The sequence below is a fragment of the Syngnathus acus genome, chromosome 3, assembly GCF_901709675.1.
Source record: "Syngnathus acus chromosome 3, fSynAcu1.2, whole genome shotgun sequence".
Taxonomy (NCBI): Eukaryota; Metazoa; Chordata; class Actinopteri; order Syngnathiformes; family Syngnathidae; genus Syngnathus; species Syngnathus acus.
Window position 1 is genome coordinate 6,849,887 of NC_051089.1, and position 280,585 is coordinate 7,130,471.

The following is a 280,585-nucleotide window of genomic DNA, read 5'->3' on the forward strand; positions in this document are numbered from 1 at the left end:
AAGTATGAGTCATGTAAACAATAGGTCTTATTTGCTATCATGATGGACAAATACACAAAACATAATAGTATTGATAGATCAATCAGTTTAACGTTATGATCATCATTGCGGTTGTTTGCATTGCATTACACTGAGACGTGTTCCTAATATTTTGACCCACGTACTGTATGTACCTCGCTGCAAATTACACTCACAATTACGCAACATAAATATAATCGTATCAATTGACCAGTGAGTACAGACTGAAAGCGTTAAGTACATAAAACAATTTTATGTGATGACATTAGCACAATTTGAATTCTCATCCTGCTTCCCCACTAAGCAGGAATGAGCCTCAATTCAATTTGGACATAATTCAGATAAAAATACAACATAATTTAATGCAATGGTTAAAGTATCCTTGTAAGAAATGACATAGGACTCTAATGCAGGCAATCACATCTGGGTAATATTCTTGCAGACGTCTGAGATGAGTAAACTGGAGATACATTAGGGAAGTGCAGCTATTGATAAGCAGCCACTAAGACATATAATATTTATTTTGTTTGTTTATGCATTTAATATGTTCAAAAGGTTTCTTTCACGATTTCCCTTTCCTTAGAAAATAGAAAAAAAAGTCCACGCCCTGACAAATTTGCAAGCAACACAGTCCATCATTGTTGAGGTTTGTGGTGGACCAACTTAGAGACAATGCAGCAAACACTCGATACGATGGGATTTTATTTAGAGCAGCCATCAGAGAGCTGCATACTGTAATGTGATATGAGAAGCTTAGTTAACGCTTTTTTCTCTGGCACCAAGGCCTGTAATTGATGTTGCATCAGTGCAATTCAATAAGAGATCCAAGTGCTGTATATCAGCGCTGAGCACTTCGCACACACTAACGGCTAAATGGACAGGAAAGATACACTTGAGACCATCAATAACTTCATTGTATTTGTGCATGTGTGTTACACAAATACAAAAGAAAGACAACTATTAAACTTTGATGTCAGTCTCCATGGCAAATTAAACATGTTTGAAGAATAGATTAGAACTGGTGGATGATGAAGATGACACTGTGCTAATGAACTACTGGAGTGAACAAAGGCTTCATTTGAAATAATCCTTAATTTCTCTGTATGCATTATATGATTCCAATTTGTCCATTTCAAACAAGCTAGACATCAAAGGTGTGGGTGGATCTGTCTAGAACACCATGAAAATACTTTTTTAATCACACCCAACATTAAATAAATATTTGGTGTGCATATTTAGCTCAGCCAATCATAGTGGTGGATCGAAAATCTAGCTAAAAAAAAAAAGAAACAAATATTTCAACAATGTGTGTTTGTTGGACACCAGTACTCCGGATTCTTACATTTACATGGCAACAAATAGAATCTTAAATGTGATTGGTCAAAAAAACAAATAGTGTAGTTTCTTTTGGCTTGGTAACAATTAGAAAACACTCAGACATTATTAAATCTATGGAACATTTGCAAGACAGACCAACATGAGACAAAATGTTGTGGCTGGTCGTCATCAACTTCTCCTCTCACCAAACACACAAACACACACACAAATCCAGAAAGGGCCATTTTTCACTGGGTAATTGGCGGAAAGGCACACGCTCTCGGGATTCGATAATTCATAACCTCCTCCCTTCCGATATCGGATCGTGTGTAGAAATGGTCTGAGACAAGGGGTGAGGAGCTGGTGGGTGGAGGACGAGATGGAGGGGCTGCATCATTAGAGAGGAGAAGTAATGGCTCTTATTGATCTCCTCACTCTCTTGCTCTCCTCACCATTTCATGTTTAAAACAACACTGATCCTCATTACCTCGACAGCTGCTGACACCCTGATCAGCGCGCTGGGAAAGATGCAACGTGAGGAAGAGGGGAGGAATAGGTGAGGAAGAACTGATTGGGAATGAAAAACATCACACAAGGACAGAGGGAAAAACATCAGTCTGTGACGATTTGTTAATGACTTACTCTGTCGTTAAAAAAGTCATTCCATTCACGATGCATGGTTAATGTAACAATTTAAAAACAATAATAATTGATTTAAACACATTTTGAAACTATTAACCTGTCATTTTTAATCAATCATTGAAGTAGGGGGAAAAAAGGGTTAGCCTCTATTAATTTTTGTGCTCTCCTTCACATTTGAGTGCTTATTAAAAGTGATTGTTTGCTTGTTTAGGTTGTTCCAAACAAAAAATATTGGATATTTGTTTATTGAAAATACATTCTTCTTTTTGTCTAAGCTTCGTTTTGCTTCCCGGGACTTGGGATCTTTTGCCTCAGGCTCCACCACGCAAACCTGACGATGTCTGACACAGTTCTTGCCATAACGTGATGAAAAATATACGGCTGAAGCATAACAAATATTTTTATTCAACAAAAGGATAAATAAGAAGACAACCGACTTTTTGCATTTCCATTTAAAAGAATATGTTGACAAATTCCTCAGTGTTTCTTTAGACTCCAAATCGCAGAAGAAAAAGAGCTGAAAACAGAAGACGTTAACTTTTATGCACCACCATGGGGCTGTGTGACATATCTGCTCGCAACTTTGACACCACAGGAGCTTTTACTTCAAAAAGTCTCTTCATTTTTTCACTTTGGCCGCTAATGCCCTCGGCCTCTGTTTTTTTTTTTGTTGTTGTTCCATAACAGCGCACAAGCATTCAACACTCCATTTCTGTAACAAGCCTATTCTGGAACTATAGGAGGGAGGGAAGGGGTGAGGAGGAGAAAGAAAGCAGTCAAATGGAGAGATTGGCTCCTGAGGGGATGATCCTTGTTGTGGTGGCATTTCCAGGGTCAGCTCATTGCATCCCGAGCACTTAACAAGAAAACCACTCGAAAGCCGGACGAGTGATTACTCTAATTAGCTTTGCATTCTCCCGTGCAACGGTACGAGTGAGCGCCACAAAAAACAAGCTACGGCCCACCTCGGCAGATCTAGCGGTAAAGCCATCTGAAAGCTGCGATGCCCACAGGAAATCATCAGTGGAGGAGAAATGTCAGCCCTCATCTTCTGACCCCGCAGATAAAAACCATGCACTTTATCAACTCACTCACAGCCCCCGAGAAGTTAGCATACAACCAGCACACACGCACACACACACTTTAAGATGCTTGACTGCTACGACATCAAAAGCTGTGTGACAATCTTGCTCATTAATAATGAATGATTTGCCACAAAGAGTGTCTCGAGGTCTCTGCAGAAGTGCACTCAGTGTGTGTGTGTGTGACACACTGATGGTAGTTATGTCAAAGGCATTCTTGAAAATCTCTTACGCAATCAATTACTTCACTGGTCAAATGTGGACGAAAACCGCATCTTGCATAATAACATGTGCTCCTAATACAGTGTTGCCTTGGGATACGAGTTTAACTTGTTCTAAGATCACGTGTAAAGCATGTGTAAAGCCATTCACACACATTAAACAAAAGAATGAACCCAATAAAAAGACACAATAGGTCCCTTTGGAGTATTTTCTTTCGTATTGCGTGCCCCTTGTTTGCTTCGTCAATTAATGTGGGCATTCACGTAGATGGTTTTTCTTTCTCTATACAGGGGAGAGAGAAAAAATCAATCCATTCCAATAACACCCAAAGAAAAAGAGTGCACTGAATGTTATGTGCAAAGAAATTCAATTGGTAGCAACCAGATAAGGAGGTTACCTGGTTAGATAGGAGAGGCAGGAGTGTGAATGCTCGCAAGCTGGGGAATTGAAGCTAGCATGTGTTAATTGAGCGCTACGTAAACAAGTCCTGATGAGAGTGACTCTGAGAGGTTGATGACAATTGACTCGGTATCTCTTCATTTTTAATAGCAATCACAGCGTCACATTGCAGCGGGTAATTATGATTTTCCGGCGAACAGGAGATGAATCCAGCGGGAAGCCGAGTAGCTTTGAATTAGTTGTTGTCTTTAATAGACACTTTCTTTCTTTATTACCTATAAATGATGTGTTGGGCTGTACAGCCCCAAAACAAATGAAACTCAGTGTTTAATATTTTCAGAGTTTTCCACCACATGGAGCGTTCTATTGGGACATTGCTTTCTTGTGATGGATTTGTTCTATTACCAATTTGGCTTCACGGAGCGACATTCGAGAAATGTATTTTCTTGATGAATCTGATTTATGTTCAATTTGTTTCCCCAAACAAGAAATCTCATGCAAAGAAATATCCAATGTCACATAACGACACGAGGAAAATGTGTCTAAAAATGGTCAATTGGTAAAATTGAAATGAATTGAATCCATTTCAGCTTCTGGATTTTCCTCGTACGTGATTGGGTGTCAGGAAGAGAATATCTCACCACTCACTGATGACCCAAAGGAATTTTAGAAAACTCAAAGATGGATGTAAAATGTGAGAATATGTACTTCCCAAGTTCCCTAAAAGTTTATGACATCAAATGAATATTATCAAATCACACCTCTAGAAAAAAAGTTGTATTTTATATTTCTAGTTTTACTCCGGAATAAGTAACAAGGTTTCCCTCCCACACATATACATGAATTTGATCAGTGCCTGGGTGAAAGCCAACCTCCGCGGAGTTATCCAATATCATGGCTCACCCCGGATAAAAGACATTTGTTCTTCCCACATCCATCCACCAACAGGATGGGCGTGTGCAATTTGTTCGCCACGGCAACAAGAATTAGACGCAATGCTGAATTTATGTTTCTGCCTCTTTCAGATGTGATGTGCTAGGTGTCATAGGGGAAATTGTATCATTGCCTGTGTCATGGAATCCGAGAATGAAGTGGGCGGGGCTACTGTGATTGTGTGAGGATACCTTTTTTTTTTTCAATCCTTTCCAATCAATCTAATGAGCTTTATTGCAATGGAAGCTCCTTCACAATAATGGACGCTTAAATCAGATAAGATATCTGAGGACATTGTGCGCTTTCAATACAACAAATTATTTCAAGTAGAGTACATGATTACACATTCTGATTAGTAATTCGTGCAGTATCAAATGATATGTCAGTTTTATATATTAGATAAACGTGTCTCAAAGTTAATTACATTATATGCAGAATGTATTTGAAGGCTAAATCGTGTGTTTTGGACAAAGTACACATGTACGGTGACAAAAAAATGCATCACGAAAGCACTGAGTGGAACATACTCACCGCTCAATCCATCAGCAGAGCTTCATCAGAGTCTTTTTTTCTCTGTTCACCGCTTTATCTGGCACTATTCAAGGAAGTCATCCAGAAGAAGCGAGATATGCCATCTTCTTCTTTCTTAAAGGTCAGACGGAGAAAAACGTGTTCAGTTGACAGTAATGGCTTGCCACTCTGGGATTGGATCTTCCATAGTGCGGGCTGATTTTCTTTTGAACCTGAGCAAATGTCACAAGCGGACATGATGAGCTAGAGTTCACTTATGTATCTTCGGGAATGGGGATGCATGCTCATAACACACTAAGAGGCATTTTGCATTGAATTTCATACCAGATCAATCAGTTAGAAACCTTTTGGAAGATGTGGTGTATACATGCATACATTTCCCTAATGAAAGTGTGTGAAATCTAACCTCAGGCTAAGTGGCTTATAGTGTCGGATGACATTACATCTACAAGTAGCGGGCAGTCAAACGCCCACTATGCGCTCAATAACCTCACTACATCATTTACTGGAGAATCTCCATGGGTGTCAAACTCAAGGCCCGGGGGCCAGATACGGCCCGCCACATCATTTTATGTGGCCTGCAAAGACAAGTTTTTCATCGACTTTGTGTCATTACTAAAATTACAAATTGTCTACACTTTTTGAAAAATAAGAGTTATTGCTAGCAATTTTTTGTATTTTTAGCATCTTTTTAAACTATTTGAACAGTTTTTACTAGTCTCTGATTTCAAAACTAGTTATTCATCAGTTTGTTGGGGAGCCGATACAGTATGTATATAGACAACGTTCACAGTCGAGGGAAATATGACTACAATGCGGCCCGCGACACAAATGAGTTTGACAGCCCTGCGCTACATGAACCAAGGCACACCAACCTGTCCCTTATCTTATTTTGTGGGAACCCTAACATAATATTACATAATTTACCCTAAATTTGGCTCTATTGGTTGTCATTCTTACAGCCAATTTAGAATATAAGGCACAGAATTTTTGTCCTTCACAGTTTGACATTTACAGGAAGTGATGAGTGAATCAAAAAAGATGCACGAGATCCTATTTGTGCAGAAAACTTGACATCATCATCTGTATCACGGTACTTTTTCAAAACTTCAAGTCAAAAAACAAAATGTTTCAGATGGAAGGTGGCGGCATTAAATCAAGTTAAGACTGTCAGAAGAACGTGTCAATCAAAACTAAACCTAATCATTATTTAACAGCTCTTATATTGGCCTGACATCAGAGCACATATTCCTTTTTATAACTTTAGATTTAATTTGGCCTGACGTTGTCTAACCTACTTCATGAGAAGATGCCAACTTCCAGGAGTTCCAAAGCAGAACTCTAGTTGCACTAGCATTGGAAGCCCTCCAACGCCAACCTTGGAAGTTGCATTTTGATCAAGTCGACATTTCCTGTTTCTGTTTTTCCTACTCACTACACGAATTAATGCAGCTTGGCCCGCCAAGACTCATTGCTGCTGTCAGAAGACTCTTTAGTTTAAATTCTCCATTAGAAAACACGGGCGCGGCCACATATAAACATATTAGTTAAGTAGATGAGAGCGCCTTTATAGCCGCTCCCTTTGTGAGTTGCGAACACATGCTGACATCACCATAATGAATTGGCTGGGATGCAGCAGATGGCACGAAGCCATAAAACACATGCGGAGAAAACGTGTCTAAAAATTCAAAATGCTGTTCTATGCAGATTGCAAAATAAAGAAACCGAGGAACGCCTGGTCCAAGATCTGATTACCAACCACTGTGCCGAGGGTCATGGGGCACCCCTGACCACCACATATCTCCGCCCCTGCCTGTGTTCCACGCAGAAAATGAATCTTAAGTAGTACACATTAGTAAGCAGTTCAAGAGTCACTTTTTTTTATCTTGTTTTATTCTCATTAAAAGGGAAAATAAGCAGGAGGAAAGGAAAATGTAAAGTCATGTAAAGAAAAAAATATATATAACAATTTTGTAATATTTTTTAATCCCCCAAATACCATAACAGAAAAACTCTACACTTGGGTGTAAGTCAAACTGAAAAGCAAAAAAACAGGTTAAATAAAAGTTTTCTTCATGGTACACAATATTCAATACAATTTTTCTTAAGTCAACATTACAATTTCATTTTTTTTAACAGGAGGATTTACTATTTGCTGCGCCTCATCTAGGAAGAGGGAGGAGAGGCAGCAGAGAGCAAAAAGAGAACAAATAGAGTATCTTCAACAAGATTAGTTAGAAATCAAAACACTGGCCAATACTGAGGACCGATTAAGTACCTGAAGGTGGAAGAATGAAAAACCCAATAACCCTGCTCATGAAGTGAAGACCTTTAAAAATATGTATAACCAAAATAATAAGCTGAACCACCACCAAAACCCTCAAAGAGAGGAACCGCCGAGTCAAAACAGCTCAGCATTAGTCAACGTAGCGCAAACGGCAAAGTGTGTATTTACAAAAGTGTCAAAACGCTGGAAGAGGAAGTACAATGCAGGCTGTCATGAAACACAGACAACTTAATACAATGTGTGGGATATAATAGGAAGGTTTTTACCAAAACGGACAAAAAGACAATCATATCAGTGTTCAATGAAAACCATGTATTTTCAAATAATTTTACCTTTTTATTTCCTTTTTTTTTTTTTTGCTTGAAAGAAATAATGATTTTCGTTGAACAACAACACATGTCTTACTCAGTCCCAAAATAATAAAAGACAGCCTGATGGCATTTGAGTCAAACTCAAGACTTGCAGATTGGATGTCCTGCTTGGACAAAAATCCTAAATGGAAATACAGAAAGAGGAGCTTGGAAAAAAGAAGTTTCCATATCCTGAGGTGGGTAATGACCAGGTTGGTTAGGATTATTAGAGGCGGCAGAGTCCCACAGTTGTACGTCTTGCTTCGGTCAAACAAGCAGTTGTGGATGATTTCTTGTTGAGGTAACGAGATTCAAAACTCTCACTTGCCCTCTTCATCATCATATTCTCTTTTCTTTGAGGTATCATCATCAACCAACATCCTGGACAAACGTCTGTATCATTTGTCCTCATAATGCTTCTGCTCATTTGTTAGTCCACTCACACGTCTGAATTCTGGAGGGGAGGCGGGGGGGGGCAAAGAATTGAATAGTCCTTTTGCTCTCTCTGGCTTTCATTTGTGAACTGGGATTGTGTTTAGCAGCAGGGATACAATCAAGCTGACAGAAGCACAAAAAGTCTGGGATGAGTGTGGATAAATGGGATTTAAAGAGAGCGAGCATCCTTTTAAATGAATAGACTGTACAAAAAAAAGAGAAGGGAGGAGGAAAAAAAAAAAAAAAAAGAAATCCCTGCTAGGGCTTTTGTGTAAAGATTCTCTCTTGGGCGACGCTCAAGAGCACTCCTCTCCGATGCGCTGGCAGGAGCGGCCTACTTTTCGGTCCAGTTTGACCATTTTGAGAACGGCCTCCTGGCGCCCGCTGCCAAGGTGATCAAAAAGACAGTCGTGTTGCTCCGGGAGCCGATGGAGCATACAGAAGACATAACCTGGACGTGGTGGGAGGAACAAGGTTCAGATCATTTGAACAAGACCCATTAGTTGTGTCGCGTGATTCAAATTTTGCACTGTAGCAAAACTAGCCACCTATGGTCAGCTGCACTTTAGAAGTTCGACCGTATCCTAAAATTTTGGTTGGACCAACGCAATGAATATTTTTTTTTTCTCAGTCTATAAACATAAAGGCGGCAGCACTCAAAGCCACTGATGAGTGTTGCCACGCATAACAAATCTTATTAGTTGACATCTTCTTAAATCCATTCATTAATACACATAATAACACTGTTGGCATTCAATGAGCAGTGATTAAAAAGCCCAGTTTGACAGCAGCTTGATATGCAATTAAAAACACTGTGATTGGGCAGCGCGCCAATGGAGTGGAAGGGAGAACATTATGTAACATTAAAAGCCTCTCAACGGGAATGGATGAGGAATATTGCCTTGACGAGAAAAAATAGTCTATGCACTATCATACTTCAAAACATTTACCTGAACTGTTTTTAACGTCCCCAATCTTACTGTATAAACTGTCACGATATTAAGTATCCAGCAGAACCACAAACCAAGTAATTACTACAACAATTGAAATGACTCTAATTGCATCTTTTCAAAGTAAACAATAGACTATTTGGCACGGATGTCCCATGCACAAAAAAAAAAGGGAGTCAATTTCCAATTAAAAACGACTCTGGGGGACTTTAAACAGATGTTCTTTAAAAGCAGTGAAGTCTGGCTGTGACTTTTTAAGTACGTTCATTTATATGCAAACAAGTTGATTAGCAAGCACAGTTATTGGTTTAGACTGCATTAGTATTCCTTGCAATTGTCTTGTTTCATGTTCAAAGTGAATCATTAAGGTGATCTCTAGCGGCCCCACACTGACCCCCCCACCGCCCCACTGACTATTTTTTGTCCAGTTGGACGAGTAAATATTGGACTATTAGGAGCCTTATTTTAACTGAGAGGATAGAGTGAGGATTCTAAAAGTGTGTTGTCATACCACAGCGACAGGAGCCCAGCTCTTGTTGCACCAGCTCCAGTTTGGTTTGGCAGCGATGGCAACGCTTGCGGCTCCGCTGTTTGGAGCCGTCGCGAGACGACGCAGAGGATGATGATGATGACGCGGAACAAGATGATGACAACGACGACGATGACGACTCCTCAGCCGCCGGCACTTCACCCACTCTCGCTCGCTTCTCAGGAGAGCTGTCACTTTCTGACTCGGAGGCTGCCGACACACAAAATACATAAACAATGACGCAAAACAGGAATCGCGCCATCCATCTTTTGGATGCCCCAATTAATTGCTTGTCGTATCATCCATTAATACAAACCACAAAAAAAAAAACAATGGAGCGTAACCACAATATGTATTTCTGCTGAGAAGACAGTTTAAGAGAAAGTGTATGCAGCTGCAGCACAGTGTATTCCAGAGGAAAAGCTGCTTAACATCTCACCATTGATCCAAAAAGAATTACATTCTGAGAGTATCTTAAGGGATGGAAAGAGAATATGAGCGACGAGTTGAACAGCTTTAGGAGAGGATTTATTCCAGGCAGGACAAACAAGTTTGTATCAATATGATTTGAAAATAAATACATAAAATTAATCCAGGGTGACATACCCTTACACATTTTGGAAAAATAATGTCAGTTAAACAAAAAAAATGTTTTTGTTTTTTTTCTTTTGCCGTGTTTGGTTTTTGCTCTTCTAAAATTTAATTAAATCCCATTAAATATAAAGCAAATGTGTTATGCCTGATCACTCCTTCAAAGCGTGGTACACATTTTGCCAGGTTACAACTGTACGCTAAAATACATGTACAGTGTACTTGAACGAATGCCAAACAATGAGCCTCTCTTGCACATTAGTGTTTGAGTCTTGCTCAAGTCAAAAGAGCATGAGAGGACACAGGAACAGTATGTACCTGCAGCCAGTTGAACCGGTCAGCACGACTTTTCTCATCAATCCTGCAGACTTTTTCCTCTGGCCGAGCCGAATGCAGATCGGCGCTCAATAAATCTCTGGGAACTAGGCCAAGCTCAGCTGCCAGATTCTACCGCTCCGTACCATCAATATGAGTGTGAGAACACATCCGACTGCACCAGTAATTGTGTGAGTGTGTGTATATGTTGTTAGCACATGACCGCTCTCATCCCTGGCTTTCATCTATCCTGGCAAAACTGTGTCAAATTGAAAACTGCTCAAACTTACCTGAGGTACAAGAAAAGGTAAAACATTTGGAGAATTAATTGTGGCATTTTGATTCCGATGTTAAATATGTAGAGAGAAGGTTTGAAGTTAAGTCTGGAATGGAATGACATTTGAGTACAGTAACCATAAAAAAAAAAAAAAAAAAAGACTGAAGAGTAATATATAATAGGACTGACTCTGTGATTGAATTAGTCACTCGACGAGATGAGCCATGGTTGCCATGGCGATAGCAGAAATGCCATTTAACCTTTGAAAGCTAGTATACAGTTTAAGGCCAAAGTTTAATGCCATGCTGTTCTTCATCAACAATACTGACTGTAAGTCTGCTCAACTAAAATAGACACTGACGACAAGTCCCTTGCTTTAAATGCAGCAGGGCGGGATGTTTTGCAGTCTCGGAGAGACGTACCTGATTCAAAGGAGCGTTTTGTCGGAGTGGAGAGTGAGCTGAAGGCTGTGTCTGTGCTGCATACTTCTGCAACACAAATGAAGTTCAATAAGACAGGCAAGAGATGCGCGACAATTACTAAATGCTGTTTACTGCCATACAAGGTTCATTCTCTGCGAGAGACTTTGACAGTGTATTGAATTTTTATTTTTTGGAAAAGGCATCTGAATCATAAATAATTCAACAACAAATACTAGGAATATGGGGGGGGGGGGGGGCATAATATTGACATGAGGGAGGATAGAACTGAAAGTCTACTGGATCATGTGCTGGGTTAGCTTTACCTTTTATTACATTTCATCTTAACATATAAAGTAGATTTACTGTGGCAGGCCAATTTCAAAGTCAGTGCAAAAATATGTGAATGACTACACTGTAAGAAGTATAAGTAGGGCAGCGTTTTGCTGCAAATGTCGGGACAAGCCTTAGCAAATGACCTTGCCACCAGACAGGGGTGACAGATGTCCTGGCAATTGCAGGTGTCCTCTTTAAGTGTACTCTCACACTGAAAAGATAACCCTGAACTTTCATCTACACTATCTCTGCCATGCGGGATAAATATAGTCTGGACAGCTGTGGCTTTATCTAGCTGTGTTCTACAAAAAAGTTGCCTTGGAAAAATGTATATGTGGTCATTTAGGTCATTACCATTTTCTTATTTGTACAACGTCTCTAATTTTAGGAGGAGAGACCTTCACGCTGTTTGGAGTACTTTTCCACTCATCCAATATCCAGCAGTTTTTTCCTAACTTACCGTCCTGAGCAGGTAGAGAGGTTACCGCTGCATCTCCTGGCAAAGGATCATCGGAGGAGTCTGACATGGCTATGAAGGACTGACCGATGCCTTTGTTTGTTTCACTGCAGAACACGTCTGCTTGACTGCTACTGCTGGGGCTTGAAGAGGCTTTTGAGGCACCATCTGGCTGTTTCTTCTGAATGTCTTTGGCAAAGTAAAGACTTGATATTAGAGTCAATATTGATATAAAGTGCTCCTGGTTATTATGAAACAAAGTTCTTTTTTCCAGGAAGAAACTAAACTGATTATTTTAGACTTCTTGCCATGTTGTCAGAAAGAGTTGTCAGCAAAAATGGTATGTGTTGTCAAGCTAAATAATGCCACGCTGAGGTGAGCGACAGCTTAGGTACGACCCCACACACACACACACACACACACACCAAACAAACAAAAAAAGTACCTTCAGCTACTTTCTTTTAAACAGTAGCCTGACTAACTGAACAGTAAACACACTTTGGGTTAACTGTAAAACTTAAAGCAGTGAAGACTAAACCAAAACGTCAGTAAAAGAACAACAAACCTGCAAAACATTTGGAGCACAGATTCATCGTTTTGCTGGACCTGGGGAGAAAAAAAGCAAGATAAAACATTTTTACGAAAACGTCACTCAAGATTATGGATTTTTATGATAAATGCTGGTCGACAACCAAAGTGAAAGACTATATGCATGTTTTCAAGCATGATTCAGAATTCCAGGCTTACTCATTTAGGATCCCTGCTTGATTCTAGTCGGAGATGTTTTTTCCCTGTCTGTACTTCAGCAGGAAATGTCTTACTCTGAACACCGCCACCCTCCCGATTAAAAGTCTGGACGGGTTACTGCGACTTTTATGATTTCAGTGACAGCTCAAACACAAGAGTTGATTCTGGCTGGCCACTGAGAGATAACTAATTTCCTTTCCAAGCCTGCTCGCCCTCCCGATCTTTGATCAAAAGTCTGGACGGGTCACTGCGACTTTTCTGATTTCAGTGACAGCTCAAAAACAAGAGTTGATTCTGGCTGGCCACTGAGAGATAACTAATTTCCTTTCCAAGCCTGCTTGCCATCTGTGCACCATGCATGACGCTCACACACATTCTGTTTATTCGGAGCACACCTTTGTATCCATTTCTGAAAAGGGGGTCAGCTGGTTCAAACCCCGGGTCTGTCTGTCACTTTGTGATTGGTACAGAAAGGATGTGTAGCTGGGATATGAAAGATGCAAAAACTGCTTTTTTTTTTTACATGACAAATGTTTTTCTATTCTGTTTTAACCAAATGACCAAATAATCAGGATCATTAAATCAAAACTGTCAACCATACATGTGGCTCAACAACCTATAGAAGCCAGAAATATGATAGCTAATCTCTATTTTCCTAATAGACAAGGCTATGGCCTGCTTAAATGGAGCTGCAACATAGTTGCAAGGCCCGAAGATACAAGTTGGCACCAAATCACAGTCTGGCTACTCCCTTTCAAGTGAAGACCTTGAAAAGTTCAGATTCACTTCTTGGGTGATACCACAGCTACGTACCAAATTCCATTCAAATTTGTACCCAAGTCTCATCTTGTCTAGCTAAAAACAAAAATAACTTTATTGGCGGAGGTAATCAACTTTAGATTCATCACAGTGGCAGGAGAGGAAACAAACGGGAAGAGAATGTCAACATGCTTGTTAGGGCTCAGGAAGTCGGACCACAGCACGACCAATCAGTCCCATAGGTGGTCCAACGTTGCTACTAATGAAAATGATTGGAAGAGATAAGACGACAAGCTCTGCCACCTGACTGATTCTGTCTGAATGACACACCTAAAGAGCTAAAAAGCTTTACGAGTCAGTCTTAATCTTTATAATGATGTCTGGTAAGAGGACTCTCCCACAGTTTACTTGATAGTAGTCAATTGTCACAATGAAGAAAAAAAAATGCTACAAAGGTTTAACTTTATTAACAAGTGTCAACATATGACTTTGATCATGAGGCTGCAGGTACCTTCAGCACAGCCCTTATTTGTTTTATAAACAAGGCTGTGTGAAAGCCTTTATATTTGTTTCTCTGATATTTGCATATTTTTCCAAATACCACCACCACGGGTGTATGTTAATATGATATGCGCAAACATGATAACATTAATATTAATACTACCACAGTCGTTCTTTTTTAAATTTTTTGTAAAGGTATTTGTAGACTAACTTGTCTCTTAGTCAATAATCTAATTACCTACTTAAAGCAGAGTTATGTTGAGTATGAGTATATATTGCCTTCTCAAACAAAGAAACAATTCAGTACTGTACACTGTATGTGTCATAATGCAGTATTTCCTTCAAATACTTCCAAATGTCAGGATTTTGCACTTCCGCGCTACAGGAAAATCTTGTAAGATGAAAGAGGGGGGGCATGAAACAACGAAGTGTCCGGGGAACCAAACGTTCTCTAAAGTTTCATTTGCACTTTTACCACGCCGTGTTATTTTCACTCTTACACCTGAGACATTAGCTGGATTATCCGTCCTGGTCTCTCGGGAGGAAGTGAACGAGGCCAGCTGGAGTTAGCTACAAGCTAATGCTACAAAACAATGGGGAAGGGAGGGAAGGAGGAGGGGGCTCATAACAAGCTCATCCCCGCTTGAGCTGCTAGCGCTAATGGCTAAGCAGCTAAGCTAACCGTCGAGAGTAAAGCTAAAGAGCCACAAACAAAACGTTTAGAGAGGCCCCTAGTCTTACCCCCAGAAACCACAGGGACAGCGCGGCGGCACAACGTTGACATTACTCGGGGGCTTGCTGCCCTCGCTCCCGGTGTCCCCCATGTCGGTCTTCCGTGTTGGGGCTCTCTGTGTAGCAGGTGAATCCGGGGATGGAGCGAGGGCCTTTCAATTCGCCGACAGATCCCCCGTCTGATTTCGCATAAAACGCGGTGGCCCAACGAGATAATCCTCTTCTTGTTTGCTTTCTTTTGTTTTAGAATCACGATGAGCGTGGAGCAGTTTGCCGACACGAGCGGCCACAAAGTCCGGTGGATTAAAACAGCCTTACGCGAGAGTGGAACATGGGAGCCGTCAAAGCTGATGACGGACGGAACCACCGGGGATTCCTGGGCCGATCAGCTGGAGAGAGGAACAACCCACTTGCAAAAAGGTAGGGGGAGTGGGACAAACGGGGCTACCAAATCTTCTACCTTTGGCATTCTTCCTCACAATATAACAAAAAATTCCCCATTAATTAGATCATTTAAATATTATTAAAATTTAAAAGCCGGATAGATGTCTTAGAGGGAGCTCTTGCTTTTGGGTCATTATGGTAGGTTCCATAAAAAAACTCAAAACTAGGAAGCCCACGTTTTAAAAGTATTTTTACATTCAAGCGTCACTTCTCAGCACCATTATGCTTTGTTTCATTGCTCTGTTAGTTTACTGCACACCCGAAAATGTATTATTGTTATTCGGAGTAGTAGTAGCAGTAGTTGTGGTAGTAGTATTAGTGGGTTAGGGTTAGTAGCAGTAGTAGTAGTAGCAGTAGTAGTGGTAGTAGTCGTATGCAAATGTTTTCCGTTCTACTACGTTTATATTTCTACACTAATTAAAACGATTCCAATTTAAAAAACAATACTTCATTTGGGACATTCAAGTTTGATCATTTTCACATTCTCCAAATTGCCGCTTTTACAGGGATGTAAAGGCAACATACTAAAAAGTGTGTAATTGAGATTTTGAGTATGACTTTGACACGAGTCCTCAACGCAATTTGCTCAATCTGTTCTAACATTACGATGCACAAATCAAGAGGTTAGGGTTAGGTTGAATAAGTTCAATGTGGAAGAACCTTACCCAACCGCATCGAACTTCCTTTGGAACTTGAATTTATATTTTGACCCATCACCACCACATGAGCATTATTATATCTCACAAAAATCCCCATAGACGCATTGCAGAATCTTCCCCTGAAAAACGGATGATGCATACTTCTATTTCTTCTTTCTTCTATTTTTACTGAATGGGGGTGTCCGTGCCATGCATCCCAGTACCTTTGTCCAACTACTCAACTATCACACAGGGTGAAACAGATAGTTGGTGCTTTTGTCATCACTTTGAGCAGCAACATTGCTACGTGTTTGTTTTTTTACCCTTACACGGCAAGTCCTGTTCTTTCCCATGAGAGCAGCAACACTAGCCTCAATGTTTATTTCCCTAGGCTCCCCTCAAAGTCCGATCAACCGAGCTATCTCCAAATGTTCTTCATATTACTGTACATGATGAAAAAGAGATGAGGTTTCTATGTTGAAGACATGTCAGGTGTTTGCTCGGAAAATAAGCACTGCGTAATGTTTATTTTGTACAGTAGCGTGCCTCGACCCATGGAATAGATAATTACTGATTAACCAGCGACATAGGCTGGTTCATGTGTCAATTGATAGTGTCGATTCCTGGCCGCTAATGTGAGGGGGACCCACTCGGAAACATGCTCCAAATGGCTTGGAGGAGAAATCTATGTCAGCAGATATGTCCATAAATGAGTCTTTGCTATCTTTTAATGCCATCTGCAGATAGACAGCCCTGCTTGTTATTGACTGGAGGACAAGCCACATGTCACCGCTCAAGGATTCACATTGAGGGTGTTTATCAGAAAAATGGGATTACCTTGATGTCAGATAACTGTGAAAATGCCGGTGTGGGTTTAAGCAAGCACACTCTATGGATGGCAAGATGTTTATTATGGATGTAAACGTTCAGCAATTTGCAGGCCTTGACCAAGCATGTGGGGGGCTTGTTCAAATGGAACATGCATCTTTCATAAGGTAACACACGCGGATGAAATTGTTGGTGCCCTGCTGTTAATGAAAGAAAAAAACACGCAGTGGCCATTTATTAAAGCTAATAAAAATAAGACATTGCTCCTGAATTGTGGTTCAATTGAATTATTATCACAGGTTGCCTTCATAATTGTTTCAGTCATTTGGCCCTTCCAAGGAGGACAAGTAGTCACCGCATAATTTCAATGTTTGTTTATTTACAGTCAGATTCAAGTTATTTATGTGATCAGAAATATTTTTTGTCATTATCCGAGGAGTCACTGGCAGAGCTAAAGGGGGGACGGCGGGGCCACTTCCACCCCCCGGAATATAGTTCGAAACCCCAGGTGGCAGGCCAGATAATTGAGTTCTTCCATCTATCAACAAAGATTTTGCTGTTTTTTGGAGGGAGGGTAGATTATGTCCATTTTCATTCATTTCAACGGGGTATCCATTTTTCTTAGCTGCGAAAGGCAGATTCCATTTGCGCGCGCACTCATTGATTGTGGCGAAATGATGTGATAAAGACTCCAATCTGGAGGTTTACCACCATACAAGTCTCGCTTGACAGATGAAGAGGAATGTCTGACAATGAGCTGCAAGATCATAACCAGTCTGTGAAGCGCTGGGGGCTCCAGGCGGTGTTTAGAAGTGTGCACAGATGGGATAAACATCAGAGAGGATGCTGCCAGATACTCACTAAAAGCTGTTTGCACTCCTTCATTCCAGACAAAATGCCCCCCGAACAGCATCATATCCTTTTTGTTTTTTTCTAATTTTCCTTATTTTTGAAAGCATACTTATAATGATGATGTATTTTCCACTTATTTTCTCTTTTCAACACTCTTCTCTCTTTCACACACACGCACACACACACACACAGCACAATTAACTGGCAAAATTTAGTCATGCTTCTGAATCACCCCAGATTGCAACACTCACATACAGTGCAGACAATACACAAAAATGTCACACGCTCAATTCAGGGAAGTCTTAAGGGCACGGCTGATTCATCCGATATTAGTTCCTTTAAAATTGTTGTTGTAGTTGTTGTTTTACATGTTGACCAACACATTATAGTTAAAGACAAAGAAAATATTCATTCAAATACCCATCTAAAAAAATAAGGACAAAATAATCACAATGTTTTGGCAGATTTTTCTCTGTTGGCATCAAATTTAAATAATCCATATTGGTCAGGCCCCCTTCTTGTTACCTCGAATAAAAGATGTAAAATTTGGAAAAAAAGTGACAAAATTGTATTGTGATAACTTAGTGAATTATGAATAATGTGTCAGATATGGTTATTTTCTTTGTACAACTTCAACAGCGACACCACCTGCCAGCTTTTGCTTATCCGGCTTATCCAAACCTGCAACAAACCATGCTGCGTTTTTAAGATAAGTCCGTGTGTGTGCAGTTTGTGAACGTGTGCATGCGTGTGAGAGAGAGCGAAAAAGAGAGTGCAGGAAAAAAAAACTATTGCCAGACAGTTTCAAAAGCAGCCTTCTCTTGAGTGTCTCCACTGTGTTCTGAGTGGAATTTAAAAAACGTGTTCAAAAAAGATGTAAGCAGTTTTTCACATTTTCACTGGCATCTGTGGCTCTGTTTGTAGAGTGGTCCACTGTCGAAGTGTCCTTGGGCACGACTCTGAACCCTAAATTGCTCCCGGTGGTGCATGAATGAGTGAACGTGAGCCTTTGTAAAGCACTTTGGGTACTTTGATGGTGGAGATATGGCGCTATAAATGTGCACTCCATTTACCCTTTTACAACCAGGTCCAGTGTTTAAAACAAAAGAGGTATAAAGGATATGCCGAAAATATGAACAAGGCAGACTTGGCAGAACTAATAAATCACCCAGAAACTGGGATTATAAACACATTATGCAATTACCTTTGAGTCTACCAAAACACTAACTGTTGTTAACAATGCCATCTTTACATCGCCTTAAATATGGTGTAGGAAATTCATCATGATATGCCATACAACGTTTATGTTCTTCAGTGCTGCTGTTTTGGTTAGCAAAGGAATCCAAATGTGAGCAGTAGTTATCTATTTAAATTCCAGTCGAATAAATAACAGCGTCACAAGTACTACCTAATATTTTTTTGCACTCGGTAAAATTGGAGGACACTGATTGAGCAAATATGGTATTTTAATTAAGTCACATTCATTAAATGAATGGGACTTCTGCCATGGTTGAACAATTCAAAAAATTCCTGTTGATCTTGTTTGGTTTAAGAAAACAACTTGACATTTTATGTAAGTTTTTCCTCATACATTACTGAAGGACCCAGAAAACAAGATGCAGCCTGACTGCAAAAACAAACAGGGAGTCATAGTCAGTAATGAAACTGAGAGGACAGCCTGTTCCAAGAAATTAATCATTCCAATTTTAAATAAGTTTTTTAACCTTTCATTTTATCTACATCATTTGCTTTATCTATTTTATTTTTTTCAAATGAAAGGCTGCTGAATTGATTGCAATATTCTTACGCAAATCATAATTCAGCATCTGATTGTGAAAAAAAATCCAGTAATGTGATGGTAAGGATATGCGGCTAAGTTCTAATCAGAGTATCCCTTTAATGAGTCCATCTTTGAGTGTCTTTTGTGTTGTCTGTGCTGAAGTGCGCCATGGTTTCATCAGCATATTTCCTTCTCAATCAGTCAAGACTGATTAGGATGCTCTCACTCAGTAACTGAAGAAGAGAAACTCCACTTGATTACATCACAGCGAACGCAGCAGGTCGTCGCAATCCTGCAGACAATTTTCAACATACTGTATGTTGGGTTAGGCACCGTTATGTTGCAATGCATACAATGTTTGAATTTTATTTGTTTTTTAAATGTAATACTCTTTTTTTGGGGGGTACCAGTTGGTGTTACCAACCAAGTAGCTATCTGAAATTAGTTCCGGTGAGTAATTCATCATTTTGGTTATTTCCTACCTTATAGCCAACAAAACAAACACTCAAAAAATTTGTATTATATCATATGTTTAATTTGTTCTGTGAATACGCTCGCAATTCAAAACATTTGTTTCTCAAATCATCTTTCCCCATTGAAATGAATGAAAATGCTATTAATTCGTAACAACCGCCAACTAAAAGAGTAACAGTATTGCCTGTAACATGTTTTTAGGAAGAAAAATAACACTCCACGATATTGTATTTCATAGAAACATACACTTATCTTAATAGGATGTCAAGAATTAGACATTCTGCTCAAATTATTGTTCCGCTTCTTCTGGAATGAGATTGACTGCCAACGACTCCAGAGTGGACCCTGCCTCTCACCCAAAAGTCAAGTAGGATAGGTTCCAGTTCAAAGCTAATGAGATTTCTTCTTGAACCTGCTACATATAAATAAATATATATATTTTTTAAAAACATCCTCCTACTAGTTTTCCTTATCTGTTTGTGATGTTCTGCACAGGAGCACTGTGATATGTCAAACTGGGCGCCATGATCTCGAAATCCGCAGGGGAGTATTTCTATCTGATAGAGGCTTTCATCTCCCCTTTTGGCCTACCTTCATTTGTGGACCACCGTGATGATGCTCAAGCCTTTGGGCTTTTCCATCATCAGGCTGAGCTTTGCTGAATATGCCACAGCTCCTTTCTGTACTGAATGAAAGAAATCCTTCTGTCATTGGCATTCAATTTAATGTTAGCGGCAAAGCTAACATCTTCATTCTGATTTGTGGGGAGATTTTGTTACCAAATAAAATGACCCGACATGGTTTATTTCAAAACAATATGATAAAACACAGACAACTTTTTTTTATTTTGTTTAAAGAAGTGCTGTATTTAAAAAATTATCATCAGCAACAAATACACAATAAGCTTCATTAAATTGTTTTGCCATACTTCATAAATGGCGGTTAAGGCTCAAAAGAAAATTATCACATTATCCATGTGTCAGAATAACAAACAATATTTTGCAGTATGTTGTATGTTCTGTGTTAAACTATTATTACTCGCAAAACATCTCCAATGCAGCCAAACGTATCGATTGAAACATAAAATATACATTATAGAAGACACCATACAAGTATGAAGGAGGCCTAATATCTGCATTAAACAATGTTTTACTGACATCTAGTGGTAATGTTTTTGTCTATTAGTTTTTTTAATTCTCCCGCAATCATAACATTAAATAAAACATTTTGGTTGCTCACATTAATGCTTTATTTCAAAACAAAATATTTTGTCATTTGAATGACAGCTTTCATTAACAATAAAATGCAATGAAATACAAAATACGATTGTAAATGGTTTCGTTTCGTTTATTTCAAACATGTGGAAAAAAAATAAGATTACTGTACACAATGAAAAGACATGACAAAATACATGCATATACATATATACACATACAATGGTAATTATCCTATTATTACAAAAAGGCATATGAATATATGTATTATTTTTATTATATTATTTATTATTATATTAATATATAATATATTATTTATTATAGCGCCAAGAGCCTCCATCAGATAGGAATTTGGATTATAGTGCCCAGCTCGGTGTAGCACAGTGCTCCTGTGAAGCACAAAAAAACAGATAAGACCAATTAGTGGAAGGCTTTTTTTCCCCTGATTGCAGATTCAAGGAAACAACTCAATAGAGTTGCACGTGAACATCAGAGGGAGATCATTCAATCAGATTTTTGGGCAAGGGGCATCTGTATTGCGGCCTTGATGCTAGCTATCCAGAACTGGACCAAGTTCAATAGCAGCTCCCCCAGTCAGTGAGGTCACAGTGGCCCGCATTGTTGGAGGACGATATCAGAGTGAATTCCTCGGCTTCATCTGAACTCCTCTGTAGGCCATTAATAGAGTGACCCACCATGCCCACTTGGCTGTTTGAACATCTTAGACACAAGCTGACTTATTAACAGCGGTACCTTGACTTAAGAGTTTAATTTTATCCTGCCTTACCTCTTAGCTCAATTGTATCTCAAATATTGTCTTGAAACACAAGGCAAAAAATCAGCCAAGTGACTGAAAGTGGGGAAACATTTATTGGATGTATGATTTGGTAAGGTTAAACGTGTTTTATTTTTGGCTAACGGGAAGTTTTTATATCTATTACAAGGATGACAGCGAAAGCATTTTAGAAAGAAAGGTAAGCACTGGCACCAATGTAGAGTTGTCATGGCAACATGTTCATTATAATAAAGAGGTTATCTGAGACACTTGTACCATTTTGAAGGGGCCACTGTAAAAATACACGTCCAGAGTAAAGCAGGACAGTTTTGGGAGAGATGAAGAGGCCTGAGCCGATCATGGTGCCCACAATCAGACAGACAAAATTATTTGTACGCCAGGGGTATGAATAATTTTGGGGGTAACTCTATCTAGCCTATTTGCAAGACAGAAAAGTCAACATTCAAATTATTCATAGCCCAGGCAGGAGTATGAATAATTTCGGGCTTGTACTGTATAACACTGACTCTCGAGCACTGTGCTGAAATGATCCAAACTGTGTCAACCAGTGGCTTCTTAGCAAAAATGCCAAGCCCTGATTCTGAGATGATTTTTTTTTGCTAAAGAAACAGAAAATACCATGCTTGTTCAATTTTTTACAAACTTTTCCACCCCTGCTTTGTGAATGATTTGGGATTTTTGTAGACAGGTGCAGTTAGAAATGGCCGTTTCCGCCGCTGTGGGAGTGAACAGTTAGCTTGATTCCTGGCTAATCAAACGGCTTCGCTCATTCCCTCTAAATTCCGTGTAGGTAAGGATTCAGAGGGTTCCGTGCATGCTGATGTCATTTTTAAGGATAAAATATGATGACATCCACCACAACAACAAAAGCTTTCTTGCATATAGTGTTTTATTGAAAAACATTGAAGTACACAAAACTGTTTATCACATACAAATTCGATACCAAACAATTGATCACCAATTCATCTGTTGTGCAGTTATTGTTTATGTCTCCTATTTGTTTGTTTTTGTTTTTTTGTGACAATAAATGTGATTCCACTCCAGGCTTTTCCACATAAATAGCTCCATTTTACACAATAAAATACAATGAAAGAAAAAAATTAATAGTGAGGTGTTTGATTTTGATAAACAAGACAGGGGTTGGGGTATAAAATAAAATTTGAAAAAATTTAAGAAAAATATTTACTATAGCTCTGTCAGCAACAGTTAAAACATCGTCATTATTTTGTACAGGCTGAAAAGTTTAGACAGTTCATCAAGAGTGTGCAGTTTGTATCTAATAATATGGCAGTGATGTAAACAGGAATCCTCATTTGGACCCGCGTTTGTTTTGGTTTGGATCAAGGGATGACAAAAAATTCTCCAAAGGTCTGACACACTCGCTGGAACAGGAACCAAATGGATGTTGACCTGGTTATCACCTTCTCACTCACTTTTCTCAGGGGGAACGACTTCCATCAGGAGTTGCAGATGCACAGTGATAGGTCCTATGAGGGGGTAAAAGTCAAAGCAGCAGGAAGTCAATTATGTGTACGGCTCAACAATAATCCCTGCAAAGATTGTTGGTTCTTTCAATAAATATGTTTATTCTGTTAGCTGTCAATGAGTCATACCACAAAGACATAAGTCTCAAACTCATTTTTATCATGTACAATAATGTAACCCAAAAGCATTCTCTCAATTTTACAATAACCGCTATCTTTTTTTTCACTCTTTTTTTAAGATGTAAATATACTTACTCATGATTCTGCGTGCCCACTCGACCTTTAGGTGGACAAAGGGGTAGTACAGAAGGAGCCCGCTGAGGATGAAGATAGCACAGTAGAGGTACTCGATGTCAGGACTGTCAATGATGGGGGCCAGGACCAGGTAGCAAGAGATGAGCACCATTATGATAGGGATTATGATGGGAACCTTTGTAGAAATGCAAACACTTAAGCTATTGTTGCAGATCAAAAAGAAAAAGATATGCACGCACCTTGACTGGTCTTTTCAAGTCCTTCTTTGTGAAACGCATGAGGATAAGAGAAAACATAGTCAGGCCGTAGAAGGTCCACTGAGCAAAGCTGAAGTAGTTGATGAGGATGTTGATGTCTGCTGGCATTATGTATAAAATAGCCAGAAAACCCTACAAAAGCAAAAAAATACTTTAGTAGCCTTACTTAAGCATTAAAGAGTTGATGAAGTATTTCAACAACGAGGCTCTCACGTTGAACATGAGCGCTGGCGATGGGGTGAAGCGCCTCAGACTAATAAAAGATAAAATTTCCACCATGTGACCCTCTCGGCCAGACACATAGGCCAGCCTGAGAATCAAATCATACATTTACATTATTTTTAACCCCTTTGCTGCCGTTGACGACTTTAGACGTCAACGATTCATTTTAGCTGGGCTGGCAATCACGACTTTGCCCTTCCTCAAATGTCACCAGGGCCAAATCTTGAGTTTCTGTGTGTTATTTACCTGCCTGCCGTAAAGCAGCTTCCATTGGCTGAGCCAAATGTGGAAAAGACGACAAAAACTGGAACAATCCAAGCCATGGGATAAAGAACTTTGTCTCCAAATGTCTAAAAAGAGCGAAAGGAAAAAACAGAACAGAAAGGGGCATGGTCCATTTCATCGGTAATGAGGATAAGTGACAATCGAGAATGCATACATAAATATTATGATGTAGACAATGTAGCAAATTTTTCATGCAGGAATTCTGACAAAACAATTCAAAATCTGTTAAGCCATCATTCGTGACTTTAAGATGAAGTGACTTGTTGCCAATTTATTCTAATGTGTTTTTTTTCTGTTCAACAAGTTTGAACTTTGCTGTTGACCTTGAATATTTCAATTTGCCTTTTCCTCTTACCACAGCTACAGCCGGGGATGACAGCAGCTCATTGGTGGTCATGACAGTCAAATATGCAATGTTGACCATTACGTAACACACAATCACCAAGGGGATCCCAATGAGGATGGCTAATGGCAGGTTCCTGTGGGAGGGGGGAATGAACGTGAAGAAAAAAGATTTTTTTAGTGTACATGTGTTCAAATTTAAGCTAACCTATCTGACTATATTAAATTGTGACATAAATATTAAAGGATCGAATTTGTATGTGTTTCCTACCTGGAAGGATCCCTCAGCTCCTCTGTGATGAAATTCAATTGACTCCTGAGAAATAAATGAAATGCAGAACAAGTCATATCAGCACACTGTTTAAGACACATGAGGTGGCTAATTGCATTACTTTGAAGATAATGAATGTTTACCATCCATCATAGGCCCAGAGTCCATTATAAAAGGCAAGTCCAATTCCTCCCACAGAAACTGCCTTGCCATCAAATGCGTTTGAAAAATTCTCTGTATTTCCTGAATGCAGATACAAATATGAAAATGAAATCAACTGAACATATTCTAATCTATTATAGAGCCAACATTGATGAAGTCCCACCTTGCGCCAAGAGAACGATCCCAGCTACCACGATGATGATGATGATTAAAAGTTTGGCTCCAGTGAAGATGTTTTGCACGTAACTCGCCAATTTGACACTGAAGCAGTTTATGGTCACAATAATAACTGGGAGAGGGGGGAAAAAAAAACATTACGGATCGGTTGTCTATAATAGAATGCTATATATTGGCATTAAATTCCTCATAAATATATCAGCGTGGACACTAATGTTCATTATTATTAAAAAACACTAAATAAGTAGCTTTGACAATAAATATGTATTTTGTGTAACTATGGTGGCATAAAAATATCATTTTTTGTGTAGTTTACAGGACAGTAATAGTAGCTGATGAATACCTATGGCGACAGCGGCCAGACCCTTTGTGACAATGACAGGAGGGCTGCATTCGGGATAGAAAGGAGCCGAAGCGTACTCGGCAAAGCTCAGCGTGATGATGGCAAAGGCCGAGGGCTTGGCCACCATCACGGTGGTCCACGAGAAAAGGTAGGCTACCGGAGAGCCGAGAGCCTCCATCAAATAGAAATACTCCGCTCCGGATTTGGGGATCATGGTGCCCAGCTCGGCATAGCACAGAGCTCCTGTGAAGCACAGCACAACACATTATAAAAAAAAATTATGATAATAGGCTCAAGAAAACAATTTATTTGAATTGGCTTGGATGAGAGGCAAGAGACAGCAAGGATAATGAGATAAGCAGGGTACTATTATTATTATTATTATTATTATTATTATTATGAAATGCATATTTTTATTAATAGTACCCCCTTGCCATATTATATTAGTTTCAAACATAGAAGCACTGACTGAAGCAATATAATTTCTTATTTCCTTGTACTGTAAATGATTCAGTTGTTTGTCTAGTATGTGTACATGTGACAATGTTCACTTTTGGTGCCATTATGCATACAAGGTGAAGTGTTTTTAGTAAAAGTGTTCTAAATGTGCCCTAGTTGTTTTTTTTTACTAAGTCAGCAGGGGAAACCATTAACATGCGAAGCAAGCAAACGCTTGGCTGATAATGCCATGGAATGGCAGCATGTAAAAGTTTGCAGTATGTAGGAACTTGGGCTTGAGGATGCAGGAAAACATCTGAGGTAGAACACAGGAAATCATAGAAAGTGGATTCATGTATCATTTATATTAAATTGTATAGTTTTTTTTTTTCAAAGAATTTTAATACCACTATTTGTTATACAAGTGCGAAAACAAATTTTGTTGAGAAAAAAAAACATAATTTAACCTTATTTTTTATGACATTTAGTGTCAAACCAAGTAAGTCGGTTCTATCATTCATTTGACCTGCTTCATTCTTTAAACCAGCCCGTTGAGTAGTTACATGACCAAAAGTCCTTTTATTTCTTTTTTATTCATTTATCTCATTAACTAATTGGTTAATTGAGCTATTATTATTATTAGTAGTAGTAGTAGTAGTAGTAGTAGTAGTAGTATCATTAGTAGTAGTATCATCAATATAATAATTCCATCATACATATGGAGTCAATAAGAGCTTTCTCACCCATCATGGCTAACACCCCACAGGCAGTCCAGATGAGGAGGCAGGGCCCCACAGCTCCAGTGTTGAGCAAGACCGCTTTGGGAGAGATGAAGATGCCTGAGCCGATCATGGTGCCCACAATCAGACAGACGGCGCTTAGCAGACCCACCTGAACTCAAACACACACACACATGACTCTCCCGAAATAATACGATATCACCAAATTGGATGAGGAAAAAAACACGTACTAAAAAAGATGTTCATCCATTTATGAATGCTCTTCCACTAAATGGCAGAGGGAATAATTAACCTTGTAGACACCCGTCGCCATTATACAAGAATAATAGCTTTGTCATTTTGATTACATTAAGACCAGATCCTCAAGTAAGTGACACACTCACCTCCTTGTGAAGGATAGTGGCTTTCTTTTCATGTTTGTCCATGATTGTAGAGTCCCTGGAATGGGCAGTGGTGCCTTTCTGGTGCTCCATCTACTCACTTGTGCTTCTCTCTTCCGTTTTGGTCTCTTGGTACATGAAAGACAAAGAATGCATAACACAGCACCACAAAAAAGTTCATGGTTAACCTTGATAAGCAAAGATCATTTCATTCAAATTATATTGCCGATTGTAAAGTCTGCATAGTAAAATTTACAATTATATCCCGCAAACAACCTTCAGTCAGGAAAAAAAAAATAGCTAATCCATGAGTACGCTCAAAGCCAGCTTCAGTAAGTGCAAATGCAAGCAAGAATGCAAAAATTAAAACTAGTGGCTTGTCCACTGGAAGATTTTCTTCTGGTCTGGAATCACCTGATGACCCTGAAGGGGTGGAACTTGGCTAATGACACATGGAGGTTGGTAATAAAAGCCACTCATAGAAACTCAAAAGGAAATTGTCAGCTAAATTTGGTTAAGGACCTCATTCTAAAGAAAATAAAAATTTATGGTCAAATGGTGCATATGAATGTAGATAATGCAACAGAAACCCGTCCCTGGTTTCTGGGACTCATTTTACAGCCCAGAAATTTAATGGCTAAGACTGGCTCACTTGCGGACTGTTTCTGATATAAAACAACCCTGAGAGAACATTACAGGGGTCAAATGAATTTGTTTTGGTGGAATGGATTTACTAGTTAAAGAACGTGTTATCATCCCGCCTGTAGATGGCAGCAGTTGCTTTAGATTAATCCAGCCTGTAGATGGCAGCAATGAGGCCTCTTGCCTTGAGGTCAACATTGAGATGGGCAGAAATAGTTTCGAGTACTTCCGGGTCTCCCGAACCAAAACAACTTTACCCCGCAGTGACTTTCCAACGAATTTGTCAATAATTTAAGATTTGTCGTTTTACAATGAATGCTGGACTGAAACACTGGAAGGAGGCGGCTACTCTCATTTTAGTCGCGGGTCAGAGGCTCGGCGTGAACAGTTTATCCACGCCGGGTATTGCGCGTTCTCCGTCGCCGGTTAAACCCGAAGGACAACCTCGGGTTCCTCACCCGTTTGACTACGATGTTTTACTCCTTAAACGAAGCAGTAAAAGCGGATTCATGCCTAACGCCTATGTGTTCCCCGGAGGTATGGTGGACTCTTCTGACTTTTCCAGTGAGTGGTTAGACGTTTTCAGAGCTTTCACAAACTCTCCCAACTTTGGCTTAAGGAGCGTCCAGCAACCACCGGAGACCAGACCGCCAATATTTGCTACAGACAGGCTCAAATTGGGTTCGCCTATCCCGGGAGAGGTCGCATTTCGGATCTGCGCTTTGAGGGAGACATTCGAGGAGTGTGGCGTGCTGCTTTTTGTGTCCAAAAAGGAAGAACTGAGTTTGTTAAATAGCATTCAAGACAGGCGTGCCACTGATGAAGTCAAACATTACAAAGTCAACGAGCTTTGCAGTGATGAATTGAACAAGTGGAGAACTTTGGTGAACCAGAACCCGTCAAATTTTATCAAGATGTGCAAGGAGTTGGAGGTGCTGCCCAACATCTGGGCCCTCCACGAGTGGGCCAACTGGATGACCCCTGAGGGACAATATGGCGTGAAAAGGTTTGACACGGCTTTCTTCATGTGCTGCCTCGAGGAGAGACCAAATGCACTCCAAGACCAAAAGGAAATTCAACACTTACAGGTGATACATGCAGATGTGTGTGATGAACTTGTTTGTCCGTATGTGTGTGAGGAGGGAAACAATTGTGGCAATATAGAAGGTCTCTCACCCCTGAACTCGATTTGGGGTTTGAATGAGATTGCTCGATTCTGAACACAGCCACATGCCCAGTCAGTCATGAGAGGGTGTTCACACTTCTGCAACCACATTATCCTAGTTGTCCATTTTTATTTCCTCTCTTAAAAATATTTCAATATGGCACATATCGAAGTTATCGGTCACATTCTTAGTGAAAAAAGTAGGGATGGGTGAATTCTATACCGGCCAGGAAATAAAAGTTCAGAAATGATATAATATAAAATAATATGATGTAATATCACTATCACCAGCTATTTCAATCTGGGTGTGTAGACCCTTTATATCTCACCTTGAGTGTCAATGCATCTCAGTGGTCAACGCCCTTGGAAGTCCTGCGGAGCTTCCGGGCTCGCGATTTGTGGATTCCTCCCCCGCAGTTCTACGAGCTGAGTCGCATGTGGCGCTTCCCCTCGCTGAGCAACCTCAACACGTTTGCCAGGCGACGCGGCGCCGACGGCTGCGAGCGGTGGCTACCTGTTATCTTCCTCCAGGACGACAGCTACATATCAGTGCTGCCAGGTGTGTGATATTGCACCCGTGACTGATGGTTCCAGTTTTGAAATGTTGTCGCTCTTCTCTTGCAGGAGACCAGCTGTATCCATCTAGCAGTTCAGAAACAACTAAGGTGGAAACAAATGGGGAGAATCAAGAAGGTTCTAAATCTGCACTACATCGCTTCTTGATCTCAGACCCGTACAGTCCAGAACTGCAGGTCAACATCATGCCCAAGTACAACCACACGCTGCCTCTTATTGGACCAGTGGACTCCACAACGCTTGCGTGAACACAGTAGGAACAAATCACAAACACGGACACTCAGAGGGAAAACACACCAAGTTTTGTGGGCGTACTCACAGGAAGCTGTTTGAGTTGTGCCAGACTTTGAAAACGATTCCCCCTCTCATCACTGCCCTCGGCTTCGTCCCATTTAGGCGTGCCTTGTATTGGTTATGCAACACTGGATTTCAAGTTTCTGAATTTTGCCGATTATTTCTTATCGTTGATACCACAGTGCAATGAGTCAGTTATCATTCAGAATTTTCAAGGAACCAGCAAACACTCGCTATTTGCGATACAATAGGGTGGGCCATAAATTACCATGTGCAGGAAAAAATCATCGTTGGACAACTGTTTTTATCTGAAACATTTAAAATGGTACATTTTCATGTGTATGACCTACCCTATACTATCCTAAATTTTACTGTACGGTGCTTTCCTCTGCCAAGAAGATTCAGTTTTCATCTGCGCTTGTTTGTGAGTTGCCTGTATTTCGACACTGCGAGTGTTTCCATTTGACCTTTTCCCCTCATTGAAATCTCAATTTAATAATAACATTTCATTCATATGCAGGAAATGGGGACATTTGTTGGTGTTGAGGCAAGTATGAAATTCTTAAGTATAATATTGTGGAAGCTTCAAAAACTGCAACTCCATTGTAGGGATTCACCACATAGAGTGAAATATTTTCTTTTTTTCATTATAACGTTCATTATTATTCATTTTACTACTAACGAAAAACACAAATTGCTACCCCTGAGCCTATGTCAAGCAATTGATACTTACTAAACAATCAATGTTTAATAAAGAGTATAATTTTTTAATCTACTGAAAATAATTAAAAATAAAAGATTATCAGACTTTCATGCAGCCAATATTTATTTCAGAAAAACTGTCTATGTATTTATGTGCAAAATGTATTTGACTCTCAGCATCCAATCCAGCCTGAGAATACATCCTGTTCTGTGGGTATTTATTTGTATTAAGTTGGGATCTTGTATTTTTTGTGCCATTGTGATTATGGTATTAATACAAGAAGCACAATTTATATTGTATTTTATGAAGGAAAATCAAAACTAATTGCATTTACTGTGTGTATGTAAATGGAAATATACAGTAACAACACGTCGTGATGCATCACGATATTGTCATCGTCGCGTGTGTGTGTGTGTGTGTGTGTGTGTGTGTGTGTGTGTGTGTGTGTGTGTGTGTGTGTGTGTGTGTGTGTGTGTGTGTGTGTGTGTGTGTGTGTGTGTGTGCGTGTGCGTGTGCGTGTGCGCGTGTGCGCGTGTGCGCGTGTGCGCGTGTGCGCGTGTGCGCGTGTGCGCGCGTGCGCGCGTGCGCGCGTGCGCGCGTGCGTGCGTGCGTGCGTGCGTGTGTGTGTGCATGTTCGTGTGCGTGCGTGCGTGCATGATTGTATGACAGACAAGCTAAGTTGAAATAACAACACTCAACCTTTGTGCTGTTTGCCTTGGAGAGTCAGTTGAGGGTTACCATGGCAACTCCACAGCCTTGGAAACCCACTATCTTTGTCGGCGGTGCTGCATGTGGCTCGCGTCTGTGTCGAGCACTCTGTTTGGGTGAAGAGTCACTCGCCTGTAAACCACCCTGCATCGTTAATGTTTAATTCCGCTTTTTGGGAGGAAATTCTTCAATTTGAAAGCTCGCAAAAATACCTGGCCGAAATAGTCTCCAGTGTCGACGTCCTTCACGCTTCAAAAACCTCCAGGCCAACATTTTAATCTGTTCCCTTTTTGCCATGTTTAATTAATCACTTTCATATTTTTGGATCTTTTGGAATTTTCTTGAAATGAGAAACAAGATGCAAAATTGTGTTCATGCAGCAATCTTAAGTACTTTCTGGCTTTTTTATTTAAAGCAATGACAGCACGCCACAAATCTTTTTTGTCAGAACTATGATAAGCTTGAAACATTTTATCTTTGGTGTCTCTAATGGAAAATAATTTTCAAATGATGAATTTGTACTGCAGCCTTTATACACCCCAACGTTAACCAAAAGTGTCACAGCACAATTGTAAATGAATTATTTTTGTCTCTTTTTTCCATCTATCCACTTTCAGCTTCCCACTAACCTTGAGCGGTTGTATTTTAATTCATCGGCACCCCAGTGCCCTCCTCCTTTGAGTCTTAACATCTCCTGGGCTATTCCAGGAATACACAAATACTCTTAGAAGTAAAACCATTAGCCGGGCAGATCAAGCGTCTCCATTGGAAAATTGAACAGCATTTAACCCTAAGGTGGTTATGTCCGAGCTAATAATCGTCTGCTTAAAATCCCTTTGGCTTTACAGCGTTTACCGTGTCACGGCTTGACATTTGGCACTTTTAAGACCGAGATGATTATCTCAAATGGTAATGTGTGGAAGAAAAAAAAATGCGTGTATTTTTGGAATCATTTTATTATAATAAATATACCCGATTTATGTACATTATCTGACACAGATGGCTCTTTGTACAAAACCTCTATTCATTTATATATATATATATATATATACACGTACACATGTCGCAATACATACTGTACATTCAACCCTGAAAAGTAGCACGAGCTTAACAGTGAACTGGTGCATTATTTAAAGACTGTGGTGGTCTTGTAAAGGTCCACAAAAAAAACCTCTCTGATAACATAGCATTGTGATTTAATGTGCAATCGGATGCGGACAACCTTTGACAACGACATTATGGAACAGAACCCATTAAATCACACCCAGCCTGTGAAAAGCTAACTTTTGCCTTTCATGCTTTTGCCCCTGGTCAGTTGGCTACATTTGCTCTAAACAAGTCTATGTAAAGCATACTTAGTAGTCAGGCTACGTGAGCTCTCCCGCTAATCCACTTGGATTATGTGTCGCTGATGGCCAGATACTGCCTTAGCAATTGAACACATTTATGAAGACAGACTGGCGAGAAAGGCAAAGAACACACAATGCGCTATACGCAACCTCATATTTAAAACTGCTACCATTCCACCACTGAGAAAGAACCCATCCAATTTTTCTTCTGTACCACAAATCGTAAAAGCCTTAAATTGGTTGAAAAAAAGATCTCCAATGGTGCATAGCGTAGTGTCGTGTGTGAGGTATGTCGTACAAATCATGCCTGTCAGTGTCTAATGTTTGGACTATCAGTTTGTTGTGTGTCTGATGTCCCGCCATGATGTTCCTTGTGATTGTGTAGCAAAGCCCAACTGACCCACAAGGACAATAAATTTTAACTTCTATACACTATTCTTTTTTTTTTTTTTCTCCATTCTATCGTCTTTCCCAAATGTCAAACAACCTCTTGGACCCTAAAAACAGGCCCACTTTACCACCAATTGTGCCTGATGGGCAGTCTTTTTTTATTTTTTTTTTAATCTAGTGCAAATACATTGACAATTCAAATAACTTACTGTCTGTTGCAAGTCCAGTTTTTCTTGCAAGACCCCAAAAAAGTGCTGCTTTTTGGATGCACTCTCTTCCCTCCAGTGATGATCAGGGGCAAAAGGAGCAATGCCCTACAAGGTCCAGCAGATGGCCTGTCGTGTATATTTAACACGCAATAATGATCCAATAGCAAAATTGTCCATTAAAAATTCCTTATTCGACTGTATGGGAAATGATTTCCACAGTGTGTCTGTTTGTCACAAGGATATCTAGGACACGAATTTATTTGTATTGACCTAAGGGGCATAAATGATTGTGCCCCATAATTTCTACTTAGCAACAAGTAGCTGTGATGAGGCAAATAAATCTGCACAATTCTGTTGGCAATGCTTTAAAGGCGAATAGGGGCCACATTGGGAAAAAAATAAACCACAAATAGAGTTGTAATCAAGAGATTACAATACAATTACTATGAGAATATCGTAAAACGTTTTATTTTCATTGTGGCCCTATATCATCTCCAACATTCCTGATTGTGCAAGATGAATCACAAATTATGGTTTTGTGCAATTTGGGAGATAATTTGAACATCATGACAGTAAGAGATGCTGCTGTACTGTAGTTAAGTGCCCCACTGTGCACCACTGCACCAAAGGGCTGAAGCCCCCCACCCCCCTCCAGGGACGGGCTGTTCTTCAGGACATGTTGATGACCAGATAGCCAAGCACCACCGCCACGGTCACGATGACAAAGAAAACGAACACAGCGCAGATGGACGCGAAGCCCGTGTCGCCGCCACCTCCCCCCTCCTCATCCTTGGGTTCCTCCTCGCAGATGGAGATGACACCCACAGAGGAATTTCCCACACTCATGTTGGACTTCAGCTCGGCGCCCGCCTCCTGCTTGGCTTCCACGGCCCACGGTGCCACCTGCACCTTCATCTCCATCTCCTCCATCATCTGGCTCACCTGGCCGATCTCAGCCTGCAAGTCCCGCAAGTCGGCCGTGTCGATGTTGCTGTCCGCTTCGTACTTCATGTTCTGCACGCTCATGGCGCGTGCCGCCACTGTGCTGGTGCTGCCCGTCATGCCCGTCTGGATCAGGTGCCTGGTGGGCACCTTGAGCGGGAAGTCCTGGCCTATCTCCAGGGAGCGCTTCATGTCCACCTCCAGTAGATCCATGCTGCTGGAGAAGAGCACCCATAGCCGCTCGTACTCGGCGCGGTCCTCCTTGCTGATGCTCTTGTCTTTAAGCAGAGAAGTCAGCTTAGTCCGGTTGGCCACGGCCAGCTCCTGCGCCTTTTTGCGGGTCCGCTTCAGCTCCTCGCGCAAGTTTTGCGAGTCCGACGTGCTGCCCAGAGCCACGACCAGGTGTCTGTAGCACGCCGTCACTTTATTCAGGGCATCCAGCATAGTTTTACACTCCTCTTTGCCCATGGCTGCTCACCGACGCGCTCTCTCCTCCTGTTCCTCCACAGAAATATGACAAACAAGAGAGAAATGGCGATCTGCGTGGATCACCTCTCTCCTATGCGAGTGCACATTCCTTTCTATCCTGCATGCCGCTTCTTCTCCAGGAGGCTTACGCGCCCTTAAATGGGATTTAGCTTTCCCCCCTCGCTCCTTTACGCACGGATGCGCAATAATCCCGCAATGTGTTTCTTAAAAATATCCACACTTAGCTACAGGTGGCAAAAATAAGGGGCGCCCAAAAAATCAAGTCGGTATATTCTAAGGTAACGTCGGAGAGAGTCATTCGGCGTTAAAGAGGGAAGACAGCGTCCACTCGACATGGAGACGTTCGCCGTTTGATTCCGTGTCTATTTTGGTGTCGGAAAGCGCAATGGATGATGTTTAAATGCCACTAAGCGCCTTCTGTGGTCACGTGTGCGCGCGGAAAGCGATGTCCACCGTGACGGGGTGCAAAGGAGGAGGGGGAAGAGTGCGAGCGAGCTCGTTGATTGGCTCGCCAGGGTGCTCATCACGTGAGGGACGCACGCAGGCGTCATTGGGTTAGGCCAGTACAGTACCGGAGATTCCATCAGCGTGACTTGTCGGCTTCAGCGGCTTGGATGGCCGCTTTGTGCGGTTTTTTTTAGTCACTGCAACAATCGGAGTTGGCCAAAGTACGCACACACTGTAGCGTAAAAACGGACTCTGGTGATCGGAAGTAAATCAGTGGTGAGGTTAGCTCATTTCAATTGTGACTTTATTTGAAACATGTTTCATTTAAGGTCAAAATTGAATTTTAAATTATTTTTTTTAGAGATTATGCTTTAGTTAATTCGACAATGTGATAGAAAGGGAAAAACAAATATGTCTATCGGTTTTTTATTTAGTTTTTCCTTGCCCTCTTGGGAGCTTAAGATCAGGGGATGCTTTGAGAATAATTGTCAATTTGTTTTGTATATGTGAAGCCCTTTGAGACTGCTTGTGATTTAGGGCTATATAAATAAACTTGACTTGACTATTATAAGGACAAGTTCGTTGTTGTAGTTTTTTTTCTAAATACATATTTTTTTCTAATAAATTACTGGATATAATCGCCAGCCATAAAAAAAAAAAATAATAATAATTCCATGTCTTATCCCAGCTGTTCTTGGGTGAGGTACATCCTGAACTGATTGCCACTCACAGAGCACATATAGACACATTTTAATTCATCTAATATTCATGCCTTTGAAATTTGGAAGGTTGTCCCAGTCAGTATTTGGAGAAAACCCATGCAGTCTGACATGCATGACTCCATGCCCGAGGTTTCAACTGTGCCCTTTTTGCGCACACTTTACTCCTCCAGCTAGCGCGAGCCGCATGCCCACACAGTTGCCAGCGGAGGAGTTGGGTTGTTGCACTGCTTAGATGATGTGTTGTTTACCTGCACGGGCCCCGCTGTGTTGAGAGGTGGCAAAGGCACAACTTGGCGTCTTTGCCCTGTTTGCTCTTTTTGAATTATTGAAGCGGATGGTGCCTAATGATCTAGTGACAGCGGTGTAACGCTAATGGACTTGAGCACACACACAGAGAGAGGGGAAGTGAAGGAAGCTCAGGTTGTTGTCCGTGTCGTATATCGCCGGCTTGTGAATAATGCAGTGGTTTTATTTGGATTGATGTTTCTGACATATTTTTTAAACGATAAATACTCTACACAATCCGTTAAAATCTGATACAAGAGATTTTTCAGAGTCTGCATTACAAAGATTAGAATCCCCAGTATTGATTGATAAATAAGTCAAGGTACTGTGGTATACTATAATTTTTTTTTAATTCAACTACAAAAATAAATCAAAATTTTCTCCATATTCAAATTTATTGCAGTGTAATAATAGAGCTGGGGAGTCAATTCTTGGATCCCACTGCCAAAGTTTATATTAGTTATACTAGGATTTTTTATTCTGGTCAGTTTTTACTTACAGTTTGTATGAATTAGTTTTTATCATGTGTGTGTTTTTGGGTGGGGGGGTATTTATTTTTTATTATGAGTCTTAGAATTTGTTTTAATTTTTTGCTATATGGAGTCTTTGTCAAGTGTAAGATAAAAAAGGTCGCTGTTGTGTAAAAGTAAACTACACCCTTCTTTTATTCCGACATACAAGCGATACCAAAATAAATGCCTTTCAAATTACCCTGCAAGCTCCTCGACTGGATGATATTAATTAAAAAAGACTAAAACGAATGACATTTTCATTATAATTGGAGTTAGTTTTATAAACACAACATTGTTTCAATTAGTCTTCATTTTTTAAGCAGTGTAGCTTTTAATTTTTTTCATTTTCACTGCCTATAATAATCTTGCTTCTAACACCAAAGTCAATCTTTGTCTCTATTATTACAAAAAACACCGTGATTATTTTGTGTAAAAGTAATCATGTCTCCTACTGTCAATCTAATTGGAGTATTATTATCTGTTGCCGCAGTTCTTGTACAGCTCACCGTCTAATGAGTGTAATTCTGACTGCGTCTGAGATGTTTTTGCTTCTGACTCAACAAATACCTGCGTCCAATTTTTTGGGGTTGTTCTTTCAGTTTGGATTGTGGCAGCTGCAATCCTTTCAATGTGTCTCCATAGCAACCTGTAACCTCTTGCTGGGGTGCCTTCGGTTATTTTTCCCAAGGTAATCAACGCATCAGCACGATAGATGTTCTATTGAAAGGAACGTTTTTCAAGCGAGCGGGGCGCCTTCATACGATATTATTCCAATGTTTTGTGCATTCCGATCCTAATGCCCAACCCGAAACCAATTGTCGGCACTGATAAAATGACAAGGCGTTTTAGACTGAAGAGTGTGGGGGATGAGTCAGATGCAGCCGGGTCGATGGCTCTCAGACTGATCGCATCAGTGTGATTTCCTGCACGGAGGAGGCTCCTTAAAGTACCCTCAGGAAAGGCTCGACGGCAAGGCTTTCGATTGTAATGCAAGAGGTCAAATGCCTGCGGTGTAATAGCGTGAACATCCTGATAGTTTTCCGAAATATTCAGACCCGAATTAAAGCGGTAATGTCTTCCCCAGGCTACACTCTATTGTCGTGGTGTCTTAAAATAGACACATTAAAAATGTCTGGCTTGTCGTAACCTTCAAGTCTAACAGCGTCATCGTAAGCAAACAGAGAGCACAAAAATGTGACTCATTGCAGTTTATGAACTGCTCACGACACATTGAAAGTAATATTTGAAATTCTTGAGTGACTCAACTTTTGAGGCAGACAGCAATCTACATAAAATGTCGCCCCATGCTGTGTCACAAGAGACATGTTTCCCGTCAGGAGCAGCGTGATTGTAAGGTCATCTGCATTTGTCACAGGGCGGATACAACCTGTCCTCTGGGGACACGAGAGTGATCACTCACATAAGAACCCCCACATTGTCTTCTTCGCAGCAGCTCCTTGTGAGACACACACACACACACACACACACACACACACACACACACACATGGCATTACAGACCACACACACCAACAAGATATCCAAATGTCCTCCATGTCCAAATTTTGTAAACACGCATTGCGTGATTTTTTTTTTTTTTTAAAGCATATTTGAGCAGCACTTTTAATGGCAATGATATCAACATTTGTGTTTGCTGTGTATCATGTCTTCCCATCTTGTCTGTGACCTTTCAAAATGGCACCAGATTTGTTTAAGCATGTAAAAAAACATCAACTCCAAAGCTCGCCGCATTTTAAAACTAATTGGGATGTCAGTGTTTGTTTACTCAATTTGGCTGAGACGTTTTTCATTTATTTTTTCATGATAATTTATAAAGCTTGTTTGACCTGAAATAAATATGAAAATGGAGGAAATAATAACCAAAGCCACAACCACTCAAGAGTGTAAAATGAACTTTTACATCCTGACACTGATGCCGTAAATGATGACTGTAATCCAGATTAGCGGGTAAAGATTTTGAGATTATCAATATAATGCGCACTAATGCATCTTCTGATGTCAACCCTCGCGGTCTTCCTTATCGGGCATTTAAGCATGGCAACTTTCCATGAAATGTGCTGGTCAAAAAAGGATAGCACCGATCAGGACGTGACACAAATCAAGTTTCCATGAAGGATCTAATCCACCCATAAAGAAACAAAGCCTGTAGCGCCCATCTTGGCAAGACTTTATGACTGCGGGCATGCGGCCTTGTGATTCTCGGAACTGAGTTTAGAATGTCCCATAGTAACTAAAGCTGTTTTTAACCGTACCAATCTCTGGAATTCAAAGCATTTGACATTTTGTATTCAAACAAAAAAAATGGCGTGGCACCAAACACTTACACATTCCCCAAAAAATTGTGTTTAATTAACTACACACAAATAAAAAAAACGTTTTTTTTTTTTTTTACATTGTGGCTTCTGGGTGTAAAAACAAGTGTCCCAGTTTTTAAAGTTGGATTATTCCTGTGCAACCAAATTAGTCGAAACAAAGTAGGATTTAACAGATTAGGATCTAGATTGTTTATGTGGTTTTGGAGCTCTTTGGTTAAATAGAGACAGATATCTGAGGACCTCAGATGGAGACTATTTGTGGTCGACCATACGAGGAAGATTCAGGCTGGCTGGTGCAGCGGTTATGGAGAAAGAGCAAGTCTGTCTTTGTTGAATTATTGATGGAAGGAGCTCTTCGTCTGTGTGGTCGCTTCCACGGTGCAGTAGCAAAGAGCGGCTTGAATTGTGAGCCACATCTCAACCTTGAGAAGGATTTCTCCTTGTTTGATGACACACACGCTCTCACACACACAGACATGCTCTCGCAAATGGATTCACATCTCTCTCTCAGCTCTGAAGCGCAAGCAACGCTGACCTTAAAAGCCCTCGTATGATGTTAGAACTTTGTTTTTGATTGAGGCATGAGGTGTAAATACGGCCAAGTATACTTTGTGGACAAAAGTATTAGAACAGGATCTGGAAAACATAACATCTAGTTTAGATCAACAATTTCCATCCATCCAAAATTGCGTTACCTGCGCCAATAATTAGACACTGTTTAGTCTCTCACATTTTTGTCAATCATTGCATCGAAAAATATTTCTTAACTTACTATGGCCACAGGAGGACTAGCATGGCCTAGAAATAGATTGCCCATCCCTAGATATATAAACCAAACCTGATCGATTAATTAGCCGATTAAAATGTGCACCCATCGTGTTTAAATCCATCCAAAATTTGTTCTAATCTATTTCGAAGAATGAAAAAACTCTTCAGAGTGAAACATGGTAACCCAGCACCCTTTCCATGCTACATCAAATTGAGCCAGAAAGATCCGTGGCATCTGCTAGGTCAAGGCTTACCATTAATCTTATCACTACAAGGTAAACTTTAGAAAAGTCAAGGAAGGTTTATCATCATTGTCAGACTTGGAGAGGAAACTAAAGTTTATTATATTATTGTGATGGGTTGATAATTGGGCCTTTTTACAATGAGGATTTTCTTATATATTTTTTTTTTTCAAGAATTACATGGCAGACCGGAATAATACCTGATGTAGTAGAGACTTACCTTTTCATTTCTGCATTAAGTCCTTTGGCAGGCTGTCAAAGCACATTGACTTCAACAACATGACTGCACTATACTTAATAAAAGCACAGCACTACTGGGCTGTATTCTTCTGAGTTTATTGTGCTTTCACCAACAGTTTTTTTACATCCAAACATGTGGTGAGGGAGGGATGATGGCATTGAGGGCTAAAAGGTCTTTGGGCCTTTGCACTGTTTGCCCCCTGCACTTTTAGCAAAGCAAGGAGATTGAGTAAGTCAGGAAATCCCCTCTAAAAGGCTTCTAGCTTGGATTTGTACTGGCTAGCCGAAGGTGGATGCGGCATGGATAAGCCTGTGATAAGTCAGAGGTTGCGACATTGTGGTATGGGGCTATGTTGTCCTTCTTGCCGCTTCCCGTGCCCCAGGGAGGAAATACTAATAAATGGATGATGTGTAAATATTCACAGTCGTGCTTGTCTGACTGGAGGGAGGCTCTTTGGAATTTCATTTTGGATGGATGGACGGACAGATAGATAGGCACCAAAGAGCCTTCATTTCACCTCTTCTCACAACATTTGTTTCTTTTTTTACCGCAGCAGATGTGATGCCTGGTCCAAAATCTGTTTTGGGCACAGTGACAGTTTAAAAATTCACGAAGACAAGCCTCCTTTCCCTCGTTTATTTTTCAACAGATATTCCCTCAAGTTGCATGCCTATTTTAATTGCAACAAGGATAGTATTAATAACAATGCATTGCACATTGTGCCCAAACATAATCAATATACAGGGGTTCTATTCTACGCCACTGTATAATATTACACACTTTAAAACACACATTAATAGGTCAGTATAATACAAAAAAATAAAAATGACTTCTTGCATGAGATAAAGAATACCTGCTCTTGAGTATCGATATATATTAGCTGACTACATGTGTTTCTATGGTGTTTTGCATTGTTTGTTATCATCAAGCTAAAATGACTTATCTAAAGCAAAACAATGTGATTGCTTTGAAGACACATTGGCTGATTGTTTTACGCTTAGTTTGATCATCAATGCTTACACTCTCATTCCCCAAATGTGTTCGCTGTTCACGCTCTCTGATGATGTAACTCTTGTCCCTGTTTTTTTTTTTCATTATTGCAGCAACATGCACGCCGACAAGGGGAGCATGTCACACTACTCCGTTCCCCACTTCCACTTTGTGTTCACGTCATTACACTCCAAAAGCCAGAATGTCAACAAAAGTGTGCGCCAAAATAGCAAAGCACAAAGCCCCACGAGAGTGATTTCATTTGTTACACAAGCACTTAGCATTTATTATTTAATCACACGCAAGGCCTCTGATTGCATGGAGATGTGGAATCAAAATGTGTTGCTTTCTGCTGACTCTAATAGTTTTGCTACACCAGCCACAGTTATTATAACCATTTGCACAATCCCATGACATTCAATATAAGATTTTTTTTTTTTACAAATTTAACAATGTGTATATCATAAGTAGTGTAGGCATACACATCTGCAAACTCCACCCACAATAATCCATATAGTTAAATTACTGACTGTGTCAGGCATGACTGAATTTAATTGCCCCAAAATGTTTTCATCTTTATTTTATTTTTAGTGTAGGTTAAACATGTGGATGAAGAATGTAAATCGATGAAGAACGGTTTTGATTTGTGTGTTGCGTCTGGGTGTGAAAGGGTGATTCAGGGACTAAATCAGTCCAGACATGAGGTGATGGATGCTGGAAAGTTCATTTATAGTAGCCTGTCAGTTCTCCTTTGATTTGCCAGTCTGATGCTCATTTAGCAGAGAGAGGCGGAGAGAGAGAGAGAGAGGGGGGGGGGGGATGTGTTAGTTCTGGAAATGGAAAGGGCTTCAGTCCACTGATTCAGCCTTTAATCTGCTTTAGAGGATTGCTGTGGTATTTCTCTGTGCCTCTCTCTAAAACTAGAGAGCTGATACAGAGTGAAGTTGCGGGTCGCCCCTGCGCAGCAGCAGACAGGCCTGGGGGGGCGGGGGGGTGCAAGCTGCTTGTCTTGTTTGGCCTTATAGTAATCCACTCCTGGGAAACACGTGATGACGGAGGGTGCTGCCAGGAAGGTCCTGCTGCTCCCTGCCGGGGAAGTGCAGCTGCAGGGCATCTCTTTCCATGACCCATCATGCTTCAGGTCAATATTGTTGCCTCACCGACTGGACCGGTTGTCAGAACGGGGTGGAGGATGGCACATTAACTGTCGTTAATGCACTCCACCCTTCATTTAGATGACTTTTATGGGTCTAATTTTGTTATGAGCTACAAGTACTGACATGTAATAGCAATGCCAGGAAAGATCGGTTATCATTGTTCAAATGATTCATTATGTACTTGGCCTGAACTAATTGTGGTCATTTTGCAAATCCTCAGTGTGATCTAAAATTATTATATCAGATCTCACTAGAATGAAAGGGGAATACGTACATATAATTCTACTCAATCAAGGTTTTAAAGTCTAAGAGTTATGAGAATAAAGATAAATATTAATATATGGCAGAGAAGAAAACTTGCAATCTTACAAGGATAAAGTTGTATTGTTGTGAGTAAAGGTTATAATAGTAATTACTGTATTACATTTTAATTCATAATCATAATTCATAATCTTACTCATTGTAACATCAGTTAATATTCCCCCCTGACAACTTGTTTTATGATTGGGCGTGTCAAACTCTTTGACAGATCAATATCGCTCTCTATCGGAGATATATCAGTTGCAACTTTATCGCACCCCACAGGGTGGCGCTGTCGAGCCAAACATCGTATTCGTCCTTTCAGCCATTGGCGGAGAGGAACCGAATCCCGGAAGCTCCGACAATGGTTGATGGGATGTGTTACTACCCCTTCCGCGGCTCTGGTAGTCGTTCCCCAGCTGTAGTCCGCTCATTGTGAAGCCCTCAAAATGAATTTAGAAGACGTCCACGAACGACTATGTCAGAAATCTTGAGGTACGTCGCCGAAAAAATGTCTGATATTCGTACTCTTCGCGCGCATGCCGCGGTAGCGAAGCTAACAAGGCAGCTGGCTAGTTAGCTAGCGAAATGTAGCCACCTGCCTGATAGCAGGAATGTCAAGCTACTATTATATTCACGGCAGATGTTTGTTTACGTTCTGGACCTTGTCATTTAGACAAGTAGGAAAACTCAGCTGTGAAGCACCGTGGGTTGTTGAATATTTGTCTTAGTATCATTAAGATGTTCAGACAAGAAGGGAAATGAGAAGATGATTTACTCGCTGGTCGATGAGGGGAGGGGCAGCAATCTCAGTCTTGCTTTGCTGTAGTGCTGTCGAAGCTATCATGTTGTGTGGGCGTCCAAATTGTAAAGTCGGAAGTTGGTCAGTGTCAAAACAGTTAGTCATCGTCGGTGTGGAAAAAAATGTGATTGACGTGAAGTGAGTGTTGAACAATATTGGTATGCTCTACATCCAAGGTTAACTAAAGTTTCCGTGTTTATATCTTCCAGGTGTCTCCTTTTCCATCTTCATGCCTACACACACCTTCCAAACCACATGCTGATCCTGAAGTCATGCATCAAAGCATGTCAAGTTAAGGATTGAACATACTAGGTATTCATTTTTGGCATTTCTAGTCACTATGTTGTCATCCGCCAAAGCTTGACGAGTGGCATTCCTTGCGTTTGGCAGCTAAGCAGGAGGAGCCTGAATGACACAATGTTTCCCCTGCATGTCATTCATTCATTCATTCGTTCATTCATTCATTTTGATGTACTTACTGTATCCTATTCTGGGTCAAAGAGTCGTGATAAATGTTGTTGTTGACTTTAGTGAATAAGAGGCCTTGCCTATTTCAGGACTGACACAGAGAGACAAATGACTCACATTCACTGCCATCAGCCATTTGGCGTCTTTTATTAACCAGATACACGGTGGAACTTTACAGGTTAAACGCAAACCATTCTGGATGCTGCTTCAATCAATTTAATAATGGAACTGTTGGGACGACAAAAGTTGTGCTTTTGCGTTAAGGCTGATGTTGCTGTAGGGTTGCAATGATGAATCGAATAACTGGAATGGCTAGAAGTCAAAATTTGGGGGATTTTATTTGCGTGACAGTGAAGCGAAGTGGAGTTATGCGCTCTAGTTTTACTTGTACAGTTTTGGGCTGTGTGGAATTGATTCATCGACTTAAAGGTATTTGTGTTGAAATTGCACTAAGTGGAGTTGTTTCTTTAGAATGTGTTTTTGAAGCTTTAGTTGATTCATGACGGGATATCGAAAGGTAATTTGTTTGCACCATTATTTTGCGCTACACGGATACTCAGTGAGATGAAGTCTCCCAACGTCTTCTTTGTCGTTTTGCTAGAGACTTTCGTTGTGTTTAGTGGACAGCTGGAGGACCAACTGCTATTACTTTAATGGAAACCCCCCCCCCCCTCGTCTTATTGACCACTGGAAGAATCAATACTCCATGAAGTAGCGGAGAGTATCCTGCCCCTTCTTAACACTACTACTTTCTCTTGTGCAATGATAAAACATTAACATTGTGCTCCAACACCTTCACATGAACGCTGTTTGGTCACGTGTATTACAGCTTTGACAACCTAACTCTTGATTTCTTCAGACTTCAAAACAAAATGTCCCATTGAGGGCAATTCTATTTAGAATAATTAGCTGAATGATTCCACTGTCTCCATCGTAAACCTTGCCTCGACCTGTCATTTATAAACTTAAAATTCAAATTTTAATGCTTGGTAAAGTTCAGTGGTGTCTCGAACCAAAAAGATGAAAATTGTGTGGGCGTCCCAATATTTATGGAGCTAATTGTACAGTCTGCACCCGTCACTCTCATCGAAAGACTTTGTAGCTTCTACTGTGCTGTATCGAATCTCTTTTTTCCCAGCATCACGGTCAGTGATTGGAAGCATATCAGATTCAAGTGGGCATTTTAGGGAAAGAAGCTGTGTTGATATTGATATAAGGTGAAAGCAAAGGAGGGCTTAAAAGCGCCCTGTAGCTGTAACCTAATCAACGCTTTGAGAAATTGGGAAAGGACAGATGAAGGTATTTTGCCGCTCTGCAGGTTGACTACTAAATTGGTCAGAAAAGGCTTCGGGTTGTTTGCTCTGCCATTGTTGTTTGCTTCGTCGGCTTTGTCTCGGCGAGTGAGTCTCGGCGAAGCTGTTAGACGGCAGACAGTAACAAGGGTCATTAGAGCCTCGTGCACTTTTGCTGCAGTAACACTTACAAAGAGGAACAAGGGTTTATATTGAAGCTGCCAACGCTGTTTGTGGAGTTAGACCTCAGTGTTCCTTTGCAACTCGACATTTCTTTTTTTATTCATACAAGAGAAAACCTTTGGTTTCTCTCTGTCCCCTGCACAAACAGCCACAATCCCCTCGGGTGGCTTTGGAGAATTGGCTGTGACAGATGAGTCGACGGGCAATGGTAACAATCGGTCCACATTTTGTCTGAGCGAGGCCAGCCTTGAGTGATGAATCCCCAAACGCGTGTTGAAGCGTCGTCATCATCAATCATTGGACCTGAGAATGACTGCCTAGCCAAAGAAGACTTTTTATTTTTCAAATTCATTGGTACATTGACAGAGGTCTCTCCGCTCCCACCCACGCACCTTCCCTCACACATTGTTACAGGGTAGCCAAACAAACAGGACCTGAGCATCATCGTTGTGTGCTTTCCATATGACTAAAAGGGAGCCTAGTGGGAGGAAAGCACGGTCAGGCGTACCAAACATTTCCACAGATACCATTGGTGCCCATTTGGGCAGAGGATTGGGGGTCATTTGAAGTTAAACAGCGACTAAACGGTTGCTTATTTGATCATTAAAATAGTTGACGGTTAAATTGATCATCGATTGTTTATTATGTTTGAGGTCAAAAATGTTTGCATTTTTATGTTCTATGAATTGATTGCAGTTTGTTGTCCTCCACAGGCAGGATGCACTCTTCCAACCACCGACTTCGAGATATGGAGCAGCACCACCCGTTGCTGTCAGCGGGTAGCGACGTGGAGTCAGGCGGCCTGGCGGCCGGAGTGATGGTCGGCGGCGCCCATGCCGACCACACGGCCGGGAACCGCACGCTGTGGTTCATCCAGGACAGCTGCGGTATGGTGTGCGCCAGCATGACTTGGTTCCTGGTGCTGTATGCCGAATTTGTCGTCAACTTTGTCATGCTGCTACCCGCCAAGAACTTCTGGTACTCTTTGCTGAACGGCGCCACTTTCAACGCTCTCGCCGTGCTCGCTCTGGCTTCCCACCTGCGTACCATGTTGTCCGATCCGGTAAGTGGAAGTGCACTCGTTCAGACGCATTTTGTAAATAACGTGTGCTATTCAGGTTTGTGTTCTGGCCGCTGATTCTTTAGGGCGCAGTTCCGAAAGGCAACGCAACCAAGGAGTATATGGAGAGCTTGCAGCTGAAGCCCGGTGAGGTCATCTACAAGTGCCCAAAGTGCTGCAGTATCAAGCCCGAGAGAGCGCACCACTGCAGGTCCGTCTCGTCAAACGATTAAATGGTACATCAGCGTCTCGGCATGGCTCATAAATATTTTCTATCTTTTCCCGCTTGCAGTATTTGTAAAAGATGCATCCGAAAGATGGATCATCACTGTCCCTGGGTCAATAACTGTGTGGGAGAAAAGAATCAGAGATTCTTTGTCCTTTTCACTGTAAGTGCACCCGTCCTCTCAGAGGAGTCCACTCAACCACAATGAATGACAAATGTACAAGTTCAAATTGATAAAATAATAAACTGGTTTCTTTCTCCACAGATGTACATAGCATTGATTTCCGCTCATGCGCTTGGCCTCAGTGGTATGCACTTTTTCACGTGCATTAAAGTGCAGTGGAGCGGTAAGTACTTCATCACACTGGGGGGGGGGTGACATTCTTACACAATGTCAGCAGAAACGGACCCAATACAAAACAATATTACATGAATATTGTATTACATTACATTACATCTGTTGACATTGTGCAAATGGCGCCACTATCTTTGGAGGAAAACTATGAACAAGCGCTGAGTAAGTGACTTTTGTCGGGAACATAACGCTCTTTTTGTGTCATCTGTCGCAGAGTGCAGCGAATTCTCTCCCGGGGTCTCCGTGCTACTACTGATATTCCTTTGTCTTGAAGCCATCCTCTTCCTCACTTTCACTGCTGTCATGTTCGGTACGCAGCTCCACTCCATCTGCAACGACGAGACGGTCAGTACCCATCGTGTGATAAGTTAAGCCTCGTTTCCAACCGCGATGGATATTTCGTTTTGGAGCGCCAAGCATTATTTTGCCCCTCTCTGCAGTAGGGAGGCTTTGCTTGTGTCGCTTGGTCATGTTAGAATGGAATGAAAAGAAACGAAAAGCATTCAACTCACAGATAATGCTGTTTGAAATCCAACAGCACCTTCCTTGCCATTTTAAATTGAATTCCAATTCACAGCGTTGGCATGGAAACCAGATAAGGCTACTGAACTGCACTGGTTGATGGAAACCTGGCTGTAGATTGACATTTACTTTAAATGATGATGGAGAAAAATTTGATCAGCTTCTTTTGTCGCGCGGGTGTATCTTGGAATATGATTTTGTAGAAAAGTTCATTTCAGCAGTCCAATTCAAAGAGTCAAACTCGTTGATCAATGTTCTGATTTCTTGTAAGATAAATAAAATGAGAAATTCACTTTCACTCAGTCAAGATGAGCACTCCATTTCTTTAACAATCAATTCCATGCAGTCAACCAAATGCCTAACAATTGTAATGCCCAACTCTAGTTATCATTGAGTGACTTTCCAAGTAGCATTTGCTTCATAAAGCTTGCGTGGGCGTCTTGCAGGAGATTGAACGTCTTAAAAACGAGAAGCCCACCTGGGAGCGTCGCACCAGATGGGACGGAATGAAAGCCGTGTTCGGCGGTCCGCCCTCCCTGCTGTGGTGCAACCCGTTCACGGGACTGCGTCTGCGTCGCCTGAAGCACTTGACCCAAGCTCGCCGACCCGGGTCCGAGTTTTCCGTCTGAGGACACGGAGCGCCTGTAATGAGACTCTAAAGAAGGTGACGGGATGGACGCGAGTTCACCTGGGGCTGGCCTTCCTGCGTGGTGCTCTGGTGGGACTGCAGGACGTCCGCCACCTCCACTGCCTGTCCATACTCACTCCCAACATCAACTGGAAGATTTTTTGCTTTGTGTGGTGACGCATGCACTGTATAACTCTTGGTGAGACTTTTATTCCTTTTGGGACCATCAACTCCTGCTCTCGTGGCGCACACGGCTTTGTGTTTCTGTTCCTTTTTTGTTTTTGCCATCCTGATGAGATTCCAAATAAATATTTGACATTGGGGGCGAGCGGCATTGTTGCAGAGCTTAATGGAAGAGCCACACAAAAGACACGCGCTACTCGCACGACACTTGAGCGGGTCTCGCGCGCCAGACGAGTGGAAGTGTGCTGCTTTGATTTGCATGTGTGCAATCAGCCTCAGCCGCTCCAGACTGATGAGGCTTTTTTATTGTCTGCAAAAGGAGGACCAGATTGTCCATAACAAGCCTTCCCCAGGGATGAATGGCTTTTTGCCATGTTTTGTTCTGCCTCATTATTATTTATCTGGATTGTTGCTTGAGCCAGTAGATAATGTGTTTTTTTTATGAATATGACTCACCCAAAACAGTTTTTGGGAAGTCAAGTTTCATCTTACCTAAACTGGTTTGACAAAAGGCCCAGAGAATCAGCATCCCAAACTGCTGTCAAAGTGGCTCCATCTTGTGGAAACCAGAATGCTCGTGTGTGTGCAGAAGAGCTGACAGCATTTCAGAAAGCCTTGCAAGCCTTCTGCAACAGCAAATTTTTGGAGCCCGGTGGCTTCGCATTGTATCATGCGGTGTGATGACGAGGACCCACAAGCACAGAGTGTCGTTGGCAAGGGCCGATCTGTCAAATTGCAAAACTGCTTCTGCTTAGCACGTTCAACGACTCGCCTCTACCATTAGTATCAGGCCTGAAAACAAGCAAATATTTTCCGGTGTTTTTAGAACACTTAATGCACAATGTCATCCTGTGAGGTGAATTTATATACATGAATGATGGTTTCCCCTCATGTTATTTGTCTTTCCATTAACTAATACTTTTTCGCACTGGATAAATATGGCTTGAGTTCAGATTTTAAAGTGTTCCCTTTTGTGGTTGGCAGGGGAAGGTGTCTTTCTTCCTTGCTGTTTACACTACAAATGGTTTGCTACATGGAAGCTATGTGACGAATGTAAAAACACTGGCACACAGAACAAACTTATCAGGGGAGTTTTATTCACACAGACCTCATTTCTCTTGCTCTCCAAGCAACCATTTTGTTCTGATTTGATGCTGTCATATCTTTTAACTCTAAATGTTTTGCAGTTATCTCTTAAAAGTATCAGCCCCAAGGTGGTGTAGCGTAAATGGGAATGAAGGCCAGCTGAGCATGAGTCAAGTCTAAGCCCATATGATCTGTCCCACCATTCAAATCTGACAACAAATATAATCTCGGAGGAATTGTTATAAAGAAAAAACCCTGAAAACATTCAGTTCATTAATGCGCATAATGCAGGACTGGAATAAGATTTTCCCTCAAAATCAAACAATTGTTACAGAGGTGGTTGTGGGAAAAGCAGTATGTTGTCTATTTTATATGAGCTTGTCAAGTAGTTGATGATTGAGTAGTTTTGGCTGAGAATAATCATGTATACAGTAGGACAGTGCCGTGTATGTTGATGATGTAAATTATATTGTCATCTTAAAACAATGGAATAAGTCATTTTGAACCCTACCCCCTCCCAAACAAAAGACTTCTCTTTTTTTTGCCTTAAACATCTCTGCTAAAACCAGCTACATCCTTTGTGTGTGTAAACAGAATAGTCAATTCTACCCTGAAATGAAATTATAAAAAGTGTTTTAAGTTTTTTTATGTTGCTGGAAAAAAAATACATGCCATTATTTTGGGAAGGTGATGAAACAATGGAAGCCTTTACAGGTTTGGCGTAATCCACATGGTGTTATTATCACCATTATTATTATTGCTGGTAGTATTTTTAATTTCTACATTACACTACAGTGGCATCACTGGATTGTTTCACTCGGACACGATGCCGAATGAAATTTATTTCCCCATTCTTTTGAGAATGTGCCCTTAAGATCAAGTCCTTCGGCATTTATGAGCGTAAAGGTTTCTATGATCATGGTATAAATTGAATGTTCTGAGGTTGCTTTTTTTGTTTTCTTTTTAATTCAATATATCTGCCAATCTTATGTCATGTTCAATGTCCTTTTAAATAAACATTTAAATAAGGATGCCCATTTATGTCTAAGTTTTTCCATGTTTCATGATAGAGGTTAAGAGTAAATCAGGGATTTTATGATATTCCTGGCAAAAAAATCCCAAACACAAACGCCATACCTCGACTAGCCAAAAGTAAACACGTCAACGCCAGAACTCGACACACGAATGACGTAACCAGTCGTTCGCTGGCTGACGAGCTTCTCCGAGCCAATGGGGGGCGCTCCAATAAATCGTATGTCCTTAAAAAACGGAAGTGCCGCTTATAAGACCTTCCGAGGAAGCAGCGCGCAAACATAGCAGCTTCCTTGTTGTTATTGCTCAAAGTCCCTGTGGTTCGAACATGGCGGAGGGGGCCAACCATCATTTAGAAGTAGAGCCTATCGCCAACCGCTGGCTTCTAGATCATTATATATCGCTTGCGTTTCAATATTTTCATAAAGGTCAATATAAAGACTTTTCTGAAGTGAGACAAGTGGTTCAAAGTAAGTACCCCCTCACCCTACTCATAGCTGCGTCATTGCTTCTATGTGAAACAGTACCATATGACTGTGCATGTCTGTTTAGATAATATTGGCATATTTTGTTTGTGTTCTGACCAAGCGAGTGTTTTAGAAAAGGTGCCTTATGAATAAAAGAATTATTACTCTGTGTTCGGCAGGTATCATGTCCCGTCCTGTGGCAACAAGTGAAGTGTTACCCAAAAAGATTTTTGTAATGCAGTTAATCTCCCGCATAAACGAGGGCGAATCACTTGGTGAGACTTCAATCTATTCATTCTGGGGGCACTGCCTTGGTGTCATGTCTCAACTCATCCACCATAATAAATTGACAAAAAGAAATTAGTCACCACAATGTCATTGTAGTTACGTTATAAATTAAGAATAGGACTATCTTTTAATTCTTGCGTGTGACGTGATGTGCTCTGTTTTGTCAACTTGAGTACTCCATGTTAAAGTGAAGAGCAGTAAGAACATGGCAAAACAATGTCTTCTGACTTGTTTGAAAAAATGATGTGTCTACATGTTGGGACCAAACTTTGCTTTTATTATATTTGTCATTACAGATGTGACTTTTGAACAAGAGGGGTCACTCTGCCCGTTGGAATCCGCCCTTGTGCAGTTGGAAGATCTGTGTGGGACAAGTGATGTTTCACAAAATGACTTGGAAAAAGTTTGCATTTTACTAAAGGAGATGGTATGTGCACACAATGAACTATGAAGATATGTGCTTAACAAATACCTTATACAAGTATATTGGTACTGTTAAAGTTTAACACAATGGTTGTTGGTCCAATTTATCTGTTATTAACAGAATTTCTCATCGACAATAACGTAAATAGAAAAGAAATCTTCTCCAAGGTCAAAATGATTGCCATCAAAACATTTAGCAGATTGCATTCAGTGAGGTTATTTTGTCTCTTCAGATTGTGAAGCTTTTCATCAAGAACGAAAAATTTGACAAAGCAAAAGAATTTCTCCGCCGTTTCCCGAAATCACAGCTTGCCAAGGTGAGTTCTCTTGCAAAACAGCAATTTATATTCTTTTATACCATCATAGACGAGAAGACTAATTGGGGCATGGTGTTAGAATAGAAATGTCAAATAAAGTTTGGCAATAACGCCCACTTTGACCCATAGAAAAAGATTTTCATGGAGCTCATCAATCTGAGATGCAACAAGCATAAACTTATTGAGGAAATGGACTTCAAACACTTAAAGGACCAGATCGTGGCCTTCTGCCGGGAATTCTGCCCATTCTCTGTTAGCTTTCTTTACAAGGTATGACATGAAATGAGTGTGTTTATGGGGGGGAAAATAGGTTACTGCCGTACCTTTGGGTGTGAACAGATATACAGTTACAATTATATAAATATATACATATATATATTTTATGTATAAATATATACAATTTGAGTGCATTTGTTTTTACCAGGCTGCAAAGCAGCTCATTGATCAACTTGAACAGCAAAAGAAAAAGGACATAACTGATGAGCCAGATAAATGCGGCCCCTCCACTAGTGTGCAAGTCAACGCTGAGCTGCTGACATGGTCGGTTCATAAATCACTTGAGATTGCTGTGGATTATTTAAAAAAAAAAAAAAAAAAAAAGGTTGATTTAAAAGCATGTTTGAAGCGGTTTTATGGTAATTTTTTCCATGCTGTTATTTCCAATGTGTTCACGAGCCTCCACATTGTTGTCTTTCAACTTTCTAGTGACGCTTCAAATATCCCAAAAGACCGACTGGAGATTGCTTACCAGGCTTTGGCTGCACCTGGTGACATAACATTTTCTCATCTGGAGGAAGAAGTTGAAAATCAAGACACAACTGTAAATACTGACGAGGACGACATGTGTGGAAACCAAGAGAGCGAAGAGCTTTTCCAGAGGAACTCAGGCAGCCCCCTTGAAGCTGCCCCGGCCGCCCCTCTTACTCAAACAGATGCCCCCCCTCAATCCAAAACCGCTTCAACGCGAAGCGGAAAAGCGAAGAAGAAACAGAAACGTTACAACATGTCAAGGATGGTGTTGGAGTCGGACAGTCAGGGCAGCGTGTCGTCTGCTGTCTCTCAGGAGCAAGAGGCAAGAACAGATGAGCCGGCGCTGTCCCAATCATTGCTGTTTCAAACCCTTGAAAGTGACATGGAGGTCGTCCCGCTGAGGAGACTTCGATCAGTTACGTTGGCAAAGAACAGGTACATTTGTTCGTGGGTGTGGAATGTGTCCAGTGTTTCTCCTATGATTACATAAAATCAAAAGTGAAAGTATGCATTACTGCACAATGTTACAATTTCTGAAAGATATCAACTCTTAAGTAGGAGAGTACAATCTCGTAATTTGCAACCAAAATATTTGCTCACAACTGTAGAATGCAACGTGAATAATTTTGCCTTCTTGATCTTCCGCTAGTGATGTTGAGTCATCTCTACAACTTGAGGAACAATTGTCTAACTTGGTATCTGGCAAGCAAGTCTCTCAAGGAACAAGTCGTAATCGGGCTTTGTCATCTGGGTAGAATGCGATTCCTAATTTGCAGTCAAAATATTTGATCATAACTGGAGGATGTAACATGAATATTTTTGCCTTCTTGATCTTCCGCTAGTGATGTTGCGTCATCTTTACAACGTAAGGAGATATCATCTAGCTCAACTTCTGGCAAGCAAGTCTCACAAGGAACACCTCGTAAGCAGGCTTCGCCATCTGCGTAAGTTTAAGGCAGTCGTAGTTCGGGGGTGGGGGGGGGGTGTATTAATTATTTATTAATGATTCCTCAGTACAGTTCCTTAACTAGCCTTCTCTTTTGTTGATGTAGAAAGAGCACCGAATCAGAAGATTCATCATCCGACAGTAGTGACATGGTGCAGGATACTCCAGTGAGCAGTCAAGCAAAAACATGTGCCAGCTATCCTCCGAGCAAGCAAGTGCAAATTATTCTGCGAGATTCTTTCCGATTGTCAGGCGATACAATAATCCTCAATTATTCTTGCAGATTTACGGGAAATAGAGGTGACATCATCATCCCAGACTCATCATTGGATAACTCGCCGCCTTTGAATCCTCAGTTGCGTACCCCTCCAAAAAGTTCTACGCCCAAGAACCGCTCCCATGCAAAATGGTCAGTGCTTTTCACCATTCCCTTTTATGTGAAAAATCAATTATGTGTAGTTTAGGCAGAGTGGAAAATTGTGGATCTTGCAGATAAATATTTTGAGTTGAAGCATGTTTTGTTTCCTCTTGATCGCTAATTCTAATGAGCAGTGATTCCCGACCAGTGTGCTGTGAGGAAGAACATTTGATATTTCAGATGAGTTTAAAATTCCATTAATACATTTTAGTTTGGTGGTGTCACACATTGTGTAAATCTCATCACATTTGAATGCAATTAGGTGGTTGGCTATTTAGTGGATCACACAACCTGCTGCTTTTTTAGCATAGCCTTTTTTTTTTTTTTTTGACAGGAAGGAGCTGTGCAACCAAGCCAAGGAGACCAAAGCCACTTGGGGTGAAGAAGTGGAACTTTTCGATGGTAGTACAAGAGGGAAAAAACATTGTGTTTTGTAATTGGGTCTAATTTTTGTTGTCGTCTTTTTTCTTTTAGAAACAATTAACATGAGTCCACCATCAGGGATCAAGAAGAGGGTAAGCATTTAGTTTTGCGATAAAATGTTGACCTCAATGTTTACAAATTGTCTTCTTTTTTTCCTATTGGAATTGTATTATTTTTGTCTTACAAATGTTTACAGATCAAAGGAGTGCAGTTCATCAGCTAATTGCTGCTTCACCATGTTTGATTTGACATCTTGACCCGAGTTTGCCTGGGTTTATATTAAGGCTAAATGACCAATTAACAATAAACTGCCTTTCATATTAAATAATGCTTCATTTTTCATCATAGATTATTTTCTATAATTGTTCAGCCCTAATTTACATTCCATTTGCTTTCCTTTAATGTATTCAGGACCTAAAAGATTGAGTGATTCAGTGAAGACCAAATATTTAATTGGCATCAATAGCTCAGTCTAGTTTGCATGTAAGCTTTGTGACAACATAGTCCTGGAATAATTAAATGTAAAGAATTAAACGCATTTTGACTTCAAATTAGTGAACATTTGCCTGTTGTGTTGCAGATGTGGACAGAAGAGGAAAGCCAGAAGCTCAAGGAGGGAGTCAAAAAATTCGGAGAGGGCAACTGGACTAAAATTAAGTCGTATTACCGCTTCAGAGACAGGACAAATGTCCACTTAAAAGATAGATGGAGAACAATGAAGAAACTGAACATGGTTTGAGTTTATTTTAACTATGCAACTTCAAGTTGGAGAACAATGAAGAAACTGAACATGGTTTGAGTTTATTTTAACTATGCAACTTCAAGTTTTCTTTACTTTTTGTATTCCACAAACGTGTTAGTCTGTTGAATAGATGTTGAGTTCCTCAAATGTAGCTATTGTTTGTTGAATAAATGTTAAATAATGTTGTCTTTGTAACTGTCACATTCTAAAATGTTCCTTTTCTATGAAAAATATTTTGTGTGTGTTTGAGTTGATAAATCAACAATCTGCAGTCCAACTGATAGAATCTTGATTTATGTTAATGCATCTTCATTCCTGATGAACTCGCCCACATCAGTCTGGTGAAACACGACGATGGACATGGGGTCCACTCGCCGACACTCTTGCGTCGTCTTGGCTGCCACACCAAACCCCTGAAAAATAATGCCATGCGATGACCTCAATGTCCTCAACAGGTTGGAACCTGAAGCATGTGCAGAGTACCTACCAGGGGCACGTCAGACATGGAATAAACCACCACGCCCTGGTACTGCATCGTGTTCTCCGTGATCCTGCCCAGACCGGACTTTAGGATGTGATTTCCGTAGAGGAAAGACTGTTCTGCTCCAGGTTTCACCCATACCTTGAACTTTATGAAAACAGCATTCAGTATTTTATGTTACAATTTTAAATTCTTAATACAGTTCTTTTGATTGTATCACTGAATGAAACAAACCTTTGCATAGGGCGCAAGGAAATCCAGAGCTGTGATGTGTAGCCGGAACATCTTAGACTTTGTAAATTTGCCAAAACATGTGCCGACTGACACCAAATTGGTCCGGCAAATGTTTGTGGATAGTTTGAGGAGCTTCTCACTGTGGAAACAACAACAATCAATTGCTGATAACTTCTTGAGGGATTTCGTTGGACCTCTGGGATGTTCTCAAACTATAGTTTCACTTGGGGGGGCTTAACAATATTTTGCAATATGGTATGTCACACCATTTTGTATGCGTGCATACCGACAAAAAGTATGACAAAAAAATACTTAATCCAGTATGCATTTTTGTAACAAGAAATATGGAGTAAGGCAGACACGGAGGTCCTCATTGGCATGCACTTTCTTAATTATTTTGACATGCTTTACATATAATTATATTTGCTAGTAATATGATTACCTCATGTAATAGACGCGGTCATTGTGAAGCCTGAAGCAGTATGTGCCGTCTGGTCTGTCCACGAGGAGCTTTATGTTTTCTCCTATACTGTAATGAAAGGAAAATATAAATTACAAGTTAGCCTCGCATGCTAATCCAAGTAGTCATCAACGCGCGACAAAATGTTCTCGCACTGCACTTACTATTTCGACAGTTTCTCAAACAATGCTTTCGTCTCTTCTTCTGTAAGTGGCCTCATCCTTAATAATAATGAATAAAAATGCTAGTCTTGGAAGAATAACTGGAACCTCCGAGTAACGTGCAAAACGTGGGTCAACACGGAAGTGGTCACACTTTAAAACGGAAGTTGAGTGAATTTCCCCACATTGTACTTCCTGGCGTTTTTTCTTTCTTTTTTTTTGCATTCTCTATCTTTGCAGTCGTCAGTAGCTGTTGACTCCGACAAACCAATCGCTGCGGTAAGATCATTTACCTTGTACTCAATATATTTAAAACGACGAATTCACTGCGTTACATCTTAATAGTGGCGTAAAGTACTTGTTGTTTTAAAATCGTGAATTTGTGTCATACTATCGGAAATAGGGCTAAATTAGCGCGGCTGGCTAGCTGTCAGTGGAGGAAACAGCGATTGAGCTAACCCTGTTAGCCACTCTGACGCTAACGCGGGGTTTGATCATTTAAACGCGAGAGCATAACACGCCCCGAACCACACATTATTTCGATCTATTTATCGTATTTTACGAATTGACATTTGATATACGCGATGTTATATACATCAAGCTTTTATAAGACACGTTGATGCATAGTTGCATAACCTTAATTTGTAAATGCAAGTTAAGGTTTTACGTGTTAATTCGAGCTCAAATCGATAAAATGACCCCTCCAGAGCTGCAATATATTCATTAAAGGACCTGTCTATTGTTACACAAGAAATCGGCCTTTTTCTATTTGAAAGTCGTTTTTTCTTGTTATAGTGTGGACGTCTTGAATTCGTATCGACCTTAATGATGTGGTGTAAAGCCGATACTTAGAAGGAAAAAAACAAACACTGCATCATAAACTATTGTTACAGTTAGCTGCGTGGGAAGGGTAGAAAGTGGCTAGCATTAGGTCCAAATAAGGAAATGTCTAGTATCAGCGACCTCTTAGTATTTGAGGGATCTCTTTTTTTTCTTTACTACAGAAAGTATCATTTTTGGTGCCAAGCATCAGAAGCAATTTGGCTATTGGTTTTCAACTGTAGCTACCCTGACCTGCATCTCTTTGTTATTACATTGCAACTTGTAGAAATCAAGAACAATGTGTTGTTTAAAAATCGCCAATGAGAAAACATACAGTATATTTCTTTCCATACAATCTGGCTCACCCTGCTTCTGCACAATACATTTAATAAATGTAGTAAACTGCAACACGGATATTGTGCCTTCATTTGAGGAAATTAACAATGTAGACAACCGCAACGCAATCAGTGTGACCAGCTCGAAAGATTATGCTATAAACATTTGTCATTGCTTTGGATGCTGATACAAATGAGTTTGGCATTCTGCCTAGCTCATATGCTAGCCATGACTTTGGCTCGTCAAAGGTTTGTTGGACTGCGTTTGTTTACAGAATAAATTAGTCAGGCAGTTGCCCTTCAGGGCGTTACTGAGTTTGTTCCTTGTGGAAACTCAGCACACTTCTGTATTGTCGAATCATACCCCAAAAAAATCTGTGAATGCATGTCATTTTTTTTCCTCGCCTGTCATCCACCCTAAAACGGTGTCAGTCCACCAATTGGCTATTCTTCCGAAACATGACGCATCCATTGGGACATCTTCCAAATTCGATTATTCTCTCCTGACATAGCCTGACCTTCACATTCCTGTCAACAACCCATGTCACATGGTGTCTCCATGTTGGGTCATCTTTCTTAAAAAATATTTTGGAAATAGCCAGAGAGTGTTTGGTGAAATGGAGCTCACGCTATCACTCTCATTATACCCCCTCCAAACGTGAGCATTATCGACTGTGTCGATAGTAGGTCGCGGCACACGCTCGTCTGCTACATTACGTTACTGACCTCGTTTCTTTCTCACTGTCAGCTATTGCAAGCATTGGTGTGTTCTCACATTTTGCAGTCACGCTTTACTTAGTGTAACTACTAGCTCTAAGGCATGGTTTGGTAAATATGTGCTGAAAGTTCTCATAGAGGTTTGTCATTGTTTGACCTATCAGAATCGTCATTGTTTCGAGCTTCTTCTTTTTTTGTTTTAATGACAGGAATACAACTTTTGTCAATTTATATTAGAGCAAACACGTAAAAACATTTGTTAGCTACGTCAGATGCTTATTTTTGCTCAACTTTTGGACAGGAAAGGGTGCCTGGTACTGGGCGGACACTTCTTGTAGCACACGTTTGTCCCGAAGAGAGCTGCGGAGAGACTGCCATCAGTTTCCACGGTGCGTCTGCGGCTCTGCTGACATCAGACAGACAGGAAGGCAACGCGGCGAGTGGCAGCTCAACCGAAACAGGAAACTGCTGCAGCGGTGTTGTCACTGGCCTGGGAATGACTGAATTCTGGGTTTGTTTCAGCTGCTGTATTGCGGAGCAGCCGCAGCCTGTAAGTATAACATTTTTGAAAAGCAGGCAACAGTTTAACTTTTGAATTTTTCCACTGATCATATAACTTGAAATGCAAATCAACATAATGTTAGTGAATGTATTTATTTAAAAGAAAAATCAACATTTGTTTTCCAGAAACGGCGGCGGCGGATCGACCGCTCCATGATCGGCGAGCCAACCAACTTTGTTCACACGACACACGTCGGGTCGGGCGACATGGGCCTGGGATTGCCGTCGGTAGGTTTGGAAAAACTCTCTCTTCTCAGTCCTTAAAGCCACCCAAGTCGTATTGAGTTGCCTTAAATTGTCTTACTCAAAGCTGCTTCCTGACTACTTGCAGGTGGATCTGGTTCAGGCCCAGATGAAGTCCAAAGGCGGCTACGTACACGGCGGCTCTGAAGGCTCACAATTATGAGGTGAGACGTGCGTACGTTTCTGTGATTTGAGGTGGAGTTGCTTACCTCAGTAGCCCAGCATGAAGATGAAAATGTTACATTGGAGCCTCTAAGGTTAAACATAACATCCATTTTGTTTCAAAGCACAGGAAATAAACAGAATAATTGTTTCCAGATTCAAGGCAGCACAATCTCCTCTCAGTTTTGTGGTTCAGGCTTTGATTCCTTAGCTGCTGTTTGTCTGTCTGTGATTAGCTGGCGACCAGCAGCAGCCATAAGATATCCTGCTTTTCCCTTAATTAAGACAAGCAACATAGAAAACGGATGGCCGTTCCAGGGTCAGCCCGTTACTGTCATAAAATCTAACAGCAAATCTAAAAAGTGTTGAACTTTGAATTGCTTATTGAACAAATGATTACAAAATAAAGCTGAATAAGGACATTTATGCACGGGCTCCTATGGCCACCCCAGATACTTGACATAAAGACTGGCTAATGGTTAACCAGTTAACAGCCAGTCGCTAACCTGGCCGCACATTTTATGGACTTTGACCAACAATTATTGCAAAGAGAAAGTTTACAAAACAAAACAGTCAAGTCATCATTCTTTGTAACATCATCAGATCTCGGCAGTACATATATAAAGAATTAAGTGTTTTGTCATTGAATTTCTTTTTTTGTTTTCAATGTGATTCCAGCACAAGATGGGGGAAATGTTATGATAATCAGAAAATCGCAAATGATGTCTCTCTGTCCAGCACAATAATTGTGCAATTGTTTTTTTAACCAAGTAAATGCTAACATAAATTATGATACGCTATCGTATCATTTGAATTAAGCGTTTCAACAGGTTTTTTTCTCCATCATGGGAAAAAAAAAAATCTGCTCTCTGGTGAGCCACAAAAAAAACATGAGTTGGTTTCATTGTCATTTATGAGCATCCTGACACGTGTTTTCTTGCCCCCCACAGTCCGTTCAAGTGCGGCAGAAACTACTACTGTTGTTTATAGGAGGAAGCAGTTCACAGTCCGTCACGGACGCCGGACCAAAAGATAAAAGTACTGCTCTTCCTTTAATGTTGTATATATATTTTTTATTTTCCATTCCTTTTTTTTTTTTTAATGAAAGCACTGCTATCCATTAGCTGCCATGCTGTTGCACTGTAAAGAGGAGGCTTTATTTAGTACGCTCGTCATCATCTCAGTCAGACGTATGCTTGTGCGTGCGTGTGAGCGTGCGGGCGTGTGTGTATGCATGTGGAAAATTCTGTCGCTCTCGTAGCCCACACGGATGCCTGTATTTATTATCGCATTTGCAAACGGACCTCACGGTGGCTGGGCCACGCCCGAGACGTGGAACTTTCTGTTTCCGTCTTTTTTTTTTTTTCCTTTCTTTCTCTCTCTCTCAGAGGTTTGACCAAGGATAGGTGGAGGTAGCAAAGCAAGATGCTAGCTTTTTTTTTTCTTTTCTTTTGGTTTTCAGAGAAATCTTATGATCCTCTGAGTTGTTTTCAGGGTTGAAGATTGCTGTTTTCCACTAAACTTGAATTGAGTCGTGTGCACTGGACCATTTACCATGTACACTCACGCCTGCTTAGGAATTACGCTTTTTTTTTATACTCAAATAGATTAAAATCATGTAGAATTTTAATAAACTATGAACTTCCTTATCTGTCTTCATGTACTTATTATTTTGTAAGATTTTTTTAAGCAGAGGCTTGTAGTAGATTCTTGTTTTTGAAATCTAGAAAATCATGCAAGCTGATATGAACTTGAAAGTATCCCCACCGCACACAAGTGAGTGGGTCGGGTTCCACACAGATGCCAGTGTTCTCCATTTGGACCTGGTCAATGTCCATGTTTTTTCTTTTTTTTTTTTTTTATCCACCAGAGTTTTTTCATCTTAGCTCTTTTGTCAGCAGGGTATGATAAAAAAAAAAAATGCGTCTTGGGTCACAGGCCAAAGGAAGAACATTTGTGTGGCGCTCGCATATTTGTTTTGTGTATGATATTTTATAGAGATATTTTCTCTCTTAATGACAACATTAAAGCACATGAGGGGAGTGGGCGTCAATGAACTTGTACACTTTTAAGTACTGATCCAAATTAGGATTGTTTGGCAATTATTAATATCTGCTCTTAACTGCGTGCCATGATGTCATATTTCCTCAAACATAGGCCGAAGCTCTTTTTTTAAAAAAAAAATTCTATGAACCTTTAAATGCATTATAATTTCATGTTTTAATTCAAGTCTGAGAAATTATCTCAAATACACCAACTTCCACTTTAGCATCATCCATGTGTCTTGTATACAAGGTTCAAATTTGGAGGAAATTGGACCTAAAAAAAAACCTACTAGGCTTTGCCTTGGGAAGAAAAATTCAAGTGGCTCTACGAAGGCCATATTTGGTGGGACACTTTTCCACCATGCTGCAAGTTTCAAATTAGGTAGCATAAAATTGGCCAAACTGAACCTAACTCCAACTTGGTGCAAAAATAATTGACAAGTTGCTTGGTAAAACTGGGAATGTTTCCCCACTTAATAGTTTAAGTAGATGTCGCACCCAGCCAATTTAATCGTTGGAGCGCAGGCCGCTATTTGAGGAAATATGCAAGTTTTGCTCTGTCAGGCTAAAGCTACTAAAAGCTCTGCAGCCTCATCACGGACCTACAATCACATCCGACCTCTTACTTTTGTCGTCATACGACTCCAGCACATTTGCTTCACATTGATTGTCGTAACGCGATCGCTGGTTCAGTTTCATCGTCTCGGCCTTAATGAGAGCAGCTATGGTATGAATGTTAACCGGCGCTAACGTTCTGTGCGCCGTTCATTGCTCACCGGGATCTTTTCAATGCATGCATGCGCTTCTGTGTATGTGTATCTCCTGTGGTTGAACACGTGTCCATCAGAATGTAATTGTACCATAAAGCCAGCAAAACATGTTAGTGTCTGTCTGTAGCAGGCAATAGAAGAAAATATACCAGCCAGAGTCTTTATATCCATTCTAAAAGATATTATTGTCCCCAAGTCAGTCACCCCAGAAAAAAAAATTGTATTTACAGTGACCTGTTTCCCCATTATGACTTTTTTTTTTTTTAAGCTTTAAAGTATGTAACCATTTATAGGAGTTCAATATTTTTCATGTGGAAAGTTCTTCACATTTGTTTTTCCCACCCCATCTGCTGGTTTACAGTGGATAGAAAAAGTCTTCAGTGCACAGCCCTGTTGAAATCAAAAATAAAATTGAGGGAGTCGGCACACACCTGCCAACATTTAGTTGCTGGTGTAGTAGAATGTATGAAGAAAAATGTTAGGAAAAGCCTACTAAAACATCTGAACTTTATTTGGGGTTAGTCAGAGGCACCTTTAAACACCAGGTGTGAATTCTGAACACAGACACATCCTGGCTATAAGAGGGTGTGCACACTTGTGCAACCACATTCTCAATTGTTTCATTTTTACTCAACATTGAGATCTACAGGTTATAGGTTACTTTTTTTATTTTTTTTTTATTTTGTGATGAAAGTGTTGTCTCTTTTTCTGTCCATTGTAAATTTCAACTTGTGAACAGCAGGGTGTACTTGAGGGTTGAGTTGAAAGTATTTTTTTTTTTATTCCCCTTTTGAGTCGTAACATTTGTTTCATGCTGTAAGGCAACAATAAGAAATACATATACTTCTGTTTTAGTTACATTTTCAATGTTGTATAAATTGCGGGGCTGGAGCAGTCTTTTCCCACCTAAGGGCACTGTATGACATGTTCCTTCCATTAAGAAATAAGTCCATCCTGTTTTTCATTTCTGCAAATGGGAAATAAATGTCACGTGTTGATGTTTTACCAACTGTGTCGTCCATTTTTAAATGCATCAGAAATATATATTTTTTAAACACAACAGATAAGTCAATTTAATGCAATTAAAAGCCTGTCTCCAACTTTTGGGTTTGTTTTAATTAAATAAGTTTAATTTTGCATTCAGTATTTAGGAGGCTAGAGAAATTTTCACACCAATTTAAAAATGTGAGATTTTTTTTATGTTTGTGACAATGGTGTGCAAAACTGGTTTTCATTGAACATAATTTTTTTTTCTTCCTAATGGTCCTAATAATGTGAAATGAGATCTTTTCATTTTGTTGCTCCAGGGAGTCACTGACGTGAGTATGAAGCACTTAAGCATAAAGAAGTTACATGAGCTTAATGCGTGGCTTGGAACAAGATCTTTCATCTTTTATTTCAGCGACTTTGCAGAAATAAAAAGTCATCAGGTATGTGACATGCACACACAGACACATTGTTCCTGATGTTGCCACTCTGGGAGGGTCTGCTGATGTAAGAACCGATCTGACGCCCCCAAAACCTCATTGCCGTTGTCTATGTGCAGGGAGAGGAAGGTGTCATCAACTGGACCTAAGTCAACAGCAAATTTGAATCAGAAGTGTTTCCCTAAAATTTCCATACATGTAGGGCTTTTTCTATAACCTATTATTTTAATCACTTTTTAACAATTAGAATAAATTGTAAGTTCCCGAGCACGTACAGTGCCAGTGGTCCCACAGTGAGTAAGCCTTCCATCCTCTCTGAGCACAAGTGTGGTAGCACGCCTCAGCAGTGCTGCTGCTGTGACCAATCAGCTGCAGAAAAACACAAAATAGATCAACGTCCATTGAGGAGACACCCACCATCCAAAATATTAGGTACACTTTCACATCTGTAACACCAGTTCTGACTTCACAAAGATTGAAATGCTCATTTTGCAAGTGTTGATTTAACAATTTGTTGATTGATGTGACCTGGAACTATTTCTAATAGTGTGACCTTCTCATGTCGCTACATAACCTTTTGATAGTCTGGAGGATCCTCTCGGGATACCTTGGATGCATCCTCCTCCTTCATGGTCTCCAATGACGTGTCTGCATAGTGAAAACAGTAAGGCAAGTCCTAAATTTCTCAATCATTTGTAGAAACGAAAGGCTCACTCTGTATATTGGTGACGCTGAGTGATGCCTCATGAGTGCTTGAAGTGCCGCTCGGAGGTTGCCATGGCAGTGGCAAAACCTCAACTGATGCAATGCCTCTGACACTTTGCTGCTTTTTGAGGCGCTGACTCGGCATCCTGAGGCCTAAAGGGAGTGGAGGGACTGTTTGTGACGAATTACTTTCTTCAAGAGTACTATTTTGTTAGATGAATATATCCGTCATAGGTGTAACGCATAGTTTGTTGCATTCACCTCGGTTGCGAGGGGGGCCAGGGAGCATCTTGTAGACTTTGTAGGCGTCGCTGCCTCTCTTGTTGCTGCGCTCGCGTAGCTCAAATACGTCAGGGAGAGAGTTGAGGGCACAGCGGAAGTTGGCTTTCCAAGTCTTTGGGTCTGCTTTGTGTTGGCCCGGACGGTATCGACCTGCAGTTGAGCACGTCCTGTTTGGCTTCAATTTATTTTTTTAAGTTTATCCATCCAGCAGACGTTTTGGGCTTTGTGTAGGTGTTCCTAATGGTTTGTCTGGTAAGGAAAATCACGCTGACAGTGCAATATGATCGCCTTCACTTCACGTTAATGGTGACCAGGCCATTAGTGATGCAGCCAATTGCACATGAGCAAAGCGTGACAGAGGATCCGCTTCCTCCATATGGAGCAAAAAAATGTGTTTCTCAAACTGAAATGAAGAACGATTTTTCAGGCTAAAAAAATTTATAGTATCAGGGCAACACGTATATTCTTGAGCTTTTTTTATTTAGACTTTTACATTGAAGGTGATTTATTATACATAAGAGAAGTTAATGTGCCGTACCAGTGTGCTCGGCCCAACTCCTGAAGAGAGTGGCGTCATGTTCGATACTCCAGCCGTGACGAGCTGCATGTTTCCACGGAATTTGGAAAACTCGCTCTGACTTGAAAGAAGAAAAAAAAAAGCATCCATCCTTCAATACTATAAAATGTACTGTGGCCTTGACATTTGAGAAATTGTATACATTAAAGATTCATATTAAGATTGTGAATGTATGACTTAGTTTCATAATAATATATTTTCTTTTCCATCTAATATTGAATCTTGTCAAACTGCAAAATTAACATTTTATTTGATTGCGCAAGTGTTAGTGATGTTATTGTCCCGAGTGTACGTTGCGTAGACGTAGCTTCTGAATACGATGTACCTTGTCGATCCAGCAGACTCCCGGATACTTCCCAGACTCAATCTGCTCCTCCAGCCACATCCTCAGTCTCAGGCGGCCAGCTGCTTGCATCTTCAGTCCAAACTTCAGGTTTGTTAAGAAGCTTTGTGTGGATGGACGCTATAGGTGTCACCAAGCCCTTGTCAGTTTTGGGAGGCTTGCAAAAATAAAGGCTCCGCGTCAATTCACCTCTAATCGGCCAATCGAAGGCCTTCTCTGCCTCTCGCAGGCAATCTTTGCTCCTTAACTGTCTCCTCAAGTTACAGGTAGGGCAGGGCTTTGTGGCCTTAAAATAAAGTATCCGCTTTCTCTCCGCAAAAATATGATTAAAGAGTTTGGACAAATGACAACATTCCAATACTTTTTTTTTTTTGCAAGCATTAGCTCATCTACTACTCCTTAAGAGAAATATCTTTTTTCAAAACATGTAATAAATAGTGATAAAATTGATACCTTTAATAAAAAATGCTTTTTTAACTTGGTAAAGAATTATTGATACCATGCTAGTATTGGATTTCATCAGATTCAACAAATGTACCTAATGAAGTGTCCAGCAAGTATTGCTGCATTACTCCTCCTCCAGAAGATCTGCAGTAAAATTAGTTTTAGGAGTTCAATTTCAAGCATCAGTGAAAATGATTAATGCACTGACATGCGTTTGCATTATTCATTTATTTTCACAAACATGACTCTTCTGTTGCGGAGAAAAAATGAGGAAGTGATTGCACAATCTTGGTTGTGGATGAGGTGTGGCCTATTGCTCACGCTTCACTTCGACAAACAATCATTTTGTAGCATCAGTCTCCCTCCCTCCCTTGCTCGAATCCCAAGAAGGTGACAACAGTATTTTTCTCCAAATTTGTGCAACTTTATTGGCAGATTTGTACTGTACAATAATATCAACAACATATACAAAAACATATTTTAATGATGTTGATTACATTAAGTCCAACTAAACGACAGAAAAAGCAATGCCTAACTTTTTCCTCTCCCAGGGAGGTTCTAATTTCATTGACATTTAGTGAACAGGCTCAACTCATTCTTAAGGAACAACCCATTTCATTTTAGTATAGAAATACACAAGACCTCATTTGACAAAGTAATGACGGCATTTAGTTCCACACTATATAATTTTGTAGCCACTCTCTGTGATAATGTCATTTCTGAGGTCAGTCGAGATTATTGGCAAAAAAGGCATTTGGGGCTCAGGGAGGTGTCGGTGACCGTGAACATGTTCAGTCGACGCTGCTGGTTCTGGGCTTGAGGGGCCCCCGGGCATTACAGGTAGAGACATCTCAAAAGCCGTCTCCAAATCATTTCTCTTGATCCCTTTATGTTCCGAGAACTTATCACACAGCTTCGGCGAGGACTGAATGACTTTGTAGTGGTCATCCACTAAAAGCCTGTCTTGTAAGCTTTCAGGTGTGCAGTCGTCGCCTTTAGAGACATCTTTGATCGCCCGGTCGTCTTTTATGCTGCTTCTTTGGCCTGCAGGAGTTACATCAGCCTGCTTTGTTAAGCTCCGAATCACTTGGTAGTTGTCTTCTACTGGAAGATTGTCTCGTAAATTTGCAGGAATATGCGAGCAGCATTGAACCCCTTTTAATGGAGTTTCTAAAACGTCCTCTTTTTCACCACCCTTTGGCTCTCCAACTTTATTATCAAAGTTTTGCCTTAATCCATAAAAGGCTTGGTAGTTATCATCTATGGGAACGTTCAGATTTGCGACCACAGGGATGCAGGTAATGCTTTTCGTGACTTCTTCCAATGAGTCTTGTGAAGATTTCTCTGAATCTTTGTTTTCATTGTCCTGCTCCCCGACGTGACTATCTGGGAGCTGGCTTAAACGTCGACACACTTGGTAGTTGTCATCCACTGGGAGAATGCCTTGAAGGTTTACAGTAGAATCTTTGAAAGTATTTTCTACATCCTTCACCAGGTTCTCCTTATCAACACTTTTCCTTTCTCCAACCTGATCATCCCTGAAACCACGAAAGTCTTTGTAGTTATCATCCACAGGAAAGCTGGGGGTTGATTTTGTCGGGGTGTATGTTTTGCTTAGACAAACACCTTCAAAAGAATTTTCTGAAGTCTTCTTCAAGTCTTCTTTGCTGCCACTGCTCGGCTGTCCAAACTGACTATCAGCGAGCTCCCTTACGCCACGAAACACTTGGTAGTTGTCATCGACCGGAAAATTGTGGTTTGAGCTTGGAGGGACGCAGGTATGGCCTTGATTGTCATCTTCTACAGATTTTTCTAAAACTTTGTCTTGGTTTTGTTTCCCACTTTTCTTCTCTTCAAACTGGCTTTGAGGAAGTGCTCTTAAATCCTGAAACATGAGGTGGTTGTCATCAACAAGACAAGGAAAGCTATTAGGTGTGCAGGTATCAATATTAGTGACATTTTCCAAGGACTCGTGTTGTTTTCCAATGGTTTTCAGCGCTCCAAATTGCCCATCAGAGAGAAAAGGTAAACCCTGGAATGCTTCGTCTCTGTCAGTCAGACAGAGCTTTGAGCTTAAGGGTGTGCCGTCTTTATTGGTATCTTCCAAGCAATTTTCTAAAACCTGATCCAAGTCTTGATTTTTATCATTGTTCTGCCCTTCAAACCGACTATCAGAGAGCTCCCTTAAACTTTGAAATGCTTGGTAGTTGTCATCGACCAGAAAACTGTGATTAGACTGCGCTGGGAAGCAGGTATCGCCTTGAATGGAATCTTCTGAGAAATTTTCCCAAGCCTTGTTTAAGTCTTGTTTTTTAACACTTTTCTGGTCTTCCAAATGACTATCAGAGAGCTTGCTTAAGCCCTGAAAGGCTTGGTAGTTACCATCCACTGGAAAAGTGCTTTGTAAGCTTGCAGGTAGGCAGCGGAGATCTTTGGGGACATCCGCCCCTTTGTTGCAAGCCTGACTAAACATTACTTGGCAGTGCTCATGTCCTGCTACCATTCTGGATTCAACATCTCCAGAGAGGCTTGTGTTGCTGCTGCTGAGGGATGGATCTGAGTTCTCACCGATTGAAAACCTTCCAGAGTCTCTGTTAGCTTGGTGAGACGTGGCGGTCAGTGTGTAGGAAGACACTGTGGCCGGGAACATGTTTTCTTCACAAGCTGATCCTTGCTTGTCATCACAGGTCGTCCCGGCGCCGCTGCCTTGGTATCCACAATCGCACGGCATTTCAGACTGAGCATGACTCTTCAAAGGGTCAGGGGTTACCTGAACTGGACAGCTAGGCCTGATAAAGGAGTAGGTTATTGTATTTTCCAATCCAGAAAGTTGCCCACTCGGACTTGGGAGAGCAGCTTTGCTGGACTCTTTCAGAAGATGGTCGGTTGAAGCTGCTACCGGGACGATGTTCATCAAGGCTTTGCTGAGCGCCCCTTGAACACCCGCAATGATGTCTGCAGCCTCCGTTAAAGCGTAAGTGAGAGAAGGCTGGCCGCTACTGAAGCCACTACTTTGAAGGAGACTCTCGGTGCTGCTGTCCATTAGGGAGCCCTTTGACCTGCAACAGAACAACCCATTACCTGAAACACCCTTCAACTTCACAGGAAATTAAAGCTATGAGGAAGTCATATCAAGTGTAGACCTTAAGGATTTCAAGCAAATCCCAAGTAACTTTGGCAAAACTCAAGTAGGTCAAATCGAGCCCCTACAAGGTTTCAATGCCATCTTTTTCAGTCTTTGGAGCTTGTGCCTTCAGACCACCTTTATGAGTTGGCCTCTGCACTGCACAAATCATGTGTTTGACTTGCTGGGGCAACCCCTTATGGGACAACCCACACAGGTCTCTCTTATCATTGCTCAACGGGTCACAAAGTTAAGACTGTTCTTAAGACTTTCTGAACTATTTCTGCCATATCAAACCAAGAAACCTTTGAATCTTTAGAAGACTGTCCTGAAACATTCGTCACTAACCATGGTTTGAGGTCACCCGGGGTGAGGGTCTCCACAGAAATTGATGAGATGATGGGGGGCATCGGCTTTAAAATCTGCAGCAAGGAAAGAAATGACACAAATCTGCATCAACCTTTTGACCCTTCAAAATAAAACCTAATGAAGACAAACATGGAGCCACATCAAATATCTCACCTCTTCCTTAGTCGGATGTATTTTCAGAAGTTTGGAATTTTGATCGCTGACTGAGTCCCAATACTTGGCTTTACACCTACACAGGAGGACACGGATCAAGCTCTGCAATGCATCTTATGGCGGAGAAAAGTAAAAAGCTTTGCGGCTTACTTCACGTAGCAGAGGTACGCCGCACTGGTGATTGTAACGGCGAGCAGACTGAGGCTAATGATCAGAATCAGTCGGAGGCTCTTACGTGACACTGCTGTTATAGTCAAAAAGTACAATATCAAATGAACTGAGCATGACAGAGCCATTTGGGGATTCTGACACTTGCAGACCCCAAAATTCGGAACAGTTGTGAATATTTCTCTATTCTGGCTTTGGCTGAACTGAGTCAGGACTTACGAGTTGTAAATTCATACTCCTCGCTGCGGTCGCTCGGCTTGCTTTCCCAAGGTAGCAAATTCTGAACTGTGACAACATAGGTTGTACTTGGCTCCAGGTGTGCACCAAGTATATCAGTGGTAAAACACAAGGCGCACTCTGGCTTCTCCACCTGTGGTGCTTGGAATACCTTGGGAATCTTGGTAAGTGAAAACAAGGTTACCCACACACACTCACACATATATGAGCAATGGAGCACTTTTCCTTACCTCTTGCGTTTCTCCTTTTTTGCGGTAATACAGGCGTGTGCGTAATATTTCTCTTATATGGCGTTTGCTGATGTTTGTCGTCCAAATGACTTGAAAATTCCCGTTGGTCTCATTTACTGCAATGATGGTTGGAGTTTGGGGTTTGACTGCGGAGGAACAGGAATGAAGAAAAAACATAATCAGATATTTCAAGTTTATATATATATATATATATATATACATACACACATATATATATACACATACACATATACACATACACACACACACACACACACATATATATGGTAATGTGTTGAACTCACAGCTGTATTTCACGCTTATGTTTTTGGACTCCACATATTTGCCATCTTTATGGACAAATGCCACGTGGTTCTCATCGAGGACAAGAATCATATGGATGGAGCAGCAGCATTTTCCGCTTGCACAACCCACGCGAAGACAGTAGTGCTCACTGTGGAAAACAAAATAAAAATGAATTATTATTGTTAATAGCAAATTACTATTATTAATTTTTTTTCTGATTGCCAACAGGACTTACCCATACCCATCTAGGCTCCTCAGAGTCACATTGTAGTCAGTGCAGTTTGGAGCCTCAAAGTGACAAGACATCAAATCGACATAGTCATTGATGCAATCGAGATTGAGACCTGTTGCAGTGGATTGACAACAAAAGCGGATTATTGCATTGTTAATAGACAATACTGTAATATTCGCAATACTGTTTATGCATGACCAAATTACAAAAAAAAAGGTCAGTAAATTTCAAGTGTGTGCTTTAATTGTGTAACAACTGCCTGAGGACATGATTGTTTGAATCTGAACTTGATTAAAAAAAAAAAACTCTCATATCTTTGGACAAAGGTCAAACATGTATGTCGTTTATTTACTTGACAAAAGATATTACAGTTAATCTACATACTGTACATTTTGTATTGTTGCTATGTTGCATGTTAAAATCGGCATAACCGATGTCAACATTGACAGTGCATGTTAGTTATGTCCACGTGACGTAGGCGTTACAATCGAGTGTCATGTCAACGTTACATGTTACAATTTACATTCCCTCTACATACTACATGTTACTTATATGTACCTGCTGCAGTCATGATACGCTGTCGACATTAATCAGTACTTTTGTTAAAGACTGTAAAAATATGTGACAGTTCAGTACGTGTTATACAGTAGTCTAACTATATAGTACATTGTCGACACGAGGCAGTAACAAGTATATACCATACATACTACAATCATGTTACAATTTATTACTAGTTATGTCAACATGTTGTCAGAGGACGTACCAGAGAGAGCTGCTGAAGTGGCGATGTTTCCTACAATAACAAGAAGGACGACAAACATCCTGGGGGGGAAAAAAGACGGAGGTTTATTCTCTTTTAGCCCAAGAAGCCCAGTTTGATTCAGTACGAGCAGAGCACTTCAATTATTGACGATTAGTATCATGTAATCCAAATCGAGAAATGGTGCGGGAATTGCCGCAGTCTGTAGAGCGCAGACTTCCTCATTTGGGAAAGTCTTACTGGAATTGCGTGCGTTGATTCCTGTGAAGTGACACTCCCATTTCCTCCTAACTAAAATTAACTTGGATGCAATCCGTGCGCTCATCAACATGATTTTTGGGACTGGTTTCTTTTAATGAAACATTGTTTATTTTCGTGGTTGCAGAGTGATGGTCAGTGGCGTGTGTATTGATGATTAAACACGAGCACAAGCTATAATAATAATAATAATGCAACTATTATTATTCGTCTTTAACTTGTCTCATAACCACTGCGCGTTCCCGTGACTCACTGTTCAAAGTTCCCCGTTCTTAGATAAACTTTGATAACACCTTTCATTTTTTTTTTTTGCTAAATCTTTCTGGGGTGCAATACTTAACACAATTGTTACGATAGATGGATGGATTGATCAAAAACGACATTGCTTTTTAATGTAACTGTTTTTAAATAATGTTTTACTCTGTTGTTTTGTTTCTGTTCTGTCCTCCCAAAATACAAGAAATGGTACCATTATTCTTTCTAAATTTTATGAAAGTAGAATAAATGTATCGCTCGCAGTACTTTTTGTTTGGTGCGTCGCTCAACACGAAAAGCAACTTGAGACGGAACGATGACGCAACGACGCAGCTAGCGTGCGTACGTAAACGTCCACGCGAGCTTCCAAACATTATGGCGCCCATGTTGCAACGCTTTGTGAGTCCGGGCAAAGGCAACGGCTTGCGTGCGACAACTGCAATCAAATCTGGAAATTTGCTTTTCTCTTCCGAGCCTTTGGCAAGCTGCGTGTCGGCAAAAGTCGCCAAACATGTGTGCCATCGCTGCTTCGCTAGGTAAGACGTTCGTTGTCTTGATTTTAGCAGCCCATGCAGACACTTCCTGCATCTGCAGTTTGTGGCCTCTAGATGGCGTCATAACTTCACTTATCATTTAAAGGCGATCATAGCGAAGTCGTCCTGATGAAAAATACAAGTTTACGCCACAAGAGGGCGCCTTTGAGAAAACAGTTAAATACACTTACACATGTGATTACAAGGCTCAACATTAATTAATTTACTCAATGTTAAATAACAATTTCACCTTCTCGAATCTTAAGATAGAGTAAAAACAATAAAAATCAATAATAGTTTGCACCTTCACTGAATTCCTTTATTATGGATGCATGTGTGTGTGTTGGTCAAGAGATTTTCATATCATTGTGGTAGTGACTAAGTGGCACAAATATCTGCCTGCACGGGGAAGACAGTCGTTCATTGATTTAATATTTGTAATAGTGAGAGATGTGTAAACTTGAGCTACTGACACCAAACAGCTGTAGAAGGAACACCCACAGGTGCACACATAGCTGAAGGCAAGGATTGGCATTATAGAAGAGGAGTGTTTGTTGTTCCGTTTTCACTAAACCATCATTAACCTCACAGCATGACATCATGATGTGTGTGCACAATTATTTGTGATTGTGTCTCAATGACTCACTGACAGAAAGATACGTGTCGTGTCGTGTGTGTGTGTGTTTGCACGTGCACTAATTGTGCAGGTGGAAGTGTGGAGCATCAAAGCTACAGTTAATTACAGGCCTTGAAGGCCCAAATGTAGAGTGATGAGTACTGAGAAATATCACACACACACACACGCACGCACAAATGCACACACACACACACGCACACATGCACACACGCACACACTAGATGGATGGCAAGAGCTCAAGGTCGAGTTTTGATCAGCGTGATGAGGAGGGGTCATCTTGGGAATAAGGACAGGAAGTGGTTTTGAGTTTGATTGCTCCAATTGCAAAGGTGAGTATAAAGTACCATTAATGAGCAAGAGTACCATTAATAGTTTACCATGCAGTGTCATGACTGTTTTAGCACAATAATGTAACATGGCTTTTTATCTTCCTTATCTGCTTCTGTAATATTTGTTGCATACTCCAATAAAAAAAATGACACTAGCATAGCACCTTTTTTTTGTCAGCAGAGACTGGCTCATTTTCAGGATTTTTAATTGCTGGCAACATTAATTCAGATCTTTTGAGCCGCATGTTGAAAAGCGAGGCGCAGGAACGCTAATGCGGCGATGCACCACTAACCGTATGTCAGCTACGATGAATTATATTCATTATATTAATTTTTTTCCATATTACTCAGATAAAAATTATTTAACGCTTAACATTTTCCGCATCCATTTTGTGCACACGATTTAGTGTATTTGATTGACTTCCTTAATCATGCTATGTGCATCCTATCTGCCCCCCTCTAGCATGCTTAACCCCCCCCCCATAAAGGCGTGGATGCAGTGTTACACGAAGCATACAGATTGCGGCGTTAGGTGCACACTTTCGTCGAGCTAACAGTAAAAGATGAGAGGAGGGAAATCACGCAAGTTAGCACTTCCCCTTCCCCACCCCCCAGTGTCCCTCGTCGCCTCGTCTCGTCTCGATTTATTCTCCCATCTGCTTCTTCTTCTGGCTTCCCTCGCTCTTTAGCTGCCTTCGTTCCTCATATTCCTCCCACTTGTCTGTCCATCATTCGCATATAATTTTCCCAGTTTCTTTAACAAAAGCCTATTCTTCATGGAGATTGTTTATCTTCTGCTTTTTCCAACTTTTCTTGTCTCTTGCAGTTTCATACACAGACACACACACACACACATACACGCACTGCATATCAGTACACTGAACTGTGAAGTCACGGTTCGCTCTTCACAATTTCACCAATTGGCACTTTTTCCTGTGGCTTGTGTCTCCAGCTATTTGCTGGAAAACCTATTTGTGGCTCTTGTGCTCTTTCTGTAGCATGCTCAGATGCCACACAATGATGCCAAAGCTCTGGCTTAAAGAAAAATAGTAATTGGTGTCAAGGTAGGGTCCGTGGCAGGGCTCGGGTCCGAAAGCCTATTTTTACATTATATAATCTTTATCAATCCCACAATGGGGAAATGTGGGCCTTATCTGAATTTCCAAGAATGTCATTAATATTGTGTTCTATTCTGAACTAGAGGAAGTCGTTGCAGTTAAGTCTGTTGTGGTAAAGCCACGCACTGACGAACATACACTATTTTTGCATTAAAGGTGTCCCTCAGGGTAAATACAATCCATTCCTCCTGTTTGACAGCTTCTCGTAGAAAATGTAATATGATGTAGTAACAAGAAATATAACGGCAAACGACTGAAGTGCCTGGCCGAGCGGTCTAAGGCGCTCTGTTAAGATCAGTCAAGTTATCGTGTTGGAGGGAAAAAAAAAAAAAGACACAATCTAAATGCGCTTCTTCTTACCTTACTTCTTAATGCATTACAGAGATCTTGGATCACGAGATGCAATGCTTGTAATCAAGTGATTCAATCTTCTGATGTGATCAAGGCATACGTAAGGACTAAAAACATACCTTACAGCTAATAAACATGGAGGGTGGGGGGCCAATCACGTTTTCTGAAGGTTAGGTCTTTAAGTGCATGTGTGTGCGTTTGCATTAAGCGTCATTATGATATAACACAACCCCATATGAATTCCCTCAGGTGTTAGTGAATCATCTTCCAAACAGCTATTAAGAACTCAGCAAGATTGCTCTCAGTGCCACACAGCTGGCGTCTTTTTCTTCACTGAAACGACACACACACACACGGAGTCAATTTTAATGATGTAGTACTTTAGAGTGAGAGGATATCCAAAAGCCTTTATCTCATCATACCTTTATCGCAGGCAAAATGAAATGAAAATTTATTATGGTGCAACTAGAACCGGAATCCATTCACAGAACAGATCCTCCAAAATGTATCATTTTTTTATGACTTGGTTTTACTGAAGTATTCGCCTCGTGTGCATATATTGTCATATTTAAAGTCAAGTGTAAAAAAATGTGATTTTTTTAACAATAGTCGCAAATGGTGTGTGTTGGCCCATAAATACTGGATGGTAGGATTCATGAATTAACTTATGTTTGTCCCTAATGAACATGTATTATATGGCTGTCGTGTGAGTGAAAGTTGCAGCATGGTGCAGAAACTCCACCCAAGCGCAATTGGACACCTCAGAAAAGAACACCACACAAATTAATAATCTAAAACACGCGCATGCAAAGAAGTCTCTCACGGCTTTTACCTTACTGCGCTCGGTACTCTGGGGAAATTAATTACCATGCAGCATGCACATAGCGCTAATTAGGCGTCTGACAGGACGAACTTTAAAAAAATATATACATGTACTCTTGTTAAGTGCCCGCTTTTAAGCACTTGCACATTAATGCCGAAACTGAATGTCCATCCCATTTGTTATTCTCGTGCTTTTTTTTCCAGCCCCCCCCCACCCCCCAGCAACTTGTTTAATTTTTTCTTAGCTCTTTTAATTTTTTATTAAATTTCTAGTTGATTAATTGTTTCACTCTACAGCTTGAAGACTGAAAGGATGATGACGAGGCAGGCTGATGATGGTTGACTTTATAATTCAGTGTTGGTAATGAAAGCCATTTAATGTTATTCATGAGTTTTCATAGCGTGCCAGCGTTTCAACCTTGGACCTGCCATGCACGAGACGTCAACTTCACAGGGCATCTGAAGAGGATAGCACTAGGGGGAGAAAGGAGGGAATTGAAGAGAGGGAAAAAAAAAGATTAAAAGGGAGCGCGTTGAGAGGGAGCGTAATGAAGGAAAAATGGCTGAAGGTGAGAGCGATGCACACCATTAGAAATGATTACAGGCTTTGGATAGAAATATGAAGTGATGCTCATCAGTTTATTTTTTTAGTAGTCTGTTATATTTGTCTTCCTGTTTTTGCTTCAGTTGTGCTTATTTACACAAACAGTCTGTCCCTAAATGATAGCCAACCTCTTATTTGTTAAGCTTTTACTCTCAGTTGGATGATTTTTTTTTAGATCTTAGAAGAGAGCTGTAATGTTTTTTATTTCTAGTAAAAGCAAACAAAAAAATTAAAAGAAAAATACAGTTCAATAAATGTAAAAAAAAATTCTGTCCTCAATGTTTCAGTGTTTAAATATTTAATTAAGAAATGGCAACTTGGAAACGTTATAAACTACTCATCTTTACTGGTTGAGCTGATCCACTTGGACTAATTGGAAACATCAATGAATGGATGTACAGTAATCATCAATTCTGCCTTTGTTGCTAGGTTACACATTTATCTCCCTTTAATCACGTTTAACATGGGCGAATCATTGATTTTCCTCCTCGTTAAACGTGAGTGGCACCTCCTCGGCTTTTGTTCTCGCTGCGGTGTCGATTCGTGCTGACACAGCACATTTCCCTTCCCTCGGTGCAACGTGACTGTCGATGGGGTCAGACCTTTCTCTGAGGAGAGTGCTTGCTTTGGTGGAACATATTTGAGGATTATTCTATATGTGGTTAGTTTCCCTCATTGTTTGGAGTGTTTGTAGAAACCTTTCCCCAAATAAGGTTGTGGTCAACATCAGTCTTCCTGATGGTGGGATTTCCCGCCGCCCGCAGCGGTTTGTGATATGACCGGACGTTAAGTGTGTAACTTAAGCTAGTGGCTCTGCTGAAGTTAAGCAGAGCACCACTGAGTTTGGCTCTGGCCCGCCATCTGTTGTTATTATTGCCCCCGTGTCTCACGCTGCCGCCGTGGCTTTCTTCGACCGTGGGTGGCTTCTGTCTCTGCACGACAAGAATAGCTGTGTTTTCAGTACCCACCTTCACCCTAGCTGAGGCCTATAAAATTGGAGATTAGAAAGGGAGGACAGGAGGAGATGGATGGAGGATGGTGATAAGTGACATTCTGTGGGGGCAGAAAATGTTGCTATTTTAGTTCCTTTTTTAGAGACTCTGGGGGCCAAATGCGGCGCCCGAGTCGAGTCCCACACTGATAGGCCCACGTAGGAAATACTAGTCATGTGACTAATACTGGCATAGAAGAATGAATAATGTTTTCCTATTATATTGTCGTTTAGACCATATGCTGTATGATAAGCCTTCACATCAAAATATGTATTTGGTTCAAGCAAACAAGACTCAGACAAGTTGTCATTCATTGTTTTTCCCCCCCAGATGATTTAATTAATGTGCTACTGTTTGGTTTACAACACCAAGATAACAAAAAACTAATGAAAATTGATAATTCCCCCTTTAATAATTGTTCCAGGGTCAAATAATGCGATGCTAGTAATTAACCTGTATTTTGTTCTTTTATCATCTTATCTGTGAGGTGACCGTATTGGATTTGTAGTTGCAAGAGCAACCAAACAAATAGCGTTTCTCATATTGTTCCACTTTGCCAGCACTGTTATCTTTCTGTGGTGCCTCCATAAATCTGAAAACCCGCAAAAAAGCCCCAAGGGAAGAAACACACATTTTTGCACAGCAGAGTTTTAGTGCAACTTTGTAAGCATTGTTTTTAATGCATTTTTTTTTTTTCTTTTTAAACTCAATGGACTTTTGTTTTTTTTAGATGTTCCATTGTTTGTAAGCATGATATCTGTGTCGGTCTGTACTGTAGCTACATCTTACTGCAGCCTTCACACAACTCTACAAGTCAATCCTATTCCTGACACTTTGTATGACTCAGACTGTGTGCGCCAGTGTGTGTGTGCTTTTGAATGATTCTTTTCCCCAGTGCCTGTACTTGGCCCAAGGGAGTGGACAAAGACCACACTGCTCTGGATTGTTATCAGACTAACAAGCATCCTGGAAAGTCCAGCAATAAAAACACATAAAAATAAGCATCAGAGTGGAGTGAGGTGGAAGCGCTTATCTCATAGATTGCTTTTAAGATTCAAATCTGAAAGATGGCTTGGTAGAAACAGGGTGATGTTATGAACATTTTGTAGGAAATGGCCAAAAGTTAGCCGGCACAATGAGCTCTGCCAAATACAAAGATGAAGTGAATGATGAGTGATGATACGTTTATGAGTCTTGAAAACCCTCTCAGGTAACGCAATGTGGCCCGTGATCAAAATGAATTGAACGTGGATGTGTATACAACCAACGGAAAGTCTATCATCACTGTATATAATAATTATATATATATATATTTTTTCTAATCACTGTAGTGCTCGTCTCGGGATTCAGTTGACTATAATTAGTGTATTATGTCTCTTTCTCGTGTCAAGGCATGAGACCTTGTTGCGGTGCTCCCAGTGCAAGATGGCTCGCTACTGCAACATCACCTGTCAGGTATATAAGACTCGTGTGTGCGTGAACATGTGCTCTCTGGAGTGTTTGTCGAAATTCTTCTACCACACAGAAACAAGCATGGTCTGACCATAAGAGGGAGTGCAAATGTCTGCGGAGCATCCTTCCCAGAATCCCTACCGACTCCGTCCGACTGGCTGCAAGACTCATTTTTGCTTTGGTACGCACGCCTCTGGAATGATTTATTATATTATATTATATTATATTATATTATATTATATTATATTATATTATATTATATTATATTATATTATATTATATTATATTATATTATATTATTGCTGATCTTTATCATTAAATTGAAGAAGCATCACCACAGCTGTGCTGATCCCGGTAATATTTTGTATACTAGTTTTGTTTTAATGGACCTCCCTAACAGATGGACGACTCTGTCAGAGGTGATCATTTTCATTTAGTTTGCAGTTCATTCCGCCGCTGTTGGCTGCTTTGTTGCTGTCATGTTTGCACTTCAACAGACGACTCGAATGGGCCCATCTGTTCGTATAACAAAAACATCGTCCTGGGTAAAATGAAAATGGGAATATTCGGATACTGCGAAAATAAAACTGCTTTCTAACTCTTGTCTTTTAGATGAATCCAGCAAAGACCGCCAGTGAGGAGCTCTACTCTTTCCACGAACATGAATCACGTATGTTTTCCCTAAAACCTGCAAATGTCTCTGTCGGACACACCACCAATCAACTGAATTGTGTGTGTATGCAGACCTGAGCTCCATGTCCGAGCAGAAGAAACAAGGTCTGTCTCAGCTGGCATCCATGCTCGAGATGTACCTACAACAGGAAGTGCCTGAACTGACTCTGGAAATGACATCGGCCCTGCCGCAGCCCCTTGACTTGATCGCAAAGGTGAGCTAAAGGCTCCATGAGTTGTTAGCTTCTGTGCGGCTTGCAAACAAAGCAACTCCCTTGTAGAAGCACCAAACAAGCCCAGTGAGAACCGCAACAGGCAACTGTTTATTGTCTTTAGTGTTCCCTGCTGAGCTTGGCTTGCACACCAACATATGTCCACGATCACGCTTGCATCTGCCATTGGATCCCTCCGCGTGTTTGTGCGTGTCTGCGTATTCCCGGCACAACCTGGGGTCTTTCCTCACTGGAATTCAAACCACATTTCATTACATGTACAAGGACGTGTTTGTCTGGCTCTGCTCAATCATCGGCAAACATGCGCGACTCTAACATTTTTACGACCGCGGGGCCATTGTAATCAACACGAGACTGTTGTACCTTCGAAATGCTTGTATGCACACGAACAATTTAAAAATTGAAAGCAGCCAGGTGAATTCAAGTGTTAGCATGAAAGCGGCGAAACGGGCAACAGGCCGCCGCAAGCTCCATGGTGTGGCTGTTCAACACTTGGAGCAATATACATTACAATTTTAATAGCTGCACGTGTTCAATTGAATACATTTTTGTTAATGTGTGAAGTAAAGCTCACAGAGCTGTCGCCGACAATATATTCGCAGCGTGTAGCCTCAACAACAAGGCATAGATTTCTACATCCTTCCCTAATTGATTGAATATCATGGAGCTTGACGGTGAACGTGCGTTTGCATAATATCTCGGGTGAGATATGGAGTTATTGTGGATTGTGACGGCAGGAAAATACGTTGATTAAATGCGTTTCAAGATTCCGATGGGAACTGTGCCGTATTTGGTTGAGAGGGAGGTGAGGAGTGAACGGCACTGTTTAGAGAGAGAGAGGATGAAGAATGTGCATGGACAAGAAATGGCGGAGCTATTCAAAGAGCAGGAAACCATGTCTCACAACTGGAAATGTAAAAAAAAAAAAATAAGAGGCCTGATATCCTGCTGGTGGTGGCAATTTTTCAACCATTTCTAACAGAAAATGAAAAATATTTCTTCTGCAGTGATGATCATTTCGAGGATGAGGTTTTATTCCCCAACATCACATGTAGGGAAAGAGTTATGGGACTAAGATCTCGAATAGCAGGCATTAACTTGCATGGTCACTCACACTAATGTGGGCCTTTGACAAAAGATCTAAAATAAGGCGGTGGACATGAGACATCAGTTAGTGGTTGAAATGTTCTCACCAAAATATATCAACACAACATTCTCAGTTTTCTTTTCATGGTGAGTGAATTCAAATGTTTACATGAAGCGCTCATAAGAAGAGTCGTTTTTACCCGTACGGCCACTTTATTAGGGAATTGTAGGCGTAGAGGACTGCAGCCTTGCGTGTTGTTTGGAAAAATACCCAGGCAGCTTGCTTCCCGTATTTAAAAGAGGGTTTTGGTGACCGCGGAACATTTGGCAGATCACCACAAGCACAAAATGAATCACTCTTAATCAGTCTAATTGTCTGAGTCACTCCTCTGATGTCTACCCAAGTAAATATGCTTTTTAATTACGTAAGACGCACTGACGACTGAATGTCCAAAAATGGCAACCACAAAAATTGGTTGCAAGGCATCGCAAAGTATCACAAGGGACGATGCAAGCATCGAGGGTTAGTTTTGTAATTCAATTTTAATTCATTTAATTAATTAGTTGTCCAACTACTTTTCTATGCTGGAGCCTATCCTACCGTTCAGGTAAGCGGCAGGGTCCACCTTGACCTTTTTTGTTTTCCTCAACATGTCAGTTGTGTCATGCTCAGAGAGGCCTTACGGAACTTCTTCCAGCATTTGCAAATATTCTTTTTGCCTCTGCTTCCATGTGTATCCCCATGTGGAGAACCACCACACGCTGACGTTTGCTGGTCAGTCGTACAAATCCCACCAAGTCTCTTAGCCCCCATTGATGCATTTATCTCTCCAAGCCTCCGCGTTCTATAATCCTATTACTAAAGCTGTGAACTTTCTGCTGGTGCTGTTAGTTCAGTAACACACTTGTATTAGACTCGCAGTGTGTACAGTGTGTATGTGAAGTCATATGCATTGTTGTGTTAAGTGTTTAAGGCTATTAATAGGCCCTTTAAGGCTATTAATATGTCACCATGCCTCTTATTTCTCAGCATGGAGAGAAGAGCGAGTCTAAATCCTCTTTTCAGGAGTTTAGTTTTCAGTAGTAATTGCAACAATCACCACTAGATGGCAGATGTGTCTTAGTTCATACGCTAGGTCTTCAACTCTCCTATTAGTTAGCCTGGTTAGCCTATTTATTTATTTATTTATTTATTTATTTATTCATTCATTCATTCATTCATTCATTTATAATTCTAGGCATATTGTTTGCTTCCAACCCTTTGTTGGATTAAGATCCTGGATCTTGTATACATGCATTCAAAATGTATAATCCAAAAATATCTCTAAAATATCTTAAACTGTCCGTATTTAAAATCCTCTGTGAAACCCCCCCCCCCACCCCCCAGTAGCACTGATGAAAAATTGTGGGCCATCATTTAAATTGCCCGTCCCCGATCAAAGTTGTACAAACAAACCTATCCACACTTTAGCTACAAACATTGATCAAAGCCTTTGGCTCATTGATTGTAGCTGTAACAAATGTTTAAATCTCGGCTGAGGTCGTAGTGCCCTTGCATATGCGGCTTTCCCGACTCTCTGGCACGACTCATTACTTTTCTGTTGCGCACTCTGACAGGCTGGCGCAGCGACTGTTCTTTACAATTGCTGATCTGCATATGCAGGACCGCTCTGTGCACCGTCCATACACATGTCTCCCATCAAATATAGATGGAGCCTGTATTTTTCCGAAGCGCAGATTGCGGAGCTATCGCTGAAAGCCGCGTCTCGTCCTTTCCAAATAGTTAATTGTAGTGGTTGGCACAGCGCTGTAGAATTAAGTCATTAACCGACACATGCCAACACTGACACACATCTACACAGGTAGTTTGGTGATAAAGTGCCAACAATGGGATATATTGACTTCCTATGTGTGGTTACCATAGCAACTGTCCAAAAAACAATTACCTCAGGGACATTTACACGAGCTGTTTCAAATGCCAGTTTATAGTCTCGCTGTGATCCGTAATGTGCTAAGAGGGACTTGTAAATGGTGTTTGGCCACCGCATCGATCTGTTGAAGAGGAAGTCTGCTGATTATTACTTTTTTATTTTATCCTGCCCTCCCAGTACATCCCTTTAATATCAATTGTCATTCCTTTCTTGTTAGTCCTCACGGCACACCTTTTGGATATGTGGTAACAAACGAGGAGTTTAATATTGTATACTTGAACTATTCACTGAGCTTAACCATGCAGGTCGTTACAGTGAGTAATGTATAACTGTCAGGGTTTTGTACCATAAAAATCATTCTTTATGCTAATGGATGCCGTCTCACCAATGGTCATATATTGCATCTCAAACACACTCTTGACGTGAAGAATGGAGTAATACAACTGCATCGTTACTGCATTTTGTAATCCCAGAAGAGTAATGAGGGAGAGTGATTCTCTTTTGTGTGTTGGATGTTGGCAATGTGTGTGTGTGTGTGTGTGTGTATTTGTTGGACAAACTGCAATAAGCATTGACAGTTGAGATTTGACTGAAGAATCTTTTATTGCTTCCCTTAAGCTACGTCCCCTCATGTGACATCTGTGAGTGTACTTGGAGAGTACAAGTTTCTATGTTTATAATTGAATCGCACATTTTTGTGTATGTATGAGGTGTTTCGAAAAAGTTCCAGGATTGGTGTCGCGAAAGATATACTTCCGTGTGAATTAAGGGGCTCATCATTCAGTACTCTTTTGACAACTTGGGTGACATTAAGATGACTGTGATAACAGCTGTGGAGGCTCCCGGAGCAAAATCCTTCTCGTAATGGATGAAGGTGTGGCTGTTAAGGCTAGGAAAGTACGTTCGGCACTAGCGGTAATACCGCACTGCTCATGCAGCTCGCATGTCGCCACATAAAATCCGCTCACATATAAACGACTCCATGTGCTCCTAAGCAGCTCCTCCGTGTCGTCTTCTCTTTGTCTGCTTGCCGCAGCCTTTCCGCCCGACCGTCATTTATCCACGTCACTGACACGCCATCATTTCCTTTCTCCAGGCGGGGCCGAGAGTTGGGATGGTGCGGTCTCATCTCTGACAAAGACCGATGGGAGAATGAGAAAAAGCGATTAGTACAAAATCTCTTCACGATTGTGCAGTTGATGTCTAGTTTTGATGGTTAAAATCTGTCGTGTGACAAAAGTGATCAGTGATTAGTTCACACTTTGGCTTTCAAGTCCAAATAATAACAACCGGAGGAGTTGCTGCTGACTCATTATCAATCCATTAACATTTAGTTATAGTTTATTAATATTGTTTAAAAGCTGGAACGTCATTTTCTGCTTTGAAGGACCACTTGTATTTATTTTTTTCCAAAATACACTTCCTGCGCCGAGTCGACCCGAAATTAAAAATAGGAGATATCAAATCAGTTTACGTAGGTTCTTTGGGTGCGTCTACCGAAAAATGCCAGGCATTGTTAATAGAAGTTTATTCATGATCTTACCAACAAGGGCTTTCTAACATGTCTTAAAAACATCCAATCCCAGTTTTCGCTGTTGTAAGCAAAGACGGCGAAACTGCATGCACAGCACAGGTAGGTGAAAGTTCACATTCACATACTCACACATTCCCTCGGGTAAGCAGCATCTTCCCAGCTAATTCTGCGTTCTCGTCTTAAAGCTTGTGCACATCTTGGTGTGGGCGTGATTCACTCTGCCGACAGATGTGGAGTTGATCTGCGAGTGTGACTTAATGTTTGTGCGGAGGAGTAATCTATTCCCTTCACAAGTATTTGCTAGCTGTTGAGCTCTTAAATAGAATGCAGACAGACTCGAACCCGACAAATAGGAAAGTTGTCATCATTCTCTAAACAAGAACTGCAACTCATGTTCAGCTCTATTAATTACTTTTCTAAAATGCATTTTTTTATTTTTTTATGAAGAGCGTCACCATGGACAGTACGGTGTCACACTGTTTAGCACGTCCGCCTCACAGTTCAGAGGTGCAGTGTTCGATTCCAGTTCCAACATTCCTAGGTGGAGTTTGCATGTTCTGTCTTCCCTTTCTGTTCCTTTTGTTGCACAGATGTTACAATTCCCTGTAGCTATTGTCTTGCTCGACCCTTTTATGGCGCCACAGCACTTCCTGACCCAAAATTGTACCCAGAAAGTTATTTAGTTACCCTTCACAACTTAACTGGTAAATCACTGGCCCGTATGGAACCAAACTGTTCGGTCCCAGCTAGTGTCTATACTCATGTGTCAGTGTGTGAACTTATTACAGTAATCCCCGTGTGAATATGTTAGCGCTCATCCTTATCTCGTGAACATTTCCTCGGCTTTGCCATTGTCCCTAATTAGCTCAGGCTTTACGTAATCGCTCACACTCATAGCCACACGCACGGTGGATTAGTGCTTGTCCATCATCAATTAAGTCAGACAACACAACTGGAAGGGATTTACAGATGGGCTGCGTGAGGTCTTACAAAGAAGGAGTGAAGGTGAGAAAAAGAGAAGTTTCAGAAAAAAAAGAGTAGGAGTGAATCTGGATGTCATTCCAAAGTTCTGCAAAGTCATTTTCATCAGCAATATGCCAGGCTTGATTCTCCTGCGTTGTTGTGTTGTGTTTGGCAGCGTCGTTTCACTTAATGGGCAGATTTTGACTCCAGCTGCCACATTCACTCTCTCTCTCGTCTCATTTTGTCCTCCCACGGACTTTATCTGCATATGCTTTCTCTTGCTGCAGCATTTGCATTGATTACTGTTTTGCACTTGTTTGGATGGATGGAAACACGGATACAGGCTGATATAATACAAAATGCAAATGTTTGCTATTATGTCTGATTTCCTTAATGTTCTCCAAAGGACAGTGTCAAAAAGAGATTTCTTAGCTACATTGTGTTTACCCATACAACTCAGGTAAACAAACAGTTATGACGCTGCTTTTTATCAAGGATGCAAAACTGTTTTAGAATCATGAAAACAAAGACTAAATACATTTTGTGAAGCTCAAGAGCCTTTAAAGCAAATCACTTAACTTTTTTTTTATAAAAGTAATATTTTGTAAACTTTTCACCGTTGGCACTAAACTGACATGAATATTTTATTGACAGCTACTCTTCTACATCTTCATTATTGTAGTTCACGAGGATTGTTGAATAGCACACCCTTAAAAGCCTACTTTACTTGTTTTGAATCTAATTCCCGGCCTTGACCGAGGTCTCCACTTGACTGAGTGGGATTTTAAATTCTTCACAGCGGGGTCTTTGACCTGAGTTGCTCATCGCAGAGGTTGCCAAGCAACCACTGGTCTTTTCAACACCGTCCATGTAAACATCATCATAGCCTTCTGTATTCAGTTATTAACCTCTCGATAAGCATGTCAGGTTCGTGATTTCGTGCCGATGAAGATGTGAATAAAATATTATCTAATTCGCTGTTCATGGTCAAATTCGTCAGCGGGGGTCAAATCTTTATTTGCGGATCACCGACATTCTGAGAACTGAGCCGCTTTGCGTCGTTCCTCCTACAAATTCCGGTACTTAAAATGATGCTAGAGCATCATCAGTATCACTTGACAACATGTGTTGCATGTTATTTTTGTCCAGATTTTTTTCTGATTCTTTTTATTAGACACACAAATCCAGAAATTACTGTTCTTCATTTTACATTAATATTCAAATGTGTAACACCATTTGTGTGATTCCCATTTACATGTTCCTGCCGTAACAGGCGCCCAATTTGGCAATACACGCCGCCACTCAGCCAAGACTACAACCAACAAGTCTGGCTCCATCCAAATGGGACGTCATCCTCAGACCAACAGCAATACATTTATCTAATTAGTCTTATTTCATCTCATTAGTTTGATTAGCCCAAAAATCATAAACCGCAAATTTTTGTTTTATTTGAAACGTGGATGCCAAACCTGGCAATCTCGGTGTGATGACCAAAAGGTTTTACAGCTAATTTATGACGCTTTCATTTGCCTGCTTTTAGATTTGCTGCTAATTGGGTTTGTTGTTGGGTTGCAGCCAGGCCAGCTGTCGACGTTCTCTACGTGAAAGCCGAGCCTACAGATTGCTGGTTGTGTGGAGCTCGAGATGGAGTATTTATCTTTGAATCTCACTTACTGGAGCCCCGTCATTATGTTACATCACGATATCACTTTGTAGTGTCAAAACAATTTCTCATCCTAACAGCTCACTTCCTCTTCTAAGTGCACATTATGTCGCATTCCCACGAGAAACTACGACTTTACGAACTAAAAGAAATGTCTAGGATTGTGCGTATATTTTGTCCTGAAGTTTCTCTTAATTCTCCTTTAACAGTGTATGTGTGTGAGACATCTTTTCTTGGCCCTTTTGTATCGACCCAGTCTTGCAGAGCACACTGGGTGTCGTCAGCACTTTTTCTGATCCAAAGCCAGCAGGACGAGATAGTGAGATGAATGGAGTATTGTACAGATGGATAGAAAGCCATGTCTAACCTTATTTGTGTGTGTGTGCTGGCCACAACACATTTTCTTCCTGTTTCTCTGATGAATGAAGAATAAATTTGTTTGATGAAAGTGAACTAAACGCGGTTGGGGAAGATGAAAAGCGGAAGGACAAACACTCTAGCACCAATGTCCCTGTGGGGTGGGATATCTAACATGGTGTAATTACAGTAGGGAGCGCTTCTAATTGACTCCTGCCGCGAAGCCCCTGAGTCTGCAGTGTGTTTGTGTGAGAGGGAGCGAGATAATCCCCCCTTGAGAGAAGATGCTTTAATAAACAACTGCTGCTTCAGTGAAAATCACATTTGTGATGCAATGCTAGTGTATCTCCGTTAGGGCGTATTTTTTTTTTTGTTTAATGAATACAAATGTTTCTTCCTGCATAGCTGTTCACGATTGTATGCGCCATTAGTCATCACATTGGGTCAATGGCTAGTTTTTCCACATTGACTAGAGCCAAGCCTGATTTTCAGTTTTCCCCGGTTAAAGGTCAAGCAATCATTGATGCGTCCATTTGGGATTGTAGTCAACAGAAACTAATGACCGTATTCCTGTTAAGCGCAACAAGCAGTGCCTTTAATACACTGGAGGAATCTGAGCAATTCCTTTAGATTAATTGAAATCAAAATTTTAAAATTCATTTTAAGAAACACCTTACTCTGACCATGTGACCAGTTGGATTAATACACATAGACTTTTTAGTTCAACACCAAATTCCTTCTGCATGTACTGTATACGTCTTGATACGTCAAGAGTTATTATTTTGATCATTGCTTCTCCTAAAACTTTGGGTAAGGTCAATGTTCAATGCGTTGGTATGTATCAGATGGTTATGAGTATTCAAGTGCATCATCCGTGGTGTCATTTGACCATGGGCAAACCAATTTTGAAACTCATAGTGATGATCAGACTGAGACGGAACGAGCACAAGTGAGGAGCATGACAGATGGAGAGGCAGGTGCTACCATGTATTAGTTTTTCTTTGCTTGCACATTAACACACATATAAACACTTTGTAGTGTCGTCCTTGCTGGTCAAGGGTATCTCCTCGCTTCACAGCTACTCTTTGGTAACATTTTCTCTCTCATCAACCAAGGTCATCCTTGAGGATGAAAGGAAAAAAAGAAAATGGACCCAATTGAAGCTCATTAAATCATTTTATTTGAAGCAGGGATATAAAATTAAAAGCCCCCTTTCCCGTCTGCGTGGGCGGTTCCTCGCACTCAAGCGCTTATCTGACATCTCACAGATTAGTTTGCGATCGTTTATTCCGCACGGCAATTTTTGCTCAGCACGCCCATCCCCCACGTTCTTTAGCTCCCTTCCTCCTCCTCGTCCTTTCATCATGCCGTGCAGAGTGCTTATTGAAGGCCTTCACCTCTCTGAAGGAATCCGCAATGAGCTGATGAAGGGTAGAGCTTGAGGGGAACAGGAGAGAATGAGAAAGATAAGTGCAGTTAGGCGATTTGCTATTGATGTTTTTTTTTTTTAAACCAGGTCCAAGCATGTCGAGCAGATACGGTAAAAACGACACAAACCGTTGCTAGTTGCTTGTTTGGCTACTGTATTCATCATTACCATATGCACAGAACAAAAAAAGTGGTCTGTTGTGGATTTGTTGACCAGCTATGGGAAATTGAGCTTCAAAAGGACTTTTCCTCATTACTCCTCATTCTTCCTCTTGTTTTTTTCCACTTGCTCCTGATTCTTGTTTCTTTTGGTAAGACTAACAGTTCCTAAGGCAACTTCAAAATAAAACACCCGCATCCATCCGGGCAGATTTGAGCATGCTTGACACGTTCATGCGCACTTACCCCGGCATTCCTAGTGGTGTCGGGGATTAACCTGCCGGGGCAATTGTACAGCTGCTGTGCGTGAGCTCCACTGAGCAGGGAAAAAAGGATCTTCTAGGATGTGGTCCAACCGACAACACACACACACACACACACACACACACAAGTTGCTCCTGTGTGGGCTGTTTTGCTCATGTTTTATTGCTAGGCGCTCTGTATTGGGAGCTCTACCACTTGACAGGCAGTGTCATTACGTTGACAAAGACACGAGATGGTGACTAAGACGTAAAGTCTTTATTTTCCAGAAGAGGATTGGGGCTGTGACTTTGGTGCGGAGACTGGAGGATTATTCTTCTAACCACTGCTAGCGAAAGGTCTAAGCCCTCCCTGCAGGTGTGTGTGTGTGAGCCATATTTCCTGAAGCAAGATCATCTAGTCCTCTCTTTTTTTCTTTTCCCTTGCTTTATTTTGACACCACTATAATATTCTGCAGTGACAGGATGAACTAGAATGTCTTTGCTTTCGTATGAAGTACAAACGATACCTTCCTTTTGGAAACATGACCAAAGCAGATTTTATGTAGAATAGATATTTTCTTCCAGTCTGCGGCATGTGGAGCGCCGTTTTTTCAGGACAGTAAATCAGATTCTGTTAAGACAACACAGCGGGTGGTCGGAAAATGTTGAAAGGAGAAAATTGATTGAATTCTGAGATCTGCCCGTCCATTCATCATCCGTTTTCTGTACAGCTTATTCTTATTAATGTCACGGGTGAGCTGGATGTTGGTTTAGAAGCAAAACCAACTGTAGCCCTAAAAATGTCTGCATTTCAGCCTACAAATAAAACTAAAATGATTTACAATATGGCCATCTCGGTCTGCGTTTTCCCAATTTTACTGCTCAGTGGAATCAAAGCGGTGAGCAGTTTCTCTGAACTATCAGACCTGTTGGAGTTCCAGGAAGCTTTTGCCAGTCCTACTGTTGTAAAACCATAAAACCAAACAAACATAATGAAGGGGTACAGGGCAAGATGTTGCCAATATTGTTTTCATTCAGATTTTAGATTTCCCCTACTCATCCCTTTAAATACAGCTTTCATTTTCTTCTCCTTCATGCCTCCCTCCCTCACTCTCGATCATTTTCTGTTCATCACAGCCTGCATCTGTTTTCACACTCTAGCCAATCTCCTCTCTGCCCATAGGGCTCACCGTTTGTTCCTGTGACAAAAATATCATCTGTGACTTTCCACTAATTAACAGTCGTGTGGGGGTGTGTGGAGTAAGAGTGTGTGTCCCTCCCAGGGTAACAATCAGTGAGAGCTTAGTTCTATTTGTTGCATTTGTTCTGAGGAGTTTAATAAGCCAACTTTGAATAGACAAATGAATTATTGAATAGCATGAATTTTGAATGGGATAGCACCACCATAGAACAAAACTCGCATTGCGGATTTATAAATAATGCACATTTGCTTATTTACTTAGTTGCACAATAGTCGCTGCTTGTAAAGTAAAATTTAAAAACACTCGTGTTTTGTTTTCAAACCTTGAAGACGTTCAACCATTGCATAATATTACAGTTGTCATTGCTTTAATGTCAGTCTAGCATCAACGACTCGCATTGTAAGAAGCTTTTGTCACATAGTTGCACACTTAAAAAGATGGATGAGAGCAATTTTCATTGTTTGGACTCACATAATGTTTACACTGCACGGTCACCCCCAAGCATCCTACTCGGATGATTTTAAACCACTGTGCTTATGCTCCTAACATGTTTAAAGGGTATTAACATGCATTTAAAAATGGCAGCCCTTCATATTTGCATACTCACTTCGACATATAATAGTAACACAATATTCCAACAGTTAAACTGAACTATAAAACATTTTTTGCAAAGCTCATTTTTTGCTAATGTTTGGTTTCCCAACTTCAATGTGGTCTTTATCACAACTAAAGTGTGCTCAGTTTATCGTTTGGAGTTATTCGTATCACTCAAGTCACTCCTCAGCTAATTCTCAAATTGCTTGTCTCCACACTAATGACAGAGGTTGAATTGCGAGTCTCTCTTGTGTGAAGGACACTCAGGTTGGTGAGTGTCATGTTATGAGTTCTCAAAGGGAATCGAGTCCAAACGATGGTTACCTTATCAACATATGTCTTTTGATCTTCTTTACCTTGTCTGGCACATTGTACAATTTGTTCTCGAAAGGTGCTTTCCTTTTGTGCATATGACAAACGCTTTGAATTTTGAATCTTGAATTTAAAAAGTCATCCCATAATCTGTAGTAACCTGACAGCTCAGGTTGCCGGTACTTTGGAATACATAACAGAGTGGTGCAGAAACACTCACTCAAATTCCCTTTTTCTTTGTAGTCAAGATTTCCAAGTTCCTCAGCACACCACTGCCTTGGTGATTTTAACGAATGTCTTTTTCTGTTTTGAGTTCAATGGAGTGTGACCGCAGTTCATAAATTGTGTCGCATACAAAGGTCGAAAAAAGTGAGGCCGTTGTAGATGGCAGGCAAAATCCACTGCTTGCAAAATAACAGTGTAAGAAGGCCAGAATAGTATGCCCTTCTCACTTAATTCATTACTCCATTTGACAGGTATCTAATGAGTTTTTGGTCTCAGTCGCTAGTTTTCATGTCTTTCTCATGCAGAGCCGTGTTCCTTTTTTTTTTTTTCCTCCAAATAAAGCAGATTATAGATAAATGCAGATTTGTCGACCTCTTGATTGACAGACAACTCCCATGGCAAATGGGCTCCATCAAATTAGAGGTTGGCTGAGCACATTCATTGGAAAACTCAAGGATACTGACAGACTCGGCGTCAAGATAACAGTCTTTGCAGTCAGCATAGTTTTTATCTACAGTTAAACAAAGAAGTGAACCCATTAGTCGCTGGGAGGAGGCATTAGTGCTCGTGCTATTAGTTTTGGGAGATACTGTAATTATAGTTATGCAAACCCGGGATGAGAGAGTGTGTCATTATTATAATGATATCTTAATTATGACTATGCATTAATTTGTCTGTCTGCATATTTGAAATGTCCTTGAGCAATGGTAAGAAAATGTCAATCATTCAATTGCGGAGTTGTGTGAGAGCAAAAGGTCTGTGTGGGTGTAGTTTAGCTTCCCAGAGGTGGTGTCATGTTGGTCTTTGTTAGACCACAAATTAATTGAGGCTAATCTCTATTGGTGGAGTGATTGACTCACCTGACCAGACCTGGGGAGCGGTGATAGTGTGTATGTGAGTGGAAATGCTTGTCTTTATTTGTGATCTGCCTCCAAGTGACTGGCGACTAATGCTGGCTGTTGTCTGAATTTTACGTAGTCAGCTGGGATTGGCTCTGACCTCTCTCAATCCTTGATGTAGCCGAATAGTGTATTTTACCTTACTTTAATTGATTTGAGGCATGATTAATCATTTTTTTAAAATCATTATTATGCCCATCACTCTAAAATATATATATATTTTTTGTGCATAGTTTTGAATCCTTGTAATTTATTTAGTTTTCACAAAAACACTAAATAAGAAACAATAAGACGGACTATGGCGCAAAGTTACAAAGTTATTGAAACTTGGTACAATTGATTGAAAAAAATCCCAAATTAAGTATTAATTTAATCATATAAAATACATTGAAATAGCTGCATAATAAGGGTAGATGAAGAAGATTCTTTTTAAAAAGCTGAATATTTTTAACTTCTTCAAACATGCCTTGAGGCAATCTTTGTCTTTTCAGATATATCCTGAAAATCCTTCTTCCAGGTTTCAGCCTCCTTTGTAAATCATCCTTATTGGAAGTGGGAAAAGGGACTAGTGTTTGCACTTCATATATCAGCTGCAATTCAATCGCACCGAGGCTGGATACGTTCTGTATGTTTTGTAGCGATGGGATCGTGTTGGAGCTTACTCCACGCCACGGATGATGCGAGAGACTGAGTGCTGCCTTCGGATTTAATGAAAGAGCTTTTCATTCAGACAACGCGGCAGCAGTCATGCAGAAGAATAAGATTACCTAATAGAATGCTGCTCTCAAAACAATAACAGCTTTACATTATCTTCAGTCATATCTCATACTTCTCAATTGTATCTTTCCCTGGACACGCTAAGGCTGTGCACACGTACTTGTTTTGAAGGTTCATATTTTTCAGAAAATATCAACATGATGGGAAGATGCATTTGTAGAACACCGCAAGCTCGCACACAGCCTTGATAATGATATTCAGAATGTGACCTTTAGGAGGATAGTCTGATTATGTGGGATCATGTTAACACAATTAGTAACACAATTGGGTGAAAGGCTTTGAACTCATCTATATGGTTTGGGCATTAACCTATATTAGACATATGTATATGGGCAGAAACGTGACTACGAATGAATGAGTGATAAACTGCTCGTTGAGATTTATGCGTTTACAGTGTTTGTGTGTGGCCGTTCGTTCATCTGTGTGTGTGTGTGTGTGTATGTGGCTCGTTCAGCTTGCAGGGTTTGTGTGTGGCCGTTCGTTCATCCGTGTGTGTGTGTGTGTGTGTGTGTGTGTGGCTCGTTCAGCTTGCAGTGTTTGTGTGTGGCCGTTCGTTCGTTCATCCGTGTGTGTGTGTGTGTGTGTGTGTGTGTGTGTGTGTGTGTGTGTGTGTGTGTGTGTGTGTGTGTGTGTGTGTGTGTGTGTGTGTGTGTGTGTGTGTGTGTGTGTGTGTGTGTGTGTGTGTGTGTGTGTGTGTGTGTGTGTGTGTGTGTGTGTGTGTGTGTGTGTGTGTGTGTGTGTGTGTGTGTGTGTGTGTGTGTGTGTGTGGCTCGTTCAGCCATTGGTAAGTGCCAAGTTGACGAAACATGGCAGTTTTCTTTTCCTGTTTATTCTTTGAGATGATTCAGTATCAACATGGAAATGAGTCCTTCGAGAGCAAGACGGGGCAATCTTATGTTCTGTCACATATGCCCCAGGCCAAGTGATGTTGAGTAATATCTTTGTGTATTTGCTCATAAATAATAATCAGTGTTTAATGTACCTTATGTTTGTGTCCTCTCACATTACTGCGTTTCGTTAACAAGCTTTATTGTGAAGGACGTTTTCATCACTCACTTGACACATTTGTGAGTGTCGAAACAATTGAGCCACTTATAGATAAAACAAACAAAACACTCCACTTGTATTTTGGTCTTATTGCTTTGACTCTGAGTCCCTTGTTGAAGCTGACCCTTTCTTTTGAATAAACAGAAATAATACACACAAAAAAAAGCCAAAGTGATAATATTGTCCCAAATATGTTACAGTGACATTCATTCCAGAGCTATTTCAAGAAATAAAAGCAAAATTGAAAGTTATTTATAGAGACAGCAAAAATAATGTGCTTATTTTGGAACTGCGGCCCAATTAGAATGACAGGAAGTCAACAGAAATGATAGCGGAGAAAGAGCAAGTCATTAACGATGATTAAAATAAAAAAGCTTTGTTGTGGCTCAGCGACAGCATACAAGAAGGATGGCTTAATGATGATTTGTTTTGTTGTTTATGGGTATGTTAGTATGTCTTTGGGGGGAAGAGAAAGCAATGATTAAGTCATAAATACTTTATCGGAGCATTATTAGAGCGCTCACACATGCCACACACAACCGCTCGTCGTGTCTAATGGCCTTTGTAGTGTTTGTCAAATTGACAGGAAGTAGGTCTGCTTCCCAGTTCCAGTCCCATTAAAGACATAAAACATCCACCCGCGAGTTCTTTGAACAGACATGACAGAAGCGAGCAAAGAGACATGAGACGACTCTCTATCGCTTCTCAGCACCCCCAACCCACATCTAGTTACTACTTAGAAGTGGGACACCCATATGCGGCTCCCGAACGTCAATAACGCGATGTTGATCCGCTCATTTACCGCTGCGTGAATACTTTTTCGTAATGCATCTAATTGGAGAAAACAAGCTAAAACCACCCTTTGGGGAGTAGTGACGAATGCTTTAAAGGTTTACAAAATATCGAACGACAGACTTGTAAGATTAGATTTATGTTCCAGAACAGCCTGAGTATACTTGTAAGCACATTTAAGCTCTCTTTCCATTAATCAGTACAGTACAGTTCAGCTAAATAACAAACATATTTTGCATTTTTTTCAGCTGATCACTGAATTGAGGTTTTTGTGAAAGTTTGATTTCTGAATTGTGGGCCCTGAAGAGCGCTTGACTTCCATGATGTTCCACATAGTACAAATTGAAACTCAACTTCAAAGATGTGTCATTACTGCTTTAAAAAACGTCGACTGACAATTTTCAGAACCTGCTGAATAAGGTCAAAAAAGGTATCAAATGCAAGGAAATGTGACATTTAGTATTTTCTTCCCCCTCAGTGCGTGACATTTTCGAGCCGGAATGCCCCCACTTCTCCCATTTTCCACTCCACGGGCTTCTCACCACACCCTTCACTTCGTTATTCATCTGTCCTTCTTCCGTCTCGCATCCATCATTTTTTCACCTAGTATTAAGAGCACATATATTTCGTGTGCCGGACACAGCAATGCGTTCCAGACACAATGCGGGATAGTGAAGGCACTCTGTAATGATGTCTATTGTGAACAGCAACTCAAATTCTACCAGGCACATCAATGCGCAATGAAAACCTGCTGCTATGAATGTGCGCTTTATTGTTTTCTCGGGGATCCTTTTATTTCATTGTAAACAATGTACATACATATATTGAGTTAAGATGGACTGATAAGAGCCCCCCCAGATGTCTCATAGAGGATCCTCTCCACTGTTGTCAATCCTTACAAAGTCACACTAGAAGCTTGTAAGTGTTTTTATTAATACTGAGGTGGATGGGTAAATGGATCAGCTGCAAGTGTTGGGAAAATAATGTCAACGGCCAAGTTTTAGAAATGTCCTATTTTATCAAGATATTCATCGCCAGCTTTGATTGGCTGCAATTAAATTTACGATATGTTGATGATTGTGGTTGGCAGCACTTAATTTCTTGGCCCTCCTCTTTACAGACTCCTTGCCCGCAATCAGTTCTGCACCTCGGATTTTGCTTTGTATTCAAGATTATGGTTGATTGATCAGCAGATGTAGTGTTTTCTTGAACTGATTTCCTTGAAGTTAAAAAAAAATACCAGCATAAAATTTTCATTTTTTTTTTTTATCTGCATATAACATTTGGCAAGTCAAACCCAATAAAGGGTTTGGAGGTGCCAAAGTCTGTTTGAAAATGATCAAAACAAACCATGAAAAGAAGGTTTCGTTTCCTGAAGCAATTTAGTCGAATCTTGTTCCTTTTCTTTATCTTCTTGTTTCACCCTGTTTTTGTCCTTCAGGTGACGTGTAATTGTTTCACCATAAGTGACGGAGAGCTGCAAGAGATTGGAGTTGGGTTGTATCCCAGGTAACACACACACACACACACACGCATGCACAAAGGGCCTCATGTGTAGAATGCCTAACTAACTAGCTTCGGCTCCAATATATATGTAACTCCTAATTTTCTTAGCGCTGACTTTCGTATCACACACAAAACATTAGCATCAAATTCAAATGCATTCTGAAGTTAGCGGCCAATTGACAGAAACCAAAACGACCCCTCATACCCTTTCCCCACTCGCTTGCGGATGCACCCATAGGCCCATTTTCTTGACAGTCTTTTGAAGTCCACATAACTGAGGATATAGCGTTATTCTCCCTCTGAGGAGAAAAGTTGAAAACTTGACAGCTTGTGTTGAGGGTTAAGGACACATGGAGATCTACTCGAGGTTGGACTCCAACTGCTGTGACTCAACACACAGCAAGGGGCGACACGTTGTAATCCCAGTATCAAGACGAAGGAATTGGCCCTCTCTGGCATGTTGGAGCTTCTACACACACACGCGCACACACACACTGCAGGTATCCCAGCCAGATTATCTGGCCAGTGTTGAGATGTCAGATGGTCACAGTAGTTTTATCACAGCTCAGCCAAACCGTGTGTCGGTGTGTGTGTGTGCGTTGTCCATTAAAGATGGGCCTGTTGTCGGGATGGTCCCCTGCCTATTCATATTTTGTGTTGCCTAGCAACCATGGTTTCACCCAGGAAAGAAGGATTACATGGGTAAGGCTCTGTTCATTATTCCTGTCCTATAGTGTACCCCCAAAGAGTGAGTTTCAAGTGATCACACTATGGACCCGAAAGACAGAGCACACTACTCACAGTACTCTGAATTTAACTTATTACATCATTCTCTGAACCAGATAATAGCACGCTAACTCATTTACTGTCCATCCAATATGTTACTCCAGGAACCTCACAAAAAAAAATCATACAATCCCATCTTTTTTCATAGCCTGCTACTAAATGGGCTGACAAAAATAAAAAAATCTTGCTCCGTAAAGGTCTGTATCTTGTACTCGTTGAATGCTTTTATGTCAAATTGTTACAGACATGTTTAAATATCATAAACAGTGTGTCCAAATTTAACCTTTGATATCTTTAACCTTTAAATATCAGGCAAGAGTTCTGATAAACAAAAAGTGGCATTTAGTGTGCAGCTGTATCGTAATAGTAAACTAGCTCTTGAAAATATTTCTCAGGAAGCCTTTTTTTATGTTTAGCTATGTGGCCACCATGTTAAGCAACAGTTAGTTTCGAGGAGTGCCAGCACACACTGGTAATGCTCGTTGTCGTTTAGTTCATTCATCTAATTAGTATGCTAAGGAGATGCCGCTTAATCAGATAAAAGCATTGTGTGGATGCCTTGATTCCTAGTTGATATTCAACCTGGATCGCCACTATTGTAGGTTGTAGAACAAAGCCAGCAGGTTGCAGATGGCTTTACAAAGCTACACACACAAACACACAAACACACATACATGCAAGGAATACAATAATGAGAGCAATAATCAAGGGGATCATAAACACAAAGGTCTTCAATGTTTTTCTTGTCTTGTGGGTAGAAGATGCCTCTTCACATTTCTGGCTTACCTATCTGTACTTTACATTATTTTGTTACATGTTTCAAATTCACTCTGCGTAATATTTATTCCAGTCATCCGATAATCAGTTTACTGACAGCATAAAAAAAAAGCAGTGGAAAAAAACTCCTTAGGAAGTCAATCAAGTGGTGTTTTTTTTTTGTTGACACTGTTTTGAAATGTGACTATGCATATGGGAAATAAGCTTTTGTTTTGACAGAAATGGAGTAAATGTCTCTTGGCTTGCTTGTGTGCACTAGTAGCAACTTCGAATAGACAGATTGAAAAATAAAGAGTGACATTCGTCATGTTGGAAGCATAGCGCTCATCTTGACCCAAATGTGTATTTGTCTGCATTTCATCAACTCGTTCATTGACTTTATGGATCATTTGAGCCTTCAGTCTTGTGCCATCTATCAGAATCATGGACCAAGAAGTGCATCCATAAATGCCTGAAAACAATTTATAGTTTGTTTTTTTAGTGGAAACAATTAAAGGAGGTCCATCTTTCCTAACATTGTCTAAATGAGCAGTTGCTTCCTCAGCATAGTGAATTTAGTGACATGATGACTGCAAACGGGCTAAAATGGCTAATAAAACTGGGGCAGCTTGTCACAGAAGTGGAAATGGATAGCCTACATTAAAGGTCAGTCCACTTTTATTGAGACTGGCCCTCATACTGGACATTTATACAACCAATAAATGGACTTAACTTTACACTCACCACGCTGCTACAGTCACAACTACTTAGAGTTGCCCAGTGGCACCATCCTCTCGTTCCTGTTGAAAAAAAAAGACATAGGAAAACAAACTTTGTTTATTTTATACTGAAGATGCAAAGACAGATATGTGATTCTCACTAGCACATGGCTTATCTCCTATTCCCCCTCAAACCATCTCTCCTCACTCTTCACATCCCCCCTCCCACGTCATGATGTCATCTCAGTTTATCGCTGCTTAACCACGACTGCAGGCCAAATTGTGTGATGGTGTTTGAAGGAACGAAGCTACACCTGAGAGCTGTTCGGGATATCAAACCGGCAGAGGAGGTACTGAGTGCACAAGAGCACAAAAATACTCCACAGAGTCACTGAGCTCTGGAATGAAGGAAATATCTGCACAATGTTGAATTGAATGTTTTTGTTTTCTGTGTTTAGCTAACAATTAGTTACATAGAGACGCTGTCATTGACGGAAGAACGTAATAAACAGCTGGAGGACCAATATCATTTCACATGCCACTGCCAGAAATGTGACTCTCAAGACACAGTAAGACTTTAAAATATTCAACTGTGGATTGAATTTTGCGCTATCACTAACTGTTAGTTTTAAATTGGCCCAATCATCCCAAAAGCACGATGTTCTTTGTTGTGTTTGGGCCAGAAATCCCCCTTCGAATGAAGTCCAAAATGTTCCACCATCTTGGATATGTAAACTGTTTAGAAAAGAAAAGAAAAAAAAACACCCACTAGCTATGTTACTCTTACCCGAGCGTATCAGAGCAGAACACTCTCATTTTATGGTGTCTCCTGCTTGCTTCCTCTCTGTCACACTCGCTGGCCATCTGCCTTCTCTTCTGACTGACTGCCTTCTGGGAAAAAATGACCAAAAAGCTTTCACCTGCCCTTTTCTTTTTCATCTGTCTGATCCCCTCCTTGGATTATAGTGTCTCGCCATCTCATTCTTACCCTGACTTGCGCTATCATCCATTGTATTGTCATGCAACATGCATGCACTTTAAAGTATCTTCCATGCGCCCACGTGCACCCTCAGACTTTATTTAACCCGCCTTTGTTCTGCCCGCGACGGTACATAACGGCTTTTTGTCACGCCGCCGCTCTCTTTAATCTTCCGATGATGATGGCGGGCTGCTGGATTGTGACCCAGAGTTGACATCGAACCTTGTGTGTATGCTCAAGGTGCTTTTGTGTGCACACATAAAATACTGTAACCCACAGTGCTTATAAAATAGCTTTTTGCAGTTTTATGATATTGGTGCAAGCTTTCAAGGTTTCAGACGAGTGAAAGCAACCTTTGACGTCCTTGCGTCTCCGCCAACGTGCCACTGATTGTGTTGAAAAAGAAAAATTGGGTTAGCCTTGGCAGTTGCTAACAGATATTTGTCCTCCTTGAGGATGAATTTGAAGTTTTTGCTTGTTCATGGCCTGTTGGCTAGTTTGTCTTAAGTTACATATTCTTTTGACAAACTCCAAAGCTTGCCTTTTGCATGACTAGATTGCTCACAAATACTTAGATCTCTTGGCTTACATATTCTTCAATGTTTGATCCACTTAATGCTTTATAAAAAGTCATCCTGCAAGAGTTTTGTTTCCTCTCTTTTCCAGGACAGACTCATGCAGTCTGGTGAACAGACAACATGGCTAAAGTTGAAGGAGGCTTTACCCAAATTAGAAGAAATGAAGGCAGCCTCAGGTATCTTTTAGCACGATGATGTTAATTCATTAACAGTTCCTTTCGGTTAAATTCGGCTCCTCTTAAATCCAAGCATTCCAATCCAGTAGCAATAGTTTCTTTCTCAAATAATTCTTCAGATTGGCAAAGCCTTCGAGAGAGTTGTACACGTCTTTTATCAACCGAGGGTGCTGACGTGCCTGATGAAAACCTCTACAAGCTCCGATTGACCGATATGGCTCTGGATTGTGCCGTTCACCTCGCTCAATGGGAAGAAGCCACAAAACACGGGGAGAGGACACTTCCAGTTTACAGGTGAGAAGAAGCGCAGTGTTTATATATGTTATGAGATTTTTTGTTTTGCCACAGCAGTGCCAAACAACAAAAATGTTCACCTAAAAAAATATTTTTGTTTTATGTACTGGAGATCTTGCGTTGGAGAGAGAAATACTTGGTTGTGGTGGCTCATGATGCATTGAAGTCAAGCAAATAATTCAGTTTCTTATCTGTGGTTATCATCACATATTTTCTCTTCTTTGTATCACTGGTACATTGTTGTGGTAGCGTCACAAAAAAAACACAAAAGCCAAAGAAAAAGAAAATCTCAACATCCCAAGTGAGAAAGATCTTAAAATAGGAGCTGGAACGAAAACGAGTTGGAAAGTGTGTGTTGTGACGGTCTTTAAACTTGACTTTTTATCTGTGCTGCTCCAGTTGCTGCAGCAACTCAACGTCTCTCTCCATCTTCCATCCTTCCCACATTCTGTGTTCCTTTCTTCCATTTTGACTTTTTCCACCATTTTCACTTTAGAATTTAGAGGCATTGTTCTGCTACAGAATATCTCCACAGTACAAATATTTTCTCGCTTTAAACGGGGAGCCTTGTGTCCATATTTCACATGATACCATGTTTTCTATTTGGTTTTATACTTGGAAGACAATATTGCGCAAACAATGTGGCAACGGAGCGAATATCATGCAAATGTATTCCATTTGGTCTTTTGCAAGAATGAATGTACGTCGTTGCTCATTTAAATTAAAGCTGCATTCATTATAGTTTTGGCCAGAGTACAAAACACAATTAGGCAGACTATAACTAATCTCTCCTCCGCATTTGCATTCACAAAGATAATCCTTGCTTTCCTCTCACAAACATCTCGAGAATCCTATTTTCCACTGGATTTCCCTGGAAATGCATGCGTGCCTCCTTCCACAAGTGTCAACGTCTACTCGGTGCCCTCTTCTCATTCTCGTAGCCCAGAGCTGTGGCCTTCTAACGAGCTGCCTTCCACATAAACCTATTTACTCCCCGGGGAGGAAAATAAAGGAGGGGAACCCTAATGAAATAATTGTAATCACTGCCAGTGTGTGCATACAAAGATGAAACATAATTGGAGTTGCTTCTGCATGTGTGTTTATTTGCTCGACGTGGCCGCTTGACTCGCCGTCTCGCTAATTAAATCAATATTGTAACTTGTTATTATTCATTCAGCAGTAAGACCGATTTAGTCTTTGAACTTCCTGTTTAATGATGGCGTTCCTAACAGGGACAGGGAGGAATTTGGTAATTGCTTGGCTCTGCGATTATCAGCTAGTTAGCCTTGAAGGTAAAAACATTTGGCTTGTTTGTGAAATTAATTTAAAACTGTGTTGCAGTATTCAATTATAGAGCATTTACTCTCATGTTATTTAATTATTATTAATTACGACATAAAAACACGTCACTTGGTGGGTTTGACTTTATTTCACAAGCAAAGGATTCAGATGAAAGTTGCCCGCAATGTCGACTCTTAACAGTGTCACCAAGCTCCTGTAAGGTGCCCATGACCTGACACAATATTGTCAAAGGGCTTCTCTTGACCTACAAAAGAATTCTGCCAATATCCAGTTTGCTTGTGTGTGCACTGTTGTTGTTCAGCCTCATATTCTTTAGAATCCCATTCAAGCTGCTGCACTGAATTCACACCCGCAGCTATAGCGGAGATTGAGCCGACCCTAGGGAGGGTTTTTACTCTCACTCGACTTCATCTGGAGCATTTTCTTGCGGCTTTAGCGAGGTTACATCGAATCATTTGGCATGGATAATCAAGACAGTGCCTGGTCGGGGGACAGAGGAGGAAATGGAAGGGAAGGCTTATGAGGGAAGACTGCAGGAGAGGGGAGAAGGCAGAGTGTCACCCACTTTAATCCCTGCAACTAGCTGCACGAATTCAAATGAAAAGGAGGCGAGCAGGGAGCATGATAGTAGAGAAAAAAATAGAGGACAAATACTCAGGCTCAAAAAATGTTCCTGCATTAAGGCTGGTGTGTATAAATTATGAAACCACAATTTCCCTTTATATATCATGATTCAATTATTTATGCACAGTTGTACTGTACATGTGTGTTGGTGTGAACAAACGGATCTGGGCTGTGTTTGACACCATTAAACAAATTCAAATTAATTCCCAGGTAAACAAGCCAAATCTTGCATTGTGCATGCTCGCCATCTTTCACGTGTTCAAAGTGAATGCTAACAGTATGCAAATTCTTCTGTTGCAGCTGTTCAGAAATAAATCCATGAGAGATGCAAAAAATGTCAACTATATGGCTAAAAGAATTAACAATTGTAGACTATAATTTCTTGTTGCAGCTTCTCAAGGTCATATTTGCTTTCATCCAATTCGCTCTTCTTGCCTTGAAGACTTTACTACCCTGATCCCCATCCCGTCCACGGAGTCCAGCTAATGAGAGTTGCAAAGCTGCAGCATTATTTGGAGCGCATTCAAGATGCACTGGACACTTTCAAACAGGTTTGTACGACAACTGTAGATTAAAAAAAAAAAATCCCCCCCGTAAAGGTTTGTAGTAAGTTTTTAGTTCATCCTGACATTTCACCCAAAAGTCAAATCGCCCTGACCTTTAGTTTGTTTTGAAAATGACTAACTGAAAGTGTTTTCTTATCTGTCCACCAGGCCTTTGAAATCCTCAAGATCACCCATGGGATTGATCACCGCTTGGTGACTGATTTGTTGGTCAAGATGGAAGAATGTCGCTTAGAGATGAATCGATAAATCAACTTGATGATGTAATTCAAGGCAAGCTGTAAAAAGTTTCTCTTTCTTTGAACATCTGGATGTCATGAGGGCTCCAAGTTTGTTTGCAAAACCTGACAACAAATACAGTTCAAGTCCGTTTGTATGAGATTCTTGTCTCTTGTTTCTAATCTCTAGATTCCATTGCGGTGAGTTTGTTTGGCGTGTGTATGTGTGTTTATAGCAAAGGCAGCTTCTCAAAACATCCATCCTCCCCTCACCACATATCCATCACACACTTCCCATGATAATCCCTGTTATTGTGTGGGTTATTCTGTCAGTGTGCGTTAAGGCTGAAGAGTGTCTGTGATGGAATGTGGCAATGTGGTCATGCTTCACACACACGCGCACACGCACACACACACACACACACACACACACACACGGTTGTCTCTTTGTTAAAAGGATGACAACATTTCCTCTGGGAGCGTAAAGTGTGTGTTTATGGGTTATGGGAGGATTACTGTGACATTGTCTGCTTTCACAAATAAAAGGTTTTGCATTTCTGACACTTTTCGCTATCTACATAGAAAAGACTTGTCGATTAGTCAGCTGTGAATAACTGGCACTTTACCACAGTTGTTCAGATTATTATTTTCCAATAGTATATGAAGCAAGAGCTATATCAGTCCAATTACCCTTATCAGTTACGAATAAGCATTTAATAAAAAGGATTACAGTATTTCATTAGGTTGCAGTTTCCAGTTCTATATTTTAATATTTGGCTTATCCTATTCAGCAAATATAACAGCTGCTTGAAGGATTAACTGTAATTTTCAAAAATAAAGCCCTCAAGATTTTTTTAAGAATCGTTGGACGATTGCCTTTTAAAATGTATTCAATAAAAGCATTGAATAGTAATAATGCTTGAGGTAGACTTTATAAAATACAAAATTCTGACCCTAAAGACAGCCCAACAATAGAAACGTCACACCACATCTCCCTCCATGTCTCTTTTTAGTGGTTATTGTTTCCTCTTTCTCCCATCAACTAGCACAGGCCATTAAACCAGATTTACTGTCGTCACTCTCACAGCCTGTCACTTTTCCCTCTCTCATTCCCCCAACACTTCAAATTATATTCATAACCTCTCTTTGTCTAACTGTTGCTCTAACATTAAAATTCTGCAGCATCGAACACAAAAACACTTTTATGAAGTGATTCTTTTGCGTGCTATTAGAGAGAGCCAGCACACCACTTTGAGACTTTTTTTTTTTTTTTTTTGAGGATTTGCTATGCTTTTGCGTAACGCTGGTAGATTGTTTAGCATAGTTGAATTTTTCCAAGAAAGCAAACACACGTTAAATTTTTGAATACATTCCTTTATTTACATTCGGCCATCTTTTTTGTCCATCAGAACGCTGTGTCAAAAGACAGTTCCAGCCTTGAATCATGCACAGAGAATATCACACTTGATGCGCTTCTGAATTTTCACACTGATCTCCATTTTTTATGACATTGTTAGCTCATCTGTTCTGCAGATTGGCACTTATGACTGGAAAAAAACAAAGAAAAAAAACAGACTTGAAACAAATAAGTTGTCTTGTTTTTAGACATGTAACGATATGATAAGTCTCACATCCACAAACATAAGACACATTTTTTTGGCCATTTACCCACCTCGAGAAGGGGATTTCCATAACATTACCATTTATCACACCAGGCTGGTTTGTGTAAATAATGTTACATACACTAAGATTTATTTAACTATTTTCCATATTTTCAGTGTAGTCTTCAACCATGGCCAAAAGGAATAATAGGCGAGTATAAATGTGATATGTGCACAATATATACAGTTGAACCTCAAATTATTTATACCCTGGACATGTTTTGACTGGAAATGACAGGGGAACATGGCAAATGACCGTTAAACATTAAACATATTGTACGTTTCCATCGGGGGTTTTTTTCAACGATTTGTTTTACCCTAAGGATCATCTTAACATCTAGCCAAATTGGACTAATTTTGAACATGGAATGTTTTCCAAACTGAATTAAAAAAAAAAATGAGAATAGCATATAATTTCAATTATTATTTCAATAACATTTTACCATCAGTTGACTTCATTGTATAATTTTTTAGCTTAAAGACCCACTTTAACAGTAAGTATGGCCAGTGAATGAATCATTTTGGGCATTAACATCATATTTAGTATATTTAGTGTGTTTGGCAACATATATACAGTTATCTTTTTTTTTTATCCTAAATGCATAGTAACCTTTAAACATCGTAAGGCTTAAATAAATACACATCAATAGCTGAAATAAATAGACTTTGATCCACTATGAGAAAGAAAATAAGAAACATTCTGATGTTGTACTCTCTGTATAAACACATTGAAAGGCCAGTTTATCAAACATACATTAGCGTTTTTGCTGTTCCCAGGAGATTACCTCCAGTCTGCCTCTGCATGTGGAGATAAATGACTTTCACTTAAGTCAGCCAGCCATGAAAAGGTCCAAAACCTCACACAGTTTATATCCTGCTACTCTGTTACATTATCTCCTCCAATTTGGCATACATTGAACACTGAGAAACAAATTGCTCAGGAGAAGGAGGAGGGGTAGTGAAGCATCGAAGCTGCTGTAGTGATGTTCAAGATTTTTTTTTAAAGGTTATTTCTGACACAAATCACTCTTTCATAAATTTATATTTGTACAAACATTTAGAGCAGAAACATCTCAAGCACCATAGAGAAGAATATAAAATCATGTAAAAGACATGGAACCCAGCAGAAATCCCCGCCTCTGAATTTTTATCCCTAACTAAAGTCCTCTTTAATTTTATTATATATGAGTACATTTTTAGAATATTTGTTTGCACTGACAGCCATAACCACTGCTACATTTTGGAGGCCATAATTCCTTATTCTAATTTCTAGACTAAAACTTGCAACTTTGTCCCGGTGATATTGTAATACTTATCTAAATAAAGGCATTGTTCAATTAGATGTAAGCTCTCTTTTCCATGGCCAATAGCTCTCAGTCCAATGTTGTGTCTCTGAGGTTTTCACATCAGTGCAAAGGCTTCATGATTCATTGCTGATCCGTGACATAACGTCGAGAAAACTGTCATCTCGAATGAACCGCAGACGCAAGACGCATAATGTCCCCAAAGTAAAGCCGAATGCGGTTAGCATCTCTACATGGTCCCATTGCCTTCCATTAGTATAAAACACACACACACTGACAAGTCATTGAGTTTCTTTACAAATAGAGCCGTACGACACGGATACAAATAACAGACAAGCGTCGATCAATGGATGCGCTGACGAGAATGAAACATTCCTGGGCTGCTTCGTGAACACGGAAAAGCCATCACATCATGAGCAGCGCAGACGTTTTGCGAGTAGAAAGTCAAGCTCAACACGCCACCAAAATAAATACAAATTTGCTTTTTCTTTAAAACACTGAAGTTCCACCACATATTTGGTTCCTTTTTAGTTTTATAAATAACCTGATTCCATTTGTTCTTTTTGTATTTTTACTTAATTTCGGTGTCTTGGCCAATGTCCTCAACATGTAAAACATCTTGTATGAGAAGTGTTTGAGTTAGAAGCTTGACGGCGTGGCGCAAAACAAACAGATTCATTTTGTCAGGTTTGTAGAGCCCTGCGGTTTTTAATATTCTGCACACGGTACAGTGTTGCCTTGAGATACGAGTGAAAATACAATTAAAGAAGTTTCAAACTTTTTAATGACTCCCAGGGGATTTACTGTCAAACTAAATATAGAACCAGCAGAATATCACAGCAGATAATGTCTTTGTCGAAAGAAAGAGACGCAAAATGAACTATGACATTGCATTTCATGGTTTTTACCATATGTACTTATAAAGTACAAGAAAATAGAGTGCTATTTTAAAAATTAGACGGAGGCTGGAACAGATTTATGGCATTTCGATATGGAAAGATGATTTAAGATACAACCTTTTTTGAGTGGCTAAGGTGGTTTTAAAGGAAGTAAATTAAAATCCCAAGGCAACACTGTTTGAGTTTAGAGACTGGTGGATTAGGCTCTATCTCACCTTCGACCATAACAAAGACAAGCACTATAGACAAAAGATGGATAAATCATAAAAGACCCCCACATATGGCTGAATCCACTTTTTTATGGCAGCTCAGGTGTACTTGGCGGGGGCCCGGCTCCCACATAACTTGAACCCACACAAAGAAGTACGTCGCATTTCCAGATGGCGATGAATCCATCAAAGATGCTCATCTTTGTATATTTTCCTATGCTAGCACCATACTGTATGTGGACAAAAGGTCAAGGAGAGTCTTGGTATTCTTGAAGTGTTAACAAGGCACTTTTTCTCATTGAGTTTATTTATCCTTCTGACTGCTGACTACTTCTTGGTCTTTTTTAATAATTGAACAAAGGGGCATGCTGTGAGCCCCAATTTCTTGTTTTGTACCTCTGTATTACAAAAAGGATGGCAATATGGGTCATTTGCCACCAGTTGGTTGTTTGAAAGCTTCTTGGTAAACTGCTTCTTCAGCTGTTTTGTCCTTCCAGATGAAGACAGGCTCTCCCAAACGGTCATTTACCTATTGTACATCTCCAATTGATTCATCCATCACTTGTCCCGCTTACCTTCACGTGGAGAAGAAGTGTAGAAGATTGGCTCAGTCCATCACAAGAACACTTCTTTCAATTATTCCAGACGAGAAGTATTTATTTGGCAGCGGTTTCTACATTGACAGAAAAGGTGTTCAGCCACCTCGCCGTGCATCTACCGATGTCTGGATGACACGTCAAAGCAAGTGATCATCATGAGGTGAGCTTTGCAGAAGTTCACTCTATTCTCCAGTTTGTCCGTCACCGTCTCCAGAGCTTCCAAATATTCCAGCGAGTCCACCTCGTAAACCTGCTGCAGCTCGACTGTATGAGGAGAAGAAAACAACTTCAGGTTCAAAGTGAGTGACTCGAATTCCTTTAACAGTAAGTATGTTGAGATCCGATGAGCGTCAAACATTTTCATGCACATCAAACCAATCAGCGATCCTCAATGAGTGTTGCATCATCGCGTTAAGTGCTACTTTGTATTGATTTGCAATGACTCTTATCAGTGGAGGCCACTGCTTATATATTTTTTTGCACCACTTCATCTTAGTAATGAGGCTTTTATGCACTTTAACCCTGCTGTAATGTCCCTCTTTATGTGATTGCACTGAGAAGCTTCTGGCAGAGTCCCGTCACGTTCTTAACATTGCCATCCTCATTCATCCAAGGAAAAGCAGCACATCCAGTTTGTGAGCCCTGACGTTGTTGCCCTCACATTGAACCCTCATGCAAAGTCATATACTGCCACATTCATCACACTTCTCTGCCCAAGTATCTAATTAAGATTCTCTATTGAGTTGTCACCCATAATGTTAGCTATGTGGTTGCTGTTAATCGCTTACAATGATGAGTGAGTTCATCATCACAATTTAAATGATCTCCTTGGAACCACTGACTCGCTGGACTGCTGCTCTTCATGTGACACTGAAGGCGATGTAGCTGATGTCAAAGCAAATTTTTCACTTCACTTGCGTGTGTTGATAAATATTCCATTAGCATGCAGCAGTGCAGCTAAATGCCACATCACCATGTTTGCTTTGAAAGCTAGGCTTCACTAATTGAGCCATGTCAGAGAGCTTTCACTGCATCTGAGGGATCTTATTGTTCAGAGAAATCAATCAGCAGAAGGGAAAACAAATTTCAAATGCATGAAATATGCCATTCAACACAGTATAGGCAGACATCATCATTAAAACCGTGTGAGAAACTTACACTCGGTGGTCCATGTTTGAGGCTCCAGCATCAGGTGCTGTTTGGTTTGTTCCAGCTCTTTCTTCAAGCACTGGTATTTGGCTCGCACCTCGCTGATGCGCTGCTGACGGTGCTCCAGAAGGCGAAGCTTGCCACTGACGTAAACCTGATAAACACACAGCCACAAAATGAGTGCACAATCTATTCAAGTACTCACATACTTTTTCACAAACCCCTCAAGAGCTCTGTTGTCTACTGGGTGGCACCGAGCAGCCAAACAGGCACAGCTGAAATTTAAGTGCTTCTCAGAAGAAACCTACAGAGAAATCTAATTTCATGCTTTCCTTTCTGTGAAACACTGCCATCATTTCATGTCAGATTAATGTGTGGCAGCTAAACCCTCAACTATAAATTGTATTTGGATTCAGTGTGGCGCATTTGCTTAAAAAAACAAATAGCCTATATTACGTTCAAATATTGTTTGTATATAATTGATGTCGTTTTTCGTCCCACCTTGGTCTCCACCTTGTCCTTCCTCCTCTGCAGGCGCTCGACGTCATCGATCTCGTACACCTTGATCTCAAAGGCCTCCGTTGTGGCGGCTCCCGGACCTCGTAAGTTTGCAGAGGCGGGCGGCCCCAGTGGTCCGTCCACCCAACATGCCCCCGGGCTGGAGGAGGAGGAAGAAGAGGACGTGGCAGCCTGTTTGGCCGAGCGGTGAGGAGACGTGGAGGAGTCCAAGGTCAGTGCCGGAATCAGACGGCGACGCTGGAGACCTAAATATATTTAGAAAAATGTCAAAGATACCTTGGAGCAGACTTTCTTGACAGTGAGCAAGCTTTCCAAAATGCCAACAAATCCACCTGCCAGGAGGTGATTCTGCACGCCAGTAGCACAACGAAAAGGTTATTCCAATTTATATCGATAATGAGACGCGCACTTTGCTGAGCTGCCTGTGTCAAAGCTGATTTGACGCACATATCCATTGTCATGCTCAAGCAGTGGCCTGTGATTTGGCAGCCATAATAAAGGCTCCTGCGTAATGTGCTCGTGAATGTAGATTCATTATAGCCAGCAGCAGCAGTTCCCCTCTACCATTTCACACATGATTGGTCCAGGTCACCTTTCCTACCTGACTCCTTGTGCAAGCATATTTCCTGAACACACTCACACACACACATTTTATTTCTACTTTCACTGCTTTTGACACCCCTAAGACTACACTTTGTCACTTTTTGGACTTTTACGGCTTTCAATCGATGGTCTGAAGTACTGGTCGCAAGTGCAATTCTTTGTGCTGTTGGAATTGCTGAGTGAGCATGTTAGCGTTGCTCTTAAGAGGATGCAAAAAGTAAGACTGATACATTTGAGAGGTTAGAAAATACTGATTATACAAAATAGTTGTACTTTAGCAAGGGACAAATGTAAAAATATGAATGTCAATAAAAATAATAAGGGCATGTAAGTGAAGGCTTGCTTAAAAATTACAGACCTTTAGAAAGGCCAATTTCTAATCTAATAATCTTTTTGTAGATACAAAAACTAAACTCTAAGGGGGCATGTTTGCACACTACCAAATTTCATATTCTTTTTTTTTTTTTTTCACAATTCTGCTAACAAGCAGTCAAAGACCTCACCTCCTAAGTATCCAGTATTGCTCCTGCTTTTCTTGTTGCTCTTGGAGCTGCGTCTGGAAGAGGTGGTGGCTGAGCTGTGCTCACTGAGCGAGTCTTGAGCCGAGGAAGTACTTCCTGTGTTCTCGCTGCTGTCTCTTAGCATGCTCTCGTAGCCGCTGCTGCCTCCGCTGTGGTAGAACAAGGCCGTCTTCCCCATGGCCGGGGGCAGTTCGCCACTCAGTACGCTGCTGTTAGATGCCAAAATAAGACCCGTTTTTAGAAAATAGCATATATATAAAAAGAAAAAGTTGACCCCGCCAATGCACTCTGAACTCAAGGTGAAAGGTCTTTAACACGAAGTTCAGTATGACTGCACAGATACCTGTTGTCGCTGGCATGGCCACTGCTGCATCGATGCGGTTTTCTCGGAGCAGTGATCTTGCTGTAGGGAGATGGAAGGCTTTGGACTGCTGGTGCTCTTTCCTCCACTGTGCCTCCTCCAGCAATACCGCCCGCTACCAGTGCCCCGCCACTGCCATGTCACAAAACATTGTCAGTTCGATCTTTCTATTGCTACTCAAGAGAAAATCTTTGATAGGTTAAAACTGGCCAACCTTGCCCCTCCAGTGACTTTTTCCTCTGCTGGATCAGCACCTCCTCCCTGGGCATGATTCCTGGAACGTGAACCGCCACTTCCTTGGAGAAGCTCTGAGATACGGCCGTTGACAGCCCGCAGGGGAAGCTTGGCAGCCAAACTTCCTCCTCGACTGCGGCTCAGAGACTGCGTAGACCACGATGCAGGAGAGGGTCCCTGCTGCTGCACAGGAACTTGAATGCTGCTTTGTGGCTGTGGAAGGAGATGCAGAGCTTAGTCTGAACGTGAGCGTCTGGACATACGTTTTGGCCTTTGCTAGGTCCTTTTTGACTGTTTGTCCCAATCAGTAAATCACAATTGTAAGTCAAGGTTTCAGATAAAGTCATACCTTTCCATTTGGGGGAAGGCTAGAGCTTCTATTTGAGGCTTGGCTCAGAGACTTGGTAGAAAAGCTGAGAGTCTTGGTGCTGGAGGCAGACAGACTTCGGGCTTTGGGACTGCTGGTCATTAGTAGCTTACTGACAGCCGAAATCTTTGACTGACCACTTGATTTGGCAGGCGACTGCGGAGCACTACATGTACCGGGACTACCTCCAGCGCCGTTTCCGGCACGAGTGAGGCTGCGACCGGTACGAGGTATGGTACCATCTCCCTTTGACCCTCCCCCTCGGAGGCTTTCGGCCCTTTCCAGGGACAAGCAGTCATAATGGTGCGATCCACTGTTGGCTCGACCAAGAGAGTTAGTTCTGCTCGCAAGTTGCTCCAGCTTTGCGCTAAAGAGTCTACTACTGTCGATACTGGAGCCACGCTGCCTGGTGCCACATGGATCATCTGTAGAACTGCCCGGTATGGAGACCTCATGGATGGGCTGGTGGAGTGGACTGGCTGCCCTGTTGCGTAGGTCAAGGCTGGACTTGCGTACAGGTGGCAAAGGTGGCATCCCTCCCTTCTTGTGGGAGAAAAATCCTTGTTTTCCAGTCGAACCCCGGCGGTCGAGTGTGGCACGTGGACTGCAGGGAGTTGAAGAGGTGGTACCAAGATTCCTGTACTCTGTTGTGTTATCTAAACCGTCTTGGCGGTTCAGCCGATGCCAGGCACGAGGGAGACTGGCAGTTCGATGGATTTCTGGTTTGTAGTTATCAACCAAGCATTCTCCTTGAGCAAGACTAGTGACCATCTCACAGCCATCCACCACTCTCTTGAAGGAGTCTGGAGATGATATCACCTCTGCGCCTGAACTAGAGCCACCATGATCTTCAACGGCTGACAAAAGAATTGAAAGTCAGTTATTCACTTTGTAATCAACATTCCACGCATAATCTGCTTCATTAATATTATTAATAATCAAAAAGACTTCTCCCAATATTGAACTGCAATATTAATTAAGTTCTTGATTTCTTTTTGAAAGCTAACAGGCTATTTCTTGTCTGGTGACTAATCGACTGGCCCATAAAATCTAAACAAAGCAAAACTCATTTTGTGAGTAGTCGAGGCAAAAGATGTGTATTTTCTCACCAGTCCTGCAGAATTTCTCAATGTTTCCATTTCCAGCTGCTTCAATCTTCTGCCCTGATTGGCTCTTTGGATGCTCCGCCTCCCTCTTCACTGGCCTGACTTCTTCATTGGGCCTCCCATCCTCCATACCACGCATCAGCCAGGGGTCCTCAAAGCTCATTTCACTGGAAATGGAAGCTAACTGCTCTGTGTTAAATTTTGTTGGTGAGGAGCAGATTATTGGTTGATGCACAGCCATCTGTTTGATAGCTACACAAGGGTGAGTACTGGTTGGGTTCTTGAAGGTAGAGAGGTTCCCAAGTGTTGTCAAAGACTGGATGGTCGTTTTAGCCATAGATGGAGGCATTTTTCTCAATCTGTCCTTGGTAGGCATTCCCTTCTCCCCTCTGTTTTCTGACAGCGCTCCTTCTAGACTCCCTCTTCTAAAACGTCCACGGCTTCCGTTATCTCCTGACCCATCCAATCCCAAGGAAATTTGGTTGGCTTCAGCCAAGGCTTCCCCTTGATGACTTTGAGACTGGCTGAAGCTGTGAAGTGAGTGATCACCCTCACTGCACGCACTTAGATCACTCATCCAGGAGGAGATAGGGGTCATCACTGAGACAATTGTATCCCCGTCCATGCGGAGCTTGGCCATTGCCACCTGTAGAAGAATTTAGTATGACCACCATTTCATTAGCTTTTCACAAGGTGTATTTCAAACCCAAATATTAAACGTGTCAAACACACCAACCTCTGCCATGGCGACAACCTCTGTAACCTCAGAGCTTGTTGCAATCACACGAAAGCTCTCTGCAGCTCCATCCTCTACAGGGCTTGTGAGCACTCCACTGGCCTGGACGTCCACAGAGCAGCAGTCACTATTGAAGCTGATAATGCTCGGTGGACGACAGGTTAGACGCTGCGTCATCATGAGAGCTGTGTCATCGAGTGCCTCCTCATCTATTGATAGCTCCTCACACAGCAAGTGATGTCCAGCTAGTCCTGCAGTGGTCATGTGTGTTTTATTTCAGATCTTCCCTTTAGTTGTAAAAGCCAAAAAGTATTTCACTCACCATCCCTGTGTGTATCCAAGGGTATCGGAGGGACGTCATCATCACAGAGGGTTTCTGCAGAGCCCAAGCTGGTAGACAGGGATGGAGTCGGATCTTTGACTTGTGGACTCATACCAACAGGAGATGTTCTGGACAGTGGACACTCGGTGGAGGAACGACCGCTGTCTGCGGCCAGACTGTCTGTATTGTAGAAAACACATTGAATTTATTTAGTACAGCCCTACCATTGACCGGCAACCAGTCCTGAGGTAATTTTCTATACTGATAAGAAAAACTATGAGTATTTGGACTTTTTAATATGTAGATTTTCTACTAAATCGGCTCGTAATAAACACATAATCGGAAGATGTGTGGAAAGACATACTGTCTGAGGTCAAAGCTTCTGTTGCTTGTTCATCCTGAGTGTGTGAGGACAGTGGAGATGTTGCTGGTATCACTCCCTTCTGAGTGTACACTTTACACCGCTGAGACGGGGAGGACGGAGGCCTGGGGACACCCAGAAGTATTACCACGTTTTCATTTATATGTCCGTCCGAAAAATGAATACATTCTCAATGTTATTGACTGTATTTTGCTTCTTTTTTTAAATTGAACCTCACCTGTACTCTGAAGTTTTCGTCAGACTGGCAATCCCAAGGCGCGGTGAACCGAGTGGCCTTGCTTTCCCCTCAGTGTTAACTCCCATGGTCACACTGTCACGACTGTCCAGATGAGATTGTTTTTTTAATAACAAAATACCTTAGGTGAGTTAATTGAGTACACCTCAATGAGATCAATTATAAAAGGATAATCAATCAAACTATAGTTTGGTTAACATTGGTTGGTTGTGATTGGAGTTTGAGTAGTGGTGATTCAATGTTGTCTCACCTATCATGTTGGTGTGTGGTCTTGGCCCTGTGCAGAGGGTTCGAGACGTTGCTTCCTGCAACATTCCTACTCCCAGACACGAGGGTGGACCCGGAACTCTGTGTCAGACTGTGGATCATGGTCTGAGCTAGCTCTGCCTCCTCCACCACCTCCTTTATATCTTGCAGCTGCTCATCATTTGTTTTCCTTCTGGACGTTTCTGTTGAGGAGGAGGAGAGCTGGACTGCACCGCCTGCAGGAAATTCATTAGTTACTTTTGGTATTGGATAATTATCAATAAGATGAGGAAACAGAGGAGAAAAAAAGGCTTCAATGGCCCTATTTATTTGAATGCAAATAATTCACCTGTTTTGGCCTCTGTGTTTAATGGCGCGGCAGATGCATTCTTAGCAGGAGCGATTGAGTCTGTAGAGGGGAAACACGGCTCTTTGGATTCTTGCTTGCAGACCGAAACCTCCTCAAAGGGAAACTTTGCCACCTGAGCAGAATGAATGTCAAACAACATTTAACGTTAGATTGATAATACTCTTAGTCCTGTTATCCTTTTCTCGATTTTTCCCCAAGCTGCTGCACTTCACTCAAAGTTTTCTGGGCCCCCACTGTATGGTGCGGTATAGATTTGGGCAAGTAGACTGAAGTAGAGGTGCTGCCCAGCATGGGTTACAGAAAAATATAATGTTGCAGTGAAGGTGCGCTACTCAAAATGTTCCTACACTAACTCCAAATTTGCAGGGTGGCTTATGACAGTACTCCTCACCTCCTCACTGCCATCAATGCAGTCCAGTCTCTCCTGCAGCTCAGCAAAGGTGTTACATTTTAGACACTCAGCCCCCTCCTCAGGCACGGTGGCCAATGGCTGTCCGAGTATCGGTTGAGCGCACTGGGCCTGAGCTGTACCGCCTGGTTGATCCTGGCTTTCGGGTTCAGGCTGCACCTGCTGAAGCAGATCTTCAGGAATCAGTCATCTGATCATTCATGTTGGATCAGCACCTAAATGTCATTTACCTTCTGGACCGCCTGACTTTGTAGCGTTTCTGATTTTGCTCGTAGCAGAGCGGGAATTATTGGCACAATTTCCGGCGGACCCTCGTTGTCTGTCAGCTCTCGATCTGATACCGCGGCCCCGTTGGGACCAACATAGATGACGGTGTCACATGACTGCTCGCTACTTGAGTATTGCTCGTCCTGGTCACTGGAGAGGCGCAGCAGCGGCACGGTTGAGTTGGGGTCACCGCGGTGATGGAAAGGCCTCAAATGAGTGGGCCGACGCATGCGACCTTCTTCGCAGGAGCTCTCTCCTCCAGACGAGCTGGAGGTGTATTGCTGAGGAAAGATGATGATGACAGGCACACAGTAAATACTATTTTTGTACAAGATTACATTTTTGCTTCTCAGGAGAGTGACAGAGAAAGAAGGAACAATTCTATTTCTGAGACTTGTCACCCAAGAATGTGAAATAAATGTCTAAACAGTGTTATCGCTCATGTTATCATCCCAATTTAGGAACAGAAAACGTTTGTTCTTTGTTCTGATGACAGCGATTGAATTTTGTGTTTATTTTTGGACTAAAGTTGGATTTTGCATTTTCTGTTATTTTATTGATTAACTTTTATTGGGAGATGAGCACTGATATTTCATCCATCTATCTAAAAACTCAAATACATTTAAAAATGTGTTTATTTGTTTTTTTGTCCAACTGCACCGACACAGATAAATGAAATACGATGTCATCCATCACATATCAACGGACCCCAAAATATATTTGCCTCTTTCTCTATGAAATCCACCAATATTGTGTTAGACTACGGCGCCACAACTTAGACCTGTTTTTAGCTGATCAAAATCGAGTCTTCATTCTGTCACCAAATTGTCAGGTGCATGTTATAGAAAATGCCCTCAGTTTACCAGTCCGCTAAATTCCAAAAGATGAAAATGTTCCAGTTCTCACGCCAGAGCGCATTGCTGTCTACATAAACAAACCCCCAAAATTTCTATAAACATTTTTCTGAATAGCAAAGAAAGGGCACTGTGTGCTCTGTGTGGTGGTGCACTGCAAATGAAATGAATGAAGCAAATGTTTTATTCACTCACCACGGTGACCTTAGTTTTTTTCTTCTTCATGCGTAGGACGCGGGACGCGATCTGGATGGTGGAAAGGCTTTCCGAAAAATCCGCCGGCGAGGCCGAGATGTGAGCGATCATGGTGGTGCGGCAATTTATGTTGCCTAGCGACTCCCTCAGCAACATGGTCAGCTTGCTGTCCCTTGAGACAGACACAGAAGACAGCACACGGTATGGGTTGGATACGTTGACGATGTCATAACAAGGGTTAATAATAGCATCAGTCACAAATATTTTAAAATAGTAGATTGTGCTAATACATAAGAGTTGAGAGGCAGAACAGATTAGAAAGGCAAATTTAATGCTAATATTCTGTTCTATATATGGATTAGTGCAAGCAAGCACAAAGGTTTTAAGAGAAGCACTGCGGATATTAAGCAGTCTAATATTGGAAGTTTATCTTTCTCTTAGGAGATTAAACTTGGAGACTGAAAATACACGGTGTGTTTAAGAAGTATGCTACTGAAGCCATTCATGCTTTTTTTGGCGTGTTTACAACTTGTGTGCCATGACCATTCATCTCCTGCCGTTATCCCTCTTAAAAAAACATGCATCCTGCGGGCATATCTCTTGAAAACACATTTGCATTCAAACACATTCGTCTTGACCTCTTCTCCTTAACCCCTACTGCTTACTGCTCCAGGGTTAAATCAATCCATCTCTCTCCTTCTCAGAGTGTGATATATATATATATATATATATATATATATATATATATATATATATATATATATATAACTAAATTTGTAAATACATGAGTACAGGAGACATTGAATGATTGATTTCAGTCTCTTCTTGATACTTGTACTGGAGTACATTCAATCCAGCTCTCGAATGCATGTGGCTTCCTGTCAAACACGGCCAAAGCCTCAGCAAACACATTCAAAATGAATTGCCATCACGTAATCCCACACTATAGCCTTGAAGTGACACATGCTCTCATGAGGTTTGTGGCGTATAAATCCCTTCCCGATCCCACATTATCTTGAGCCACCCAAAGTAAGAATCCATCTTCAATGAGCTTGTTTTACCATGTAGTGTTGGTGATTTAATTAACCCAGCATGGCGCACAAAGCCTCAAAAAGAAGGCAGGAAGGAAGGTAGAACAAGGACAGAATTCAGGGGAAGGTAGAACGAGGGAGATTTGCATAGTGTACAACCGCTAATGCATACTGAAATTTTTGGGGTTGTTGCTCTTTTTCCCGTTTGTCCTCTGCCTTTTGTTTGCCTCTCTTCAACTGTTTATCTTTCTCACTCCTTGTAGCTTTCATCCCAAAACCGCAGTGATGAATATGCAACAGCAGGTGTTGTTTCTGACACTGACTAAAACCTTGGAATATCAAATGCCACTTTTCTTTCTTTATGTCTCTCTAGCTCTCTCGTTTATTCGACTGTTAACCTTGTACTGAAATACCTCAACGTTTCAGGCCTTCACAGTTATTGCAGTACATTAAAAATATATATAGAGAGATTCTTTTTTTTTTACTTGCAAAAATTGTTCATGGCCAACATAAAGGCTATGGACTTGATACAGTATTTTATTGCTTGACTTGGTAAGTAACATCCATTTTCTACTCGGCTTGTCTTATGTTCAGAGGTGATCTTGAGCCTGACCCAAATGAGTTTATTTTCCCATCGAAGCTTACTTGTACGGGATGTGTTTGCTCCCGTTGACCAGGGCCAGGATCACGTTGCCGAGGGCTGACAGGGAAAGGCACAGAGGCGCCGAGCTGGGCGAAGAGCTCTCCTTGCCTTTCCCGGCCGTCCCGCCTCCGAGGACACCGACGTCGCAGCTGCCCAGGTCCAGCAGATGGAGGCGACTGCGACCTCCAGACACTTGCAAGGTGGAATAATGGAAGAAGAATTTCGGAGACGTGCAGGGGAAAGTTCAAATAACATTTGAAAGCAAATGCCCAAGGTCCAAAAAGTTTGAAAATATTTTCGTATTTGATTGGTGGAAACATAAGAACTCACTTCCTCCTTTGCCTGTCTTCTCCATTCGGTACTGGTAAATATGCAACGTAAACAACATGTGTGAATTCCTGTGGTCTTCTTCAGTGGTGTCGGGACGTTGGCTGCTGTGGCGGGCCGCAATGGCCGCGTCCAGGAACCAGGCCGCCTTCTCCGGTGTCGGAGCACGCAATTCGGACTGGTTCTGGAGCTGCGGTGAGTGAGAGAAAACAAGATTGATAATTTAAGAAGGCACAGCCAGACAAGAAGGGAGGCTAATGTATTGATGCACACCACCCAGCATGTGTTTATACGATGGCCATATTCAATTAACACCTTTCTCATGTGCATGGTGTGTGTATATGTGTATGTGTGTGTGTGCGCGTGCGCGTGCGTGCTTGATTTACTGAAGGGTATCATTACTGATGAGATTATGTCAGATTAGTGGGGGATTACACAGATGTTCTTGTATCACACCCCCTAATCCCATATAGCATTGGGCACACACACACAATTTTATTTGTACTCTGTTTCCCACAAATAATTAACAGGATAATCACAATAAATAAAATTGTATGATTAAATGATCTTGATCTGTCCGTGCTTCAGCAGATTTGCAATCTCTGGCTTCTTTAGCTTCTTCTATATCTGCCCTGTGATTGGCTGATTCCCCCACACGCACAATGCACATACACAAACACATACCTATGCACGTATTGTACACTCACAAGTTAATACAATGTGTTTTATATGTTGCATGTTTGTACCTGCATGCCACAGATGGGGTCCTCGCACAGATAGACTCCAGGAGACTGTCCATCCTGTAAACTGCCCGTAGCTACCTCAGAGAGTAAATCCTTCAGGTTCTCCTCTTTGCCCCAAACCTTTCACAAGCACACCCGTACAAAGAAACAGTAACGCATCTAATTATTGATGAGCATGCATTACATCTGATTACATTTAAAAAGTAGTCAGTGTGTTTGGAGTATTTAGAAAAACTCAAAGACTAACCTCAACTGCGGACACGCGGACAGAGAAGCGCGCCCCTGTTTTCTCCCTCCTCTCATTGATGAGTTTAAAGAGCCAAGAGATGGCACAAGGGATAATACCTAGCGTCTGCAGGGAGTCATGGCGGCCAATCATCGTATAAGATTTGCCTGGATCAGACACAACAGACAGTGTGTGAAATTCAATGCGTATGAAGTGTGTTTTTCCCCTCTTGCACACACACAGACCTGCTGTGGCTGTCAGGAGATCAGAATGCAAAAAAAAAAAGTGTGACACCCTCCTGAAGACTTATAAGGGCATGAACAGGCTGTCATGTGAAATGTGTCTGATTTGTTCTGCGACACATTAGAGGATCAAGTCCTTGTCAGCGGCACTGTAAATTTACTATGTTCTCTCTTTCCTCCTGTTTCCCTGAGAGTTGTGACTCACTGTCACAACATGAATGTATTTGTCACATAAAGAAGAGTATAACAATGATTTTGTATGAGTAGGTTTATTCAGATTTTTTATTTAGTCATGAAATGTCTGCCAATTTTGTAGTGTTACTTTATTTTTTCCTCTTGTTGAAAATAACTAGTCCACCTCAAAACTTCAACATATCAAAGGTTCATAATCAAATGAGAAGCCATTCAAGGGTATTAGAAGGTTTTTTTCTTGACAAAGATAATGCTCACTTTTGATGGACATGTTGATAGAAATGTCTTCAACATCCTACAATTTGGGACTTGACCATAATTTTTGCAAAAGGGAATCAATTGCATTCCTGAAGGTCCTCCAATAAATTTAGTCACACTTGGACTTTTAGTCATTTCTCCATGTTCGTCGAAAACTTGACTTTATGAAAGCAGACTGTGTGAGCCGGCGTGTGTCTACAGCCAACAGCCACAGAGCCCGCCATAAATGCTCAGTGTGTTACTTTCCCTATTTTAATTAGTGAAAAAGTTAATGCCCTTGTAATGCAGCCTCATTACTATGGATGGCCGTAGGGGGACTACATCAGCACTCGTCTGTTGTTACGGCCGCTCCAATGAGGGAGGTCGGCATGGTGCGATATCACCTCGTAGAACAGGAATATTGATTGAAACAGCAAAGCCTACTGCTGTTTGATGGATTTGTCCGTGATATAAAATGACTCACTTATCATTTATCAAGTACAATTGAGCAGTGACAAGCACAAGTTCGTCTCTGCGTGCCTTGCACATATTGTCTTAACACGGCGGGGCTTCTGTTCGAGTGGAGTAATTCTCATGGTAATCTTTGTAGTGGTACAGGAAAGAATCACTGCCTAATTACAATTGTAATGACATTTTAAGTGCAACACATTTCCAATTTGTATTTTAGAACTGTTAAGGCCTACTACTAACTATTTTATCTTGGTCGTGATTGTGGTACATGAAATCTTTTAGAGGGGACTTCAAGTGTCCTAGGAGTTTCTAGGCTTTGATCGCATGTTGGTTGTGACATGTTGTAGTTTATAGTGAGAGGTCCCGACCCTTTTAGGATTGCCTTCAGGAGGATTAGGTAGCTAGAGACAATGCAGGTCCAGAATGACATACTAATCCCCTTCTTTCTTTTTTTGTTCTGATCGATGAGAGCCAGCCAAGGCACATTTTGTCAAGCACGTGTGTGTGTGCGTGCGTGCATGTGTATGTCTTACCCAGCTTGGAGTGTCCAAAACAGAAGACACATCCATCTGCTCCATTCACTACTGACTGAATCACCTCGGCAACCGTTCCCGCGCACACTTCCGCCTAGCAACAGGTAAGACAGGACAATCATGAAGAACCAATTAGAGCTGAGGTCAAGAGACTGTCAAAACCTGATGTTGGGTTAGCATTAAACACTTATGTTGCGACATAGAAAAATGGAGATTACTCGGCGAGCCCAATTACCTGTGACGCATCAGGGGGGAAGGCGGCGTCAAAGGTAAAGATCTTGGGAGGGACCTGGCTGGCCGCTGCTCTTTTCTGGGAAGCGGTGCTTGCCGTCTGATTGGTTGACGGGTCCATGATGATGATCTGTTTCTTCCTCAGGTCCACTTTGAGAAAAGAACTGGACTCGGCCACATCCGACTGAGACGCTGGACACACACGCACCATCACTTTCACCTGAAGAAGAAACATCATTAGGTATTAATCATGAAAAACTATGCTGTGGATACATGCTCTTGCCACTTAGATATACAATGCAAATATTACATATTTAAATGTTTTATGGACTAAGGAGATTATGAAGACAAAATGTGAGGCTACACACAAATTGGCTGTTACTATGAGCCACTCTGAATTCAATATATCCCCTAATTCTTTGCCACGCTTCTCTCTCCCTCCACACCCCTTCGCTTCTATTTGCCTAATGTCAAAATCCTCTTTTAGCCGCATTTCCATTCCTCCCACTGCCATCTCAAACTGTTAGCAGCCTCAATTTAAGCGCTTGACAGCTCCCATTGTTCGCTTTGATAGCAGAGACCGCAACACGCTGCATCACTTCAGATTGCAATTTATTTACTACTTTTTTTTCCCTAGCACATCAGGTTTTTGTTCTATTTTCATTTTTGGTTTTTAAGTTCGACCTAAAGTTCGTACATTATGAATTTTACCATTAAGTTGTAATGTTTCAGAAAAAAAATCCCACCTGTTGCTGAACATAACCCTTAATTCATAAATATCACAAGATAAATTCCTATATTACATATTATTATGAATATTTGAATCAACAGCATTGAGAATCAATAATCAACAATCATTTCCACACAATTACGATCAATTATAATCAACCATTACGCCTATGGCTACCTCCTATGAATAAAAAACATTTTATTCATTTTTAACACATAATTTCACGACCGAGGGACAAAAACAATAAGGGAGCTGAACAAGGTCACGCTTCAGTGAGCAACCCCATCTTAAATGACAACTGGGTTATGAAGTGTAAAAGCATAAAAGCCTCTCTGGTGCCTGGTAACTAATATAAAAATATATTATGTAGCCCATGTTGTAGAAAGGGGCATATAAAATCCAAAGAGGTCTTAGCGCAGTGTGTTGCTGTTTATGTGCACATTCATCTCTCGCTCTCTCACTCACATCTAATAACATATTAACAGGCTTTCCTTTGGTTGCATCATTAAATGACCATGGGCCATTTAAGAGAGTTGGTTCAATAAACTGTGTGTGCACGTGCCTATGTGTGTATGGCTGTGTATGTTTGAGTCCCTCCCACATGAAAATAATTATCAATTTTAAAATGTTGCTTCACGCTCACCTGTGAAAGAATAAATATGCAACCTTGGTGACCCAAGTGAACTAAGCAGTGGCTCTGTGCCAGGTCAACACTTTGCACGTCACACAAACACACACACTCCAGCACACACTTGAATTCCACATGCCCTCTCGTGACCCCAATAAAAGAGCCCATCACATCAGTGAGAGCCTGGGGGAAGGATTTTACTATTGCATGCTTTACAAGGCGTAACTCATAAAATCTTCCCTCCTCTTGAGAGCATTTTCTCTTCTCTTGTCTGAGAGTGAATGAGTAAATAAATGGTGTATACACTCCACGAGGCCACGATGTATCAGGTCCTTTCAAATTGTGAGATAAATAGCAGTGAAGAGAGGGGCGAACATGGATGTGTTCGAGAAGGCTCCACTCAGCAGCCACAAAATTAGGTACACCTGCATAATCCAATGAAATCCGAAACCACCGCTGCAGAAAAAATGCTGCCTTGACTCGAGTAATGAGAAACACTTGCTCGGTACTGTATCCCACCGGGCATTTTTGTTTAATTAAAGGAGACATATTGTGGAATTTTCCACAAATTAAAACGGTTCCCAAATGTCTTTATACGCTTTTGACAAAATATCTCAACAATAAAGAATTATCAATCTCTTTAAATAGCCCTGTTTTTAGGAGGGTGGTTCTGTGATATGCAAATGAGCAACTGCTCACTCTGCTGTGTGCCAATGATGGTACAACTTTGTGTTACCATGACGGCGATCGAGGATAACTCTTGAGAGAAGCATGGCTGCCTATATAGCGAAATATGTTTGAGCCACAGTCTGAGTCAAGTTTGAGAATTGTTCTGGTGTACGTTAATGATGTGTGTGGTGGTTTTAGTCTAAAGCTGCATTCAAATATTCCAAGCAGTTTCAACACGACAAACTCCGCCTTTGAGTTTGGTAGAGATGTCACAACGTCTGCCAGATCGGTTTCTGTGTGTGCGTTTGGAGCAACTTCTGCCACTTGATCTTTTGTCAAAACAGTTGGTGAGAAATAGCTTCACAGAAACACAAATCCAGCAAGTGTGTATAGGCCAGCAGATTCATCCATCTTCTGAGTCTTTCCAAAGACATTAAATGCCAAATAAAGCCTCGCACTGACGAGTACGAATCTATAGTATCCCCCTTGTATCCCATAACGATCAACCTAATTGGTGACAAAAGCATCAAATGGTCCTGTGCGTTTAAACCAGAGTCAGGCTAAGTTGTGTTTGCATGTGTGTTCTGATGGCTGCAGTATTCTCAAAGGATCCTTGGCCTACTTCCAGCCTGGTATGGATCAATACAGTATGTGAAGCCAAGCACCATAGCCAATTTCATGCAGACACACTTTGTTGATGAGAGAGCACAAAGCTAATGGACTCTTTGTTGTGGATATTGAAAAAAAGAGTGCTGGTGAGACAACACTCCACACATCCCTTCATCCCTCGCTCAAAATGGACGTTCTCTCTATCCTTCACGATTGTGTCATTTCTCTTTCACAGCACTCGGAACTAATGGCTCTCCCAGATATCTGTTCGATGGTTTTACCTCCTTCCTCTCCTGTTGCACACGATGAATAGGCGTAGTCTAGAGTTAGCTTCTCTTTCTACGACATTTGAAAGGCATGCTTTGCAAAATTGGCCAATCCTGACAAATAGTATTTTTGAAAGATTTACGAGGGTTTGTAGTAATTTACAGTCTAACGCACTTTTCCAGATGGATCTGCTACGCCTTCATACATTCTTGGATGGATTCTTCCGACATCCTCCGCATGACATCACTCATCATATCTACGAATACCATGACCTTGGGTAAAAGGAAAATAATCATAAGGTCGGCCGAGTTGCGAGTTGGATCCAGCGCAACCGTGTTCTTCTCGGCCAGGAACTGGGAATGCTCAGTAGTGAAGGTATCCTGACATACTTATTGTCTCTGAATGAAGTAAGAATCTCCGTAGATGTGCAGGTTAGTTGCCTGACCTGCATTTAAGGGGTACGAGTAAAAACGATCCTGAAACCCCCCCTGGGTTTTTTTTAATGAAAAAGCCTGCCCAAAAAAGCAAATAACCCAAGCATCGCAACATCTGTGTGTACATGTGTCAATAACATGCTCCACCTCTGCCAGCACTGAGTGTATTAATATTTCATCCACAAGGTGGAATACAGCAGTCTCCTAACAGACTCACTTATTCATTTAAAGGCATGAGAGCACACACACAACAAACGCACACACACACACGCGCACAATTTGCTGCCTGAGAGGGATCACCACAGCTATTAAAAATTGATTAGCTGTCATAGTATCATCTCCCCCCCAAGGTCAAGTCTCAAGCCGCATGTGCATGCAAAATGTGGAGTGCATAGATGAGATGGGATAAAAAAAAAATCTGCCTCTGTCCTCTAGTCATTGAAAACACTGAGAAATGGAGATGAGCCTGGATGAAAGGATGACCAGGAGCAAGCTTGAGGGTAAGAATGAAGAAGTTTAACCCTTTAGATTTTTGTTCCCTCCCTTTTAATTCCCCTTCTCGTATCACTGACTTTTACATTTGTATTTCACCAGACTAGCTTGTTCTTATTATTTTTTATTATTATTATAAATATCAAATAAGCAGGTGATATGAATACTCAAACTCAATAGGCTGGTGTAACATTCTGTCCAAGGCACTTAATAAGGATTTACTATCAAATTAAGTGTCAGGCTTTGACTTCTAATTGCTCATGAAAAAAAATGGAGAAAAAGCAGTGGATCAATTTTTGCATAACATGACAAGTCACTTTGCTCTGTTGTCAAATTGTAAAATGGAATTTCGTTGACTGATACTTGTGTGCCCCCCCGTCTGTTTGATTTAATTACGGTGATGTGAGGGGGCACCTACAACCTATAGGACAGCATGAATGGAGCGTAACAATACCACAAGGGAAGATGAGATACACACGCCACTCAGGAACGTCCTCCAAGGGCTTTGGATTAATTTGACATCTTTGGACGGTAGCAGGTTTCAGCTCCTTGTAACACACGTGCCCAGCGCAGGCTGCTGATTTCCCTCGGCTTTAAGTGTGACGTCTCAATCTGGTTTCTGACATATTAACATTGGGGCCAGCAAACTAAGCGTGTAGCACAAGATGAATCTTGCAGCCTTCCACTGGGGGATTTTTTTGCTCATTGTACATTTTTCAATGTACAATGTAAACCTTTGAAATGCAAGGTGCAGTGTTGGGGTTGAGCAATGTGTGCAAATGCCATTGCAGCAAGGGAAGCCGGCCCCCACTGCCGGTGACATTTTTCCTGGAGAAATGTCACCCCGGTCATTTTGGTCCCCACGTTGGAGCATGCGAATGTGTATTTGATTAGCTCTCGGCGAGATGTGATTGATTTTGTATAACACAAGCTTGTTATGTTGGGAAATAGCAGGTTATGGTTCTCGCTGAGAATCACTACAATTTCTATTCCACATCACAGCAGTAAGGTCTCGAGCACACTGCTGATCCAGGAAATTTGAGAATAATGCCAAGCTCTAAATAAGGGAGTAATTTAGTTTTAGTATATATTTTTTTAAATCAAACCCAGGATGGAATGAGCACAACAGTCAATTCAGTCTACAAATTGTGTTTTATAATAATTGATTATTTCTAGGCTGAAGCATATTCGCAACAGTAGTATAGAAAATAGATGGATGCTTGAATGGATTTTTCTGATCATGAAAACGAAACAACAGGCTGAGCCAGTTTGGTTAAATTAAGATGCTATAAGGCAGACGGTGTGTGTGTGTGTGTGTGTGTGTGTGTGTGTGTGTGTGTGTGTGTGTGTGTGTGTGTGTGTGTGTGTGTGTGTGTGTGTGTGTGTGTGTGTGTGTGTGTGTGTGTGTTCCTAATAACTGAGGAGACATCTGTCACTTTCATATGGAGATAAACTTGGGATGGAGGCTAGAAAACGAGCCTTAATTGATTGCACACAAAAAAGGAATTCTTTAAAAATGTTGGTTTAGTGCCTAATTTTACTTACAGACAGCAGCGTGACAGAACTAAAATTAAATAACAGGCACAATTTATGTACACTATTATGCTTTCCGACCATGTCAATTAAAACTGAGCATTGGTGAATACAGTGATGTATTATATCGAATTCAATTTGGCAGGTGCACCTCAGGGGTCACCAACTATCCACAATGTTTTGGATGGATCCCAACACACCTGATTCAAGTGATCAGCTCCTTAGCAATCATTTCAATCAGGCATGTTGTGGGAGGGACACGTCCAAAACACACTGGATAGGTGCCCCGGAGGAACAAAGTTGGTGACCCCTGTCCCCATATATGAGGAAGAAAATAAAGCCCAGGTATAGGATTTACGTTCATTATTAAAACTTTTAATGCTGGGCTATAAAGTAGAGAAATACTGTTGAAGACTCTGACCACAGGATAGCACTGTGATGCTTCGAGAAAACCTTGCAGGGCAAGTAAGTAAGGCTTGTTTGTTTCCATTTTAGTTTTAGGATGCACACATGTGGCCTCTGGAAAGAGACGACAACCTTTATATATCTCCGTATCACAATAGACAGGGTCTGTTTCATGTCTGTTTAGTTTTATCAAATGCAGTCATTTTGTCATGCCAATACAAATCCAACCTTGTGGGTGAACAGTCAGTGAGCCCATTGACTGTTCGTGGAGGGGGGAGGGCGGGGGTCTAGAGCACTAAAAACTCATTACACGGACAATCGATATTGCACACACTTCAGCAGCATGAACGCCTCCTCAACCACATCCACAGGACGTACACGCACACATTTCATCAAGCGCAGGCTAGGATGACAGATGTCTTTTGTCAGCTTGAGCTATGTTACCATGGTAACCATTAGGCATATTTTGGTATGATACGGCAGAGGTGACACCGAAGAAAAGCATCCAGCTTAAGGTCAGGGTTGTGAAACATTCTGATACTGACATGCAACCAATTCATACTTGCAGTACTACTAGCAGTACTAGTATATGTCAAGTTTACCTTTAATAAAATAAATCCATGCAAGACTTAATAAAAGTTATGTTAAAAATGGGAAAAAAAATAATGACACTTTAACCTGGCCAGTTTTCTGAAAATATCTCCATATGCCTTTAGACATCAAACTGGTTTGTAAAAAAAAAAATCCAGGGACATGAAGAAAATCAACTTTTAAAATGTTTTCCTAAATTAGAAATATGAGAATTGAAGTGAATGAGAATTATCATTAAATAAATACATATCTTACCTTTCCGGGACCAGGAGTGTCTTTAATCTTATTGGCTGCACGGAGAAGGCAGGGAGGAGCTGGGGGCGGGGCTACCAGAAGGGCGGAGCTGAAATTGGTGGGGAATAATTGGCTGTCGCATGATGGTGACGCCGATGTCACGGGCAGCGGCACTGTTGGTGCAGCCTTCAACTTCTTCTTCTTGGATGTTAGATTCAGTTTCTGTGCAGCTCTGACAAGGAAACAACAGATGAAAGTTTGATATTGCTTGATTCAAACACAAATTGGTGTTTTTATTTATGAAGATCTGCTTGCCAACAAGGATCTACAATTGCATTCTTAAAGTTGAACAGGAATGTTAATTGCAGACTGGAAAATATACACGCACGTGCACACCCACACCGTTGTTGACATAAGTAGCAACATCTGGATGGGGAGTGGCTCATTTGCTTTCTTGTTGCTCTATTCCCTGTGGCGTTGTGCTCAAAGGGAGCCACTTTAAAATGATATTTATATTTCTGCTGCATCTATTCCCAACTCAGGCGCGCCTTTGTTCTTTTTAACTTCCACTTTCCAATCTCTCCTTCTTCCTCGTTGTCTGCTGCCCTTATTCACTCAACACTATCGTTTTTATCGTTTCTTGACTATTTCCCCCCAAGAGAGCACAATCGTCATCGAAGGTGTTGTTATAGTAGTCAGCACACTTGCATTACAATTCTATGGTTCCGGATTTGACTCTTAGCTGTGGTCTTTCTGTGTGGAGTTGCTTCATAATAGTATATTAGCGCTATTCAATTACATATTTTCCATGCACAGCTGAATTAATTGTGGGAGTTAATTAAAAAAAAAGCATTATTAACAAGTAATTGAGCTCTGAAGCAGTCGGAATCCTGCGTTTTGTCATTCTGCAGATATACTGTATGAACGTGAGGGTAGAGCGAGCGAGAGGACCTCCTGCCCTGGTGCACACTCGGTCAAAGAGCTATATCTCACATCATTGGCTTTCAATTAAGTGCAGCGGGTTACTGAGGTGCGTGCCAGGTGGAGGAGATGGGAAGGTGGCTATAGTGTGGAAATAATGGAGGGGCCATACTAGAGGAGCAATGTTGATTGGAAATTGAAGGTTAGCCATTTTAGACGTTACTGTTTTTCAATAATGTTGGGGAAGTGCACCATTTTGAGAACAAAGAGGACATTTAGTGTGTACAGGATGCAACCAGGATTTACAGCTGACATCGGGGGGGAAGGCAGACTACACCCTAAAGTGGTCGCCAGCCAGTCGTACATCTGGAGACGAACAACCAATCACACAAATATGCACACCGCCTATGAGCGGGAATTGATCCCACGCTTCCCGCACATGAGCGACTTTGACTTCTACAGTTTGATATTTTATATTGTTGCAACGTTAAATGGTTGTAGTAAGATGATGGACACGCGCTCACGGGACTGTAGAATCCTCCTCACGTCGAGGCATCACTTTACTATAATCCCCTTGTCAAATCCATCAGTTTGATAAATTGGCATAAGACATTCTATGACTGTGCGTGCGTGTGTGTGTTCTGTGTGGTGTACATACACACACTTCGACATCTAATTGGCAGCGTTTGGAGACAAGTGGCCTGGGATTTGGCTGAGTGGATCTATTCCAATCTGACTCTAAAATGAAGGGTACTTGTTTTCCATCCATCGACTGCCTAACCCCATCCATCAGCACCTCCTCTGTCAGCCAGCCTCCATCCTTTTCATATATAACCCTCCAGCCCTCGGTTCCCTTTGTTCATTCCTCCACTCGTCTCCATCCTTCACTTCTCTGCTGTCCCCTTTTCACTTCAATCCCTCTCACATCGCAATCAACCACCAGATCTACCTCTGCATTTTAATCCGCTCTCGCCAATTATTCTTTATCCTCTCGCGGCGCTCTCGCCTCCCCTCAGTGACTCTTGGCTTCAGTGCAACAGCTCTTCAAAAATATTAAACGTCATGCTCAGGTTGCAATTGCAAGTACATTCCGACAAATACAAAACGGATTTCAAAATTGAGGACTGGATTGTGGGTTTATAATATCACAACACATTATTGCATTAGACTTGTCTAAATCCCCATACAGATTCACAGTCGGATAGGAGCCTAAAAAAATGTTGGTACTATTGAGAAATGGAAAAATATATGAAGTAGGACTGAAACGATTAATCGTATAATTTGACCAATTCAATTAAGAAAAGAATCACACAAAAGTTTACACTATAGCTAGACTAACTTACTAACATAAGTGACATGTGGGAGGTTTTTATATGATATGATTCTTCCATTGGCTCTTATTATAATGTCCAGTTGTATGTTATATGATGTTGAGTAAGATTTAAAGATTTTCTATCTTCAACATTTCTGAGTCTTTGCTAAATTCACCACCAAGTGTCATTTTGGTCTTAAAGAGGCATTAATGACAGTAAGAAGTACAAAGAAAGCCTCTCTCTCACTATTAGCTGTTCTCCTTCCAAAATAACAACACCTTTCCAATTCACTAAGTCACTTGGGACCAATTCATTTACTCTAGAACCTCCGGCTATGCACGCACACCAACCACACAAATCCCCAAAGAGGCAATCGCCAGAGCATGCAGTAAAAAATTCCTGCACTGATAGAAACTCCCTTCCCCCAGCAGGAACACACGCACACACACACACACACACACACACACACACACACACATGGACCTAGCATGTACAGCATGTCTCCATCTTTTTACCCAGCGTCCCCAAAGGGCCACTGCAGCACGAGGGGGGGAAACGACAGAGCGCCACCGTGGTTTGAGAGTGACATATTCACGGAGCCATTTGCACTAATGAAAGATATTAGTCATACATGTATTAACGGCACGATGGAAGAGGTCAGTGTGGAGGCAGGAGGATTTAGAGAGGAACTTGGAAGGAAGAAAAGAAGCGAGGAGTGAGGAAAAGAGAAATGAAGGCGAGACAATGGCATCGAGCGACAAAATGGAAATGGGGATTTTGTGTGTATATGTGTGTGTGTGTGTCTAATAGGGGTGTCTGCATGCAGTTCACGTCTAAGGCTAAAGAGCATGGCAGCCATGGGATTTAGCAGCCTTGCATGGCTGCATCTACCATGAACACACAAAAACAGCAGAAAGGACTGCGTAAACAGTTTTGTGTTCACAATTAGCATTGTGTCTCACACACACACGTGTTTGATGTGTGCAGCAAATGGGGTGTGTGTATGGAGGTCACACTTGCAACAAAGGAACCACTTTGTCCCTTTTGACATTCTTAAGAAAAAGCGTCTGAAGATACACAATCCAATTACACGCCCACAAAGAGAAGCCAAATACACAACAACACACTTGACACCTGCAGCATTATACTAACTATGTGTTCTTTCAACGTAGACGTTGATGCTTGTAAGTGATCCCAATAGACAGCTGCTTGTGCACGGTTGGAATGTGAGCCAGATGTGTGTTGTGTTTGTGTAAAATGTCCTCCCGGTTCAAAGGTGAGCGAAGGAAAAACGAAAAAGACGGCATGATTACATGTTTGTGTGAGTTCCACTTGAATTTACAAGCTGGTCGTGACACTTTAAGGGTTAAGAAAGTAACACCGGAGGAGTGTGTTAGTAATATATAGACCCGGGACGAAAAAGGACAATAAACACAAGAGTGACCTGTAACTGTATTTGTATTGCTTGCTCAATGTGAATTTTAACAGTGGCTCCTTGGCTGACACAATCACCGCCTTTGTTAGCATTTATTATTTAGTGTTCATTTTGAGCTTCCCATCCTTAGTCATCAATAATTTATCCTCCAGTCTTATTGGACGTGTGTCACAATGGATGTCTTCAGATTTAATGACGTCTGAAAGATGATACTGTGCTTCATTTCTATAAAGTGATGTTGCATGTAATGCTGAAATGAGTGCATCTTACCTGGCAAAAAAAGAGGCTGCAGACGAACTGGTGGTCTGCGACGTGGTGTTGGTCGCCGCAGTGTGTGAGGGTGAGTTTGTGTGTGATGTTGAGTTGCTGTGTGAAGGCGAGTGTGTGTTGTAGCGGTTCAGGGCAGCCTCGGTCAAACCTTCTCTGGATGCATCTGACACCATCTGGGAGATCTAAGTTAGAGACAAGAGAGAAAGGAAGGATGAGGAGAGTTCATTTCCATCACAACCACTTTTAGGAGATTGTGTTTTTATACTTGAAAATTAAATGGGAGGGGAAAAAAAAAACAAAGGATTGAGGTACGAAGGCTACATACCAAGAAAATGAGTCTGTATGTGCTATATGTGAAGCGCTTTGTTACAGCTGCAGCTGTTGTAAAATGCGTTATATAAATACATTTGTATTGTATTGTATTGTATGGCAGCCATTATGCTGTTTCCAAGGCAACCCGGGAGATGTGAATTATTATTTTTTTGCTTTGACTTGTGAGCTAAAATGTGAGGTATGACCATTGTGTGATAGCATTGACCTCAAAGTACATTACAAGCATCAGTTTGCCAGATAGTCAGCCAATGTGTGTTTGTATTCTGTTTCTGAAAAAAAAAACAGCTATGGATTATTGATTATTGTGCTTCCATTGCACTAATAAAAGGTCATTTTTCCTGCAAGCATGTAAATGGATTATCCCTATGGTAGCTAGTTTTGCATGTCCACCGCTGAATACATATGTGTGTGCTCGTGTGTGTGCATATTTATTGCAAAAAGGTTCACAGGCTCCAAGCATGCAGCTTGCTGTTTTGATAAATCACCTCTAGTAAATGAGATGCCTCTATAGTTTATACCGCACTCCTCTGTGCATTGACGCCCATTTCCAGTAGCTCACTGAGCTTTCCACTACTGCATTATTTAAGCTTTGGTGACTACTTATTAGAAAAAAGGTCTGGTGGGCAATGTGGAAGACCAACCAGGAAAGCCTATTCATCTTGTCCAGCGAGAAGAAAGGAATTTTCTAATACTATATTGATTTTCATATATATACGATAATGCACAGATTGTGTTTGTGTGTGTAGTGAATGTCCTCTCCACTCCAATTTGGCAACGGCAGTCGAATTTCTATGTTCAGCTCGGCACAGTATGACATTACATTGAGATTATGGTTGAGTCTGAAAAGATTTAAACCCTGGCCAAACTATACCTGATATGTTTTAGCTGGAAATGAGAAACACGAAACGGCCATTTTAATCTCCTACATTGTTAATGCTTGAACTGCATGATGTTACAGTGGCTTGCAATAATATCAAGTGTAGCCTTCACTGCCAGTCAAATGTTTTGACACACTTTCTCATGCTAATAGGAAAATGGGCATTTTTTGAATTATTTTTATATGATTTTTTTTGCTCAACTATAAGCAATAATTTACTTATCACTAAAAAAGAATTATGCACAATATGGTCACCGATGACAACATACCTGCATGACATAATCAGATCAAGTATGAGTTGCACAAAAAAACCCACAAGAAATATACAGTAAATAACTGTAGATGACCGCTGTTTATGATACTGTCGAGTTTTTATATGCACCAAATCATGAAGTTGTTCAACGCAAACTCGCCACAACATTGTGACCACTTCCACAGTCTAATGAAAAACTGAACATTATTATCCTTAGAAATGCTTCAATACAACTGAAATTGTGCAGGTGTTCCTAATATCGTGAACGGCACTGGAGTTGATGGATGTGACAACATTCCTAGGAGGTCAAAAAGTGAAAAAATCGCATGCTTATTCTATCAACCCTCCTCTTCCTCCCTTCTGTTCTGTTCTTTCGTTTTTTAAAAACAGCACTCATTCATCTTCATTATGAGCCAAACTCTATTTCCAAAACGTTCACCTTCCTCATCTGTCGCTCATAGATTTATTTTATTCTACCACTTGTTTCCAAAAGCGGGTCATGCTATCACACCAAGAAATCTGGCCTGGAATTTAGAATGAAGAGTAATTTATCTGCATGCGTGTGGTCTTGTCTGCTATTATCATGGGACCAGATCCACCTGAAACCAATCTAACCGCTTTACTGCAGTGGAGACGGTGATGCACTGAAAAAGTACCGCTAACAATCGTGTGATTCCGATGGAGCTCAGGAGCTAGCTCTGTGATATTTCCAATGAAAGACGTTTGCTGCAATCATGACAAGGAAGAGAAATGGCCTGGTGGCTATTGTTCAAAGAAAATTGAAAGAGGAGGCCATGGATCTGCTCTGCAGCAAATGTCTCAAGTTTGACAGTGCCTGTCCGTCATCTTGAAATGTATTAATCATATCATCAAATAGATCCAGGGGCTCCAAGCATTGGCAGTTCCACGCCCTTTCGGAGGAAAGAGTCAGCATATAACATAGTGCTCTACTTCACTGGGGTACATTGGCTAAGGGGGACATTTCTTGAAGAGGTTTTGTGGAGTTGATAGCAGAAGTGAAAACCTTCATGGATGTCATGCTCTGCTAAGGAACCGAATGTACTGAACAAAAAGTTCCAAAGCCAGTGGCAGCTTGTCAATGTTGCCCTATGACATTGTCAGAACATAACTCAAATTAAAAGTCTATTATTTGTCATTTTGAGGTGCTGTAGTTCCACGTCTGCAAAATCCTGCTATGGTGAGAAAAATGTATTCAACATGAACCCAAGGGACTGTTTAAACTCTACGAACAATATCTCTCTTTGTTGTTTCTCCCTCCGCATCTCTCTCTTCATGTTGCAATCTCTCCCCATATTACACTTGACAAAACGTCTTTCGATCATCACTGTTGGCAGCTCCTCCCCCTTTAGCTTCCCGTCTCTCAGGGGTGTAAGTCTAAACGCTGGTGATTTATGATGCTGCTCTATTTCTCCTCTACTGGAGAAGCGCCATTACTGTCAAAATTTATAGCTGAAACACTGACATTGCGAACCTCCCACCAAAGACACAAACTACTAACAAAGACATGCACCACCACGTTGAATGGAAACTGGACACTTCATTGGAAGCACTGCCAGAGAGAAAATAATTCAACAAGATGTTTTCTTGTTGTGGTTGGAGTTTTTTCTGGTGTGTGTTGTTATGCTCACATAAGACAGTGTCAAGTATTTTCAATCAAATATTTTTAGTTTTGAAAGTGTTTGGGCCACACTAAAAAGAAAGAAAACAATAGTACAAATAATTATAAAATCACATCATTACAAGAATGAATAATTTGAAAATGTTCAACGCATTGTGTAACTGGACAAATCAAGTCAAAATTCGAGAATTTAATTAAAGTTCAGAGTAAACTAATATTGTACTAAAAGGTGTACTAACATCGCAAATATAACATTGTATTGTTACGAGACAAAGTTGGGATTTCATGAGGATACATTTCAATATGTTGACGTAAAATGTGTTAATAATTTTAGAAAATCCAGATAATTTCTATACCTATTTCAAATAGAACAGTTTAAATGAAAATTCCAACAATTTTATCCTGGTCTCAAGAAAAAGGCAGCTGTGTACGTTTTGTCATTCACTTAAAAAAAACATAATTCTTGTAACATGCATGTATATGTACTTGTATTATTTTATCTTTTCTCATGAAGGAATATGGCTAGTTGCATAACTGTGCGAAATGTTATTCTTTTATAATTTAATTCCCATTCTCCTTTGTACTTACCATTGGTCATCATATATAAAGCCGAGGCATGACAAGCCAGCTAAATGTCACCAATTTATTTTTTTTTAGGTACCACAATCACATTCGAATCCTGCACTGAATATCAATTGGAGAAGTATGGAAAGCAGTAAAGATTTAATTACTATGAAGCAGATAGCATTTGAGAGGAAGACAAGATAAATCGGCATAGGAAGTAAGTGCAGAAAAATTGCTATGTGCATGTATGTGTGTGAGAGAGACAGTGGATGAGTGTAAAATGCGTGGCTTACCAGGGAGGGGGGTGACGTAGAGTCCCTAGAGTTCTAATTATCACTGTATGAATTATTACATCTGTAGAACACGTTTGCATGCGCCCCACACACACACACACACACACACACACAAACCTCAGGATCTCCCCTGGAGTCCCTTCGCATACACCTCTGGACTGCTCATCACTGCGGGCGTTCTTCCTCCTCCCTTATCTATTCTTGTTCCCTCTCTTCCTGTCTCCACTAAACCATTTCAGCATGTTGGGAAGTCTCTCGGATGACATTTTTAACAGTCTCCAGTGGTCTTGGCGACAAAAATATGTTGGTGTTGAACAGGCATGGACTTGAGGTCCAATTTTGTCATCATACTGTGATGTGTGCTCTTAGTATGGTTTAGCAGCTCTACACTGCAAATTTCAACCATAAACATCTTGTTAAATAAATACGTTTTTTGAGCCAATGAAGTGTCCATTTAATATGCAGCAGAAAAGAAAAGCATGTAAGATGGGAGACTGAAAGAAAAAAAAGGATGTAAAAGTGACAAGTGTGTTGTACGTTAATGAGTCCACACTACATTAACTAATTAATCCCAAATGCAAACACATTAGTGTCACTCTTTACCTGCCCATAAAAGCAGATTATCTCCCCTTCTGTTGCCATTGGCTGAAATCCTGCGAACCAAAATCAATTTGAGCTAATCCCTCCAGTCATGTTCTGTCACTTAGTCAAATCATGGTCACTCCGTGATGGTGTGGATGTTGACTGGTTGTCTGTCTCCAGAGGTGGGCTATCATTAACTGCTAACTAGTTCAGGGTGGAGTCCCCCTTGATCATAATATACTCAATAACACCCAATTTTCTTAAATACCATTCTCCACCCAAATGTCTGCCTTGCCAGCCACTTGAACAAATAGTCGGCAAAAAATAACTGCTTGTTACTAAACCTACATCATAAACTTAAGTAGGGAATAATTTGCTCCCCATCCAATTTTCACGTCATTAGCAGCCGGGAACCAAAAATAGACAATTCAAATGTAATGCCAGTAACAACTCTGACGACCAATATTAGTGTGTAGATCCATCCTGACGGAAGACCTCCTTTCAAATAGGCCTTGCCCTCTCTGAGGTTGCGTGAATTACGGCCATTGGCCATTATTTGAAGAATTACTCTCGAGATAGCCTACCTGGTACGGATAGAGCGTAACTCCTCCATTAGTTCTGTTCATGTGTTGATGACCTGCTGTGTTGTTACTGCTGTTTGTGCTGCTATTCCCTGGATTGTTCACTGCACTCACAATTTGCTGTTGGGCCACGGCCGTTTTTCCAGAACCGGGCGACCCGTTCCGTCTTTCCATCCCACCTCCGAGGCCCAGTGAGCTGGGTTTGGAGCCCAGTCTGTGCACTTGTTGGTTCAAGGGTGCGCAGGAGGCCGTTTGTCCGGCAGAAGGACTCCCGTGAGCAGAGGCGGACGCTGCGTGGCTGGGGCTTGGTGTCGGGGTCTGGTTGGGACTCGGCGACGGTGATGAGGGACGAGTGAGGTGTGAAACGGCAGCTGCGGATGATGAGGAAGAGGAGGGGAGAAACGAGGCGGGCCATTCTCTGGATCCGGAAGCTCCCTGGGATGTGTAGCGCCCAAAGAAAGGAGGCGGGGATGAGGAAGGAGACAAATCCCACTGGTCCAAGGTGAGCACCAGGCGCACGGCTTCCTGTTTGAGCTGCGTGAGGTGAGTGGCGCACACGTCACAGCGACTGTCGCGCTCGTTCCATGCCCGCCGGGAACTGTTGGGGACTTGCAGCTTATCATGGAGGAGGAGGGGAAAGGATGGATCCTGGGGGAGGAAGAGGGAAACATAGATTAGACTGTAGAAAAAACTTTACTCTGAAACTAACTTTGGTCAGCAGTTCTTAAACTGAACATTTCAAGTGCTAAGGCAAATAAAGAGACATCACTTGTTGCGGCGTACTAGAGACATCCGGTTCAGACGGAACATGTCAGTACTTCATCATCAGCGAGGAGGCTCGGCAGGAAGAAAATGAATCAGATTGATGAACTCTCCGTTGAAGTCCGATCGATACGTGACGTATTGAGATTCACTTGTATGAGCATCTCGTCAATAGGTACATAATGTGCGCGGATCGCCTCGTATTCCCGCTTGTACGCATCCATCAAAGCGACAGCTGATGAAGCGGTAAACCAGGCAGAAAGCAGATCAGACAATGAATGACTTGGGCCTGTGTAAGGGAGCCAGTCAGCCTCAGCCGAGCGAAGCGAATGGGGTAAGAAAACACTTCTTCAAACAATTTGATGATGAATTCAGACATATTATATCGACTGGAGGTGATGAAAAGCCTCAGCAGTGCTGACTAATGGTGACCATTAACCCACTTCAGGGCACTTGGAATATTGTGGTCCCTCAAAGACTTTGTCCAGCTAACAATTCGGAATTGAACCTACTGGCTCCAAAGGAGAAAAATAATTATTTATGCTCAAAGGGCTACATCAGTTTATTTTGTAGTCGCTACTCGCCAGCCAATCACAGGACACATCTAGACAAACAACCATTCACTCAAGACCTTTCAGATCCAAATGTGGGTTTTATACTGGAACTGTTTATGTGGTGGATGTGAGTCTTGGTGGCCTTTTGGCACGGCAAACGTGTCAATGTCTGACATACGGACAAGCGGGCATCTTTTAATAAAAAATAAAAGCCTCGTAGTGTACACTTTCTCGCTCAATGAATCTACTGTTTGTTTCTGTTTGTGTGTGCGTGTGTGTGTGTGTGTGTGTGTGTATACCTGTGGTTTGTTGTCACAGGCAGCTCTTTTACATCAGATGAAATGTGGCCTTGTGCGTACACACACACACACACACACACACACACACACACACACACACACACACACTCGATGTATATTGGGATAAAAACGACCTTGTTACTCTGACAAACTGACAAAAATATCAGCTTTAAACGTTGACATACAAGCAGGCAAGTGTCCAAACATGGATGTTCAGAGATTTTGGCTCAATTTAGATTAATCTTAGGTTAGGTTTCAGTTAACTGGGGAACATTTCCTCTTCTACATGTTTCTGGTGGTACTCAATTAGTGACAGACCGGTCAACCATTTAAAGGGGTAGAACCGTTTGGAAATGTTTGTTCAATCAAAGACACAGGCCACATGGGCAGCTGGTAAGAAATGTTTGGCTGCTTTAAAGTAAGTGTTTTTCTTAGCATTTGACATTTGGACATTTGAGTATTTTGTGTTGTTTGTACCATTTTATTTCAAGGTTGATAACCTGCTTGAAGTGCAAAAGGAAATTTCAACGAATTACACCCGATTGAGTTGTCAGCCCCCAGGTGTACTCTTCCCAAATATCCGATCAGTGCATAATCCTGACTGGCATGACACACCACACACACATGCGACATTTTAAGCTGACTAGTGCAGACTGTTTGCAGAATTGCCCGTGACATGAATGCATGTCATGACTTCTCACTGTAAATTCAATAATCTGTGTGTGGATGTGCTAGATATGATAAACCAAACAAAGCACATCAAATATCTGCATATTTGATTTGTCAATTTTATAGTATTCCATCAATGCATGTTTTTGGAGCAATTAATCTTTCACACTGAAGAAGCAATAAATTGGACATGGTGTTCAATGCTTGAGATGAGGGTTTTATTTGACCAAATTATAAAAGTTGGGGCAGTAGCCAAGCTCCCTCAGTGTAGAAAGAAAATGAGAGCTGTGGGTTTGGGTGTGTGTGATTGGCTGCGGGGGTCGTTCTAGAGTGGGAAGCATTTTAATGTGTGCTGTTCACAAACATTTTATTTTCCTCTCTTGTGTGCTTCTACATTTCCGTTTTCCACTCCAAACCTGTTTAGTCACTTATCTGTACAAACAGCGGTAACTTTATAGAATTGCCTGCTTTCCGCTGGTCCAAACACCATAATCAGACCAGTATCATGCTGTTATGTTGGCAGACAAGCTTCAGCTCAATTTGAAAAAAAGTAATTTGATGGGACGACATGGGCAATTTTATTTTCCTATAACAATGCCAAAATGCTTTCAGAACATGATTATCGGCCTTATTAGACATATTAACACAGTGGTGGCTTAGTAACAGTTATCTTGACAAGGAGCGTGCTGCCTGTTCCCTGCATATCATCGTCAGTCTTTGAGTTCATCAGTATTCGGAGGGTGACTGCATCAGTCTCGGCACTAGATAGTCGATGTGCGCCAGATTCATTTCCTCCGACAAGGGCAGACAAACACGTCGTGTGCACGACGTGAGGGAGTGACAGAGAAAATGCTGTGAGGCCGAAACGGCAGACGGAACATTGACCTCGTTGACTGGTGTGTGAATGTTCGTGCGTGCCCATGCAGACTTGGCACAAAGGGATACTGAGATTTGATGGGAGATGTCAAGTCACTCGTGTTACACCCTCAGTATGTTTTCCACATGTGTGCACACTGGAGGTACACTCAGTAGTTGCAGTACATGGACTTGTCAATCAAATACTCAACCCATATACTGACCGACAGCGTTTAGAAGGGTAAAATGGACCAGAATTTATATTTCTCCAGTGGGATGTTGAGGTAATATGATGATTTCAGGTAGGATCTCACGAGACCTCAGTTGAGCGAGCGTTAAATGATTAAAACTAATATTTTGCTTTTTGTATTTGTTTTGCCCCAAAATTGTGCTAAAAACATTCGATCTTTGTGCCCCTTTTACTTCTCATTGTAAAAAAAAGGAAGACTAACAAAAATTCTAATTTATGAAGCAAATAGCATGGAAGTGTGTCTGCAACACAATATAATCAGTTCCAGTTGAGTGAGCAGGAAAGACAAAGCTCTCCAATACTCATTTAGCTCCCTACTCACTTTCATGCGCTGGCTGGTATACACACATGAAGCCAGCGTATTCCCCAGCAGGTCTGGGATGGGTGAATTCATGCAGAAGAGACACAGACGGTTTCCTGCACCTCACAGTACACACACACACATGCACATGCATGCAAGGCAGAAGGCGAGAGTGTGAAGCCATGATAAAGGGATGAGCAAGGAGTAGAAATGGAAACAGTCAAGAGAGTGTGAAAATGCTATAAATTCCAAGTAGGAACGCCATTGATCATATGATATCATGATGGAGGGTGACAGTGTATTTATGAGTTAAGGACTGAGTGGATAGTTCAGTGCCGAATCAAGACACGGCAACCACATACTACATGCACAAGAATTTTCAAGATGCTGTTTGTTTTTATTGTGTGTGTGTGCTTGTATCAGGCAATTATTATTAATTGTGTGTTTTACCGTCCCACTCTAAGGTAAATGTCATTCTCAGCCAATCAGCAAGAATGATGACAAAAATATCTACTAATTCAAAACATTTTTTAAATTTAATTTGTATAGTGGTTACCCGAGGTCATTTGAGGTCCTAATGAAGTCATGTGCTTTAGGAGATGGATGGATGGATGGATGGATGGATGGATGGATGGATGGATGGATGGATGGATGGATGGATGGATGGATGGATGGATGGATGGATGGATGGATGGACGGACGGACGGACGGACGGAGAGGATGGATGGTAGAAACTAGAAAGCATACAGAACCATAGCAAATTCTCTTGGCCAACAGACAGGGCTAATTCTAAGAATAACAATTTTGCCACAAGCTGCAATGATCAGCATCCAAGCAGATTTGAAACGCTTTGACACTACAGTACTTTCTTAGGAAATTCTCGACATCTCACTGGAAAAAAACGTACTTTCATACGTTCTGTTTTGATCGACACTGTCCGAGAGGTATTCACCAGTCCAAATCATTGATGCAGCCTTTTTAAAAAGAAAAATGACTGTTTGAAATCAAGGTCAAATTTGACATTGCTGGAAACACTTTTAGCTTATTGAATGCTACTTCACAAAAAATTATTCATTTGGTTGGTTGTCTTTGCTGTCATTGGAAAATGCCACCGGCTGGACAGTTTGACACTGTGATTACATAAGAAAGGTATTTGAGTGAAATGTAAATTGAAATTATTCATCCCCCTTAAATGTGAAAATACAATGATAGCGCCAAAATGCAAAAAAACGAAAACTACATGCTTGTAATGTTGACACGCTGCAACCAAGAAAAAGATGGAGTAATGTCTGCATTGCCATGGCGACGTGAAAATTAATTAGCATGCCCACCTAAGTAGCTGCAGGGGAATGTTAATAACCCACTGCATTGTTGTTCACTTGGGATTTCTGCTGTGTTTGGATCTTCACGTTTGCATGTGTGCGTGCCTCAGAGCGTTCCCCAAACGGTCATTTGGGAATAAGTAATTTTTGTCATCATGTCTTCAAACACAATCTTAACTAAAGAGCTGTGTGAACCTAATTACAGTTTGCTCATTGACTGTGACCAAACCTCCAGAAGGCAGCATGGCAGCCCTTCGACGGACTGCTCCCGTGTTTGATCTGAATCCAGACTCGGGCGATGTTAACGGCCTGCTATAAATCACTGCAAGTGTTTTCTACAATGCATCAACGTCCTCAAAAACACACACGCACCAGCCGTTGAATTATGAAGGCTGCCTGCGCTTCCTTGTAATCCACACAAGTCGTCCCTCAGTCAGATTTGGATGCATCATCCAAGATGTTCGCAGCCTTGAAATGTGTCTTTGAACAGCCTTCCCGACAATGATGCTGATGACAAGCTTCGGCTTGTCGGAGTCTACTTTCATGCAGCGCTTCACAGCCATAATTAATTGCTTGGGTCAATGCTACTACGGATCAACCCGGGTGAAGCGCTCGCCACAAAAACTGGGTTTTGTACTGTGAGCACATTCACATGGGGTAGCAAAAATAGGACGGCTTGACCAGTGAGTGTTTGTAGTGGGTTGATAAACTTTCTAAGTGGGTAAAAATTACTAAAAACAGATGCGCCATATAGCAAGCAACTCTTTGTGTCTGTGCCCAAGCTTAAAATGGACGGAACTCGGTGTCACTCTCCATCTTTGTTTCTGACTGTTTTGACCACATAATGCTTTATGTTTGTGAGCGGCATAAATCCTGCACGGCACGCGACGTAACTTTGTGCCCAAGCGGATTAGACCAAATGTTGGTCATTTTGCAGACTAAGACAGGCCAATGGTGGGAGGGCTGTGGGAGTGGTCACAGCTCCTAGAATGGATTCTCTCTCTCTTGCTCCCTTTAAGTGTCTCTGACATTGATGTATTGTTTGTCGACTCGGGTAATCCATCTTGCCATGTCCCAAACCCGAACACAGTCGCACTCTCCTCCCCTAGCACTCTTTCTCCCATCCATATGTTCCTCCTTCCAGTATCCTTCCATCCCAAGGTTAGTGAGGGATGCTCAAGAGGTTGATCTGCCTGACAACTCTAGCTTACATTTGGCACAAGTGCTTCAAGCCTCTGTATTCTGGCTAAAAGGCAAGTGAGGCTTTCTCATAATAATTTGAGAAGCAACCTGAAGATTGCATTAAGTCATTCACACCTCTATGCACTTAAAATGGCCCAAACTTTAAAAAAAAAAACACTGAATAGCTCTAAGGTAAGATGGGAAGCCAATAAGTGTGTGCAAAATGGTTCGTAAAACACTAAATAAACATACCCCCTCTGAGTGTGCACTTGGACCATCTTAAGAGCCTCTTTAACTAAAATGCCTTCCAAACGGTCAGAGTCAGCGCCAAGTGAGTTTGCCTTCAGGCGTCATGTTCACACAGTAGCACCCATTCATTCACGGGACCTCCTGAAAGCAACCACTGTGTCCCAACGTTAGATCGACTCCACGAGGGATTGCTCGACACTCACCGAGATATCATACTTGGATTTACACTAACATCATAAGGGAATTCTAAGAATTAAAACCTATTGTTAAGAATTCTGGTAATTCGGTGGTACTGACATCCCTCCAAGCATCTAAAAATAATTTCTACATAACATAAAACAAAACCCATCAGGCGCAGATAGCTTTATAATTCCATACGGCTGACAAATTCGACCCACGGGTCTTGAGCATATGAGAACAGCTGTTCGTTTCCTGCTGTGCGGGAAAATCCGGCATGGCGTTTTTGATTGGATGTCCAGGATGATGTTGAGTGAGTTAGGAAGAGTACATGAGAAGGATACATAGGGCTGCATAACTCGATCCCCCGATGTACAGTCAATAGCAGATAACGGTAAACAACAACAATAATTTCAGAGCTTTTAAATGGAGCCACACGAGCTCCATCTGCTCGAGGTAATTGGAAAGTTGAACTGCTTGAGGCTATTCGGTGTCTGACTGAGGCACATGCGAGGAACAAACCAATTTAATTCTCTCTTTACTCCGCGCACACACATTGACGCACGTATGCACACACACACACACACTCTATCTTGCTAAGCTTTATCTTTTGTACTTTCCTTCATTTGTCCTCTTTATTTCCTTGTTTCTGATAAGGAGTGAGGATGAATGGCATGAGGATATTATTTATGTCGCTTTGCACAGATGAAAGGTAGATATTCAAAGAAAGTACATGATGCTAAATCATGCTAAAATGCTCAGATTTGATTTAGATATTAATTTTGCAATATGTTTACTTTTGTGGGTTTTGTTTTTGCACTGGTATAGAAATGCTTTGCATCAGACAGAAAATTAATTCCAGTATTTTTTTGTCAATCAAATTTGTGCAGATGTACCTAATGTTGCCTCTGTGCAACATTGTGTAATATTCAAAAAGATGCAATGCAACCACAACAAAAAAACACATTGTTTAATTAATACATAAGTGACTGTGAGAAAGGGAGACTGAACTGATAATTCTCTTTGGAAATCTGATCTTAGATCTTAATAGTGTTTTTGCTGCTATGTTTGTTGATCTGATATTAAAAAATATCTGTAATGAAATCAATACAGACACATTAGATTTACACAAAAAACTGATTTAGTGTAATGCAATCTTTACTGCTGTCTCAGACGTTTTCAAGATCAATCACAGACCGATGTAAATTAATCCAGCCATATGTGGAAAACCCCAGTTGTAAATTAATCCACAACTTGTGTGTGTGTGGGGGGCCGCGACCTGTGCGACCTTCTACTCAAATGCCAAAAGAAAGAAACACAGTTAGTTTGCAGAAAAATATAGGGCCCACAATCTCTTATTTCAGTCTGTATATACTCGTTGTACTCTTTACAGCATTCATATAAACACGACTACAAATATTATATGGTATACTTTAAATACTACTCTATGTGAAAAACATACTTATCCGGGAATTGACTTAAAAACTCAAATATATGTCCATTAACTCAAAGAACACACTGACATTCAGTATATATAACTTTTCCCTCGCACCTCGCCACGACACCTAGCGTGATGAGTTGAAGATGAATGTCTTCTCTGTGACAGCCTGTGACAGTGAGTCTATGTGAGCTTGGATGGCAGCCTTCTGACTCGTGTTTGAAGCGCAGTTAGCGGGTCTTCAAATAAACCCATCAGTGAGTGAGACTTCACAGTCGGAGGGTAGGAGCTGGCACATGATGCTAAAGAAACATTTGGCCAGCTACAATTTCTCATGTTGGCTCCACTGCTGGAATCTTCAGACTTAAAAGCACAAGTAAGCGCAATGCCAAAAAAAAAAGGCAGATTTGATGGCTGGCCAGGAAGATGATAGGCGTTATGCACAGATGTAGTATCGGAGACATCTCGATTCATGTATCACACATACAGGTAGTGTGAAAATACGGCCAGGCGATTGATGCTTGACGACTGTATGATGGAGAGGCAGTTGCCATGGTAGCGATGGACGTCAAGGCATCAGGTGCTTTAACTACCACTCTGCAGTGTACGGCAGTGTGTTGTTGTTAATGAAATCCACCAGAGTGCATTTTCATCCAATGTAAGCTTTCCGTGGCTTTTGTCTTTGAGTAGGCGGGATTATTATAAATGGGATCAATGTTCATTTCATAAGTGAACTTGCACTTGAATGCATGTTGCTTCATTAGCTTCTTCAACGGAGAGAAAATTGATTGACAGAAAAATGAGAATGAAGCAGGAATTGAGGCCATGGAAGAGGAGCCTTGGCCCACTCAGTGTTTCTTTACCGCTTCTTTATCAGACCAGTCAGGCAAGAATAGTTCTCTTTATTTACCTGGGTCAAAAAAAGCAAAAAAACACACCGCACTCCTTATCCATCCTCGGGGTAGACTGTTGTGGCATTGTGTCAACAAATAGTCTGTATCCTCCTTCTGAATAGTTTTTTTCCTTTGGGTCATCGAGTTTTGTTAGATTTTTATTTTCTTCAGATTAACAAATAAAATGAGTGAATTGCAAACCGCCTGCGATAGCAGCTTGTTTCTTCTGAGGCAGCCTGCTTTTTGGCATTTATGGTGTAATTAGACCAATTAGCCGTCTGCTCCGGGTCAATGCTTGAACAATAATAATGGTATCGTTTTAAGAATTTATTAGAGAATCATATGAATAATTAATATTACAAGTAGGCTATTTTCCAGCAAGGTGAACATCATTCTGGGTGTGGGTGGTTTATGCGAACAATTAATATTTCAGCACAGTATCACAATGGATGGATTTATATCTTGCATATTGCACACGGATAATTTTCCAAAGCCGTGCTAACAACGTGAGGTGTCCCGTGGAATGAAAGACTTTTGTTCTTTTGAGGTTTTAAGCTGATGGTTCCACTTCATTCCAAAGGAGCTCAGCAAAATGAGATGCGTGGTTTCGATAAGTTGAGCAGAGGGGAAACGCTTGCTCTTATCTGAAGTCTCCGTGCTCGCGAGACGTTATCTTGTTCGTTTGAAACTGTCTGGGAAAAGATGAGCTCCGTCTTCAAGTCGATTAGGATTGGGGGGTTTTTGGCATTTAAAGTTGTTACTTTGTCGGGAACATAGCGGCATTAAAAAACTATGACACGACATTACACAGCAATTTAGCGTTATTTCAGATCTCCAATGTTGATTTCTATACTCAACAAAAGAATATGAAGGCATCGTTTGTTCATTTTAAGTTCAAACAAGTACTGCCACATTTCTTATGTTGTCACTCTTAAACATGTCTTGTTCTCATGGAAATCATACACATACACACGCACACACAAAATTCAAACCCTTGATTGTGCGTTATATGGGCTAAAGACTCGCCCACAGTCGTGCCCTCTACAATGATCAAAAACATATGTTTGTATAATCGTATATTTCAACTGGTTATTTTCGCATTACACTTTGAAGCATTATGCTACATAAAGTTTACATTTCAAAATAATATGCCTTTGAACATTTCATCCTCAAGTGCCTTAAAATGCTGAAAATAAACTAAATACAGTAAACATAAATGTTTTCTTCTTTGGACTTCTTTCCCCACCTCAGAGTTTGTTCAGTATTTCCTGTTTGCGTAAATTTACTACCATAATGACAAAAAAACGTTGCCAAAGAGGTTAAAATAGGAGTACTACTCTACCATAAACACACCCAAAATTAGATTCAATTGCAAGCATTGGTCAAAATGCATAGCTGACAAAACACACACACACACACACAAAAGACATGCTTCAATTCTCTTCAATTAAGCAAACCCCGCTTCTCAGAGGTCCATCCACTCACCGTCTTGCTCTATATGGTAATGCCTTTCACACCTGAAGGCATCAAGAGGGCATGCTCAATTTCGCTATCATTGTCTCTCTCACACACACAGACACACACACACACAAAAGTGATATACAGTATTTCCTTCCTGTCTCTCACCAACCCTATGAGAAGGCCATTGATGCTGATGGAGATATGTATGCGGCTCACATCTGTCACACGTCGCTGCCGTGGCAACACCAGCTGCCGTGGTTACGCTAGGTTTACCTCTATAGTCTTTGGGGATTTACTGATTACAGGGAAGCTCACTACCTGCATGCATGAAGAAGCACATTTTTATGACTGAAAGCTGGGCAATCGTAGTTTGAGTAGAGAGTAGTAGATAAATAATGATCAATATATTGGTTGTTTATAGCAGGGATTGTTTGAGCTGATTGGACTCCAAGTGGTTTGACCTCGCTTGTGTTTGGGAGCTGGCAAGTGATCTACAAGTGCAGTTACACAAGTCAAATCTCTGCCTAACATTCTGCTCAAGGTCAGATCATCTCCTGATTGGATCGTTATTAAAAGGATTTGTGTGGGTTAGCGGTTAATGCTTTCAAGGACAATCCAACCTCTACGGAATAATGTGACGGGAAGGACTATTGTTTGTTTTACCGCATGAGAGTGATTACATGTGCAGTATATGTATCTTAGTTAGACAACTTATCAAATATGTCCATCAATACTTATAAGTATTCACAAAGTGTTAAAACTTTGCACATCTGTTGCGTCTCATGACCCATCCTTGGATACGCACCAATACTTCTGCTAAAATCAACACTGTAAGAGCAAGCATGCGAAATAGATTTCCATAAAAATTCAAAGTCACGACTCTCGACTATGTCATCAGTAAAGTCAGTAAATCTTCAAGTGTTATTGAGAGGGGAGGGAATATATTCCCAAACATGGCCTATTACGGCTTTTGTTTTGGCATCCCAAAAATGGAAGTGTATATAGTTGGCTTTATAAACACACCTTATTTTGACTTTTAGAAGATTTGAAACAGATACTGTCCCTTTAAAACACACAAATAGTGACCCACTTTCCTGAGCCGAACTCCAACGCACACACACACACAGATGAATTTTTATGACTGGGGTGTGTGAGTACACAGACAGACACACAGCGATACAACCGCATGGACACAAGCTTTAAGTGAGCACAGCTGCCCCTGCCAGATGTGCGTCAGAGTCCTGCGGTCACAAGTGTCATGCATCAAAATAGTGAAACACACACACTGTTCAATTTAATCCCTCTCCAAGTGCATTCTAATGCCCTGCATTGTGCAAAACTGTTTTATGGTTCCTAATTCAATCTGGGGAACTAGTGGATCATGTTTAGATTGTTCTTTTTTTTTAATTGTATTCCACGGGAAATAATATAAATATGTTCTGACCCAAATGCGCCAGATTTTACGCCCATGTGCGCTATCTAGGAATAGAGAGCCCTAAGTGTTGATGAACAGCCAGTTTATGGAAACAATCCTTTAGTGATGAAATGTTGCCTGATGGCAGCAGTTCCAATTCTGAAGTTTTGTGTGAATTTAAGGGGGTGCTGTTCCCCTAAAAGTCATCATTTACTCAAATGAACATTTATTTGAGGTAGCTAAAAGGTATGCAGAAGTTATAAAAGGTCAACACACCCCTCAAATGCTTTATTTTTGGGATATTGAAATAACACGACCACGATAAATTATTCTCACCACTAACGTGACCTATAACATGTACAACTCTTAAAAATAAAAAGTTTTTATTTTTGTTATTTTATAGTAAGCACACCCTCCGACAAGTGGGAAATGGCTGTCTTCAGAATTAACTAATCACGTTCAAACTCATGTTCACCACACACCTGCCAGCATTTAACGTGCTTTTCACGAAGCCAAAATCAATTTTAGATGTTCTAGTAGGCTTTTCATGACTTTTTTCCCTTTCTAGCATAAATCTGATGGCTTTGAGCTAACATCGACTGTTCCTTTGACCAATCCATAATTTCCTCCACCATGAAAAGTCTGGAAATGATTTAGCTTTGTTTAATTTTTTCATATCATAAAAACTTGGCATTTCAACATTGGTGTGAAGACTTCTTTTTTTATGCTTCCCAACCAGCACAAGTGAGCAGTCATACACATATACAGCAGACAAACCATTTGCAAAATATTTAATAGAAACACTGTTGAAGGTCATCATTAGCATACTATTAGCACTATTGTGAGTGCGTCAGCATGTGTGTGCATGCATGTGTGTGTCAGGCATGATTCCTCAATGTATTCATATCAGTGAATTAGAGACAGGTCTACAACGATGTGTAGGGAGACATTTCTAACAGTGTGGGGTCATGTATGTCTCAACATCCTGTGGGAATAACATGAAGTCTCATGCTGGGGGAACAGAAACACAAAATGAGCCCACACACATTCTCAAACTAAACTGCTTCACTGACATTTTTGGTGAAGGAAAAGGATAATCCGGTCACGTCGCTTCACCAAGAATGTGAATCTTGCTTTTATTTGACTCACAGCACCTTCAAACTTTAATTCACTGGAAGAAAAAAAAAGGTCATTCAGCCAGATATTGAACTACAATGAGATTATATATCCTTTGGGAGTGTTGTTCTTCATAAACTATCGTCACTTCCCTTATTTGGGCGATAGACAATGACTTTGTTAAGATCAATTAAAGTAAAATTTAGACTCAGACATTGAATCTAGATTCAGACTACTTTTAATATCATCACAATTGAACTGTGTTCTACACACAAAAATGCAATCTCCCAGTGGGATAAAATAATAATCAGTGCCAGAGGTATCCTGATGAATACATTATGTTTATTACTGTAGCCATAGTTTGCAGCAGCGTATTCTACAGTTGCTATTAAGCATTTGGATTGAATCTCATTAAATTGTTCCGATGTACTTTATTGAGGCCCGGCGAGCGCAAAGCTCCTCATGCGGAGCAAGTAAAATGTGTTTAATTTGTTTCCTCAACCAATTACAACACTAAGTTTGACCACAGAGAGGAAAATAGTAGTCAGACCCCAAAATCCAACTGTAGAAATAACAATCTAATTGATAGTCTTCCCAGCAACAGTTTACATTGGTCTGATTGTTTTCCAGTTTCCTACTGTCAGTGTCTTAACAAGCTCTCACACTGTTCATTACTGACTGCTGCTTCCTCTCTGACCCCCTGTTTCTATAGTTTATTGCTCCCACAATGATGCAGAAAACATGCTTATAGGTTGCCAATTAACTCTGAGCTTGATGTGTGACCCTGCTGTATTCCTAACTGGAATTCAGTCAGCTGCAGCGGAAGACCTAAAGGCATAAATTATGCCATTGGAAACTCGATAACTCAGTGTAATTGCAATTCTTCTGTGGACAGTACATGAGCAACCTGTGTAATAAATTGATTTTATATATATTTATATATCTTGGTGGTTGGTCGGTAGGAGCAACAAGGTAAAAGGAGGTCTAAGTTGTGGCGCTAAAAACTGTAATGAGCAAATGAGTGTGTGCAGATGACATTGTGAAAAATGATTTTCATGCATGGTGATCAATGTGTGCAGGTTACAATTTAATCCCTTTATCGATCAACTCCCAGCCTTCATGGCGTTCCTATTGAGAGTCACTGCTGCATTTGAAATCGAGTGCATAGATTAGCCATAGGACAATTAAAAAATACATGTATATGTATAATTAAACCACCTGTCAAAGAAAATAGAAAAAAGCAGCAAATCTTTAAGGATTAATATGCGCTCTAAATGCTCTGCTTTCTCAATTAATCTATTTTATTGAATCCCACAAGATGGGAAAGCACCGTGCAATAAGAGAAATTGATTTACTGTATAGGTGATGTGATCAATAAGGTAAAAGGGATGTTCAGCACAAAAATCCTACTAGTCTTGTCGCCGTGTGTGTGTGATGGATGAACACCTCAATCCGAGAGCAAACAGCGTTTGGGTCTCCTCTCCTTGTGCAGATGGTCAGTGAGTGTTGGATAAATCAGCGCATCCTCTTGATTTATGAGAACAATAACCCACATTACAGAGCTACACCTAAGGCAAGGTAATGATGGGAGGCCCAATATTTCACGGGTAAGCAAATTAATAAAAGCCTCTGTCCAAATGTCACAGTTGATGAAGGAGCGAGTTATGTGCAACACACATCCTGTACGTACCTTGCTGGAATAAGGTCCCGGGATGAGAAGTTTTAACGCTTGTCTTTTCAGCTCCGTTAGCCTTGTGTTGCAGTTCTCACACCAAATCCCTCGTTCACTCCCAGGGGAACTTCCACTGCCCGAGGCCGGGGAGCCCGTCCCAAAACCCGGAGAGCCGCCAAGAGAACCCGGAGATCCGGTGCAAATCCCCGGGGAGATGGTCCCTGGCGATCCAGAGAGGGACCCCGGTGAGGAGATCCCCGAGCCAGGAGAAGGGGTGCCCGTTGAGCTAGGCATGGAGCCAACGCCCTCAGGCGCGGGACGAGAGCTGGACCGGCTGGTTTCCTCGTAAGCCTTTCGGTACCATGTGTCAGAGAAAAAGGAAGCTGATTTGGTGGGGGAAGTGTCGGGTATCTGTGGGAGATTTAACACAGGAGAGAACTTGACTTGTAGGCGCATAGGAGAAGAAGCATTTATCATCTCAGACTCACTAAATCCATGGAGAGAATAACTAAGATTAAAAATATAACTTTGATATATGTTAACATTTTGTGGCACCGTTATTAACTGTTGCTAGTGTCACATCATGGATGATGTTTCATTGGCTAATTGCTTTTAAATTGGAATGGTAGAAGGTGGTGTGCACATATGCAATTGTTTGTATGTTGCTTTACCAAATTCAAAATGTCACATAATATAGAATTTCATTAGATTTAATCAACAGTAGAAGCTCTGAGGTCAAACATAATTTATTCTGCAATGCTGGTCAACTTGCATTATTATATTCAGATTTAGAAATGTTCATATAATAATTATTTGATATGTTCCAGTGTTAAACTGCTGCCACTATGAAAGTCATATTAACTCTTGTGAAATTCTAGAAACAGCCTTTATTACAGAGGACCACTTCAAACTAAAGCTACACTAAAACTGAGTGAGATTATTTCAATAAAGGGAGATTTATTGATACAGCTCTTGTCACGCATTAAAGTGGGAAAATATTCCTAATGATGTGTATATTTAGCAAACATGCTTACTTTGAAGAAATCATTTTCAAACTTTTTTTTTTTTTGCAAATCACAACAGTCAAGACGCCAGATTCTGCTCATCGACGTGTGTTATTAATACTCAACCGAGACTACTCCTCAAACCAATGGGAACATCAAATGAGCCACAAAGAGTCGGGGTGTTGATGTGGTGGCACGGTGGCTCCTAAAATCTCTCATAAGAGCTATAATAAGTGAGCTGAAAAGACTGACATGAGGGAATGCTCGCAAGAGTGGGGGGTGGGTAACATCTTGTAACTGTTATTAGGTGCTAGACACGCTCATGTGTGTATGTGCGCGTGTGTGTCCACATGTCTGTCTGTATAATTGATAACTGTGTGTGGTTCTCATTTAGTGAGGGGGGGGCTTAAAGTAATTTAGAGCTCTGATGGTGACAGTGCATGTGACAGTCAATGACAACACTAATAGAGCTCGAGAGTCTCGTGGGAGACATTCTGCATGTATGCACCCCATTTGGCCGATTATGAAACAAATAACGGTATTACCAAAGTTAGAGATATGTTGTACGGGGAAAATACAAATGTATTGGGAAGCATCTATTCTTCCATTTCCTGTAGCGCTTACCAGTGGAGTCTATTCTAGTGACTGACTTTGGGCAAATAAAAAAAAACACTGCACTATTCGCCAGTCAATCACAAGACAGACAACCAGCCATTCACACTCACGTTGACACGTATCGACATTTTAGAGCAGTGGTCCTCAACCTTTTTTCTGCCAGGAACCGGTTCAGGGCAAATATTTTGTTATTTGGTGTTGACATAAATTCCCAAAAATTAAATATCTGTATGGCCAGGTAACAAATGGCCGATAGTCTGGTATGCGGCCACGGACCTGTGATTGGGAACCACTGACTTATAGTCCTCAATATACCAGAATGTAGAGGGAATGCAAAGGGCAGTTTGCCCTGAATCTCTGCTTCAAGTCAACATGACTAATTCCTGTACATATTTATGCTTGGGACATGGCCACTGAATTTCCTGTCAATTGGCTCAATGAGTTTTGAGCAGAAATGTGTGCAGAATGTGTTAAATCATAAATATAAGTATATAAATCATAGGTATAAGTACAATTTACATTTACACCTATACAAAAATTTGTCTTTCATTAGTGTGAGAGGAAGCTGGGGTACAGGTAAGTCCCACACAAGCACAGATAAAACATGCAACCAAACCTCAGAATTGTGAGAAAGACGTGCTAACCACTCCCATGCAGTCATATACGGTATTTAATCATTTTAGGATTGAATAAAATCCGAAATGAGAACTGAGAGGAAATCGCTTCTTCAAAATTGCTTTGGATCTGTGGGACGCCTTAATGTGAACTAGATTTTTTATTTTATTTTTTTTAAATAAATCACTAAACTGATGTTTTCTTACCGTGTACTTTCTGCCCCGGCCAGCCGCGGATCTCTCCTTGGACCCAGATAGTGAAGTCATGCTGAAGGTGTGCAGAGGGGCGAAGAGGAGGATGAAAACCGCGGGATCGATTTCAATTAACAACACGCCCCTGCAAAGTGCACTTGGAGCTCCTTACTGTAAAGGCGACTTCGCGTCACTTCCAAGGTGGAAACCACTTGTATTCCACATTTTGTCTAAAAAAAAAAAAAGTTTCACTGAGTTACCTTTGGAGAACCCATCAAAAGATCTGTAATTGAATCTGTCTCAGGTCTGCTTCTCTCATCCTTTTACGCACCAGGTTCATCAGGTACAACCACGCACCACTGTGGACGCACTCCACAAGAATAAAAAGCAAAGCAAGAATAAAGTCACGACGTGGATTCAGTCGACGGTGAACGCCGCGGTTCACTTGTCTGTTTATCCAGGTGGTACTCGGAGCGGCTGCCTCCTGTTGACTGTACGGAGCTCCGCGCTCTGCAGACGGCAGACGCTCACTGGCAAGACGCCGGCGCGCCGCACATCTGGATGAGGAGGCGGAGCGTCGCTGCTCTAATGAATTTGGTAATTCTGCTATCGTGTGATGCTTTCATCGACCTTGGGGATAGCACGTTTTCTAAAATTGAATATGCGCTTCCCAAGTTCTAATGATCCATATATTGCACATTTGAAAAATGTCACAAAAAGTGGATACACATGGTCAGTTAAGCACCTTCTGCCCTCCAAAGGAAGTGCATGTGATTATTCTGCCTGTCCATTTATTTTGCATAATTTCCCCAGTAATTTTCGAACAGGTTTTGGAAAACAAGAAAAAACGCACAAACATATTTCAGAATAGTCCAGTTGCCTTCGTTCAACCTTTGGATACAATTTTGACCCTAGAGTACCACAGTTCTACTGTACCTGTATCAAGTCGTTTTGCTTTAATAATTGATAATAATTGAGCGCATAAAATATTGTAGTGTCTTATAACGGTTCAACACTGCCCTCCTCAGTTTGGATTGTGTTACTGCACCTTATAGAAACTTGTTCGGTCTTTAACGAGGATTACCTTTCACAGCAATAACAAAATATAGTACAGTAGCTACTGTGTCTGCACAGGATCAAGAACTACAAAAAATATCCATATCCAATGTTTAGGCATTGTTTCGTATGTATAAATTAATTATATAACCGACATGGCTGATGACGCCAGTGATAAAAGAAACAGCATACGCGTCAGCCGGCTCTAGAGCAGCCGTCGCTACTCGGTGTGAATGTGTGAGTGCATGAATAATGTATCCACTGTAAATCGTCTTTGAGTGATGCATTATTATGATTATGACGGATGACAATGAAGCCAGTTAACTGTGGTCATGTGACTCGATGCCCTCCGAACGTTAGGGGGCGATAAAAGGAATTTGCAAAAGCTCCACTTTACGTAATGGTGCTTGTGTGACTTGAAGTCGCGTACGGGCCCGTAGAAAATGTTAGTATAGCTTTAAAAATAATAATAATTTAAAAAAACTACTCCACAAACTGTTAGAATCCAACAGGGTCGTCTTCCTGAACCAGAAGACTGCTTGTTATTGCTCGCTTGGGCACGTAATCGTGCATTTTGTATTTGGCTTCCCTGTCATGTTGCGGAGGCGTGAAAGAGAGGTTTGGATCACATAGTATTTGTATTTTATGATTGCAATACGAATATTAAAGCTTGTTCGCGTGGGATATGTTAGCTTGCTGCTCGTGTTGCGGGGGCATGAAAGAGCTTTTGATCACGTAGTATTCTGTGGCTGTATTTAAGATAGCAATACGAATATCAAAGCTTGTTCGCGTGGGAAATATGTTATCTCGTGTGACGTGCTTATTTGTCAGCTATAATAGTAAATGACCTATGTCGTAGTATGTATTTGTCTACACTTCAGTTGAACCGAATTGCAAATTTGCCTTCTTCGTTCTGTAAAAATGATTCAACCTGTATGTATGGCTGTGTTCCAGACCTCAACAAATGAGGATATCGCCAGACTTCTGTGAAGTGTTTTCATGATTTAACGACAATGAGAGGTACTTCTGTTGTGTCCTTGTTTTTTATTTTTTTTTATGGAAACCGTTTGAGAGCCTTCATATCAAAAGGGCCATGTACAAAAAACGCTACTTGTCTTCACTGATAAGTCAGTTCTGCTCACAAGTTGAATAACTGTCTTATCAGTGGATTTTTTCTACTAGTGCTTCGTTTGACATAGCCTACTCGTAAATATCTGTTAATACGTCTTGTCATGGTTCTTAATGAATCCCACACTAAGCATGTTGTAATATTCCAGGTCGACCAAGGAAATCATGCAAAGGGGAACCAACTAAGACGTCAAGACAAAAATGGAACCTTCGTGATATTCCCTCCCTGGCCACAGAAGAAACAAGTCCTGTGTCAGGCAGTAATTCCTCCACTGAAAATCAGTCCACTGCGTGTTCCTTACAATGTGAATACACCCCAAAAAGACGCAGAAGACACCCAAGAAAAACACCAGAAGCCTTATTGACGTCCACGCCTTTGCACAGTTTGTCCACCAGTCGACTGCCCAGTGTTTGCAACAATGTCTTTGAAGCAGAGGGCGGGAATGATAAGGTATTTCATGATATATTCTTTTGAGGTTAAATATTAATTAAACAATGATGAAGTGCCCTTAAAAGTATGACTGCTTGAAGAGCAAAAAAAAAAAAAAACACAGTGCAACCTGAATCGAAGGGTTTGGGAAACCCTGAAGCTTTTCCTAAAACCTCTTGTGCCATAGACATCAGAGGTTGCGTCACCACCACCCTATTCGTTGAGGTCCCAAAGCAGGAAGAGAAGCATAGGGGCCACCCATTCCAGACAACTTAGAAAAAAACTACCAACGACGCAGGCCGCTTTGTCTTCACCGAAACATCGCTGTTCCAAGAATTTGAAAAAAGGGACCATCACTGCTTCGTCAGTTGAACCCTCACGACCAAGATTTGAACTAAAGGAAGGTAATACAGCTCTGTGTTGCTATATTGCTGTTCACAGAATTAGGCTAGACTTGAACTTGACAGAATTATGCCTCGTGTAATTTGTTTGTAATTGATGTTGAGCTTTTTTTAAGGTGATGCTGACTTTTATCTTTTACTCTGCTTCTGTCTTTTCTGCATCGTCGTCTCAACCCCTAACAAGATGAGTCTGTGCTGTCGCCTGATCTGTCCATCAAGTTTGGTGACTATGAGGGACTACTGCCTCTTTCAGTCCTGGAAGATGAGGAAAGTGATGATGAAGAGGAGCTGCCAAGCTTCTTGATGCAGACAAGTAAGATTTGTGTGACCGGCAGCGTCTGTATGGATTGTAAACAAGCTCCATTGTTTACTCTGAAAACTGAATGTATTCCAGGGCCAGAGTCTATCGAAGAGGGAGTGTTTGTGTGGTGCAAATTTAGACACTTTCCTACATGGCCTGCGCTGGTGAGAGCAAAAACACATATGGATCTTTTGTTTCTCATGTTTCCTTCCAACTTTGGCATCTGCGTGGCCGCAACTACCCCTGTGCCCGAAATTCTGCACAAACCACTTTGCGGTTATTTATGTAAAAGTAATTCTCTGACTGTTTTTCCCCCCTCTTTGCAGGTGAGACATGTAAATCATAAGGCAAAAAAGGCCAGCATTATTTTCATTGATGATCAGATGAGTCGACAAAAACGGGGGTGTGCATTTAGCTATTCTTAATAGTTGTCTTTTTGTTTGCTGCTTATGTGTCAGAATATATTATTACCTATGTTAAAGGATTATTGTGCCTCTGAAATCCCTGAAGCCCTTTGACTGTGAAGGAGCTGATGAGTTGGCGGTAGGATGATCAACACTAAACAAAATTTTTTTTTTTTTTATATACATCTACACTGGTGACAAATATTTCTAATGCTGACTCTCATAGGCTGAAGCCAAAGAAAAGTATGCCGCTATGATGCATTGGGTCTTAGAGCTGATAGCAGACTACAGAATACGCATCGGTAATTGTGTTTTTATTTTGTTTTTTTTCTATTCTTATCAGAATATTTTTTATTCTTATCAGAATTTACTTTGATGATATTCTGGCAGGGTTGTAATTGTTTTTTTGCTCTTTCTAGCTTGTGGCTCCTTTTGTGGCCCCTTCCTTGAATACTTTAATCATGGCATGAGTGAGTTAAATCACGCTTAGATAAATTCACATTGCACCATTGAATTGTCCTGATGAGTCTTACCCTCGTTCAGGTTATCCCGTGAGGAGAAGGCGCCCGTGGGCCTCCTCAGAGCAACAAACCGTTGTGAGTGATTTGCTGTTAGAGGAAGAGGACCAGTGTGTGAATCCCAGTAAAGGTTGTGAAGAGCAGAAGCAAGAGGTGGTCAACAAGTGTGCCAAAAGGTTGCTGCCAGACCGGACACAAGCTGCACACAACCGGGCCAACGAAAGGCTTGTGCACTTTATCACCAAGCGGCGCATGGTGGAAGAACGCCTGCTGGTATGATTTGATAAGGCCTGAAGCATTTGATGCAGTTTTGAGGATTCTTAGCAAAACCTTGAAGAGAGGGGATTGTTTTATTTCCTATGTTAAATCGTGGATGATTGTTAGCATAGTTGCTGTATTGCTCTTTTTTGGGGGGGGATTTTTTTTCCTTTGTTTACTTTTTTCTTGATTTCTTTTCTTGATTTATATTTGTCCTTTTTTCAGTTTGTCTTTATTTCTTTACATTTTTTTTATTTTTTTCCTCTTTCTGACAGAATGTTCTTTTAAATGATTGTTTTGTGCAATCTTGCTAACTTAAAACCGTGATTAGTACTTTGCAAAGTCAGCTAACATTTGAACACTGTTTCCGCGCTCCCGCAGGCTGTGATTCGAGGTCAGGCGCAGTCGCGGTGGCGCCGCTATTTTGAGAGCTCTAACGGGAGCCATTTTGGAGTGGAGACTTACCTGGAAGATAAAACGCAGTTGGACAAGATGTACAGTTACCTGCGCAAGCTCTACGAGACAGCTGCGCCCACAGCTCCTGGGAAGATAGTGGCCCAAAACATGAAGCGCATTCCATTTGTTTTGGATGTGCTTCTTCCTGAGGTATGGCATACTGGTCTGGGCCTATTAGAAGTGTCAATGTTTTTAAATACATTCAAGATTCAAGAGATTCAAGAGTTTTTATTCGCCATGTTTGAGCGTGCCAAACAAGGAATTTGACTTCGGTAAATCACTGCCTCTGTTCATTTAGGTGATTAACAACCTAAATGAATACATGTTTGTTTTGTAGGCTATCACATATGCCATTGCTGCGATGGACAGTATCCCTATAAAAAAGGCAGAAGAAAAGTACATAAAAGGACGCTGTTTAAGTAATAGGTAAAGAAAGCTTGGGTCCATTTTTTAAGGGAAGAAAATGTTGTGAATGATTAATTTGTTTTCTTCTGTCATTGTAGGGAAATACAACAATATGACTTGATGATTGAGCGGTTCCGTGTGAGAAAATCCTAGCAGCTGAACACTGAGTGTATATATAATGCTTTAAAGTGCCATATCTAAGTTCATACAACAAACAAAGAAAGCAACAAATTGGAAAAAAAAAACAATAACGACGAATGCTCAAAAATGCTCCAGCTCTTCTTCATTCTCAATAGCATTTGGTCCCACCAGATGTACTACATGTTCGCCTTCCAAGTTACTTTTAACTTGTTCAAACCCAATCAGATTGGGTGACTCAGCATTCCAATGAATCATGTTACATCTTGCAGATGCGAATGTCACGTCTAATTATTTAATAGAATCATTCATCCATCCATCCATTTTCTGAACCGCTTAGTCCCCACAGGGGTCGCGGGAGTGCTGGAGCCTATCCCAGCCGTCATCGGGCAGTAGGCGGGGGACACCCTGAACTGGTTGCCAGCCAATCGCAGGGCACATAGAGACAAACAACCATTTGCACTCGCACCTAGGGACAATTTGGAGTCTTCAATCGGCCTACCAAGCATGTTTTTGGGATGTGGGAGGAAACCGGAGTGCCCGGAGAAAACCCACGCGGGCCCGGGGAGAACATGCAAACTCCATACAGGGAGGGCCGGAGGTGGAACCGAACCCGCACCCTCCTAACTGTGAGGCGGACGTGCTACCCAGTGCGCCACCGAGCCGCCTGGAATTATTCAATACTTTATAATTAATTGCCTGCTTGTACATTAAACTATCACCATTCCAGTAAAAGCATTGTACAAAATGCAAAATAAAAAAACATTTTAATTTCACTTGTACTTGAATTGTACTTCCTTCAGAGACTTCAAGAAACGTTCTCTATAAAAGTATTGAGAAAATCCTGTATCAAACACATTTGGCATGAACATCTTAATGTTATTGACATTATGAACTCAAAAATGCAATAGTGTATAGTCTGTTGGAGTGTTTAAAAACAAGAATCATGACATGATACAACCTGGACCTGAGAAAAGAATTTATTTTATTTGTATATATCTTACATTTTTTTAAACCTCATCGACAAATGACCTGGTCAATCTTAGTGTTAAAAATCAAATGTGACCTTAGGAGCAAAAAATGTTTCCACTCCTGAAAAAAGTGCATAAAGTTGAACGAATGAATAATTGTGCTACAACCTTGGCATGTAATACATCCGCCAACCAAAAGGGGGTGGCAATAAGCAACTCTGGGTCTATATTCGGTAAACAGGCCGGCGAAGAACAATTGCTTAACACTTTCCTCTTCCTACATAGACACACTAGAAAAGGCGCTAGACAGTGCCGAAGCTTGAAGTTCCCTAGAAGCTTTTTAGACTTGTCATCCATTAGAGGCGCCAAGCGGCTTAAGAGCAACATTCGTTCCGTGCTGATTATGACGCCCAACAGCCAAGGATAACGAAACCTATCGATTAAAGCAATCCTAAGGAGGCAAGGTAACGTAATGACAACGGCTGTAGCGGCTAGCGGGCGGCACGTTGCATCACGTTTTCCACTGCTATCTAGAAGCTAGCTGAATGAACCTAGCTGCTTTCACCTGCTTATTCTTACCCGGTACACAGAATCTAATAAGGAAAACAAATCTGTTGCCCGTTCAGTAAAACCGAACTTCGATGCATCTAGTAGCTAAGGTACATGCTATGCTAGTGCTGTCAGACCACACGAGCGCTTCGAGTTGTAGCTGCTTAAAACTGGGATTTTTCCCCCCCATGCCATTTCCTTAACACTTAGTTTTATAAGCGATCGTGGCTGTTTGCAATGACCACTGGCAGTGATTTCCCCAAATGGTGTTGAAAATGTGCCAATTTTACACGAACATGCGTGAACTGCACATTTTGAGCGCACACTTACACTGCACTACATCTTATTAAAACGGCGAACATTTAATATTCCACCATACCACGGACTCTGGATAGTTCGCGCAAGTGTTTTTTTTCTTCCCCTAATCGTTTTAGTTGCACGCTATCATTCCGTGACCTTTGCAGCCTGATAACTCAGCCAAAGTGGATGTAGGCGACTTGTGACGTGATGTGTAAACAAGTTACAAGTGATGTTACCTCGCGTGATGCATCCACGGGGCGCTGTGAAAAAAGCAACGGAGAGAACAGCTGTTTGCTTACATCACGCTCTGCGCTAACTAATGTTGATCTGTGCTCCGCTGTGTTAGCCACAGATTAGCATTTTAGTTAACGGAACATTTACATAACTTTGCATGTCCAGCGACCTCATTTAGGAGTTGTTTGTGAGTTGACTTCGAGGCTTGCACGCTTAAGAGTCACTTAGGTTGTCTTGTAATGCACTTTATATAATCTTGACTAGATTTCGGGAAGCTAAGGTAGGTTGTATAATCATCGGAACTGCCTTAGTTGAATATTGATTCAGGTGTCACGATGACTAAAAGTGTGTTTAATAGATGTTTAGAACGTGTGTTCATGCTTCCTTCATAAATGTTTACTCCCGGCTGTCAGCCTTGCGCGGGAGTCCGCTTGAATCCATTGTGTTATTTTCCACGAGACCGTTAGGGAGCGCCGTTTATTTCTGCACTTTCCATCAATGGTTGTCAAACAAATACTTCATATCCCACAGCAATGCTGTGGACACGTCTTTTCTGCGCAGTAAGTATTCCATCGCATTTATTTGTTAATTGGTAAATACCTAGGTGAATTACTGGCTTTCAGACGACCAAGGTGAATTACTGCCTTTCATCTGGCTGATCATGACCTAGAAGTGGTTTTCATCCAAATATTTTAATGGTTATGACTTACTTTACTATAGTATACTTTAGCACGTCACGAGAATATGGTTTACGTTGCCAAACTTGGGATGGAACTTTCATAAACCAAAGTTTCCCTGTCTTGTAATAGTATGCAATTTTTCTTCCGCAACAAACATATCTTATTTTAAGATACATTTCTTGTGATTATAATGCATTTGCCGTACCTACATGAAATTCCATTGGAGTTGGTAAAAGTTTTTGCTTAAGCTTAATTTTTCTCCTTTTTTTCACTGGATAAAAAGGACACAGATTGAGGGTACAAAGTTGCTTTTTTTTTTTTTTTTAGGTAGTAACTGTGGTGGTACAGTGAAGCCAAGTGTATCTTTTTGTTGCACTTCTTTTTTGTGTTTTTGGACTGTCGAACATGATTTACAAATTCAGTTTTGACACGATTGTGCTTTGACCCCAAGCTACTCTTGACACATGTGTCCATATCATTTGTTGTTGATCACACTGCCAAGTTTGAACAACTGGGCCACAACTGCTTTTACAAAGAGTCTTTTGTACTTTGGAACTGGGATTTTTTTTTTTTTGCAAACCACATGGTAGCAAGTAACTAAGAAGACACTTTATTGGCAGTATATTTAGATGTTATGACAATGCATTACATTTGAGTTTGCGGGGAGTCTGTTTAATTTTGGTACTTTAAACTGAAGATGTTTGGGGAACATTGTATGCCACTAATATCATAGAGAAAAATAAATATACCATGGTTTTAAGGTACATTGTTCTTGCAGTGAGCCATGCATGAGCTGACAGCCCAGGTCACCAGCAGCCTGCTGCCTTTCCCTGCGGTGACCCTCGAGGCTGTGGGAGAGGATGAGATCACGCAGGACTCCGTGCTTCACGGAAAGTTTACCGTAGGTGGGTGCAGGGCCAATCTTTCTTTCATGTCATCCAGACATATAGATTTTTCTCAATGCTTACTTAAAAGAAACCTGACGACAAACTTGTTGTGTTCTGGGTTCATGAAGGCCGCGGAGGACATGCTTGGCTCGCCAGCGGCCCCCATCTTGAGATTGTCCACGCACTTACAGCTGAACGTATGTCTGCATACCGCTTTCGTGGTGGAGAAGAGCCCCCGCCCAGTATCGTCACGGCGAGGGACTTCAGCTGGCTCAAAAGGTCAGAGCGATGACTGTGTCGCTTTCTTCCCATTTGTACTTTTTGACCCCAAATTTATTTCCTTCGCAGCCGTTTGTATGTGTCTTTGTTGTCATGAGTCAGAAACAAGCTCACTGATGAGTATTTTTGATGGATACATTTGCTGGAGGAAAATTCTGATTCTAATAATGTTCTTGATCACATTAGGTCTGGATTGCTAGTGGGCTTGGAAGAAACAGAAGGCAGTGTGCTGTGTCTTTATGACTTGGGACTGTCCAAAGTGACAAAGGCTGTGGTTATACCAGGCAGTGTGAGTTTCCTCTGCTCTGCACTAAATGACATCACAACCTCAATCTTACAAATCACATTTTATATAAAAACGTTTTATGCCTGTATTTTTTTGCTCGACTGTAGATTACAGCCATTGAGCCTTTAGTGAGCTATGGTGGGGCAAGCACTTCCACCCAGCACCTCCACCAGAGTCTTCGCTGGTTCTTTGGCATCGCCGCTGTCGTAACAGATATCGGCCATGTTCTGCTTGTGGACCTCTGTCTGGATGACATGTCTTTTTGCCAGAGTGAGCTGAAGGCTTCAGGTGAGCTGAAAGAGGCAGGTTCCCCCTGTGTAGTGAGTGTCTCATTCTAAGTCTGTCGTCCCATGCTTGGATTTCACAGGTTTGCAAGTAGTGACCAAAACTGCGAGAGAGATTCCCAGGCTCCGAGAAGTGAGCCACAGAGAGGGCAGACACCTTTCCCTCCAGCTCAACGGACCAAGTGGTGTATCCGCTACAGCCCTGCAGTACATCCCTAGAACAAACCAACTGGCCGTGGGCTTCTCTGATGGCTACTTGCAACTATGGAACTTGAAGTCTCTCAGAAAAGAGTGAGACTTTCTCTCATTTCTCAAAATATACCTTTTCAGTCTTTGGGCCAACAGAGTCATGTGTAACCGACTGCGCCAATTACCTTCACGCCACTCATCTACGGACTGCAATGCAATGGAACAACTTTGAGCCCTGGTGTTCTTTTTTGGGAAAACATTTTGATTCTTTAGTTTACACTGTATTGCATATTTTTATGGAACCACAAACAACATGGCTGTATTGTCAAAAGAGAAGAAACTCACCAATCATAGCTTCATTTACTCATGAATTTCGGTGACAGAGACTCTACATTTTGCTCTTTCGCCACAAGCACATTTATTAAATTAGAACTGTCGTTAAATTTAGGCTCAGCAATGTTTTTAACATCCATGCGCCTTGATCAGTGCACAGTAAATGCTTACTTGTGGAAGACACTACTCCAGAGCAGTATTGTATAAATATATTTTAAAAGCAAGTGTACAAATGCCCTTGTTGTACTTGTAGGTACCACTCCCAGTTGGATGGTGGCAGAGTGCCCGTTCATGCCTTCACCTTCCAGGAGCCGGAAAATGACCCCAGAAACTGCTGCTACCTCTGGGCTGTCCAGTCTTCTCAAGATCAGTAAGTTTACAACACAATTACGTGGACTAACCGTATTTAGTTGGCAGAATACCCTTCCTGCAGGTTCAATAGATCCACTCAGTCTCATCTCTCATATCCTTCGCATCCACACAGAGAAGGCGATACGGTCAGCCTCCATCTGCTACAGATGGCTTTCAGTGAGCGGAAATGTCTTGCCTCAGGGAAGATCCTCTATGAGGTATGAGGAACATTACGACTTCTAAGAAAAGCGCTCGTCCCCGCCTGCCTCCTTACCTGTTATTATGCTGCACAGGGTCTAGAGTACTGTGAGGAGCGTTACAGTCAGGAGCTGAGTGGTGCGGCTTTTCCTCTCAGAGCCCAGACCACCAACACCCGTCTGCTGAGCTGCCGGACCATTGAGAAATTTCGACCCCACCCAGACAGGGATGACAGCCTAAATGAAGGTCAGATTGGTCACATATTACTGACAGATATTTGTATTTGTACATATATATATATATATATATCCTCCTTCCTCCATCTTTCAGTCGCATCTCCGGACACCAGTGTGTCCATATTTAGTTGGCAAGTCAAGGCCTACGGAGAGGGACTGCCATCGACCTACGTTGGGGTTTTTGACATCAACCGTTGGTACCATGCACAGATGCCGGATTCATTCAGGTACAGTGAAGCTTGTGTGGATTGTTGGCAACTTCACTAATGTATTTTGGGTTGTTTTAAAAGATGAATCGACTTTGTTACTCTCTGTGCCTCTAATTGGCCCTTGGGGATAAACGAAACTTGATTGATGCTATCCTCCTAACTGTCTTTTTAAAATGTAAAGGCTTTCAAATCGCTAAAAAATGACCAATATTTAATACCTCATAGGATAATGACTATAATTTGCGCAGTTAGTGCTAATCAAGTGTTAACTGTAATCAAATATTGTTATCAGCTCATTGGGACAGTAACTTGAGTTGCTTTGTTTGTTTTTGTTTCCAGAATGGGCGAATCTCTGCAGAACTGCCCCTATCTGGCTGTTTGGTGTTTGGACCCAGTGATACAAATGTCTGCTCAGAAGATCTTACTAGATGTGATTGTGCATGATCACAGTCTCAGTCGGGGCCTACCTTTAACTTTTCCCCCACCAGAACAGTACTTTAACCCGACCGCATACAACTTTGGTAAATGTGTTATCTGTTTACATGTTGTCATTTTTTTTTTTTTTTTTTTTAAACTTTGTTTGCTGGTTTGGCTCAGGTTTTCAATTGTTGTAATACTTTTCTATGTAATAAATTACCATAATGTCAGTTTTACTTTTTTTTTTTTTTTTTTCCCTCTCAGATGCTACTTGCCTGTTCAGCTCTGGAATTGTTCATTCAATGTGCTCTGGATATCAGAAACAGGTTTGTGACTCATTTGTTATATTACTCCTACAACAAATGTCTGTCCATCTATTTTTTGAAGAACACCTTGGCTGAATGTTTCCATTGCATTCCTCTTCCACTTTCAGACCTTGAGCTTTTTGAAGAAAGCTGCTCCATGTTCCAGTGATGTCATTTCCAGCAACTACTCGCGCTGCCTCATGTCAGGCCTCCTATCATCTCGTCTTGCTGATGCACACACCTCCAGTCTCTCTCAGGTGCACGTCATTTTTTTTTTCCAAGTGTTATGTAATTGTGCATTTCTTGCTGTCTATTGCGTTTTTCTAACTTTATCCTCTCAAGCCATGGGCCTTTGGTATATGACTGAGTCATCGAACAGTTTTTATTGTCTTCTACAGAAGCTAAATTTTTTTCATCGCAACATTTATCAATTGTTTATAGGAGGAGCAACTGGATGCCATCCTGTCGACTGCAGTAGAGACCAGCACTTTGGGACTGATCACTGGTTGTATCAAGCAGTGGACTACGGAGGGTGAGAGGCCGTCTCCAGAAAGTTTGATATTTGTTTTCTGTTTGGCACCACTCCATATAGACTTTGATACTTATTTTTAATTATGTCCTATCAGAACAACCTGGCTCCGCACTAAACCTTCGCTATATCTTGGATTGGGCTTGGAACAAAGTGATCCAGACCAAGGAGGAACTGGATGGCATTTGTACGTTCCTGGACATTCTCATTTGCAATAGAACATCATGTTGAAAAGAATGAGAACTTTAAGGTACCATCAATTGTCACTTGTGTGTTTGCGCCCAAGGTGCACCTCTGTTCGACAGCTCGTCCAACTTCACAGATCCTCAGACTATGCAGCTGCTGCAGCACAATCAAAGACTTCTGGAGAACCTCGGCACCATCTTCCGCTGTCTGCTCACTGAAGCTCAGGAGCTCACGCAGAAAGGTGATGCACACATTTCACCACACGCTGAAACATCGCTTTCAGTCATTGTCTGCCAGAGGTTTCAGAATACAACCCACTGGAGTCGATACGGCAAATATAACGTAATCTGCTTATGCTCTGGCTAATAGTTATTTACGCATGCATGAGAAATTCCTGACACAATGACTACTGAATTACAGGAATGCCAGTCAGGTTTGATCATCTTCACCTCGGTTTCATATTTACAGTTAAGTAGATTGTAATTAATAGTTGCGGCTCTTTATTGATTTGTGCAGGTCTCGTGGGACTCATCAACAAGAATGTGGCTTCTAGTCTGATTTCCATGTACGCTCAAGTGGTCCTCTGGTTCTGTCGCACTGGCCTGCTGCCTGAAGTATCAGGTAATCATGTTTGGGAAGAGACTTTCATTGTGTTTCCACTGCGCGGCTTATAACTTGTTTTCTCTCTAGATGTTGATGCCATGCAGATCTCCAGGCCTTTCTTCAGTCACTCAGTCTTTAGCAACTATTACTCTATTCGCAGGGAGGAGCTCACCTCTTCTGCAAAGTGAGTGCTCTTATTTTATTTTTATTCTTTTCCCCTCCCCAACTTTATTTAATGTGATTTTTTTTGTCACAGGGGGAAGTGGTGTGCAGACTGCCTCATGATTGACAATTTGGTTGGCCAATGTGGAGAACATTTGGCCAACCTATGGAAAAGAGATGAAGGTGGAACAGGACAATACCCTCCACCGAGCCTTCATGTATGCTTAAGTGTATCTTATCTTAAAAACTCACCATACGTATGTGATGCAAAATCATTCATGAACAGTTGATTATGAATATCTCATCTGCAGGCTTTGCTGGATATATATCTACTGGACAGTGTTGATGAGGCTGCAAAACATGCGATTGTATCCTTCACAAACACAAGTCGGCCATACCTTTTGTGGTTCATTGTATCAGTATGTCAAAATCATATATCTGTGTTAGCCTTGACTTGCTCTTGGGTAATCTATTTATTGTTGGATGTCATGTGGTCGTTCCCCAATGAGGAGGGATCATCGGTGGAGTCTTACCCCATAGCTTTTGACGTCCCTATTGGATTACTTAATCTTGTGCATGGCCTTTGGCTGCTGGACCACCGTGACCACCAGGTCTGCACGTACAAATATATGAATAAAAAGCAACTGCCAACATGACTATTATAACTTAAGCTAACTTTTTTTTTTTCTCCACTGTCTTCTATCCCTATTCCCTGTCTCTCCTGATCAGCGTTCATTTGAAGTGCTTCTGAATCCGAACACTTCTCGGTGTCAATTTGAGTGGCTGCATGAGCGTGTCCTACAAGCGTTAATGTGTGAGGGCCAACATTCCATGGCAGTCCGCTACTTTAACGCCACAAAGCCCCCCGTTTGCTCCATCTCTCAGGCCAGACTCTATCTGGCTGTACTGCTACACAACAAGTAAGCAGACAAACAGCAATACAGCAGTAGCTGAGTTTTTATTCTGTACGGCTGTTACGTTCCAACATGTTTGTGTAGCTTCAATAACTTTCCAATGTTCCTCCCACTTCCCAGGTGTCTCACTGAGGCATTGTCATTGCTACGGCAACACTCGAATCTTCTCAACAGGGCTGAGCTGCTTGGCTTTGTGTACGAGAGCTGTCAGGAACTGGGCCTCATCAAAGAGTTGCTCAAACTGCCACTTGGCCCCACTGAGCAGGTCACTTTTGTCTTCATAGCTGTTAAAGCTGATTTGTAAAGATACTTAGCTTTCTAGTTTACCATCACTTCTTTGTTTTGTTCTTAGGAGGCTTTGGAAAATTTTCTACAAGGTACGGGCGGTCTCCAAAACAGGGAAATACTAATGGTTCATTACCTTCAGCAAGCTAACTACATACCAGCCCTGCGACTCAACCACAGCCTCAAAATGCAGCTCGTGGTACGACACGCATCCAAACACAAACTCTTTGCAACTTAAGGTCATTTGAATTGCGAAACAATTTGTAATTGCTAAGCTTCAAGAACAACTGTTCCCGTCATCAATCTTTTACGTATATAGATAATGAGTTTGCAACCATTTGCTCTTGTTGCTTTATTGTTAGAATGAGCGAGACCCAAAGCTTAAAGAGCGATCAGAAACCCGCAACTCTATATTGGAGCAGTACGGTAAAGTTCTACCCAGAGTTCAGAGGAAACTGGCGATGGAGAGGCCCAAACCCTATCAACATCCCAGCACCATCTACAAAGAAGGTAACAGGGGCATGAAATGAGAGAAAGCCTTCACATACATCTTTTCATTTGCATATCTTAATTTTCTCAATTGTGGTGCAGTGACTCGTCCACAGCCACTCTCAACCATCAGTAAGCGTCCTGCTAATCAGAAAGTGATGTCTCGAGCGGGCTTCATCAACAATGTCTTGAACAAGATTGAGGAGGTGTGGTTGGCCAAAGGAGAGACCCCACCGTCTTCCCCTGCTAAGAGGTAACCTAACAACAAACTAGATAAAGCATTTTTTAATTATTAGCTTACTCGTGTCAAATTGTGCCTTTCTGTTCAAGAACTGCCAGATTCCTGAGCCCACCACCTAAGCCTGCATCTCAAGCTCAAATGGAACCATTCCTGGGAACGCCAATAACTATGAGCTCGAAACGAAAGTCAAGGTACTTCCTTAAAAGCCGGAGTAAAGCATTGTTCCATCAATCAGACTATTCAATAAAATAAAAAAAGGACTCTGTGTTCACTATTCAATGTGCTTCACACTCTTCCCTCATCTCACATTTGACATAGGCAGGTGGACTTTATGGTTCATCCTTCCTGCCACACCCCTCGACCTCGTCTCAGCCCTGACAGACCCTCTTGGGCCATTCAAAAAAGCACCACCAAGGTCCCTGAATTCAGCTTGCTTCAAACTCCACAGATCGTGAAGGTGAAACCAATTGTTGATCCCTTGTCACCGTTCAAAGTAATATAATTTTCTGTCAAATCTTAACATACTTCTCGTCCCGTCAGCGTGCTCGTGCCTTGGCTGCTTCTGGTGCCATCTTCTCAGACTTTACCCCTCAATCCATCCTCCGCAATAGCCAGAGGCCCACTCCCATGGCCACTCCTTCTGCATCACCAGGGCGCTCAGTCACCCCTCCTCTTCGCAGCAAAGACAGCAGGATCTCTTTTACCCAAGTCGCCAGATCTGCTGCATTGGAAAATGACACGCATTGGACCAATGGCGTAAGACCACTTCATCTATGCCAACTAACTGCTATGTCTTGTATTGTATTGGGATCAATTGTATCTTTTGTATTTTCTTCTCTAGATGGCAGCAGACAGTGAGATTAGCCTACTCACCAAAAGAGCCAGTTTGCCTCGCCCACGCAAAGCCTGGTCTTCACAACTTGATGACAATGAAGAAGCGGAGTCGCCCCATGTGAAGTTCATGCCACCTGAAGGTGGTATTCCCTCACCGCAGCTGAGCTGTTCTGTAAAGGAATCATTCTCGGTCCAAGAAGCTGGAAAATTAACCAACCCGTTGGACTCCAAGCAAGCTCCACTCAGCTTGAGCTTTGACACAAGTCAGATGACGGACACCACTCTGGAGTTCTATGACGCAGACGAACATCAGGAGGATGAGCATATCGACCCGGATAAAGATGACGTTGTGACTGTGAACCTCAAGTTTTTCAGTGAAAAAGAACCAGAGCAGAACTTTGTTCCAGCGACTGAGCCAGCTTCTCTGCAGCTATCAAATGATGTTGAGAATGAAGACCAGGAGCTCAAAGAACAAGAGACCTTTGAAGATGAGATAAAGATCGCTGCAGAGCAAGAGGATGACAACAAAGTAGAAGTGGGGAACCAACTCGACGAGTCGGGAAGCGAACAAGAAAATGCTGAGCTTATTGACAAAGAACAAGAAGTTGAATGGGAAATGGAGAAAAAACCTGACACTGAATCAGGGAGCAAACAAGAACTTGCTGAAGTAGACCAAGAACAATTATCCTGTCAAGGTAATTAGTTATTAGATTCATCACATCAAGCACATTTGAAAGGCCTTCTTTCATTCATTGTGTGACTTAACATCACATGTTTCTGTTGCTAGGTGACCTGGTTGACACTGCCCCAGAGACAGACTCTCATCCTCAGTCGTTGATCACAGAGAACACAGCGCAGTCAGAAGTCCTCGAGTCCACTGCCATTTTAGAGCACGCTCAAGCCGTCACGTTCACGCAGCATGTGAACGTATATGCAGATGGCGACGCCACAAAATTCATCCAGCACATGAATGCATTTGGAGACACTGAAGCTCCAGCCTTCACTGAGCATGCACAAGCATGTGGAGACACTGACCCAGCTGAGAATTTGGAGCAAACAACAGGTGTGTCCTGGGAGAAATAACAATGCTCGAGTGATTATTTTATTTGTATGAATAAATAATAACCACTCAATTTTTCATCCATTAGATTTGACTGAGTTTGTGGAACGGCATTTGTTTGGTAGTGGCCTGTCTCCTCCTCTGACTCGGTCTGGAATTCATACCTTATCACAGCCAGCCAGGTATGTGTTTTGATTTACCCTTTACATATTCAATGGGTTATTGGTCTGTTTTTATTCATCGCTCATTTTATTTTATTTATTATTTATGGTTTGTGCCTTCTTGTTTTTGTTTTGTGTCGCCTACTTGTATGTCTCGTCACCGTGGGATGGAGGAAACGGAATTTCGGTTTCTTTGTGTGTCTTGACATATGAAGGGATTGACAATAAAGCTGACTTTGACTTTGACTTTGACTTTGATATTACCAATACAAGGCATGGGAGTTAGAATTTCATTAATCAACTATGGTGGATGATAACCCGAATGATCAATTCTATTAATTCTAGCGCCATTTTGGTATTTAGTTTCTTCTTGGATTACAAATTATGTATATTCTGTCAGAAATCAAAAACGTGATTAAAATGGAAAAATAATTCCCCCTTGCTTTATTTCAGTGAGGTAGAAGAGGAAGAGCAAGCTTGTGCCGAAGCTCCACCCACGTTCTCCGACCAAAAATCCACCGCCTCAGTGTCATCTTCCGAGTCGACAGGCACAGACTCTCACTGTGAGGAAAACGCGTGGTTCCCTGTGCCCCATTTAAATGCTCACATGCTTTTTTCTTGTCTCCTAGCGGTTGTTAGTTTGAACGATAGCGAAGAACTTTCGAGCTCCGAGTCTGAAGACGGGGATGAGGATGAAGAGGAGGAGGAATCTGACGAGGCAGAGGAAGAGAAGGAAGAAGAGGAGGACTCTGGTAGTGAAGTGGAGATCATTCAGGAGGTCCACGGTAACGGGACGCTACGAGGCCTCCCAGCCAGCTCGGCATTTGGTCATGAAGAACACAATGACTTCTTATCGGCTTTCTCGGAGCAGGAAGCTGCCCAGTTTTCTCTTTTACCGCCAGGTGTTGAGATGAAGGTATTGTGCAAGTGAAAATCAAAATCGAATAAATGTCAGTGTTGGGCTTAAAAGTACTGTTTGTTTGCTTGCTTCCAGATGGTCGGAGAGGAAATGGAAGGAGAGGTATTAATGGTGAGACTTGGCACTGATACGGAAGCGGCAGGGGCACTTGAGGATGAGGGGCCAGTGTCGTCCTACATGGAGCTCAAACCTTCGACCACTCTCCTGGTTCCGCTTCAGCTCATGGAGGACCAACAGGAGGAGGTGGACAGCGTGCCACTCCAACTGCCTGACCTGCAGCAACCCGTCGCACCGGACGAGCAGAAATGTGAAACTCATGGCAATTTCTCGTTGGTGCTGGACATGGATGAAGACGGCGATAAGGTGGCGGATGTTTTACCCGCGGAGTATTGTCCTCAGCCACCAGAACTTATAGCAGTGGCCTCAGATGATCTTGCAACAGACCCAAATATTGTCCTTCTGGCACCTGATGTGCTTGAGTCTGAGGTGGTCACACCAGAAGATGATGGGAATGAAATGGAACTTGAAGATGAGAATGAAATCAAGAGGCAGGTTGAGCCACAGAACGAAATCAATAGGCAGGTTGAGCCACAGAACAATTACACTGAGGCAGAACTGAATGTTGAAGACCCTCAAGAACATCTCGCTGCTAAAGAGCTTGAGCCAGACGTTCCAGCAGACTCTGAGCCCACCCAGGACGCTGCAGAAACTGTGGAGGACAGAGAAAGCGAGAATTATGCGATGGTGCAAGATGATGCCGATGTGGAGATGGAACAAGAGGCACCTGAAATAGTGCAAGATGATGCCTATGTGGAGATGAAACAGGAGGCACCTGAAATTGCTGAGACCCAGAAGGGCTCTGAAGAAAACAAGCCTGCTGAAATGGAAGAGGCTGTCAACCATGCAGAGACCACAAGCTCTCCAGAGGAACAACAGCAACATCTTGATAATAAGGAAGAGCGTCCAAGTGAGATCAAAACAAGAAATGAAGAGGTTCAAGAAGCTTTCACTTCAATCAATGAACCTGAAGAGCATGTCTCAGAAACCTCAACGTCTCAGAAGAAGACATTTCAGTTCACTCCCACCCGAATGATTACACGGTCGAGGAGAACGGTTACGTTCATCACTCCTGTCTCCCAGGAACCGGAGTTTGGAGATAACAACCAAGCAGTCTCCTCCTCACCCAGTCGAACCGCTCGAAAGAAAGAAGCCAAAATTCGAGCCGATACACCTCGGAGAAGCTCTCGAAAAGTTCCTCAAGTCCAGGAGGACAGTCCAAAGAATGCCCAGGATCAGGAGGAGGGAATGGATGTTAACGATACATCAGCTTTACAAATATACTCTAACGCCTCTGCCTCCAGACGACGAGCTTCTCAAAAAGCTGCGCCTGTAAAAACTCCCCTTAAGAGTAAGCCGGATGCCAGAGAGGAGGAACCAGATGACATTGCTCCCAAAGCAGCCACCAAGACTTCCACCCGTGCCAAACGCACAAGCTCTCTGACAGACACCCCGAGGGGGTCCAGTCGGAGAGTCCTTGACAGCAGTGAGGTGTTACAAACGACAACACTGGAAGTCCTAACAGAGGAGGACAAAGAACATGTGGATGATTTTTCACCGACGGTCACGCGTAGCACCAGAAAGACCAGGCTCAAACCATCAAAGGAGGAAGAGGACGGAACGCAGCCCAACTTCAGCCCCTCGAGAGCCACGCGTCAGTCCAGGCGCAACACTTTGAATGTCTTTCCACAGGTATGCGGTCACCTCTCGTGTGAATTTACACTCGTGCAGGACATAGAAAAAAGCTCAAGGTTTACAGCTGCAAAATGAACACAAGTGACACTACAATATAATATCAATGAATCAAAATTCAGGTCTGTGGATTTATTTACAAATTGTAAATTTAAGAAATTACGCAGATCTGAGTGGCTGGACTGGTAGATATTTTTCATATTGTGCAAAATTGGTGATCGGTTGTGATGTCATATTTTACTGAGCAATCAATGACATCTCCAACGCCTTCAGAGTGCAACAAAGGAGGCGAGCATCAGCCATGACTTGCTCGAGCCCAAAGTGAACAGCACCGCGGGTCGCGCGAACCAACGGCGGAGAACCAGAGGAAAACTGTGGGACCACCCGGAGGAAGACATGGTTTTACTGGCTACACCTTTGGAAGTGAATTCGGAAACGCCGGTAGCAGACGCCCTCATCAAGAGGCTCCAGGATGAAGAGGAGAAGCAGAAAGGTACAGTGTGAAACGCTATTTTCATAGCATGACCTAGTGCACTACATGTTCACATAGGCTACTGTTATTCCCAGGAGGAGCTGTCGGAAAGATCTCAAAGACCAGGAGTATGACATCATCCAAAGATGTCCTGATGGTGGATTCTGCAAAGGACGAGACCAGCGCAGGAGAACATTCATTTATCTACTTGCCCTCACGGAGGCGAACAAAAGGTGATAGTTATGTCAATCTCACCACCAATAGTTCAGAACCATTCTGGTCCTCATATGAGTGTGTCTGTGTGTTTGTCAGCCGGCAGAGCAGAGTCTCCAGAGTCTGCAGGCCCCAGTGAAGATGTTCAAGTGGCCGTCACTCGCAATACGAGAAGAGGTGCTTCAAAGGTCAGCATTTACAGTTTTAAAATAGAATCTGTGGATGACCTTGCCCTTCTATCCATTTTGAAACTCAAATGTGGCCTTTAAGAGGACAAAGGTTTGCCCATTGATAGTGTCATCAGATTACGAACCTATTTTGACGTCAGTTGTTTCATGCTTTTCAGAAAGAATTGATTTCAGATGACGACGACACGGGAAAGGCAAAAGCAGTTTCCAAAAGCAGAAAAAGTTCCAAACGAACAGCCAAGTAAGAAATGCTTTGAACTTATTCCTTGACTACTATAGATTTATGTCAATTTACTCTGGTCAACAATTTTGTACTCATTTTTTTAAATCAGAAGTCAAAGATATATTTTTTTTACAAGTACTTTTTTTTTTCTGAACATTTTCTGTCATTTTTAAAGTTTGATATATTTTAGGATATCATAGTCTAGTTTTCTCTAATAGACATAGCATTGTTAAAATTTAAAGGATGCCCATCCCATTAGCATCCTTTCATTTTACTTTTTTTTTTTCTTCTTCTTGACACACCACCTTAAAATCCAGATCTGCCGCAGAGCCGCTTCCTCTAGTTGAAGTGGATTTGATCTCGCCGCTGCCCAGCCCAGCCAATCCGGCCCCGCAAGCCCAGAAGAGAGCGAAGAAAGAGCCAGCCCGGACGTCATACGGCATGAACCTCCGCCGTAAACGCATCATGGACAATGTTTTCACCAAGCCCGTAACACGCAGGAAGAACCTTTGATTGAAAATAGACTTAAAACTGCTGCTAAAAGTGCTGCTCAGTTTTTTGGGGGGGGGGGGGGGTTGTTCAAAGCCTGCATCAGTGGCAATTGTTTTGGTCTGAACCTGGAAGTTATTGGCTGCTTTAAGACACAGAGGCTCCTGTTAAAAAGCACCAGACAAAGGTGTCACTTTGCCTCTTGTGAGGCTTTAAATCTATCCACTTTTACATTTTAGCTGTTAATTTTTAATATCTTTAAACACTGCTGTTAAGAAAAACAATCAATGTTTCTAACGTGTAAATGGTTATTTTTTTGTTCCAAATAAAGTTAAATAATGACTCTTAAATAATTATGTTCATTTGGAAGTTTTTTCCCCCACATTTACTTAATACAGTGATCCCTCGCTACTTTGCGGTTCGTTTATCACGGCTTCACTGCATCGTGGATTTTTTTCCAGCCAAAACAATTGTTATAATAAGAGTTCTAAAAACATATTTGCAGTGTTGTACTTTGTTATAAAATAAGTTGTTATAATAAAAGACTTCTGAAAACATATTTACAGTATTATACCTTGTTATAAAGAGTTGTTATAAGAGTCCTAAACTCATATTTACAGTATGTATGCTTTAGCTACATATACATCTACAAAATGTGCATAGCGCTGCTATGGTAACTTGTGACCACTAGAGGTCCCTGTCTAACCAAGGTTTACAACAGAACATCACATCTACATAAGTTACACACACACATGTATAATGTTTATATTTTCGATTTCTGTATGTTATTTATATGATTGTATTATTTACATGTTTGAAACTATTATTTAATGTTCTAATAATATGCACTTAAATTGTTTCATATATATCTATTGACACAAAAAATGTACAGATGAGAGAGTGACCCTACTTCACAGATTTCACTTATCGCGGGGTGGTTTTGGAACCAATTATCTGCGATAAACGAGGGATTACTGTATCTAATCACACCGTTAGTCTTAAATTTTTATTTGGATGTGTTATGCCTGTAAATGCACACCTGAATCCCTTTCCGGGTGCAGCTTGTTCCTAAACTGATACAGTTGTATCTTTTTATTTAGTAATTAAAAGGACTAAAGTCTTTGTGTCTCACTGTGACCTTGGATCTGCGGCGTTGCGGAGAACAGGAGCGTTCCTCGCAAGGAATGCGCGCAGACTACGTCACTGCCTCCCAAAAACAGAGACAAACCGAATAATGTGTAACAAGCTGTCAAACACCTCCGCTGCATATACTTATATATATATCCTTCCTATACTATTCGTGAGAAGCTCAAATATAAATGCATATATAATCAACATATAGCGTCGGCTTTTGGGTTCACAGTAGAGATTTAAATAAATAAATGTATGCATGTTTAGTCTTTTTAATAATTTTTACTCGTATTTAAAGGCTTGTCCGAGGCTTTGAAATGTCATGGACTCCAGGTGGACTTCGCAGCTCCTCAACTTGATATCGGGAGCATCAACTGGCTGGAGGTGTGGCAAGTGATGCTCAGCCGCGTCCAACTGATGTGATGACGCGGCCGTGTGACGACGCTTCCTGTCAGGGCGTCCGCATGCCGACGGCCATCAGCTCCGTTCTAATGTATCGGTTTCTTTTAGAGCTCGGTTGCCACCAGTTATTTCTTTTTTAGACTAGTTGTGTAAGTCTCACGGTACAATATTTTCACAGCATTGAGACGCTTGTGTGGAAAATGGAGTGCCAGTCATAAGAAGACACTTTATTTGAAAACAAATGTTCTTATGCGTCTTTTTTGAAGCGTATATTATATATGTCACTTTTTTCAACTGATGTACACGTGTTTGAACCAAAATAAAGGCGTTAAATCTTTCCAAGAATTTCTTTGTTAAATCTGTAGCATCTCCAAAGTGAGACACTTATCGAATGAACAATTCATTGTCTGAACAAAAGAATATACATATAGCATTTCAAAGACATGATGAATCTAATCGAAATGCTGCAATAACAGTTTCAACTTTTCTGTATTAGTGTTTGCAGTTATGAGCTGTGTTAGGAAAGAGATAAAAATGTATACAGCACACGATAAATACCTGGAATTCCCACATGGATACAAATGAATGAATCGTACTTTGATTAAATGAGTAACAATTTGATTTGATTAAAAAAGTAACAATTTGATTTGATTAAAAAAGTAACAATCTGATTTGAATGTTCTCAACAGAAACAAGAAAATATATTTTTTCAAATGACCAGAAGGAAGGGGGCACTGTTGGATAAAATGTATATACATTTTACGTTGTATATACATTATACGTTGTTTATCATGCGTTCTCGAACCAATGCTTTTATTGCAATACATGCTTGTTGTTTTGGCCTTGCTGTTCTCGTAATGTGCAACAGAACGAAGAAGGACACGACTGGGTCGGGCAGGATGCGGTTGACAGCTCAGCAAAAAGCCACCTGCTGAGTCCTGAGGCACTTCACCAAAAAAAGATGTTCTAATCGCTGTCTCGCGCTACCGCTGGAACTGCCTGCATTCCTCACCATACCTGGATGCATCACTAAGATGCAGAGAGGAACAGAAATAAGCTGGCCGCGCTCACATTCTTTCGCTCATATTACCATATAAAGAACACAACACCTCTGTGACTGATTCTTGCTTACGAGACACACGCGTCCCCCCTCCCTTAGGATCCTGAACTCTCTCCCCCCTTCTGCGTAGCGTCCTGTACTTTTGCGCTATATTCTGACTGTCTGCTGTATGCACACTTGCTCCATTTTTGCTCCAATTATTTATGATGTTATTTATTTATTTATTTATTTATTTATTTATTTATTTATTTATTATTTATTCATCACTCTTATTTATTCATTGTTTGTGCCTTCTTGCTTTTATTTTTTGGTGTTGTTTACTTGTATGTATATTGTGTACTATGTCTTGTCACCGTGGGATAGTGGGAACGTAATTTCGATTTCTTTGTGTGTCTTGGCATGTGAAGAAATTGACAATAAAGCAGACTTTGACTTAGGGCTTGTGTCTCACATTGTGGGTAGGACAAATCTTAATAAAAAGAGCAGGAGTGCATAGAGACTTAGTGTAGTTGTCATGTCTCGTCCCCAGTTCTGTGTCTGTGTGCTTGCCCCTCCCTTCCTGTGTGCCCTTGATTTGTGTAATCACACGCACCTGCCTCTCGTTACCTGTGTCTTATTTAAGTTCTGTTTGCGTGTCACTCGCCGTCGGAGCATTGCACGAGATGTGCGGACAATGCATGGCTCACTGTCACTCGGTTTGGTTTGTTCCTGTCTTTTGTTTCACGCTTTGGCGGTCAGTCCTTTTGGTTTTGTTTAGTCACGTCAGTTTGCCGGGTTTGAATTTTGAGTTTTCTGCAATAAACCCTGGTCCAAGCTGCATTTGGTCGTCCTCGCTCCATTCCTCCACCCCGTTCCTGACAGTAGTGAGATTGTTGTAAGCGATCTGTACTGCACTCCTCGCGAGCATTTGAATTAATATTCTTGTCTCATCGTGTTTTCTGTTTGCTGATTCTTTTCTCTTTACAGTTAATATGTCAGTGAAATAAACCTGACAGACACACTACATTTCATTTGGATGTGTCATGCCTGTAAATGCACACCTGAATCCCTTTCCGGGTGCAGCTTGTTCCTAAACGGATACAGTTGTATCTTTTTATTTAGTAATTAAAAGGACTAAAGTCTTTGTGTCTCACTGTGACCTTGGATCTGCGGCGTTGCGGAGAAACAGGAGCGTTCCTCGCAAGGAAAGCGCGCAGACTGCGTCACTGCCACCCAAAAACAGAGACAAACCGAATATTGTGTAACAAGCTGTCAAACTCCTCCGCTGCATACCAACGTGTTGATTTCGTGTTGCGCCTTTAATGTGCAGGTTGCTGGATCCCTGCACGGTCTCCATCTTATAGGTTGCTTCTTCTGCTGAATGCAGACAGGGTCACATTTCCTATACTGTTCGTGAGAAGCTCAAATATAAATGCATATATAATCAACATAATGCGTTGGCTTTTGGGTTCACAGTAGAGATTTAAATAAATAAATGTATGCATGTTTAGTCTTTGTAATAATTTTTACTCTTATTTAAAGGCTTGTCCGAGGCTTTGAAATGACGTCATGGACGTTCTGTTGAATTTTTCAGTCAAACTCCACACATGCATGTTCAGTTTCAAGTTTTGTTTTTTTATTAACAAAACTTGTGACCCCTCCCTGTCCAAAGCCGCGCAAAGCGCATCATCTCTGCATTATTTGTGGCGTGATGTGTGTGCGTAAAGTTGGGGGGGGGGGCATGTAATGGGAGGAGCTGCCAGGCACACGTTGCAAGTGCAAGTTTAGCAAGCATCCACTGTGGAGCACCGACGACGCACCGACGTCTTAATTCCCAAGTGGTTTGCTGCTTTGTTTCTGGGCCCAACATGTCACCGTCATTGGCTGCCAGGCTCTTCATGACCCTCATTCTGTGTCAGACCTGCACTGGTGAGCAAACAATTTATTATTTTATATATATTATGTTATTTTAATAAATGATTTTATGTAAACTTTCTTTATCTAATTTATTGTCTTTCACTTGGAGGTTTTGAACGTTTTCTTCTTTGATGGCACACTCATAAAACCGCTGGGTTGAAAACAACCTAATTGGGATGAAAAATTGGAACCTCAACTTCCTGGTCGGTCCAATTTTTATCCCGGCAATTTTAAGGATGCAAACATTTCAGTGAGCACGATCTATGTAATCGGAGAAATTAATTTGTAAAATTCACTATCCGAAAATTGCTACAAAGTGAAGAAACATCGCATTGACGCTGATTTCAATTTCTGCTTTTAATGTGCGGAAAACTGCCAGTGATTTTTTAAAAAACCTATAAAGCCATCTTTTTTCTTTTTAAAAAAATCTGTTAAGACCATTTGCAATTCATGTGCAAACCCATCTGTATAGGCAAGTGCCATTTGAAACAGTTACATATTTTTGACAGCCCCCAAAGTTGCTCGAGCTGGAAGAACACAGAGAAAAGTGTTGTGGACATTGTTAGACGACAGGCCAACCCCACCTTTTCGTCTTGCCTCATGTGCAAGCAAAGTGGCCCAATGCTGTCATGGCTCTCATCCTGTTCTTCCATTTCCAGAGCTATTCGGGTGTCCGACTGGATGGCTAGAATACAACAAACATTGTTACTTCTTTGGAGTATACAAGACGTGGTGGCAGGCTAGGGACGATTGTGTGTCCAAGGGAGCCCAACTGACAAGCATTTTGGACACATTTGAGCAGGTACCAGGACTCGCTCACTTGCTCACTTTTCTCTCTTGTTGAACTTTCCGTCTTTCTTACAGAGGTGGTTGAGGTCTGCACTAAAGCAAGGGTATTACTGGATTGGCCTGTCACGTGAGCAATCTGGCAAACCGTGGCAGTGGGCAGACGGAACCTCTTTCTCCTACTCGTGAGTGTCCTTCCATTGAAAAAGTGCAACAAAGCTTGTGAGCTGCGGACAGAATATTTGCTCAAAGTTGCGTACTAGTTAGTTTAAATTATGATGATTAAACTTGAAAAATACCTCACTATTGATGAACAAGATCTCTGATAGAATCCTCATTGTTATTTGAGAAAAACATCACTGAAATAGTTGGTGCCAAAAATGTTATCGGTTGCAGGTTCTGGAGTCGCAATGAGCCAAACAACATGTATGATGAAAACTGCGTTGAGATGTATGCGCATCGCGATGGCTGGAACGACCTACATTGCAGTAGGAATCGCGGCTATATCTGCAAGATGCCCTTTCGTGAGTATAGGTCTTGTTTTGTAACTACAGTATTAGCGTGTCACTACACAAAAAAAAATTGGTGATATTTACGGGGGGGTGAATAATCACATTTTGTCTACAACATAATGTTGGAAAGCGTCCGAGTGGCGCGCGTGACAGCCAGCCTGGAAAAAACTAGGGGTCGACTTCCCCGCGTGCAGAAGATGGCGCCACCTCCGGGCCAAATGGAGAAGGATGTCATGCTCTCCTCCGTGGCACCTTCTCACAACCGCCACTGGGCCCGCCCATCAAAGCCAGTCTTGTCAAATTGATTCAATATTAACATTGGTCAACTCTCCCTTTTGAATTTTTTTATGATTTCATAATTGGCAATAGAATAGAATAGATCTTTACTGTCGTTGTCACATGTACAACAAAATTAAAATGAAATGTTTATCAAGAAATGATAACTTCTGAGTAGTTCCTTTTTTTTTTTTTACCTTAAAGCATCTCTCAAAACGTGGCCACTGTTGAACCCTTCGTGGGACCCAACAGCAGCATTTGAGTATCTTCTAATGTACGCTCTCCTTTCAAATAGGTTCTGCCTGTCCCGCCATCACTACAGCCAAGCCTGTCACCTGTCCTACTCTTGCTCCCTGCCCTACCACCACTACAGCCAAGCCTGTCACCTGCCCGACCCCTGCTCCCTGCCCCACTACGGCCAAGCCTGCTACCTGTCCTACTCCTGCTCCCTGCCCTACTACCACCAAGCCTGCCACCTGTCCCCCTTGCACCACAATCACTACCACCAAGGCTGCCCCCTGTCCTACTCCTGCTCCCTGCCCCACTACTGCCAAGCCTGCCACCTGTCCTCCTCCAACAGATGGGGAGCTCGAGCTGTGTGCAATCTCCACCAAGGAGAAGGCGTGTTCCTCCCGCAACGTGACATGCTCGTGCCTGCTCGCCATGACTGCCAACCCGGTGAGTTAATGGTTTGTACTGTAGATGCCAAAAATGCAGATTCTTATGTTGTTGTTGTCTCTCAATTGTATGAACATTTCTCAACACCTTCAAACATCAAGTGGGCATTGATTGTTCAGCTCAACATATGCACCAAATTAGCCTTGTGGCATTTATTTTCATCTTCAAGGCCAAAGGTGATCGTAGACACCAGTAAATTGGATTCACCCACGTTGTCGGGAAGAACTTGACCTGTCTCCAAAGTGCATCGCCTTGTTGTCGTCATCTTTCTATTTGTTTGGGTGTGCGCAGAAGGGCGGATTCCACGCTCCGCTCGACGGTCTCAGCGTGGCCCGGAGCATTGTCATGAGAGGACGATCCAATCTCCAGGCAAAGAGGTATACACACACACACACACGCCCAAAGAAGGCAGCTAGTTCAACGGCATTTGTGCGGCAGGCTGGTGGTCAACCTGGACGTGCGTGACGCCAGCAGCAACAACGCTACCACGGTGCTGCACCTGAATATGGACTTGGAGAGCCAAACATTCACCCTCAACTCCAGAGTGGGCCGCGAGTGGGGTGACAAGCAGACCGGGGACCTTCCCCAAGGACGCCCCTTCAGAGCCGGTCTCCCCTTCAAGGTGATTAAAGATGCTTGAAAAATCAGTTTTTGGTGCCGATTGATTGCAGAAAGAGCTTACTGAGCCTGCCGCCATCTTGTCACTGTTCAGATTGTCATCAAGTGCGGGAGTGGCACTTTCCACGTGGACTTCAACGACCAGCTCCAGGTGGACTTCGCAGCTCCTCAACTTGATATCGGGAGCATCAACTGGCTGGAGGTGTGGCAAGTGATGCTCAGCCGCGTCCAACTGATGTGATGACGCGGCCGTGTGACGACGCTTCCTGTCAGGGCGTCGGCATGCCGACGGCAATCAGCTCCGTTCTAATGTATCGGTTTCTTTTAGAGCTCGGTTGCCACCAGTTATTTCTTTTTTAGACTAGTTGTGTAAGTCTCACGGTACAATATTTTCACAGCATTGAGACGCTTGTGTGGAAAATGGAGTGCCAGTCATAAGAAGACACTTTATTTGAAAACAAATGTTCTTATGAGTCTTTTTTGAAGCGTATATTATATATGTCACTTTTTTCAACTGATGTACACGTGTTTGAACCAAAATAAAGGCATTAAATCTTTCCAAGAATTTCTTTGTTAAATCTGTAGCATCTCCAAAGTGAGACACTTATCGAATGAACAATTCATTGTCTGAACAAAAGAATATACATATAGCATTTCAAAGACATGATGAATTTAATCGAAATGCTGCAATAACAGTTTCAACTTTTCTGTATTAGTGTTTGCAGTTATGAGCTACTGTGTTAGGAAAGAGATAAAAATGTATACAGCACACGATAAATACCTGGAATTCCCACATGGATACAAATGAATAAATCGTACTTTGATTAAATGAGTAACAATTTGATTTGATTAAAAAAGTAACAAAGAGTAAATTAAAAGAGTAACAATTTGATTTGATTAAAAAAGTAACAATCTGATTTGAATGTTCTCAACAGAAACAAGAAAATATACTTTCTCAAATGACCAGAAGGAAGGGGGCACTGTTGGATAAAATGTATATACATTTTACGTTGTATATACATTATACGTTGTTTATCATGCGTTCTCGAACCAATGCTTTTATTGCAATGCATGCTTGTTGTTTTGGCCTTGCTGTTCTCGTAATGTGCAACAGAACGAAGAAGGACACGACTGGGTCGGGCAGGATGCGGTTGACAGCTCAGCAAAAAGCCACCTGCTGAGTCCTGAGGCACTTCACCAAAAAAAGATGTTCTAATCGCTGCCGCTGGAACTGCCTGCATTCCTCACCATACCTGGATGCATCACTAAGATGCAGAGAGGAACAGAAATAAGCTGGCCGCGCTCAAATTCTTTCGCTCATATTACCATATAAAGAACACAACACCTCTGTGACTGATTCTTGCTTACGAGACACACGCGTCCCCCCTCCCTTAGGATCCTGAACTCTCTCCCCCCTTCTGCGTAGCGTCCTGTACTTTTGCGCTATATTCTGACTGTCTGCTGTATGCACACTTGCTCCATTTTTGCTCCTCTTATTTATGATGTTATTTGTTTATTTATTATTTATTCATCACTCTTATTTATTCATTGTTTGTGCCTTCTTGTTTTTATTTTTTGGTGTTGTTTACTTGTATGTATATTGTGTACTATGTCTTGTCACCGTGGGATAGTGGGAACGTAATTTCGATTTCTTTGTGTGTCTTGGCATGTGAAGAAATTGACAATAAAGCAGACTTTGACTTGGGGCTTGTGTCTCACATTGTGGGTAGGACAAATCTTAATAAAAAGAGCAGGAGTGCATAGAGACTTAGTGTAGTGAGATTGTTGTAAGCGATCTGTACTGCACTCCTCGCGAGCATTTGAATTAATATTCTTGTCTCATCGTGTTTTCTGTTTGCTGATTCTTTTCTCTTTACAGTTAATATGTCAGTGAAATAAACCTGACAGACACACTACATTTTATTTGGATGTGTCATGCCTGTAAATGCACACCTGAATCCCTTTCCGGGTGCAGCTTGTTCCTAAACGGATACAGTTGTATCTTTTTATTTAGTAATTAAAAGGACTAAAGTCTTTGTGTCTCACTGTGACCTTGGATCTGCGGCGTTGCGGAGAAACAGGAGCGTTCCTCGCAAGGAAAGCGCGCAGACTGCGTCACTGCCACCCAAAAACAGAGACAAACCGAATAGTGTGTAACAAGCTGTCAAACTCCTCCGCTGCATACCAACGTGTTGATTTCGTGTTGCGCCTTTAATGTGCAGGTTGCTGGATCCCTGCACGGTCTCCATCTTATAGGTTGCTTCTTCTGCTAAATGCAGACAGGGTCACATTTCCTATACTATTCGTGAGAAGCTCAAATATAAATGCATATATAATCAACATATAGCGTTGGCTTTGGGGTTCACAGTAGAGATTTAAATAAATAAATGTATGCATGTTTAGTCTTTTTAATAATTTTTACTCGTATTTAAAGGCTTGTCCGAGGCTTTGAAATGACGTCATGGACGTTCTGTTGAAATTTTCAGTCAAACTCCACACATGCATGTTCAGTTTCAAGTTTTGTTTTTTCAGGAACAAAACTTATGACCCCTCCCTGTCCAAAGCCGCGCAAAGCGCATCATCTCTGCATTCTTCGTGGCGTGATGTGTGTGCGTAAAGTTGGGGGGGGGGGCATGTAATGGGAGGAGCTGACTGGCACACGTTGCAAGTGCACGTTTAGCAAGCATACACTGTGGAGCACCGACGACGCACCGACGTCTTAATTCCCAAGTGGTTTTCTGCTTTGTTTCTGGGCCCAACATGTCACCGTCATTGGCTGCCAGGCTCTTCATGACCCTCATTCTGTGTCAGACCTGCACTGGTGAGCAAAAATTTTTTATTTTATATTTTATTTATATGTTATTTTAATAAATGATTTTATGTAAACTTTCTTTATCTAATTTATTGTCTTTCACTTGGAGGTTTTGAACGTTTTCCTATTTAATGGCACACTCGTAAAACTGCTGGGTGAACCCAATTTGGTAATTGGAACCTCAACTTCCTGGTCGGTCCAATTTTTAACCCAGCCATTTTAAAGGTGCAAACGTTTAAATGAGCACCATCTATGTAATGGGAGAAATTAATTTCTAAAATTGACTATCCAAAAATCGCTACAAAGTAGAGATTGCATGAAAGCTGAGGAATGTGCGGAATGCTGCCAGTGATTTTTTTTTTAATCTATAAAGCCATCTATTTTTCTTACTAAGACACTGTTAGACCATTTACAATTGACGTGTAAACCCATCCGTAGAGGCAAGCGCCATTTGAAACAGATACAGATTTTTGACAGCGACCAAAGTTGCTCCCTGCAGGAAGAACACAGAGAAAAGTGTTGAGGACATTGTTAGACGAAAAGCCACCCCATCTTTTTGCGGGACCCAACAGCAACATTTGAGTATCTTCTAATGTGCGCTCTCCTTTCAAATAGGTTCTGTCTGTCCCACCATCACTACAGCCAAGCCTGTCACCTGTCCTACTCCTGTTCCCTGCCCTATAACCACTACAGCCAAGCCTGTCACCTGTCCGACCCCTGCTCCCTGCCCCACTACGGCCAAGCCTGCTACCTGTCCTACTCCTCCTCCCTGCCCTACTACCACCAAGCCTGCCACCTGTCCCCCTTGCACCACAATCACTACCACCAAGGCTGCCCCCTGTCCTACTCCTGCCCCCTGCCCCACTACTGCCAAGCCTGCCACCTGTCCTCCTCCAACAGATGGGGAGCTCGAGCTGTGTGCAATCTCCACCAAGGAGAAGGCGTGTTCCTCCCGCAACGTGACATGCTCGTGCCTGCTCGCCATGACTGCCAACCCGGTGAGTTAATGGTTTGTACTGTAGATGCCAAAAATGCAGATTCTTATGTTGTTGTTGTCTCTCAATTGTATGAACATTTCTCAACACCTTCAAACATCAAGTGGGCATTGATTGTTCAGCTCAACATATGCACCAAATTAGCCTTGTGGCATTTATTTTCATCTTCAAGGCCAAAGGTGATCGTAGACACCAGTAAATTGGATTCACCCACGTTGTCGGGAAGAACTTGACCTGTCTCCAAAGTGCATCGCCTTGTTGTCGTCATCTTTCTATTTGTTTGGGTGTGCGCAGAAGGGCGGATTCCACGCTCCGCTCGACGGTCTCAGCGTGGCCCGGAGCATTGTCATGAGAGGACGATCCAATCTCCAGGCAAAGAGGTATACACACACACACACACGCCCAAAGAAGGCAGCTAGTTCAACGGCATTTGTGCGGCAGGCTGGTGGTCAACCTGGACGTGCGTGACGCCAGCAGCAACAACGCTACCACGGTGCTGCACCTGAATATGGACTTGGAGAGCCAAACATTCACCCTCAACTCCAGAGTGGGCCGCGAGTGGGGTGACAAGCAGACCGGGGACCTTCCCCAAGGACGCCCCTTCAGAGCCGGTCTCCCCTTCAAGGTGATTAAAGATGCTTGAAAAATCAGTTTTTGGTGCCGATTGATTGCAGAAAGAGCTTACTGAGCCTGCCGCCATCTTGTCACTGTTCAGATTGTCATCAAGTGCGGGAGTGGCACTTTCCACGTGGACTTCAACGACCAGCTCCAGGTGGACTTCGCAGGTCCTCAACTTGATATCGGCAGCATCAACTTGCTGGAGGTGTGGGAAGTGAGGCTCAGCGGCGTCCAACTGATGTGATGACGCGGCCGTGTGACGACGCTTCCTGTCAGCGCGTCCGCATGCCGGCGGCAATCAGCTCCGTTCTAATGTATCGGTTTCTTTTAGAGCTCGGTTGCCACCAGTTATTTCTTTTTTAGACTAGTTGTGTAAGTCTCACGGTACAATATTTTCACAGCATTGAGATTGTTTATTTGAAAACAAATGTTCTTATGAGTCTTTTTTGAAGCGTATATTATATAATTACGAATTGCATTTCCCGTTTACCAACTGAACGAGTCAGCGAGTGAGTGATTTGCATTTCCAGTTCATCGCGAGATTGGATCAGTAAGGGAACGAATCCTGACTTTCCCGTTCGCGAACGAGTTAATGGGTGAACTGCCTTCCTTCCCCTTCAGTCAGCAAACGTGTTGCGTCTCCCTCTTGGCGTGTACTATGTAAGCCAGAATGTCGATTTACGATTTGCCAAGGAAAGAAAGAACCACTCACGTAAACACCACTTATTTCATGCACGTTTTCTCCAAGCTAACTTTATTGCATGAAGGGATGCGCCGTTATGCAACAACGGGGAGATTATACTTCTCTTTGGGTAATCTTGATTTTATAACACTTATACTAGTTTTAAAATAACGTGTATGCATATATACACCTAAATATTGCTATCCAATATATCTACTGCAATTTCACATTAGATTGCTGGTTTGAAATGTACTTTTAATGTTACTATTATTATTTTAATAAACATTAAAACCTGTTAAAACTTGTCTGGTGTTTTATTCCTTGTTTTTATTTTTTCGGGCATGAAAACAAAAATCTGACATTTGGTTAACTGCTTTATAAGACAATATATATGTGTTTTACGTTGTGTAATATGTGTTGGTGTCCCCCAAAATCAAGAGCAAGTAGTAAAATACACATTCTTGACTCGTACAAAAAATGCATAAAGTTATGAGGTACACTTGAATATGGTGGTGTACCTAATGGAGTGTCTGTGTGACGTCACAGATTAACCAGCCAATCAGGAGGCGGGGGTGAGGGCGGGTGTGGCACTTTTCGCTTTCAGTTCAGCTTTGGACATGATTTTTCCCTAATGAAGTGGCCTGTTATTAGGTATACCTGAAAATGGCGGTGTACCTAATAGAGTGTCCGAATGACGTCACAGATCAAACAGCCAATCAGGAGGTGGGGGTGAGGGCGGGTGTGGCACTTTTCACTTTCAGTTAAGCTTTGGCCATGATTTTTCCCTAATGAACTGGCCTGTTATTAGGTACACCTGAAAATGGCGGCGTACCTAAAGGAGTGTCCGTGTGACGTCACAGATCAAACAGCCAATCAGAAAGTAGGGGTGAGGGCGGGTGTGGCACTTTTCACTTGAACCAGGGGTGTCGACCTCCAGTCCTCGAGGGGCCGCGTTCCAATATGTTTTCCAAGTGACCCTCGTTAAGTGCACCTGCGTGAAAAGTTTTAGCCACTTTCACGTTCTGCAGGAGCTAAAACTTTTCACGCAGGTGCACTTAACGAGGGAATCTTGGAAAACATGTTGGAACACGGCCCCGAGGACTAGGGTTTGACACCTGTGACCTTTGACCATGATATTTCCCTAATAAAGTGGCCTGTTTTTAGGTACACTTGAAAATGGCGGTGTACCTAATGGGGTGTCCGTGTGATTCCCTCGTTAAGTGCACCTGCGTGAAAAGTTTTAGCTCCTGCAGAACGTGAAAGTGGCTAAAACTTTTCACGCAGGTGTGTTTAACGAGGGTAACTTGGAAAACATATTGGAACGCGGCCCCGAGGACTAGAGCTTGACACCTGTGACCTTTGACCATGATATTTTCCTAATAAAGTGGCCTGTTATTAGGTACGCTTGAAAATGGCGGTGTACCTAATCGAGTGTCCGTGTGATTCCCTCGTTAAGTGCACCTGCGTGAAAAGTTTTAGCTCCTTCAGAACGTGAAAGTGGCTAAAACTTTTCACGCAGGTGCGCTTAACGAGGGAATCTTGGAAAACATGTTGGAACACGGCCCCGAGGACTAGAGTTTGACACCTGTGACCTTTGACCATGATATTTCCCTAATAAAGTGGCCTGTTTTTAGGTACACTTGAAAATGGCGGTGTACCTAATGGAGTGTCCGTGTGATTCCCTCGTTAAGTGCACCTGCGTGAAAAGTTTTAGCTCCTGCAGAACGTGAAAGTGGCTAAAACTTTTCACGCAGGTGCGCTTAACGAGGGAATCTTGGAAAACATGTTGGAACACGGCCCCGAGGACTAGAGTTTGACACCTGTGACCTTTGACCATGATATTTCCCTAATAAAGTGGCCTGTTTTTAGGTACACTTGAAAATGGCGGTGTACCTAATGGAGTGTCCGTGTGATTCCCTCGTTAAGTGCACCTGCGTGAAAACTTTTAGCTCCTGCAGAACGTGAAAGTGGCTAAAACTTTTCACGCAGGTGTGTTTAACGAGGGTAACTTGGAAAACATATTGGAACGCGGCCCGAGGACTAGAGCTTGACACCTGTGACCTTTGACCATGATATTTTCCTAATAAAGTGGCCTGTTATTAGGTACGCTTGAAAATGGCGGTGTACCTAATCGAGTGTCCGTGTGATTCCCTCGTTAAGTGCACCTGCGTGAAAAGTTTTAGCTCCTTCAGAACGTGAAAGTGGCTAAAACTTTTCACGCAGGTGTGCTTAACGAGGGTCACTTGGAAAACATGTTGGAACGCGGCCCTTCGAGGACTGGAGGTCGACACCCCTGGTTTAAGTGAAAAGTGCCACACCCGCCCTCACCCCCACTTTCTGATTGGCTGGTTGATCTGTGACATCACTCGGACACTCCATTAGGTACACTGCCATTTTCAGGTGTACCTAATAACAGGCCAGTTCATTAGGGAAAAATCATGGCCAAAGCTTAACTGAAAGTGAAAAGTGCCACACCCGCCCTCACCCCCACTTTCTGATTGGCTGTTTGATCTGTGACGTCATTCGGACACTCTATTAGGTACACCGCCATTTTCAGGCATACCTAATAACAGGCCAGTTCATTAGGGAAAAATCATGGCCAAAGCTTAACTGAAAGTGAAAAGTGCCACACCCGCCCTCACCCCCACTTTCTGATTGGCTGTTTGATCTGTGACGTCATTCGGACACTCTATTAGGTACACCGCCATTTTCAGGTTCGTTCGCGAAGATTCACGAGTGAGTGACAGACAGCGTTGCTGCTATGCCAGTCGTCACACGTTATGCCGACATTGATGTTTTGATTTTGTATTTGTTGGATTGTAGTTGATGGTGTTATTATATCGAATGTGTTTGTGTTTGAATAAAAGGTTGAACAAAAAATCCGTTATGCCAACATTTGTTATTTTGGGGGACACCATCTCGTATAACAACGTAAAACACATACAGATTGTCATATAAAGCAGTTAACCAAATGTCAGATTTTTATGTTTTAATTGGCAAATATAAAAACAAGGAATAAAACACCAGACAAGTTTTAACATAAATGTTTATTAAAATAATAATAATAATAAAAGTACATTTCAAACCAGCAATCCAATGTGAAAAACAAGGAATAAAACACCAGACAAGTTTTAACATAAATGTTTATTAAAATAATAATAATAATAAAAGTAAATTTCAAACCAGCAATCCAATGTGAAATTGCAATAGATATATTGGATACCAATATTTAGGCGTATATATGCATACACGTTATTTGAAAACTACTATAAGTGTTATAAAATCAAGATTGCCCAAAGAGAGCAGAATCTCCCCGTTGTTGCATAACGGCGCATCCCTTCATGCAATAAAGTTAGCCGTTAGCTTGGAGAAAACGTGCGTAAAAGGAGTGGTGTTTCAGTGAGTGGTTCTTTTTTTCCTTGGCAAATCGTAAATCGACATTCTGGCTGTCATAGTTCACGCCAAGAGGGAGACGCAACACATTCACTGACGTATCCGTTGATGCACGGGAAGGAAGGAAGTTCACCCATTGACTCGTTCGCGAACGGTGTCTGTAAAGTCAGGACTCGTTGCCTCACTGATCCGTTCTCGCGATGAACTGGAAATGCAAATCACTCACTGACTCGTTCACTCACAGATCCGTTCACTTGATGAACGGGAATTGCAATTCACGACTCGTTCGTGAACGGGAAGTTACGTCATTTTCTTCTTCGTTTCGTTCTACGGCGAGGTGGCACCAGCTTCAATGTGCATTACCGACAACTACTGGTTGAAGTCATTTGAACTGAAAAAAAGAACGCTGAAAAGATTTGTTCTTTTGAACGAATCGTTCACTCACGAGCCAACACGACCTTGGATCTCCGGCGTTGGGGAAAAACAGGAGCGCTCCACGCTTGGAAGGCGCGCAGACGGCGTCACCGCCACCCAAAACAGAAACATACCAAATAGTGTGTAACAAGCTGGCAAACTCCTCCGCTGCATACCAACGTGTTGATTTCATGTTGCCCCTTTAATGTGCAGGTTGCTGTCCCTGCACGGTTCCATCTTATAGGTTGTTGCTGCTGCTTTCCGATACTATTCGTGAAAAGCTCATATATAAATGTAAATATAAATCAACATATAGCGTCGGCCTTTGGGTTCACAGTAGAGATAAAAAAAAAAGAAATTAATGCATGTCTAGTCTTTAATTTTTTTTTACTCGTCTTAAAAGGCTTGTCCGAGGCTTTGAAATGACGTCACGCACGTCCTGTTCAATTTTTTAAAGTCAAACTCTACACACGCACGTTCAAGTTTTGATTTTTAAGGATCAAAATTCATGACGCCTCCCAGTCCAAAGGCGCTCAAAGAGCATCTTTGCATTCTTTGTGGCGTGATGTGTGCGTAAAGTTGAGGGGGGGCATGTATTGGGAGAAACTGACAGGCACACGTTGGAAGTGCACGTTTAGCAAGCATCCACTGTGGAGCACCGACGACGCACCGACATCTTAATTCCCAAGTGGTTTGCTGCTTTGTTTCTGGGCCCAACATGTCACCGTCATTCGCTGCCAGGTTCTTCATGACCCTCATTCTGTGTCAGACCTGCACTGGTGAGCAAACAATTTATTATTTTATATATTATTTATATGTTATTTTAACAAATGCTTTTATCTCAATTTCATTCCACTTGGAGGTTTTGAACATTTTCTTATTTAATAGCACACGTGTAAAACTGCTGGGTGAAAAACAACCTAATTTGGGTGAAAAATTGAAACGTCAACTTCCTGGTCGGTCCAATTTTTATCCCGGCAATTTGAAGGGTGCAAACATTTTAAAGAGAAAATAATTAGTGAAATCCACTATCCAAAAATTGCAACAAAGTAAAGAAAGATCGCATTAAAGCACGTTTCTGCCTTTAATGTGCAGAAAGCTGCCAGTGATTTTTTAAAAATTATAAAGCCATCATTTTTTTCATACAAAAACACTTAGACACATCTGTTTAGGCAAGCGCCATTTAAGACAGCCCTCAAAGTTCCGAATGCTGTCGTGGCTCTCATCATGTTTTTCCATTTCCAGGGGTGTCCAAGTGTCCGACTAGATGGCTGACATACAACAATCACTGTTACTTCTTTGGAGTATACAAGACGTGGTGGCAGGCTAGGGACGATTGTGTGTCCAAGGGAGCCCAACTGACAAGCATTTTGGACACATTTGAGCAGGTACCAGGACTCCCTCAGTCACTCACTTGCTCACTTTTCTCTCTTGTTGAACTTTCCGTCTTTCTTTCAGAGGTGGCTGACGTCTGCACTAAAGAAAGGGTCTTGCTGGATTGGCCTGTCACGTGAGCAATCTGGAAAACCGTGGCAGTGGGACGATGGAAAATGTTTCTCCTACTCGTGAGTGTCCTTCCATTGAAAAAGTGCAACATAGCTTGTGAGCCGCAGACGGCATATTGGCTCAAAGTTGCATACTTGTTGCTTTAAATGATGATGTTGAAACTTGAAAAATACCTCACTATTCATGAACAAGATCTCTGAAAGAATTCTCTTTATTTGAGAAAAACATCACTGAAATAGTTGGTGCCAAAAATGTTGCAGGTTCTCTTGCGATCTTTTGCAGGTTCTGGCCTCGCAATGAGCCGAACAACGTGAATAATTTTGAAAACTGCGTTGAGATACGTGCGCATAGCGGTGCCTGGAACGACCACCCATGTAACATTAGTCACGACTACATCTGCAAGAGGCCCCTTTGTGAGTATAGGTCTTGTTTTGTAACTACATTATTAGCGTGTCACTACACTAAAAAAGAAGGATGTCATGCTCTCCTCCGTGGCACCTTCTCACAACCGCCACTGGGCCTGCCCATCAAAGCCAGTCTTGTCAAATTGATTCAATATTAACATTGGTCAACTCTCCCTCTTGAATTTTTATGATTTCATAATTGACAATGTTTATTAAGAAATGATAACTTCTGAATAGTTCCTTTTTTTGCCAGAATATGTTCACAAATCATCTCTCAAAACGTGGCCACTGTTGAACCCTTTGTGGGACCCAACAGAGTATCTTCTCATGTGCGCTCTATTTTCATATAGATCCCAACACCCCTACAGCCAATGTCACCTGTTCTACTCCTGCTCCCTCTCCCAACACCACTACTGCTCCCTCTCCCAACACCACTACAGCCAACCCTGTCACCTGTCCAACTCCTGCTCCCTGCCCCACGACGGTCAAGCCTGCTACTTGTCCTACTTCTCCTCCCGCCCCTACTACCACCAAGCCTGCCACCTGTCCCCCTTGCACCACTACCGCCAAGCCTGCCACCTGTCCCCCTTGCAACACTACCGCTACCGCCAAGGCTGCCACCTCACCCCCTTGCACCACTACCGCCAAGCCTGCCACCTGTCCCCCTTGCAACACTACCGCTACCGCCAAGGCTGCCACCTCACCCCCTTGCACCACTACCGCCAAGCCTGCCACCTGTCCCCCTTGCACCGCTACCGCCAAGCCTGCCACCTGTCCCCCTTGCAACACTACCGCCAAGGCTGCCACCTCACCCCCTTGCACCACTACCGCCAAGCCTGCCACCTGTCCCCCTTGCAACACTACCGCTACCGCCAAGGCTGCCACCTCACCCCCTTGCACCACTACCGCCAAGCCTGCCACCTGTCCCCCTTGCAACACTACCGCTACCGCCAAGGCTGCCACCTCACCCCCTTGCACCACTACCGCCAAGGTTGCCACCTGTCCTACTCCTGCTCCCTGCCCCACTTGTCCTGCTGGTCCTCCTCCGACCAATGGGGAGCTCGAGATGTGCGCAATCTTCACCAAGGAGAAGGCGTGTTCCTCCCGCAACGTGACATGCTCGTGCCTGCTCGCCATGCTTGCCAACCCGGTGAGTCAATGGTTTGTACTGGAGATGCCAAAAATGTTCATTCTCCTGTTGTCTCTCAATTGTATAAACTTTTCTCAAGAAATTCAAACATCAAGTGGGCATTGCTTGTTCAGCTCAACATATACACCAAAATAGTCTTGTGGTATTTATTTTCATCTTCATGGCCAAAGGTGATCGTAGACACCAGTAAATTGGATTCACCCACCTCCAGTAATGTTTTTCCACGTTGTCGTGAAGAACTTGACCTGTCTCCAAAGTGCATCGCCTTGTTGTCGGTATTCTTTTTTGTTGGGGTGTGCACAGAAGGGTGGATTCCACGCTCCGCTCGACGGTCTCAGCGTGGCCCGGAGCATTGTCATCAGAGGACGAGCCAATCCCCAGGCAAGGAGGTACGTACACGCACGCACGCACGCACGCACACACACGCACGCACGCCCAAAGAAGGCAGCTAGCACAAAGGCATTTGTGCGGCAGGCTGGTGGTCAATCTGGACGTGCGTGACGCCAGCGGAAAGAACGTTATCACGGCGCTGCAACTGAATATGGACTTGGAGAACCAAACCTTCACCCTCAACTCCAGAGTGGGCCACAAGTGGGGTCACAAGCAGAGCAGGGACCTTCCCCAAGGACGCCCCTTCAAAGCCGGTCTCCCCTTCAAGGTGATTAAAGATGCTTGAAAAATCAGTTTTTGGTGCCGATTGATCGCAGAATGAGCTTACCGAGCCTGCCGCCATCTTGTCACTGTTCAGATTGTCATCAAGTGCGGGAGTGGCACTTTCCACCTGGACTTCAACGACGAGCTCCAGGTGGACTTCACAGGTCCTAGACTTGATATCAAGCGCATCAACTTGCTGGAGGTGTGGCAAGTGATGCTCAGCGGCGTCCAACTGATGTGATGACGCGGCCGTGTGACGACGCTTCCTGTCAGGGCGTCGGCATGCCGACAGCAATCAGCTCTGTCCTAATGTATCAGTATCTCTTAGGGCTTGGTTGCCACCAATTGTTTTTTCTTTTTAGACTAGTTGTGTAAGATAATCTCACGGTACAATATATTCACAGCATTGAGGCGCTTGCATGGAAAATTGAGTGCCGGTCGTAAGAAGATACTTTAATTGAAAACTAAGTTCTTTTCTGAAGCGTATATATGTCACTTTTTTCAACTGATGTACGCGTGTTTGAACTAAAATAAAAGCGTTAAATCTTTCTAATGATTTCTTTCAGTCAAATCTGTAGCATCTCCAAATTGAACTGCCATGAGACTCTTATTGAGGTTTGCGAAATAGATTGTCTGTTTATAAGATGTGTGTGCTAAACGTCCGCGCACAAACACAGGGGACAAAAATGTGTGTTACCACCCAACATGAAATAAAAAATATTAAAACAAATCAGGTCAGGTATTAAACCGTATGCAAATTGGGAAAAAAAATGTGGCGACCCCTAACGGGAGCAGCTGAAAGGAGATATGACATTCATTTCTGGCTTCATAATTCACATCCCGAGTACTGATACATAGCTTATTTTCTCAAGAGTATCTATTTATTCATTGTGTGGTCTTCAAGGGAAAAGTTCTTGATAAGGTGCTTTTGAAGATGATTTTGTAAGACTCCAATCACCCAGGTTGACATAAAACCTCATAGCAAAACTCATTTTGTCTTTTCATGGTCTTTTAGATTGTATTTATTAACAAGCCAATCAAATGTCAAAAACGCATTTGTAAAATATGTGCTAATATTTTCATGCATTCATAATTTTTATTTTCCATGGGGCATAAATGACCCCCCTAAAGTGGAATGTTGCGCGCATATGAATGATTCATGGTGGCAGCCGGCAGGCAAGGTGAAAGTGAAACCTGATCTCCTGCTCAACGTCACTAACAAGCAATATAGCATACTAACGGAGGAAATACTATAAAACAACCTGCACAGCTAATTGTTGTGTACTGTTAACTATTTCAAATCAAATCGTCTTTTCTTTCCTGCACATTACAGTGTCTCATTATACAGCATGTAATACGACACAGGTAGGTGTGTGTGTGTGTGTGTGTGTGTCTCTCTCTGCCCTGGCCTGTGTCATTCCTCCTGTAATAAGCGCCAGACATGCACGGCAGGGACTGTGTCAAAGTGGCCGTCAGAGTTCGACCATTCAACAAGGTCAGTGTGTTTTCATTCTCTCTTACATTTTCTACAGTTGGCTTTTGTACTTGTACAGGTTTATTGACCCATGTGCCATAATCACATACCTTGTGGTAATTAAGTTGTCTGTTTCTAAAAGTGCCCTGTGATTGACTGGCAACCAGTCCATCTATAATCAATATTATAATCTGAAGTCAATGAATGAAGTCATAATTTAGTTCAAGTTCTAGGTACCTGATGGAGAAGTATCGTTTTTCCATCGCCCATTTGGTGTTGTTCACGGTCCTGGTCGACAGAGAGAACGGGATGCAGGCAGCCGCTGCATCATTGCCATGGCAGCGAACTCCATCAGCATCCAGGACCCGCGCGACTCTCAGTGCCGCCGTTCCTTCTGCTTTGACTATGCCTACTGGTCCCACAGCGGTTACATCATTCAGGACCACACTGGCCTCTACCTGCCTGAGGAGGCAGGCGGGCGCTATGCGGACCAGGTAAGCATAGGGGGGCATAACAGAAGCAAATTTAGAAGTACATTATTATTATTATTATCATTATTATTATTATTATGTTATAAAATAATAAAGGCAGATTCAAAATGAGCACAAAATAGGTATGTAGAAAAGTTGCATTTTGACATTTGACATGGCATTTTTGTAAAAATGTAATTTGCAAAACTATCGCCACGGAAGTTAATCTTTCCAATCTTCACAGATGGCAACGCGACAACTTCAAAAAAAGCCAAAGTATAGTGCGTAAATTCTTTTTTCCATGTCATCTCCCCCCAGGACTGTGTCTTTCAGGACCTTGGAGAGGGAATACTGGAAAATGCACTCCAGGTACCAAACATCATTAGGTTCTTATTTTCAAAAGAGACAGTAATAATGTAATTTCGAGCTGTTGGCTGATGTGTGTAGGGTTACAATGCCACTCTGCTGGCTTATGGCCAGACAGGCTCTGGGAAGAGTTACTCTATGGTGGGCTACAGGCCCAATAAAGGCCTGGTTCCTAAACTGTGTGAGCGACTGTTCGAAGCCAATAAAGAAAACCAGGAGATGAGACAATGCCAGGTATGTACATGTTATGTTTTTGTGGATGTGGACACTTGTTCTAAATGTCCTCATGTTTGACGTACTCACAGGTCTTCTTCAGTATGTTGGAAATCTACAATGAGCAGGTAAAATAAGTCATGGTGTTGCCATGGTAATAATAATCCTCTTTCTTCTTTTCTTTATCTTAGTGAATAACCTTGCTCTTCACCTTCACGTCTCACCAGGTGGTAGACCTGCTGTCTCGTGGTTCTCGTCCTCCTGGGGGGCTCCGTGTCCGTGAGGAGCAGCACAGGGGCTTCTATGTTGAGGGTCTGCGAACAGTTCCTTGCGATAGTGCAGCACAGGTGGCGAGACACCCCACTGTAAAAAAAGAAATAAATAAAAATACTCAAGATGTAATATTCTACAAATGCTGTAGGTGGAGCAGTTGATGGAACAAGGCACCAGAACCAGAACCACAGCCGCCACGCACATGAACGCAAACAGCAGCCGCTCACACATGCTCATTGTGTTACAGCTCAAACAGGTGACGTCCATTCTTATCTCACAAGCCACAAATTACAAGATTCATACTTGTCACTAGCAAAGATTTTTTAATTAGTGAGTTACCAACTGTTGTCTTGGTGACAGAAGCCCCATTTGCTCATTAATTAATGAGCCCTTTGTGAACCTCTTGTGAAGATCTTGTCTAAAGAGAGCGTCACCAAACAGTCCAACATTAACCTGGTGGACCTGGCAGGAAGCGAGCGTCAGAGATCGGCGTCGTCCGAGGCCGACCGTCTCAAAGAGGGCACGGCCATCAACTTGAGCCTCACTACTCTGGGCAATGTCATCAGGTACGCGCGGCCTGCTCTTTCTGTCATCTATTTTTCGACATACTTCTTCTTGCTTGTAGTGCCCTCGCTGACATGGCGGTGGGGAGGAAGGTGGTGCATGTTCCGTACAGAGATTCGGTTCTCACCAAACTGCTGCAGTCTGCTCTGGGGGGAAACAGCCGCACTGTTATGGTGATTACTGACACACCATCACTGTGTTAATACATACTCGTAGGTATGATACATGTTCACGTTATAGATTGCCACACTGAGCCCTGCGGACATCTGCTATGAAGAGTCTCTGTCCACACTACGCTTTGCTGAGAGGTACAATGGAAATATCTTGAAGGAGCTTTTGGGTGCCAGTGATCAACCTTGTTGTTTTAATTTTTTCAACTCAAACATTATTGTGTTTAAGTCTCAAAATACAGTCAAACCAAATATTTGAGTAATGCAGTTACCGTTTTGTTTAGGGCAAAGCACATCCAGAACCGCCCTGTGGTGAACGAGCGCCCCACTGAGCGTCTGGTCAAAGAACTCAAAGCTGAGAATGCCAGGCTGATGCAACGGTTGAGTCGACTTGGCCAGGATGGCCGGAGTGCCAATGATGAAACCAGTAAGCAAGCTGGCCTGTTGACTATATTGTGACAGAATTTCACGAGTGGGGTGATTGTGCGTTTGCACGGATGCTCAGAGGAGATCCGTCAGCTGCTGACACACAATGAGCTCCAGATCAGAACCATTCACACTCTGTGGGAGCAACATCTGCAGGAGGCGCTTCGGGACTGGGAGCAACAATATGCCAACATCACACAGGTACTTGCATGCACACATACACACACGCACACTCACACTTGAAACCCTAATCCTAGTTTTAAACCCTAGTTTGAAACTCTAGTTTGAAACCCTGACCCTAGTTTTAACTGAACTTTAAACTAGTTTGGGTACAAAATGAAATTTCCCCAAGACTTCACACACGTTACACCGACTCCCATTCCTTTTTTAATGTGCATGTGTGCGTGTCAGGAGAGGAGAATGATGCAGATGTATCCTTACATCCTGAACATCAACGAGGACGCTCAGCTGTCCGGTGTAGTTAAGCTGTTCATCCAAGAGGGTCAGTAATATTTTATTTATCACTCTAGCATGGATGCATGAGCAGTATCGATGTCTTTTAGTTTTCACCTATGTGATTCTTTCAGGTGAGTGGGACATTGGCCTCAGTGAAGGCAGCCTCAGATCCATCACCATCAAGGGTTTAGGGTACAGATGATGCTCACACCATGGCTCGCATAAAAGACAACAATCATGTAATACATCGTGCATTTGTGTTGTCAGGATTCAACAGCGCCATCTTGTGTTGAAGAACAACCAGCGGCGTGTAACGCTAACCCCGCTGAAGGGTTCCAAGGTGACCATCAATGGAAAAGTGGTTTCTCAGACCACTGAGCTGCAGCACCTGGTGGGTGTCACCACATACGCTCCCAAACATTTTGTGGACATAACATTTTCATCGGGTTCCATCCAGGACCGACTCATTCTCGGGTCCAACTGCACTTACCTTTATATCGGTTTCCCGTCTGAGAGAGTCGCTAACGACTGGAGTTGCTACGACTATGACTACTTCCTGTCTGAGTTGGCCGCCGCTGAGGGCATCCACCTGGGTGAACCAAAAACACTAACAACTGAAAGCTGTTCCTGATTTTGTATTTCTTTTTTTGAATAAACACTCAGCTAAGGCCATTTATGTTTAGGTGAAAGCAGCTCAGATTCCAGTCAGACAGATCCCAGTTTGCTGGCCGTCTTTTATGACTACATCAAATTGATGCCCCTGGTGGCTGAAGCCAATCAGATGAGCCAGGAACTTAATAAGGTAACAAATAGTTCAAAAAGCAGTTCAGGTAGAATGTAACACGATGCAAGATGACATTTATGAAACTCACATCGATGATGGTCTGCAGGATGTAGAGTTCAAACTGGAGATTAAGAATCTGGTGCTGTCCGACTCAAAAGGACACGACCTGGAGAAAGAGATAGTTTGCAGAGTCACTTCTAAGCACACCAAACAGGTTTCCACAAATCTCTCACATCTCATTACAGCATAATTGGCCAGTATCTATAAAGGTGTTTATTATTTCTTTGATTCTTCCATGATTAGGTATGGATATGGTCCAAGGCAAAATTTGTGAACCGCAAATTCCTGATGGAAGAACTCTACCAGCAACATCAGGAAGAGATAAAAGGCCAACATGTAATTTCAAACATGAATCTCTCAAACTTCTTTCTTTTAGCATATTTCCAAGTAGGACTTGAACCTAATGAAATTCTGCCAGACAGGAGAAGGCCTCTCCATTGCTGGCCTGCCCAGAGACAAAGACCCTTTTTGGGATCCAGTAGAGCCGTTGCTCCTGGGCACTACTCACCTCTGGCTGCAGTCTCTGGCCTTCCGTATTCCCGTGGACGAGCAACTGGAGGTACCGAGGCCGTGGCTCGTCATCATACTGATGACACTAATCATAATGTGTGTGTGTTAGGTGCTTGGGTCCGAAGGTAGTGAGGAGGCCATTCTTCAAGCTAAGCTCGTTCCTTGCACCGCTGACGGATTGTACTGGACAACACACTTGCACGACTTCCACTTCAAATCCTCAATCCAACAATCTCGCAGCCTTCAATTTGTCTTTCCCACTCTACAGGCCTCTGGGCGAAGACGACATCCTCATCGACCCGTCTGAGCTGCTCGGCCGGCGTCTTGACGTCCAGCTGGTTGTGGAGCAATGCTTCGGTTTGCGCTGGATCAGGGAGGCTCGCAGTCGAGGCATTCAGATTGGGTCTGCTTGATGACACACAGATGGAGAAATGATAGATGGCCAGATATGACAAGGCTTCTTTTTGTGTTTGCATGAATTAGTTTCAGTCTTTTGGACAGCGGCGGTCGTCTGTACACGCCGACTGCTTGGCACAACGTCAACCCTGCGCTGCATCACAAAGTACACTTTGCCTCCCTTCGTGTCTCCCAACAGCTACTCGACTACCTTCAGAGCAGCGCTGTTCTTCTGGAGCTTTGGGGGCTTCAAGGTGTGAGCGTGACAAGGCGGCTAAGTCACTCAAGGAAACAAGCAAAAAAAAAAAAGATTTTAGAATTTGTTTTGTACTCAAAAGCTGATTTTTGTAGAACGTTGACATATAACGGCGAAAACTTGTGTTTCTGACAGAGGGCTGTGCAGAATTGGTATCATCTGTGGAAGGCGCTCAAGTGAGCACAGAGGGCATTGTCATCATTGATGAGACTGGGATGGTTAATACTATTGTGAGTTCAATTTTTCATTTGTCTCCACCACCACGGCCTTGCTGAAATCAGCATTGCAAAGCAAACAATGTGTTACCATCACATTGAATGCCTGCCGCAGAATGAATCAGACTTAGTTTGGTATGGAATGGAAAGTGAATTTAATCATACCGGTAAAACCCATTTGCACTTCAAACACGGATTAGGGTTTCAAACGATGGTTTGGGGTTAGCGGGGTTTGGGTTAGGGCTATGGTAAGGGCTGGGCTCGGGTTAAGGCTAGGTTTAGGGCTCAGGGCTATTGTAAGGGTTAGTGTTAGTGAGCGGAATGATAAAAATATAAAGAAACAGAATAACACATGATTCATACTTACAGCATTCACACAATGAATGTAACGTGCAGCCCGCAGATTGCTTAGAGATGAACAGTTCACTGAGGAGACTTCAGAGAGACCTTGAAGAACAGAAAAGAGTCAATAACAACCTCATGAAGGAGAATCAACTTTTAAGAGGACAACTCAACGTGACCAACGGTAACACAATCACACAAATACATCAGTCTGTTTCCACAATGTCACATCTCTCCAGTAGGCGGTGACAGTGGGCGGAGTCGCTCGGTTCGGCCCAGTTGCGACGCAGAGTTTGCCCGCTCATTGAAGCAGTTCTACCACAACATGACTTCAGTCAAGGCTCAGCTGCAGAGTCTGCGCAGACACAGGCCCAGCGTACGTCCACACGCATGCTCCTATGTGGTCACTTTGAGCAGCTGCTTGTTTTCTGCAGGAGTCATGTGACCTGATGGGACTCCGCCTCTTCGTGGACGAGCACAGCGGTCTGCTGAAGGACTTCTCCGAACAGCTGGAACAAAGCGTGTCCGCTCTCAAACAAGACGTCGCCGCAATCGTCCGACGCAAGCGGGAACGATCGGGAACTTGGTCTTGACTCGAGGAAACGTTAAGCACTGAGTGTGAACTATGAGTACAGAATAAAACACAACTCACGTTCAAACTGTGTCTGTAACAATACTTTAGATCACTATTTTATTTAATTTGATACTACGGTGGTCAGAGAAACCCTGTCAGGCATAAATAATAAGAGACGGAAATTTAAGTAATAAATCACAAGTATGAAAGTCTTAAAGTCCATAAAAAAGTTTATTAGACTGCTTGCAAAAGTAGTTAAAGCAGTTGCAAACTGCAAATAAATTAAAACACAAACAGAATTGAGGTTTTTCATTTTTTTACAATATCAAAGTGAATGCCCACCACATTTGCACACATCACTTGCATCACAATATGACATCTGAAAAACAAATGTTTCAGTACCTCACAGCCTCGGATAAATGCAGTTAGGGCTCAGAGAAGAGTTTTTGCTTTTTTTAGTTCATCTGTCCATGTCAGTTAAGTTGTGCTTACTAACAACTTTCAGCGAGACGTCTCATTGCCAAGGTCTGTAAAAACACAGAGGCTTGTTGCAAGTCTTAAACAAGACCAGTGAGAGAGCATTTACAGGCAGGAGAGGCAGAAGGCAAATTTGTTACTGATGAGGATGGAGAATGTTTGTAGTACAAAGTGTGTCGTGTGTGTGTGTTACGTGAAGGGGAAAAAGAGGTTTTTGATAGGAGCACAAAATGCGGATCACACAGGCGAGGTAGGATCACATGGGGGGGGAAAAAAAAAAAAAAAAGAGTCATATTTACATCATGTCGTGAGTCAGACGGGCAAAAGAAACCGACTTCAGCAACTTCAATAATTCAAAGTGTAGTAGTGAAAGCTGTCAACTGCTTGCTCCGTTTTACTGGTGTTAAAAGAAAAGCTTTGTTGCCATATTAACCGTTATATTGGGCTATCTATTTTAAGAGAAAAGAATTAAGATAATTGAGACAATTTGGTTTCCTCCGCTAAGGTATCGGATCGGGACTCGCTCGCGTATCGGCAGATTGTCACAATTAAGTGAATTGGACTTAGGACATCCCTAATTTAGATGGACCTGTATTATTTACTAAGCAGCTGCCTCAGTGCAAAAATCAATCAATCTGATTAATAAAACTCAACAGTTTGAATCTTGTCCACTCCTACACATCCTGTACAGTACAAAAATAGGTGAAGTAACACACAATGAGGTCCACAGGTTCACATTAGGTCCAAGTACAAATGAAGTTTGCCAACAATCAAGTCTGGTACGAGACTTGTTTTTAATGTCATTAAGAAATTAGTGGACAAGCTATTTAGGATTGTTAACAGCAAGAATGTGTGTGTGTGTGTGTGTGTGTGTGTGTGTGTGTAAATCCAGTCTCAACATGTAAAAAGCCTCTTTCACCCTACTTTGAAGTTGTTAGGCGATGGTGCCGTCATTGTCGGCGACTTGACCCTCACTGGCCGTCGATCCGTGAGTAATGAGAGTGGGCGGGGCCTCGGTCACGTCCCTCAGGCTTCCGTGCGTGGATAGCGGGTGGTCGAGGCGTGGCGTGCTGCCGTGGAAACTGCGCTGCTCCACGCCTCTGTAGACCACCGCGTCGCTCCTGGAATGACAGAAGACAGGAGAGCAGTGACGTCACCGGCCGCTTCTATTGCGGCGGCGGACGGCTTCCCGTTTTTGGGCGTACCTATCGTCGCGAGCGCGTCGCAGGCTGCCGTGGTAGCTGACTTTGCTGTGGACGCTGCCGGCTTTGCTCCTGGTGGACGCGGGCTGGGCGGGGTGGCTTTCGAGGGGCTCGTCCAGGTCAGCCAGGTGAGTGGAGGAGGCGTGAGTGGAAGTACCCTAAAAGAGGAGGACAACAATTTGAAAATTTGTCACCATCATACCCCACTGATGAGCCTTAGATTGATATGTACAGTATGGTATTGGTTAAATAAAAAAAAAAAAAAAAAAAAAAAAAAAAAAACCTGAGTGGACGTTCCTCTGGACTTCCTGATGATGGGGGTGTTGGGTTCGCGCAGCAATGACTGGGCCAAGTCGGGCTGCTCTTGTAGCACCTGGCGAGATTCATTCACCCCACTACTGCATGGGGACATTTGGAAGGGTCTTAATATTAGAGATCATAAGCATACAATTCAAAACGGAGGCGCAAACAAGTAGCCCGGCTTACTCTTTGCGTCTGCGGCCATGCAGGAAGCCGGCCCACTCAAAGCAGGTCTTCTTGCTGGCCACCCAGAAAGCAGAGGGGATTCCCACCACTAACATCATCAAGTATTTTATGAGGAACAAGGCCACGGACGGTTGACTGGCCTGCTTCACCTGAGGAGAGAATAAAACAGAGGCCGGGTTGACAATTTAGAAAGAAATAATAGATGCCAAACTTCATCACTGACAATTGTGGACGATTGGAGAGAAGCGCTTCTTGACTCTTTGCAGCCGACACCAGGGGGCAGTATGTTAATTGGTCAACTCATTTGTTTTGTGAAGTTGGATGGAGTCAGATGGAGTAGTCAAATCAAAATTACAAAAAATTCGTATGAAAAAGAAGGAAGGGAGAAACTGGGCGTGCTTTACGCTGCAGGACAATTATATTCCCACATTTCGGTGCAAATTAGTTAATTATGTTAATTGTTAGTAAACTCAACCCTCTACATGCATAAGCAAAAAGTAAATTATAAAAAGTCTACATTTTTCTTTGATACTTCATTTTAAAGGAGGGAAAAAGCTCAGACTTTTGTTAATCATTGCCATTAGAAAAAAAGGAAACTAACTTAATGAAATGATCCCAAAGCAAACATACCACATTCAGACACTTATTGGCAACACCGTGAGATGAAGATCCAGTGACGCGTAAAAACATTGCAATCCCAGCACGTGCGTAACATAAGCACTTGCACCTGCCGCCACCCTTTTCCAATTACCGTGTCCGTCACAAACTGGCTGACACATCACTTCCTGAAAATAATTAGCGCTTGGCGAAGCTCATATCTGCTAACTAGTGGGCGGAAACGAGGTGAAAGTTTGGCATGGATGCTTGACGTCTTCGTACTGATTCCGTTTTGAAAGCCAGTCGCGTCTAAATACACCACTCTTCATAACAACACAAAGACCTTTTAGAGTTGGGGAAGCAGAGCATGACTGAGCAAGCCCAGAGCAAATGCAGCAAGTGTGTGAGTGGGAGTAGAGGAGGATGACGACGATGATGATGAGGAAGAAGAACCAGTGTGGGAACCAGAGGACACACTGAAAGACAAGAGTCAAAGAAAGACAACACACACTGCCGCTGTTGTTGTGAACTTTGGGCTTGAGCGCATTACCCGGTCTAGTGATGCATATTGTCCACTCCTTAAATACCTGCTCATTCAACAGAACACACATGCGCGCGCACAAACAGTCACCCACCTTGTACGGGCACGGGATGTGATAGCGGCGGCAGTTCTCCTCCATCCAGGTGGTCTCCCACACGCCGCGGTAGGCGTGCTCGTACACGTAGCAGCCGATCACGGTCAGCAAGGGCACCAGGTAGAGCACGGAGAAAACCCCCATTCGGATCATGAACTTGACGAGTTTGGTCTGGTTCTCTTTCTCCAGGGGGATCTCCATGCGCACGCGGTTCAGCGCCACGATGCCCACTAAGAGAAGAGAGATGCCCACCTGGCGAGGCGGAGAGAGAAATAAATGGAGGCAGGCCAAAAGTCAAGCATACGCTCGGCCATTTGCCGACCTATCATATTGCTTCACGTATCATTTCGTCCACCCACTAATCTTTTATGACTCTCACCCACTCTCTCATCCTCCCACACACAGACACACACTCATTCATCTCCCGAGCGTACTCACCGCCACGTTGAGGCAGAGCGGTGCCAAAACAAACCACCGCAGGGCGTCTATGTCATAGAGCCCTACGAAGCACACGCCGCTGATTCCGTCGCCTTCGATTTTGTTCAGGGCCAAAAGGGCGACGGTGAGGGCCCCCGGAAGCCCCCAGGCCACAGCGTGGAAGAGGAGCGCTTTCTTTTCGATGGCCTCGCTGCCCCATTTAGGCACGGCTGCCAGGAACCACGTGATCGTTAGGATGACCCACCACAAACTGCCAGCCATGGTGAAGAAGTAGAGGATCATGAAAAACAAGGTGCACGCCTGCAGGATGGGGGAAGGGAAAAACATCAATCGATCAGACCTGAAGAGATCCACAACCGTGGGACTCTTACTATTTGATTCCTACCTTTTTAAATCCACGATTAGTATCATGAGAAATGATCTTTTTTCTTCGCTATGTCATTGTGATTCAAAAATCCTCCACCACTACTCGGGTATTGCTCTATGAAAATCCAAAGAAGAGGAAATGGCCGAGCACGCTCACCTTATTGTGCGAGCCCTGCGTTATAGTTGAAGCTTTGAACTGCGCGTGGTTGACGGAGTTGCACGCCACAGTGTCCTCCAACACGAAGCCCAAAAAGAACACCAGCGACACCATCACGTAACACACAGCGTAGAAGATAATAGGCCGCTCCGGGTACCTGAACCTAATGAGGACAGGGGGAGAAAAAAAAAAAAGATAAATGATGTCAAATTAAGAAAGAACGTGTTATCCTACCCACCTGGTGACATCGATGAGAAAAGTAAGGAAAGTGAACAAGGTTGCAGACAGACAGACAATGGAGGTGACCCCGATGAAGTATCGCGTGAAGGTCACTTCCTGTTGGCTGAAGTACATGGAAGGACAGGGAGCGGAGCAGTCTTTCCTGCCCATGAACGAGTAACCCAGCTCCGGTTCCATCTTTAGCTCTCTGGGGCACCAGAAGCCGTAATCCCGCTGGACGCTCATGGGCGATCGGTCGGTGGGCTCGGAGCCTTTCTGCAGGTCCTCTCGGCGAGGGTACGGCTCGTCACAGTCGGGAAACCTGCAGGTGGGCAAGGCAGACAGATCCAGCATGTTTTTTGGGATGACGTTATTTTTGTTTTAATAACCTGCTGCACTCCATGTCATCTGGCCAGGTGAGTCCAAATATGTCCATTAGTCTCTGACAGTCGTCCTTGGCCCGCCAGCAGAGGGCACGGCACGGCAGGGACACCTGTCCGTACACGACGCACACTGGGGCGTAGAGGGCGCACAGGAACATCCTCAGGTCAGGGCTGCACACCAGGTTTACCACCGGATGGAAAGGCTGTGACGCAGAGACAAAGATGTCACGCACAGGTATGTGCACCCAAGCTTGCATAAAGCACAAACAGGTCTGAATACATTGGTTCTGCAAATGAAACAGGCTGAAGTGTGATCAGACTTAGTATTCTATTTACATTTAGAAGCTCATGAAAAATGTAGAGCAGCACGCCGATAAGCAAACATCTTTATGATGCAGCAAAGGCAGACGGCGCTTGGGGGAGATCGTTGATTGCAGTGGCTTGGACAAACAGCAGCTGCCTTCAGACGACTTTGGCTTCTATTGGCTTGCGACGAGGACCTGACGGAATTTTTTTCAGGCTGATGCCGATATGCAGCAGAAGCAATTTCTGATAACCGATTACTTGGCCGATTAATTTAAAAACAATACAGACTTATTTTTTGGTCTGGTAATTTATATGAATTACAGGCTAAATAAATAAATAAATAAATAAATGAATGTTGTATGGGAGAGGGGTGCGGGGATGTTATCTTTACATCGTGTCATGTGTTATTGTGTGTGTGTAAAAAAAAAGCAAAATCCTGAAAAAATAAAAAATCTGACGATTTTTGCCAAATTTAAAGGACCTAAAAGCAATAGCTCGCCATTGATCGGTCAGGCCCGACATGGAACTGTGAGCGAGATCAATTTGAGGTTGCGTTCAAGGTGCCATGAATCGGTGAACAAAACAGAACGCCTGCTGGGATGCAACACTGCTGTGTGTATAAAGTATATTTGATAAAAACAGTGCACTTCCATTGACCGACAACAAAAGCGCCCGCCCGCGCTTCCAGGGTACAAGTGCGCTCGTGCAAAGACTCATCCATGTGTGATTGTGAACGTCTTTTGTGCGTGTTTGTTTGCGCACTCAGGCTTTGTGTGTATGTTTTGATCGTTCTCAATTGCCGTGTTCCAGATCTGCACATGTTCCACCAGTAAATGGGTGCAGCGGTGCGTGATCGGCGTGACATAGTTTTTGGGCTCATGCAACACGACTGCGTGTGGGCACGACTGCGCTCATCTTCACTTAATAATTTACACGTCTGCAATCCTTGAGCATGTACACGACGTGTTGTAGGAACATACGGAACCTTAAGCGCACGAGTTTTCAGACAAGGTTGAATTGGACAAGATTTCAATGCAATACAACATATGACATCTATGAGGTCTGTACTTTGCTCAGGCAAGAACAAGTTGGAAACGTTCAAAACAGTACACACTTGTGAAAATCAACTCAACTGTTAATTTTTGTTTCCTAGCATATGATGCAAATTATTTTCACTGAGATGTATCCAAGCCCGTCTGTCCGTGTATGTCGACGTTGGGCCTCAGGCAACACTTAACGGCTCGTACATCAGTGCGTTTTACTGGCTGAAGGGAGAGGACCTTTGTTCATCTCTGCTCATCTTAACTCAAGCAGTGACAATGTGTGTGACTTCCATTTTGTGTGTCCTCATTCTGCCCGTTTTGTATCACGGCTCTCGAAACGGGATTGCAGTCTGTCGGGCCGTGTTGTGCGGCCTCCAAGTGCGCAAGGATTGCGTGCATACACAGGTCAATGCTTGAAGCGGAAAGTGGAAGCAATTTGGGGTGGGGCTCCACTAAAAAATGAATTGTCAGACATTTTGACGCAAGCTGCTGATGGAAGAACCGAGAATGTAAAAGACATAAAATCCCTTAAACGTAGCCTGAGGGAGAGTACGTGATGAAAAGATGAGGAAGGGGATAGCGAGAAAAGGATCACATAAATCTATTCCGGCAGCCTCCTTTGATCCAAGCTTCTAAACTGCTTGTCTGTTTCTGCCCTCCCGTATCAAAGTGCGAACATGACTGAAATTAAACTGGAACTCAAAATGGGCCTCTATTTTATGTTCGTGTCAATATTTTGGATCAATTTAGTGTTTCCTATTAGAAGTACGACACAAGGAGGTGAAAGATGAATACATTTGCATATTTATTAGGTTCTAGCCGACGAGCTGTCCAACAGTATTTTTAGTAGCACTTGACTGGACAATGAACATTAGTCGCTTACCACTTAGTCACTGCTCCATTAAATCAAAGAGGTACGTATAATAATAATGTTATCAGTAAAACCAAGAGCGATACGTCATTTCCTAATTTTGTGCTTGTATCAGACGGTGAATTATAGATAAAGCTAATCAATGAATTAGGAAGAATAAAGCAATAGAAACAAAGTGTGTGTGTGTGTGTGTGGGTGGGTGAGGGGCAAGTGTGAGCGTTTAGAATGAGAAGCAGTTTTTTTTTTTTGACACAGAGCAAAATGAGAAAAAGCCCCTGACTGCTTCAATTCCTGTTCAATGGAAGGATTACGTTCCTTTTTCTTTACTCCTGCGCTCCACAATATTCAGGGGGAGGAACCCGCAGAGGAAGGAAAAAAACAACCTAAAAATGAAAAGAAAGAAAGCCAGGGAATGACATGGGCACATAATTAAAAGTCGAATAGCGAAATCCAGGGGAGAGATGCCAGTTAAGTGATTAGAAGTGCAGTGAAAAAAATGCCAGCAGCTATTTTCCGCTAACACAAACACACTGCTTTATTTTCCCCGCTTGTCAATATTTTGAAGCACCTTCTACTAACATCATCTCCACGGCAGCGAGAAGAGGAATGCTGTATAGACTCAAAACAAGAGATCTTATGAGTTGTTTCACATTTATGTACTTGAACAGTTTGTTCAGCCCGAGGGACTATTATTGGGACTAAGTGCGCGATGAGGAGTTGTTGTCGAAAATTCAATCTGTCAGCACAGTACAAACGCAAGCACACAAGTCAAGTGTAAAAAAGAAAAGAAACGACGAAGGAGGGATCAGGGAGAAGGGCCGAGTGACAAAACAGGCAAAAAAAAGGAAACTAAAGTGGGCTGGGGAAGAAAAGTGGTGGTTTCCCAGTGGATTAGGGAGTCAAATGGATTGGAAAAGGTGTTCAGAGTGTGAGAATGATATACACACACATTTTCTAAAAGCTGCCGGCAGCTTGGTGGTGCGGCCAAATCAAGAAGACAGACGATTGGTTTGAAGCCCTCAAAGAAACAAATCCTGATTTGGCAGCAAAATAAAAATGTCTATCTGATCATTTTATCTGCGGAGAAGAAGCTTCAGTTTTTGCTCAAGTGTTTATGTTGTGCATTTGTCCATGTTAAGAGCCATTGATTGAATTTTGTGAAGAGCCATTTAAACGTTAGTTTGGGGAATTTGAAATGTAAACCCTTAAAGGCACATATTCAAATGACTAAATGCAAAGTGCATATTTTGGAGGAGAATGTGAGCTTTTTGCTGCTAAACCTCAGCAGAGACCATCTGGACCCCCCCCCCCCCTTTTTTTTTTTTAAACAAGTCAGGGACTCACACTGAGTGGGGCGAGAAATCTGTCAGTGGGGCCCTGCGGCCCGGCCCAAATGGTCTCAGAACACACCTCACTTTGCATCGCTGCATCATTCTGGATGACGGTTCACTTGCTTTTAGCGCCTTGGCACTCCTTTTGGGAGGGATTCAAAAAAACTTGGCTTCACCTCACTTTTCCCCAACATTTCAGATATTTTTCTTCTTACCTAACAATTTTGCACATCGTTAACGTATCAGTGCATGACAATTATGACAGACTGAATTATTCCATTTGACGTGTAACAATTGCGGCCTCTTGGGTCTACCGCAATATTTATCTAGGCCTCACGTGGTTAATCAGGGACTAAAAATTACAAGATACTCAAAGTTGCCTTCTCAATGACTGTCTGTAGACACGATGCCGACTGAGAACAGACAAACTGAGGCTGTCGGGATTCTTGCCGCACTAATCACTGAAAAGAGAGTTAGCAAAGAAGCAGCCTCCTCTCGCACTGTCTGCTTTTCATTCATTTGTTCCCTTATCCGTGTCTATCCAGCCTTCAGTAAGGGGGACCGGACAAAGCTGATAATGGCATTCCCCCTCACGTTCATTTTCCCTCCTCCTCCTCTGGTACCATCTTTTTTCTCTCTCTCTTTATTCATCTCGTCTTTTGCTTGCCTCCCATTTACCCCTGCAATTATTCTAGCTCGGCACTTATCCACGTCCTTCACATGTCTCTTTCATTAACTTTGCCTCTCTGTTTGGTGGAATTACAAATATTGCTTTAAGGTCTTTATGTAGCAGGCTCAATCATTTTGTATGGCGGCAAATGTCACATTGGTGGAAATGACATTGCAGGTCTTCCAACTTGTATTCTTACTGTTTACATCAACTGAAATTGTTCAAATTATGACTCTGGTTCCCCTCATGTGAGCATTTCATTTCATTTGGGCATGCAGTCATTATCCGCTTCCTTTCCGCTCCCCTCCCTGCATGTGTGCCTTCTTCCATTCCTGCCCTTCCTTCTCTGCCTATTTAACTGCCATGGCAACAGGTGATGTGGCAGCTCCAGCAGGCCCTTGTGTCTTGGAGGATAAGGGGGGGAAGGACGAACATGCGCACAGCCCCGAAGATGTAGTAGAGCAGTGACGTTGAAAATGGAGATGAATGTGTTAGCGCCCACGCACATCCCGCCACAATACAAGTTGCCTCAGTGAGCCCATCTGCTGATAAATCGACATTTTGTCTTTGGGAGAGGAAGACAGAAAGTGTTGAGTGGCATTACCAGTTGGACTAATTTTTTTGCTAACATTTATTTGGAAATCCAATCATTTGATTATTTTGTAAAGCTGGCTTGTATTAAGGGCTGTTGTTGCAGACTTTTTTTTTTTTTTTTTTTAAAAACAATATTCAGTTCCTTTTAGATATTGATTTTGAGCGTGTGACTATTACTATACTATGGAGGAAATATTTTAGGGGTGGTATGATCTTAAAATATTTTTTTCATAAAAATCCAATTTCCAATTGAAATGGATGTGATGAAAACAAATGATAATTTTCGTACCCTCCCTTGTGGAATTTTGTTTATTTCTTCTGACCACAAAAAGCTTTCAAACTTAGTTTTTTTGCAAGCATCAATTTTCATTTTTGTCATACTGAAAACAATGTAAAAATATTTCCGCTCAAAAAAAAAAGTCCAAGATTAAATAGCGCGGCTCCAGGGAAGTATTATGGAGCACGTCCCAAGATGCAGAACTCAATTCCAGTTGCCTTTTGTTGGCTGACTGGTTTTGTGTGAGAAAATGACAGAGTGGATGCTAGTTTGAGTCTGGGCTTACCTGTAAGGGTTAAACATCTCTCACCAGTGCACCCACTGGCACGCATGCACAGCCACACTCACAGTTATTTTCCAGTCCGGGTCACGGGTTCAGAATAAGTCCATAAGACATGGATAAGCTATATTTATGTGTTTAACCAAAGCTGAACATTGCAGGACTGCACTTACAGTAGATTCAAGCAGACAACAGCACAGAAGCCATTAAGGATCAAAGCATACAGATTTTGCTCCAAAATATGATAACTGGTCATCATAATAAGTGTATAATGAGCACAACCAGTAACAGTGGCAGCAAGGCACTCAATTTAAAGAATTTATTCCAATGTAATTGGATTCAAATAACAGTTATGTTTTATGGAGGAACGGCTATTAAATCGGAATGATAGGAATTTCCCAATCCCTCAGGGAAACTATGCACATTTATAAATGTAACATGAGATACTGGCTAGTTGAAATTGTTGGTATCCTCTTGCGCAAGGTATGTGTCAGAGTAATGCTTGTACGTACAGTATGCGAGATTCCAGAAAGTCCACACACACATTGCAAAGCAGTAATTGACAGCGACCCGGCGAGCGGCGGAACGGTGTTCCAGCCGTGAAAAAGCTCAACAATGCGTCCCTAAATCTCGCTTAACTTGCCATTGTGGAGCCGGATAAGCGGCAGTGGCAGCTATGCCGATGGGAACAGTCTGCCAAAAAAGCAGCACCAGGCAGCGCCTTTGTTCCACGCATAAATAAATGATTGCTTCATTTGGGCTGGCAGCTTCAATAGACTCTGTGAGAATGAGCATGATAATCAAGAGTTCAACGGGAATAAACAGGAACATTTAAACGAGATGAGGACCTGTCTGTCCCTGCCTCGGTGAATAGCACGCCTCTTCAGATGTACCCGGCGCGCACACACACCACAAGAAAACGACTCACACTTTTTTTTCTCCAGCTCGATTCTTTGGCACACAATGGGATAAAAGACACACCAGACCACACTTCAGCACAACAAGTCGTGAACTCTCTCACACAAGCTCTCTGTCTATTGCGGGGACCTCGTGGCCCCGGGGTGGCCCTTCTTAAGCCCAGCAAGTTGGATTTTGAAGGACAGGCTCCACGCTGGGGGAAAGACAAACAGCGGAGACAGTAGGCCTTGGAAAAACTTTACACAACCTGTCACTCTGCCACCGTTTTCTCCTTAAATTCACTTTCGGGTCCAACGTTGTCCTTTTCCCCTTACAAATCTTTTCAGACTTTTGTAATACTTCAACAACGGACGCTTTTCTATTCAGCGACAGCGCACACTCACAGAATACCTTAGTTTGTGCTATAAACCGGAAATAAATATTTGATTTTCTAAATTGCTCAAAGTATTACTTTGAGAAAAATCTGATCCCTTGAGCTCTTTTGTCTTACGTAGGCGGAGTTAATGGTCATGGGTGGTCCTGTGGGATCAGAAAAGCACTGAAGTGTCTTTTAACACTCATTTACTGCACAACTAACCCCTTGTCAATCATCTATTTGTATCTTTTTTATATATACATATAGTTAGGTAGTTATATATTATAGTTGGGTTGAGAACTGTCAATTTAAAGTGCAATGCAACGAGCACCTGCTCAGTTCAATTGTCCTAATGGGGCATCATATTCTTTCAAACCACATTAGCATGCCATTATTGTCAAATGGATACTTGTGCATAATGGAAGCAGAAACCACCTCAAGGAAAGGATGTCTGTCTGCAGAGGCATACAATGAGGTGTCAAGATTGGATTTCTATTAAAAAATGAAACTTGGGAGAACATAATTTCTTAGTATGTGTCAGTATTTCCGAGTGCTAACAAGTTCTCGTATAAAGACAGGATAAAGACCTTTTGTTAAAGCTCCATTAGAGTGACCTAACAACTACGACATGAAAGTAGGGAATTAGTTTCATAATGTATGCTCAGAAAGGACTGCATTTTACTTTCATTCACAGCTACTCCGCTATCCATGTTGCACCAAACCAAAGTGCAGGACAAACCCAATGCATTTGATAACAACCACCAAATAAAAGGTTAAAAGCAGCTACCCTAATTAAGCATTGTTTGTAAAATCAAAAATCATTTTTTATATTTATGGTAAAAATAAAAACACCAGTATGTAGAAGCTTTTTGTTTCATCATACTTTTGGGGTGGCGACAAAAAAATATTTCAATTTAAGAAATAATCCAAATATCACAGACTACCCATGAAACACTACTTTCTGCACGAATCAGACAAAACTAAATGAAACACAATCCATCTAAATCTCCAGCGTACAAAGTACACGGCCTTGTAATATTGTCCCAACCTACGGCCCATCTACTGGGGACCATAAAATACCATGGCAGATGGACGGATTGACCGTGGTGACGTCTTCCCAAAGACAGAATTTCCCCATTTGCACAGCCAGCCGCCATTACAGAGGCACTTAGCTTAAAGTCTCTCACACCCTTTAGCTCAGGTTTTAAGACTATTGTGGCAGATTGGCTGGTAAAAATCAATGTCGTCATTGTGGAAGTGAGCAAGAGATTAGCAGCTAGTTAGCAGTAGTGAAGGACGGCAGCTGGCACCATTAACCTCCCCGCCTCTCACACTTACACACACGCACACAGGAAATACAGTTAGGTCGTCAGTGAATCACAAAAGCGCTGCTCTGCAAAACAAGTTGCATGAATGCTAAATGATCTATTTCAACACTGTAAGGATTTAATATGTATTGTTTACAATTCATGCACTGAATAGTTGTGGTGAAATTATTGGACATTATCGAAACATGGTAGGAGAATAACGTGACATACTGTTATTTTTACCAGGAGGTGAACGTACAAGCATGGCACGGCGGCACAAAAATAATCCATCATCGCATCCACAAAGTGACTGCCATCAGTCGCCTCAATTCCGAAAAAAAAAAAAAAAATGACTTTGCGAATCAGGCTCTTAAATTCCTTGCCATTTTTACCACATGAATTCACGACAATACATAGTGACAAAGCATTGTCCTGCAGTTGTTTACGCACACGCTGTAGTTCAACAAAACAGGAGTCCAATAACACAAGGTCACCGCAAATCAAAATCAAGTCGAGCCAAACCATTCTGAGCCATGTTAAATGGGTGTTTGTTAACACAACACATTAGCTGTTGTGTTGCTCGGATTGGCGTTACTGAATTTCTCCCAGTAGGACTACTCGAGCCTCTGGTCTGAACAGAGGAATGCTCGCAGGGTTCAAGTTCCGCCTCGGCCATTTCCAGAGCGCCGTCTTTCTATGGCTGGAGGGCCACGCAGAGTGTCTGTTACAAAGATACGTCGTCTCGTCATGTGGGTCAAAGGGAGTTCATTAACAGATGCTCCTCACAGACTTCAGTCAGCCATGTTTGGACATGCCATTGGGGAATTAGCCAGGCTGTGTTAATTTACTGAGTGAAGTCTTTGACAAAGTGAACAAACAACGCATGAAATACAGCAGTACGCAATACCGAGGACTCCAGATTGAGTGACCTCCTCAACCTCAACTGAAGCCAGCAGGACCAACATGAAGACTCGAACACTAATACAGTCTCTAGTCTCAAAAGATTTTTTTTTTTTTTTTTTTGTAAACAAATCCTTCCTGCACAAACAGTCATTAGTCACTATTAATCAGCCACACCTCCATCTACACCTTTCGTCTCCGGGGACTAACAAAGAAATAAGAAAAGGGGGCGTAATATGATATCGATGGATCGTGCGTCTATGATTGCACGCAGAGTCTCAGCTCTCACAACACCAAACATTTGGTTAGTTACGTGACCGTCCTCAATGCAAGAAGAACCATTAGTTTTTGGTGACTGCACGCATTCATCCGTGTGTGTCTCCGGCGAGGGTAACATGTAGCTGGAAGACACAAGCGTAACATGACGAGGGCAGATCAGATGCTCTTAACGCTTTGATATCCAATGCCTGACTACAAGTACCTGTACAGCGTGTGCACCTTCCATGTATCCTGTTGCAGACATTGTGCTAACTGTTTCAGTGTGGGGAAACATGCTAAAACGCAATCTGGTAGCAAAGGGTCTTATTTGAAAAGCCATTTTTTAAAATTTGAGTATACGTGGGTATTCTTAACCAACGAAGCGTTATGGAATTTTTTTCTTGGCATGAACCTTCAATGTGAACATTTTTTTTTTTCCAGACATAAACAAATTTGTAATCATTTTAAATATGCTTTTTAATATCTGCAATTGCAGTCTCCAAAATTAAGTTGTCATAAAAAAGATGGCCTACACTGTTTATCCACAATTTGTAGTTGAATTTAGTCCAGGTTAAAAAGCATTTACCTTATTGTCTAAATGAAGTCAAGTGATCCGAATTCATTTTTTTTAATTATTATTATTATTTCATTTTTTAATGTGATAAGAAATGAAAACCAGTGATAACATTTCATGAGTAATTTGGGCAATTATTCATGATACTTTATATGTGCACACATTTTTAAGAATACACAATTCCTACTAAATTTGGACGATTTGTCCAGACAGACACACTTCTTTGCAGGACTGTGTGCAACATATATTTTCTAATGCTACTGTTGTAGTCAGCAATGTAACAACGATCTGTACGGATAAATCCTCAGCCTTTTCTGGCTGTGCAAAGCATCTTTGTTTTCTCTATGTATGAATGGTGGCTGATTTAATAACATTTTCAGAGGACATTACAATGCTTCATGACACAGATCAATACAGAGATGAAAACCAAACACGGCCGTTCCGGGCGAACCCACCAATTTGTCGACTATGAATTGGTTGTGGCTGCATTGTTGAGTCGACCCCCCCCCCCACACACACTCTCCCAAACACATGCGTAATCACATTTGAGCTCTTGAGCTCTTTTGTTTCCCTTTCGCAGGTGCGTAACCCGACAACGTGCAACATTGCAAGCTGTTGCTTTACAGTTTTCAACAAACCTGCTCATATGCTGTAATTACACCCGCCGCCCCCCGAATACCCTGCGGCGGCTATCCAATTTCACACAAGCATACAATGCACGTACGTACCTCCATGGCGAGCGCGGCTGTCTGCTGGTCGTAGTGGTTGAGCAAGTTGGGCATGAAGGTGGCGTTGTAAGGCAGATCCTGGCACATTCGCAGTTTGATGGGCTCACAGCTGAACTCATTGTGGCTCTCGATGACCTCCATGTGTATGGTCCCCGCCGGAGGAGCCACGAATAAGAGGAGCAGGAAAAGTGGGATAGGGAAACGGGGAAAACAGGCAGTCTGTCTGCAGGACATGGGTGACGTCTTGTGGTCTGGGATACATTCTTTTTGAAATGATTCCTGCATCGTTATACAGCAGAGAGGCCAGACTATCATCAACTATCGCCTTGAGCGTCGCTGATAATTGGTTTAAGGCTTCTTCGCATTGGAGGCAACCAAGTCCACACTCGGTGGGGATTTAAAAAGCAGAATCCCACCTCTTAATAAGAGGCACATTATGGAGGAAGATGGAGGCCCCACTGATTGGCGCACCAAGACAAAGCAGCAGGAAAGAAGCCGCCTCTTGTTCTTCACTATTTACTTTCCAGCCTTCAGACTGCGCCGACGCTTGCTACTGGCTTGCAGAGCATCTTGCGGCATTCTCCACCTCCTGGTTTATTCCATGGTGACAGCGAGGGAGAGAAAACAGCTCCTCAGGGTTCTCAGTGCCTCTTTTGTCTGGTCACCCTCGCCTCCAGCAAAACCTCAACAAAACACACAAGGCCGTGATATCCATTGCTTCCTCCTCCTCCACCTTGGAATTATTTTTCTCTATCTTCAAGGTCTCTCGCATTCTGGCTTCTTCAAGCAGGTTCTGCAGGTTTAGAAGCGCGCACACACATGCACACACAATTAGAGGAAGGCTCAATGATCAAACAAGCTGAATGGGCTTTGTGTCAGGTTGCAGTGTCCTTGTCAATATCAGGGCTGAACAAGTAATCAAATTCAAATCGACATTGCAATGTAGAAGAATGCAATTTTTAAATGACAAAGGCTGCAATCGGGGAAAAAAAATCTTCATGTATATAGGATTCATATTTATGTATATTGCATTTATTCTAAAATTGGTGCTTGAGTGCAGTCCATGTGCTTTTATAACATTGTTTCATAAAACATGAAAAGATAAAGGGATAAAGTATGGCTCTGTTTGCATTATTGTTGAAGCCCAATTTATGGACTCATTGATTTACGTTATGTTTGTGACTGCAGAATATATCGAAAATATAGTCATCGTGAAATGGGATGCATCATAATTTATTGAATGGTTAAAAAAAATCATGGGAAGAGGAACGTGCAAAAAATAATCACTTATTAAACCGTAATGAGATTTTTTGCCCCCAAATCAATAATATACAAACACCGATTTAGAACACAAAATGAAATCTAGCAGGTTTCGTGTAATTCCCTTCACAGGCTTTCATGTTTGAGGTTGGCCAGGCGACACTACGGCTCGCTTTGAAACATTTAATTTTTAATTTTAGCAATGCCATAATTCTGCAACGCTTACCGTGTTGTTAATTAGAGGGCACCAGCGCCAAGCAGGCTTCCGTAGACCTTCATGCGCGAACCAACTTGTCCAGATAGTTAGCTACCTTTATGCTAATGACAAGAACACCTTTGCAAAAGCGCTACCCGTCCTGCTCGTACCTACGCTAACATTCAATCGCTCAACGTGACTTGTTCGAAAAGGCGAACGATCGCACTCGGTTCCTGGATGGTTTGACGAGCCATGCACGCTCTCCGTGTGCAAGCACATCAATCATAAGAGGGTGGCTGTCGCGTGAACGTGTCATCGTCGCGCATAAAACCATTTCAAAAGGCGTTTGCGAAGTCAAAGTTGACGGAAATAAATTGATACCAGACGCACTTTACCTGGCAATGGCGGGGTTAAGAAAGCGGTCCGGGTGTTCCAGTGAATCTGTTCACTGCGGCGCTCCAGTCGTTGTCCGCCGCTGTTTGCCTGCCTGGCTGCAGCGCGTGCAGCGAGTGCGCGCAATCAACGTGTGCGCGCACGCCCCCCACTGTAGTGGACACAAGCCGAGAGGTCGACTGGACTAATAGGTTTTTGCGCATCATTCGTTGATGACTATTTTGTTTAATCAATATTCAGTATGGTGGAGTGTTACAGTGGCAGACCGTCAGGGTCAGCAAAGACTAAAGGCTAAAAGAAAAAAGTTACAACCTAAAATCTAATATTTGTTGCATCTCCAAGAGTCTATATGCTCCAAACTGTAGCTTTCATCTTGCACTGCAGGAAGGGAAAGAGATTTACATCAACATGCAATGCTTTCATTCTACACATCGATTATCTAATATGTTTATATGTGATTATCGTGATAGTGCACAAAAAGCACAGGGTTCTATGACAAGACAAGCATTGGTGGGGGAAAACTGAATCAAAAAATATTTTTTATTGAAATGGTCCAACAGGGGCTGTCTCTGGATTGGAATGGACAATGCTAATTTCTTTGTGCAAATAAAAAAAATGTTGAAATATTCCTCGTAGCCTGTCAACAACTTGAAATGAACATAAGCTCAGCGGCGCAAATCAATTTCAAAATTAATGTACCACGTTCACAAATGTTTGCCCACTACTCAAGTAAATGCATATTTAAAAAAAAAAAACGTTTCAAACACATGCACAGTTTCAGGAGCTCAAGATTCTGGATAAATATTTACAGGGCATCGGTCATTTGTCCCGACAGTACAAGGAGCAGAGAAAGCTCGATGTGGTGACCTCAAAGTGAGCCTGCCTGATGGCACGGGCCTCAAAGACTGGTCACTGAGTGATTGTATCAGGCAGCACAATGTCAATATTTATCCCTTGCGGAGTCAGGATTAGGGCTGCGTGCTATGATTCCCTTCCGCACGATTGAGCACAGCACTAGATTAACTGTTTGGCGGCTCTGATGTGATCCTCTCTGTCACTGGGATGTGTGCATACGTGTGTGTTTATGTGTGTGTGTGGTCCGTGAATGCTAAGACTGTTGGCCCACATACTGGTCGAACCATTTAATGTAGAAAAGTAATGTTCAGTGAGGCCTCACACGCACTCAACATCATTGACACTGTATGTGCTCATGCACAAATTCAACTAGATCTTTGCAGGCTAAACATAAAGAACATCTTTTTACTTGTTCACTCTGGGGATTGGCAATATACAATAATACGTAACAATAAAACCTAATATCTATCAATTGTGAATTGCTAATAAAAATTGGCAAAATGAAATGCACTATGAGGCTTCACACAGAAGAGGCGCTGTTGATTAAGGCTTGCCAGTCAACACTCTTATACTCACAAAAATCAATTAAGTGATGGAAAATGTTTTGTTATCTTATTATTCAAATTGTCAACAAAATAAAATCTCTGAGGAACAGGCCTCTGTCTTTCTGTGTTTTTCCTTCTAAACAGATCTAAGAATAAATTGTGAATAACAACAAAAGGCTCTGTTTAACCAAAACCAATAAATGCAATTAAATAGGTCCAAGTAATTTTACAAATTAATATTGTGTTAGTCTGGTAATCAGTATAAACAATATACTGTATTACAAAAACAATGTGACTTAGGTTTGAAGGTTGGTTCAGAATATTCACCAAAATGAATCTGTTACATGTCAAATGGTTAACAAAGCTGATAGAAAAATGTCATCAAGATGAATAAAAATGTACAACAGTTTCCTTCATATTGAACAACAGTTTGAGCATGAAATGATATTGAGAAGACAAAGCAAACTTACTACACATAAAAACTGCCCTTGTGTAAATATAGAAATACTGCGTATCAAAGACTTTCAATGTATTTCCTCTTGGTTCTCTCCAACAAAATCAATCAGCCTGCTCATCTCAAAACTACTTCAAGATTTACAAATGTGAACCAATGGAGTGTTGGTACTTGCAGTATTTTGTTCCATCAGGCATCAGGGTTGACATTTGGGCCAATCAAGCGTGTGCTGTGTGGCGAGCGCTCCACCCCTTCCTCCATCTGTGCGAGAGGAACAATGAGGAACTTGAATGTGTGAAAAAAAAAAAAAATGCACAGGACTTTACAGCTCTCCAGCATCACCGCTCACACACAAGTACACACATGCACACACCTGTTCTTTGTAGTAGGTCTTTCCACAGGCCAGCAGCCCCCTGAGAGTCAGTCCTACGATAAAGCACCATACAGACAGGCCACACTCCGCTGCTGCCAACACAGCACTGGTGAACCATATCGCCAGGGTGGTGTCCTAAGATGAACAGCATATAATAATAATAATAATAATAATTAGCAGGGGCTAATCATTGTACATTGAAAGGAGAGTTGAGACTTACATAAATGCGCGTGGTGTCAAATGGGCATTGTGCGCTCACGGGAGAGCGAGCATTGGCGGGCACCACCGTTGTGTTACACCCTCGCATCAGACCCTGACCGTTATGAGCGACCGTCACAGTGATGGCCAAGAGGAGGCCGGCGCAGCACGCCGCTGAGAGCAGGGCGTTCAGGAATGAGGCTAGCAGAAGTCCAATGTGCTGGGAACATCCAAAGACAACATGTTAAATGTGATCAAGGGTAGCAAAAAAAAATGAAAGCTGCGATTCCAGGTACAGTAAAAGTCTTACCAGCTTGAAGATACGAAGGTTCCTTGACACCACAATGGCGATGATCCCTGTGGCAATGCTCTGAAACATGAGTCATAAACAAAAACATTGGTTAGGTAAATAAACTTGCCTTTTATTACAGTTTCACATGAGATGCATTATCTTTGAATACCGTTGGTAATTGTGCCATCATGATTACTTTCTGTTCAATGTGGCAGCACAATGTAAAGGAGAACATTGAATATATTGTGGAAACAACTGATAATAAACAAATTCGGTCTTGTTTTTCCCACTTCAGTAAAAGTACTGGAGCAAATGTTCGACTCGCGTACATCGTTTTTGAAACAGCGCAAGAATGAATACTTGACCTCACCAGCAGACCCGAGGTGACAGAAATTATGTTAGCTGCTGTGTATTCGGTGGTAATTTCTTGGCTGGGTTTGGAAATGTGTCGCAGGACACTGCCATGGACGATAGCGCCAAGGATGAAGTTAATGTGGCCCACCAGGATGAGTGCCAAGCCCTTTTGCATCAATCTCCCCGGCCCCTTTTCCTTATCTGCAAATACAATACATGCAAGGAATTACAAAAAAAGATCATATTATCTTTCAACATGCATAGGTAGAGATGAAAATTAATACAATTGAAATGGTCAATATAAAAATATGACTTTTACATTACTTTATTGTTGTAGTTTTGTAATAGGCAACTGAAGAACTGTACTTCTAAGGGTAAAAATAGTTATGCAGTGTTCAATACATATAGAAACAAACAATCCCCAACAAATACATGAATTAGATTTGAAGTTATGAGTGACTCACTTACAGCATGAACCTCTTTGAAAGTAGGCCAATTATGTTACATCAATCCACATAATTCTGCATTAGAAGTGAGTGCTAATGAGATGTGAAGGTTTCACCACAGTGAAGCGCATTTGTTTTTACAGCCTTTGTCGTTTCACTGACTCCCCGAGGGGCAACGACCTTTTTTTCATCGGGGGACTTGTCTGAGCATGAATGTGCCTTTGAGTACTTACTGTAATAGGTAGAATGATCGGATTTATATAAACACCCCATGAATTAGGTAGATTAAATCATGTAACGTCCTTTCATTCACTGACATTGTTATTTCCATGCAGAAGGCCTGGGCATCAACAACGCGGGCAAAACCAATCGAAAGCGTCAAAAACCATATGACATGATCAACTTTACAATAACTCACCAAAAGTACACATTTTCTTCTCGGCCAGGTGTGTTGCTTTGAATATAAAATCGACGTAATAGTAATGACGCCCGTAGTTTACGAGCAACTTTTCCCACCAGCTTCCCACTGTTAGTGCTGGGTCCACTTCCGGATTGACGTCACAGCCCACCTGACGCTTACCTGCCGAAAATGAATTTACTGGACAACAGCATAACATTATCATAACGTGGTAAAAACTGAACTCAGGATTATAATCTTTCGAGGTAGACTTCAGTTTCAGTTCGAAAATTCTAAATTATACATATATATCCTCAAAATGTGATGCGACTGTACTATTGCACCAAATATTAACAAATCAAGAAGGTTTTCACACATTTATTCAAAAGCAGTCGTGATTTGTACATTCTATCAAAATGCACTTAGAAAATACAGTGACATTCTTGTCATAAACAAAACCCAAATATAACCTTTGGAGAGAAAAAAAATGTTTACATCATCAATACACACTGAGAAATATTACTTGTAGTAACATGAATACAAGTACTCACGAATTACTTGTTTTTCTCCAATTATGTGTTTATGAACGGGCTCATCAAATTGAGCACTTGCACCTACAATGGAATCTCTGAAAGCCAATAATATATAATGGCCGAACTGTTTGGAATTCAACCAACAATTTCTGAGGAATATGCAACACTTGGGAGTTGGATTTATCATGAGACTTCAGCTCAGTAAAATCTTAAGGGCCATCCATCTCCATGAGTAAAGCATTTTTCCATTTCTTTTGGGGGGGGGGGGGGGGGGGGGGTCATTTTGAATTTTGAGTTGATGTCATCACATAAGTGTACCACTGGTGACTGAAGACTTTTGTGCGATGTTGAAAAGTGCTTTGCCTATCTGTGTTCTGCTCGTACAGAACCATATTGCTAACGATAAAAGTAGATCGGAATGTACACTGGAAAGTAACTATCTAAGCAACATCTACTGACTCAAATATAGACTCTCATGTGCAAAATATCCCCGTGCTTGGTTTTTCAGTACAGTCTGCGGTCTTGTTCAATCAGTTCACTATGGCTAATTCAACAAGAACAGGATTTTTATAAAAATAACACAATGCACATTTTGTGTGACTACATTCAGTTCATTACAGTTTTGTTTCAACATTATTGTGCAATTGGCTCTGCAACATAATTTATAACCGATTGTGTGTGTGTGTGTGTGTGAGGGGGGGTTGTTGAGATCATTAATACTGTTTTCTGTGTTCTTGATTCCTGTCATGAGACTGTGCAGAGATACAAAGTGCAAGGCACATTGTCAAAAAAAAACAAAAAAAACATCTGGGGCAACAAAGGGATCAAATTCTCATTCAACTCAAGTGGCTCTGCCATGAAATGAAAATATGGGCAAAAGTTTTCCAAGTGGCTCAGATACCTACCATGATGGTGTGAAAGCATACTATGAAAAAGAGGAACACACGTCACACACACAATGCAACATAAATAAAAAGCGTGAAACTCTCTCCTGAAAACGGCTGTATGTTAAGGAAAAGGCTTTTGAAACATCCGTATATGGCATCAGTGTAAAAGGCACAGCCAATAAGTACTGTCGGTAAAAACAACGAATAAGACAAAAAGATGCAAAGTGAGATGAGAGGTTTTTAAAGTGGAACAACATATAAAAATAAAGAACAAGAGAAAAAAACCGTAACACTGAGTTCACAGCCCCTCACAGTAACAGTTTGCAGATACAAGATTGTCAGCACACACACGCGCGCGCACAAAAACAGGAAAGGGGCTCTTGTTCCAAAGGCTTGCTAACCAACTGAGCATTCAGCCATTTACATGTGTTGCTTTCCACCTACAGTTGTGAGACTAATACTTAACATTGAACCTGACAGGATGAAGAAAGAGCTGGTAATGCGCTGTCAAAGCAAAATTGACCAATGAGAATCAATCAACGGCATGGATAACGTCAATTGCCGACGCAGAAAGGCACAGCCTCGCTCATTTGGTATCATCCAAATGCACTTGTGAAGTTCATCCCTGATGTAACAGAAACGTACACTGTTGGGTTTTTTGGTCACATTCAATTTTAAGAATCCAGCATTTTGAGTGCTTTTAAAGGGAAAATGTAACAGACTTGTGTGGAGCACCTAGTGCTAGTTAAGAGCTTGACGCAAGCTTTCTTGAAGGAGTGAGGCTATTTTGGTTTGGTCCATCTGCGGAGAGAACAACAGAAATTATTACAGAACAGGAACACGCAGACAAAAAAAAAAAAAGAAAAATCCATTAGTGTGGGTGGGAAAGTGTACATATAAGGAATAGCAATTGTGCAACACACTAGAGGGCATGAAGCGCGGTCAGCAGTCGTTTTTCCTCACAATACCGACCACCCACACACAGTCAGTGTCAATCTATTAAAAGCAGTCTACACACCTCACAGATGAAGCCCAGTTGCACCAATTCTCCAGCCAAATTGTGAACATTTTCTTCTGAAACCCAAAGCAGCAGTTAGGAAACATAATAGCTTAAGAAAATCCTGTTCACATGTTGCTTTCTTAAAAATCTACATTTGTCAAACAGAGGCATCTAACACAGTTGTGACTTGGGATCATCTGTTTTTTTCCGAAAAACTTTCATCGTACGTTACTCGTGTTTTAATTAATGAGACTTGTATTTAAATTTTACTCATATTTCTATAGTATATTTCTATACACTGATATAGTAAAAGCAGAGGAGATTAAGTGTCCAAGTGTGTCAGTGACGCAAGAAAATGCAAGCTGCCAAGAGACGGCCGATTTTGACACAAGAGGTGACAGCTGTCAGCTGCAGTCTCCTCTTAGTGGCTTCTCGAATGCAAACTTTTAACATTACACGTTACATGTACTTGCGTGAGCTACTACATTTATTATTCTGACCGTTAATACTGCTAGCTTGTAAATTATTCTGTCATTTCCATTCCGCTTGTCAAATGGACTCAGCCAGAATGTCACGTATGTAAATGTGGGTACGCACGAGAATTCTTGCTTTTGGCAAATATATTGTTCAAAACAGAAGTGTTCAATTTGGGCCTTTAAAATAAATTTAAAAAAAAAAAATAATGAGAAAAAATAATTCTGTCATTGGAATCTGCTAGAACATAAATTGAAAGGTTGTGGCAGGCAGACGCTGCTGAAAATAGTTAGCACGCTCTTGTCAGGCATCTCACGCTCACTTTCACACATGCCTCAGTGCACACATATGGACACATCCTCAATATTAACAATGTGAGTGGGAAGGGGGGGGGGGCATAAAAATGTGAGCGCAATTTCAATAGGCAATGGCGTCATAGCCACAGTATACCAAAGCCGCTCATTCTTTTTTGCTTCTATATATTTACATTCAAAGTCTTCTGGGTATTATAGTGTGTGTGTGTGTGTGGTAGCGGCGTGGGTCTTACGAGGTAACATGTCACAGCTTAGATGTCTGTTCAGCCTGTCCTCCAGCTTTAGCAGCAATGTCAGCTAGACAATCAGAAACAATTGGGAGCATTACATTTCAAAATCATATTTTGTATGGAAGGAAAAAAACCAACAAAAAAAACCCCAACAACCTAGAGAACATGCATTGCCAATGTCATCAGTGTTGTAGCATTTAATATTTTGTGTAGGGTTTATAAGCTTACATGATATTTGGGTCCCTCTTCAATGAGTTCAACATTGCACTGCATTTGAATGACCTGAAGGAGACCAGAAAGAAATCGGAGTTGATTTCCTCCTATAAAGAAATATAAGCACTGCGTCTCACGCACCCGCCGTGTCTCCAGCTCCGCAGGCTCAGGCGTAGGAGACTTGACCACAGGAACGACAACAGGAGATTTAACATTCAGCCGTGGGGGCTGGTTCGGCGAAGAAAGGCCGAACGCCATAAGGGGGTAAATCCCGTTTCTGATTGAGAGTGAGAGATGGGGACAGAGATGAGTTTACAGAGGGTTTGGAAATGCAGAAGACGACTCTGCACAATCCAACCTATTACATCCTAACCCATCCTGTAAGCAACAATATACAACGAAAGTGGCAGAAGGAGGGGAAAATAAATCATACGAGTGCAGGGCAGAGAGGCTTATTAATGTCAGGGCACCAGAGGATAACAAAGACAACAGGGTCCACGAAACAGATCACTTCTGCCCCCAAGTGGAGAAACGGGACAGAGTCATCTTTGGTGAGCAGATGCAATCTTATGAAACATATAGAGATTCTTCTTTTTTACCGAACGTCCTCCAGGAATTTATCGAGTTCCAAGGCGGGAAACTGTGACAGTCTAGAGGAAAACACACAAACAAACTTAAGATATGAAATATGATATGTTTGTATGTTTATAAAGTCCTTGGTTATATTTGTAGTGCATTATTAGCTGATTAACTGGTCAACTCCATTCTTACATTATTCTTCCAGGAAATGACAAAGATGGTCAAATGGGGTTCTTACTTGAGCTGAACATCTTTCTTGTCAGCGATAATGAGCTCAGGATCCAAGTTTTTGGTTATTTCCTCCAGGGCGTTTTCTGGGATTATGTCTGGACAATTACAAGCCATCAACAATCAATGTCGAGTTGTCCCGTTAAAAGAGGCCCGAAAAGGTGTTATGGCCCCAGACTGTTTTGTTATTTATCGCAGCTACATTTTTCTTGGGTCTTATTACAAAACACGAGACAGCAGAACACAGTCAGTGTGTCAGAGGCTCACATTGATGGCTGACAATACAGTGAGCAGCAAGCAGCTTCAGTAGTGGCACTTCAAACAGAGCCTGATTAAAGAGCAGCTCTCGGGCGGTGGGTCTCGTACACGGGTCACAATCCAGGCACTTTTGAATTAGCTCCTAAAAAGCACACAACAATATTGTTGCCTTTCATTGCATGAGGAAGGCAGCTGAACTTTATGTAAATGAATGTTTGAGTCCTTAGTAGATGGCGCTTGTAAAGTTATCTTGGCCCAATGTTAAATCTAAGATGTAAAATCCATTCATCCTGCCTCAATGAGCCTTACCCTCTGTAGAGGGTCTTCTAGCAACTGTATGGCAGTATTGACCGCATCCTCGGACACATACGAAGACTCCCCATTTCCCTGGATCTCCGAAAGAGCCATCTGCAAATGCACGCATAGGAGATGAACATCTTGCGTGTGCCTTATTGTTCATTCTGTTTGAGGGTTACTTCAGCACCTCCAAGGCACACATGCCGAATGAGTAGATGTCTACAGCTGTGCTCATGTCAGTGACAGCTGCAAGCAGACAAGGGAGAAGACAATCAGAGTCCCAAATGTTCATTGCAAGCCAAACATCTGTGGGAGATCTTCAGCACATTATCACAAGGACGGTAAATTAATTAATGAATGATGTCACAATTTGGAGTAGTACACGCTCATCTGAAACCTTTTCTAGTCTGCTTCCCGAATAGTGTCGAGCTCCCCTTGAGCAAGGCACCAATCGATTCACATGGCACATAAGAGGCCCAGTAGTCTTTGCACAGCCCTTTGCCTATAACGTCTTTTTTTTGGATGCCTGCATGTGTGTGCAACACAAATATACAACAGAGTGTTAAATTTGACTTCAATTTTCTATTGTGGGTTTACAATGACACATATGTGCAAATCTTTCTCTGGCACCCTCTGGTGGTGAGGCTATACAGAAATTACAATAGCCTCACACAAAGGGCATTCAAAAATGACCACAGAGATAAAAAATAAAAAATGGAATTTATCCACTTTTGCCTTTCTATTTGATTGCCTTAACTGTGTGAACATTCACACTGTGAGACAGCGTCACACAATCCAGTCTGATTTGTCCCTCATTCAGTAACGGTACCATTTAATATAGCATTGTTTAGCCATCTCTTACCTCCATATTCTGGGGCAAAGAAATGCAAGTTCTTCTGTTCCTCATGGTATGTCTTCACGTGGGTGTTGATGGTGTCTGGAGCAACTGTGGTGCAACAAAATCAGAAATGAAAAAAAGTTAAGATCAATAAAAAAAACTTTTCATTGAGTTGGGTAGAAAAAGCACAAGCAGACGTAGCAGCGTGGTCTTTAAAGTAGAATGCGTGACCAGATTAAAATAAATTTCCTAATCACATGTGTAAGCAATGTCAAAACTTGTTTTGCAACAAATAAAAACAATGCGAGTGTCACTTGGCTTGAGAACAAACTGAGGATCCGGAAACTGGTCTAAATACCTGATCCGATCTTGATGAGACCATTATGTTGGATGAAGATGGTGTCACAGGTCAGGTTGCCGTGGATGATGGGAGGATCACATGAGTGGAGATAACTGCAGGATGACAACAACAAAGACTCGTGTTCTCTGTGCGCATGTGACCATGAGAACGGAGGAGCATCAGACCAACCTGAGAGCTGACAGGATCTGCGTGCACCACCTCTTCCAAGCCTGACAGAAGCACAATCAAAATCTGCAATTTATCACTTTAATCCAAAAGAATGTAAGCCTTCTATTTGTTTATTAAAATAATATATTAAGTGGGTAGATTATACAAGAATTCACCATAATTACAAAATTCATTTTCATTCATTCATCTGGTGAAAGTGGAGCACGTTTCACCTAATGCAATGTGTAACTTGAAGACTTTAAAAGAAAATCACTGCATTGAGTATATTGCACATAATGGCTGTAAATATGTCTGTGCTTGCACTGACACCCTCAGGTAAAATAATGGCCCAGATTAACTCGCATCCCAAAACCGGTTTTCTATTCTCATGTTATACTTCCTGAACAATTGCACAGTTTAATCAGATTGTGGAATACCAGCCGGCAATTACCTTTTCATTCATGGCCTTGTGATTCTTTTTGGTCTTCTTCAGAAACTGCTTCAAACTTCCAGATGACATGTACTCAGTAATGAAAATCACCTAGAAGAAGAAGTCATGCATTGTGAGAAAGTTTTAATCAAGAACAGATACAGAATATAATAAGGTATCCAATGTATTTATGCATCTATAAATCTCCTGGCATGTGTATACAGTTGACACGGCTTACCCGGTTCTCCTTAGAGTCAATCCAGTACTTGTGGAACTTGACGATATTTGCATGCTCCAAATGCATCAGGTTATCAAAAACAGTCTTGACTTTCTCCTGAACACAGCAAGCAAATTTACATCGTTTCGTGTCATTTCATATTTTGTTTCGTTTCAGTTGCTAACATGAATTGGACGAGTGGGCATCGTGCTTTCATTGTGGAAATGTTTATCAAGAACGAATCTGTAACTGCAACTGTTTGCGCTTCAGACTTGGTTGACATGATCCCGTACCCGCTCCAAACACGATCTTGTTATGGGTTACTAACTTCAGAGCCAGTGGATCAGCATTGAAACGAAAATCAACCGGCCGACCTCGCACCGCCAGAACTCCAGAAAATGTGGCAGCGGTAAGACCAAAATAACATTTTTCCAAAACGAAATGAAAATGAAAAGAAACGAAACAAAATGGCATTATATGCACTTTTCGAAAATAAAAAAAAAAAACTTTTTTGTTTCTTTAATTTATTTACATTTTATTAAACCTACAAATGTGTCAGATCATTTTGTCGTACCCTGTATATATATATATATATATATATATATATATATATATATATATATATATATATATATAGCCTTACCTCCAGCAGCTTGGAGTTCTTCCTCTCTGAGAACATGACTTCATTCCACACAACTTCCACCCCTTCCTCTGTATCCATGGCCAAGTATGCCGTGTCGATCCCAGGAACGTTCCGCTGATTCACCTAAAAATCAATCAATGGCAAGATTGCGGCAATGCGGCAATCTCTTCCATCGTAGAAGTATCACACTGTCACCACCCTCTTAAAGATAGCGAGGGGCAAATCGAAGCTGCCTGAACCACTGAGGTATTGCTAAAGATTCATTACTTGATGCTTCTTTGGCATCAGCTCTCTCCTATCCATCCTTGCTAGTGACTCACCTCCTCTCTGCGCTTCTGCCAACGGCCACAGGGACTATCCTCCAGAATGTCAAACTCGTCTTCACTTTCCTCCTCCTCCTCAGTGGTGCTGGAGGCAGGGGGCTGTGTCGGGGTCCCACTTTGAACCCGCTGAGCATTACAAGACATAACCCCCACCGCCGCAGACTCGGTTTTGTTCGCCTCTGCAGGCGGGGATCCTTTCCCCTCTGCCTCCGCAATCATGGCACCACTTTTGCAGACTGGACTGTCCTCCTCACCGCCTCCTGCTACTGAGCTGTGTGGGTGACGGCGCTCCTCGATCTTTTGAGTTACTCACACGTCCATCTTCTCAGAAGTCTTGCATTTAGACTCCACGGGGCTGCAAACACAAGACACTTTCATTAAAGTGGCAGAAAATTCTTGAAAAAACAAAACAAAAAAAATAAGCCACTTCACTGTAACTCTAGAGGTCCTTTAAAGCAGGGGTCTCAAACTCCAGTCCTCGGGGGCCGCATTCCGACATGTTTTCCAAGTTTCCCTCGTTAAACACACCTGATTCAAATAATCAGTTCATCCTCACGTTCTGCAGGAGCCTGATAATTGAATCAGGTGTGTTTCACGAGGGAAACTTGGAAAACATGTAGGAATGCGGCCCCCGAGGACTGGAGTTTGAGACCCCTGCTTTAAAGCGTGTTGTGAGAAAAGTACGAGCTGTGCTCACAGACAACTTTTAAAACGTGCACCCGTTTAGACTTCAGTCCATTTAGTTCACTTAAGTCTCTTGCCTAATGAAGTCTCCCATCTTTAGCGTTTAAGACGTTTTCTCGCACTTTTTTGCTAACTTACACAGCTAACAGGCCAATAAAAGGTAAATAAACAGCACGCTAGCATGACATTAGGACGCCGTACACGAAGAAGTTTACCGTGTAGCACAGAGTCGACGCCACGTTAAGCAGTGCAGGGTTACATGTTGGTGGAAACGACGGCGAAAAAGCAGCAAAAGTTGCAGAAAGGATACACTTAATCGACTTGTCGTGAAATTTACTGTTGGTTTTCAAGTCTGCCGTGGCCGGAGTGGGAGGGGCAGGTTTGCACTTGAGGAGCTACTCTTTGCGCAAAACAGCGCAGTGTGACGCCACCGGCTCCACTAACGCAAAAAATGACAATTTCAACGATTTAAGACTTGAAATTAATTGTAAATGAACATATCAACAACAACAAAAAAAAAGAAAATTGTCTGACAGTCTAGTGGTTGTGTAACTAAAATACATTGAGAACACGATCCACCGAATTTAGCCACGTATTGTTGACGTCCATTGTGCCTATTTTTATTAAATAAGTAAATAAATATTGTGCCATTGTGCCTATTTTTTTTTTTATTAAATAAGTAAATAAATATTGCGCCATTGGTGCCTATTTTATTAAATAAACAACTAAGTAAATCAATCAATAAATAAACCAATAAATAAATAGAGCTCTTATGATTTACATGTTAGATGTCAAGCCGTTCACTGAAATGTCATAAATTATTAATGCTAATTTTATCTTTAATCAATTCTATACGTTTTACAATCCGTATTAAATGTACAATTGATAGTAATTGTAATCATCTATATATTCAAATGTACGTATGAAATGCTTTATTTTAATAAAGTAAAATTAATCAGCATTAATTAATACAACAAAATAACTAATACTGTTAAATGTAAAGAATGTACTGACAATTAAAGATATACACATGTAAATTGGCCAAAATAATACGATTATTATAGGACTTGACTGATATAAATGTTCGGTGCATAATTGGTGTAATCCGGTTGAAATTAGTATTATAAACATAATACGTATAAGAAAACACGCGGAAGTGTCTTCACACGAAAGCAGAAGTAGTTGTGAGTGCTCCTCTCGCTCTCGATATGTACTCTCAGCACAGCTGGTTCACGTGTTGTGAGATGCTTCTCTCGCTCTCGATATGTACTCTCGGCACAGCTGGTTCACGTTGCAGCGCAAGATGTTATTTACGATGAACACGACAGCCTGGTAGTGATGCGAACGCGTCCGTGGGCGATAAGGGAGCCATCACATTGTTACAATCTTGGATTTTAAAGCTCCACCTTGTTTGTTAGGATAGAAAAAAACTAAACAAAGGTCGTCTACATTTCGTTCGTGCGCTCTAGGGGTGTTTTCATGGAGCGGAGAGACGCGGCGGAGGGTGTCAGGCTGCGGAGTCTGGACACCAGCTGAACCAACCGATCTTAGCGTGATGTTAGCATGCTAGCTGACGTGATGAAGCGCTGACTGTGATCTTGTTTGAACTGCTCGCCCGGGGCTCACATCATGGCGACCAACGGCTGCGACCTGACGACGGGGATGGGGGAAATCATCCAGCTGAACGTGGGTGGGACGCGGTAAGTCCCATTCGCTGGGCACGATGGTCACCGTGGGGGTAATTTGAGAAACTGGAGTGTAAAATGAGATGTGCATGGATGGTGTTTGCACACATAATCGCATTGCATTTGTACTTTACAGCAGTAAAGTGCTGCTCTTCTTGGACCATGTTCATACATGCATGTCATCCCGCATTAGCCACATCACTGCTGGTTGATATTAGTAATAACAACAACGTAACACTGTCACTTGTGTTGTGTAGGTTCAGCACCTCCCGACAGACCCTCATGTGGATCCCTGACTCTTTCTTTTCGAGGTAACAACATGAATTTGTCATTATTATTCTTTGGAAATGCAAGGAGATTGTGGGTTATGTGAGGACAAGCAGATGACGTCACCACACTCCCACAAAAAAAAAACACCCATCAGCTCAGTCAAGCGGTTGTATTATGGCAGAGAAGTAGACATGTTCCATTATCTCATCTTTGTCCCGCTTTATGCGTCACTTTTGGCCGCAATTGCTCTGCTGCTGGGAAGATGATGCAAAAAATAGTAATCAGTTACACCTATATATGATTTACAAATGCAATATAAACCCAACATGTTTTTTTGGCCCCAAGCCGGTCTCAAAGTACTTCATGTACTTTAGCTGGAAGTAAATTGCTGTAGACTTCAGGCAAGGAGCTATTACAAAAATGCTTGTTAAAAGTCTCTTTCGTGAAATACAGCAATGCTGTTTTACATGTGCTCATTTGCCAGTGGTGTTAATGGGAAACATTTAAAAAAAAAAATCAGGACTGTTCTGCTTATCAGTGTTGAAGATATTTGTAAAAGTGCTGGTGCATAGAAATGGATACAAGCTTGTGTTAACTGCTTTGTGTGTGTGTGTGTGTGTGTGTGTGTGTGTGTGTGTGTGGGTGTGTGTGTGTGTGTGTGTGTGTGTGTGTGTGTGTGTGTGTGTGTGTGTGTGTGTGTGTGTGTGTGTGTGTGTGTTGCAGTCTGCTGAGTGGAAGAATATCCACTCTTCGGGATGAAACTGGAGCTGTAAGACAGACTTTCTTTATGCATTCAAAATGAGGACAGATCATTTTTCTTATGATGCAGCATACTGACAAAACACAAGAGTGCTTGAGTCTTTTGTGTGTAGATACCCCAAAACAAGTTTAAATTGTGTAGAAAATGCATAATATTCATATAATATAAATCAATTTCTCATTGTCCTTGTCTAGATATTTATTGACCGAGACCCCACAGCTTTTGCACCAATTTTAAACTTCCTCCGAACCAAAGAACTGGACCTGCGGTAAGAAGGCTAATCAAACATTATGCTCACATGTCATCAAATTAATAAATCTACTTGTATATTTCTTTGCAGCGGCGTTAACATCAGCGTTCTGCGGCATGAGGCTGAATTCTACGGCATAACTCCCTTGGGTAAGAAAGAAGAAGAAAAGTGTGGTAAACTGGCGCATTGTTTGTTGAGAGATTTTCTGCAGTCGAAATGCTCTCATTGCATCATTTGTCAAAATGTTTACAACAGCCCAATAGAATTTGATTTATAATAAGTGAAGTTAGGACTCCAAGAGAGGACCTCTTTGATTGTTTTACTTCCCGTTTCACCGTCGGAACTTCCCATCATTGTCTTTGCACTCGAATAGAAGAGGTAACCTTTGTGGGCACTAATAAGGAACATGCCTACATGTCTCGACAGTATATGATTGAAATCATCCTGTTTGTGTTTTACGGGGAGCCATTGTAGAGTTCAAATATACATAAATGAGAATATGGTGGAAAACTAATTCAATGTTTCAATTAAAAAAGTGAAACTCGTATAGATTATGCAGTTGGTGATTTATTTATTTGTTTTTTTGCATGAATTTGTTCTTAAAACTAGCTGGAATGAATTCAGGCAGTGATAGGAGCTCGTTACCGCACTTTTGCTAATCGCTCTTTTATAGCTGCTTAAACCTCCAAACTCACTATCTGACGAATATTACTTTAAAAGCAACGGTTGACTTTCGAAATGAGGTCAGAATTAGCGTTCAGAAAAGTACTTTACCTTTTGAACTGAACTACTTAAAAAAAAGATCTCTTCTGTGATTTTCTGCATCTAGTAATGTGTTGTTTAATACTTGTACGTGTAGTGCGGCGCCTTCTCCTGTGTGAAGAACTGGACCGATCGTCATGTGGCAGCGTTCTCTTCCATGGTTACCTTCCACCTCCAGGTACAACCAACTTGAGCCTGTTCGAGAATATAAAACAAAATGATACATCAGTGTTGTTCTCTCAGTTATCCCTGGCCGCAAGCCAAGCTCTGCCTCTTCCTGTGATGAGCGTGCGGGTCCCAGTGGAGCGGAGGGATTCAGCTACGTCGGTGCTCCTCCTCATCCTCCCCTCCCCTGTTCACCAGGTTTAGAAGGAGCTCATAAACTTGGTGAGTGACTCAAACAAGGTTTGTTTACATGTGAGGCATATCATCTGGGCCTTTTTTCCTGTTCAGGACCAGACCCCCGCAAGGTGCTCATCATAGCGGGACACCACAACTGGATTGTAGCAGCGTACGCACACTTCGTCATCTGCTACAGGTAATTCTGCCACGGCAACACAAGTGTAACTCGTTCACTTCCACAGGCTGACAAAAATGTTCCCGACAGGATAAAGGAATCTACCGGATGGCAACAGGTGTTCTCCTCTCCTTGTCTTGACTGGACCATCGAACGGATCGCACTGAACGCCAAGGTGGTGGGCGGCCCGCACGGGGACAAGGACAAGATGGTGGCCGCCGCCTCCGAAAGCAGCATCATCCTCTGGAGCATCCAAGACGGAGGCAGCGGCAACGAGATTGGTAGATGAGTGGACAGCAGGAAATGAACTGTGCTCGAAAAGGGACTTACTTTGTGTTTTATTTGCCCCCTCAAGGAGTGTTCAGCCTCGGTGTGCCTGTGGATGATCTCTTCTTTATCGGAAACCAGCTGGTGGCGACGAGCCACACGGGGAAGGTCGGAGTTTGGAATGCTGTAACGCAACATTGGCAGGTATGTGGCGAAGAGCTCTTTGTGTGCTGCTCACACATTGGACTTGTATGTGTCCTGGAAAGACAAATAATGGCATCGGCACTCACATATTTGCTGTACAAACAATGGTCCACCGGCACCGGGGTGTCGTGGACCTGCACAATCTGGTTAAATGCAATTGAGTATTTTCTTTTCTTTTACTTGTGATGTGGAATGACTTTTACTTCAAGACAATTATAGTCCGATTCCTTGCTGCTCATGTCCCAGGTTCAAGATGTTGTTCCCATCACCAGCTGCGACACGGCCGGGTCCTTCCTGTTACTGGGCTGCAACAATGGCTCCATCTACTATATTGGTACACACATACATGTTATTTTTTCTTTGACAAGATGCCAACATCGTCTTCTGAACTGTGATACATAAATCTGTTTTCCTCCTTTTGCTAGACATGCAAAAGTTCCCACTGAGGATGAAAGACAACGATCTCCTGGTGACAGAGCTTTATCACGATCCCTCAAACGACGCTATCACTGCACTGTCTGTCTACCTCACGCCTAAAACCAGTCAGTCGTAAAGTATTACACTTGCGAGCAAAAAAAAAAAAAAAGAGTACTAGGTTGTTGTTTTTTTCTTTCAAAGCGCCTACAGTTTACAAGGTCAAGAGATGTTCAATGTTTGTGAAAATTTCGAAGAATCGCACAAAGGCTAGACAGGGTGCAACCATAGATACATTAAAGAGTTGATGGAATGCTCAAAGTAAATTTTAAAATACATGGGAAATGATAGCAAAGATATTTAGGTCAGTAAAAAAAAGTTGAGTTTTGTTTTTTTTCTTCAGGTGTGAGTGGGAACTGGATCGAGATTGCTTACGGGACCAGCAGCGGTGCAGTGAGAGTCATCGTGCAGCATCCAGAGACGGTGGGCTCGGGCCCTCAGCTCTTCCAGACTTTCACTGTTCACAGGAGCCCCGTCACAAAAATCATGTTGTCTGAGAAACACCTGGTCTCAGGTGAGGTGGGGGGTACGATGGCATATATGAAAGATGAGGGTCACAGCTGTTACATCCTTTCTTGTTCATTCTCTACTGGCGGCAGTGTGCGCCGACAACAACCACGTTCGCACGTGGACGGTGACCCGCTTCCGAGGGATGATTTCCACCCAGCCGGGCTCCACGCCCTTGGCCTCTTTCAAAATACTTTCCCTGGAGGAAACGGAGAGCCACGGCAGCTACTGTTCAGGGAACGACATCGGTGATAACCAGCCTAGTGTCTGAAGATTGGTGCAGTTATTTCCTTGAGTGAGACGCATTGTGCTCTCAGGTCCGTTTGGAGAGCGAGATGATCAACAAGTATTTATCCAGAAGGTTGTTCCCATCACCACCAAGCTCTTTGTGAGACTCTCATCCACTGGGAAAAGGTACGTCAATATACACATGATATTAACATCTTAAGAAATTTTGAGTATAGTAAGTACATTCTTATTTTTGTCGTATATAAATCAGAAGTAATCTAACTACACCGACTGGTAACTAGGTCACACTAAGACTGACCTGTGAGAGGCAGGATGGCGCCACAGTGCATCAATATCTAATAGGACAAAGAAGAGTACTAAATAACTAGGAAAAGTTCTGGCTGTGCGATTAGTCGATTATTAAAATGTTTTGTTAGAGTGATTTATTTTTCCTTGTTTTGAACCTGATCTTTTTGTGTCATAGAATCTGTGAAGTGCAGTCGGTGGACGGGACCACCGTCTCTTGCTTTATGGTGCGGGAGTGCGAGGGTTCAAGCCGGATGGGCTCGCGACCTCGCCGCTATCTGTTCACCGGTCACGGCAATGGCAGCATCCAACTGTGGGACCTGACCACCGCCATGGACACTGCCAACAAAGGAGAGGAAAAGAAGAAAGTCGGCAAGTGTCACAACATTCTGTGGCGCTCGCTTTGCTGTGATGTCATGTGTGGCTCTCATACTTGCCAGCTGTAACACAGAGGCCCCTTGTGAAAAAAACAAAAAACGTTTCTTTGTAAAAAGTCTGACAACTGAAGACGTCTCTATTGCGTAGAAGTCGGCGGCCCCACAGAGGAGGAACTTCTGCAGCTGTTGGACCAGTGTGACCTGAGCACGTCCCGCTGCGCCACTCCAAACATTAGCCCTGCACCCTCGGTGCTGCACCAAACGCGCCTCAAAGAATTTTCCCCGAGGTAAAGATCACACCAAATAGAAAGAAAGCTGCCACCTTACAAACGGACACAACATCACCGGTCCGGTGTCGTCTGTCATCCGTCAGTGTGCAGTCACAGGCTCCGGAAGCCATTCCTGAGACCCAGGTGACCTACGGAGCTGTGCGGCCATACAGGGAGAGCCCCCTGCTGGCTCGGGCCAGAAGAACAGAATCCTTCCACAGCAACAGGTGAAAAACTTGACAATGCAAACACCTTGTTGATTTGAAAGCTTGTCTAAGCCACGCCACGCCACTTTATCCATGGTTACTGACATTCCAGTGAACCAGATCGAAATTGCTTTACCTCTGACTTTGTCACAGAGACTTCCAGGACTTCAGCCTGAGTCGTGGCCTCCTGGACAGCACAGAGCAGAGTTCCAGTCAGCCCGCAGACATCCGCCGTTCCCTCTGTGATTTTGGGTCCGAGGAGAGCGAGAGGAGGCTGTCTGCCATGGAGCTGTGGACCTGCCGCAGCAACAATGCAAACGCTTTAACTGCTCCGGGCAGGACGAAGGCTGAAGGCGGGAGTCAGGACTCTCCCCGGCAGCCCCCGGACAGCCCCGTCCCCGGAGAAGCTGATGTCAGACGAAAGGTACACTTGCAGCCTGAGGAGGGGGATGGCACAGGAGCTGCTCCAGATGGGGTGAAGGTGGAGGGAGGCGTGAAGAAGAGGGGAGTTTTGGAGGTGGGCTTTCTAGGGAGGAAGAGGGCACCCCCAGTCCCGCTCCTCTCCTCGGGATCCGAAGGCGGCGGCAGTGACTCATCCGCCACCGCTTCTCCTTCTCCCACCAAATTGACATCCTGCACCTCGCCGCGACACAGGAAGCTTACTGCTGAGTTGTCCAATCAGGACAGTAGCCTTTGACAGACTTCTCTCATGGTACAAAACTTGAGTGACAGTTTATCAATCCAGAATGCATTTACACTGCATGGCTCAGGTGACTAAACTAGGCTGAGATGATTCCATTCATTTTTAAGATTGGAATTGGATTAATGGGAATTAAGCAGAGATTTAACAAGGGATTGAAGGTTGGCTCTTAATAGCTAGATATATGCAAGTACCTTAAATTAACGTACTGTTATGGCTTTGCGTCCGAACGAGGATCGCTGTAGGAGCTCTAGTTAGCATGGATGTTTGCTAGTTAATTCCCAGACTTCAAACTCCAATTGAAATTTACTGGAAACCTCTCAGAGATGGTTTTCCTTGAAACAACAAGATTAACAGCTGCTTTAAATTTAAACTACTACAATGAAAGCATAGACCATTACATATGGTCTAACAATGTGACATTGGAGAACACTTTATAGAACACTAAATATGGTTCATTAGCAAAATAATTGCTGACAGTGGGTCATGGAGTGTATCCGCCAATGAATCAAACAAGCAAACTTAACACTATGTATTTTTTTAATTATTGTATTATTTATGCGATGACTTGAAATGTCTGCCCCATAAGATAATCTCAAGTCAACCAGTCAAAATTTGTCACTTGGACCTGCAGTGTAAATCCAACAAGGTAAAGCTTCAGCGTTCCTGTGAGCTCAAACTGGATGAGCCCATGTTGATGGAAACACCAACATATAGTAACAAACTGGAGTCAATGGTACAAGACATTCCCATTAAAGTGAATATTTAGATCAATGTAATAATCGTTAAAAGTATTGTACTGACAGTACAGTCAAATAAGAATTTGTAGTGTTTGACAGTCAGCTGTCAAGATGCACATCAGCAATGCGCACACAAAGATGACGAGATGGTCATGTAGCAACAAGATAGCCAAGGTGACTGCTTCTTGCTTCCTGTCTGCATTCACCACTTGTTTTATCACTCCTTTTTTCATGCTTCATTGCATTGAAAGGCACATAATGCACGTGCGAAGCATGCATCATTTAAAAAAAATACACAGGAAAAAGTGTATTGTGACTCACAAGTTGATAAAACATTTTCTACTACTTCATACTAAAAAACGTTTGCTCCATTTTAACAATGCTACAACTAAGCTTTATTATTATTATGATTAATGCTTTTCACAGTGATGCCTGCCTCTGCAAGATTATCCAAATTATTTATATTTTTACAATTTCACAAGGATCCTACACTACATCACTTTATCATGTTTGCCTCATCTTGTGTGTGCCTTACTCAACTTGTTTTAATGCTTATCACTATCAGCCCGTTGCTTTAAAAGACAATGAGGCGTCACGTCATGGAATGACATCAGCGGACGACTTTAAATAAGTGATTGATATCAATTAGTCTTGTAAATAGTCGATTGTAACTGGAAAACTGGCTTGGGGCGCGTCTTCACTCTAGTTAGCTGCATGTGAACCGTCGAGATGACGCGCCTGGTTTTTCGCACGGTGTTTTAAATAAAGCCTGGCAACATACTGGAAAACAGACGAGGCTAAATACAAGGTCATGAAGTCAAGGGTCCTGTGCGGCATCCTTGAAACGCACACTAAAAAACAAAGTCCTACCATGATGGATTCATACCTGTGATGTTTTGTCATCCTTTATATTGTTGAGAATTATACACACACTATAGAACTGATGCTATTGGACCTGCCATTTGCACTATGAACACATACTTTTATTTTATATACAAGTATATACTAAATGTATCAATGTGTTAGCATTCAAGTTGCTCCTTGTTCGTGTTTACATGCTGAAATATACCTTGTGTGTGTTAAGATAATAAATCCTGAAATGTTATATTGGGAGATTATTTCCACTTGCCTACAGCTGTGTCACCAAAGTGGACATTTGGACACTCCAATAAAGAATTATCATGCAGTTCATTTGTTTAGTCATTGGTTAAGAAGATGATTAGTGTCTTGTTCTATTCTCTGCTTGGCCCAATTTGAAGTAACGTTATGTCATTTGTGTGTAAAAAGAAATTCCTTACAGTGATTACTTTGTTAGCCTAATAGCAATATTGCTTTTGTATTGCTAACTTAGTGTTCCCAAATCAATTCCAAATCAAAAGATTTTTACTTGTTTTGCAAAGATGTTCAAAAATGACCTAATAACTACTATGCTATTAGGTAAACATTATTGATTGTAAAAGAAAAGATGTCAAGATCACAGGTGAAGTTCAACTTTACGACAAAAATTGTTTTTAACGCAGCGTCACACTTTCTGGGATTATTCTTTTATGTAAAAGCAAAGGCATCCAACACGACTGAGTTAAGGTTGAGAGTAATGTAATAAAAAATAAAGTTTGATCAATTCAAAACTATTTATACATTCATTAAATTTGTATTATTATTGTGTTTTTATTCTAAAATAAAATAATTTCAATAACATTTTAAAATGTACCTTATTTCAGGTTATTGTCATTTATTTAAGACTGGAAAAAAACTGGGTGAATAATAAAAAGTAGTGAAAATAAAAACGGATTCAGTAAAATATATTACAATTTATAAATGTATTAGAAATAAATATAAAGGTAAATAAATGACTACATAATAACAATACAGACTAATCAATACATTATATTTTTTCCCCCCAATCAAGAGTCCCCACTAATTCTGAACGGCTTTTGTTGGAAGACAGGCAGGGCCCAAAGGTGTTTACTTCATCTCATAGTACACTGTGGCAGTACACAGTTTACCAACAACCCCACCCCCCCAAAAATCAAATCAGCTGAATTTCTCCATGAACTTGTGTGTGTGTGGGGGGGTCTTCATTTCACTAACCTCCTCGTTCAGACAGTCTCCTCCACTTTTGAGACGGTGTGTGTCGTTCACAATGATTTATGACTTAATAAAACTGTGCGTGCATGTTAGTGTGTGTGTGTGTGGCTCAGGGCCACATTGTCCTTACAATCACTCCACACGCTCTCATTCACCACCTCTCTCTCCTCCCTCTGTGGCTGACAGTAGCTGCGAAAATGTCCATGAATGTGTGTGTGTGCATGTGTGTGCCCTTGACTGGCGACCTTGAGTGAGGCCGTCGTTCTCACTGCCACTTTTCTTCATTTTCCAACTTGGCCTTGATGCTCCCTGAAGGGACGCAGGGGCAAAAAAGTAAATTAAACGCTGCGTCTTTTCGTATAGTGAGGCAGGCCCCTGTGTGTGTGGTTGTGCACATGCGTGTGTACAGTGCACATGTGAACTAAGCCGTTGCTTGGCGAACTCAGCAGAAAACATCATTAGTGTGATTTGGGGGGAAAAAAAAAGTTACAGGTTTGGTCGCCTGGAAAGAGATGAAAGCGATCATTTCTACTGCTATACTAGTAGACCGTGTTAATTTATTTGCTCTATTTTAGATTATTCCTAAAGTTTGTCCTTGATCCCCATTACTTTAAATGCCCTCAAACATTTTAAAATGATGGCTAAAACATTAAAGTGACACGACAAACTTTTAAAAATCAATAAATGTAGCTTTAATCTTTATATTAAATCAATTTAATATCAAGAGTGTGGAAAATTGAAGATTTAAACCAAGCAATTACGTTATTCACATTTTTATAAACATACGTAAGATACTATAAAATATGAAATGAAGTAAAATATGGAATATTTTAATATGAATCATAAATATAAATGCAACATTGAAATAACCTGTCAAATATATAATTAAAAATATTTTTTTTGTTCACTACTATCCTGGAGAAGACTTGTTTTTGTAGTTCCTATTGTGTGTGTGCATTCCGTAAAAGGAAAAAAAGAGCAGAGTGTGTGTTGGCCACATCGCTTATATTGCCTTCATCTACACATTATTGATTTACAGCAAAACATAAATATACTGCCACAGTAACAAAAAAAAACAATGTCATAATACATTAGGCTCAGTTTGTCCAGAACAATAAGTCATCTAATAAATACTGGAGTCGCACATACACCGTATAACAAGCACCACAGCTAAGTTCTAACTGCACCGTATGCTCCACTAAAGACTAAACTCGCACAAAACCTGTGCACAATCAAAATGACCTCACTTTAGTTAAATGAAAACAGCAGTTCATCTCAGAAATAGTTGGCATTTAAAAAGTAACATAAAAACAAGGCCTTAGAAGTCATCTACGGGGTGACTGCTGAGTCTTTAAATGATGCACAGTAACTTGAAGAAGCAGCTAACAACAAGAAAATCAACTAAAACTACACATGAAAATGTGAGGCTAAATTAGAGCTGTTTTGTTGTGTATTCTTTTCAACCATGAATGAATGATACCTGATTGGGTGCAGTGTCCTTAAAGATGAGTGTCAGTGAAAGTGGCACGCTCCTTTCTCACACAACTTAAAGACTTGATGGTATCCGCAAAGTCTTCCTCCATGTACTGAAACAACATGAAACTTTTTCACCATTAATATACACTAAGAGTTGTTCAACTCAATTGAAAAAAAACAATCTTTTAAGATTTATATAATAGGAGCGGACATCAAGCTATAGTTGTCATCTCACCAGTGCCGGTCCCAGAGGGTTGTCCCAGCAGCCCTCTTCCGTCACCAGAGCTTTCCTGTCAATCAGCTGGCTCAGGCTGTGGTGCAAGGGATGATGGGAGTAGGCCTGGCTCAGGTCCGATTGCCTGGGGACCCTCAGGACGGACATGGGGTTGAATGCCGAGCCACCGCCCACTATCTTGGTGTCGGACAGGCCCTGAAATGTATATTTGGACTCGATTTACTTAATGAATATATAAAGCAGTGGTTTCTCAACCAAGGCATTTATTTACATGGGGAAAATATCAAGGCACACCACCGAACAAAAACATCACAAAAATATTGTCTAGTTGACACACACACAGCATGGACACACACACAATCACACGCGTGAAGACAGCATGCTCGCTCAGTACCTCAGTATACACAGTGTAGCTTTTAAGTGTTACGTTGTTGATCTCAACACAGTCTGCTACAGTGTCAAACTGCAGGGGGGAGGAAAACAATAAAGTGGACATTTAGGGTTAGCCCACACTGGGAAGAAAAGTCTTACTGTGAGGCGATCGGGATCAAGCACAGAGCCGGAATGATGCTTAGAGCACAAGTCGGGATAAGGCCTCTGAGGGACGGACACAGAAGGAGGTCAGAAGAGGAGAAAGATGGAGGAGGTGAAGAGGAAGAGGTGTTTGAATTCAATGAATGATACAAAAAGGAAATGATGGCGACAACATAGGTAACCATGAATAAAATGCTGTCAACAGATCCGAAAAGAGATGTATTTTTTATATATAGAACAACACTGTATAAACTTATAACATAATAAACTAAACAGCGAAACAGAGTTTTCTTTACATTACATTTAGACTAGAGGGACATATTATTAGTCTCATTACAGGTATTTTTTTTATTAACGTAATACAATTCAATTCCAAACATTTTAATTTCTAAATTCAACCACATTGCCTTCTTGAGAGGGGTAGTTGGTTTCCAGCTCCCACTAGTGGCGGTAAAGTAAATTGGCTGGACAAAAAAATTGCCATTCCAACGTGCAAAAGTTGCAATAAAAACAAGGATTAATAAAATTTAATTTAAAAATGCCATATAATTTAAAATAAATACAAATTCCTTCTCTATCTCTTACTGGCTCACTGTCTCGCTCGCTCATTCACTCACTCACCGTGTATGTCTCTCCTCCCGCCTTCCTGCTCTTCTGAAGCATGACCAGAGGAGGGCGATCTCTGGCTGATGGATTCTTCCTCAGAGCTCTGGGAATGATGGGGAAAACATTCAACCTCTATCTACCCATCGATCTATCTATTATGCTTTGTATAAAGGCTGATTGGGTTTGAGCCGGGGTGAGAATACCTTTGCAGCAGAAGGCCCGACAGGATGGCCAGCACGAAAAGCCCTAGCAGCGCCAAAAGCAAAATGAACCACAGCTCAGAATAGACTGGTGCTGCTGGCATGCTCGCCCCCTCTTTACTTGCGTCCTCTGGATCAACAGGACCTGTGGGTAGAATACCAGAATATTTGGACAGAAGTATCGGGACAACTGGGCAATTATCAAAAATATTTTGTCATTATTTCATTTTTTTTTTTAATACAATGTCAAACGGTGTGTGCGTGTGTGTGAGTGCGCTACCCAGGCCTGAAACGGGGCTGTATCTGACAGTGGGAGTGGTGGCACTGCCACTGTCTGTGGTACAAGTCACCTGAAATGACAGCGCTGCGGAGGACATGGGGAGAAAGACAATGTCGTTTGAGAATCTGAGTGGATAAAGCTGTTTTTTACAGGTTTGAGGAATGACACACAAGGTGGGACGAATCCTCCTTGTGAAAACAGAAGTGAAAACACAACCCTGTCTAGCCGAAAGGAATGCTCGTGTTTTGAGTGACTCTTTTTGGCGGCAAGGTTAAAAGGTAAAGCGTAAAAGCATATTTCATGTGCAAGGATTGAAGGACCAGGAATCAAACCAAGGACCTCAGGAATGTGAGGCAAAGTTGTTAAAGTGCCCTCACTTTTCTGTGACTTGCGTGGAACATGAAGGTAGCTGTGGAAGCCGCTGTAGATCCTGAGCTGGCTCTCCGTCACCGTATACTGCCTCAGGTAGTCGTTCAGGGAGAAGGAGCCGGTCCAGTCAAGCCAAATGACCGTCAGGTTGCTGCCCACCGACAGCGGCGACACATACTGAGGAGCTGTGAAGAGAGAAACATGACACACTTGCATTTACACTAACTGAATGAATGGAAGAGGTGGAACGAGAGAGTGCAGAGACATGACAAACCTTCACTGAGGGTAACGACAGTGGTCCAGTTGGAGGCGGTGCTGCCCATGTTGTTAAAGCAGGCTACTCGAAGCTCATAGGCGGAATATGGCTGAAGACCTGCACATATGTATATCATTAGATAATACATAGAAAATCAAAACTTACATTCGAGTTGACTGCAGAGTCCAAACGTGTATTTTTTAGCATTTTTTACATTGTAACTTCAAACCTGTCACATTGTAGCTCCGCCTCTTGCCAAAGAACGTGATGTCTGCTGGGCCAGTGACACAAGGTTGGCTCACAGGCTGGGGAGGTTGCGGGCAGGCTGTTCTACGGTGAAGCTCACAACTGCATACGAGGACCCGAAGCGGAGCGACGGACAGTGAGATAACATCATCGCTACGACCCCTGAGCCGTAACTTCCCTTCAAAGTACAGTTGACGTTCTCCCCCCCTCACCTCTCGATGATTCCGTTGGGTTCCAGAGGCTCAAACCAGGCGAGCTGAGCAGAGCGTGAGGTCAGCGTGACGGGACGGGGAGGTGGTTGGCGAGCTGGGGGTGCGGCCAGGGTGCGCAGCTCAACCACAGGTCCCTGGCTACAGCACTAGTCACAGGCGTTGGTCAATTTCACTTTACTCTTGACTTTTGAGTAAAAAAATCACTCATACTTGAGTTCTTTTAGGGTATTTTGGTTTGAGTTTTAAAGGTCTGACTCCCTTGTTTCATTACCTGATAACAGGTACAGGCCTCTACTCCGATCCTGTACTGTGTGTAAGGCAGTAAACCATGAAGTGTATGTTGATGGGATGTTCCCTCTGAGAGCTGTGGAAAAAAGGCAGAATGGAGTTTGTGTTCATACCACTTTAGGGTTTCAAACTGCTGAGCAAGTAAGTAGAGGGGAGAGAGCAGTCTATTCTTCACCAGAGTGACGTGGTCGTTACGGTCCAGTGAGAACACACGGTAAAGGCTGACGACACCATTGGGCCGGGCCGGAGGACGCATTTCCACCAAGGCCGTGGTTGCCGAGACGTGTCGTAAACTAGGCGGAGCGACCCCCTCGGGCGGGGCGGGGCCGGTTCTCCCGCTGACCCACGGACTAGATGAACGGCCGGCCGAGTTCACTGCCCACAGCTGCCGGTCAACAACACACATTAGAATTTCAGACGCACGTTATCGGCTCTTAATCAAAGTGTCTCTTAATTAGGCGACATGCAACAGGATATAAGTCAATGTATCGGATCATCCATCAAAACTAGCATCGGGCGTGAGAGCGAAACCTTTTCACCATGCGAGCCATCGCTAACATATCTGCATGACAATTACTTTTCACCTTCATCAAGGAGTTAGACACACACACGCACGCACGCACGCACGCACGCACGCACACACACACACGCTAATCTTATTTGTGTGCTTGTGTTGGCCACAATTAGTGGGTGTAAACAGCGCAGGGTCACGCAGGGTGGAGATTTGCATGTGTAAGTCATCTGTAGCCTGTCAGAAGTAGTGCGGCAGGCAGATGGATGGGTCTGAGCTGAGTTGTTTAAAGTGTGTATGTGTGCGTGTGAATTGTTTGTGGCCAGAAACGGCGAGGCCCGCGTGTGAATGTGTGCGCGCAACATGTTAAGAGTTGAATTAACCTCAATAATAGTCAATTAGGGTGTGATCAATCAGAGTGATTGATCTAAGTGACAGCACAGATGGACTGAGAAGTGAGAGGAAGAGAAGGCGGGAGGATGGAAAGACTGGAAATGAGGGGGGGGAAGAGTGGCCAAAATATTTTTGAGCAAAGAGAACACAGAATTAAAACCAATAAATAACATTAGTATTACTATTAGTAGGGAAACAAGTTGCGTCTTTACACGTGCTTGTTTTTTTTCCATTGCAGTATAACACATAAAGATTATTTATGAGATATACTTATGGCAAATAGAAATAAAAACAAACATTTTAAATACACTTAAATTTACTTTGATTGCTTAACATGGGCAACAGCAGCAAATAAACGTAAATTCACTGAAATCACCCGAGCTATTACGTAGTGGTCAAACTGTATAATTGCAGACAGGCATTAACCTTGGAATCTGATATAAACTCAAAATGAGACACATTTGGTTATGAACGCCCAGTTGGGATATTGTAGTGAATATAAAATGCAATAAAATATAAATTGGGATCTTGTGTATTGTGTGATTGTGCTCCCAGGTTCTCCATAAGGATCCACTCCATTAAAGTGTGTGCACTCTTAACTGGGCTCATTTCATGTCCGTTATTAAGGCCCTAATCGGATTTATTCAGATGTTGATGCACCTTTTCTGATAAATATTATAAACATGAAATAACACTTAAACTGATGACTAATGTTGTACTTGGCACTGTTAGAAAGGTTTTACTTAAAAAAAAAAGGTTATTACTATTTTGATTGTAAAATATTTTTTTTAAAAGTTGAGAATTTTTGAGTTTTTACATCATTTAAAAGTACAATTTTACTTTTGAAATATAAGTACAACAGTTATCTTGGGTTGGATGTAAGCATGACAACATCTAGGTAGGCCTACTACTCTCTATTTGGGACAATGCTTAGAATATTGTGAGTTTCTTAACATCTGCACTTTTGTGTATAGAATTTGGTCACTCATTTACGGTTGATCCATGACATAACTCACTGTTCTTTTCAATAAACTTGTATCTTAAAACAACTGATCTAGTTTGCCCAGCAACAACAATGCTCTGAGGTAGGCAGCAACAGTTAAAATGTCTTGCGTTGGCAAGAAAGTGATTAAAAAGTTGCTGTCACGCAGACGAAACGGCGATGAAAAAAACTTGCAAACCCGGAGCGGGCTAGATCACATCACCTTGATCCATCTCGTGGTCCTTAAATCATAAACAGACTTGTTACTGCGTCCACTCCTCTCTTAGTACTCTCTCCTCCTATTGGGCCACATTTGGCTTGTTAGACCGAAAATAAAAATACACTCCGTTTGCCGCCATGGCAACAAAGGACGACGGGGGAACTATCCCGGCTGAGTTTGAGTGCTTTTATTGGCCCGTTGGACCACAGGCGGCGTGGGAATGCTCTGATAGGCCGACGGACGACTTGGCGGGTGCATCCAGTTGGGGTGAAGGGGCTAAGTTGTGTGAAAGTGGGCAGTAATTAAAACGACGCATAAAGCTGTCAATAGGAGCTTATGACCCAGTGTAATTAGCCTAATATGATTTCTCTCTCTGGCAGGGCTAAACTGAGCTGACGTATCGTCCTTGTGTACGCCTGAAACACCAAGACAGAGACGGTAACCGCCAGTAAACACGGCGACGTTGAAGTCGCTTCAATATTGCGATAGCGATGATTTCTCGCTGACTGCCAATGAAGAAATGTGACAAAAGAGATTTATCATTTGTTTAACTTATGGTGTGTGACTCTGACACACTCACGTGGGGCACCTCTGGGTGCCCATGTGACCCCGTGGACAACACAAACATAGCGACACCTCGTCCCCACCGTCGGAAAATCCCCAGGGGACATGTAGCGGTCCACATTAAAAGGTCTTTCCAATACAAGCACTGTACCAGGGACTAACGGCTAATTCGATTGGCTGGCCGGTAATCAGGAAGTGAGGGTGCTCTGAGGGCGGCGTGATAATAGCGCCGGTTGCCCGCCCGTCATCTCCCAGAGCTCCCTCCTTCCTCTTTCATAAATTAAGACCTCGTAATAAAAACAGCACCGCATCAGGCAAACTCATCAATTACGCAGGTTCTCTGGCCTCGGTTCGTACATCTGACAGGCGGGGATGCTAAGGTATTGTTGCTTCCAAGGGCTTGCCGTTCAATTAACATATCAACGCAGAGCACAACAGGACGAAATAAGGAGCCTTCTATTTACCACCTGTCTGAATACATGGCTCCTGCATGTGTGGGGATCAACGTTTGCCAACGAAAAAAATGTTAAGGCACACCAAACTACATATAAAAAAGATAAAATAAAGTGTGGCCATAAAGTTCAATATACCTGGTACTCATAAGCAGTAAATGGCAAGAGCCCCTCATCCTTGCAGCTTGTGGATGAAGAATTGTAGACAAGAGTCGCCACGTCATTTCCACGGCTATCGGCGGTGAGCTCCAGTCTGCGGTACACCTCGTAACTTGGGCTCCTCCCATTTGGTTGAGCTGGAGGGGACCAGGTAAGCAGGAAGATGGTCTGGAGGCCAGTGTGGGGGTCAGCTTGCAGGTCTAACAGTGGCGCCATCTGTCCGGTGGGGGGAGCCTCTGGCGTGAGGATGGACGCCCAGTCGCTGGAGGAGCAGCCCAGCTCCGTGCATGCCTCCACCCTCACCTCATACCTGCAACGTTATTCAACATGGAGTCATTTGTGTGGAGTTGATGGGCACTCGCGCTACTAATTGAAGATATCTATAATTGTGGTTTGAGGTGTTTGTACAAGTCAAGACTGGATAAGGTAACAAAAATAATAGAAACATCTGATACAGTTTTGTTGTGCAGAACAATGACACGTTTGGTTGAGCCTAATATTGTGGTCAGTGAGTGTATATTGCAACATTAAATACCAAATTTTATTGGGGAATGGCTATAAAATCCAACAAAACTAGGAAGGTGTTTTAATTTTAGCTTGATTCAGCAGTTCTGTATGCTCCACATACTATTTTGCATGAGTAATTTCAATTTGGGATCCAATATCGTGAAGGGCATTCTGGTCCATGGAATTTTCAGTGTAATTTTGTTATACTGTGGGGAGCGATAACCAAAGCAACTAAAGCGTTAGAGCTGTTGTAGGGAAATGCAAGACAGCAGGATTAAAAAAAAAAGCTTAAAAGACACACATCATGTGTGAAGTTCATTGGGTAATTCCAAATGAACTTAGTTCCCTAACGGTGTATTGATAAAATAGGAAACAATTGCACAAAGACCTGCGGTAGGGAGCGAGCCCCCGCAGAGTGGTGTGTCTCTTGGAGAAGACGTCGTCCTTTGGAGTGTACACGGTGTTATTCTCACCGAGCAGGACGGGCTCCCTGTGATATATTGTGTAACTAATAATATCTCCATTAGGACGGGCGGGAATATTCCACTCCACTTTAACCTAGACAGGACACAGAAAACACAGGTCAACACTTTTAAACAGAAAGATAAGCTCATTGGCGACTCAGTGCGTTTGGGTTTACCTGATTGGGCCCCAGAGGTGACAGCAAGGGGGGCCCGACACCCGAAGGGGCAGCTGGGTGAGTCTTGGCTGAGGCTTCAGCGCTACTCACAGCTCCTCGGCTATTGTTGGCCCTGACAAAGTAGCTGTACTCCACATTGGGCACAAGAGTGAAGTCGTGGTAATGAGTCTCCGGGCCCACGTAGATTATTTGGCCATCTCTGCGGAGTTCGTAGCCTATGATGATGCCATTGGGATTCCTGTGGTGGTGGCCCAGTTTATTTCTACTGACTCGGGGACCGGTGACCTTCAGTGGAAAAGTTACAGGTCGATTGAAAACGGTTTCCAATGGCCTTTCAGAAGTACTGCTAATTGTTAAAGAACAACGACGGGCTAGATATCTGCCTAAGCATCATGATTCTTGATAAAAAGCTGCATCAGCCAACTGTTGATTATGATGCTAATGTACCTTTAGAGTGGGGACCGTGCATGTCCAAAGGAGGAGCCTCCCTCGGTCACTTTGGAGGTTTTTGCACTGGCCGTGCATCCACGCTGGTACATGCCAGCAGCACAAGCTGGTAGGGCGTGTGAGGCTGAAGGTCTATCAGCGCAGTCTTCAGCTCTTTACCTCGATAAGCTTCTTCATTGTTCACCTTGAGTACATATTCGATCACCTCCCCATTCTGGGTGGGTGGTGGAGTCCAGGAAATGTCCATACTGCTGGATGTAATGGAGTTCACTGTGGGAGCCTCCACGGTTGTGGGGGGAGCCTCTAAGGTTGTAATGTTGGTGGGAGGGCTTGTGATGCAGCCCTCAGATGTGCACGCTGTGATTGAATAACTGGAGGAGAGTGAAAAAAAAAACATTTTGATAGCTTGATTTGGTTATTGTAGTCATTAGCAGGTTGTTCATTTTACAGGCACGATTTTAACATAGGCCCAAAAAGTCCTCCAAAATTGTCAACATTGAATTATGGACTAAAAATTACATTCAAATCGTATTAATAGTCAGTCTGGTATTGACAATTGATGATTCAACCTCAGAGAAAAGGGAAAGAGTGTTTTCATTTGTTTCATTTCTGGCATATGCAGATCTTACGCTATTGACCTCTGTATGACCTCTGGTCCTTACTGTGTTTCGTGTGTGTTTTCGTTCTTACGTTGTTTTAATCTCTCATTTTGAACAAGCCTTACCTATATCTCGCAAAAGGAAGAAGATCCTCGTCGGTGTAGCTGAGCACGGTTGGGTCAAAACTAAAGGAGAAGCTGATATTATTCCTCTGGATCCTGTAAGACTGGAGCACGCCGTTGGGTTCCAGAGGAGGCGCCCATGACACCACCAATTCACTGGGTCGGCCCTGAAGGTGACTCACGGTAGGCGGGGCGAGGCCGCGAGGCGGGGCCTGCCTGGTCGTTACCGTTACCCAGGAACTCTGAGTGTGGCCGGCGGGGTTGTGAGTACGTACGGCGAACTCGTACCGAGTCCAAGGGCGCAACCCGGTCACTGTGAAGGAGAAAGTGTCATTTTCTTGTGGGGATGATTCTCGGAACAGCACCTGGGTGATTGACAATGATAGCAAATGACATCTTAGTCAAGGAAATAAAAATAAACCAGGAAGAACCATTCCACATACTTTTTCTCTCTTAGCATCCTCTTCTCTGCTTCTCTCCCTCCCCACCTGATCGGCATTTCTTCCCAGTAGGTGGTACTCGTAGATGGGCCCATTGGGCTGAGCGGGACCTTCCCAGGTGAGCCACACGTGGTCTGAACCCACAGAAAGGGGCGCAGGCGGGGGCTGCGAGGCGGGTGGAGCTGCAGCAGTAGTGACATGCTGAGGTGGGCTACGTGTGCACCCTGCTGACGTGCAAGCTTCGAGAGTCAGAGTGTACGTCGTCCAAGGCTCCAAGCGGCGAAACAGGAAGCTGCGTGAGAGCCCGCTGAACTCCAGGTTGCCCTCGCTGTACAAATTGTACATCTGATGGAGAAGAGGAAGCGGTAAGGTTTAACTGTCTTGTTAGCATGTCTGGATATTGTCTATTGAGCAGCATATACCGTGATGACTCCATTTGGAGAACTTGGTGGATCCCAGTTGAGCAGCAATGACCTGCCCTGCTCTTTCTGCTCCACACTGAAGTTAGCCAGTCCAGCAGGGGAAGCCTCCAGGGTCCTCGCGCCAACCCATTGACTTGACACACTGCCTGAAGGAGTTCAAAATAAACATTAAAAAAAGTTAATCAGATGTTTGTAAAGACTTTAAACTCAGTGGTCACAATCCAACCTGCTTCATTTACAGCTTCCGCTTGTAGACTATATTCGCTGTCGGGCTCAAGGCCAAAAATGGTTGCTTCGAGGACTAAACCCTGAAGATGAAAAAGGAAAAAACAAGTAAGCAGACTGTCATAGTCACGCAAACAAAGCGTAAATATTTTCCCACAACAAGGAAAGACTGGAACAATGACAAGCTAAAATAATGTGTCATGGGGATTTGCAATATCAACATTACAGCATACTGAATGAGTAGGAAGCGGCAACGACGGACTGGCAGACGGTCGTCCCTTAAGGCTGCCTTCAAAGCCTGCTGAGTGTTTGTATCACACGTGCATCCTTTCATAGCTCTCTCGCAAACAAACAGAGGCACAGTGTGTCTGCCAGTAGCTTCGGGCAACGGGATTCAGCCCAAAAAAGCTGGCACTCGCTCCAACAGCCGTGTGTGTAACATCATTTACTCATTGATAAGGAATGAGATGCTTTTTGGGAATGGAGATCGAAAGCAACTTCTGTATGTGTGTAGACGTTTATGTGAAAATAATAAATCATTATTTTTAAATATATTCAGGCGCTCACATAAAGAGATTAGCTGTTAGGCCAATTCCATGCAGTGGCGAGGGAATCCAAATGGCTCCGACTCAAACGGAATCAAAGGAGAACCCAGACAAATCAGCGTGGCGTGGCACCAAGGATGAAGTGCCCGAACAATGAGCCCAATACATGTCTTGACTGTCTCCATGTCTGCCAGCCGACATGTTTGTCATACGCAGTAAAATAGGATTAATAAATCCCCGGACACCCGAGACGCACGCTAAATCCTCCTGCAAGTTCGCAGCGGAAAAAGGAGAGAGAGGGACTTGAAAAGACCAATAAAACAAAGTACATAAGTAATGATATTGAAGGCAGGGAATTAGGCAAGAGTGATGGGGAGAAAAGCGAAGAGCTGAGTAGGTAAATAACAGGTGAAGCAAATAAAAAGCGGCGCGACAGACGGAGGGAGGGGAGGAGGAAGACCCTGAACGACTGAGCCAGCCTGGCCCGAGAGAGTCGCAGGGAAAGAGAGAGATAGATGTTACAAAAGGGAGAGACGGATTAAGTGAGCGCGAATGCAAGATCTCTCCACCTTAAAAGCCAGTGAAATATGTGAGGCATGTGGCCTATAAAGCGCTTAACATATGCACATTGTCAATAGCAGCATCTGGCGCTGGCAGCTTTTATAGGAGCGGCGAGACTCTGCTACACGCCTCTAGATGGCAATACATTCAAACACTTTATCGCTGGAACGCTTCGCATTAATGGCCTCCTCGCTGCACGTGCGCCAGGAAATTGAGCACATCAGCTCACACACACACAAGCAGGCTGTAATCAAACGCTTTAACTCGGAAGCGCACTACTATTACATTCCATTAACAGCCCCCTTCATAATAATTTGTCCCTTAACACACACAGACGCGCACATGCAAGCAAGCACTTGAAGAAATCAACAAGATGAGGTAACACAAGGTTTAAGGTGCGCGATGGCAACAGGAAATAAAACTGTGCTGTGAAGGACAACACAAAAGAGGTTCACCTTGTTATGGATTTAATATAGTGCTGCATGCATGCAATTTGCAGTTTTCTGTTGTGTATATGTGTTATAGCGGTACGTATAGTAAACCCTCGCTTATTAGCTTAATTAATTAAGTTGGAACGTGGATGACAAATTCTTGCACTGTGTAACCTCAAAACATTTAATTGCCTAAATGTCTTTTCACACTTGTATGACAGTCAAGAAAGTAAAGATGTTACGTTTGCCTGATCAGTTAAAAGTTATGATGTGACAGTTTGACTTGGGAACAGGGTTGCTGTTTGGGATTTTTCATTATTGTTTTTTTTAAATATGAGTTATAGTATTCCTTCAAATGTCTGCAATGGACCTTCTTGTGTACGGACGTACAGCAAAACCCAAATAAATAAATGTAAGATGAACCCTGAACGCTCATGTATGATATTAATATAAAAGATGAAAATAAAATACATTTTTGTTAGTTATTTTTAACAGTTTTTTTCAGTTTTCAATTTTAGGTTTAGTTTATTAGTTTTTGTCAATGACAACAATCTTGCCTGGGAACATTTTCTATTTGCATTATTCCATGGGGAAATTGTGTATCGGATGGAGTGGGTTACGAACAACCGTTGAGGTTCCACAACCTCCTATCTAATCACGCCGATAAAGTGAGTTACAGTTATGGTAATTAGAATCAAAGATCGCAGGTCAATGTGGAGAAAGCCAGACTGCCTTTGGTGTGAGATATGAAAAGAAAGGTTCAGGTTAACCTGAAATCAATGCGCAAAAGCACACGTATGTTGGAATGACCACAACCTCCAGTTAATCACGACAACGGAGGGGGAAGGGGGAGAGAACTGCGGAGAGACCGCGGAAGGGGGAAAAAAAAGTACCAACGAGAAAATATAGAACGATGCCACATTCTGTTTGGTGTGTCTGGACTGGCACACAAAATACTTTTCATAAACCTGCGGGCATGCCGACATCCGCGCGCATCTTGTTTTTGGGTTCTCTGCGTGTGTGCGTGATATTCAGGTGGAGAGGCATGGTGCAGCCGCGGGGACAAGTGTGTGATACTAATTAAGAGTAACCATGTGTAATTGTCAAAAGAATTATGCTGATTATCTCACAAAAGCCCCAGCCAGTACCGGGCCCTGCAGAGACACGGGGACAGAGCAATATTAGCATATGGCCACGTACTCACACGTGTACTCTTCTTCTCTCTTTGTCTCTCTCACTGACACGTGCACAGGTAGCAGTCAAGTGAGCGATCATACAAAAGCGGGCCGTGTCTAATGAATGGTGAACGTGGACCAACTGGTGGGTCTCGGGTATGTCCCGCTCCACAGGCCACCTCTGCCCTCCCTGCTCCATTCTATTAAGTCCCGGAGAGATAACAAAGCACCACGCCGGCCCGCCTCTGCTCATGTGTCGCAATTCTTTGTCTGTATGGCAAAGCGCAGACACGGATCACATTTGACTTCAATTCAACCGCGTCCTGTCGTCGGGTCGATTAGCGCAAGCTGTGGCGTGAGCGGCGCTGTAATTGTTTTTGGAGGTTTTTGAGGTGAGAGCACTTTGACTGCGTGCTGCTCTTTGGTGCCCCATGCCAAGCTGGCAAGCATGTGCGTGTGTGTACGCAATTATTTGTGCATGCCTAATTCGATGTTGCTGGAACAATTGCCGCATGTATGTTTGCAAATGCCCTGCATGGGTGCCCCCACGAGTCATCGTGAGTTAGACAAACGATGACACACACACACACATTTTAGGCCACACACGCAAGCAGACCCAAAGCGTGCCATTAGGCATGTGGGTGGCCGCCACAGAGGTAGCGAGGGACTGCAGGGGTCTGGACCAGGCATGTCCACTTCACAGCGACATCCAAAATTAGCTTTGGCGGCTTCCAACCGCGGGAACACAATATTTACAGTCTTCATGCTATTCTGACAGTGCCTATTTACCTATGACATGTGGTTAAAGACCAGTCAATCGAAGTCTGGTAAGATGAGAGTAGAAGGTTGAAGATGATGTGCATGTTGCTTTTTAACATTCTTGTTTTGATTCCAAGTGATGGCATGTCGTAGGCATTATTATTCCTCTAGACTAGAAAAGTAGCAGTTTCCTCAAAAAAAAAAAAAAGCAAACAGACCCTCACACTTTGAAGTGATGACCATCATATAGTGGCTGCCATTAGGACAAGTGGAGGGGCAGTGTACTGAATGGTCCAGGCTCTTCACAAGACACAATAACACCCAACCTGTCATTACCGGGACTAAGAGCTAGCGAGCGAGCTGGCCAAAGAAGCAATATAAAACCTCTCTTGAGAAATTATCACTTGCACGAGTGTGAGTGGTATGGACGAAGAGAAAGACATAACAACTGTTATTTAGAAGTGAGGTATAGAAAAGCCAGACGGAAACGTACGGCCGGAGAGGGAGGAGTTGGGGAAAACACCAGACGATGGAGATTGCCGCAAAGAGGAGCAGCCTGATTATTTGGCCGCTTATGCAAAACGCCGAGGGCCCTCCAATCAGAGTTGAAGACCTCTAACGAAGTTGTCCGATAGGCCGGAGGCCCTAATGAACTCTGCATGCGAATCCTCTTATCCGTTCTTCTCTCTTCACCTGTTTTCATCCTCCTCATCGTTCGCCTCGCCGCCTCTTCTCCCCACTCCTTTCTGTCCGTGGCTCGTTAAAAAAGGAACGCAAGGGCAAAGCCCGAGAATCCGCCCTTCTTCACCCACGTCTGGTGGGCCATCTCCAACATGTAACTCTCAGGTGGCCGTGGCACTAAAATGATGGTATCCACCCTACGTGCTTGTACGGCATATGTTTATCACAATCATTTATTTCACTGCCACATCTTCCAAGGGTGTATGATGAAGTGTACGCGCGCCATATTTGAAAGCACATGTTGGCTTGAAACATACTTGGCTGGCTGGCCCGTGCTCTCTGATGGGCCCTTAATGATAAACTAACAGATTGTAAACATGCTGCTTGCTCGCTCTCCAACTAGCGCTCCCTCCATCAATCTCTTCCTCTTTTCTTCCCTAATTCCACTTCCATCTCCACTTTCATCTCTTCTCACCTCTTCCTTCCCCATTTCCTTCTTGCCCCTTTGCCCATCCCTCCCTCTTTCCCCCTCTCTCTCTCCGCCGCCTTTCCTGGGGTGTTTTTTAAACAATGTGTCCTTCATGTACGGTTGGTTACGGGGCGTACAGAAGGACATCATTAGCGCTGGTGGTTAAGCTGTAATTTACACCATTACCGAGGTAGGGGCCATTTTTATTGCCTAGTAAATTTCAGCTCTGAAATATTTAGACCATATGGCTCAATTTGTGTAATAACCTTAATTTCCAAGCACCCTTCAGCTCCCTTCCGCACCGGCTGTTGTTGGCGGATGATGTGTGTGCGCGTTTGCATGCGTGTGCACGGCGAGCATACATAGACACACACGCGCGCAGAGGCAGGTGCATGGTGAAAATGTAAGCGCATACACTTACACTTAATCTCTAACATCCACATTAAACAATGTCTTGGTTTACGCAGACGCGCACACACACGGACATACAAACGTACGCATACACACGTACGTATGCATGCCGCTAGCAGATTAATAGGGTGTCAGCTTGTGTTTGGGTGAGGGAGCGTCAGGCGTCGGCCAGATGGTTCTCAGGGATGATGACTGTCAGGGGTCCTGCTCTGATCAATGGCATGTATTAATACGGCACACATAAGAGAGACACATTCACATACTGATGCACGGGAAAAAAAAAAAGTCATCCGTGAACACAACATCATAAGCGCATGGAGTGTATCCACAAAAAAAAGGATGCACAAATTCACACATACATACACATGATCTTCTTTCCCTAAGGGGTCCCGAGGGCCAGAGTGAAACATCTGGAGGAGCCGAGGGAGGGAGGGATATAGAGGACGGGACAGTAAAGAGGAGATAATGGGAGGGAACAAAAAAAAAAAGTGATGCGACCAGACAGGGATGAGAAGGTGGCCTGATTGGTCAATTGAGATGAGGAGCTGGAAGCACTAAGAAAGCTGATCAATGGAAAAAAAAAGACAGGCTCTACAGCAAGTAAAAAAAAAAAAAAGAAAGAAGCAAGCCAGAAGCAAGCTCCACTAAACAAATGTGTGGCTTTTGTCCTCTAAAGTCAGCTCTCAAAATGTGGTGATCAAGCAAAAATTAAACCTGAGTAATGAGAATCGTTCTAGTGTGGAAATGAACTATAAAAAGGAGGGAGAAAAGCTTCGGAAGAAGCAGAATGGCACGCAGTAGAGCCTAGACCTCCGCCAAGGCTGAACAAACCCAAGCCTGTCCATCTCCTCAGGGCCTGCTGAGTTGTTCTTCCTGTGCTTAGCTTCAACTTCAGAGGATGTTGCAACAGACCTAGTAGAGTTCACAGCATATGGAAAAATCTGAACCAATCACATAAAATGAGTGACGTGGTTATTGCTAGTGTTGTTTTGGTGAAATCCTGCTAACAGGCAAGCCACAACATCCTCATCAAAGATAACAGCAGATATCGAATCGGATTGGAGAGCGTAGAAGAAAAAGAGGAGGTCCAAAAATAGAGCCTGAATGCAAGAAAGTGAGCCTGACAGCCATGTCCGAGTGACTAACACGTCTGTCACTGACTTGCAAGGCATGGCGAGAGAAAATGTGCGTTGTGAGATTGCACGTGTGTGCGTGAGAGTGCCAAACAGCGTGTCGGGGGCTAGCAAAGCAGGCCGCCTGCGCTCCGTACCCTCATTCCGTCCGATTGGCGTGACGACCCCATTAATCAGCCGGGCTGGCACAGAGCAAAGTTCCCAAACCCAGCTCCATATCAATACACACACAAATATATACAGGGCCAAAGGACATTCGTGTACATGAACACACACACACACACTGGCAGCAAATCGAGGGATGTGAATAGAAGCAATTTAAAGGGGTGTGTGTGTGGTTTTGGGGTAATTTGTTATTTGTTGCTTCTGAAGGCTGCACAAGTCGCACAACCTCAGAACAGCACTGGAATGCTGCTCCTCCGAGTGCTGACTCACAAATCTGTGACTCCTAAAAATAAAGTCAATGCTATCATATCAAGGTTTCAGCCATGTTTTTTTTTTTTTTGCTAACTCTGACTAAAACATAAACCTCCTCATAAACTCCAAGTGGCTTCTTCACAACTTCCCATCAGTCTTGAATGCCATTTTATAAGCAAGTACAGTAAATAAATGTTGAACCCTCTTTTAATCCACCCTTCATTGACACCCTTTGTGTGTCTGTGCAGAGCGTCTGCGATGAAGGCAGGTGCGTGACAAATGACTGCCACCAAAATAAGTCTATGCCATGTCAATGAGCCCCCCCCCCCACACACACAAACAGAGTGTTCCATATCAATGAGAAGGTGAAAGGTCTCCATTTACATCTTGTATTAATTATGAGTGACAAGCCAAAGGTCACGGAGGGAGAAGAAGAAGCCACACGTTTGTCTAGAATATAGATCTCTACTTGTATCTCTTCTCCTCCATTCACTCTCCTCCCTCTTTTCACTGATCTATCACCCTGCCTCAATCTTCTTGAGGTCCGAAGCGCCTCTTTTACTTCTGTACCGACACTTTCCCATTTCTATAAATATATTATCGAATATTCGAACAATTATCCTGGGGCCTTTTGCTTTAGTCCTACATGTCATCTCCACAAATGAACATTATGATGGAATCTAAACACAAACATACACATTAACAGAACTAGTAGAACCTGAGCGAATGTAACATGTATCAAAGAAGATATTTGAGAGTGTGAACGTTTACCTGTACAGTAAGTGCAAGTGCGGCAGGTGAGTTGAATGTCGGGTCGGGCTGGTGCTTCTTGTAAAGTAGTTTATAGTGAGAAATGATACCGTTGGGCTGTTGTGGCTCACTCCATTTCAGGTGGATAGAATATGCACCTGTGAGCAACACGTAAGGCTCATCATATGAGATATTTTCAAGTTAAATAAATAATAAAATTGAACTCACCAGTGGGTGTGGCAGCAGGGGTGGTCATATTTCTTGGCCGTGCTGACAGGGTCCGAGCTGACGTGCTTCGGCTTCGAACCGAGCCTTTAGAATTGTAGGCACAAAGTCTGTACTGGTAGTAGGTGAACGGCTGCAAGGAGGGGCTGGCGTCGAAAAACTCTAGTGGTCCACTAGACCAGATGAAAACCAGCAGTTCCTCCTCCGTTTCCATTGGGGACCTGACAGATCACAATTTGAAGGTAGAACAGATCAAATCAAGGTACTAAATTCAAGATTCAAGAATATTATTTAAGGATGTTTTTCATTTTTACTTGATGCAATATTATTTTTCCATAGGGATGTTCCACACCACCTTTTTTTCCAGACTGATCACTATTTGAGTATTCACAGATCTCTATTAATTATAATAAATGAAATTTAATTTGTTACAGTGACACAAAATTGTGAACAAAGACATTTACTTCTAACATGTGATGATTCACCGTTATGTCAAATGTTGAAGGACTCGTCCTTTTTTTAAAAAAAAAAAGAAATGTACTTAAAACGTGAGAGAGAGAAAAGAATTATCGTTACTTTTGTGGCTGTCTAGCTAAGTGTCCTCATGCCAGGTGTGTCAGAGTGCCTATGTGTGCTTCTATGCTAATGTATGTTTTCTGAGGATTTAAAGGTCTTAGTCCAATCTGACCCTGCATCCAGATCACACACTCTTTGGTCAACAAGCAGAGCGCGACCTTCGATGGGACTAAAAACACACATAAGCACATGCACACACATAAGAGAAGGCTCTGCTTGAAGATGAATCTTTCCAGAAACCTTGAGGCTAATCTGAACTACATTCATCTGTGATCCACTTAAAAAGCAATAGGCCATCATTGAAATATGAGGTAAACATTGATATACCTGTATATATGGTAGGACGTGATGATGCCATTGGGTTTTTGTGGGGGAGACCAACGGATCTCCAGGAAACTCGAACCAGCTGCGTTAACCGAGGGCGGTGATAGATGTTCAGGCGAAGCTTCAAAAGTGCAAACATGCGCAGCTTCTCCGACGCCGCAACCCCCTACACGGGACAAAACAAGACAGTTTGGTGACATTTCTGAAAAGGTCACACCAAGAAATCATCTACATACAGCAAGTCAATAATTCCAAATATACAGTCAAGAGTTGTACAGAGCTTACAGAAGGACCTTTCGAACCGGCATAATGACCTCAACGCCATTTAACCTGGCTGTGATTAAACAAGAGACTGTAGTGACTCAATACTTTAACTTCAGGACAAGGCGCAATATGGATTTATTGCTGAGTAAGCGCTAAAAGGCTGTTTTAAAATATTTTAAGAATCTTGAGAGACTTGAGCATATCAATTTTGGTGTATAGCAGGCGCCATCAACGATCTTAGAAAATCGATTTTTCTCAACTGTTTTCCCATGTAATGGTTAATATCTTTTCCATTCACATGATAATTTAAGAAGTTAAATGTGTGTGGAGCTCAGGAGGTGAATCAGAAACAAAACATTTTTCTTATATTGTTATTGTTATTCTTCATATTGTGCAATTGGTAAAGCTTGTGGATGACATAAAATATAAAAAAAAACATAAAAAAAATACAAATTAAATATTTAACTTGAAATTTAAATATATATATACACAAATAAAATATTTCACTTGAAATTTCACACTTACCACTTTGACAAGCCTGCACGCGGACATCGTAAGCAGTGAATGGTTGAAGTCCTTTAACAGCGAGGTTCTGCTTTTGGCCTGTAGCATGCATTGTGGCACCTTCACGTCCGGGATTCAACAAGATGTTATAATTGACGGGCTGGCTATTGTTGAAATGGGCTGTGGAAAAATAGATTACAAACACACACAATCAATACTATCATCAATCCACTTTTATAATCTCGATCTCAATTTCCATTGGCAAAAATGTTATTGTCGGCAGAGCTTCTAAAGAAAGTTTCCAAGTCCTGATTAAACATTCGGGAGCCAATTTGATTCTGTGTTTACAGATAAACCAGTTCCCCTTTGCGAATATTAACAACAACTTGGACCATACAAAATTCTACATATACTTGGTCCTGAAAACTGCCAGTCTTAACTGTGGGCTCACAACCCGCACAAGCACACAAAGTAAACAGAAACACACTGGACCCACACATACTCATAGACTTGCGTTAATATTCCCCCTGAAGGGTTTTTACAATAATTCAGGCCAACTGTATTGTGATAGTAATTCAACATTCATGAACTCTGGATATCTTGAGAGGAACTGATTACCGGACAAATGAGAGACTTCAATTATTCACCCTCCCCCAACTTACATATGCACCACAGTGCAACACACACTTCTGCACTTTGTGTCTCTGAACTTTTAATAGTAACACACTAAAGATATTTAGAATATGCCACTTTCTCCCTACATAAATCTGATGTATGATTTTCAAGTCTTCTTTCTCAAAACAGTAGCCGTATACACTCATAACAAATGCAGCCACAATGAAAGAAATTTATTCCGTCATATTAATGGCCACAAGTCAGCACTTTGACTGTTAATGTTATGCTATGAGGACCCAACCACATGTGTATGTATGTTATACCCAGACACACGGTCAGGAGCAAGGTGCACATGCACGCACACACAGACGCACACACACGTCGGAGACACTCCAGACTCGGGAGTTACCAAGCGTGAGAAACCCAGACGATATTTCCTCACCTTTAAAATCAACCCGTATGACAATAGATAAGACCTGCCTATGGAAATATTTCCACTGTGATATGCACACACACACACACACGCACACACACTGGAAATATAGCCAAGCAAAACCGCACACAAAGCTGAACAAAGTGAAGTGTTCTTGTGCTGGTTGCCCTATAAGCAGGTTCCGAGATAGGAAATCATGCTAATGAGACCTATAATGAGCGGCGATAGATGGGTTAGGGCAGACAATCAGTAGCCCATAAGCATGAAACTCATGCCACCAAAGTGTATGCAAGCGTGTGTGCACAGGTCCCGAGGGGCCAGAAGGTGACTAGTAAACTACTTTGGGATTTTGTTTGTGCTGACCTGAGAAGAAATGATTCAAATCGGAAATGCTCCCTGCTCAGTATGCTGTGATGTACCTATTATCACTATTGTTCTGATTTCACATGTTTTATTTTTTACTTATATTGTGTTAAATAATTATGTCTATGACATGTTTCTTCACATGCACGCACACACCACCTGTCATGATAAGACAAAATATGTATTTCATAGTTAATTATATCATTAACACAATGACAATGGTGACTAATTTGCATGTCATTTTGATGAAGACGCTGTGAAAATGACCATCCATCTGTTTGGACTGCTACTCACCAGGAGGGGTCCCAGGCCAAGGAGAGGAGTTGGGGGCCGGTGACTGTCACGTTTGTGTGGGGCTGGGATCCCAGTGGGGCATGAGTATGGTGTTTTTATAACATATTTGTCACTCAAACCAGAGCCCGCGCCTGTGATGGCCTCCAGTTCATAACATATCTGAAAGGAAATAGCGGGAGAGATGATTGGAATTCACTAAAGATAATGTTTACACAAAACTATTTATTTCTATGTACAAAGTGCATGTTTCATCCTTAACTGAAGTGTTTTAGGCTCATTATCTGTCTGGCTGTATTATTTGGTGAGGGTACAAAATATGGGTTTTTTTTTCTTTCATGTGCCCTTTTTGACTACATTGCAGTTTGGTGTTCCTCAAGGTTCTGTTCTTGAGCCACTTGTTTTTACGGAAAAGGTTTTACTAGGCTATGTTGATTAGCTGTTCTCACATCACTGACGATATACATATTCTCTGCTGAGAAAATCTGATCAGGTCTGATTTGAGGCAATTTCTGAGCCATTAAACATTTGAATGCCTTAAATGTGGATCCATTTGGAAACCGTGCAAAAATGGCTTTTAAAAATGTCTCTCAGTCAAATGTGAGACCTCCGACTATCTTGTGATAGTTCAAATCAGTATCTAAAGAATAAAAACTCGTAAAGGGCACAATGCCTAGCTTAAATATTCAAGAAAGTTGGTTCAAGATGTAATACTTTCAACTTGACCAGCCTTGGGTCCCACATTACTAACTGCTCTTTCTTCACTCCACTAGCTGTAGAAGTCGGAGTCAATTAGAAGAGCCTGTTCATTACCCTTAAGGGATATATAACCTCACCCCTGGCAACATTAGGACCTTCACGTTGCTCATTCAATTCATCGAGTGCAACACTTTTTAAAAAATCATTCTTGCACAATAACCACAGATCAATCTTAATTGTACCCTCAACATTTTTTCCTCTCTATTTGCTTCAACCCCAATTATTTTTTTATGGCACCGTCCCTTGAAAACAGCAATGTAAATAAAGCTTTACGTTTCACGAAAATGATCAAGTCAACATCCCTCTCTTCATCATCCTCATGCACTTTTCCATCCGTCCCGCCGCCTCGGCCGGCACGCTCGCTACCTCTCTCGGTCATGACATCATAAGATAGATTTACCTTTTAAGAGCGCGTGGCCGGCTGGCGCAAAAGCCTACATTAGCTGTGTAAGTGGGCCGCCATTTAACATTAAAAGCCTTTAATTTGCTATAAACTCGGGCACACATGCATTAATAGGTGGCGGTGCTGGGTTATTGTTCCTGGGCTGAGCGTTTTAAACAGAAGGCCATTAGCACCGCGCCGGAGGGTTAGAAGCCAGTCAGGAAAAAAGGGATTAAAACGACTCATATGTTCACACCGGCATGGACATAAAAATATGAAACATATAGTCGACACGATACCAAAGAGTGATGGAAAGAGAAGTAATGAAGAAAGAATGGAGCATAAATCTAAACATTATCACAGTAAGATAATCGCTTAAACGCAAACACCGCCATGACATATCAAAGTAAAATGACACACGTGTAAGTGGACTATTTGCATCAGTGTGTGTGTGTACGTGTGTGTCCTGTGGGGCCCGCCACAGGGAATAGGTCAATTCTCTCGTCATCTTAGACACTTCCTGGAGTGCCGAAGCAAAGTGACAGCTAATCAACATTGTCATAAATAATCAATGGCCACTTGGTGCAGACTCGTGCACGTGCACAAAGTCATGCCTGGACACACGAGTCTGCTTAGATAATGGGGCCGCTGCTCCCGGTGTAATTCTCCATTGCACGGCTAAATTGGGAAAAGAAGGAGGTGGAGGATGGGAATGAGGTGAGAGCGAGAAGATGGGAGGAGGTGAAGTGGATATTGGGAAAGTCGGGGGGGATGCCCTCTGGCAGACAGTATGGAATTAGGGAAAATGAAACGTCACACACGTACAGTCCTTACATTCTTACATCCATGATGATTTTGATCTATTCATCTATCCGCAAACACATAGAGAGATGAGGGAAAACAGGTGGTGGGAGTGAATGTATCGCTTTACACCCCCTATAATTAAAAACGGCAAATCCATCCCGGAAAGAGGCACAGATTAATAAAGGTTAAATGAAAATAAACAAATACATAAAAATCTACGCTTCGTTGCTGTCGGCAAGCAAAAGTCAGATCAGATTTGTGATTTCACTGCACAGGCAGCGTGTGTATGTGTGTGTGTTTGCATCATGGGCACGTCAAATATTTGCACATTAAATGGCACAAACAGACGTATAGAGAGTGCAGTCCACAGAGGGAAATGCGGACGGACAGAGAGCGGAGCCTTTAAAGCAGGGTCACCCCGACTAAGAATACGCATAAACATGCATGCAAATCTGGAATTTAATTATCAATGAAGCTACAAACGCAGTGTGGTTTTTGCAGGTCCCGTGTTTATGATCAGATGTACCTGCGGTTTGGCAGGAGGCCAACGTCAGTATAATTCTGGTCACGGTGGTCCCCGGTAAAAATGGTGTGACCGCCTCTGCGCAGTCTGTACCGGGTGACCAGTCCGTTGGGTCTGACGGGCGGATCCCAGAACAGTTCCACTACAGATGTGTTGACGATCATGTGTCTGGGCCTCGACCACACACCTCCGGTTGGAGAGAAAGCACAGAAAGTTATTCATTAGTTGCTGTGGATTGGAGATGGGCTGTTGGATAGATTTGGATCCAGCACATCAAATTTAGAAACAAACAAAATCACAGAGGATACAAAACAGCATCGTGTGTTTAATATTAATACATATTGCATGACGCTGCCCCACTGATGTAAATAAGCACAGCCTTTTAAATAAATGCTTTTAGACTCTCACAAGATTTTTTTTTTTGTGCAGCCAGAAATCATTTTTAACCAAGAATTGCTCCACTGAGATATTTTATGCTGTGACATTTAATTATGCACAAAGTGCAGTTTATTGAACAACACAGGCAACAATTCATTATGTTTGAATGACAGAAAAAGACAAGACATTATTTTCCAGGAGCTCAAGGAGACATCTAGTAAATCACATCCGCTCCTGAAGGATTTCCGGACTTTCAAAAAAGATAATAATTTATGATATTTTCATGATGTCAGTCGGTTTTTTTCAGTTTCCAATTAAAACGGTTTTCTCATGATCAACCCGCGTGTCTTAGACAGAGAATAGGTTACTGTAAATTACACAGTTTTAATTAATTTAAGTTGATGTGATTGATTTATGTGGCGGTGCCGTCAGTGACATGAAGACACCGGAATAAGCGAAGGGAGGGGCGTGAAGGGACAAACGAGTCACTAAAGACATAGAACGCAGCATGAAAAGATAATATAGAAAAGGGTTGCCAAAATAACAATGTGTGTTTGTGTGTGTGCGCGTGTGTGTACCAGTGGGGGAGGCTTGCAGGGTGCGTCCTGTGGAAGGTGAACTGGTGCCACATCCCACAGCTGTGCAGGCCACCAGCACAAAAGTGTAGTCTGTGAATGGATGCAAACCTATAGCATAAATAAATAAATAAATAAAGAACAGAAACAATTTTTTATTGAATTTACTCAATTTGCAAAAAATAAAATCATCTGGATCCAGATACTTTTTTTAAGTAGCCTATAAATCTTTTTAAAACTGATATCTGCATCCAGGTGACTTTATTTTGTTCATCCAGTTGATAAATTATAAATGGTCAAATTTAACACCACTTTTTTCAGTGTATAAATATACAAACTACATACTTATAAATCGGTTCTTGACTCAGACTGTTGAGTTTGAAGTTTAGTAGCTAAAGGTTAATTATGCTAATGAGCTTTTTTTTAATGAATCTACACAAGTAAAAAAAAAAAGCAGAAAGCCAAACAAGGTGACGTGATTGCAAAAGTAGGAAAAAGGACAGTTTTCCAAACATATCCGTCCTCTCGCATTGAGTTCCCCTTCCCTTCGTTCTTGCCACTCTCAACGGATGGATCCATATCTGTCCGCGCTAAATTATGCATGCCATAACTCAATAATGAAACAACGTAAAGACGGGCAGCTGCGGCGCTGACACGGGATGGAAGTGGTCCGACGCTGTAATGTCATCAGCGTTTGATCTATGATAATTATGATACCCTGGTATGCGTTTAGGTTGCGGCGTCCTGACATGATTTATTTATGGCCCCCCCCTTGCTACGCAGTCTTAAAGAAATCACACAGCCACTTGAGTGGATCTTTAAGTGTATGTGAGATTTATTTGTTGGGAAATTTAACAGGTTTTCATTTTATTTTAGATAACGCAATACAAAAACTTAAAATTTTCCGTCATTCCTCACAGTGACCCAAAGAGCGAAATGCAAATGCTCCAAGGTGTGATCGACTTGACTGAATGTTTTATGGTCATTCACTTAGCAGCTGACTGCACACAACAGCTTGCAAATCAAATTCACGACAAACGAAAAGGCGTAAAACTGTTTTCGCTCAAATGATGACTCCAACAATAGACTGTGGCACTGCCATGATATGTGCTTTAGAAATATGAATATTACATATATTATACATATATTCATGTCAAGCTATAAATAATATTGATCTGATGGATGTATACAGACACAGTGAATCAATTCTTTATCCCCAAGCGGTTTAGAAACATGCTTTAGGATGATCTTTTTAATGTCTTAAAATGGACTCTAGGCTTGAAAACATCCAATAAGTGACTTTAATATTCATCGTGATGTCGATTAGAATGGAACAATAACATATTCTAATGCGATAATTTAGTCAATAATCTAACCGAGCTGCAGCTGGTCCTCCCCTCGGTGCAAGTTTGGAGGACAGAAAAGGAGACGATCGCACGAATAACACACGGCGCCGTCTCCTCACTCGCAACTGCTTGGCCTGCTTAACATGCCTTGTGGGCCTCCGTGCTTAACAACCACTGATCAATGGGCATGTGTGTGTGTGTGTTCGCACTATTGCTTGTGTTTGGGTTAAATAAAGAAAATCTGTCAGCCAGGGTTGAATTGTAAGGCCACGGTGCACCGTTAAACGCGTAGCTAAGGATGTGTGTAAGTAAGCGTGCGCGCATACTAGCATAGTAAATGTCTGGGGGTTCAATGCTGAATAAAGTAGCAAGCAGAGAATCACTCAACAGAAGTCCGTAAACTAAAATATCACTTTTCGGCAGGTATATAATGTAAAGAAAATAGAGTGTGCTTGGGAAGGGGTTTCAATGACAGAAATTTGAATACAAAATATGTAGACAGTGTGAAAAGTGCTGTAAGTAAATATATGGGAATAAGAGCACACAAAGTCACTAAAATCAAACAATGACGCCAAAACTCTCATCAACTTCATTTTTTGTGCTGTCTACTCAACACACAAGGATGACCTTTATCACTCATCCTAAAGAGGGCAGTGTTGTTCTGCTGGTGAAGAACTGGTATGTGTGTGAGTGTGTATGTTTTTTGTGTATCCATGTGTAGTGAGATGAAGGTGCACCTACACACACTCTCATCCATACAGTACATGCATGTGCTTATATGCCTGATTATGGAAAGGGAAAGGAAGCTTCAATCATTTTAACAGTGATCACCAGCAAGTGAAAAGCGGATGGAGGGCATTGGGATGGCGGAGGGACGAGACGAGACCGTCATCCCAAGGTGTGCCTTTGTGAGAGATGAACTTTGAGAACATGGTATATACTGTGAGGCAAAGAAGCTGGTGGCTAACTTTGTGTGTTTGTGTTGTGGGAGGAGAAGGCAATAAAAAAAGTAACTGATCCAAACTGGAATTCTATTGACAGTTTGCCATTGCTTGTTTGCGTCAGAGAATATGACAAGATGATGGGCCCAACTGTCAGCGCAAGGAGTGAGCGTCACCTATTTGTAACATCAAGTAGGTGAGTTTACCTACTCTGATGATGAGTGAAATCATCATGAGGAGAATGAGTGAAATCATGATGAGGAGAATGAGGAAGCAAAGAGGGAGGGTGCTATGATAACACCTCTTCTAAATAATTAAGAGTTTGACTTCCTGTCTGTGTGCCTTCATCGGAACGCTGAGATCACACCAACTTGTTTGGATGTAGAAGAGGAGCACATGCAAAGTGAATCTAAATTGTAATGTACAGAAAATAAATGAATTTAGTATTCTTTAATACAACTTTCCAAGGTCATTCTATGCGCTTGTTTTGTGTGATGTGCTTGAATTCATTTTTGAAAAGTTTATCGTTCTTTTTTTTAAATGTAAATGTATATAATTTGGGTTTTTCATAGAATTTGACGTGTTTTTATTATGCTACATACTGTACATCACTGATACTGATGGAAGAAAATTCCCATCTTATTTCTCTCCATACACACTTTGGAGCCCACACCAATCAGTGCGTACAACGGCCCGCGATAAAAAAAAAAAGACAGAAAGCATGAATAAATAAAAGAACATACTCTATTCCCTGCCGTTGTGAATTAATAATGAGCCTACAAAAGGCCAATTAAACACATGATTAATGCCATAATCTATATAATTGCAGGCAATCATTCATTGCAAGCTAATGATGGCAATGCTTAATATCGATTCACATGGGGTACCTTTGAACAGCAGAGCTTAATTTTATCTATGAAATGTCATAACTCCTAACAGCTAAAAATTAATAAAGGGCCTATGTGTTGCTTTTCCTGATCAACAGCGAGAAGATGGTAGCTGTTTATTTCATGCAACTTCAATGTGCACCTGTCATGTTTTTTTTAAAGGGTTCTGATTTTGGAGTGTGTTATGTTAATTTTTGGTTGTGCTTTGCGTTCGTTCACATGTGGGCTGGATAAGAGAGTGAGCGTGGTGGAAATCAGATGTATATTCGGTCATTAGATGGCTTCCACCCAAGGAGCAGACATACATAAATGCATGGAAAAGATAGAGGAGAAGAGAGGAAGAGAGGGGAGAAGAGGACGTGACGGACAAGGAGACGGTTTGGAGATGACAAAGGGAAGAAGGGAAGATGGAAGAGTATTAAGGGGAGTGACAAGTTTGTGTTGCGGGGGCAAAGAGATGGCAAGAAAAGAGGCTAAAGGAAACAAATTAGTGAGAGGCTGAGTACAAAAAAAGAACATGACAGACAAGCCAAAGAAAAATGAACATGAGTTAGAAACAAGAAGATGATAACTGTTTCTTACCAGTCAGTGTAAAATTTCCGGGTGCTTCTGTGTGTGTAAATATGGTGGTGCCAAGACCGGTTTGGTTCAGGTGATACTGCTGCACTCTTCCATTGGGACTCGCGGGTCGGACCCAGCTCATGTGAAGAGAGGAGGGGCTCAAAGCTCTTACCACTGGAGACTGCACCCCCTCTGGGACTCCTTGAACGGTTACTGCCACCATCTGAACACACGGAGGACATGCACACATACAGGAAACACACAAGAAAAAATATTGATGACGAACTTGGAACTTTTTTTTTCCAATAGAGTCATCTATTTGGTCTAAAATGCATTATAATTATGTCTGAGATTTTGGTAATTTTCTTTTTAAGCAGAAATATGGAAATGACTATAAACAAAAAGTTCACAGAAGTACTGATTACAGCGATATTAACTTTATGAATGGAATTTAAGACTATACACGCTTGCAATTAAAACTTTATCATCAATCATAACTTAACAACTGGACAAACAAATACTAAAATGAATGGATTGCGGTATCAGTAGTCGCCTGGCGGATGAAAGAGAGAGCGTCGAATGGCTGGGCAATCTGCTGCTAATGGCAACAGGGATATCCTGCCTTAATAGACTGTCACGGACACTTCCCCCACCTGTCCCGCACAGTGCTATGCAATTAGAACACTGCTACTACAGCTAAAGAGACGCTCGTGCGCCCCACGCACAAACACAAACGCATGGATAACAAAAAAAAACAAAACAAACAAACAAAAAAAACAATTAAGTCAAACATTAATGATGGAAAGTTATTGTTTTTGGCTATGTTGACAGTAATAGACCTAATTTAATTATGCCATTCGCATCCCCATGGAAATAAAAGGTATACATAAATATAAAAATATAAAATAACAGAAAAATATATATATTTAAAATGAAGCAAACTGAACAGTAATCTGTCTGCATATTCATTAAATACAATTTAAAAGATGAATTTAATCTTTCAAGTTGACAATTCAATATACACAAATAATCCTTTAGAAATGCTATACTTTTATATATTTGTATTACTTCATATCCCAACTATATTTTAAGTTGATTTTCTAATAACAAAACAACAAACAAAAACAGTATTATTTCATGTTATATCCACTCATTAATGAATATTAAAAAGCATTGTTCGCCAACTGTAATGAAGTTTGTACTTTTCCTATTTTGCTTGTGAAGTCACAGGAGTGGAATTTCAGCAACTCGGGAAAATGAGGTAAAATAAAAGGGCGAGGGGTGATTGTCACCAAGAAGTCCAAAGAGCGGCTAGAAGGGGCAATGTTGGGAGTAGGGAAGAAACCAAAGTAAGGACAGCAGCTGGGAGAGGTTGACGTTCCTATCACAGGAATGACAGCAGACAAATAGCAGAGGCAACAGGACTCGAGCATTTCAAGACAAAGGAGGACCAATCGCTCTACCAACCTCTCTAAGTGACCAAGCGTATTAGATCAGCACCTTCTGTTGTCGCGGCAGGCGTGCGTTGAAGTGTGCGTCTGTGTCTGCTGGTGTGTGTGGCTGCCAGGTAATTGCGCTGGTGTATTAGGTTAGCCCACCTTGTCCCATAATTGGGAATGTTTGGCCAATTTTCACTGGTGTACAAACTAATCCAAGTCACTCCCTTTCCACTCTCTACTGGGACTGTGTGTGCTGGGTTTTGTGCTTCATGTGTGTGTGTGTGTGTGTGTGTGTGTGTGTGTGTGTGTGTGTGTGTGTGTGTGTGCGTACGACAGAGATTGAGTTTGTTGTTTAACTGTGCTTGCTTACTGGGGGGGCTCGCCTGGTGGTCATACGGCTGGATACTTGGAGAATGTTTCGTCTTAGAATGTTTATTATTGGTGACGTGCGGTTCTGAGATAAATACAAGACTTTAATGCAATGGAACCACTGAAGTTGACTGATAGTCAATCACTAATGCCTCAAAATATTTATAACTCCAAACCACCACGCTTTGACATCAGAGACATCAGATCAGCAAGCATCAAAGGATGACTGAACTGCGTGACAGTGGTTTTGCTTTTTGCAAGAAGTCTCGTCATGCGGCGTATGAATGAAGTTTTTTTTTTTTTAAACACATTCATGATTTGAATTTTGTATGATGATTATGGGGACACAGAATGAAGCAATAATACAAATTAAATGTGGCTAACATTTGCTAAACTCACTCACTCACTCACTCACTCACTCACTCACTCACTCACTCACTCACTCACTCACTCACTGTGACTAAAAATGACAACCAAAACACATGATGAGCGCAACGAAATGGAACATTTCAATTGATGCATCTTTCACTATTTATCTTTTTAGCCATTTATCCTCCTTTTAATGTTTCTTCCATGACCATCGACACTATCATTCTTCCAATTCCTCATTTATTGTAAGCATTTATCTACTCATCATCAATTTCTGTAGAAACCCAAGTTGAAGCTCACAAAAGTTCCATAAGACCCACATTATCCTCCATGTAGGCCTCCTGGTGACGCATTGGCCTCTTTACATAACTTTTTGCCAAATAATAATACATGTTCAGTCAGCTATAAAAGCAAGACAGACACTTTTCAACAGGAGCTTTCATCTGTGCTAAGCCGGCGAAATTAATTGTTGTGTTGATATCAGCTCAGCTACAGCTCAAGAGATAGCGGAAGGGAGTTACTGTGTGAAGCTATTATGGATGCTATCACAAACATCAGGTGGACTCAGCAAATCCAAAGCCTCACATACAGTACTGGGGGGAGAGCGCGAGCGGCATCCATGTTCTGACATGGAAACAGCAAAGCATCCATAAAGCGGGAAATTATCACGTGAGAAAGTAACCAAAGCTGTAAATGGAGTAGACGGACAACCTTAAAATGACAGAGTTCAGTCAGACAAGACTGAAATGAAGCGAGGTCCTTGAGTTCAATAAGCTAAACAAGAGATTAGATAAGAGCACAAGGAAAGGAAATTCAACTAATTTGCCATTAGAGCTGCTATCTCGGCCCTCTTGTGTCAGATATCATTCAAGAATGCTCAAGAAATTGAAGGCCTAAATAATTTTCACATGGATTGATGATTATAAACTTTTACATCAAAGCCCAATAGAAGAAATATCCTGTCACTTCACGGGCACTCTAAAAAACAAAAATCATACAAATGCAGTCTTACCTTTGCACTATCAGTGCACCCGGCCCTGTTGCAAGCCCTCAGTTGGTAACTAAATTCCTGGAAAGGTCTGATCCCACCCACATCTGTGAAGCTGTTCTCATCGCCGCGGTAACGCTCTTGTCCATCACGTAGTATCACATAGTGGGTTATGACTCCTAGCAAAAAGTAATAGCAGAAAAATTATAAGCATAGATTTAAAAGATAAAGCGTCTTTAACCACTTAGGTGCAAAAAATCCGCATAAACACATACCGTTAGGTCTAGCAGGTGCTTGCCAACGCCACTGGATGACATCACTCCGCTCATCCAGGCGTCTCCACCGAGGTGGGGGTACTCCCCATGGTTTGTCTTCAGCGGTGGTCACTGTGATCACATCGCTGGAGCATCGGCCAAAACTGTTCCAGCCCCTCACTCTGTACTCGTAGGTGGTGAAGGGCTCCAAGTCTGAATCTATGGAAAATAAGTCAGACAGTGGTGCACAGTTTCAATAATTTGCAGCTAAATAAAATGAGCAAAAAAATCCGTCTGCTCCCGTGCATTATTCTACATTGCAAACCATCCACAATAACAACATATTGTCAAAGCCCTCAAAATATTCCAAGCAATTGCGCACTCAAGTATAACATAGGGAGCATGTTAATGTGCAGGCCCTAAACATTATGTGCTTACAGTAACAGCAGTTCAATTTGTGTAAACCACTAAGGGAACATTGCCAATGGCAGCAGACATGACACGAACATATAACAAATAAATGCGCCGGTCGCTCGCCGCTCGGCAAGCTGTAAATGTAAGGCGGTGACGGGGGCCTTGTTACAACCCTTCTGCCGGGGTACGCGTACAGAAGTATATATAAAGACTGACGCACTGGCCAACACTCGCGCACATATGTGGCAGAGCTTTTAAGGAGAGCTGAGGGACCGGCGCTGTAAATGAAAGCATGTTTTAACCACCAGTCTGGGACTATTGTCTTTACTACTATGAAAACCCAGGCTGCAAAAACACACACGTGGTGACATGCACATGCAAATGAAACAAAGGCTGTGCCCCCATAAATAGACACATGCCTCAAAACTGTTTATGTATTTGATTAAGATGTGACATGTGTGTGTGTGAGTGGATGATACATATTTATAGCGTGTGTGTGAGATACATGCTTCTATCTAAGGGAAGTATAGCATGATAGCCAGTGTGTGCATGGGCAACATCTGGTGGATGGCGGGTGGTGACAGCTTTATGTGCCTCTGCCCAGATGGTGTCACAGCATCGTCTCGAAACTTATCTTAACCACCTCATGCACAAACACACAAAGCAACGGAAACACAGAGAAGCACATTGGGCGGACATTTTGGTTTTTGACCCACATAGGCCTAAAAAAAACCTACTACCATACAATGACACAAATAAAAATACCTGCATAGGTGTATCTTTGGGCATCCCCACTGTACACGACCTCCTCATGCGACATGCACAAACTCGGCTCATTCCCCAAAATGACATTATTTAGATGACTGATGTTTGTGTGTGTGGGGGATCCTGTGATGAGTGCCTCAGATGTGGCGTCCATTGTAGGCGAGAATGAAGCGGAGGGAGTGTCAGGATGTGCAGACATGACCCATGTGCAGGTGGTCGTAGATGGGTCAATGTCACAGGAACCACAGTATGCTGTGGAGGATGCTGACACTGGACACAGGGCACCCTGGAAACACTCACTCTGGGAAATAAGGGGGGAAAGACAGTTCAGTATGCCAATATTTACTCCCTGAAGGTGTAATGGCAAAGTGTCCTAATACTTTTGTTCATGTAGTGTTTGTTTGAGGTATGTGATGCAATGACCTTAATGACATCATTACAGCTAATGGGTTGCCACCCTTTGTGCTCTTGTGCGCACACCATAGTGTGCATGTCCGTGTGTGTGTGTGTGTGTATGCTGACACCACATGACCCGAAATGATGAATTGAAGACGGAGCAGCCCCCAACTCCAAGAGTTGATCTGTTCTAACAGGATGTGACTCTTCCTCCATTCAGTGTCATTTCGATTGGTTAATACAATTATCACATTGATTCATCGAATGTTAATTTTCACAATAGCTGATCAGGAAAATTTGGTGAGACACCCATGCCTACCTCGGATACAATGAAAATATTTCTTTGGTGCTCGGAGCAGCGTTAGGACGAAATCCGATTAGGCAGTTTATAAATTATGATCTTCATGCTATATTGTTTATCTTGGCATGGCAGGAAGAAATCAATCTCACAAACAAGACAATCTATCCCAGATGACTGTGATTAAACCCAATGCTATTATGTGCAGTTACAACTTTTAAGCACAATAAAAAAAAGTGACCAAACAAACCTCCATCAAAAGGCTCGGCGTGGGCCTGCTGGCACACACATGTCGTTGCGAGTCAAAACCAATTCCATTGCAGCACTCTTGCTCTTGAAGCACAACCTTTGACCCACAACACTTCAGTCTGACAGTACTATTGCCCGATGGATGTATTGTTGGAATTCCATCACTGTCCATGCAGCAAAGAGATGTAGAAGAATTGATATACTCTTGAGCACAGCAGGAAAAACCTGAGGAAGAAAACGAAAATGAAACATAGCTAATGAAAATTCATTCAATGCCAGCCATTTTCAGAACCTCCTTTATGCTCCTATGTGAAATTGATACTTCACTAAAACCTGTTAGTTGTGTGTGACATTGGTGTGCGTTGGCAAAAGGTGAGGTCGTAGATGTGAGGGTGAAACAAAAGTCAGAGGGAGCTGAAGATGGTCCCGCATCTCTCCCGTGGCTCTGGTAATTACCCAGGTTGAGGCAATCAGGTTAGTGAGACATCAACACGGCTTAGCTGAAGGGATTGTCATGCTCTGGCCTTTCAGTGGATTAGGGCCGTAATATTGTCCTGCTATAAAGCTGAGTCAGCAAATCACCTGCTGTGAGGATGCATTGGAAATGGAAATGAGCGACGCACACAACGACTTAAATATTCTTCCCGTTCTTAAAGGACAAATTACATTTCAAACAGAGTCAAATAGTAAAAGCTTCTCATTCTAAATCAATGTGGGTAAAACTATAAGAAGCTCGAGCTTCTGGTTAAAATAATGCAACTTTCATGAGGTATTTAGTAAGTGTATGCCAACGGTTGATGACATGCTGATCCGCGGTGGCGTCCGCCTCCAGCTGTGGAGCTCATTTTATTTGACAGCCGACATTAAACACCAAGTCATTGCTTTGTGTCACGGCCTTGTCCTCTAATGGGGCTTGCAGCTAGTTGCAGCGTGATAAATAACTTATTGTCTAACACCTCCATCAGTGTTAACTCCTCATGCAAATCGAATGCCGCGGAT

General features: G+C 42.0%; 22 protein-coding genes and 3 long non-coding RNA genes across 38 annotated transcripts in view; 13 read left to right on the forward strand and 12 right to left on the reverse strand.

The window, feature by feature from the left end:
- Positions 1-7,270: 7,270 nt before the first annotated feature.
- On the reverse strand, positions 7,271-15,201 carry LOC119120522 (AN1-type zinc finger protein 3-like). Its single transcript, XM_037247495.1, has 6 exons — positions 14,839-15,201; positions 12,656-12,696; positions 12,094-12,279; positions 11,301-11,366; positions 9,678-9,905; positions 7,271-8,667 (listed from the first exon to the last, which is right to left on the reverse strand). The coding sequence occupies exons 1-6, from the start codon at positions 14,919-14,921 to the stop codon at positions 8,513-8,515; spliced, it is 759 nt and encodes a 252-aa protein (XP_037103390.1). The 5' UTR covers positions 14,922-15,201; the 3' UTR covers positions 7,271-8,512.
- Positions 15,114-21,001, forward strand: LOC119120523. 2 transcript variants are annotated; one of them, XR_005097532.1, is made up of 3 exons: positions 15,114-15,249; positions 19,782-19,821; positions 20,341-21,001. It is a non-coding gene; the product is annotated as an uncharacterized LOC119120523 (long non-coding RNA). The 2 variants fall into 2 exon arrangements; XR_005097533.1 differs by lacking the exon at positions 19,782-19,821 and having other exon boundaries at positions 15,139-15,249.
- A 1,734-nt stretch (positions 21,002-22,735) lies between these two features.
- On the reverse strand, positions 22,736-27,304 carry slc7a9 (solute carrier family 7 member 9). Its single transcript, XM_037248047.1, has 12 exons — positions 27,215-27,304; positions 26,835-26,982; positions 25,654-25,896; positions 25,297-25,422; positions 25,115-25,214; positions 24,972-25,016; positions 24,714-24,837; positions 24,320-24,423; positions 24,065-24,161; positions 23,834-23,983; positions 23,595-23,769; positions 22,736-23,342 (listed from the first exon to the last, which is right to left on the reverse strand). Exons 1-12 carry the CDS (start codon positions 27,302-27,304, stop codon positions 23,281-23,283), a joined length of 1,464 nt encoding a protein of 487 aa, XP_037103942.1. The 3' UTR covers positions 22,736-23,280.
- A 748-nt stretch (positions 27,305-28,052) lies between these two features.
- On the forward strand, positions 28,053-31,009 carry nudt19 (nudix (nucleoside diphosphate linked moiety X)-type motif 19). The gene is made up of 3 exons (XM_037247940.1): positions 28,053-28,941; positions 29,370-29,577; positions 29,643-31,009. Exons 1-3 carry the CDS (start codon positions 28,165-28,167, stop codon positions 29,840-29,842), a joined length of 1,185 nt encoding a protein of 394 aa, XP_037103835.1. The 5' UTR covers positions 28,053-28,164; the 3' UTR covers positions 29,843-31,009.
- Positions 31,010-33,199: 2,190 nt separating this feature from the next.
- LOC119120752 (regulator of G-protein signaling 9-binding protein) lies at positions 33,200-35,351 on the reverse strand. The gene has a single exon (XM_037247941.1). It carries the CDS (start codon positions 34,655-34,657, stop codon positions 33,917-33,919), a length of 741 nt encoding a protein of 246 aa, XP_037103836.1. The 5' UTR covers positions 34,658-35,351; the 3' UTR covers positions 33,200-33,916.
- A 7,670-nt stretch (positions 35,352-43,021) lies between these two features.
- Positions 43,022-50,517, forward strand: zdhhc7 (zinc finger DHHC-type palmitoyltransferase 7). Its single transcript, XM_037247728.1, has 8 exons — positions 43,022-43,172; positions 43,689-43,791; positions 46,136-46,485; positions 46,569-46,693; positions 46,775-46,871; positions 46,974-47,055; positions 47,278-47,408; positions 48,032-50,517. Exons 3-8 carry the CDS (start codon positions 46,141-46,143, stop codon positions 48,212-48,214), a joined length of 963 nt encoding a protein of 320 aa, XP_037103623.1. The 5' UTR covers positions 43,022-43,172; positions 43,689-43,791; positions 46,136-46,140; the 3' UTR covers positions 48,215-50,517.
- Positions 50,518-50,784: 267 nt separating this feature from the next.
- On the forward strand, positions 50,785-55,483 carry terfa (telomeric repeat binding factor a). 2 transcript variants are annotated; one of them, XM_037247288.1, is made up of 15 exons: positions 50,785-50,984; positions 51,161-51,256; positions 51,566-51,696; positions 51,926-52,009; positions 52,139-52,279; positions 52,434-52,549; positions 52,715-53,194; positions 53,409-53,510; positions 53,602-53,703; positions 53,812-53,916; positions 53,989-54,114; positions 54,458-54,525; positions 54,598-54,638; positions 55,127-55,308; positions 55,368-55,483. In XM_037247288.1, the coding sequence occupies exons 1-14, from the start codon at positions 50,843-50,845 to the stop codon at positions 55,283-55,285; spliced, it is 1,893 nt and encodes a 630-aa protein (XP_037103183.1). In that variant the 5' UTR covers positions 50,785-50,842; the 3' UTR covers positions 55,286-55,308; positions 55,368-55,483. The 2 variants fall into 2 exon arrangements, with proteins under 2 accessions (XP_037103183.1, XP_037103184.1); XM_037247289.1 differs by lacking the exon at positions 53,409-53,510.
- nip7 (NIP7 nucleolar pre-rRNA processing protein) lies at positions 55,325-56,797 on the reverse strand. The gene is made up of 5 exons (XM_037247293.1): positions 56,628-56,797; positions 56,446-56,532; positions 56,004-56,142; positions 55,776-55,916; positions 55,325-55,701 (listed from the first exon to the last, which is right to left on the reverse strand). The coding sequence occupies exons 1-5, from the start codon at positions 56,681-56,683 to the stop codon at positions 55,582-55,584; spliced, it is 543 nt and encodes a 180-aa protein (XP_037103188.1). The 5' UTR covers positions 56,684-56,797; the 3' UTR covers positions 55,325-55,581.
- Positions 56,798-56,803: 6 nt separating this feature from the next.
- On the forward strand, positions 56,804-63,284 carry cdc42se2 (CDC42 small effector 2). Its single transcript, XM_037247294.1, has 5 exons — positions 56,804-56,903; positions 58,800-59,048; positions 59,186-59,287; positions 59,391-59,466; positions 60,415-63,284. Exons 2-4 carry the CDS (start codon positions 58,995-58,997, stop codon positions 59,463-59,465), a joined length of 231 nt encoding a protein of 76 aa, XP_037103189.1. The 5' UTR covers positions 56,804-56,903; positions 58,800-58,994; the 3' UTR covers position 59,466; positions 60,415-63,284.
- Positions 63,285-63,502: 218 nt separating this feature from the next.
- On the reverse strand, positions 63,503-65,795 carry LOC119120416 (interferon regulatory factor 2-like). Of its 2 annotated transcripts, none has more exons than XM_037247291.1 (7): positions 65,596-65,795; positions 65,232-65,331; positions 64,673-64,843; positions 64,421-64,564; positions 64,314-64,354; positions 63,982-64,075; positions 63,503-63,851 (listed from the first exon to the last, which is right to left on the reverse strand). In XM_037247291.1, exons 1-7 carry the CDS (start codon positions 65,683-65,685, stop codon positions 63,706-63,708), a joined length of 786 nt encoding a protein of 261 aa, XP_037103186.1. In that variant the 5' UTR covers positions 65,686-65,795; the 3' UTR covers positions 63,503-63,705. The 2 variants fall into 2 exon arrangements, with proteins under 2 accessions (XP_037103186.1, XP_037103185.1); XM_037247290.1 differs by having other exon boundaries at positions 64,281-64,354.
- A 664-nt stretch (positions 65,796-66,459) lies between these two features.
- LOC119120686 lies at positions 66,460-71,885 on the reverse strand. Of its 2 annotated transcripts, none has more exons than XM_037247824.1 (9): positions 71,640-71,885; positions 70,886-70,988; positions 70,644-70,792; positions 70,339-70,484; positions 70,091-70,268; positions 69,854-69,947; positions 69,704-69,779; positions 69,530-69,603; positions 66,460-69,116 (listed from the first exon to the last, which is right to left on the reverse strand). In XM_037247824.1, the coding sequence occupies exons 1-9, from the start codon at positions 71,695-71,697 to the stop codon at positions 66,737-66,739; spliced, it is 3,258 nt and encodes a 1,085-aa protein (XP_037103719.1). In that variant the 5' UTR covers positions 71,698-71,885; the 3' UTR covers positions 66,460-66,736. The 2 variants fall into 2 exon arrangements, with proteins under 2 accessions (XP_037103719.1, XP_037103718.1); XM_037247823.1 differs by having other exon boundaries at positions 70,880-70,988.
- A 616-nt stretch (positions 71,886-72,501) lies between these two features.
- smyd3 (SET and MYND domain containing 3) lies at positions 72,502-105,538 on the forward strand. Its single transcript, XM_037248265.1, has 12 exons — positions 72,502-72,685; positions 78,927-78,990; positions 79,061-79,168; positions 79,600-79,657; positions 79,732-79,874; positions 96,545-96,612; positions 99,118-99,220; positions 99,329-99,439; positions 100,516-100,603; positions 100,723-100,897; positions 103,266-103,374; positions 103,537-105,538. The coding sequence occupies exons 1-12, from the start codon at positions 72,525-72,527 to the stop codon at positions 103,633-103,635; spliced, it is 1,287 nt and encodes a 428-aa protein (XP_037104160.1). The 5' UTR covers positions 72,502-72,524; the 3' UTR covers positions 103,636-105,538.
- On the reverse strand, positions 88,584-89,471 carry LOC119120969. Its single transcript, XR_005097598.1, has 2 exons — positions 89,260-89,471; positions 88,584-88,863 (listed from the first exon to the last, which is right to left on the reverse strand). It is a non-coding gene; the product is annotated as an uncharacterized LOC119120969 (long non-coding RNA).
- Positions 105,539-105,562: 24 nt separating the features above from the next.
- kif26ba (kinesin family member 26Ba) lies at positions 105,563-155,262 on the reverse strand. Of its 5 annotated transcripts, XM_037248260.1 has the most exons (29): positions 155,052-155,262; positions 154,736-154,950; positions 152,314-152,706; positions 137,685-138,329; positions 132,560-132,741; positions 128,642-128,852; positions 122,033-122,248; positions 121,798-121,891; positions 120,144-120,289; positions 119,900-120,016; positions 119,157-119,343; positions 118,829-119,018; positions 117,153-117,324; positions 116,067-116,384; positions 115,819-115,998; positions 115,407-115,539; positions 115,062-115,293; positions 114,794-114,895; positions 114,559-114,680; positions 114,195-114,374; positions 113,873-114,123; positions 113,140-113,782; positions 112,013-112,887; positions 111,644-111,876; positions 111,412-111,561; positions 111,051-111,277; positions 109,927-110,189; positions 109,435-109,579; positions 105,563-108,540 (listed from the first exon to the last, which is right to left on the reverse strand). In XM_037248260.1, exons 2-29 carry the CDS (start codon positions 154,793-154,795, stop codon positions 108,392-108,394), a joined length of 6,816 nt encoding a protein of 2,271 aa, XP_037104155.1. In that variant the 5' UTR covers positions 154,796-154,950; positions 155,052-155,262; the 3' UTR covers positions 105,563-108,391. The 5 variants fall into 5 exon arrangements, 4 of the variants coding, with proteins under 4 accessions (XP_037104155.1, XP_037104156.1, XP_037104154.1 ...); XM_037248261.1 differs by lacking the exons at positions 154,736-154,950; positions 155,052-155,262 and having other exon boundaries at positions 137,796-138,329; positions 152,314-152,780; XM_037248259.1 differs by lacking the exons at positions 154,736-154,950; positions 155,052-155,262 and having other exon boundaries at positions 115,819-115,995; positions 152,314-152,780.
- An 882-nt stretch (positions 155,263-156,144) lies between these two features.
- si:dkey-127k13.1 (PWWP domain-containing DNA repair factor 3A) lies at positions 156,145-160,322 on the forward strand. 3 transcript variants are annotated; one of them, XM_037248263.1, is made up of 14 exons: positions 156,145-156,394; positions 156,731-156,796; positions 157,054-157,355; positions 157,522-157,738; positions 157,920-158,048; positions 158,130-158,200; positions 158,363-158,439; positions 158,519-158,579; positions 158,667-158,742; positions 158,860-158,910; positions 158,984-159,231; positions 159,598-159,872; positions 159,995-160,098; positions 160,176-160,322. In XM_037248263.1, the coding sequence occupies exons 2-13, from the start codon at positions 156,790-156,792 to the stop codon at positions 160,050-160,052; spliced, it is 1,572 nt and encodes a 523-aa protein (XP_037104158.1). In that variant the 5' UTR covers positions 156,145-156,394; positions 156,731-156,789; the 3' UTR covers positions 160,053-160,098; positions 160,176-160,322. The 3 variants fall into 3 exon arrangements, with proteins under 3 accessions (XP_037104158.1, XP_037104157.1, XP_037104159.1); XM_037248262.1 differs by having other exon boundaries at positions 159,598-159,822; positions 160,010-160,098; XM_037248264.1 differs by lacking the exon at positions 158,860-158,910 and having other exon boundaries at positions 159,598-159,822; positions 160,010-160,098.
- Positions 160,323-161,433: 1,111 nt separating this feature from the next.
- Positions 161,434-176,989, forward strand: ahctf1 (AT hook containing transcription factor 1). Of its 2 annotated transcripts, none has more exons than XM_037248255.1 (40): positions 161,434-161,650; positions 163,728-163,854; positions 163,965-164,115; positions 164,302-164,404; positions 164,509-164,689; positions 164,769-164,976; positions 165,461-165,577; positions 165,692-165,776; positions 165,852-166,002; positions 166,087-166,219; positions 166,541-166,722; positions 166,883-166,944; positions 167,052-167,180; positions 167,365-167,455; positions 167,550-167,639; positions 167,739-167,879; positions 168,155-168,259; positions 168,329-168,425; positions 168,498-168,621; positions 168,715-168,771; positions 168,868-169,014; positions 169,133-169,323; positions 169,438-169,582; positions 169,670-169,801; positions 169,965-170,112; positions 170,194-170,344; positions 170,422-170,523; positions 170,651-170,789; positions 170,873-171,088; positions 171,174-171,861; positions 171,954-172,229; positions 172,315-172,408; positions 172,838-172,950; positions 173,017-173,303; positions 173,382-175,055; positions 175,329-175,548; positions 175,623-175,760; positions 175,840-175,928; positions 176,087-176,169; positions 176,469-176,989. In XM_037248255.1, exons 2-40 carry the CDS (start codon positions 163,734-163,736, stop codon positions 176,662-176,664), a joined length of 7,557 nt encoding a protein of 2,518 aa, XP_037104150.1. In that variant the 5' UTR covers positions 161,434-161,650; positions 163,728-163,733; the 3' UTR covers positions 176,665-176,989. The 2 variants fall into 2 exon arrangements, with proteins under 2 accessions (XP_037104150.1, XP_037104151.1); XM_037248256.1 differs by lacking the exon at positions 161,434-161,650 and adding an exon at positions 162,529-162,549.
- A 2,676-nt stretch (positions 176,990-179,665) lies between these two features.
- LOC119120968 lies at positions 179,666-185,891 on the forward strand. The gene is made up of 2 exons (XR_005097597.1): positions 179,666-179,738; positions 185,766-185,891. It is a non-coding gene; the product is annotated as an uncharacterized LOC119120968 (long non-coding RNA).
- A 9,807-nt stretch (positions 185,892-195,698) lies between these two features.
- LOC119120591 (galectin-4-like) lies at positions 195,699-197,180 on the forward strand. Its single transcript, XM_037247596.1, has 4 exons — positions 195,699-195,973; positions 196,277-196,362; positions 196,448-196,631; positions 196,722-197,180. Exons 1-4 carry the CDS (start codon positions 195,890-195,892, stop codon positions 196,866-196,868), a joined length of 501 nt encoding a protein of 166 aa, XP_037103491.1. The 5' UTR covers positions 195,699-195,889; the 3' UTR covers positions 196,869-197,180.
- Positions 197,181-198,068: 888 nt separating this feature from the next.
- On the forward strand, positions 198,069-203,049 carry kif28 (kinesin family member 28). The gene is made up of 22 exons (XM_037248048.1): positions 198,069-198,122; positions 198,401-198,595; positions 198,890-198,940; positions 199,019-199,171; positions 199,243-199,278; positions 199,378-199,515; positions 199,572-199,679; positions 199,835-199,989; positions 200,049-200,160; positions 200,228-200,295; positions 200,442-200,520; positions 200,620-200,784; positions 200,995-201,085; positions 201,171-201,231; positions 201,307-201,632; positions 201,708-201,841; positions 201,930-202,037; positions 202,127-202,219; positions 202,302-202,442; positions 202,503-202,573; positions 202,662-202,796; positions 202,989-203,049. The coding sequence occupies exons 1-22, from the start codon at positions 198,069-198,071 to the stop codon at positions 203,047-203,049; spliced, it is 2,535 nt and encodes an 844-aa protein (XP_037103943.1).
- On the forward strand, positions 202,795-204,306 carry LOC119121082 (kinesin-like protein KIF28P). Its single transcript, XM_037248486.1, has 5 exons — positions 202,795-203,043; positions 203,181-203,275; positions 203,657-203,786; positions 203,842-203,978; positions 204,037-204,306. The coding sequence occupies exons 2-5, from the start codon at positions 203,261-203,263 to the stop codon at positions 204,193-204,195; spliced, it is 441 nt and encodes a 146-aa protein (XP_037104381.1). The 5' UTR covers positions 202,795-203,043; positions 203,181-203,260; the 3' UTR covers positions 204,196-204,306.
- An 82-nt stretch (positions 204,307-204,388) lies between these two features.
- LOC119121079 (frizzled-3-like) lies at positions 204,389-221,524 on the reverse strand. The gene is made up of 11 exons (XM_037248481.1): positions 221,400-221,524; positions 219,549-220,341; positions 209,143-209,339; positions 208,773-209,075; positions 208,535-208,697; positions 208,012-208,311; positions 207,574-207,825; positions 206,342-206,490; positions 206,139-206,253; positions 205,859-206,013; positions 204,389-205,774 (listed from the first exon to the last, which is right to left on the reverse strand). Exons 2-11 carry the CDS (start codon positions 219,861-219,863, stop codon positions 205,588-205,590), a joined length of 2,136 nt encoding a protein of 711 aa, XP_037104376.1. The 5' UTR covers positions 219,864-220,341; positions 221,400-221,524; the 3' UTR covers positions 204,389-205,587.
- A 380-nt stretch (positions 221,525-221,904) lies between these two features.
- Positions 221,905-225,499, reverse strand: LOC119121081 (keratinocyte-associated protein 3). 2 transcript variants are annotated; one of them, XM_037248484.1, is made up of 6 exons: positions 225,333-225,499; positions 224,485-224,669; positions 224,133-224,192; positions 223,845-224,042; positions 223,625-223,759; positions 221,905-223,512 (listed from the first exon to the last, which is right to left on the reverse strand). In XM_037248484.1, exons 1-6 carry the CDS (start codon positions 225,343-225,345, stop codon positions 223,441-223,443), a joined length of 663 nt encoding a protein of 220 aa, XP_037104379.1. In that variant the 5' UTR covers positions 225,346-225,499; the 3' UTR covers positions 221,905-223,440. The 2 variants fall into 2 exon arrangements, with proteins under 2 accessions (XP_037104379.1, XP_037104380.1); XM_037248485.1 differs by lacking the exon at positions 225,333-225,499 and adding an exon at positions 224,937-225,078.
- Positions 225,500-225,674: 175 nt separating this feature from the next.
- LOC119121080 (nuclear receptor-binding protein-like) lies at positions 225,675-234,356 on the reverse strand. Of its 2 annotated transcripts, XM_037248482.1 has the most exons (18): positions 234,183-234,356; positions 233,281-233,638; positions 232,961-233,083; positions 232,339-232,434; positions 232,122-232,211; positions 231,692-231,732; positions 231,521-231,615; positions 231,187-231,270; positions 230,512-230,570; positions 230,337-230,435; positions 230,037-230,169; positions 229,780-229,867; positions 229,562-229,612; positions 229,104-229,239; positions 228,978-229,031; positions 228,753-228,816; positions 227,750-227,805; positions 225,675-227,532 (listed from the first exon to the last, which is right to left on the reverse strand). In XM_037248482.1, the coding sequence occupies exons 2-18, from the start codon at positions 233,500-233,502 to the stop codon at positions 227,473-227,475; spliced, it is 1,551 nt and encodes a 516-aa protein (XP_037104377.1). In that variant the 5' UTR covers positions 233,503-233,638; positions 234,183-234,356; the 3' UTR covers positions 225,675-227,472. The 2 variants fall into 2 exon arrangements, with proteins under 2 accessions (XP_037104377.1, XP_037104378.1); XM_037248483.1 differs by lacking the exon at positions 234,183-234,356 and having other exon boundaries at positions 232,961-233,126; positions 233,281-233,392.
- An 862-nt stretch (positions 234,357-235,218) lies between these two features.
- kctd3 (potassium channel tetramerization domain containing 3) lies at positions 235,219-243,678 on the forward strand. The gene is made up of 19 exons (XM_037248480.1): positions 235,219-235,667; positions 235,910-235,963; positions 236,646-236,691; positions 236,877-236,950; positions 237,023-237,081; positions 237,792-237,872; positions 237,938-238,081; positions 238,148-238,232; positions 238,302-238,492; positions 238,567-238,682; positions 238,929-239,016; positions 239,108-239,224; positions 239,500-239,670; positions 239,756-239,911; positions 239,981-240,077; positions 240,376-240,569; positions 240,723-240,861; positions 240,948-241,070; positions 241,203-243,678. Exons 1-19 carry the CDS (start codon positions 235,597-235,599, stop codon positions 241,744-241,746), a joined length of 2,550 nt encoding a protein of 849 aa, XP_037104375.1. The 5' UTR covers positions 235,219-235,596; the 3' UTR covers positions 241,747-243,678.
- Positions 243,679-245,567: 1,889 nt separating this feature from the next.
- Positions 245,568-280,585, reverse strand: part of ush2a (Usher syndrome 2A (autosomal recessive, mild)) — a 114,156-nt gene continuing 79,138 nt past the window's right edge. The window contains 35 exon segments of the mRNA XM_037248012.1: positions 245,568-246,163; positions 246,289-246,483; positions 246,820-246,885; positions 247,444-247,531; positions 247,632-247,773; positions 247,909-247,992; positions 248,286-248,462; positions 248,552-248,650; positions 248,763-248,881; positions 248,992-249,137; positions 249,263-249,355; positions 249,455-249,664; positions 252,540-252,870; positions 253,456-253,625; positions 253,708-253,947; positions 253,950-253,992; positions 254,155-254,236; positions 254,239-254,525; positions 254,879-255,240; positions 255,319-255,660; positions 255,738-255,883; positions 255,964-256,045; positions 263,316-263,452; positions 263,523-263,740; positions 264,423-264,585; positions 265,209-265,373; positions 266,900-266,942; positions 266,944-267,046; positions 269,355-269,544; positions 270,314-270,421; positions 274,067-274,268; positions 277,235-277,389; positions 277,486-277,683; positions 278,644-278,944; positions 279,588-279,811. Of these exon segments, the coding sequence (XP_037103907.1) occupies positions 246,077-246,163; positions 246,289-246,483; positions 246,820-246,885; positions 247,444-247,531; positions 247,632-247,773; positions 247,909-247,992; positions 248,286-248,462; positions 248,552-248,650; positions 248,763-248,881; positions 248,992-249,137; positions 249,263-249,355; positions 249,455-249,664; positions 252,540-252,870; positions 253,456-253,625; positions 253,708-253,947; positions 253,950-253,992; positions 254,155-254,236; positions 254,239-254,525; positions 254,879-255,240; positions 255,319-255,660; positions 255,738-255,883; positions 255,964-256,045; positions 263,316-263,452; positions 263,523-263,740; positions 264,423-264,585; positions 265,209-265,373; positions 266,900-266,942; positions 266,944-267,046; positions 269,355-269,544; positions 270,314-270,421; positions 274,067-274,268; positions 277,235-277,389; positions 277,486-277,683; positions 278,644-278,944; positions 279,588-279,811 (5,798 nt within the window). The 3' untranslated portion in view covers positions 245,568-246,076.

Bases quoted from the DNA above. Each gene is read 5' to 3' on its own strand.
- kctd3 (XM_037248480.1), top strand. From the start codon at position 235,597: ATGGCGACCAACGGCTGCGACCTGACGACGGGGATGGGGGAAATCATC. The intron at 235,668-235,909 runs GTAAGTCCCATT...TGTGTTGTGTAG, and splicing joins CTGAACGTGGGTGGGACGCG to GTTCAGCACCTCCCGACAGA. The intron at 239,671-239,755 runs GTGAGGTGGGGG...TACTGGCGGCAG, and splicing joins TGAGAAACACCTGGTCTCAG to TGTGCGCCGACAACAACCAC.
- LOC119121079 (XM_037248481.1), bottom strand. From the start codon at position 219,863: ATGATAGTCTGGCCTCTCTGCTGTATAACGATGCAGGAATCATTTCAA. The intron at 209,076-209,142 runs GTTATTAAAACA...GCCCACCTGCAG, and splicing joins GATGACATGGAGTGCAGCAG to GTTTCCCGACTGTGACGAGC. The intron at 208,312-208,534 runs GTGAGCGTGCTC...CCCATCCTGCAG, and splicing joins CGCAGGGCTCGCACAATAAG to GCGTGCACCTTGTTTTTCAT.
- LOC119120752 (XM_037247941.1), bottom strand. From the start codon at position 34,657: ATGGGCAAAGAGGAGTGTAAAACTATGCTGGATGCCCTGAATAAAGTG.
- LOC119120591 (XM_037247596.1), top strand. From the start codon at position 195,890: ATGTGCGCAATCTTCACCAAGGAGAAGGCGTGTTCCTCCCGCAACGTG. The intron at 195,974-196,276 runs GTGAGTCAATGG...GGGTGTGCACAG, and splicing joins TCGCCATGCTTGCCAACCCG to AAGGGTGGATTCCACGCTCC. The intron at 196,632-196,721 runs GTGATTAAAGAT...GTCACTGTTCAG, and splicing joins AAGCCGGTCTCCCCTTCAAG to ATTGTCATCAAGTGCGGGAG.
- LOC119121082 (XM_037248486.1), top strand. The intron at 203,787-203,841 runs GTAACACAATCA...ACATCTCTCCAG, and splicing joins ACAACTCAACGTGACCAACG to TAGGCGGTGACAGTGGGCGG. The intron at 203,979-204,036 runs GTACGTCCACAC...TGTTTTCTGCAG, and splicing joins TGCGCAGACACAGGCCCAGC to GAGTCATGTGACCTGATGGG.
- smyd3 (XM_037248265.1), top strand. From the start codon at position 72,525: ATGGCGCCCATGTTGCAACGCTTTGTGAGTCCGGGCAAAGGCAACGGC. The intron at 100,898-103,265 runs GTGAGAAGAAGC...CTTGCCTTGAAG, and splicing joins AGGACACTTCCAGTTTACAG to ACTTTACTACCCTGATCCCC. The intron at 103,375-103,536 runs GTTTGTACGACA...TCTGTCCACCAG, and splicing joins CACTGGACACTTTCAAACAG to GCCTTTGAAATCCTCAAGAT.
- LOC119120416 (XM_037247290.1), bottom strand. From the start codon at position 65,685: ATGCAAGCAGCTGGCCGCCTGAGACTGAGGATGTGGCTGGAGGAGCAG. The intron at 64,844-65,231 runs GTACGGCACATT...GCTCAACTGCAG, and splicing joins GAGTTGGGCCGAGCACACTG to GTCGATACCGTCCGGGCCAA. The intron at 63,852-63,981 runs GTACGTGCTCGG...CTGTTGACTTAG, and splicing joins ACTGTGGGACCACTGGCACT to GTCCAGTTGATGACACCTTC.
- nudt19 (XM_037247940.1), top strand. From the start codon at position 28,165: ATGAATGCTGGACTGAAACACTGGAAGGAGGCGGCTACTCTCATTTTA. The intron at 28,942-29,369 runs GTGATACATGCA...AATGCATCTCAG, and splicing joins AGGAAATTCAACACTTACAG to TGGTCAACGCCCTTGGAAGT. The intron at 29,578-29,642 runs GTGTGTGATATT...CTTCTCTTGCAG, and splicing joins CTACATATCAGTGCTGCCAG to GAGACCAGCTGTATCCATCT.
- LOC119121080 (XM_037248482.1), bottom strand. From the start codon at position 233,502: ATGATTGCGGAGGCAGAGGGGAAAGGATCCCCGCCTGCAGAGGCGAAC. The intron at 233,084-233,280 runs GTGAGTCACTAG...ATTGATTTTTAG, and splicing joins GGCAGAAGCGCAGAGAGGAG to GTGAATCAGCGGAACGTTCC. The intron at 231,271-231,520 runs GTATTTAGACCA...GTTGCACCACAG, and splicing joins TCTCATCAAGATCGGATCAG to TTGCTCCAGACACCATCAAC.
- LOC119121081 (XM_037248484.1), bottom strand. The intron at 224,193-224,484 runs GTGAGGTCAAGT...CTCATGTTTCAG, and splicing joins CTGTCACCTCGGGTCTGCTG to AGCATTGCCACAGGGATCAT. The intron at 224,043-224,132 runs GTAAGACTTTTA...GGATGTTCCCAG, and splicing joins ACCTTCGTATCTTCAAGCTG to CACATTGGACTTCTGCTAGC.
- slc7a9 (XM_037248047.1), bottom strand. From the start codon at position 27,304: ATGGAGCACCAGAAAGGCACCACTGCCCATTCCAGGGACTCTACAATC. The intron at 25,423-25,653 runs GTATTCATCAGC...CCCCTCTCCCAG, and splicing joins TCTGGCCGCTGTCGCCATAG to TTATTATTGTGACCATAAAC. The intron at 24,424-24,713 runs GTAAGAGGAAAA...CGCTCTTTTTAG, and splicing joins CATCCCCGGCTGTAGCTGTG to ACATTTGGAGACAAAGTTCT.
- zdhhc7 (XM_037247728.1), top strand. From the start codon at position 46,141: ATGCACTCTTCCAACCACCGACTTCGAGATATGGAGCAGCACCACCCG. The intron at 46,486-46,568 runs GTAAGTGGAAGT...CTGATTCTTTAG, and splicing joins GTACCATGTTGTCCGATCCG to GGCGCAGTTCCGAAAGGCAA. The intron at 46,694-46,774 runs GTCCGTCTCGTC...TCCCGCTTGCAG, and splicing joins GAGAGAGCGCACCACTGCAG to TATTTGTAAAAGATGCATCC.
- nip7 (XM_037247293.1), bottom strand. From the start codon at position 56,683: ATGAGGCCACTTACAGAAGAAGAGACGAAAGCATTGTTTGAGAAACTG. The intron at 56,533-56,627 runs GTAAGTGCAGTG...CTTTCATTACAG, and splicing joins TTTGAGAAACTGTCGAAATA to TATAGGAGAAAACATAAAGC. The intron at 55,917-56,003 runs GTTTGTTTCATT...GTTTTCATAAAG, and splicing joins TCCTTGCGCCCTATGCAAAG to TTCAAGGTATGGGTGAAACC.
- LOC119120686 (XM_037247823.1), bottom strand. From the start codon at position 71,697: ATGTTTGTCGTCCTTCTTGTTATTGTAGGAAACATCGCCACTTCAGCA. The intron at 70,269-70,338 runs GTAAGGAAAAGT...TCACTTACCAAG, and splicing joins AAAAAGGAGAAACGCAAGAG to ATTCCCAAGGTATTCCAAGC. The intron at 69,780-69,853 runs GTAAGCCGCAAA...CCTCCTGTGTAG, and splicing joins GCGTACCTCTGCTACGTGAA to GTGTAAAGCCAAGTATTGGG.
- si:dkey-127k13.1 (XM_037248262.1), top strand. The intron at 158,049-158,129 runs GTAAGATTTGTG...AATGTATTCCAG, and splicing joins AAGCTTCTTGATGCAGACAA to GGCCAGAGTCTATCGAAGAG. The intron at 158,201-158,362 runs GTGAGAGCAAAA...CCCTCTTTGCAG, and splicing joins TTCCTACATGGCCTGCGCTG to GTGAGACATGTAAATCATAA.
- kif26ba (XM_037248257.1), bottom strand. From the start codon at position 152,772: ATGATAAATGCTTCTTCTCCTATGCGCCTACAAGTCAAGTTCTCTCCT. The intron at 115,540-115,818 runs GTGAGGAGTACT...CATTCTGCTCAG, and splicing joins GCATTGATGGCAGTGAGGAG to GTGGCAAAGTTTCCCTTTGA. The intron at 111,877-112,012 runs GTATGACTTTAT...CTCCTTCCACAG, and splicing joins GCCTTCCCCCAAATGGAAAG to CCACAAAGCAGCATTCAAGT.
- cdc42se2 (XM_037247294.1), top strand. From the start codon at position 58,995: ATGACTGAATTCTGGGTTTGTTTCAGCTGCTGTATTGCGGAGCAGCCG. The intron at 59,049-59,185 runs GTAAGTATAACA...TTTGTTTTCCAG, and splicing joins TTGCGGAGCAGCCGCAGCCT to AAACGGCGGCGGCGGATCGA. The intron at 59,288-59,390 runs GTAGGTTTGGAA...GACTACTTGCAG, and splicing joins TGGGCCTGGGATTGCCGTCG to GTGGATCTGGTTCAGGCCCA.
- terfa (XM_037247288.1), top strand. From the start codon at position 50,843: ATGGCGGAGGGGGCCAACCATCATTTAGAAGTAGAGCCTATCGCCAAC. The intron at 51,697-51,925 runs GTATGTGCACAC...TTGTCTCTTCAG, and splicing joins GCATTTTACTAAAGGAGATG to ATTGTGAAGCTTTTCATCAA. The intron at 53,511-53,601 runs GTAGAATGCGAT...ATCTTCCGCTAG, and splicing joins AATCGGGCTTTGTCATCTGG to TGATGTTGCGTCATCTTTAC.
- kif28 (XM_037248048.1), top strand. From the start codon at position 198,069: ATGCACGGCAGGGACTGTGTCAAAGTGGCCGTCAGAGTTCGACCATTC. The intron at 200,521-200,619 runs GCCAGGCTGATG...ATATTGTGACAG, and splicing joins AAGAACTCAAAGCTGAGAAT to AATTTCACGAGTGGGGTGAT. The intron at 202,220-202,301 runs GTAATTTCAAAC...AAATTCTGCCAG, and splicing joins AAGAGATAAAAGGCCAACAT to ACAGGAGAAGGCCTCTCCAT.
- ahctf1 (XM_037248255.1), top strand. From the start codon at position 163,734: ATGCATGAGCTGACAGCCCAGGTCACCAGCAGCCTGCTGCCTTTCCCT. The intron at 165,777-165,851 runs GTATGAGGAACA...TATGCTGCACAG, and splicing joins CAGGGAAGATCCTCTATGAG to GGTCTAGAGTACTGTGAGGA. The intron at 168,772-168,867 runs GTATCCTTCACA...ACTTGCTCTTGG, and splicing joins AGGCTGCAAAACATGCGATT to GTAATCTATTTATTGTTGGA.
- LOC119120522 (XM_037247495.1), bottom strand. From the start codon at position 14,921: ATGGGGGACACCGGGAGCGAGGGCAGCAAGCCCCCGAGTAATGTCAAC. The intron at 12,280-12,655 runs GTTTGTTGTTCT...ACTTTGCCAAAG, and splicing joins GTGCTCCAAATGTTTTGCAG to ACATTCAGAAGAAACAGCCA. The intron at 8,668-9,677 runs GTATGACAACAC...CACCACGTCCAG, and splicing joins GCTGGGCTCCTGTCGCTGTG to GTTATGTCTTCTGTATGCTC.